The sequence below is a fragment of the Leptodactylus fuscus genome, chromosome 5 (assembly GCF_031893055.1).
Source record: "Leptodactylus fuscus isolate aLepFus1 chromosome 5, aLepFus1.hap2, whole genome shotgun sequence".
NCBI classification, from domain to species: domain Eukaryota; kingdom Metazoa; phylum Chordata; class Amphibia; order Anura; family Leptodactylidae; genus Leptodactylus; species Leptodactylus fuscus.
The window spans coordinates 172,208,644-172,497,001 of NC_134269.1; the positions used below are offsets into that span (position 1 = coordinate 172,208,644).

General features: G+C 42.8%; 1 long non-coding RNA gene across 1 annotated transcript; it reads right to left on the minus strand.

Annotated features, from left to right (window-relative positions):
• Positions 1-22,368: 22,368 nt before the first annotated feature.
• LOC142203757 (uncharacterized) lies at positions 22,369-240,533 on the minus strand. The gene is made up of 3 exons (XR_012716122.1): positions 240,512-240,533; positions 168,848-168,883; positions 22,369-22,390 (listed from the first exon to the last, which is right to left on the minus strand). It is a non-coding gene; the product is annotated as an uncharacterized LOC142203757 (long non-coding RNA).
• Positions 240,534-288,358: the final 47,825 nt, after the last annotated feature.

Here is a 288,358-nt window from a genome sequence, read left to right on the forward strand (position 1 = left end):
TTTCTATTCCATATAAGTTTTAATTTAATTCTATGCTGGGCCAGCTTTACAGGAAACTCTCTAGAATCAGTTTGGCTTTCATTCAAGTAGAATTTATAACAAAATGTAAATATATGTCGCCTCTCAGCATTTTATATTTAATATTTAGAATATTTTTTGGATTAACTATTTCAGAACCAGTCATAATAGTCATATGATGAGATAGACATGAAAACTTGTATTTCAGCAGGTAAAGCTAAAAAAAAATTTTTTTGAGTAAGTGAACAAGAATTTTGGCAAATGCTAAAATACAGGGGCGCCCAAGTAATAAAGCTGCACAAAAGACACACAGTAGTCACCTAATCTATTGCTGCTATTTAAGAAAATGCTTAGTGTGGCACAAAATCATATGTCAAATATTTTGTATTAAAGAAGCATAAAAATATCATCCCTATTCAATAGGGAAATTAGATAAAAGGAGGTTCTCAATTCTGAGGATAATGAGTATCATAGTTAGAAATATGTTGATAACATAGCTAAAGGCCTACTGTGTCACCACATCAATGAATAAAGGATTTCAGCACAAGAAAGGTGTAAATTGGTTTTAATCCATTTGTTTAGGTAATCAGAGATCCAGATTATTATTCCCACGGCCTCCTATGTTTGTGAATAATGCTTTGGAGTTCGGAAATTGAACCTGAATGCAAAATACGTTAATTAATTAGTCATTGTCTAGTCAATAAACTTTGCTTAACTCAATAACAATATCCATTATAAGAAACTTTCTACTATATCTTAGGTCCTATTCACATCTGCGTTCGGGTCCCTCCTCCAAATGGAAACCTATATGCATTAAAAAGCAGTTACCTGGGAAATCCACAGACTCCATAGACTATGATGGGATCCATGGGGTTTCTGCTCATTTTTTGACAGAAAAATGTGGAGAGGAAAGTCCTGCAAGCAGCACTTTTCTCTCCACATGATTCCTTATAGCTAAGGAGGGTCCATGTGGCTTCCTTAGGTAACCACTTTTTAATGCGTATAGGTTTCCATTTGGGGGTCCCCAAGCGGACTCCCAGAACAGAAACCCAAATGTTGACGAGAACCCGGCCATAGTCTAAGTTCACATCTCTCCTGGAGTCTTTCAGAAAATCAGAGGAGAGAAAAGTCCTGCATGGAGGACTTTTCTCTTCACCAGTTTCAGTTTTGAAATGGTGGACACCCAACCGAGACCTGGTGGACCCCATTTTAGCCAATAGGACCCACAAGGCACTCAATTGTTTGGATCTCCTGGTGCAGATGTTAACCTAGTCTTATCGGCAGTTGTACAATTAGACTGATAATCCCTGGTTGAAAAAATTAGCTTATATAACAAAATAAGATAAGATAAGATCCTTTACTAGTCCCACCATGGGGAAATTTCAGTGTGTTACAGCAGCAGCATGATAATACTTATAGAGGGTAATAACAAGTAGTATATTAGAGAAGGTGACACACATAAGCTCAGAATAGCAGATAGGAAAAAGATACTAGGAGTCATAGCAGCTAAAGAAAAAAGAAAAGAGGACTTCAGGATCATTTAGTTCTCTGTGCAGAGTGATCTTCGCTTGGCCTGATGTAGATTATGTAGCCTAACCGCGGTTTGGAGGAAGGACCTCCAATAATGTAATATAATGATGGATAAGTTGATCAATCTGTAAAACACTGTATTTATTCCACTTTCCTTATTGTACTCTATAAATAAGTTTACCGTTATATCCTGGACTAATTATTTTAATCACATAATTTAGCTTCTTCATATAATCTTCAAAGAACAAATCAATATTTTCTCCAGCATCATGACGCATCACCATTCAATTCAAGAGTCTTGTCCACTCAAGATGTCATTTTCTATGCAAAGTTAGAATTCTAGTGGATTATTTAGTGACACAGGGAGATTACACAATGTGATGAATTGCCAGTTCTATCCAATGTAGCTGCTGTACAACTGCCCACAATAATTATGAATTAGGACAACATGATTTAGTATCATTTTCCTGGAAAATTGTTGTTAACCATAGTTTCCCTTTAAGGCGTCTTAATATGCAGTGAGTAGCTTGTGCTATATAATCTCAGACATGAGTTCAGGAGTCATTTAGCAAATAGAAAAGTAAAGCAGGACTGCGAGGAGCTTTGCATACTACGGCTAAACAGCTGGTAAGAGCTGAGGGATTTATCTAATTTAGAAGAACACACATTAGCTTAACAAGAGAACCCTCATACTTCAATAAAAGTCTTCTGTAACACCTGCTAAGAGTCTGGCCAAGGTATTAATTCCCCTCACCAGCTGCATATCCATATTTTCTTCTAAAACCCAAGGGATACCCTTACTAAATAAACAATACTTCCTGAAGCTTCAAGGGCAGTTTACAAGACGCTGAAGAAGTAGATTGTAAGTGATACATATTTGCAGATCTGTTAGGTTTTTTAGAGGGTACGGAGCTAAAAGTGTCAATGGAGCAAAGCGGAGTTTATTGACTTAATATATATTTTATCTATATATATATATATATATATATATATATATATATATATATATATATTCTGCAGCACTATACAATTTGTAGGGCTCAAGTACAGACAAAAAAGATACATTACAAAGACATAGTCAATTTACACGATGGGATTAAACATGTTACATAGACCTGCAGGTAAAATTCTATCATAATCTTTGTATTGTAGATTTGTATGCTGCAAACAGTTAAGTGACCAATTCAGCATATCAGTATTATACTGTTTTACATATATTAGTATTCTGTTCGTCATTAAAGTCTATTGCTCAGTAATTGCAGTATAGTAATTTAATAGGAATGTACTAATGTGTTTAATCTTTTCCTTGCTTTTATCTTCACTCGATTAGGCTAGTGTTTCAATTTTGCCACACTTGCACTTATGCCACAGTACAGTACATACTGTAAGTATGTGATTTATCAATATCAAGTATTCGGATGCTCCATGTACAATGATCAGTTATGCTGTAGTGCTGACTGCTTGCTCTTAAAGAGCACATACAGTTTTATTTTCATTTACCGATGTCTGCCCACTGTCAGAAGGGCAATCCTGACAGTCTAGCTGGGCTGTGAGGAACACCCCACCTCTTAACCGTTCTTTTACACAGGGGGGGCATTCTTCACAGCTTATCGTCATTGCTGGGCAGTAAAGAATGGTTTAGAGATATGTAACGCGTACTGTCAGGGGGAGTATTTCTCACAGCCCGGCTAGACTGTCAGGAATGCCCTTCTGACAGTGGGCAGACATCGGTAATGGCACCGATATCTCCAGCTCTGAGAAACATAATGGGATAGCCGACAGTGTTCCGAATTCAGCGCACTGTTGGCTTTCTAGCGGTATATAAAACCGCATATGCCTGAGGACAAAAAAGGTCCTCTTTAAGGCAGGTTCGGAGTTAAAGTTTCATAACAGTTAAAGTTAAGTAGGAGAGAGCTGATCATCTATCTATCTATCTATCTATCTATCTATCTATCTATCTATCTATCTATCTATCTATCTATCCCTGTATACTATCACTATTTTGATGCTTGAAACAGTCTCTTAACAGAGCCAAAACATTGCATGAGGCAATAAAGCTCCCCACTTGTCTTTCACGGATCCCTTGTGTCCTCTGTTTTTTGAGATATATCAAACAGGATATTGCCTTTTCCCATGTGGCGAGCACCCTCTTCTATATACTGGTGCGGTCTTACAATAGGAGTGTTATCTATCTTACATCATATCTATCCTGTTTCCCCAAAAATAAGGCAGTGTCTTATATTAAATTATCTTCTGAAATATATGACCTGTCTTATTTTCGGGGGATGTCTTATGCAGCAGCTGGAGCGGGGTACAATCGGCAGTCATGACGGCGCTTCCTTAGTGGAATGCCGGCATGACTGACGAATGGACGTGGTGCAGGAGGTGAAGGGGGGTGTCTTATTTTCGGAGAAACAGGGTATGTCTATCATCAAAGAACCTGTAAAATTGTTGCTCATGCAGAGAAACTCTCCAACTTAACCCTTTAATGACCAACTGGCTTAGATAACTAAACCATTTTTTTTTGTCGTCACATACTAAGCGCCGTAACTTTTTTATTTTTCTGTCAATGTAAATGTATGAGGACCTTTTTTGAGTGACAAATTGTAGTATTTAATAGCACTATTTTGGGGTAGGTATCGCTGAAAAAACAGCAATTTTGCCCTGCCTTTTATGCTATAAATTTTGCATACATTTAAGTTTTACTATTTTCTTAAAATAAAAATCCTTATTGCGATAACTTTTTTTTTCTATAGCCACTTTCCAAGATCCATAAATTGATTAATTTATTGATGTGCAATAGCTTATTTTTTTGGAATTGTGTCATGACTTATTTTTTGCTGGAAGACCTGACTTTTTTTTATTGATGCCATACTGGGGAACATAATGTATTTGATTTTTTTTTTGGTTATTCTACTAATTTCTGCATCCGACTCATAGGGCTTTATTTTTATGTTTCTATTTTGCATGTTTTTTATTATTGTTTTTTTTTTTTATATCCAGGAAAATATAAACAAGAGAGGAGGGAATATGTATCTTATTTTCACTTTTTTTTTTTTTATTATTTAATAGCACAAAGTGCTACTAAGGCCTGGTTCACATCTGCAATCGGTATTCCATTTGTGGAGTCCGCTTGTGGACCATCCGAACAGAATACTGAACACATTAAAAAGCGGTTAGCTAAGAAACTACACAGACCCCATAGACTATAATGAAATCTGTGTGCATGAAACATTGAGAGAAAGGGCAGATGTCCCACTGTGGCCCCTGCACACACATGCCCCATAGCTTCCCCTCCACACACAGTATTATGTCCCATAGTGACCTCTGCACACACTATTATGCCCCATAGTGGCTCCTGCACACACTATTATGCCCCATAGTGACCTCTGCACACACTATTATCCCCCATAGCTTACCACCCATGAGCAATTATTATTTTCTGGAGTCTTTCAGAACGGAGACCCAGGGGAGGATATAAACATAAAAAACCATGTTACCTCTCCCGGGCTCTGACACACTCCCTGATGCTTTCAGCCCTCTTCAATGTTGATCCGCTACACGTAATGATGCTGGCCTGGCCCACGTCACATTGGAGACATCGCCAAATAGGCCTGGAGACTGCCAGAGCGCAGGAGAAGTAAGTTAACAGTGTTTTTTTTATGTTCCCTCATTTCCCCTGGCCCTCTGATCATAATCCTCTGGGTCTCAAAAGACTAATAATAGTAATGTTAAGGTTCGCGGGCCCTGCATCCTCACTTACTCCTGCTCACAACCGCCTCCGCTTTCCAGGTGGCCGTGAGCAGGAGCAAGGATTGGTAAGTAAATAGGGTCTATTACCTGCTGGAGTTATTCCAGCAGGTAACGGGCTATAATAATAATAATAAAACAAAAAAAAAGCATCAGGGGACCACCAGGCCCCTTAATGTCCGGGGCCCTGTGGCTGTTGCAGCTCCTTACTCGCCATACGATGTGTAGTGGAGGCTGCAGTACTTTGCCTGTCGAGTGAACAGCAGGGATCCCAGCATGTACAATTACCAGGCGCTGTGCTGCCCCAGTACAGCTAATTTACAAGGAGGCACATGAACAGACATAGTGCCATATTACTGTTTGCAGAACTTGTGCTTCTAAGGAAAAACCTACACACTAAATGGTACATGATGAGGATGCCAACAGTTATATTAAATCAGAGGTATTTGGAGGAATAGTATTTTTTTTATTGTAGCCATTATACAGATCCTTACTGTATACCACCTCATTGACAGTGCAGTTAGTGCCATTGTAGTGAGACTTTTCCAATGCCTGCATTTGCTATTCAGGACATTTCACACTATCACAATGCATAATATGTATATTAAGAATATTAACAGTCTCTTCACCGGCTCTATATTGAACAATTATTCTTAATTACAATTCCGGCACCTGTTAAGTCCTTTCATAGAGCGGTGACTTTGTTAAGGTACTTGGAACTTCTCCATCTTGTACAGGAAAAGGGTAAAACCATGTACAAGTTTCCCAAAATTGATTAATTTATGGATAAGCACCTGTTCCTGCTGCTATGACAACTGTTCCCGCTGGTTTCATTAATCAGTCCTAAGACGTTATCATCAAGAAACTGGCTAAAGATCTGCACAGAATGAAAAAGTCAATTCTAACCCAAAGCTTCTTTTCCTTGGCTGATTACCATTCCCTCTCACTTGGGCTCCCCACGTGCTAGAACAATGAGCTCATTTGTTTCTTCAATTGTCATCAGACTGCTAGAACTACAGTACCTGTGTGCAATGTCATTTTCTCAACTCCATGGGTGCAATGAGTATCTAGTTACCGAGGCATCTAATGCAGTTCTGCTCAGCGAGTCAAGATGGATTTTTAAATGATAAACAACTAAATATAATACATGTATCAGCTTATATAAAAAAAATTCTTATGTTCAATTTTTTTTCTAATTTTCCATTTCATTGTTTCCCATTTTGTTTAAAAAACAGTAAGTAATCTTTCCTGTATCACACAGTCCTCTTAGCTTCATAGTACGCTGACACTTTCTGTCCACTTCTCAGAAGTAATCCCATCACAGACAGGATTACAATGAAAGGTGACACCTTTACGAGGAAGGATTCGCAAACTGCTTTTTAGCAATTTTTAGAGAACTTTATGGTATTAAAAGTAGTGATTTTACTGCATTATATTCTTCAAGTCAACACAAAGGTCTTGTGAAGAATACAATAAAGTTGGATTTACATGTGCCAGAGTTTCTGTTGTAAACTGCCGAACATCATCAAAGAGAAACGTCCTGAATGAAGGACTTATTACTCCACCAGTTTTAGTTTAAAAATGGTGGACTCCATTGTAGTCAATGGAGTCCTTCAGTGTCCATGTATAACCACTGTTTTAGTGGTCTGGCCTGGGGCTAGTGTGAACCTAGTGTCATTCTGACATGTTCAGTTTTTGGAGAAATAGCAAGTTGCAGGTATGACATTTTTGGGGATGTCATTTACATATCTTTTCTTAGGGAGCCTTCACACGGAGTATACGCTCCGCTCATTCTGAACGTAAAAACCAGCTCCCATTGATTTCTATGGGTGCCGGCATACGTGCGCTCCCCATTGAAATCAATGCGTATCACATTGAAAGCAACAGGGAAAAAGCCTCCCATTGATTTCAATGGGGAGCGCATGTATGCCGGCACCCATAGAAATCAATGGGAGCTGTTTTTTACGTGCTCATTCTGGATGAGTTTTACGTTCAGAATGAGTGGAGCGTATACTCCTTGTGAATGCTCCCTTAGAAGACTTCAAAACTACATGTACAAACTGTCACAACTTAACAACAAAAACAATTATAGAAAATGACATTAAACCCACTGTACATGTCAGAGAAAACGACTGTACAGTAAATGTCAGATTTTTTATTTTTTTTTAAAAGGTTCCTTTTCTAAAAACAAATGAATATTAAAGGGATTCTAACACTAAAACAACATTTTTTCTATTTACCATGTCAGAATAGCCTTAAGAAAGGCTCTGCTCTGCCAGTGAGACACAAGTAGAGCCGACTGCGCAGGCGTCGGAGTTGACCCAGATGGAAGAGGATGAGAGCAGGGGAAGATGCAGCTGAAGATGCAGGCGTTGCTGGAGAGAGTTCTCTGACAGCAGTGGGGATGCCCACATTGCCGTTTAAAGCACTGGGGCTCGCCCCCATTGCTGCGAGAGAAGTCATTTGCATACCAGTAAAAACTGGTATTTCTACGGAACGGCGGGCCGGTGGCGATTGAGCAAGGTAGGAGATGAATAACCTTTCTTAAGGCTATTCCAACATGGTAAATAGAAAAAGGTAGGAGAAGAACCAGCATTGATTGGCCGACTGTATAGCATTTGGCCAATCTATGCTGGTTCTGCTTCGAACTTTTACATTCGAACAGCGAGTGGTACTCGATCGAGTATGAGTATTTCGAATACCGTAGTATTTGATCGAATACCTACTCGATCGAGTACTACTCACTCATCTCTAGTAGAATCCCTTTAAAGAAAAACCCTTTGTAATACTGTACATCTTATTAATTGAATATATCTTGTTTCTCCACCTAATAAATTGTATTACTCCTCCCTCCCTACATTGAGCATCTCCCTCATCCTTCAGCAGGCTTCTCATTCCACCTTCCCTCTCCATGGAATAGTCTATGTGAAGTTTGATAGTCCTGTCTTCACTTTGGATACTGGTTCTGTTTGAGATAAACAACTGAGTGATTGAAGGGGGAAAAACAACCGTATGAAGCATTTTATTTAATAAGATATATTACAATATTTCTAATATTTACTTGCACTATTACTCATAATATTCATTTGTTTTATGAAAACATGTTTAAGAAATGGAGGAATGAATTAAAAGTGAAAAACACTTCTTTCCACCATTTTACACATAAAAAATGAAACATAAAAATTTAAAATGAACATGCCCAAAACTATTAAAATACAAGTGTAGTTGTTCCATGCTGTGAACATTCACAATACCGATTCAGTAAAAATAACAATACCGGTAAAACAACAGTGAGCCCTGGAAAAATGAACTCTTAGGTGAAACCACACATTGTAGAAAGACAATGTTTTTGGCAGTTACAGAAACACAAGGGTTGAAAATGCTACTTTTTACAGTCCCAGCAAAATGAATGAGATTCCATTTAATCTCCTTCACTCAAAGACTCTGTGGAAAAAGCACTGTGGTGCATTTTTTTAGACAAGCAAAATGTTCCGAACAGCTGCTTTTCTCTTGTTTTTTTTTTTTTTTGCCCCTATATACTAAAACAAGCACTTTCAGTTCAGTGCGTCCTTTCCTGTTACTTTTGCAGAATGGTTTTAGTCAGCCTTAGGTTGGTTGCAGATGGTGGCTGTGTTTAGTGTGATATCCGTATATTTCACAGTTAGCACACTGCCCCCTTCATTTCTATAGACGTGTTACACATGACCTTGAATTACATGGTCACATGTGTGGGCCAACAGTCTGGGCGGCAAAATATAGAACAGGTCTTATTCCGGTCCTATTTTGTGGCCCTTGGTTCTGTGGCTCCTACTGCAAGGGCAGCATTTGGGGGACAACCACGTATCCCCCATGTGCCACCCATGCCCTTAATTCATGGTCATATGCAACTGGCCTTAAACTTAGGCCGCATGCTGTGGAAAAATAGCTTTTTTTGTTGTAGATTATGCTGATGATTATTGAGACAAAATCAGAAGTAGCTATACGTGACAGGAGAAGTGTAAGAACTTCCTATACATTCCTATATATTTCCCATTCATTTTCATTACTTTTGAAACTATTGGCTTTGTCTCAAAATCTGCAACAAAAAAGCAGAGCTTCTCCAAAACCTCAACTTTACATAGTTTTGTAGATAGAAGTTCATATTTAGCTGATCTCCAGTCTGGTTAAAAAATTTGTTGTGATGCCAGTTCAACGCAATTTCACAACTAACAAGCCAACAAACGCCTTTAAGAGAAAGACATCCCACACCCCCACTGAAATATATAGGACAGATAATAAAGCACAAGTGGCAATTTATTTTGCAGAAATGTCTACTACTGCCCCACACCTCTTAGTGGAACATAGAGAAATCCATAGCAAATCCAATTTACATTTGTAAATCTCAGACATTTATGTAACGGATGAGCTACATGAGTATATACTCTATAACTCTTTCACACACCATTTAGCAATGTAGTTAACATTACACTTTTCCATCCATTTAAAGGGATTCTACCATTTAAATTCTTTTTTTCTCATTCACATGTTGGAATAGCTTTAAGAACGGCTATTCATCTCCTACCTTTATAAGTCGTCTCTGGCTCACCATTCGGTGAAAAATCTGTTTTTGGTTAGTATGCAAATGAGTTATCTCAAGCAGCACTGGGGGTCATCCCCAATGCTGCCAGAGAACTCTCTGCAGCGCTACCTCCATCTTCTTCAGCAACCGCCTCTTCACTCATCTTCTTCTGGCTGGGGTCACACTTCGACACCTGTGCAGTTGGCTCTGCCATTGGGACACAGGCAAAGCCGAGTGCACAGGCCAGCGGCCATTTTTTTGAGACCGCTTAAGCGTGCAAGCGCAGTACGCTCTGTACTCCATAGAATTACAGGAGCATACTGGGCATGTGTGCGAAAGTAGCCTCCAAAAAATGGCCGCCGGCCTGTGCACTCGGCTCTGCCTGTGTCCCATTCCGACGGCAGAGCTGACTGCACAGGCGTCGAAGTGTGACCCCAGCCGGAAGAAGACGAGTGAAGAGGCGGGTGCTGAAGAAGATGGAGACGGCGCTGGAGAGAGATCTCTGACAGCATTAGCGACGCCCCCAGTGCTGTTTGAGCGCTGCGGCCCGCTCCCAGTGCTGCAAGAGAACTCATTACTTATAAAGGTAGGAGACGAATAGCCTTTCTTAAGGTTATTCCGACATGTGAAAGAGAAAAAAAAAGTTTAAATGGTAGAATCCCTTTAAATTAACAATAACAGATGCAAGGCACAATACATGGTCCCAAAATGCTTCAAAAATTTTATTTTATGTAGAATGCAAATATTAAAAAGAAAAAAAAAAAGACAGGCCAAGAGATCTTGCAGAAGCTCTGTTATAAAGCTTATAAAAATTGCCGAGAAATCCCAAGAGGTTTGTTTCTTTTTTTTTTTTTTTAAATAGAATCTTTCACAAACAATTCAAAGCAGTTAATACTTGGTAAAATGAAAGAGAACCCTTTCAATTCCTTTTATTTCTTCAGATTCTTAACTTCTTTTCTAATCTTTCATTATTTCATGATCATACAGTGCGAGTCATGTTAGTGCAAGCCTCCTGGCTACAAGAAGTAGTAACAAGAAATATTTGAGTTGTGTTGTTACTATGTGTCAGTGCCGAAAATAAAATGTCTTCTCCACAACGAAATTAATAAAGTCCATTTCCTAGAGCACACTTTAGTGTCTATGATAACTTGATCCCAGACTACTGATGCTACTGATAAAGTCGGCTTTTATATCTACAAGTAAGGTCATGCACTGTCGAAATAAAATGTATGATTATGTACTTAATAGTAAATTACTGAGTAAGACTGCCACTGATAGAGACTTATGGGATTTTAGTAGACAGCAAGCTTACCTTTAGTGACCAGTGCCAGGTAGCTGCTACCAAGGCAAATAAAATTATGCAATGTATCAAAAGAGGTATGACATGACAAGAAAATAGTTATGCCTCTATACAAATCACTGGTACGGCCACACTTAGAATATTGTGCGCAATTTTGGTCCCCGATACACAAGAAAGACATAAGTGAACTTGAAAAGTGCAAAGACGGGCAACCAAAGTTATTAGGGGAATGGGTGGACTGGAGTACAACGATAGATTAACAAACTTGGGGTTATTCAGTTTAGAGAAAAGACGTATACGGGGAGATCTAATAACAACTAGAGATGAGCGAACAGTGTTCTATCGAACACATGTTCGATCGGATATCAGGCTGTTCGATGTGTTCGATTCGAATCGAACATCACGTGGCAAACTCCAAAAAAATTCGATGGGACAGGAACTACGACACCGGAGGCATCGAAAAAAATCGGAAAAAGTCATTGGCTGCCAAAATCAGGTGACCTCCATTTTAGACGAATAGTGGATTTCAAATCCGGGTCATATGAGAATGTGAACTTTGTGACTAAGAGACAGGGATAGCTGTACAGGCAGGAATAGCTAGGGATAACCTTTATTTAGGTAGGAATGTTATTAAAAATAACTTTTTGGGGCTCTATCGGGTGTGTAATTGTGATTTTTGTGAGATAAACTTTTTCCAATAGGAATGCATTGGACAGCGCTGATTGGCCAGAGTACGGAACTCAACCAATCAGCGCTGGCTCTGCTGGAGGAGGCGGAGTCTAAGATCGCTCCACACCAGTCTCCATTCAGGTCCGACCTTAGACTCCGCCTCCTCCGGCAGAGCCAGCGCTGATTGGCCGAAGGCTGGCCAATGCATTCCTATGCGAATGCAGAGACTTAGCAGTGCTGAGCCAGTTCTGCTCAACTACACATCTGATGCACACTCGGCTCTGCTACATCAGATGATGTACATCTGATGTAGCAGAGCCGAGGGTGCACTAGAACCCCTGTGCAAACTCAGCTCACGCTAATAGAATGCATTGGCCAGCGCTGATTGGTCAATGCATTCTATTAGCCCGATGAAGTAGAGCTGAATGTGTGTGCTTAGCACACACATTCAGCTCTACTTCATCGGGCTAATAGAATGCATTGGCCAGCGCTGATTGGCCAGAGTACGGAACTCGACCAATCAGCGCTGGCTCTGCTGGAGGAGGCGGAGTCTAAGATCGCTCTACACCAGTCTCCATTCAGGTCCGACCTTAGACTCCGCCTCCTCCGGCAGAGCCAGCGCTGATTGGCCGAAGGCTGGCCAATGCATTCCTATGCGAATGCAGAGACTTAGCAGTGCTGAGCCAGTTCTGCTCAACTACACATCTGATGCACACTCGGCTCTGCTACATCAGATGATGTACATCTGATGTAGCAGAGCCGAGGGTGCACTAGAACCCCTGTGCAAACTCAGCTCACGCTAATAGAATGTATTGGCCAGCGCTGATTAGCCAATGCATTCTATTAGCCCGATGAAGTAGAGCTGAATGTGTGTGCTAAGCACACACATTCAGCTCTACTTCATCGGGCTAATAGAATGCATTGGCCAGCGCTGATTGGCCAGAGTACGGAACTCGACCAATCAGCGCTGGCTCTGCTGGAGGAGGCGGAGTCTAAGATCGCTCCACACCAGTCTCCATTCAGGTCCGACCTTAGACTCCGCCTCCTCCGGCAGAGCCAGCGCTGATTGGTCGAATTCCGTACTCTGGCCAATCAGCGCTGGCCAATGCATTCTATTAGCCCGATGAAGTAGAGCTGAATGTGTGTGCTTAGCACACACATTCAGCTCTACTTCATCGGGCTAATAGAATGCATTGGCCAATCAGCGCTGGCCAATGCATTCTATTAGCGTGAGCTGAGTTTGCACAGGGGTTCTAGTGCACCCTCGGCTCTGCTACATCAGATGTACATCATCTGATGTAGCAGAGCCGAGTGTGCATCAGATGTAGCAGAGCCGAGTGTGCATCAGATGTGTAGTTGAGCAGAACTGGCTCAGCACTGCTAAGTCTCTGCATTCGCATAGGAATGCATTGGCCAGCCTTCGGCCAATCAGCGCTGGCTCTGCCGGAGGAGGCGGAGTCTAAGGTCGGACCTGAATGGAGACTGGTGTGGAGCGATCTTAGACTCCGCCTCCTCCAGCAGAGTCAGCGCTGATTGGTCGAGTTCCGTACTCTGGCCAATCAGCACTGGCCAATGCATTTCTATGGGGAAAAGTTAGCTTGCGAAAATCGCAAACTGACAGGGATTTCCATGAAATAAAGTGACTTTTATGCCCCCAGACATGCTTCCCCTGCTGTCCCAGTGTCATTCCAGGGTGTTGGTATCATTTCCTGTGGTGTCATAGTGGACTTGGTGACCCTCCAGACACGGATTTGGGTTTCCCCCTTAACGAGTATATGTTCCCCATAGACTATAATGGGGTTCGAAACCCATTCGAACACTCGAACAGTGAGCGGCTGTTCGAATCGAATTTCGAACCTCAAACATTTTAGTGTTCGCTCATCTCTAATAACAACGTACAAATACATGAAGGGACAATACAAAGAACTTTCTAAGGATCTTTTTACTCCTAGACCAGTGACAGTGACAAGAGGACATCCTCTACGTCTGAAGGAGAGAAAGTTTCACCAGTAACATAGAAGAGGATTCTTCACAGCAAGAACAGCGAGGCTCTGGAACTCTCTGCCCCAAGAAGTGGTGATGGTGGATTCATGGATGCCTTTCTCGAGGAGAACAATATTACAGGTTATGGGTTCTAGATTTTAAGGACACAATCCAAGGTTTTATCTTGATTGTCAGATTGGAGTCGGGTAGGATGTTTTTTCCCTCAATGGGGCAATTGGCATAAGCCTTATGGGGTTTTTGCCTTCCTCTGGATCCTCTTTCCAGCTTTACACCGTCACCTGGTCTTCGTTGACCACAATAGAACCACATTTTTTAGCTTTCTATTGGCCAAAATTAATAAAAGTTTTGCCACTTGCAACCTTGACACAGAAAATAGACCAATTTTTGGTGGTATTGGCTCTTTTGGGAAAAATGGTACTGACTAATTTACATCTCTCTCTGGCATCTATGTCTATCAATTTATTGCACAATTATCTTATATCAGCCTTCTCCTGATGAAACACACTAAGCCACTTAGGGGGTTAATGGGATCCACTTGTGGGAAATTTGGAAACTGGGGAAATTTGTGCCAAGTCCATTCCATTATCTTTATTTCTGGTCCTTGATTATGACCAATGTTATACAAAGGAAAACATAACAAGTGGTACTTACCAGGGTCAAAACAAAATCCTTTTATTCTAATATACTAAAAACCAGCAGGTAAAAAGTGGCAGATGCAGTTTGTCAAATTGGCATCACTTAACCGCATCTGCTACTTTTCATCTCCTGGCTTTTAATGTATTGAAATAAAGAAGATTTCAGTTCTGTGGGTAAGTGCCATTTGTTTTGCTCCCCTTGCTTTGGATAGACTGTGAAATTCATTACTGAGCTGAGCACCACTAGACTGGATGAGTGTATTCCCTCTTGCTGTTTATTCCTTCCAGTTTAGGACCTGTGCCAACCTCCTGTATTGTATATGGATATGTCTTACAAAGAACAATGTCATACAAGATAGGCTATTTAAAATATAAAACACAATAAAAATACAGTACATATATAAAATAACATTTTATAGCACCTGAATATCAAGCACTAGTAAGGAAAGGGAGGTGTCCCCCAAAAAAACAACTACAATTTAACTTTTATTGGAATCTTTAAAAACTTTTGTCCCTCAAAAACATCAGCCACACTGACATTACTATGTGACCCCTCCAGTAGATATGATCGAGGAAACAACAAATAAATATTAAGGAATCAATATCCTCATGCAGTGTGGTCCACTTATATCAACATCTAAGTCTCAAAGGTTGTGGTGGAATTCACTCTGGTGTATGTTTAAATCTCTCCATACACTACATTACACCCATAGGTAATAAAAGTGGGTCCACTATTCAAACAATTCCACCGGTAAGTATTAGGGGCCAAGTAGCCGCATCAACAATGCCTGACCTCCCTGTCCCATCAATAAGTCTGGGTCAACTGGACAATCATTACTACACCTTTCCTAAGCGATTCATACATTCTCTGTATTAAAGCCATTGGCCCTTAACCCCTTCCCGTCGATGGCATTTTTTGAATTTCGTTTTTCGTTTTTGACTCCCCTCCTTCTAAACCCCATAACGTTTTTATTTTTCCGTTCCCAGAGCCATATGAGGTATTAATTTTTGCGGGAAAATTTTTTCTTCATGATTCCACCATTAATTATTCTATATAATGTACTGGGAAGCAGGAAAAAAAATTCAGAATGGGGTGGATTTGAAGAAAAAATGCATTTCTGCGACTTTCTTACGGGCTTTGGTTTTACGGCGTTCACTGTGCAGCCAAAATGACATGTCCCCTATATTCTGTGTTTTGGTACGGTTCCAGGGATACCAAATTTATATGGTTTTATTTACATTTTGACCCCTTAAAAAAATCTAAAACTGTGTTAAAAAAATTTTTTTCTAAAAGTCGCCATATTCCGACGGCCGTAACTTTTTTATACGTAAATGTACGGGGATGCATAGGGCGTCTTTTTTTTGCGGGGCTGGGTGTACTTTTTAGTTCTACCATTTTCGGGAAATGTTATTGCTTTGATCACTTTTTATTCAAATTTTTATCAGAATCAAAACAGTGAAAAAACGGCGGTTTGGCATTTTTGACTATTTTTCCTGCTACGGCGTTTACCGAACAGGAAAAATATTTTTATAGATTTGTAGAGCATGCGATTTCGGACGCGGGGATACCTAACATGTATATGTTTCACAGTGTTTAACTACTTTTATATGTGTTCTAGGGAAAAGTGGGTGATTTGAACTTTTAATACTTTTTATATTTTTTTATATATTTTTTTACTTTTTTTAAAAAATTTTTTTGCATTTATTAGACCCCTAGGGGTGTTGAACCCCAGGGGGTCTGATCACTAATGCAATGCATTACAATGCTAATGCATTGCAATGCATTGCAAAAAATGATCCTCTCTTTTGCAGGCTGCATAAACCAGCCTGCAAAAGAGACAATTTGCAGACAAGCCTGGGAGCCTTGTACAGGCTCCCGGCTGTCATGGCAACATGACGTCAGCCCTGGAGCATGCTCCAGGAGCCGGCGATCCCGGACAAAATGGCGGCGCCCATTCGCCGCCGGGAAAATGGCGGCGCCGGAGGGGTTAATGCCTCCGATCGGTCCGGGGACTGATCAGAGGCATTAGAGCCGGTTGTCTACTGCTTAAAGCAGTAGACACCCGGCGGCTATGGCGGGTTACAGACCCGACATGCGCCGTACTATTACGGCGCATGTCGGGAAGGGGTTAAAGTATCCAAAGCCTAATAATGTTGAATTGGGTGTTCGTATTCTACGCGTTTCGTCTCCTAACTTCTAGAGACTCATCAAGAAGTCTCTTACATTAAAGGGGTTGGCCACTTTCAGACCAATAATTCTGTAACAGTATATCGCATCCAAGCGATTCTGATATTGTTTTTTCGTGACATGTTGTACTTTACTGAGAAGGTAAAATTAGACTGATATAACTTGCGTAATTTATTAAAAAACTCACAAATGCTGAAAATTTTGAAAATCTTTCATTTTTTTTCCATTTACAGCTGCAATATCTCTCATATACACAATAATACAGGGCAAAAAAGTTAGTAATTGTATATTTCCAAATGATCCTTTTGTGTTTCAAGCATATTTGAAATAATTTTAGCATATTTGAGTAATTTAGACAATTTGCAAGTTTATAAGCAAATTTTGGAAATTTTGAGAGTGTGATTTTTTCCTGTACCAAGCTAGGTTTGCAGACAGGAGTAAGTGGCATAATGATAGAACCTCCCATTAAATTACACAATTTGGAAAACTAGACCCCTTCAGGTATTCTTTGAGGGGTATAGTGAGTATTTTGATCAAACAAATACTGGTTTGCAAGAATTATTACAAATTACGAAAAAAATTACATTTTCATTTTCTTCAAATATGTGTCATTTTAAAGACAGTTTTTTTGCACACATCGCATGAAAATGAAGAAACACACCCCAAAATATATCACCCCATTTCTCCTGTGTTCATAAATGTACACTTTGTGGCCTTATTCCTATGTACGGACGCACGGTAGGGCCCAAAAAGAAGGGAGCACCAACTGGATTTCAAGACACAATTTTTGCTTCAATATGTTTCAGGTCCATTGCCCATTCAAACAAGATTTGAGTTATCAAAACAATTGAAAACCCCCATAAATGACACCATTTTATAAACTAGACCCCTTAAGGTATTCATTGAGGGGTATAGTGAGTATTTTGAGCCTATAGGTTTTGAAAAAAGTGGACTCAAACAAAAAAATGTCACATTTTTACATAAAAATGTCATTTTAAAGGCATTTTTCTTGCACACATCACATGAAAATGAAGAAACACACTCCAAAATATATCACCCCACTTCTCCTGTGTTCATAAATGTACACTTTGTGGCCTTAATCCTATGTACGGACGCACGGTAGGGCCCCAAAAAAAGAGTACCCATTTGGTTTCATGGAACAAATGAATGAATTTAAGGAGGTATGGAGTGGCCTAAACAAAAATTTTAGTGAAAAAAGCAGTTGTCCCACATTGTGTATTCTTCTTTCTGTCACTGCACTTTTCTACATGCAGTTTTTAAGTAGTCAGTGGTAAAAAATACCTCTAGAGAGCCATAAAATTTGAGTATTTTGGGCAAAAACTAAATTGTAAGATCCCAAGTTGAAAGTCTGGTGCAAGGTGCTTCAAATGCTAGCGCCTGCACCCGATACTACTATTGCTTTATCCAAACAGAGTTTGAGAGTGATGTCCCAATGAAACGTTATCTCTAAAAATGAAGCTGTTCCGTTGTGTAATGGCTAGCCCCTGAAATCTGAATAAAAATTTGTTAATGGTCACCTCGTCTCAGACAAAGACAATTTTTTAATAATAAAAATTTATTAGTGATCAAATCCTGGATTAATTGCCCAAGAAATTAGTAACTGGGAGAAATAAATTTGTGAGTGACCAAATCAGGGAATAGTAGTTCAAGAAATTTGTAATGGTAGAAATAATAATTGGACAAAAACATAAACGTAAAAGAAAATATAAATGATTTGCCTCCCTGAAACTGACCCCCACCCTCCTTTATGGTGTTCCCTTCAAATAAAATCAATAATTCATAATGGTATGATAAATTTCAAAGCAGGGGTGTGCACAGAGTCCTGGTTGGGATGGGCAAGTGGGGCAAAAAAATCTAGTTTCTTTCCTCCTCCCATTCTTGCTACAAACACGGCAACGTTTTTGGGCATAGGTCTTAGCTTTAGTGGCAGGGATGGGATGCATAAAATGGCGTTCAGTGAGTCTACGAATTTCCTCTGATTGGTATATGGACTCTGGCATGGGGGAATTAAAAATGTTTTCGAACCCTGTGTTTTTTTGAACACTACATATGAATTATACATGGCAGTTTGAATTAGGTACACGGACAGTTTTTTGTACCAGGCTCTGCTTTTGCGCTTGACCAGATATGGTTGCAGGACTTGGTCAGATATATCCACCCCCCCCATGAATTTATTATATTCAGTTACAGAGAGGGGTTTTCTTTTCTCTGTAGCTGAGCCTCTTTCTCTCACCAACACAGTGGTGTCAGTATGGATGGTCGAAAGGAGATAGACAACTTTCCTGTCATTCCATTTGACCGCCAACATATTGTCACTAGCCAAACTGAACGACTGTCCTTTTGCTACTCTCCTTGACACCAATTGTGCTGGTAGCCCCACTCGGTTCTTGCGTACTGTCCCACAGGCCCCTGTATTTGCAGCATGAAGACCTTTGTACAAGGGGACACTAGTGTAAAAATTGTCGGTATACACATGATACCCTAGGTGGAGAAAGGGTATCATCAGTTGCCAGACAATTTTTCCCACTTGTGCCAATGCTCTCTGGGCACCCTGGGGGGTTGATTTGGCGGTCCCTACCCTCGTACACAAAAAAGTTGCAGGTATAACCTGTGGAGCTCTCGCAAACTTTGTAGACTTTCACTCCATAGCGGGCTCGCTTCGAGGGGATGAACTGGCGGAATGAAAGTCGACCCTTGAAATTCATTAGGGATTCGTCAACTGCCAAATTTTGTTCGGGGGTGTATAAGGAAAGAAAGGATTGTTGGAGGAGGGAAATCAGGGGTCTTATTTTATTTAGCCTATCGTAGGCAGGGTCAGATCTAGGGGGCACTTGGGAATTATCAGTAAAATGGAGAAATCTCATGAGGGTCTCATAACGAAAACGGGACAGTACTGCTGCAAATACAGGGGTTGCGTGGATAGTTGTGGCGCTCCAGTACGATCTTATTGAAGGTTTTTTCACCAATCCCATCAACAACGTAAGTCCCAAAAACTTTTTTATTTCTGGGACATTAGTGGAGTTCCAGTGCCTGGAATAGACGGATGTGGGATTTGCTGAAATATATTGTCCAGCATAGATGTTTGTCTGCTGGACAATTAATTCCAATATTTGGTCTGTCACAAATAAGTGAAAAAAATTAATGGGGGTAAAGCCTGCGACATCAGCATTTATTGCAGGTGTTGCAATAAATGGGGGTGTTTGCGGCACAAATGTAACAGAGGACTCCCACATTGCAGTGCTAGGCCCAGGGACCGCAGTGCTAGGCCCAGGGACCGCAGTGCTAGGGCCTGCACTTGACGCAATTTCCTCTTGCACTAGCAAAGGGCTTTGAGGACCAGAGGCAGAGTCAGAATCAGAGTCGTCACTAGCTGATGGGACATACTCTGACGCACTGTCCATATCACTGCCAGAGCTGCTGGAGCAAAGCAAAGCGTATGCTTCCTCCGCGCTGTACAGCCTACTGGACATTTTAGTTGGTTTTCAGTTACCTACACTGGCACTGCTATCACAAAAACAGAGCAAAACAAGACGTTTGCTTCGCTCTGCAAACAGTTGATCTGGCGACCAAATCAACTATCAGTTAGAAAAAAAAATTAAAACTAACAGGGAGTGGGGTATTTTTTTGTATTTTTTTTTTAAATTTTTTTGTAGGGGAAAAAAAAAAGGATAATGCGAAATAAAAAAAAGGACGAAGCACAGCGGAGCACTTCGTTCCGGTATATGATCCGCAGATCTGAAGGTGATCAGGGAATACGGAAATACAATGTAATTGTAATTGTGAAGTGATTTCTGTCAATCTCTTTGTATAGTAGCGATGTGTCTCTCTCTCCTCTCATCAAACTACTACTGGGAGGAGGGACAGACACAGCACTTACATTATACTTTTTTTTTTACATATATGTGACATCGACCATTGTGATTGGCTTATCACACTGATCACATGTCACGTAACCAATAGAAAATGTAATTTACAGTTACTATTTACAATATTCTGCCTCCGGGCGGAAGGGGAGGGGGGGAATTGTCAGTGTGTAAAATCAAACTTTATTATGTGTGTTTTGTGTGAGGGGCCATGTGTAAGGTTTATTATTGCCCCCAGACTAATTAGAGAGGGAGGAAATGATAAACTTTACATTTTTTTCACTTTCACTTTTTTTTCACTTTCACTTTTTTTTTTTTTACTTTCACTTTTTTTTTTACACATTGCTGATCACCGGTATACAGTGTATACCAGTGATCAGCATATAGGATCACCTCTGCTTGCTGTCAGCTGCCTGAGGCAGTTGACAGCAAGGTCTCCCTCTCCTCCGGCCCAGCAGCACCTCTGTGCTGCCGGTACTAGCTTCATTTTGGAGCCGCCTGCCGGAGGGAGAGGAAGCACAGCAGTAGGAGTCCAGCAGGAGGGTAAGTGGACCCTAAGTTTAGAGTTTTTAGGCCACATCTCTGACATTTAATCAGAGATGTGGTCTAAAAACTCTAAATTTAGGCGACGACCTAGAAAAAAAAATGGCGATTCATTGATCGTCACTATTCAATGAATAATGACGATCGTGTGACCAAGGACAGAAAATTTCTGTCCTTGGTCACAAGTCCCTGATGTCTGCTACCTCCGGTAGTAGACAGCAGGGACCCTTCACTTCCCCCGTCCTCCCCGGCTGGCCGGCGAGGAGGGGGTCAAATGCAGAGATCGGCGCAGCGGAGGGTAAGTATAGGCCTAATCTATAGTTTTTAGGCCACATCTCCGACATTGATCGGAGATGTGGCCTAAAAACTACAGATTTAGGCCGCAAGGCTTTCCAAGATGGCGGCCGTCACTATTCAATGAATAGTGACGATCGCGTGGCCAGGGACAGAAAATCTCTGTCCTTGGTCACAAGTCCCTGATGTCTGCTACCTCCGGTATCAGACAGCAGGGACGCTTCACCTCCCCCCTCCTCCTCGGCCACTGATCTTTGTGTTATGGCGCCGCCGGCGCCATTTTGGATGTGGCGGCCGGCGAGGAGGGGGTTAAATACAGATTCAGTGAATAGTGACGATCGCCGGACTGGGGTGGGGTAATGGCCGGCCCACGGATGTTCACCAGGTTGTCAGCTAACATAGTTAGCTGAAAACCCGGTGAATTTCGGCACTGATACGGTTAAAACCTATCCTGACTGCCCGACGTAGTTTTCCTATAGGGCAGTCAGGAAGGACCTGTCAGTGCCGGCGTAGATTCCCTATGGGCCGGTCGTTAAGGGGTTAATGTAAGAGACTTCCTGATGAGCCTCAACATTATCAAAATGACACATTCTATAGTATTTTATCACTTCATTATAGAATAAAATATAAAGTTATTACTCTCATCCACAAGGCTCTCCATAATGCTGCACCTCCCTACATTTCCTCCCTCATCTCTGTCTACTGTGCAACCTGTGCTCTCCGTTCACTCAATGACCTAACACTTACATCCTCTATTATCAGAACCTCCCACGCTCGTATACAAGACTTCTCCTGAGTTGCACCACTTCTCTGGAATGCTCTACCCCGGACAATCAGATTAACTCCCAATTTCTACAGCTTCAAGCGCAAACTAAAGACACATCTTTTCAGACAGGCCTATCACATGTTTAATGTTTGTGTAATGACAGTCACCTCTATTACAAAATTGTCTGACTACTGTATAAGCAATGACCCAGCTACCTCTTGTGTCACCCCCTCTACCTCATAGATTGTAAGCTCTAGCGAGCAGGGCCCTCAGTCCCAGTGTGTGAAATGACTTTCTTTGTAATGTATCTTTCTGTCTGTATTTGAACCCTACAAATTGTACAGCGCCGCGGAATATGTTGGCACTATAGAAATAAAATTTATTATTATTATTATTATTATTATTATTATTAACTCCACCCAATAAAAGCACTGGTGTGAACTTACAGAAAGCCTCTACGCGTCTTACTTGCCTGGTAACCTCCAGTTACACCCCTAAAGATTTATTATGACCTTATGAGGAGGGAAACATCAATTAATCAAATCAATAAAGACAAAAAAAAAAACTAAAGTAAAGTTCATGTAAAGGTTCTAGGTGACACCAAACTATGAAAACTAAGAAAAATCTTACCAAAATTAGTGCATGTTGAAAAGGACTCATTTCCTGCTAATCTGGCATTAAGATGGTCCTTAAATTATTAGAAGTCTTTTACATTAAACTATTATACATTGTCAACATGACACATTCTATAGTATTTTATAACTTACAATTATTTCCATTTTTCCCCATTACTTCCATTTTAAAGTTCCATGTCATGTATAACGCAGTAGAACCCACTTGAGTTGAATCCAGCAGGCTTGAAAGATTGTCCTGGCAATGAACCACTGGAGAGTACCTTGATGCTTTCACAACATACGAGAGCAGTTAGGACTTCATCACTCTCAGCAATAAACAAGAACTTGGCAGCCAACTATTATCGTCTTTTTAGATTTAATCAGCAGATCCAATAGCTGCCAGATAATTTTAGTTACGAATGGATACATTTCTTCAGAATCCATGGGAATGATTAAAATGGATGGGGGCATCGTGCCTCGGAAAGGGTATGTAGATCATTTTGTGGTAAATATAATAGTGTAAAGAATATATAACTCACTTCTTACTTGCCTGCCTTTACTTTACAGACAGAGAAATATGACTCATTTATTGATTGTTATAAATTGCCATGTTTAGCCAACGGCTACTGGGCTAGATCCAATAAGTCTTCATCTACAGTAATGCATAAATCTTTTTGATGTTCTAAGAACCAGAAAGCTACACAGAATAACATTTTAAATGTGAAATGGATGAATCACATTCGTGCACAAAGTCTTCCTGGTTGACAATATTAATTGTATATTGGTTTATTTTTTGTTGAACTACATTTGTTTGCTAGTAATTTGAAAGTGACTGAAAGGAATACACTGTATAGTAGCACATGTTTGTAAGAAGCTAAAGGGAGAACTACCAAAAAGAATAGTTTTTTAGGTACTGTATAGGGTTTAAAAATGTAAGAAAAAACAAGGGATACACTTTCTTCTTTCCATCAATTAGTTTGGCCAGGGTGTTTTCGCTGGATAGCACCCTCTGTGGAATCCTCTTTTGATGTCCTGTATTCATCTTAAGGTAAGTTTTTTTTTTCCATCATTGAATTTAAAGAGTCATAACTTTTTTCCTTTGACCTATCCACATGGGAGCAAATTTTTTTAGGAGATGAGTTTACACATCATTTATCGGTATTCTGCATTTTTATTTGCTTTTGAGTCAGGAACAGTTTAAAAAAGAAATTGTAATTCTGATTTTATTTTCTGGGGATTTTTATGCCATGGACCATGCAAAATAAACAAGGGGTTTTATCATTTTCCTCTCTCACCAGCTGTACCTGCTGTTTCCTTTTCACACTTCCTGAATTCTTCAACAAGCTAGTGGTCGGATTTTGACTATATAATAGACAGGACACTGTGAAGTACCTCAATAGATCTAGACATTGCCTGTACCATGAAAGATTATTTATTATGATTACTAGATCTATAATAATATAGAACACATAATATGCACAGTAAAAGTATATTACATTACATAAGTTTGGAGAGAAAAAAGTATACATTCTGCCAGTACTAACAACGGGACTTGCAGTAAACTCAATGTTATTTTTACATTTACTTATAGAGATAACAGACACTGTCTGAGCCTTTATCATAACTTAAATTGCCAGCTTCACATAGCAGGCCAATGTAGCAATATTTCTAAAGGAATGTATTTAGGAAAACTCTTGAATTGGGATGAGAATACCCATTTATATTATATTATTCTTTGGGTTACCGTAAAGTCACCTAGATGTCTTTTGCTGATCACTTTTGATGCATATATTAATATTGTGCCCCCTTCCACCCAAAAAGGGTGGCACATTGTGTCTCCTGAACATAACAGCTCCACATTTTATGCTCATAAATAAAAAAAAAGATATATTAATAACTAACATACTATGACTCTTATTTGAAATGCTGCTGATTAAAGAAAATATCAGAGGTGTGCGCCTTTACTGTGCCCATTGCAATGTCTCTGCCTCTTCGGGTCACTGCGCCACCCTCTGCTCGCATGCGGCGATGCAGGAGGCGTGTACAGTTTGGTTCCTTGCTTAAAGTCTTTGGTTGCACTGTGTGAACTCTAGTTCTGTGATTAAATTTCCACCACAGTGGGGGGCTTCAGCTTAGGGCTCACTGCCTCTTGTGCCCCTTTCTCCAGGGTTTACAGCAGCTTCTGGGGAATTGCTCTCCTAGCAATTCCCTGACACCCATTGAAAATGTTCCGTTAGTGAATGATCCAGGCAACGTCACACAGGCCACATCCGTCGGCATGGAAAAATGTCCTCAGTGAGCTGCAGATCGTAGTTTGAGGGCCCCTGGTCTAACCTATTATATTCTAAAGACTCCCACAATTACAATAATTTCACATCAAATTTTATCCAAAATTCTTTGGTTTTGTTAAAAAACAAATGATTTGGAACATTTGGGTTGAAATTGTTTTGTTCAATCCAAATTTGCCCAACAATTACTATGAATGATACAAAAAAGATCTAATGTGATCTTGGCTCCAGAACATGCTAGAAGCTAAGGTCACACTGTAATTCTCAAGAGCACTCTAAGTAAAGTGCACAGTAAGGGGGAGTTCACACGGAGTAACGTGCGGCGTGATGTGGTACGTATACGCCGTGTGAGATTTTGAGTGCCGTATACGCTCCCATTGATTTCAAAATCACGGCCGCAAAATAATGCCGTGTATACGATCCCGGCTCCCATTAAAATCAATGGAAGCGTATACGGCGCTCAAAATCTCACACGGCGTATACGTGCCACATCACACGGCACGTTACTCCGTGTGAACTCCCCCTTAGATTTACTAGCAGAACAGTATTCAGGGTGTACACAATGAAATGAACAATGCATGCAACAGCAATAAACCATCTTGTGCCCATAGGCTGCTCTAAACCCTGTTAAGACTGTGAGCTTGCCAGTTTAACCCTTCTCGTACAATAAGCCATAAATACAAAATGTGCATCTGCTGCACCTTACATCATGGACCTCACTGGAGAAGAACATTAGAGAACTTTCAGCCTGAATCCCTCTGACCCCTCCCAGCTCAGTGATAAGATAATTGATTTCCAGCCACCTCTGCTAGATTGCAGTGGTAGCCATAAACCTAGACAGCAAGCTGTAAGCATCTAGTACAGCAGTAGAAGACAAATGAAGCATTGCTTCATGTTTGGTCACAAAGTGATGTGTGTCTACATGTTGCCTCCTAGTTGTTGTGTTGAGGATTGCAGCCACAAGCATCTGCATGTCACAGTATTACATTGTTTTCATGAGAAACTGAATTCTTTAACCACCTTCCTCCTGACATACTCTGTGTATGTACTGCAGGCAAAACTGTGTTTTCCCCAATTCCACCATATTTATGATTTATGGGATACCGAAACAGTGTTCATTTTGTAGAAATATTGTGTGGCAAAAACTGCCATTGATGATAGAAAAACAGACAATTATTTACTGTTTCCATTCAGGCAAACACAGCACAACTATTTTCGAGGGTATAATTATGACTACACTCTGTAAATAAGTGCTGGTAAGAAACTCTATATGGTAATTTTGCACACTGCGAATGCAAGGACAGAATTGGAGATTAAACGAAAAATTAATACCTGGAGGGAATATAATTACTTAAGCTTTTTGGCATTCAGAAAATAAGTCCTGTACATCCATGTGCCATGCAAGCAACTGGAACCTAACTATTAATAGTAAGCCAACTAAACACAAAACAAGGCTAGATTACGAGTATACAAATCCGATTTCTTATGGTGAAGGCCACCTCTCTACAAACCGAAGGTGCATGTCGCTTTTCACTGCTGGGCCAGAAATATACAAACACAAAGAATGCCACAGCAAATTATTTGATAGGAGTCGTAGCAGTCGCTGTTGCTATCATACTGTATACAATTCAACATTACAGCGACTTACAACATGTGTGGATTCCAATTCAGTATTTCTGCAAAATTTTTTTTTTTTTTTTTTTTTAAATGTAGATTGTGAGCCCCACATAGAGCTCACAATGTACATTTTTCCCTATCAGAACCAGACACAGAATACTGCATGTTCGACTCTGTGTCCGATTTCAAAAAAACGGTTTCGCGATGGAGAGCATAAAACGCTCACTGCCGCTCATGGCCGGACATCTTTCAAACCCATTCAAATGAATGGGTATGAGAGAGTCCTGCAGGTTTCCGTCTCCTGCCTCTGTTTTGTGCAGGAAACGGAAACCTGCAGAACGGAGATGGGCACAGATGTGAACGAGCCCTTACTGGGAGTGTATCATCAGAAATGTTTTATTTAAGAATTTTTGGTGTTTAGTTTTCACATTTCTTATGACAATCTTCACAACAAACTCTTGGCACAAATGTACATTTGAGAAGGGGCAATATGGTGGCTTGGTAGTTAGCACTGCAGTCTTGCAGCGCTTGAGTCCTGGGTTCAAGTCCTGCCAGGAACAACATCTGTAAGTTTTTATTTTCTCCCCGTGGTTGCGTGTTCTACAAAGACATACTGATAGGAAAAAAATGTACATTGTGATCCCTATATGGGGCTCACAATCTACATTAAAAAAAAAGTACATTCGAGAATGCAGTTCATGCTCTCTTACTCTGTAATGTGATTGTAAACTTTTTTTGTCATGTCCATCACTACCTGGACAATAAAATTATTACATCATTGTACCTGCATTCTATAAAAAGTCTTTAAATTAAAAAAAAAACAAAAAAAACAATGCGAAAATAGTTGTCTTTGTTCATATCATTTCCAAAATGAATACAGTAAAATGGCCAAGAACTTGTATGAATTCAAAAACAACATGAATTAAAACCTTAACTCATTCCACAAAAAAAGCTGTGGTGGTAGAAAAATAAAGGAATTTGAAACAGATCAAAAACTGATGAGGAGTTTACTGCTGAATTTGAAGCAGATTTGAAGAATTTAGAAGAGTGCTTTTATTGGGCAGTGCCAAATTCCAAATAATGTGTCAAATTTTGCTCATAAAGAAAAGGTGTATTTTCCACCTTCCGTTAATTCCAAAGGGGCATTCTCCGACGTAATCCAGCTGAAGAATAAACAGGACACTCATAAATAGCTACTACTTCCCACTGAGATGAATGGGAGGTGAATTTCAGACAGAATTTGAGGCAGATTCTGAGGTGGATTCCACCTCAAATTCAGCTTCAAATTCTTATGTGTGAACACTCCCATAACATTTTTTTTTTTAAACTGGCATACTAGACCCTGTTTTTTCTTAAATTTTCATTGGTCCTATTTTGGGTAACAGCATTTGAATACATTTTTATTCAGTCTTGTTGGGGCAGGGGTGAACATAAATAAGCTACTGCATTCTGGTATTTTTTCCCCTTTGGCATTCATAGTGTGTGAAAATTAGTTATCTTTAGTTTCCTCCCAGACTAGGAGACACTAGAAGAAAACATGAAATATAGCATGGCAGAAACATACTTTTGTGGCCTTAAACTGATGAAATAATGCAGAGAAAATCATCTTTTTATAGATACACAAATCAGCCTAGAAGTGCACCAGGGGCCAGGCATGACTTGCCAGATTTACCTATAGAGAGCTGCAATTGCATTGGTCTCACAGCCCACCAAAGTTATGGCAGCTGTGACTTACATTTTCAGCTTCTGTATGCATCACAGCTGTCTGTAAGCAAATCGCCCAAATAAGGTCCCGCCCTTAATGCACTTGAAGCTTATTTGCATATCCATAAATTATAATTTGCTCAGCATTGCTTCATTGGATCATAGCCACAAATATATGTTTCTACTCCTAATAAAGGCCTCTGCTAAACTATTATTGGTTTGAGATGCATTTTATGACCCAAGATACGACCTTTGACAATGACTTTGGTGAATGGAGAGGAGGAACATATTCTGGACCCCTACCTTGGACACTTGGGATATGCTTTGTAAAGGATTGATGGATTCTTGTGGCCATTATTGTAAGTATAAGGGATGTCTTATTTTCACCTGCATGGATCTCATTTTAATTCCATTATGAAATCTGCCATTTGATCTAATAGCCATACATTGACTTGTATAGATGATTTTGCATTCCATTGAACTGGAACATAAATGATATTCTTAGTTTTATTGGGATTACAAAGGCTAACATCCTCATGAAATTAATGTCTCCACAAACAGAATTTGCCTAGAGAGGGAAAAAAAACCTGCATTAAATGGGGAAAGCTAATTAACATGTTTCATCTTGTTCTTTGGTATTGAAATAATAAAAAGATAAAGCTTCCTTTACAATATTAATTTTCCAGACCTTCTTCCCATGCAATTGCGCATTCATTGTGTGACATTAACATAAAATGATGCAATTAACTGATAGGTCATTGGGCTTGTGATGTGGAACTTCAGGATGCCTAACACATCATGAATCTATTACACAGGCAAACCTAAGAAAAGTGATCGCTAGAAAGTGCATTCCAAATGTCATCAATAAAAGATATTCTAAATAGATTAAGAACTTGATAAGGATAATGTCAGGAAGTGGATCGTGTTGACATTATCCAGAAAAAATGGAAGGCAAGTTTGCATAAGAAAGCCATATAATGTAAACTAATATCTTATGCAACATCCAATCCACCCATTATTATAAAATAACTCTAGTCACTGCGCCAAAAGTGGTAACAGTCTAAACTGGTAGCGTGGAAAGGGGGATAACAGATATATGCAAATCGCATATACATATTAACAGTACTGTCAACAATCTACTGTAGAAGGTTTTAGGGAATATGCTGGCTTTAGCCTATAACACTGATAAAGACTCAAAAATCACAAAACTATATGATTAGAAATATTCCAAAATTTATTAATACAATAATAAAAAATAAATAAACATATATTCATAAAACAGATGAAACAGACAATACATATCACAGTCAGGTGTCAGACACAAAGCAGAGGAGTAACAATTAGAAATATGTCCTGCTCATTCACAAAAGGAGTACGTACCCCACCACCTAATGAAACCACTGTCTAGACTGTGAATACCATAATAAATACTGTATCAAAATACCTGCCATAGGAACAATCTACAATAGATAATACATAGGCGAAGAGTCATCATAAACCAATATAAACGACATCTCATGAACAACATATCATTGCAATAAATATGAGGTAGTACTATCATCCGGGCAGATAATAAATATTCCATATACACCTTAATGAGGGAAACCGAACCAAAGCAAGGTAACAGTCAATGAATTACTGCCTAAATCACAATAAAGAGATACATACCCATGTGTAGAGGTATAAGAAGGTAAAGCCACCGCACACTGACACCACTCCCAATGTCAATGTCAGTGGGACAGGAAAAACTTTTTTTTTTTTAAATGTAGATTGCTAGCCCCATATAGGGATCACAATGTACATTTTCTTTTGTCCTAATAGTATGTCTTTGTAGAATGGGAGGAAACCCACACAAACACGGGGAGAACATTCAAACTCCTTGCAGATGTTGCTCCTGGCAAGATTCAAACCCAGGACTCCAACTCTGCAAGGCTGCAGTACTAACCACTAAGACACCGTGTTGCCCTAGTGGGAAAGGAAAAACAGCAATCTCAAATTAATGAATAGTCTGGTGTGGAATGATTTCTCATTCTTAAGTTATTTCAATAAAAAGCCTGGTTTCTGGCGTATATTTTCTGGTTGCAGGTAATGACTACATCGGCCATGATGCACTATGACGTCACCATGTCATCACTCACACCAACGTGGCCAAGCCCATTCTAGCATAGTCGCCACTGACATGCACATGCACATCACAGGTTGAGCCGATCTTGACTTTTCAGGATCGATTTTAAAATCTGATTTCTGATCATTTTTCATTCGAACCCGATCTCGATCCCAATTCCAATCCCAATGCAAGTAAATGGTTTTTTTTTTATTAATCGGAGATCGGATTTTAAAGTGATCCTATTCACTATACAGCATGGAATCTAACAATTGAACACTTTAATTGTTAGAATCCATGCTGTTTAGTGAATCACTAAGTAGCCAGATGATGTTTTTTAATCCTCTGGCTACTTAGTCCCCCCTGGTGTCCACTTACCTGCAGAGATGGCTGCTGCGCTGCTCCGGTGTTCTTCTTCACCTCGCTGCCGCTCCACACTGCTCTTCTCGCCTCGCTGCCCCCTGTCTCCCAGGTTAGGAGGGTGTGGGCGGGTTAGGGGAGTGTGGGCGGGTACTGGGAGGGGAGACGTCACGACTCCCCACCCTGTACCCACCCACACTCTCCTAAGCCACAAACCCCGCCTTCCTAGCTCTTTAAACCCTAACCTGGGAGGCGGCAGCAGCGAGAAGAGCAGCGTGGAGCAGCAGCGAGGCAAAGAAGAACACCGGAACCGGACCAGCCATCTCTGCAGGTAAGTAGCTACTAGAGATGTTAGTTTAGTCTCCCATTAGAATGAATGGAGGCAGCCGGCGCACAGGGGGTTAAGGCTGTGTGCCAGCTGCTTCCATTCATCCCTATGGAACCACAGCGGAGCCTTCACACTGAGTATACACTCTGCTCAGAATGAGCGGAGCGTATACTCAGTGTGAAGGCTAAGCAAAGCATTGTGGGAAATAGTACCGATCTCGATCCCACCTAAAAAGATCGTGTTCGGAATTCCGATCGCGATCGTGAAATTTTCTCGATCGCCGATCGGAATGCGATCTTTTCCGAACACGATCGCTCAACCCTAGTAAGGACCCACAGATCATCATTGAACACTCTGAACATGGCTCATATGCAGTATGCAGTTTCTGCTGTTAGCTTTTATCTCCTTCTCCCTTTTGATGGAGATTATACATATTCACTGGTAACTCCTTCTTTCTTTCAGAACTGGTCTATAACAAGATAGTATTTCACACCTTTGGATGCATTCTCCTCAAAAATAAGACGTGACCTATATTTTGGCGGTCTGTGAGAATGAACTGTCATGTGAATAGCCCCCATTTACTCACAGTGAAATTAATGCTGCCATGTGACATCCGATTTAAAAAAAAAAAATGGCTGTCACACAACCATTATCCACTGTGGTGTGAATGCAGCTTTAGTGTTGGTTAGGACTTGTTCACATCTGCGCCCCGGGTCTCCGTTATGCAGGTTTCCGTTTCATGCCCAAAATTGGGCAAGAGACGAAACCTGCAGTAATTTTTCAAACCCATTCATTTGACTGGGATTGAAAAGTGTCCGGCTGTGAGTGCTGGTGAGCGTTTTGTGCTCTCTGTGGCAAAACCATTTCTTTTAAATGGACACAAAGTCAGACATGCAGGACTTTGGGTCTGGTTAAAAAAAAAACAGCGCTCACGGCCAGTCTGACAGGTTTACGTCTTCTGTCGGCAGAAGATCAAAACCTGAAAATGGAAATCAAGCGCTGGTGTGAACCCAGTGTCACATGTCAGAAGACGCCTACGTAACTGACTTATTTCAATAGTTAAAGGGGTATTCCCACGTCGCATACTCACCAGTCTTCGATGCTGTAAATTCTTCTTTCTTCCAGCTTTGTTGCGTCATTGGTGGGCGGGGTTACATATGCAAAGCCAGCGGCGAGAAGATACCGCTTCTATGCCGCTGGCCCTGCGTGTGCGCTCCTGATGCAGCTAGGCATCGGTCGTACAGCCTTCACAATGCAATTTAGACCCGGCATCCGCTGTAATAGAGAGGCGGATGCCGGGGAGTGTAGACGCTCTGCTCCTCCGCCCCCCCCCCCTCCGGAATAGCAGCATCGCATCTGCCGCTGCTGGCTTCATGCAGGGCAGGAGCGTAGCGATGTTGCAGACACCTAACAAACAAAACTGAAGAAATGTATTTAGGAAAAGTCTTACATTCACATTATCAATCAGTATAGATAGGATCCTTGTGATGGGACAACCCCTTTAAGAAAATCCCCTTTTCTATATCTAATGTTACGTTCACACCTACACTCAAGTTTCCATTCTTCAGGTCCTCTTATTGACCCAAAAAATGGAAACTCAATATACTTAAAAATCTAATACCCACAGAAACCCGCAGACTCCATAGACTATGTTACAATGTTACAAGTTGTCCAAGATTAGTAGATTGTTATAAACTAGAGATGAGCGAACAGTGTTCTATCGAACTCATGTTCGATCGGATATTAGGCTGTTCGGCATGTTCGAATCGAATCGAACACCGCGTGGTAAAGTGCGCCATTACTCGATTCCCCTCCCACCTTCCCTGGCGCCTTTTTTGCTCCAATAACAGCGCAGGGTAGGTGGGACAGGAACTACGACACCGGTGACGTTGAAAAAAGTAGGCAAAACCCATTGGCTGCCGAAAACATGTGACCTCTAATTTAAAAGAACAGCGACGCCCAGCTTCGCGTCATTCTGAGCTTGCAATTCACCGAGGACGGAGGTTTCCGTCCAGCTAGCTAGGGCTTAGATTCTGGGTAGGCAGGGACAGGCTAGGATAGGAAGGAGAAGACAACCAACAGCTCTTGTAAGAGCTAAATTCCAGGGAGAAGCTTGTCAGTGTAACGTGGCACTGACGGGCTCAATCGCCGCAACCCAGCTTTCCCAGGATCCTGAATGGAATACACTGTCAGTGTATTCCCGTATACCCGATATATACCCCGATACCCGTTCCAACGGTGTGCCCCCCCACCTTCACCCCAGAAATACCCTGCAAGTCCCCTAGCAATAGAATTGGGGCTATATACACCCACAATTTTTACTACTGGTATACAGTGCCATTGTCTGACTGGGAATTCAAAGAATATATTGGGAATACAAATACCCTCATTTCTTGCTACTGCCATATAGTGCCAGTTTCTGACTGGTAATTCAAAGAATATATTGGGGTTACGTGCACCCACAATTTTTACTACTGGTATACAGTGCCATTGTCTGACTGGGAATTCAAAGAATATATTGGGAATACAAATACCCTCATTTCTTGCTACTGCCATATAGTGCCAGTGTCTGACTGGGAATTCAAAGAATATATTGGGGTTACGTGCACCCACAATTTTTACTACTGGTATACAGTGCCATTGTCTGACTGGGAATTCAAAGAATATATTGGGAATACAAATACCCTCATTTCTTGCTACTGCCATATAGTGCCAGTGTCTGACTGGGAATTCAAAGAATATATTGGGGTTACGTGCACCCACAATTTTTACTACTGGTATACAGTGCCATTGTCTGACTGGGAATTCAAAGAATATATTGGGAATACAAATACCCTCATTTCTTGCTACTGCCATATAGTGCCAGTGTCTGACTGGGAATTCAAAGAATATATTGGGGTTACGTGCACCCACAATTTTTACTACTGGTATACAGTGCCATTGTCTGACTGGGAATTCAAAGAATATATTGGGAATACAAATACCCTCATTTCTTGCTACTGCCATATAGTGCCAGTGTCTGACTGGGAATTCAAAGAATATATTGGGGTTACGTGCACCCACAATTTTTACTACTGGTATACAGTGCCATTGTCTGACTGGGAATTCAAAGAATATATTGGGAATACAAATACCCTCATTTCTTGCTACTGCCATATAGTGCCAGTGTCTGACTGGGAATTCAAAGAATATATTGGGGTTACGTGCACCCACAATTTTTACTACTGGTATACAGTGCCATTGTCTGACTGGGAATTCAAAGAATATATTGGGAATACAAATACCCTCATTTCTTGCTACTGCCATATAGTGCCAGTGTCTGACTGATAATTCAAAGAATATATTGGGGTTACGTGCACCCACAATTTTTACTACTGGTATACAGTGCCATTGTCTGACTGGGAATTCAAAGAATATATTGGGAATACAAATACCCTCATTTCTTGCTACTGCCATATAGTGCCAGTGTCTGACTGGTAATTCAAAGAATATATTGGGGTTACGTGCACCCACAATTTTTACTACTGGTATACAGTGCCATTGTCTGACTGGGAATTCAAAGAATATATTGGGAATACAAATACCCTCATTTCTTGCTACTGCCATATAGTGCCAGTGTCTGACTGGGAATTCAAAGAATATATTGGGGTTACGTGCACCCACAATTTTTACTACTGGTATACAGTGCCATTGTCTGACTGGGAATTCAAAGAATATATTGGGAATACAAATACCCTCATTTCTTGCTACTGCCATATAGTGCCAGTGTCTGACTGGGAATTCAAAGAATATATTGGGGTTACGTGCACCCACAATTTTTACTACTGGTATACAGTGCCATTGTCTGACTGGGAATTCAAAGAATATATTGGGAATACAAATACCCTCATTTCTTGCTACTGCCATATAGTGCCAGTGTCTGACTGGGAATTCAAAGAATATATTGGGGTTACGTGCACCCACAATTTTTACTACTGGTATACAGTGCCATTGTCTGACTGGGAATTCAAAGAATATATTGGGAATACAAATACCCTCATTTCTTGCTACTGCCATATAGTGCCAGTGTCTGACTGGGAATTCAAAGAATATATTGGGGTTACGTGCACCCACAATTTTTACTACTGGTATACAGTGCCATTGTCTGACTGGGAATTCAAAGAATATATTGGGAATACAAATACCCTCATTTCTTGCTACTGCCATATAGTGCCAGTGTCTGACTGGTAATTCAAAGAATATATTGGGGTTACGTGCACCCACAATTTTTACTACTGGTATACAGTGCCATTGTCTGACTGGGAATTCAAAGAATATATTGGGAATACAAATACCCTCATTTCTTGCTACTGCCATATAGTGCCAGTGTCTGACTGGGAATTCAAAGAATATATTGGGGTTACGTGCACCCACAATTTTTACTACTGGTATACAGTGCCATTGTCTGACTGGGAATTCAAAGAATATATTGGGAATACAAATACCCTCATTTCTTGCTACTGCCATATAGTGCCAGTGTCTGACTGGTAATTCAAAGAATATATTGGGGTTACGTGCACCCACAATTTTTACTACTGGTATACAGTGCCATTGTCTGACTGGGAATTCAAAGAATATATTGGGAATACAAATACCCTCATTTCTTGCTACTGCCATATAGTGCCAGTGTCTGACTGGGAATTCAAAGAATATATTGGGGTTACGTGCACCCACAATTTTTACTACTGGTATACAGTGCCATTGTCTGACTGGGAATTCAAAGAATATATTGGGAATACAAATACCCTCATTTCTTGCTACTGCCATATAGTGCCAGTGTCTGACTGGGAATTCAAAGAATATATTTGGGTTACGTGCACCCACAATTTTTACTACTGGTATACAGTGCCATTGTCTGACTGGGAATTCAAAGAATATATTGGGAATACAAATACCCTCATTTCTTGCTACTGCCATATAGTGCCAGTGTCTGACTGGGAATTCAAAGAATATATTGGGGTTACGTGCACCCACAATTTTTACTACTGGTATACAGTGCCATTGTCTGACTGGGAATTCAAAGAATATATTGGGAATACAAATACCCTCATTTCTTGCTACTGCCATATAGTGCCAGTGTCTGACTGGTAATTCAAAGAATATATTGGGGTTACGTGCACCCACAATTTTTACTACTGGTATACAGTGCCATTGTCTGACTGGGAATTCAAAGAATATATTGGGAATACAAATACCCTCATTTCTTGCTACTGCCATATAGTGCCAGTGTCTGACTGGTAATTCAAAGAATATATTGGGGTTACGTGCACCCACAATTTTTACTACTGGTATACAGTGCCATTGTCTGACTGGGAATTCAAAGAATATATTGGGAATACAAATACCCTCATTTCTTGCTACTGCCATATAGTGCCAGTGTCTGACTGGGAATTCAAAGAATATATTGGGGTTACGTGCACCCACAATTTTTACTACTGGTATACAGTGCCATTGTCTGACTGGGAATTCAAAGAATATATTGGGAATACAAATACCCTCATTTCTTGCTACTGCCATATAGTGCCAGTGTCTGACTGGGAATTCAAAGAATATATTGGGGTTACGTGCACCCACAATTTTTACTACTGGTATACAGTGCCATTGTCTGACTGGGAATTCAAAGAATATATTGGGAATACAAATACCCTCATTTCTTGCTACTGCCATATAGTGCCAGTGTCTGACTGGTAATTCAAAGAATATATTGGGGTTACGTGCACCCACAATTTTTACTACTGGTATACAGTGCCATTGTCTGACTGGGAATTCAAAGAATATATTGGGAATACAAATACCCTCATTTCTTGCTACTGCCATATAGTGCCAGTGTCTGACTGGGAATTCAAAGAATATATTGGGGTTACGTGCACCCACAATTTTTACTACTGGTATACAGTGCCATTGTCTGACTGGGAATTCAAAGAATATATTGGGAATACAAATACCCTCATTTCTTGCTACTGCCATATAGTGCCAGTGTCTGACTGGGAATTCAAAGAATATATTGGGGTTACGTGCACCCACAATTTTTACTACTGGTATACAGTGCCATTGTCTGACTGGGAATTCAAAGAATATATTGGGAATACAAATACCCTCATTTCTTGCTACTGCCATATAGTGCCAGTGTCTGACTGGGAATTCAAAGAATATATTGGGGTTACGTGCACCCACAATTTTTACTACTGGTATACAGTGCCATTGTCTGACTGGGAATTCAAAGAATATATTGGGAATACAAATACCCTCATTTCTTGCTACTGCCATATAGTGCCAGTGTCTGACTGGTAATTCAAAGAATATATTGGGGTTACGTGCACCCACAATTTTTACTACTGGTATACAGTGCCATTGTCTGACTGGGAATTCAAAGAATATATTGGGGTTATAAATACCCTCATTTCTTGCTACTGCCATATAGTGCCAGTTTCTGACTGGTAATTCAAAGAATATATTGGGGTTACGTGCACCCACAATTTTTACTACTGGTATACAGTGCCATTGTCTGACTGGGAATTCAAAGAGTATATTGGGAATACAAATACCCTCATTTCTTGCTACTGCCATATAGTGCCAGTTTCTGACTGGTAATTCAAAGAATATATTGGGGTTACGTGCACCCACAATTTTTACTACTGGTATACAGTGCCATTGTCTGACTGGGAATTCAAAGAATATATTGGGAATACAAATACCCTCATTTCTTGCTACTGCCATATAGTGCCAGTGTCTGACTGGGAATTCAAAGAATATATTGGGGTTACGTGCACCCACAATTTTTACTACTGGTATACAGTGCCATTGTCTGACTGGGAATTCAAAGAGTATATTGGGAATACAAATACCCTCATTTCTTGCTACTGCCATATAGTGCCAGTGTCTGACTGGGAATTCAAAGAATATATTGGGGTTACGTGCACCCACAATTTTTACTACTGGTATACAGTGCCAATTTCTAACTAGGAATTCAAAATGCGCAAGGCTCCCGGAAAGGGACGTGGACGAGGCCGTGGGCGAGGTCGGGGGAATGGTTCTGGGGAGCAAGGTAGCAGTGAAGCCACAGGGCGTCCCGTGCCTACTCCTGTGGGGCAGCAAGCATTGCGCCACTCCACAGTGCCAGGGTTGCTTGCCACATTAACTAAACTGCAGGGTACAAACCTTAGTAGGCCCGAGAACCAGGAACAGGTCTTGCAATGGCTGTCAGAGAACGCTTACAGCACATTGTCCAGCAGCCAGTCAGACTCTGCCTCCTCTCCTCCTATTACCCAACAGTCTTGTCTTCCTTCCTCCCAAAATTCCGAAGCTTTACAGAACAATAACCCAAACTGTCCCTGCTCCCCAGAGCTGTTCTCCGCTCCTTTCATTGTCCCTCAACCTGCCTCTCCACGTCACGATTCCACGAACCTAACAGAGGAGCATCTGTGTCCAGATGCTCAAACACTAGAGTCTCCTCCATCTCCGTTCGATTTGGTGGTGGATGACCAGCAACCCACCCTCATCGACGATGATGTGACGCAGTTGCCGTCAGGGCATCCAGTTGACTGGCGCATTGTGCGGGAGGAGGAGATGAGACAGGAGTTGGAAGAGGAAGTGGTGGATGATGAGGACACTGACCCGACCTGGACAGGGGGGATGTCAAGCGGGGAAAGTAGTGTGGATGTTGAGGCAGGTGCAGCACCAAAAAGGGTAGCTAGAGGCAGAGGCAGAGGTCAGCAGCTTAGGCGAAGCCAGGCCACACCCGGAATCTCCCAAGATGTTCCAGTTCGTACCCAGCCCCGAAAAACTCCCACCTCGAGGGCACGTTTCTCGAAGGTGTGGAGTTTTTTCAAGGAATGCGCCGAGGACAGATATAGTGTTGTCTGCACAATTTGCCTCTCGAAATTGATTAGGGGCTCTGAGAAGAGCAACCTGTCCACCACTTCAATGCGCCGTCATTTGGAATCCAAGCACTGGAATCAGTGGCAGGCAGCAACGGCAGGACAAAGGCCGCCTGCCGTTCACGCCACTGCCACTGCCTCTGCCTCTGCCTCTGCCACTGCCACTGCTGACTGTGCTGGCGATGCACTCCAGAGGACGAGCCAGGACACCACTTCATCTGCCTCCGCCACTTTGTTGACTTCTACCTCATCCTCCCCTGGTCCTGTCTTATCTCCTTCTCCTGCACCATCAAAGGCACCATCAGGCGTTTCTTTACAACAACCCACCATCTCTCAGACATTGGAGCGGCGGCAGAAATACACTGCTAACCACCCACACGCGCAAGCCTTGAACGCCAACATCGCTAAACTGCTGGCCCAGGAGATGTTGGCGTTCCGGCTTGTTGAAACTCCCGCCTTCCTGGACCTGATGGCAACTGCGGCACCTCGCTATGCCGTCCCTAGCCGTCACTACTTCTCCCGGTGTGCCGTCCCCGCCTTGCACCAGCACGTGTCACTCAACATCAGGCGGGCCCTTAGTTCCGCGCTTTGCACAAAGGTCCACTTGACCACCGACGCGTGGACAAGTGCATGCGGACAGGGACGCTACATTTCACTGACGGCACACTGGGTGAATGTAGTTGAGGCTGGGACTGCTTCCCAAACTGGCCCGGTGTACCTCGTCTCCCCGCCTAACATTCCTGGCAGGGACACGAGAAGAACACCCCCCTCCTCCTCCTCCTCTACCGCCTCCTCCTCCGCCACCGCCTCCTCCTCCGCCACCGCCTCCTCCTCCGCTGTTAGATTGACCCCAGCTACGAGTTGGAAACGTTGCAGCACTGGCGTTGGTAGACGTCAGCAGGCTGTGCTGAAGCTGATCAGCTTGGGGGACAGACAGCACACTGCCTCCGAGGTGAGGGATGCCCTCCTCGATGAGACGGCAATATGGTTTGAGCCGCTGCACCTGGGCCCAGGCATGGTCGTTTGTGATAACGGCCGGAACCTGGTAGCAGCTCTGGAGCTTGCCGGACTCCAACATGTTCCATGCCTGGCCCACGTCTTCAACCTAGTGGTGCAACGTTTCCTAAAGAGCTACCCCAATGTTCCAGAGCTACTGGTGAAAGTGCGGCGCATGTGCGCCCACTTTCGCAAGTCGACAGTAGCCGCTGCTAGCTTAAAATCTCTCCAGCAACGCCTGCATGTGCCACAACACCGGCTTTTGTGCGACGTCCCCACACGCTGGAACTCAACGTTTCAGATGTTGAATAGAGTGGTTGAGCAGCAGAGACCTTTGATGGAATACCAGCTACAAAACCCTAGGGTGCCACAAAGTCAGCTGCCTCAGTTTCACATCCATGAGTGGCCATGGATGAGAGACCTTTGTGACATCCTACGGGTCTTTGAGGAGTCCACAAGGAGGGTGAGCTCTGAGGATGCGATGGTGAGCCTTACAATCCCGCTCTTGTGTGTTCTGAGAGAATCCCTGATTGACATCAGGGATAACTCAGATCACACAGAGGAGTTAGGGATAGCATCCGATCCGTCACAGCTGGAGAGTAGGTCCACACATCTGTCCGCTTCACTGCGTTTAATGGAGGAGGAGGAGGAGGAGGAGGAGGAGGAGGAAGAAGAGTTGTCCGATGATGTGATGGTGATACAGGAGGCTTCCGGGCAACTTCGAATCGTCCCATTGTTGCAGCGCGGATGGGTAGACATGGAGGATGAGGAGGAAATGGAGATTGAACTTTCCGGTGGGGCCAGAGGAGTCATGCCAACTAACACTGTGGCAGACATGGCTGAGTTCATGTTGGGGTGCTTTACAACCGACAAGCGTATTGTCAAAATCATGGAGGACAACCAGTACTGGATCTTTGCTATCCTTGACCCCCGGTATAAAAACAACATCTCGTCTTTTATTCCGGTAGAGGGGAGGGCCAATCGCATCAATGCTTGCCACAGGCAATTGGTGCAGAATATGATGGAGATGTTTCCAGCATGTGACAGTGGCGGCAGGGAGGGCAGTTCCTCCAGTAGGCAACCAAGTTCTCACCGGTCCACACAAACGAGGGGCACACTGTCTAAGGTCTGGGACACCTTGATGGCACCCCCTCGCCAAAGTGCCGCCACGGAGGGTCCTAGTGTCACCAGGCGTGAGAAGTATAGGCGCATGTTGCGGGAATACCTTTCCGACCACAGCCCTGTCCTCTCCGACCCCTCTGCGCCCTACACGTATTGGGTGTCGAAGTTGGACCTGTGGCTTGAACTTGCCCTATATGCCTTGGAGGTGCTGTCCTGTCCTGCCGCCAGCGTCCTATCTGAGAGGGTGTTCAGTGCAGCCGGTGGCATCATCACTGACAAGCGCACCCGTCTGTCAGCTGAGAGTGCCGACCGGCTCACTTTGATAAAAATGAACCACCACTGGGTAGAGCCGTCATTTTTGTGCCCACCTGTGTAAAGCACCCCAACATGAAACTCCATGTCTGTACTCAACCTCTCCAATTCCTCCGCATCCTCATACTCATCCACCATAAGCGTTGCACAATTCTGCTAATACTAGGCTCCCTCCAACATGATTTCCCCCAACTCTGCTGGTTAGAGGCTCCCTCCACCCTGATTTCCACCAACTCTGCTGGTTAGAGGCTCCCTCCACCCTGCTTTCCCACAACTCTGCTGGTTAGAGGCTCCTTCCACCATGAATTTGCCCAAACTGGGCTGTTTAGAGGCTCCCTCCACCATGAATTGGTCCAAACTGGGCTGGTTAGAGGCTCCCTCCACCATTAATTGGTCCAAACTGGGCTGGTTAGAGGCTCCCTCCACCATGAATTTCCCAAAACTTGGCTGTTTAGAGGCTCCCTCCACCATTAATTGGTCCAAACTGGGCTGGTTAGAGGCTCCCTCCACCATGAATTGGTCCAAACTGGGCTGGTTAGAGGCTCCCTCCACCATTAATTGGTCCAAACTGGGCTGGTTAGAGGCTCCCTCCACCATTAATTGGTCCAAACTGGGCTGGTTAGAGGCTCCCTCCACCATGAATTTGCCCAAACTGGGCTGGTTAGAGGCTCCCTCCACCATGAATTTGCCCAAACTGGGCTGTTTAGAGGCTCCCTCCACCATGAATTGGTCCAAACTGGGTTTTTTAGAGGCTCCCTCCACCATGAATTGGTCCAAACTGGGCTGGTTAGAGGCTCCCTCCACCATGAATTTCCCAAAACTTGGCTGTTTAGAGGCTCCCTCCACCATGAATTGGTCCAAACTGGGCTGGTTAGAGGCTCCCTCCACCATTAATTGGTCCAAACTGGGCTGGTTAGAGGCTCCCTCCACCATGAATTTGCCCAAACTGGGCTGTTTAGAGGCTCCCTCCACCATGAATTTGCCCAAACTGGGCTGGTTAGAGGCTCCCTCCACCATTAATTGGTCCAAACTGGGCTGGTTAGAGGCTCCCTCCACCATGAATTTGCCCAAACTGGGCTGTTTAGAGGCTCCCTCCACCATGAATTTGCCCAAACTGGGCTGGTTAGAGGCTCCCTCCACCATGAATTGGTCCAAACGGGTTTTTAGAGGCTCCCTTCACCATGAATTGGTCCAAACTTGGCTGTTTAGAGGCTCCCTCCACCATGAATTGGTCCAAACTGGGGTGGTTAGAGGCTCCCTCCACCATTAATTGGTCCAAACTGGGCTGGTTAGAGGCTCCCTCCACCATTAATTGGTCCAAACTGGGCTGGTTAGAGGCTCCCTCCACCATGAATTGGTCCAAACTGGGGTTTTTAGAGGCTCCCTCCACCATGAATTGGTCCAAACTTGGCTGTTTAGAGGCTCCCTCCACCATTAATTGGTCCAAACTGGGCTGGTTAGAGGCTCCCTCCACCATGAATTGGTCCAAACTGGGTTTTTTAGAGGCTCCCTCCACCATGAATTTGCCCAAACTGGGCTGTTTAGAGGCTCCCTCCACCATGAATTGGTCCAAACTGGGTTTTTTAGAGGCTCCCTCCACCATGAATTGGTCCAAACTGGGCTGGTTAGAGGCTCCCTCCACCATGAATTGGTCCAAACTGGGGTGGTTAGAGGCTCCCTCCACCATTAATTGGTCCAAACTGGGCTGGTTAGAGGCTCCCTCCACCATTAATTGGTCCAAACTGGGCTGGTTAGAGGCTCCCTCCACCATGAATTTGCCCAAACTGGGCTGGTTAGAGGCTCCCTCCACCATGAATTGGTCCAAACTGGGGTGGTTAGAGGCTCCCTCCACCATTAATTGGTCCAAACTGGGCTGGTTAGAGGCTCCCTCCACCATTAATTGGTCCAAACTGGGCTGGTTAGAGGCTCCCTCCACCATTAATTGGTCCAAACTGGGCTGGTTAGAGGCTCCCTCCACCATGAATTTGCCCAAACTGGGCTGTTTAGAGGCTCCCTCCACCATGAATTTGCCCAAACTGGGCTGGTTAGAGGCTCCCTCCACCATGAATTGGTCCAAACTGGGGTGGTTAGAGGCTCCCTCCACCATTAATTGGTCCAAACTGGGCTGGTTAGAGGCTCCCTCCACCATTAATTGGTCCAAACTGGGCTGGTTAGAGGCTCCCTCCACCATGAATTTGCCCAAACTGGGCTGTTTAGAGGCTCCCTCCACCATGAATTTGCCCAAACTGGGCTGGTTAGAGGCTCCCTCCACCATGAATTGGTCCAAACTGGGGTTTTTAGAGGCTCCCTCCACCATGAATTGGTCCAAACTGGGGTTTTTAGAGGCTCCCTCCACCATGAATTGGTCCAAACTGGGGTGGTTAGAGGCTCCCTCCACCATTAATTGGTCCAAACTGGGCTGGTTAGAGGCTCCCTCCACCATTAATTGGTCCAAACTGGGCTGGTTAGAGGCTCCCTCCACCATGAATTTGCCCAAACTGGGCTGTTTAGAGGCTCCCTCCACCATGAATTGGCCCAAACTGGGCTGGTTAGAGGCTCCCTCCACCATGAATTGGTCCAAACTGGGGTTTTTAGAGGCTCCCTCCACCATGAATTGGTCCAAACTGGGGTGGTTAGAGGCTCCCTCCACCATTAATTGGTCCAAACTGGGCTGGTTAGAGGCTCCCTCCACCATGAATTGGTCCAAACTGGGGGTTTTAGAGGCTCCCTCCACCATGAATTGGTCCAAACTTGGCTGTTTAGAGGCTCCCTCCACCATTAATTGGTCCAAACTGGGCTGGTTAGAGGCTCCCTCCACCATGAATTGGTCCAAACTGGGTTTTTTAGAGGCTCCCTCCACCATGAATTTGCCCAAACTGGGCTGTTTAGAGGCTCCCTCCACCATGAATTGGTCCAAACTGGGTTTTTTAGAGGCTCCCTCCACCATGAATTGGTCCAAACTGGGCTGGTTAGAGGCTCCCTCCACCATGAATTGGTCCAAACTGGGGTGGTTAGAGGCTCCCTCCACCATTAATTGGTCCAAACTGGGCTGGTTAGAGGCTCCCTCCACCATTAATTGGTCCAAACTGGGCTGGTTAGAGGCTCCCTCCACCATGAATTTGCCCAAACTGGGCTGCTTAGAGGCTCCCTCCACCATGAATTGGTCCAAACTGGGGTGGTTAGAGGCTCCCTCCACCATTAATTGGTCCAAACTGGGCTGGTTAGAGGCTCCCTCCACCATTAATTGGTCCAAACTGGGCTGGTTAGAGGCTCCCTCCACCATGAATTTGCCCAAACTGGGCTGGTTAGAGGCTCCCTCCACCATGAATTTGCCCAAACTGGGCTGTTTAGAGGCTCCCTCCACCATGAATTGGTCCAAACTGGGTTTTTTAGAGGCTCCCTCCACCATGAATTGGTCCAAACTGGGCTGGTTAGAGGCTCCCTCCACCATGAATTTCCCAAAACTTGGCTGTTTAGAGGCTCCCTCCACCATGAATTGGTCCAAACTGGGCTGGTTAGAGGCTCCCTCCACCATTAATTGGTCCAAACTGGGCTGGTTAGAGGCTCCCTCCACCATGAATTTGCCCAAACTGGGCTGTTTAGAGGCTCCCTCCACCATGAATTTGCCCAAACTGGGCTGGTTAGAGGCTCCCTCCACCATGAATTGGTCCAAACTGGGGTTTTTAGAGGCTCCCTCCACCATGAATTGGTCCAAACTGGGTTTTTTAGAGGCTCCCTCCACCATGAATTGGTCCAAACTGGGCTGGTTAGAGGCTCCCTCCACCATGAATTTCCCAAAACTTGGCTGTTTAGAGGCTCCCTTCACCATGAATTGGTCCAAACTTGGCTGTTTAGAGGCTCCCTCCACCATGAATTGGTCCAAACTGGGGTGGTTAGAGGCTCCCTCCACCATTAATTGGTCCAAACTGGGCTGGTTAGAGGCTCCCTCCACCATTAATTGGTCCAAACTGGGCTGGTTAGAGGCTCCCTCCACCATGAATTGGTCCAAACTGGGGTTTTTAGAGGCTCCCTCCACCATGAATTGGTCCAAACTTGGCTGTTTAGAGGCTCCCTCCACCATTAATTGGTCCAAACTGGGCTGGTTAGAGGCTCCCTCCACCATGAATTGGTCCAAACTGGGTTTTTTAGAGGCTCCCTCCACCATGAATTTGCCCAAACTGGGCTGTTTAGAGGCTCCCTCCACCATGAATTGGTCCAAACTGGGTTTTTTAGAGGCTCCCTCCACCATGAATTGGTCCAAACTGGGCTGGTTAGAGGCTCCCTCCACCATGAATTGGTCCAAACTGGGCTGGTTAGAGGCTCCCTCCACCATTAATTGGTCCAAACTGGGCTGGTTAGAGGCTCCCTCCACCATTAATTGGTCCAAACTGGGCTGGTTAGAGGCTCCCTCCACCATGAATTTGCCCAAACTGGGCTGTTTAGAGGCTCCCTCCACCATGAATTTGCCCAAACTGGGCTGGTTAGAGGCTCCCTCCACCATGAATTGGTCCAAACTGGGGTGGTTAGAGGCTCCCTCCACCATTAATTGGTCCAAACTGGGCTGGTTAGAGGCTCCCTCCACCATTAATTGGTCCAAACTGGGCTGGTTAGAGGCTCCCTCCACCATGAATTTGCCCAAACTGGGCTGTTTAGAGGCTCCCTCCACCATGAATTTGCCCAAACTGGGCTGGTTAGAGGCTCCCTCCACCATGAATTGGTCCAAACTGGGGTTTTTAGAGGCTCCCTCCACCATGAATTGGTCCAAACTGGGGTTTTTAGAGGCTCCCTCCACCATGAATTGGTCCAAACTGGGGTGGTTAGAGGCTCCCTCCACCATTAATTGGTCCAAACTGGGCTGGTTAGAGGCTCCCTCCACCATTAATTGGTCCAAACTGGGCTGGTTAGAGGCTCCCTCCACCATGAATTTGCCCAAACTGGGCTGTTTAGAGGCTCCCTCCACCATGAATTGGCCCAAACTGGGCTGGTTAGAGGCTCCCTCCACCATGAATTGGTCCAAACTGGGGTTTTTAGAGGCTCCCTCCACCATGAATTGGTCCAAACTGGGGTGGTTAGAGGCTCCCTCCACCATTAATTGGTCCAAACTGGGCTGGTTAGAGGCTCCCTCCACCATGAATTGGTCCAAACTGGGGTTTTTAGAGGCTCCCTCCACCATGAATTGGTCCAAACTTGGCTGTTTAGAGGCTCCCTCCACCATTAATTGGTCCAAACTGGGCTGGTTAGAGGCTCCCTCCACCATGAATTGGTCCAAACTGGGTTTTTTAGAGGCTCCCTCCACCATGAATTTGCCCAAACTGGGCTGTTTAGAGGCTCCCTCCACCATGAATTGGTCCAAACTGGGTTTTTTAGAGGCTCCCTCCACCATGAATTGGTCCAAACTTGGCTGTTTAGAGGCTCCCTCCACCATTAATTGGTCCAAACTGGGCTGGTTAGAGGCTCCCTCCACCATGAATTGGTCCAAACTGGGTTTTTTAGAGGCTCCCTCCACCATGAATTTGCCCAAACTGGGCTGGTTAGAGGCTCCCTCCACCATGAATTGGTCCAAACTGGGGTTTTTAGAGGCTCCCTCCACCATGAATTTGCCCAAACTCTGCTGGTTAGAGGCTCAATCCACCCTGATTTTCAAAACAAATGTTGGTGCCAACCTCAACTTACTACAAGGGCCAAATTCACTGCTGGTGACAAGCTCTCCTCACTACAAGTGCCAAATACACATGTTTCAAGGTGTTTTCCTACTGTCAGAGAGGTGGTATTGAGTGTGTAAAGTGTGTAGTTGTTAGGCTGTGATGTTGGGGTAATAGAGGGTCTTTGGTGTGTTAGATGCCCCCAGACATGCTTCCCCTGCTGTCCCAGTGTCATTCCAGAGGTGTTGGCATCATTTCCTGGGGTGTCATAGTGGACTTGGTGACCCTCCAGACACGGATTTGGGTTTCCCCCTTAACGAGTATCTGTTCCCCATAGACTATAATGGGGTTCGAAACCCGTTCGAACACACGAACATTGAGCGGCTGTTCGAATCGAATTTCGAACCTCGAACATTTTAGTGTTCGCTCATCTCTATTATAAACCCATAATGAAATGAAAGACATATTACAGTAGATAAAAATAAGACTTACAAGTTAGTAACAAACAATATTTTATATATTCTATGATTTCTCTTAAATAGGAATAGTAGAATGTATATTATAAAGAAGTTGATGAAACCTCATGTTAAATTCCAAAGTAGGGATGCCATTGTACTTGCCATTATGCACTTGTTTTATTATTACAGTTTTGTCTACGGTATTGGAAAGAATTTGCATAGGAGTAAAATAATAGCAATTTTTATTGTATAATATAATTGTATTATATAAAGATGAGGATTGTTAACATCAAGTCCTTGCCTAATCCCATTTAATAATATGCTCTGGTTGAACAGTGCATAGAGGCCAGCAAAGCAGACTAATAGGTGCACAGCAGGAGATCTCTAGAAGATCATTTAGCTGACATGAACTAACACAAAACTATCAGATTGGAAAAACAAATGGCAACAGTATCATTTCATGGCAACTGTTCCAGCCATTCAGCTCTGAAATTTCCATTCTCTATGTGAAGTGTTTTCTCAGGCATGGGTTCTGTCCTCAGCAGAGCTGAATAAATCAAAACAAAAGCCTAACGTTAATTCGCTGGAGAAATGAAAGAATTATCGGCCACTGAAAATTCTCTGTCCAGACATAATGTTCAGCTATCTAGTGAAAGACTTTTACTTTTCTCATTGTACACAGCAAATCTGTTTCATTAGTTGCAGCTGTGAATTCCCAGCTCACTTGAAATTGAGACTCGTCCTCTGAATTGCTGATCAAGTGACCATACCGAGCGTGTCACTTCTCTGATGAAGTAGGGCACTTCAGGAGTTTAAAGCCGCACTTACAGTACCGTTTACTAATGATTCTCAATGTAGTTTTTAATAGATGTTTATACGGTTGTCTAGAAAAGGAGCTTAGGAATTTTATAAAATGTAGCAGTGTTAGGCGATTCTGTTCTGTGGCCAAAAGAGAGAAGTGGGCCATGACAAAAATGTCTAATAGAGAACTTCCAGTTACACCTTGACAAGGGACATCCCTGTCTAATGTCCATGGCTAAAACAGAGAATGAGCCACTGATATACTTTTTGACTACTGATCGAGCTAGGTACATTATACATTTTCCAAATGTGTTGTGTTCTACAGAATTCTAAATTTTGGGTGTCCACCTCGATCTAGTAAAATAGCATCCAAGAGAGAGAGGAGGAAGAGGTAGAAGAGGAAGAGGAGGAAGAGGATAATAATAATAATAATAATAATAATAATAATATACAAAACCCATTTACTTACCTTTCCTTGACTTCATCTAGCCTTCCAACATTTTTTCCTGCCAATTGGCCATCTTTTTCACCCAGTTAACCACTGTGTCCCAATCTCAGTGGGTGTAAATGTTGTCATGTTCTGATGCTACAGTGCCATCACATATACTGCAGCATCAAAGTGTTATATTGTCAATGTCATCAGCCCTGGGGGAAGAAGAAGATGGCTTGGAAAGAAGATCATAATAGTGGAGAATGCTAGTGAGAAAGGTGTTAATTTTTCTATTAAACCTTGCAAATATATTATATTACCTCAGCCCTTGATTCTGTAGCCCCCTACACATACACCAGAGCCCGACTGATCATTAGACAACCCTGGCACACTGACCTGACTAAAAAACTTAGAGGTGCCTCGCGGGTTGCAGAACGCCTCTGGAAGAAAAGCCACTCCAAGGAGGATTTCCTCAGGTACAAAGAAGCAGTGCTCTCATTTAAGAACGCACTCACCTCTGCAAAGCAGGTCTACTTCACCACACTCATATCTTCACTCTCTCGCAACCCCAAACAGCTATTCTCCACCTTCAACTCCCTCCTCCGTCCTCCTGCCCCCCCTCCGACATCACTTATCTCAGCTGACGTCTTTGCCTCTTACTTTAAAACTAAAATTGACACCATCAGAGACAGTCTCACCCTACTCCACCAACAACCCCTCTACCCAACTACTTACTGTTCCTCATCCCTGACCTGTTTCTCCTCCATAACTGACGAAAAACTCTCCTCCCTAATCTCCAAATCCCACCTCACCTCCTGCGTGCTCGACTCGATCCAGTCACATCTCATCCCCAAACTCACTGAAGTCATTACTCTAGCCCTAACCCATCTCTTCAATCTAACCCTAACCAATGGATCCTTCCCCTCAGCCTTCAAACACGCCACTGTCACTCCTATACTTAAGAAACCGTCCCTCGCCCTGTCCTCTCCAGCCAACTATCGTCCCATCTCACTGCTCCTGTACACCTCAAAACTTCTTGAGCAGCACATCCACTCTGAACTCTCCTCCTATTTCTCATCCAACCTGCTCTTTGACAGACTTCAGTCAGGCTTCAGACCCCGGCACTCCACTGAGACTGCCCTAACAAAAGTCACCAATGACCTGCTAACCGCCAAAGCCAAGCACCATTACTCTGTCCTCCTCCTCCTCGACCTCTCCTCTGCCTTTGACACAGTTGACCACTCCCTCCTGTTAGAAATTCTCTCATCTCTTGGTATCTCAGACCTGGCCCATTCCTGGATCTCCTCATACCTCACCAACCGCACATTCAGCGTCTCCCACTCGCACACCACCTCCTCACCTCGCCCTCTCTCTGTAGGTGTCCCCCAGGGCTCCGTCCTAGGACCTCTCCTGTTCTCCATCTACACCCTTGGCCTGGGCCAACTCATAGAATCTCATGGCTTTCAATACCACTGCTATGCCAATGACACCCAAATCTACATCTCTGGACCAGACATTACCTCCCTGCTGGCCAGAATTCCAGATTGTTTAGCGGCCGTAGCCTCCTTCCTCTCCTCCTGCTTTCTCAAACTCAACATGGAGAAAACAGAGTTTATCATCTTCAGCCCATCCTGTATGGCCCCTCCACCTGACCCATCTATCAAAGTTAATGGAACCACAATTACCCCTGTCCCACAGGCCCGATGTCTTGGGGGTAACCCTGGACTCTGAACTATCCTTCAAGCCACATATTCAAGCCCTCAACACCTCCTGCCGCCTCCAGCTCAAGAACATCCACTGAATTCGCCCCTTCCTCACCCAGGAAACTACCAAGATGCTCATCCAGGCCCTCATAATCTCCCACCTAGACTACTGCAACACCCTTCTCCATGGACTCCCAGCAAACACCCTCGCCCCCCTCCAGTCCACCCTAAACTGCGCTGCTCGCTTAATCCACCTCACCCCCCGATCTTCATCAGCTGCTCCCCTCTGCCAGTCCCTCCACTGGCTACCTATAGCCCAGCGAATTCAGTTCAAGCTACTAACGCTAACATACAAAGCCATCCACAACCTGTCCCCTCCGTATATCTCTGACCTCATCTCCTGCTACCTGCCCACACGTAACCTCAGATCCTCCAATGACCTCCTACTCCGCTCTGCTCTCATCCACTCCTCACACAACCGTCTCCAAGATTTCTCCTGTGCATCCCCCATACTCTGGAACTCCTTACCACGACACATAAGACTGACCCCCACAATCACAGGCTTCAAGAAGGACCTGAAGACTCACCTATTCAGGAAGGCCTACAACCTCCAATAACACTATCACCGCACTGCCATCTGTACAGTCTCCCCCTCTCCTTCTGTCTCTACCCCCTTCCCTCATAGATTGTAAGCCCTCGCCGGCAGGGCCCTCTACCCCACTGTGCCAGTCGGTCATTGTTAGTATTACATCTACCTGTATATTCTGTGTATTGTATGTAACCCCCAAATGTAAAGCACCATGGAATTAATGGTGCTATATAAATAAAAAATAATAATAATAAAAAATAATAATATATGCAAAGCAAATCTAGCGAGGTTAATCCATCATTAATTCTGACACAGAGGAACAGAGTTAGACCATTGAAATTAATATTAGCCCATATTCTAGCCAGTTTTGGCTGTGTTTATTAAACACATTTTCCTGTTCCTGATAGTTAACAGGGCTGTAAATGCAAATATAATCTGTGGAGATTAAGAGCTATGGATTTAGAAGGCATAAAGCCAGTTGACCATAGTATACAATGTACAAAACACATGGGCAAACTTAGTAATGAAGACTTTGTAATATATACAAGTAATAGAAATAAATTCCCAAGTAAGGATAAGGCGGAAGGTGGAAATGTAGTTTTTTCATTGCAGAATTTGCTGTGGTTTTTTGAACCAAAGCCAGGAGTGAATTGGTTATTAAATCTCCACTGGGATCCCATCATAGAGAAGGGTTATGCTTTGTGGTCTGCCAACTAGGAAAAAAAAAACAAGGCCACTGAAGAATCAAGTCCTAAACTCCTTGCTACTGAGAAAACTAAGAGTATTAGAATGGTGCCCAGTCTTCTGCCGTAAACAGGTCATATAGTACTTGTGTGAGTAACTCAGTGCTATGTTTTTTCCCTGAAGAAAATGGTCTTAGATTCTGTCACTTGATATTCTGGCATCTAGTTGGATAACAACAATGTTTTCTATAAACTTTCTACATGAACAGCTGTTTAGAGACAAGTGTATAACTGCTGAAGGTATCTGGGTCCAGGAATGGCTTGCTTCAAAGGGGTTTTAATAACTTCTGTTCTAAGTAGATCAGGATACATCCTGCTCTGTATAGAATAGTTACCTATGTTCTGGATTATTGGGAAGAGCAGGAAGGATGTTGGATTTACATCAAGTCCACATGTTGGTCAAATAGGTCCTGAATGTTTGTTATTAGAGATGAGCGAACAGTAAAATGTTCGAGATTCGATATTCGTTTCGAGTAGCCCCTCAATATTCGACTACTCGAATCGCATATAGAACCCTATTATAGTCTATGGGGGGAAAATGCTCGTTTCAGGGGTAGGCAACATTCGATCAAATTATACTTACCAAATCCACGAGTGAGGGTTGGGCTGGATCCTCCTTGAAGTCTTCTCCGTGCAGCTTCCCCGCGGCGTCTTCCGGCTCTGAATTCACTCTGCCAGGCATCGGGCCTGGGCAGAGCCGACTGCGCATGTCCGCACTACAATCTGCTCTGCCCAGGCCCGATGCCTGGCAGAGTGAATTCAGAGCCGGAAGACGCCACGGGGAAGCTGCAAGGAGAAGACTTCTAAAGGTAGGAGAAGAACCAGCATTGATTGGCTGACTGTATAGCATTCGGCCAATCAATGCTGGTTCTGCATCTAACATTTCCATTCGAATACCGAGTGGTACTCGATCGAGTACGAGTATTTTGAATACCGTAGTATTCGATCGAATACCTACTCGATCGAATACTACTCGCTCATCTCTATTTGTTATCTCACTTTCCTTTACCAGATCAAAATGTAGTTGTGGTATTTGCACTGTAAAGCCATGAAAAACTGTATTGCCATGACAGACCTGGCAGCCATCATTAGGCTTCCAGTTGTCACAGAAACCCCTGTGGGTGTCTGTGTGGGGGGCGTTTTTTACTTTGTGGGTGGGTTGTGGAGGGGGATCACTTAAAGCACTGCCCAATGCGCTCTGGCTTTCCGTTGTAGACACAGAGAATTCTAAAGCAGAGCAGCTGCCATCTTTAAATACCTAGCATATGTTGTACTATTAGGATGGATGTTGGGAAGGAGTTAATGGCATGTTCTAATATAAGAAAGTTTGTTTAAGCAATGGGTGTATTTTTTCACCGTTTTTGTTATGATAGGATAGTAGGTCTGAGGCAGTATGAATTTATGTGCTGTCCAGAACAGCTGATGGTGTTTTGCTTGTATTTTTTTTGACAGAATGGTAGTTTTTTCTTGCTTAGGACTAACAGTGTCTGGCAGTTCCTGAAGTGTTGGGTCAGTGAGATTTTGGCCCTCGGTGACTGATGTTTTTTGCCCCACTAAGGGTGAGTTCACACTGAGTATACACCAGCTTATTCTGAACGTAAAACACGTTCAGAATCAGCGGTGTATAAAGCAGTTCCATTCATTTCTATGGGAGCCGGCATACGAGCGCTACCCATAGAATGAATGGGCTGCTTTTTTTCACTAAGAGCACTCCCATTGAAGTGAATGGAAAGTGCTTGCATGTACGACTAGCTCTGCTCATGCCGAGCCGTACACGCTGGCACTTTCCATTCACTTCAATGGGAGTGCTCGTAGTGAAAAAAGCAGCCCATTCATTTCTGTGGGGAGCGCTCGTATGAATGAATGAATGGAACTGCTTTATACGCCGCTGATTCTGAACGTGTTTTACGTTCAGAATAAGCTGGCGTATACTCAGTGTGAACTCACCCTTACATTTTTGCCCCTCTTTTAAAGCTCCTACATGGAGTGGTCAAATCAGGTATTTGAGAGTATTTGGTGAAATATTTGGTGCTCCAGAAATCAATAACATCAAACGCAAAGGACACAAATATAGTATATTGCTGCACTGGGTAGTTAGGGTTAAAAAAAAAGCTGAGATTGTCCTTGATATCTTGGGAAGATAATCCTTTGAGAATTCTGTACTTTATTGGTTCTTTGTTTTGCTATTTGGTATTGAATGTGAAGTCAAAAGTGCAATGGTCCGACCACATGACTAGATTTACTGTTACATTTCAGAATTTTAGTCTTGTGTGGAATAACAGAGCAGATGTCACACTTTCAGGTGGCTGAGTAGACTGCTTGCGAGGAGTTTAAGTCTTCTTTTCCTGAACTGTGAAAATCTATCCAGGCTTTACAATATGTAAGTACGATCCAGCTTTGCTTGTCTACCATTAACATGCAGCTCCATCCCCTGGAGGATGACAGGTGACATCCTCTCCTGGAGGATGACAAGATTTTTATCAGAATCATTTCACCTTTAGACCAGGGCCCCACACAAATACACAAAAATAAGAATTGAATAACTCTTTATATGTGTAAATGTAATGATGATACAAGTAAGGGATTGTGATATTGCATCAAATGAATAAGTATATTGGGAAAGCTAGGCCTATGCATCCTGTATCCTTGTAGGTTGCTAAAACTGGCATCACAGGGAGTCCGATAAATGCTTGATCGATGATAAATATGGCAACCAGACAGGGCAAGGAAGCAATGCAATCTAGTGGAGACATTTCTTGCTTTGGGTTGGCAAGCATTATCCTGCTGAAAATGCCAGTTGCTAGCTCTGTAAATGGAAGCAATATATGTGGCTGCAGAATGTCCTGTATATATTGCTGAGCTGTTAGTGTCCCTTTTATGAATACTAGGGGTGATTGAAGATGATATGTCCCCAAATCATCACATCAGAAGTTACATCAGAGTGCTGCTACACAGGAAATGCAGTATTGAAGTGCTTACCACCAGACCTCCATATATTAACTCGACCAAGATTCAGTACATACAGGGGTGCACCTATAAAGAGGTGAAGTGAAGCAGCCGCCTTGGGCGGTGCTATCGGTGGCAACCTAGGAGGGAGGGGGGCAGCATTTGACAATTTATTTAACTTAAACCAGCCTACGACAGGCTGCTTTAAAAAAGAAAAAAAAAAAAAAAACATGCCAAGCAGGACCAGTTCTGGGCACCCTGGAGTCAGCAGCGGAGGGCGGTCAGGACAGGAGTGTGGACAGGTGAGTAAAGATTATTGGCTACTACTCTGCATGGGGCTGGGGCTAAAAAAAAAGTGTGTCTTATACTGTTTGTGTGTGTGTGGGGGGGGGGGGGGGGGGGGCTAAAAAATAAGAAGGTTATGTATCTTGTTGAGGCCAAAAAAAAGGGGGGGATAGTACTATGTAAGAGCCAAATAATAGGATGTTTTGATCTGCAAATGAAGACATGTACTAATTAGAAGGTCACTTCACAAAACCAAATATAGCTGGGTGATTATCTTTTTTATTTATTTTTTTGAGGGTGGCTGCCTTTTTGTAGTTTGCCTCAGGCAGCAGAAAGGCTAGGTTCACCCCTCAGTACATAGCAGTACAGATTTATCAGTCATGACAACACTGTAAACGAAAGTGACAGTGGCTGGTTGTCAATGGCAGGACACGTAATGTACATTTTGACTTCAAACTTTCTTCCACTAAGAGCCTAAAAATAGTCTGGACAGAGGAGGGGTGTGTAATGAGGATGCTATTTGTGTCTTGATGGTGGACAAAGAGTATGAGTGTCTTGTGTTTGTCAGCCAATCCTGGTCTGTCTAGGCCAAGTGTGCATGCCTTTGATTAAAACTGCTCCTGGCACCTCCTAACAGCCAGTTCCAAATGGCCTAGATGGAGAGTAAATCATCAGAATTCACTCAAGTAAGTGATGTGCTCCTCTCAATGTCTGTCAACTGAGCAAAATGATTTCAAGTACTTTGTAGAGGAACTAGCAAGTCTAACAGTGAGTGATCTGTCTTTAGGGGTAGGTTCACATGGGGTATTTTGGCCAGGATTTTGAAGCCATATCCACCTCAAAATCCTGACCAAAAAGATGACTCCCATTGAAATCAATGGGAGCCGGTCACGTCTTTTTTCCGGGAGCCGTTTGTACCGGAAAAATGAATGGACATGCTCATTCTTCAGGCCAATTTGCCTAGCAAAGTGGCCTGAAGACACTCTCTCCTGCAGACTAGGACCATTCATTGGGCCTAATTCTGAGCAGAGTGCGCGACTGGATGCCAGTGCAGTGCACCGGCATTCAATCGCGGCTTCCCATGTGAAGAGGTACACTACCCAAAAGTTGCCTCTGATATGTAGCCTTTTAGAGGCAGCAGGGAAAGCATTTTACTGCCTCTTGTGGCAAGGCCTAGTATCTAATTAGACTACACCTGTAATTATGTAGATATCTGCCCGAGCCATAACTACATGCCGAGTTTTGCAGCAATTCATCATTTCTGTCTGCCGTAATTTATTTTTTTGTTAATGATTGTACTTTGTACACAAGTCATGTCAGAGCAGTAGAGCTGCATCTCTAAATTGTATACACAGCTGGATCATGCAAAATACTATAAAATTAATTGCAAAATATCTAGCTGCTAGTGACAATTAAACTTATCATTTGTGTTCATATTTGCTAACCTTGCTGCCATGTCTGAAGGGCAACTTGCTGTTTCCAATAAACAGTGATACAATCATGTATTTTCTGTCGGATCCCTGGAGCTCAAATGAAAAGAAAAAAAATAACCATTACAATTAGAGAAATACGAGCAAATACATAATCATTATGTTGGTCAAGTATAGACTGAGTGACTTTTTCACAAATCCAATATGCAATTAATGTGAAGTGATCCATAAAACCGATTAAAGGAGACATAAAGCTGGCAGTAAAACACATACAAAACAGGAACGTGCTGATATCAGCCGCCGCTACTCTTACCTGTATGCGAAATGCTGCTTATTTGAACAATCATTTAAAAAATGTATTTTTAACTCTTTGCAGAATGCCGTGGGATTCCTTGCAGTCCATTTCCTAGTCGCGCCGGTACCTCTTAGCATTTGATTAATGTGATGTTTCTCAAGGAACGCAGTCAAGCATGCGGTCGGAATTATTTTTGCCAGCACTGCACAATTGTTGGGCTGAAGGCTTTGAACATTTTTCTCCAGCTCCGTTACTCCAAAATTGCTTCCTTATTCAGCAGACGCTAATATTTTTTTCTTAACGTCTACCTTTTTTTTTTTTTTTTAATAATATTTTCTGTAGTTACAAGCCTGAAAATAAATGATACTTAAGAACTTACAAATCTAAATAAAATATTTCAATGTTATGCCTAGAAAATGGACTGTAAACTTTGGGGTGACTTTCCTTCAATGGGATATTTCTTGTATATAAAGCCACAAAATGCAACATATTCCAATAGAGAATAGGGGTTTCTACTATCCTGAGATAGATATCAATTTATGGAAAAATTGGGGAAAGAGGAATGGCGCAATATATGCTCTTCAATGGAAAGGAGTCTTTCAAAAGGGGAGAACATTCTAACCTGTAACATTTAGAATGCAGTATTTAAGAAGTAGAAAGGATTCAGGAATATTTGGATGGGATTCTGGCTAATCTCATCCACACATTGCAACATTTCAGCTGGGGATTTCTTCCTGCAATTTAAAAAAAAACAAAAGTGTTTTTTCATGGTGGTATTTTCCATGTAGGTATTGTGAGAAGATGAAAGGAAAAGTGCTGAAATCATGCTATATCAGCCCCAGATTCCTGACATATGCATGTTCCAGGGCAGGTCTGGAGTAGGCTTCAGCCCCAGGTGTGGGTCATAGGCTCATTACTGGACCATAAAAGCCTACAGAGCACGCATTTCAGGGCAGATCCTGAGAGGAGAAGAAGTGGCTGGGCTCTGTCATGACACTGTGTTACGGTCAGCAGTAGGGTTGAGCAATCTTGAGATTTCAGGATCGATTTTAAAATCTGATTTCCGATAATTTTCCAGCTGATCCCGATCGCGATCATGAAATTTGCTCCGATCCCGACTGCTCAACCCTAGTCAGCAGGCTAACCTAAAAAAATAATAAATAAACAATAGCCTGCGGAGCCCAACTGGGCTCTGAACTGCAGGACACCCTGGTGTGAATATACCCTGTTACCATACAGGGAAGCTGCCTCTGTAGCACAGAGCAGCCACAAATGAACTCAGAGTCTAGCAGTTGCTTCACTGCTAGACCAATATACACTATGACCATGTGCTCCCAGTTGCCTTGTTGGGCTGCACCCACCACAGCCACCTGCTGCTGCAGCACAGCAAGGAAGCTGATAGACTGTGTCAACAAAGTCCTATATAAAGAGCCTAAATTTCGGAAGGGAGACCCACTTCCACAAACATCAAAGGACACAGACAAGAACATAGATCAGTGCTGCGCCACACACAGAGCTGCAACACCACACACAGTGTAATCAGAAATGACACACAAATGTACTAAACGTACTTTGAATTGAGGCTAAAGCACCGGGCTGCCAAGCCTGCCTCCTTAAACGGAGGGAAGGCAGGCCTGATCACTCAGCCCAGCTGCCCAAACCAGGTGCCCATAGGCTGACACCACTGTCAGTCAGAAGACCGACCACACCCAATGGGTGCAAAGGGATTAACCCCTGCTATGCTGGACTGCCTACAAGGAGGGAATGACAATGTGTTACAGCGCCACAACAGAGGAACGTGCTGCGACCCAACCCCTTGGCCGCATCTGCCGCACTTTCCTAACACACTGAAATCCTTGTGCATGGTACAGTGTTTTTTTGTTGATTTTATGTGGCTGGTAGCAAGCCATAAGTACAGTTAGTCTTTTCTGTTTAGTTAGCGCTCAGACGAGCAGGATTTTGGTTTGCCATTATTTTGCCTAAAGTTTTTTTGCTCATTTTTCTGCATGACGTAAAGGTTTATTTATTTTACTGTTTTTCATAAATAAACTGCTTTGCTGCAATATTTGTGTCCCTGTCTTTGACTGCTTGGGTCCCCTCAACTGCCTCTACCGAGCTACCTTCCCTACAGTATATTAAAAGCAATAATCCATAGAGGACTTTCTGTTAAAAAAACAAATAAATAAATGAAAAATAATAATAATAATTAGAGATGAGCGAACAGTAAAATGTTCGAGGTTCGATATTCGTTTCGAGTAGCCCCTCAATATTCGACTACTCGAATCAAATATTGAACCCTATTATAGTCTATGGGGGGAAAATGCTCGTTTCAGGGGTAGGCAACGTTCGATCAAATTACACTTACCAAGTCCACGAGTGAGGTTCGGGCTGGATCCTCCGAGAAGTCTTCTCAGTGCAGGGTCCCCGCGGCGTCTTCCGCCTCTCAATTCACTCTGCCAGGCATCGGGCCTGGGCAGAGCCGACTTCGCATGCCTGCACTACAAGTGTACATGCGCAGTCAGCTCTGCCCAGGCCCAATGCCTGGCAGAGTGAATTCAGAGCCAGAAGACACCACGGGGAAGCTGCACGGAGAAGACTTCTAAAGGTGGGAGAAGAACCAGCGTTCATTGGCCGACTGTATAGCATTCGGCCAATCAATGCTGGTTCTGCATCGAACTTTTACATTCGAACAGCGAGTGGTACTCGATCGAGTACGAGTATTTCGAATACCGTAGTATTCGATCGAATACCTACTCGATCAAGTACTACTTGCTCATCTCTAATAATAATAATAATAATTATTGAATAGGGAATAATTTGTCTGACTGCTCAGGCCCTCACTGATGAGGAGAACAGGGAAATTTTGTCCCCCTCTCTGAATGAAGTGGTGGTTGAGCAGCGCATGGACCTTTTCATTCTGTTCAATGGGAGTTCTGGTGTTTGCTGAAATGGAAGATATTCTCTAACCATCATAGGGGTTATGCAGGAACTTATCATGCTCTGGCACTTGTTAGATGACCTTATTGTGGCTGTGTCATCTTACATGCAGTGTCCCTGCCAGATAATCTCTCCACAATCTGGAAATCATGGCTAGGTTTCTGACATACAAAGTCCTTGCATTCATGATTGTATCCATTAGTCACGAACAAATATGATTTAAAAAAAAAAATCTTAAAAAAAGTTAAATCATTTATGTTTGCACTTTTAAATTGTACATAATTTTAAATAGGGTTATGTTCATGGTGAAACCACTTTATAGCCTACATTCATATATATATATATATATATATATATATATATATATATATATATATGTATATATTGAAAGCTTTGAAAAGGGTCCAAAGTTTGACAGAAAATTTCAAAAGATTTTTCCTTAGCCAATGTGCAAGAGAGTATATGGGGGGTGTCTGGTATAGGTTGTTTTTTTTTTACCCTTTTCTTTTGTTTTGTTTTTGTTATTCTTATTTACAATAGAAGGAAAGGCATTGACTAGAAGAATTAGACACTTATTCTAAACAGATTTTAAAATCAACCTTGAACAAAATGTGCTGAACTGAACTGGCTGTAGCTGCTAAAATGGGCCCTGCAGAGTTATATGTAGAACAGTCCAATGTATAAAAGCATCGAGTGGCCGCAAGTGGTCTGCTAGGTAAAATGCCAAATGCTTGTTTTATCTGCATGGTGCTAAACTGCACAAAGCAGACCGCATCAATGCCAGTTCCATGGAAATGGTAAAAAACACAACTAAGCAATGTAGCCCTCAGGCTTGATACTTAAAAACACTTCATCTCCTTTTTAGAGGTTTTCCATCTGTGTAGTAAAAAGCATGTATAAGGTCTATTTTATGCGTCTGCCTGTTGTGAATGTGCGATGTCTTTTAATCATGGAAATCCCACAATTCTTATGCAGGACAATACATGATCTGTTCGCTATCTCCAGTTGATCTGTTTTTCATATCGTTGATAAACTGATCATTAAAGTATTTTATGTGTCTTTATGTCCATTAAAATCGAATGACAAACACAGATGTTATCAGTTTTTTTTCATGGATCCACAGACTTGCATTGATATGGTGTATTCATGATACCTCAGCATTCAGGACAAAAAAAAATTAAAAAAGGTACTTTTTTTTTTTTTACGGAACCACAGTCAGTGACAAAAACGGATGTATGAATGAATATATTGAAATGAATAGTTTCGTATGGTGTCCATGATAAAGGTGAACGCCATAGACACATGAATGCAGACGTGTGAATAAGCTGCATTTTTATGGGGCTTTTTTTTTACTGAAGAACTACATGTAGTTTTGAACTGCAGTAATATATAGCATGATACTATGCCAGTAAACCAGAGTTTTTCAACTTAATGGCTCCAACTGTGGGGCATTGAGGCTGGAGGTGACTATTCACTGGCACTATCCTTACCAAGGTTCAAATTATTAACTATTAACTATTAGTTAAAGTATTATTTTAGTGTCCAGAGTACTTTTATTGGGGATTCATTTGGAATGATAAAACAGCTTTTTTGGTATTACTTTATGCATTTTGTCTTTGGATTCCTTTTCTATATGAATTTTGTATATTGTGTGTACCCTTACGAGCTGTTCTGTTATTTTTTTTGTGTAATGTGAGTAATCTCAAGCTTCAATCCTCTGCGTTTTATGTTTCTAATGGATTAACTATTGGCTGTATTCAGGGCCAGTTTTAGACAAAATGAGGCCCTGGGCAAAATTAAAAGTGAGGCCCCAAATAATGAAATATTGTAGATACAATATAGTCACATTCTGTTAATTCAATGCGCTGCAGTGCCTATCACTGATACTTACAGGGGTGTTCCTAATGTCTTTTAAGTGGTTGTTTGTAAATTTGTAAGTTTCTTTTGCCTAGGCAAACTAGTTGCTTCTGTGCCTTATTTTTAAAGATCAGGTGCAGAAGTAACAAGGCACATGCCATTCCCTACACTAAAAATATTTATATACATACATACAGAGTTATCAAATAGGACCGCTATACCAAGTCTAAATACTGTCACATCATCCGCTGACCGCTATAACCAGGACTAAATAACGTCACATCAGCCACTGGCCACTATAACCAGGACTAAATACTGTCACATGAGCTACTGACCGCTATACCAGGACTATACACTGTCATTAGAGATGAGCGAGTACTGTTCGGATCAGCCGATCCAAACAGCACGCTCGCATAGAAATGAATGGACGTAGCCGGCACGCGGGGGGTTAAGCGGCCGGCCGCCGTCAAAGCGGAAGTACCAGGTGCATCCATTCATTTCTATGGAGCGTGCTGCTCGGATCGGCTGATCCAAACAGTACTCGCTCATCTCTAACTGTCATGTCAGCCACTGACCGCTACAACCAAGACTAAATACCATCACATCAGGCACTGACTGCTACACCAGGACTAAATACTGCCACATAGTCTATAATGGGGTCTGTGTGTTCTCCGCTTGTTGTACACACACGAGTCATGCGGAGAGGAAAGTAGTTCATGAAGTCCTTTTCTCTCCGCATGATTTTTTTTATTTTTTAAATGTAGATTGTGAGCCCCACATAGAGCTCACAATGTACATTTTTTTCCCTATCAGTATGTCTTTTTTGGAATATGGGATGGACAGCCATGCAAACACGGGGAGAACATACAAACTTCTTGCAGATGGTTTTTTGCCCTTGGCGGGATTTGAACACCAGGACCCAGCGCTGCAAGGCTGCAGTGCTAACCACTGAGCCACCGTGTGGCCCCTCTCTCCGCATGATTTGTACGGACAGCACACTGAAAACACACCAACCCTATAATAGTCTAGGGGGTCTGTGTGCTTTCATAAGCTCAATGCTTGTCAATACGTTTGGTATTCCATTCAGGGGGTCCCCATGCGCATGCAGATGTGAACCAGGCCTTACAGCCACATCAATTACAGTTCAAATTTTTTAGAACCTGTGACTGAATATTGAAAGCTGCGTTGCGATTGGTTGCTATGGACAACAAAGACAGTTTCTCTTTCAGATGGTTTGATCAGTCGGCCTTATGTGTGTAGCTGTATATAGGATTTTCTGACTATTATACATATAAGGGCTGATTTATCAAAATGGTCTAAAAGCAAAACTATCTTAGTTGGCAAAGCAACCAATCACAGAGCTGGTTTCACTTTTCAGAAGATGAATACAAAATGTAAGCTGTGTTGTGATTGGTTGCTATGAGCAACAACGAAAGATTGTGAATGACAATCTGTTTTCCCTTAGCCCAAACAGCAGCACAACTGGGTAATCCTGCCCCTATGAGCTGTTAGGACAGGTGGAATATTTAATTACCTAACAGCAATTAACCCCTATATATATATATTAACTCCCCTTTGTGTTAGTCACAAGTAAAGTTTTAGACATCTATTTAACAGGAGTAATATGACATACAAACAAATAGTACAATTACAGCATAGGGAGGGAGCCTTGTGCTGCAGTTTGGGCTAAGGGAAAACAGATTGTCATTCACAATCTTTCGTTCCCCCTACGCCCAACAGCAGCACAACTGGGGATTTAGCAATTATCGCTTTACCCTAGGGCGGGTGATTCTGGCAAGCTGATGCCAATACCGAATGTACAAATGCTGTGGACTGCCTTGTTCGCCACTCAAGTCTATAATGTTTGGCGAAAGTTAGCTGAGAACTCCAAGAAGCCGCTGCACATATCTGTTCCAAGGAAAGAAAACGTCTCTCGGCCCATGATGTCGCCACTGCTCGGGTGGCATGGGCACGGATAAGGTCTGGTACCGGGGGGTCCTGAGCACGTAGGGAGCAGACAATGGCTTCTCTAATCCATCTTGATAGAGTTGGTTTGGATGCTTTGGTCCCTTTGGTGTGGCCAAACACATTGATCAGCAAATTCTCTGACTTCCGAAAGGACGCAGTCCGCTCTAGATAAATCTGCAACGCTCTCGCCAAGTCCAACTTGTGCATCCTTTCCTCCCACTCAGAGGTGGGAGAGGGAAAAAACGCTGGTAAGACAATTGCCTGGTTAACATTCTGAGGCGTGGGTACCTTTGGCAAGAATCCTGGGACGAACCTCAGTTGCACTCTGTCTGGAAAGAAGGTTATAAATGGCTCAGAGGCCGCTAGGGCTTGTAGCTCACCGACCCTCTTGGCGGAGGTTATTGCCAACAGGAAAGTTATCTTGTATGCTAGGTACTTCAAATCCACCTCAGATAGGGGCTCAAAGGGGGGCGCACAGAGCCCCTGAAAAACTGCGGCCAGGTCCCAGATCGGGACCGGTGGCTGCACCTGAGGACGGAGTCTAGTAGCCCCTCTTAAAAATTGCTTAATCAGAGGATCTAGTGCTAGCCGGGTCTCCAGGAGTGCGGACAGAGCTGAGACTTGGACTTTCAAGGTAGCAGGTGCTAGCCCCTTCTCCAGGCCATCTTGTAGGAACTCCAAGACTGCATTCCTATCAGGGTCGCGCTGGTTACTCGAACACCAGTTCTGAAAGATTCGGGCGACCCTCCGGTAGCTCTGGTTAGTTGACTCTGCTCTTGAGTGCGCCAAAGTTCTTAGCACTCCCTGGGATAATCCTCTTTTGCCAGCTAAAGGCTGGCTGACCTCCAGGCAGTGAGGTTGCATCTGTTCAGGCCTTGATAGGGCCGACTGTTCCGGGTTACCAGAGTTTACACTGGTGGAAGCCTCCAGGTGTTCCTCTGTCTCATGAGAGTGAGGACGGTGAACCATGCCCTTTTTAACCAGAATGGCGAGCTCCTTGCCAAGTTCTGGTTCTGCCTGCGTTTTGTCAATACCTTCCGAATCCTCAGTTGACGAGGGTAGGCGCACTTCCGTCTGAACCTCCCTGGTATTGACAGGGCATACAGCGCTGGAGGATTGTCTTCCCGAACTGGGGAGCGACGTTCCTATATTGCAGCGCCGTTTGAGGTGGCCATCAGATCCACCTCGGGGAGACCTCATCCTTTGATAGGATAGTGGAGAGCACCCTGGTCTGGGGATGACCTGGCTAAGGTCCTCCGCATTCTGGTGAGTCAGTCCCACAGACTGTAACCTGGAATTTGAACCGCTGGCTGCTGGGAGATTCATAGATCCAAATAGATGAGGATCCTGGCGTCTGGTGACGTGGAAAGGGTTCTCGTCCTCTGTCCGGGATGACCGTAATCGGCTGTGAATAGGCTGTCCGTCCTGGTTCTTTACTCCCGAATTTGTGGAGTCCACGTCAGAAGCTTCACTTGAGCTCTGGTAATCTCTCGCCAGCTGGGTAAGCGCGTTCTCTTCAGGTAACGCCAGGTGCTCTGTACCAGGGTCTCCCCCAGATGAGCTCCCCTGGACCCCTGGGAGGCATCTGTGGTCAACAGGGTCTAGGTAAACCTGACCGAGGACCTGCCATCGTGAAGATGGGTCTGCCGGGCCAATCATGGCCGGGCACTGATGGTTCACTGGATAGGCTTTTTTAGTCCCTAGGGACAGCGATTCCGGACTCGCAGCTTCTTGATATAGAGAAGGTGCCTCCAGGTAGGAGAGTCCCTGGTGAATCCCCGGAACTGGATTCGATTTGATGGAATCATAAAAAATCTTAACGGGTCTTCTTTGATCCTGGCTCTGAGAGGCCTTCTGTCCCCTTAAAGGGCTCCCCAGCCTTACTAGGGGGCTGGGGGAAGACCCGTGGATACTACTCCCCTGGAGATAGGGGGGGCTGAAGTTCTGCCATCTGGGAGGGTGGAAACTTGAGGACAAGGTTTTCCATCTGGGTGTTCGTCCCATTGATCTAAGGTCCTGGGCCGAGCTATGAGAGATCCTGCGAGTATACCTGGCCTGAAGGTTCCCTAAGGAAACCGCATCCCGTGACAGAAGTGGTCTATGTCGAAGATGAACCTGAGTCCTTCGCCCAAGATTCTGGAAACCAAGAAGCCTGGAGGGAGATCCTTCTGGACGGGTACTCAAAGATGAAGTTGTTTGGGGCCCTAAAAAGGGCAAGATGTTCTCTCGGCCGGTGGAGCCTTGATGTAGCGAATGACCCTGGGACCTTTGCGTCGGGGCCCTAGATGGACGGGCCCGCTTTCTCCCAGGATGGCAGACCACTGATGGGTCAGGGATCCTTCTTACGGTCGCAGAAAGTACCGCGTCCTCTACCTCTGCCCTGGGGAGCGGAGCGTCCACGCCCCCTGAAGCCTCTGGTGGAGGACCCTCGGCCCTGAAAGGCAGTTCTTCTCCTTTCTGGCGGCTGCGGCAGATGTTTGGTTTTAGTGTCCGCCAGATCCTCCATGATTTTGTCCAGGGCTTTGCCAAAGAGCCTACCGGGCTCAAAGGGCAGGGTACAAAGCCCTAGTCTGGAGGAGTTGTCCACCCTCCATGGTTTAACCCACAACGGTCGCCTGGCCACAGTGGTGAGGGTCATAGATTTGGAGGCGAGTTTTAGTTGCGACCTGGAGGATTCAGCCAAGTGGTCCACCAATAAATTAATATCGGTCATAGCCGATAGGAGGTCGTCCCGGTGGACCCCCGTGTCTATATCCCCAGCAAGGGAAGATAGTTCGGCCTGTAGGGCAGAGACCACCTCATTAGCCGATATGGCCATGGAGGCCTGCGACGAGGCGACAGAGTATGCCCGCCTCAGGGACCCCTCTACGCGGCGGTCCAACGGGTCCTGCAGGCTTGAGCCGTCCTCGGCTGGCAGGACTGTACGGCGGGATAGCTTGGCAACTGCCACGTCTACTTTTGGCGGTGGTCCCCAGGCACCCTGCTGGGACTCTGACATAGGGAAAAGTGCCCTGAACCTAGCGGAAGGTGTAAATGCTTTCTCGGGACGCCTCCACTCGCCTTCCATTACCTGGACCAGGTCAGTACTAGCTTTAAAGGACTTTGCTCTCCTGCTTGGCCCTTCCCCTGCCTCCCGATCACATGATCTGAGGACTCTGAAAAGTCTTCCCATCTTTTCGAGGGGAAATACCTCCTTCTCCACCTCCACAGGGTCTTCCTCTGAAGACTCAACCTCCCCGATGTGAAGCCGCTCTAGGGGCGGGAGGGAGGGCTCAGAAGCCTCCAACCGAGGCCTCTTGGCGAGGTGGGAAATGGTCTCATCCACTTTCCTCATGGACTGGGACACGAAGTCCTTAACCCAGGAGACCATCTCTCTGATTGGGGTAGCTTCGGAGGGAGGCGCTCTACATCCCTGGCAGTACCTGTATTCACAGGCGTCAGGGAGGGGGATTTTACATCGGGCGCAAGATAGATGTCTCCTCTTCGCAGTGGTTTTCCTCCGAGGGAGGGTCGAAGAGGATGAGGAGGACATACTAAAAGGAGGAAAGAAGAGCAGCATAAAAACAGAAAATCCGGACCTCAACAACAACAACAGCAGCCCCAGCCCCCCCCCCCCCCCTCCACCAACCTTGATAGCACGCAATAGAACTTCCAGCTCTTGAGCTTCTAATCCTGAGGCAGCAATGCTTCAGGAGTACCTGCAACCGGAGCGACAGGTACCATACTGTGGTGGAGGGGGGTTTAAATAGGCCGGCTGGGGGAGGGACAGGGGCGGAGCCACGCCCCCTTCACCTGGGTCCGAGATCTTCCTAAATTCATAATAACTCGCCCCCCCCCCTTCCTGAGCAAGCGGGGGGGAGGGAAGACACACTAACAGCAGTCGCTTACCTGCTGTTCACTGTTTTCTGCCTGCCGCGGCACCTACCCTGGTCGCGCGGCCTGCGCATGCGTGGTTTCCCCGGAAGCAGTCCCTGGCTCGGGCAGAACCTGGGAGCTGAGAAGTAGTTCCCAGCCCCCGTCGGCAGACAAAAGGTTCCTACCTGCCGGCACCTGCAGCGCCCAGACGTCCGCGATGCCGCCGCTACTCACTTGCTCCAGCAGGAAACCCAGACCGGCGCAGGGAGAGAACCACGCAGCAAGGTACAATCTTTAGGGGGGGAGAGGGGACCCCTATAGGAGGCCAAAGCACCTCTCCCCCGTCCACCTGTCCTGTCCCACAGGACAGAAAAAAACACAAAGGGGAGTTGGTCCTCTGACCTCTTATAGGGGTTAATTGCTGTTAGGTAATTAAATATTCCACCTGTCCTAACAGCTCATAGGGGCAGGATTACCCAGTTGTGCTGCTGTTGGGCGTAGGGGGAAAGACAGTTTTGCTTTTAGACCATGTAATAAATCTGCCCCATAGGGATAAATGTAAAGTATACACAGAAAATCCCCCACACTATGGGCATATAAGGATAAGCTGTGTCAGCCAGGGCTGGATGAGATGCAGTGAATTACTGTGTATATAGTGACACCATATGATAGATATACATTGTATATACATCATGCTGGCATCCCTTGTCCTCATCCTCTAACAAATCAAAACACCACAACCATAGTGTGAATACAGCCCAATATAATAGATTCTAAACACAGGACAGGAGAGTTATAAAAGGGTCACCGGCTGTAATTAACCCTCTCCTTCCCATTTTATTAATACAACTCATCCTAATGTGGTGAACATGACACATAAAGAGCAGCGGCAGTTATGGTGACATCACAAGGCAGCTGACATCACAGATTCCACATGACATCACAATGGGTATAGAATGTGTAAAGTTATACACTGGCACCATCTTGGGTTACTTGAGCTTGGTTGCTTGAAGAGGACGGTACGAGCAGGTAGGTGGCTCTCCTATCCATGCTGAGGCTTCATTCACACATGGTATGACCGGGGGTTTGGTGAATTACAGAATTGAACTATTTTTCCCAAAAAATTGCAGTAAGAAGCCCTTTCTTCTTTCATGCAGAGATTGTCAGGATGATGTTACTTGACCTGATATTACACACAATGTGCATATCTGGGCTCTGTATTTTTGTCTCGGCAAAAAGCACAAAAAGCACAAAAAATTCCATGTGTGAACCCGGCCTTACAGGGGTAGTGAGGTATGGAGACCTATAGATGACTTATCACATTGTATAGCTATACAGTGTGATACATCATAGTCTCCCATTAGAGGTACTGGATATCTGGGAACTCTTCCCAATGCAAACTAAAATGGAGGATAAAAATCATATTGGTTCTATCCTTGGCACTGTCTTCAGGAATATTTTCCTGATTTTGTTGGGTATCTTCATACCCAAGATGTATTTTTGCCATGGAACCTGCAGCAGAAATCTAAGACCAATCCTTGGGTTTCTGCCGCAGTTTGTGGTTTTCACCTGATTATTGGGCTAATTTGTCTGCGATTACTCGCTGCGGTTTCAGCGCTATTTTTGTTGCTGAATCTGCATCTAGATAGAACCGAACCGGCTGCTTTTTTTCCATGACACAGGAAATCAATTCAGTGTTTGGAAAATTTACACCATATGATCATTGCTGTGGTTTCCTATTGGATACTTTTGGGGGGGGGGGGGGGGGGCAAGAGTAAGTGTTTCTGACACAGAAATTGTGCTGAAATCAGTGTGAAAACGTATACAATCTGTGGCGGTGTCATGTACATGAGGGTTTATAGTGCGGACCACCCCTGTATGTGGATCTAGTGGCGACTTGTTACTTATTGTAATAGATTATTACCTGCCAGTCATCACGTCCTTCCAGGTCCTCATACACATTAGATAAAGTTGACTGAACCTGACCTAGTGTGTATGACACGTATCCAACTTTAGCCTGACAGTAGACATCAGGGGGAGGGATGGGACATGTTGAATTTCTAGCGGGTAATAATTCACTGCCAGGTCAGAAAGCAGCTTACCCATGGTTTACACTGAAAAAACATGCATGCTCTACTGAGTGTGCATGTGTATAGTAAGGTATGGAGGCAGTCATGAGGAATAGCTGTCGGCTGAATGAATGTGTTCAGCCGATATCTATATAAGGTATATGGGCAATCTTAGCGTATTTTCACACAAAGCTAATTTTTCTAGTATCTGTAGTAGAATACCATTCTGATGTGCTGCAGGTCCACACAGGGAATAGCTTTGTTCATTGGATCTAATCCTCATGTGGCTTCCTGTCCTGGTTTCTGCACAATTTTGACATGGACTTTGGTACAGAATATGCCCCAAATTTCATGTGAAATGTTCACTTTGTGAACATACCCTAAGTATTAGACTATCTATTGCATTATATTGCATTTATTGCTTAGGGGACTTTCACACATGCACTTGTTCTCCAGTTTGTGCATTCCGTCGGGTTTCAGGCCAGAGGTCAGCTTTAAAGCCCACTCATTTGAATAGATTTGTAAAGGTCCCGTCTGTGTCTGCCTGCTGTATGTCCACGGGAAAACTGACATGCAGGACTCTGTGTCTGGCTAAAAAAAAAACTGTTTTCCCGTGGACATACAGCAGGCAGACACAGACGGTCACCTTTACAAACCCATTCAAGTGAGTGGGTTTTAAAGCTGACCGCTGGGTTTCCGTCTCCTATCCAGTTTCGCCGGTGCTGAAGACGGAAACCCAGCGGAATGCACAAACAGGAAAATGAGTGCAGGAGTTAAAGCCCCCTTACTTGTACATTAGATTGTAAGCTCTTAGAGACAGGACATTTATTGTATTGTTGCGGTCAAAATCGACTATATCATGGATCAATCAGTCAGTCCAAATTAATGAGCATGTTTAAACTACTAATAATGACACAGACACTGCATTTCCATATCAAATATCAGCCATGCCTTGCCCCTTAGCCCAGCTCAGCACTACTGGCTCTTTATTGAAAGTACACACACTTAAGAAACAAAGAAAGGAATGGTTACTGCCTCCTTGGCATTCCTGAGCTGATGTCCATCTCCCATTGGCTCCAAACTTCAATGTCCAGCCAGACACCTCCTTGCTCCAGTCTGTGGAATTCTGTTACTGGGTGTACCACACAGGAATCAAGCCCCATCTTGGTTTTAAGATCCTTTGTCTCAGAACTATCAGCACTTAGTAGGCAAGGGAAAAAATAGTATTTCAATACACAACATACATATAAAGTATATGAAACTTGATTCATGTTCTCAGACTTGACTTGACAGTATAAGATTGTAAACTCTTAGGGGCAGAATCTGTACTGTATTAGATTGTAAGCTCTTAAGGGAAGAATGTGTTTTGTATTACATTTTAAGCTCTTAAGGGCAGAATGTGTATTGTATGAGATTGTAAGCTCTTAGGGGCACAATGTGTATTGTATTAGATTGTAAGCTCTTAGGGGCAGGATGTCTTTCTTTCCTTACAGGGTCAGCTCTCCACAGCAAATAACAATATGCAAAATATATCAGAGCAATATGCAGCAGGACAGTCGGGATCCTGGGAGAAATCTGATCGCCACATCTGGGGTCAGGAAGGAATTTTTTGCCCCCCCTGAGGTATAACGCTCCGGGGAGTTTGTTTCGCCTTCCTCTGGATCTTTGGGTCGGAAGGCTTTCATCTCAGGACATGGTGATCAGAATGGAGCAAGCTCTGTAGTCTGCACTGGCCTGACCTGAGAGTCACTGTTACCCATTTTATAGTATATTAAAGGGCCAGTAATAATTTTATTACAATGTTGCTTATTGCTATTCAATAAAAAAAAAGAAAAATAATTGATATTGTGTATTTTGTCTTTTGTCTGAATCTCTCCTTACACATTGGCCATGATGAGAGTGATCACTGCCGCTCAGTATTCCAGAACTAGACTCGGCTGCTGATCCAGTATATAATAAATTGCATCATCTACATACAAGGTGGCAGTTGCTGCAGGGTCATAGACTATACGGGAGCCATATACCAAGAACAGATCACACATAACTCCATGTTATAATGTCGACTCCTGTCCATAAGTGTTGCGGGGGTCAGTCTCTGTGATAGGGACAATAACATTGTGTGTCCTCACTTCTATATACACTCACCGGCCACTTTATTAGGTACACCTGTCCAACTGCTCGTTAACACTTAATTTCTAATCAGCCAATCACATGGCGGCAACTCAGTGCATTTAGGCATGTAGACATGGTCAAGACAATCTCCTGCAGTTCAAACCGAGCATCAGTATGGGGAAGAAAGGTGATTTGAGTGCCTTTGAACATGGCATGGTTGTTGGTGCCAGAAGGGCTGGTCTGAGTATTTCAGAAACTGCTGATCTACTGGGATTTTCACGCACAACCATCTCTAGGGTTTACAGAGAATGGTCCGAAAAAGAAAAAACATCCAGTGAGCGGCAGTTCTGTGGGCGGAAATGCGTTGTTGATGCCAGAGGTCAGAGGAGAATGGCCAGACTGGTTCGAGCTGATAGAAAGGCAACAGTGACTCAAATAGCCACCCGTTACAACCAAGGTAGCCAGAAGAGCATCTCTGAATGCACAGTACATCGAACATTGAGGCAGATGGGCTACAGCAGCAGAAGACCACACCGGGTGCCACTCCTTTCAGCTAAGAACAGGAAACTGAGGCTACAATTTGCACAAGCTCATCGAAATTGGACAATTGAAGATTGGAAAAACGTTGCCTGGTCTGATGAGTCTCGATTTCTGCTGCGACATTCGGATGGTAGGGTCAGAATTTGGCGTCAACAACATGAAAGCATGGATCCATCCTGCCTTGTATCAACGGTTCAGGCTGGTGGTGGTGGTGTCATGGTGTGGGGAATATTTTCTTGGCACTCTTTGGGCCCCTTGGTACCAATTGAGCATCGTTGCAACGCCAAAGCCTACCTGAGTATTGTTGCTGACCATGTCCATCCCTTTATGACCACAATGTACCCAACATCTGATGGCTACTTTCAGCAGGATAATGCGCCATGTCATAAAGCTGGAATCATCTCAGACTGGTTTCTTGAACATGACAATGAGTTCACTGTACTCCAATGGCCTCCACAGTCACCAGATCTCAATCCAATAGAGCATCTTTGGGATGTGGTGGAACGGGAGATTCGCATCATGGATGCGCAGCCGACAAATCTGCGGCAACTGTGTGATGCCATCATGTCAATATGGACCAAAATCTCTGAGGAATGCTTCCAGCACCTTGTTGAATCTATGCCACGAAGAATTGAGGCAGTTCTGAAGGCAAAAGGGGGTCCAACCCGTTACTAGCATGGTGTACCTAATAAAGTGGCCGGTGAGTGTACATCATACTACCTGAAAGAAGACTGAAGACTGGGTCACCAAGAACCACCGAATACAATAGACACAGGGGCCTTGTATACAAATGGGAATCAAACTAAAGGGGTGTCAAACACTGAGGTGCAACCAGGGCTGGTTTTAGACAAAATGGGACCCTGGGAAAAATGAAAAGTGGGGCCCCAAATAATGAAATATTGTACATACAACATAGTCACATTCTGGTAATTCGATCTGCTGCCGTGCCTATCACTGGTACATACAGGGGTGTTCTTAATGTCTTTTAAGTGGTTGTTTGTAAATTTGTAAGTTTCTTTTGCCTAAGCAAACTAGTTTCTTCTCTACATTATCTTTAAAGATCAGGTGCAGAAGCAACAAGGTACATGCCCTTCGCAACACTAAAAATATTTATATACATACAGAGTTATCAAATAGGATCGCTATACCAAGTCTAAATATTGTCACCCACTGACCACTATACCAGGACTAAATGCTGTCATGTCGCCTGCTATACCAGGACTCAATACCATCACATCAGCCACTGACCACTACCTCAAATAAGAGTTACTCATATGTGAATGATATGAAGATAATAATTAAGTATCTTCATTTTTAGTACCCCCATATATCTCACATATCAGTAACCCTTATGTGAGACACACAGGGGTTAATGTGAGGGACATTATGGGGATAATTGCTATTAATGTGAGGCGCATGGAGTTAATAAAACTAAATTAATAACCTCAAATGCCTGACATTAATAGGAATAGTAAACCCAGCATGTACCTGGTGTCTTTTATTTTCACTTTGCTCGGAGCTTTCCTCTGTTACTTCTCTTCTGTGCAGGACGCAGATGGCAGGAGCTCAGCAATATCCTTGTTCTGTATAGCGATAAGCTCTGCCTCCTGAGCTTTCCTCAGCCCAATCATTGGTGGGCAGAGGTCAGCTAAAGAAGGTGGGGGGTGCGTCCTGAGAGCACTGAATGCACACTTCCTATTTCAATACCTGTAGCTCCTGTGCTGGCTGCTGTTCATTAGCCGTTGCTGCAGCTGCACATGGTGTCCCTGCGACATATACTTTCCCTATGTTAATAGGGAAAGTATTCCACTGCCAGGGGGCCCCTGCATGCGCTGGGGCCCTGGGTAATTGCGCAGTTTGCACCGCACATGATCATGAGATGTATACAGTAATGGTGGGGATAGAAAAGGATAATCAGACACTTAAGTCTGAAAAGCGTACAATTGCAAGCAATAGAGTTACCCCTGGTTCACATTTGCGTTCGGTAATCCATTCAGGGAGACTTCAAGGGGACCCCCCGAATGGAATACTGAACGCATTGACAAGCAGTAAGCAAAGAAAGCAAACGGACCCCATAGACTATAATGGGGTCCTTGTGCTTTCTACACGCTACCCTCACGAGCCATGTGGATATGAAAGTAGATTATTAAGTACTTTTCTGTCCACATGTTCCGGACACCGCGTGGAAAGCACACGGACCCCATTATAGTCTATGGGTTCTGTGTGCACACATAAGCTCTCCTCTTGCTAATGCGTTCAGTATTCCGTTCGGGGGTCCCCATGCTGACTCCCCAAATGGATTACCAAATGCAGATGTGAACGAGGCATTAGAGAGCCTAAGGAATAGGACAGTTTAGTCAGATTTAATTAATTACAGGCAGATTAGTGACAGAATCCTAAATATTAGAAGAAAGGGAGAATATCTGTGCCGCTGTTCTGACTGAGCCTGTGCTAATACACAGACAAAAAGAAAAAAAAAAAAAAAAAAAAAAAAGCAAAACATTAACCCTTTCTTTGTCAAACACCAATGCCAGCTGTGGCATTATGATAGAAAACGAGTGATTATGAAGATAATCTTGTTTCCCTAAGTCCTAACAGCGGCACAATGTGGGGTATTTCTGCCCCTGTGTGCTGGTAGGACAGGCGGATATTTAATTAGCCAATAAGATGCGTGGCAGGCCCTATAAGAGGGCACAAGAACCTCCCCTCTGCGTGTAAATACAAAAGTACCTCCATAATATTTATATACAGCTTTTAGACATAAGATATGATTCCCAGGGTGGGAAATCTTGTGCCGCTGTTAGGACTTAGGGAAACAAGATTATCTTCATAATCACTCGTTCCCTGTCGTCCTCAACAGCGGCACAATGTGGGGATATAGCAAGCAGGTCCACAGGATGGGTGGGATTAACCCATAACCGAACTTAAAACGGTATGGGCAAAAGCAGTGGAACCTGCCACTTGGTCCTTCAGGCGATAATGCCGGATGAAGGTAGATTCCGACGCCCAGGAGGCCGCTGCACAGATTTGATCCACCGGCAAGGCACTCTTCTCAGCCTGAGAGGTGGACACTGCCCTGGTTGAGTGGGCATGAAGAAATGCTGGAGCCGACAAACCTTGGGTGGTATAGGCGATCTTAATAGTCTCGGTCACCCACCGGGATATTGTGGCTTTAGCGGCTTTGGCGCCCTTGTTTCTCCCCGAGTAGCTGACCAACAAGTTTTCAGTTCGCCTAAAAGGGCGAGTGCGCTGTAAGTAAATCTGTAGGCATCTGACCACGTCCAGTTTGTGCCATCTCTCTTCTTCAGCAGAAGAAGGGAAAGGAAAAAATACCGGAAGGGAGATTATCTGGTTTCTGTTTACAGCGGATGGAACCTTGGGACGAAAACCCGGGAGGAACCTAAGCTGCACATGGTCAGAGAAAAAGGTGGTATATGGCTCCTCAGCGGACAAGGCTTGCAGTTCACCAACCCGTTTGGCAGTTGTTACTGCCAATAGTAGCGCCATCTTGCCGGTTAATGACTTGAGGGAGCTTTCCTCCAAAGGTTCAAATGGATGAACACATAGAGCGTTTAGGACCGGAATAAGGTCCCATTGGTGGACAGGGGTGTTTACCACCGGTCTCAGCCTAGTTGCCCCTTTAATAAAGGTGCTCACTAAGGAATCTTGAGACAAACGCCTCCCCAGATAGGCGGACAGGGCCGCAACGTGTACTTTGAGTGTGGCCACAGCGAGACCTCTGTCTAGTCCGTCTTGAAGGAAGTCCAGGATCGCCTCCGTAGGGGGATCGGTGGAGTCCACTTGATGCTGCAGACACCAGGCATTAAAGATGTTACTTATTCGACGGTAGTTCTTGTTAGTCGAATCTGCTCTGGCGCTGGATAGGGTCTTCAAGACGGCTTGTGACAGTCCTCTATTTCTCAATAGGGACTGGTCAACCTCCAGGCTGTCAGGTTGAGTCTCCTCAGATCCTGGCATCTCAGCTCTCCTTGGGTTACCAGGTCTGGGAGTGGGGGAAGCCTCCAATATATGCCCTGACTCATTTGTATGAGCTGAGCAAACCAAGCCCTTTTTGGCCAGAACGGGATTATGGCTATTCCCGAGGCTTGGTCCTGTCTTATTTTTATCAATACCTTCGGTATGATTGGAATTGGAGGGAAAATGTAAAACAGCCTGAACCTCCAAGGGATGGACAGGGCATCCACTGCCAAAGGATTGTCCTCCTGGTACAGGGAGCAGAAGGTCCCTACCTTGGCGTTGAGTCGGGTAGCCATAAGATCGACCTCCGGGAGACCCCATCTCTGGACGATCTGTTGAAATACGTCTGGATTGAGAGACCATTCTCCTGATACGGTAATACCCCGACTCAGCTGATCCGCTACTATGTTCAGGGAGCCCTTTATGTGAACAGCGGACAACTGGACCAGATTCTTCTCTGCCCAGGTGAAAATGAGATTCGTCTCTCTCAGCAAGGTTGGTGACCTGGTGCCCCCTTGTTTGTTTATATAAACAACCACCGTCGTATTGTCTGACCGGATCTTGACTGACTTGCCTTTCAATTCCGGGGCAAAGTGTACTAGGGCCAGGTACACTGCTCTGAGTTCCTTGAGATTGGATGACCCCAGCTCCGGACATCTCCATCGTCCTTGTACAGTTTTGTCTTGACAATGGGCTCCCCATCCCCACTGGGATGCATCTGTTGTCAACAGGGTCCACACTGTCGGGACCGTGGACCTTCCGTCTTTCAGGCGCATCCACCATCTGAGGGAAAGACGGGTAGCGGGAGAAAGGCAGATCTTCTTGTGCAGTCCCCGTGGAGACCTGTTCCAGGTTCTCAACACTTCCATCTGTAGGGGACGCAAATGCCATAAAGCCCAAGGGACCGCCCTGGCCGAGGATGACATTAGGCCCAGAACTCTCATGGCGGTGCGGATAGTTACCTGCCGAGTGCGCAATAGGAATCGTGCACTGGCTTGGATCCTTTCTTTTCTCGGACCGGAGAGGAAGATCTGCATCGCTTCTGAATCCACTAAAAAACCGAGGAATTTCCTTCGGGTGGATGGAACGACTTCGGACTTCTCCCAATTGATAATCCATCCTAATTCTTGTAGGAAGTTGATGGCAAGATTGAGCTGCTGGAGGAGGGCAGCAGGGGACTGAGCTTTCAATAGCCAGTCGTCTAGATAAGGGACGATGAAAAGACCCTGAAGTCTGAGGGTCGCAGCGACCGGAGCGATCACCTTGGTGAATACCAGTGGGGCGGATGTGATGCCGAAAGGCAGAGCTGTGAACTGATAGTGCTCCCTGTGGCCTGCCATGGAAACGGCAATCCTGAGGAACTTCCTGTGGGAAGGAGCAATAGGGACATGTAGATAAGCGTCCTTCAAGTCGAGGGTAACCATCACCTCTCCTGGTTGAAGAAAAACAGCTACGGAATCCACGGTCTCCATTCGAAATGACCTCTTTCTGATAAACTGGTTGAGGTACCTCAGGTCTATTATCATTCTCCAGCCCCCGGTGACTTTGGGGACCAGAAAGACGGGGGAGTAAACTCCCAGACCGTGATCTGAGGTTGGTACCTTCTCCAGGGCGCCCTTGGTAACATAATCGGCGACTGAGGCTTCCAGACTGGACTGCTGAGAAGGTGAAAGGATTCGGGTGATGACGAACCGATCTGGAGGAGGAAGGTGAAAATCGATATGATACCCGTGCTGTATAATCTTCAACACCCAAGGGTCTTGAATGTGGGTGGACCATGCTTTGAAAAAGGAGGCGAGACGTCCTCCCACAGGAAGAGGGGCCACAGGGAGCTGCCCCACGTCAAAACTCAGGCTTCCTCTTGGCATCCTCCTTGGGAGCGCCACGTCCGGCACCCCTAGGGCGGTATCTAGAACGCCGCTGCTGAGCCGGGCGTCTATAATTAGAGGAAGAACCTCTGCCTCTAGAGGGAGCACGTCTGCCCCTGGATGCTTGAGGTAGGGACCTTCCCCTACCTTCAGCTAAACCCTCCATAATGGCATCCAAACTTTGGCCAAACACTCTTCCCGGTTCAAAGGGGAGAGCGCAGAGAGCTGCCTTAGATGCAAAATCTGCACGCCAAGGCTTTAGCCACAGGGGTCTACGGGCAGCGGTGGATAACGCCATAGATTTGGCGGAGATCTTCAATTGATGGCGGGAAGCTTCCGCCAGATAATCTGCGGCCCTATGAACTCTCTTCATAGAGGACAGAATTTCGTCTCTATCCACGCCCGCATCTATATCCCGCTCCAAGGTGGCTAAATGGTTGCGCAGAAAGTCGCCAACCGTGGAGGAGGCTATGGCCACAGAGGCTTGTGCAGAGGAAGCGGAGTAGATCTTCTTTAGAGCAGAGTCCGCCCTGCGATCCAGAGGGTCTTGAAGATTGGAACCATCTTCTAGGGGCACCAGGGTTCTGCGGGACAGCTTGGCAACGGCCAAATCCACCTTCGGGGGAGGCCCCCAGGAATCCCACTCGGCAGTGTCAACAGGAAACAAAGTCTTGAAAATCCTGGAGAGAGTGTGTCCCTTCTCTGGCTGTTTCCACTGCTGCGCCATAAGGTCGGACAGCGTGGCGTCCGCATGGAAGGCAATATGTCCCCCAGAGGCAGACGTGGAGGCTTCCCCGTCAACATCTCGGCCCACTGTAGACTGGATGGACTTCAGCAGCCTGCCTGTTTGTTCATAGTGGAACACAGGTCTGCCGGAAATTACTGAGTCGTCCTCAGAAGAATCATCCTCTGCCACCCGCAGCAATTCCAAAGGTGGCAGGGAGGAGGAACGGTGCTCAGGGCATGGTCTTTTGGTAAGCTGAGACAAGGTGGCACAAATTCCTTTGAGGGAATCATCCTGCAAAACAAAAGGAGAAAACAAGCAAGGGAAAACCTATTTACCCAAGCGATGCCCAAACTCACCATCTCCTTGACCCAGGCCATCATATCTCTGGGAGAGGGCTCCTCAGGTGGAGGACCTCTACACCCGCGACAACGGGCCCATTCATAGCCTAAAAATAATAGGCAAGTTATAGGACCACAACACATGAAAGGGACCAACCCCTTAAGCCGCTACCTACCATCAGGGAGCGGTGTGTCGCAATTAAAACAGGAAAGGTGTTTCCTCTTGGCAGAGGATTTCCTCCTACCATCCCCAGGAGGGGTAGTAGAGGATGACATATCCTGCAATAAAGAGATAATAGACCATGCAAACTGCCACCATGCATCATACCATTGCACTTTTTTTTTTTTTTTTTTTTTTTTAAAAAGGGTAGATCTTACCAGGTTCAGAAGACCGGATGAGTAAAGGTGACAGATAATAACCAGACTCAGGTTAACAAACGCAAACGCAATGCCAGTGAGACCAATAACAGACTCACAATAATAGCACAGCCTTCCAGATGCAGCAGGAAGGTACAAGTGACACGGCCGGCCTGACCTTTAACCTGGCCGGCCGGAAATGGGAGGAGCTAACCGCTCCCATCCACTACCCCAAAACAGGGGTTAATAAAGGCTACTATCTCCCCTCCCCAGCAATCCCCAAGCCAGGGGAACACTCACCCTCTCCTCCGCTAGGGCTCCGAACACTGGGAGTGGAGCCTGAAGTGAAGTGAAGGATAGTTTAGCTGGCCGTGCCGCCGGCCGGCCTGACCTCTAACCCGCGCCGCGAACTTCCGGTCAAAACCGGAAGTGAGCGCAAGCAAAGTGCGGCCGCCGCGAATGCAGCCATACAGAGGAGTTCCGGCTGCCGCACGGACCCGCCGTAACCACGGACGCAGTGGCGTGGTGCGGCTCTGAGGATCAGCGCTCAACAGACGCTGAAAGGGTAAGGAGGAGAGGGGAGGGAGCGGGGGAGGAGAAGGAGGATTCAGGGGGAAAAGCCAACGCAGGCTAACCAGCACCCTCTCCATAGGAAGAGGGTGATTTTGACAAAAACATCAAGCTCAACAGCTGAGCCCTGTAAGAGGACACAAGTCCTCACACCTGTCCTCTGTCCACACAGGACAGAAAAAAACACGCAGAGGGGAGGTTCTTGTGCCCTCTTATAGGGCCTGCCACGCATCTTATTGGCTAATTAAATATCCGCCTGTCCTACCAGCACACAGGGGCAGAAATACCCCACATTGTGCCGCTGTTGAGGACGACAGGGAACTCCATTATTTACATGATTTTTTTCACTCAATATACAGGCTCACAGCCTGCACTAATCTGAAAAAAAACTGTTAAGGTTTTTTTTTGTGAGACACATATATGGTGCCACTATCTCCCTGTATCATTATGTTCCATTTACTGTACTGTTGATGTTGCCTGCTACTACTAAACAGCTACTACCACTGCCACCATACTGCCAGATATATCCTATGGTCTTTTCCATCATATACAGTCCTATGAAAAAGTTTGGGCACCCCTATTAATCTTAATCATTTTTAGTTCTAAATATTTTGGTGTTTGCAACAGCCATTTCAGTTTGATATATCTAATAACTGATGGACACAGTAATATTTCAGGATTGAAATGAGGTTTATTGTACTAACAGAAAATGCACAATATGCATTAAACCAAAATTTGACCGGTGCAAAAGTATGGGCACCCTTATCATTTTATTGATTTGAATACTCCTAACTACTTTTTACTGACTTACTGAAGCACAAAATTGGTTTTGTAACCTCAGTGAGCTTTGAACTTCATAGCCAGGTGTATCCAATCATGAGAAAAGGTATTTAAGGTGGCCAATTGCAAGTTGTTCTACTATTTGAATCTCCTCTGAAGAGTGGCATCATGGGCTACTCAAAACAACTCTCAAATGATCTGAAAACAAAGATTGTTCAACATAGTTGTTCAGCGGAAGGATACAAAAAGCTGTCTCAGAGATTTAACCTGTCAGTTTCCACTGTGAGGAACATAGTAAGGAAATGGAAGACCACAGGGACAGTTCTTGTTAAGCCCAGAAGTGGCAGGCCAAGAAAAATATCAGAAAGGCAGAGAAGAAGAATGGTGAGAACAGTCAAGGACAATCCACAGACCACCTCCCAAGAGCTGCAGCATCATCTTGCTGCAGATGGTGTCACTGTGCATCGGTCAACTATACAGCGCACTTTGCACAAATAGAAGCTGTATGGGAGAGTGATGAGAAAGAAGCCGTTTCTGCACGTACGCCACAAATAGAGTTGCCTGAGGTATGAAAAAGCACATTTGGACAAGGCAGCTTCATTTTGGAAACAAAAATTGAGTTGTTTGGTTATAAAAAAAGGCGTTATCCATGGCGTCCAAAAAGAAACAGCATTCCAAGAAAAACACATGCTACCCACTGTAAAATTTGGTGGAGGTTCCATCATGCTTTGGGGCTGTGTGGCCAATGCCGGCACCGGGAATCTTGTTAAAGTTGAGGGTCGCATGGATTCCACTCAGTATCAGCAGATTCTTGAGAATAATGTTCAAGAATCAGTGACGAAGTTGAAGTTACGCCGGGGATGGATATTTCAGCAAGACAATGATCCAAAAAACCGCTCCAAATCCTCAGGCATTCATGCAGAGGAACAATTACAATGTTCTGGAATGGCCATCCCAGTCCCCAGACCTGAATATCATTGAACATCTGTGGGATGATTTGAAGCGGGCTGTCCATGCTCGGCGACCATCTAACTTAACTGAACTTGAATTGTTTGTCCAAAATACCTTTATCCAGGATCCAGGAACTGATTAAAAGCTACAGGAAGCGACTAGAGGCTGTTATCTTTGCAAAAGGAGGATCTACTAAATATTAATGTCACTTTTCTGTTGAGGTGCCCATACTTTTGCACCGGTCAAATTTTGGTTTAATGCATATTGCGCATTTTCTGTTAGTACAATAAACCTCATTTCAATCCTGAAATATTACTGTGTCCATCAGTTATTAGATATATCAAACTGAAATGGCTGTTGCAAACACCAAAATATTTAGAACTAAAAATGATTAAGATTAATAGGGGTGCCCAAACTTTTTCATAGGACTGTAATTCCATGCCCCACTGCCACTCATGTTGCCACAGCTACCATGACTCAGCCAGGCATGTCCTGGGACCTTTTTCCATCATATCACTCCATGCTGCTATACCGAGACTCATGTTGTTACAGCTACCATCATTCAGACATGTTCTGCGGCCTGGTCTATCATATTCCACTATAGTAAATTGTTGGCCAATTCTTCATTACTGTTCAAGCGCCTCACAGCCACAGATTTGTGTCCCAAATAACCACAATCCTCTAGCACTTACAAGCCATCAAAATGGGCTAATATTTTTTAAAAATACCCATTGCTTTCTGCAATATAACCACCATGAGAGACTAAAAACAATGGGCAAAAAAGGGTAATTTGTGGAGCATTTAAATGGTAAAATGTGTAAAAGTGAGTGACAGAGCAGTGTATAGTTACACTTAGAGTTTGTATACCCTCAGTCCCATTGTGTGAAATGATTTTCTTTGTAATGTATCTTTCTGTCTGTATTTGAACCCTACAAGTTGTACAGCACTGCGGAATATGTTGGCGCTATATAAATAAAATTTATTATTATTATTCCTCTGCTTACCATTAATTTTTCCACAGAAATACATGTTACACTCACTTTGACATAACTTTGCTGTCAAAGTGAGTAGTTGAGCTGAGTGTGCAGTATCGGATTAACTCCCTCCCCCCCACCGTTGTCCACTTACCTGCAGCTCCCAGCTCCTCTTCTTGATCCGGTCCAGTCCTCAGAGCGCCCTGCCCCCCTCTCCCCCGACTAGTATTATAGAGAAGGCAGGGCTTAGGAGAGTGTGGGCGGGTCTCCCCATCTCCCCACCCAGTACCCGCCCACACTCTCCTAAGGAGAATGTGGGCGGGTACTGGGAGGGGAGACATGAGTGATGCCCCACCTACTAAGCCCCGCCTACTCCCTGCCTCTCTACAAAACTAGTCTAGGGAGGCGGGGCGCAGGGCGCTCTGAAGAGGACAGAGGACCCCGCCTCCCTAGACTAGTATTGTAGAGATGCAGGGCTTATTACGGCTGGAGAGTGTGGGCAGGGAGACATCAGAAGACTCTGAAGACAAGTGGATGGAAGACCGGACCAAGAAGAGCTGGGAGCTGCAGCTATGCAGGTAAATGGACAATGGGGGGGGGGGGGTGTTAATCACTACACAGCGTGGTGTCCAACAATTTTTGGACTACATGCTGTGTAGTGAATAGGATCATTTTTAAAATCCAATCTCCGAATGATCAGAAATTGGATTTTAAAATCGATCCTGAAATGTCAAGATCAGCTCAACCCTAAGTGCTGGTGATGCAGCGCTGCTGCATCGGATTGCTACATCGGTACAGCTGAGTGTGTAGCAGGTTTAGCTTTGCTTCATCTTGGCATAGGAATGTATTGACCAGCCTTGATTGGCCGAATGCCATACTTCTGTATGGCATTCGGCCAATCAATGCTGGTCAATGCATTCCTATAGTAAAAAGTCAGCTCGCACATAACGCAAGCTGACAGGGATCCCAACGAGATGGAGCCCCAAAGAGTTGTTTGAGTAACATTTCCCCCCTAAATAAAGGTAATCCCTAGCTAACCCTGCCTGTAGATCTGTCCCTGTCTCACAGTCACATACTTCACAGTCCCAAATTAATCGAATGGTAAATCCACCATTTGTCTAAATTGGAGGTTATCTGTTTCCAGCCACCAATTACTTTTTTCGATTTTTTTTCACTGCCTCTGTTGTCGTACTTCCAGTATACGAATTTTTACTGCGTTTGCGGCCTTGTATTCGATTGTAATCGAATATCCCGAACGGCCTAATATTCGATCGAATCTGTATTCGATCGAACGGCCTTCGCTCATCTCTATTTATCACTAATATGAAGTACAATGTGTCACAAAAGAAACAATCTCAAAATCACTTATGTAAGCTAAATCGTCTCAAAGTTATTACCACATAAAGTGACACATGTCAGATTTGAAAAATGAGGCCTGGTCATGAAGGTTCTTTTAGGCTCTGAAAAATGGACATTGTTAAGCATGCTGTAGGAACAGAAAAGGAGCCCTCACTATGGAGAAATGAAGGAGCACAGTTTATGTTGTCTCTTTACTAACAAACTTCCTTGTCTTCAGGTCTTCGAGAATTAGTCTAGTAGTAGAATTACTCATAGTCTATGGAAACCAAATGTGATTCAGCTCGAGCCCGCAAGCAAGAGTTTCAGTAATAAGATCACCATTATTACTGCAGTTTTCTTCTGAAGTCCATGTTGTTGAATTTTGAGACAGCGGTGCCTGCAAATGAACTGAAGTTAAAATTACAGATGTGTTCATGCTTAACTGTTCTCCAATGTGTCTTTAATCCAATTCAACCCAATGTCATGACCAGATAAAAAGCCTTGCTCTCCCCTAATTCCCCCTCTCCCTCTGGGTGGCCTCATATAGGTACAGTCTGCTATTCTGCTATGAAGAGGGAGCTTTCTTAATACTGCTATATTAGAGATAAGAGGCAATACATCAATATTTACAAGCACTATTCATTTATGGAAAGTTGTTTATAATCATAGGTACACTTTAAGGATCACCATATACATTAGATGTACAGAATATTTGCCGAACCTAGTGATTTTGGTGAGACTAGATACCCATATAGCATGCATAGGCTTGCCAATGCCCCCAAGATAGTAGATTTTGGAGGATAGAAGGATTGCACAGGTTGAATTGTACATACACACTCAGCTTAAGGGGTATGGGGTTAAGGGGGGGGGGGATCTACCTGACAGCTAAAACTGTTCAGTTGAAATATGATTTATTTGTATGGTCAGCCTAAGGTTTTCACACAGTAGTGATTCTTGTGGTTTCCTCATGATAATGGAAATATTTCGACCCACTTAGGTTAATGGAGAAAAACTGTGGTGTGCAAAACTTTAATGTTGTTTTATGTGCTGTACAGGAAATAAAACTGGTATCTTAAGTGAAAAATGCTTCCATGTCATGTGTATTGAATTTATTCATTTTCATTGCTTTTATCCTAATACAGTTGTGATGTAACTTTCTGCCTTACTAGTATTCCTGCAATGTTCTGACCATCTGGTGGCAATGTGCCAGAAACTATGTATGTATTATACCCAAAATTATTAAAATTTCCATTGTATTTGCCAAACTTAAACTGAGTTGTGTACAGTAGTAAAATACAACATTTCTAATTTGTTGAAAATTCCAGCCACTTACCTCCATGCCATATTGGTCTTTCTCATAGTCAGACAATGAAATCTACCATTCGCACCATTTTATGACTTTGATTTGAGTACATTTACCATACTAATGTGGACCACTCCCTGCTAAACACTACCCACTTACCAGCATTGCTCTGGAAATTCAAAAGTTGGGATTAGTAAGAAGAATTGCAAAATATTAAGCCTGTACATCCCAATACTAATCCAAAGAATATGTTACATCTCCCCTATTTCATAGAGGGATGTCATTTCCAGTAGGTATATTGTTGTATAGCTATGGGTCTACTGCAAATTTAACCATCATTTTCAGATGCTTTTTAGCTAAAGCAAATATTTGTCAAAAATCCAAAAGAAAGCAATATCTAATCTATTATAATAATGATTCCATAGTTAACATATAAAGCAATTGTTTGTACATATCAAACAATAACTTTAATTGACATAGCTGACGGCCGCTTGTTCTAGAGAACTTTCTCTTTCATAAGTCTGAATAGCATTATTAAAACATTAAACAATACAGCGACAAATAGTACATGAGTTAGACCGTCTGCTGTGATAATATTATAGGATTAGTCATATTATTGCCCTAAATTACAAAATAGCAATGAGAATGATTCCTGCATTGTCTATTGGCATCAAAATGTTCTCTTAATTGCAAATATTTCTTTAGCCGAGTTTTAAAGAAAACTGATATTCTGTAGCAGGGGGGAAGTGATTTTTTTTGATATGCTAATTAACCAGCACGGAGCCCCAGAAGTTCAGCGAGCACTGTCTGCTGTGTGTACACAGGGGGAGGTGAGTGCAGGGAGGCTGCTGCTGCTGTTGATAATGACTCATTAGTCTTCCCTGCTTTCCCCTCCCCCTGGGGAGTTTTCAGTGAACTTCAAGATTGAACCTTGCTGGCTAATTAGCATATCAATAAAAGCGGGCTAATTCAAAAATGGCTGAGAGGATTAAAAAACAAAAGGTATGTGTGGAATAAAGGCTATGCAAATATATGCTTAGTTAAAAAAGAGTTTTCCTAATAATAGAATCTAGAGATGAGCGAGTACTGTTTGGATCAGCCGATCCAAACAGCACGCTCGCATAGAAATGAATGGACGTAGCCGACACGCGGGGGGGTTAAGCGGCCAGCCGCCATCAAAGCGGAAGTACCAGGTGCATCCATTCATTTCTATGGAGCGTGCTGTTCGGATTGGCTGATCCGAACAGTACTCGCTCATCTCTAATAGAATCCCTTTAAGGAAGACATCTGCACGGAGCTTACAATAATAAGCCCATGCAAGGGAACACTCTTCTGCTTTGAATTATGATCTCCACATGGCTGCTGCATAGTGTATGTTCTGAAGTATTATAGACATTTAAGAGTTAAAATAAATACAACATATATGATATAAAAAATAATCCTTGCTATCCTTAATAATCTGACCATTCATATGCACTATTAGTTTATAGACTGAGGCCCCATGTTGTGGAAACACAGCTTTTTTATGCAGATTTTGCTGCATTTTCTTTTTTTAGCCAAAGCCAGGAGTGGATTGAGCAGAAGATAGAAGTATAACAACTTTCTATATATTCCCCATTCCTTTTGTAGCCATTCTTCGCTTTGGCTCAAATATCTGCAGCAAAATCTGCAACAAAAAAAAAGATGTGTTTCTGCAAAATGGATGTATATGAGGCGGTTTTCTCGCTGTCATCTGTTTTATGTATTATGAGGAAGAGACAGGCTACAGTATAGTATGCTTGTTTTACTCCTTGCATTGTTCACATAGTGCAGACTAAGAGAGTGAAAACCTATACCATCAAAACACTTGTAAGAAGCGAGATGGCACTAGAAATAATAAGCAAATTGTAGTCCTGCCATGGCACACTGGCACTGAATGACCGAGCATCTTGTGCAGTTTGGATTATTCAGCTTTGCAAATAATAAAATATTCTACTTTCACTAAAAGTTTAGAACAGCCTAAAAATCATGAGTACCCTTAGGCACTGAGCAAGCAAGCCTGTAAAGATTTTCAGATCTATGGTTAATAGCGAGGTCAGCTTGTAATTACTACAGGATTTTGGATCTTTTGCCTTGCTTACTGTATATATAAAATTGACATTGCCTCCGGGGACTGCATATGAGATGTGCATACCAGTATGACTGAACTGCATAGATCTAGGAGGTGAAGGATCATCCGGTCCCATCACTAAACAAGTCCCTTTAAAGAAAGTGCATTATGACTTTAGGAAAAAGACGCTAACTTCACTGAAAGGCACCATAAAAATTTACAAACTATCACATGGTCTATTCAGATGTGTCATGGTGTCAAGAAAACTCACCTCTATCTCTTAGGGATCCCAGGATAAAATACACAAATGGTATCACAGCATACCCAACACATGCTGGAAGGGTTTATCAGGCACATACATTCACATATGGTGTCCATCTCCACTAATCCAACAGTCTTGGTCCCATCTGGGCATTTCCTGAACTATATGAAGATTATCTGCAAAAATTATACCTGTTAACGTTCAAGGTAATATATCACGCAGAGCGATACATTGCCCCAACTTAAAAAAAAAAAAAAAAACTAAAAAAAACTAAAAAAAAACCCACACACACTTCACAGATTGTTGGGTGTAGGTCAAACAGCGAGTTAGACTTAGAATAATAAAATCTAACAAACATTAACTGAAATGATTAAAAGTGTAATGCCAAGTACACAAATTACCGATTATGTCAATGACACTGACCAGCAACCATTGGAGGCAATGGTAACAGCAGAGGCCCCCCAAAAATAGTCATCAAAAATGCAACAAATAGCAATCTAGAGACACAACCTTTAACCGGTGACACATAAAGAGTAATGATAGTAGGGGTTCCTCATCCGTCCATAATACAAAAGTGTAATGTATTGAAGGTCAATTTGAAAGGCTGAGGAGTCCCAGATGACCGCAAGGCAGGGTCAGTAAATTGTTAGGTCCCTTGCCAAGTGTGAGATTGGCAGATACTTATCAAGTGCCAAGTAAAAGGTGTAAAGGCAGAATACACAGGTCCCTAGGGGTTGGGGTACAGCTCAAACATCATGGCTGTAACTTGTATCTTATATAGTACCTAACTGCATGTCAGGAAGTTTTTCCATGTTGAATTATACATGCCTAGTTCTTTTGGCCTAACCTTATATTCACGTGGCAGTAAAAATTGGCCATGTGATGGCCATCACGTTCCGCCTTAGTTTCAAGGTCTGTGAATGGGGGGGCTATTTACATGACCAATATTTTTATAGTACAGTGGGGCAAAAAAGTATTTAGTCAGTCACCAATAGTGCAAGGTCCACCACTTAAAAAGATGAGAGGCGTCTGTAATTTACATCATAGGTAGACCTCAACTATGAGAGACAAAATGAGAAAACAAATCCAGAAAATCACATTGTCTGATTTTGTAAGAATTTATTTGCAAATTATGGTGGAAAATAAGTATTTGGTCACCTACAAGCAATCAAGATTTCTGGCTCTCACAGACCTGTAACTTCTTCTTTAAGAGTCTCCTCTTTCTTCCACTCATTACCTGTAGTAATGGCACCTGTTTAAACTTGTTATCAGTATAAAAAAGACACCTGTGCACACCCTCAAACAGTCAGACTCCAAACTCCACTATGGTGAAGACCAAAGAGCTGTCAAAGGACACCAGAAACAAAATTGTAGCCCTGAACCAGGCTGGGAAGACTGAATCTGCAATAGGCAACCAGCTTGGATTGAAGAAATCAACTGTGGGAGCAATAATTATAAAATGGAAGACATACAAGACCACTGATAATCTCCCTCGATCTGGGACTCCACGCAAAATCTCACCCCGTGGGGTCAAAATGATCACAAGAACGGTGAGCAAAAATCCCAGAACAACGCGGGGGGACTTAGTGAATGAACTGCAGAGAGCTGGGACCAATGTAACAAAGCCTACCATCAGTAACACACTACGCCGCCAGGGACTCAGATCCTGCAGTGCCAGACGTGTCCCACTGCTTAAGCCAGTACATGTCTGGGCCCGTCTGAAGTTTGCTAGAGAGCATTTGGATGATCCAGAAGAGTATTGGGAGAATGTCCTATGGTCTGATGAAATCAAACTGGAACTGTTTGGTAGAAACACAACTTTTCGTGTTTGGAGGAAAAAGAATATCGAGTTGCATCCATCAAACACCATACCTACTGCAAAGCATGGGGGTGGAAACATCATGCTTTGGGGCTGTTTCTCTGCAAAGGGGCCAGGACGACTGATCCGGGTACATGAAAGAATGAATGGGGCCATGTATCGTGAGATTTTGAGTGCAAACCTCCTTCCATCAGCAAGGGCATTGAAGATGAAACGTGGCTGGGTCTTTCAACATGACAATGATCCAAAGCACACCGCCAGGGCAACGAAGGAGTGGCTTTGTAAGAAGCATTTCAAGGTCCTGGAGCGGCCTAGCCAGTCTCCAGATCTCAACCCTATAGAAAACCTTTGGAGGGAGTTGAAAGTCCGTGTTGCCAAGTGACAGCCCCAAAACATCACTGCTCTATAGGAGATCTGCATGGTGGAATGGGCCAACATACCAACAACAGTGTGTGCCAACCTTGTGAAGACTTACAGAAAACGTTTGACCTCTGTCATTGTCAACAAAGGATATATAACAAAGTATTGAGATGAAATTTTGTTACTGACCAAATACTTATTTTCCACCATAATTTGCAAATATATTCTTACAAAATTAGACAATGTGATTTTCTGGATTTGTTTTCTCATTTTGTCTTTCATAGTTGAGGTCTACCTATGATGTAAATTACAGACGCCTCTCATCTTTTTAAGTGGTGGAACTTGCACTATTGGTGACTGCCTAAATACTTTTTTGCCCCACTGTATCTGTTAGAGCTTATTCTCCTCATTTAGAACACAAGCATGCTTAGCTTATCCAATAGTATATTTGTATGGGGGAGTTAAGAGGAATAGCTACTGGTCTAATGGGCTATTGAACGTGTATGGCTATATTCACACAATGTTTATAGGTTTTATATAGGTTTAGCAAAGTGAAGCTTTTTAATTACTTTTTCTGATGTATTGATAAAATTCTGTGTGCCAAAAGAGTGACATACATTGGGCTAAAAACCTATTCCCTAATACACTATTGCAAAAACAAATGCCTATTAGTCCCCATGGACATTGAAATTTATGTGGAGCTAAGAACATATGTAGTTTAAAAAGAGTTTTTTTTAACGTTTTTAAATCTTCAGCATGTGAATAAGGTCAAAAGACTTTGCAGATTTGGTCAGTATTCAGGGTCCTAACCACAGGGAAAATACAATAGAAAGATTTATACTTTTCCATTTTACATCCACTCCTGGATATTGTTATAAAACTGACCAATTTTGTAATGTGTAAATAAGGTCTAACACTGTCTAACACGTTGTGTTTTCTTTCACAAGACCAGCAGTTTGCTATGGAATTCTAATGATGGGCGCTGATTTGATTTTTAACAGGGGTCAAACAGTGGCAGTCTGTAGCGGGACATATGATCCAAGAGCAATCCTTATAGCAAGCAGAGATTACAGTGTCGCATATTGTACTGAATAGAAACCTTACAAAGAAAAAGCTCCTGCAGTCAGCAGCCTGTCAGCGTTGTGCACAACAAAGAAGCGACAGCCAAAGATGGCAAATCCGCAGTGCCAGTCCTTGCAGCAAAACTGTTTATTCACATATGTGAAGACATAATTGAGAGATTCCAGACCTCAGGGGTGATTTCTCAAGCAAGTCATATTACATACAAAGTGATAAACACTATATATAAAGGAAGTGTCAAGTGACTGAAGATAAAGGTAAAAACATTCGTAGGCAAGGGATTCGTAAAAACACAATCCTCTTATCAAGGATATGAATAAGTTGCAAATTCCAATACCTGGTATTTATAATGAGCAGAAGGAACAATTTACATATAAAAAGTATAATTAGCAACAACAATACTATAACAGAATAGCCCCACAGGACTGAAGCAGCAAATACTATGCATATCTACCAATATTAGAAGCTCAGCGCAAAATTCACCTTCACAACCCACAGAAGCGTCTATATACGAGTTATGGAAACATAGTTTATATAAAACATAAGCATTAGAGATGAGCGAACAGTGAAATATTCGATATTCGTTTCGAATAGCCCCTCAATATTCGACTATTTAAACGAATATCGAACTCTATTATATATTATTGGGAAAAAAAACGTTTGTTTCAGGGGAAACCACTATTCGACTCAGGAGGGTCACCAAATCCACTATGACACCTCAGCAAATGATGACAACACCTCTGCAATGCAACTGGGACAGCAGGGGAAGCATGTCTGGGGGCATCTAACAATCCCAAGTCACAGTTTTACCCCACCATCACAGCCTATCAACTACACACTTTCCACACGCAAAAAAAACCCTCTATGAAAGTGGGAAAATACCTTGAAACCTTCTTTCCTCCCCATTTGTATGGACAGAAAACCAAATTTTTTATGCTAAAGAAACATTAACAAGCACCCCTTTAAATCACGTTGCCCATGACAACTACAGATGGAATAGGCAATGGGAAATCCAACAGCCCCCACCCTTAACTGTCATTGTGGATGTGTGTGTGATGTGGTAAGACCTTCAAAAATTCACTTTTCTGGTCCTTAACGTGATCCTTTCCAAATTAAGTTAGAGGCCCTTAAGCTGAGCTACCAGTAGAGATTGAGGCCCTCGAGGTGACTTCAGCCTTTTACCAGCAGAGTTTTAGGCCAACACACAGTCTCTATTGTATCCTGCTCACCCCTTATTTCAATATTTCCTCCTGGGAAGCACGGATGCAGGTGGACTTCAACCAGCCAGGACAATGCAGTCGTGTAGGAAAGGAATCCAGCATCCACCAGGCGATTAAAATATCTTTTATTTTCTCATTAAAAATTCATTCCATAGTAACCCGAGGGTCATAGCAGATGATAAAGCATTGTAGGTTTTTATGCTACGCGTTTCGGAACTATAAAAACATTCCTTCCTCATGGCATGTGAAAGCATACTTTGTACAGATATGTCCAAGGTTTCCCTGAATTTAATTCAGTTAAGGAATTCAATTTCTCGTATAACAAATTTAATACAATATCATAATTGGAGAGCGAACATGTCAGGATTTGTTTCGGGTTTGGATTAGGGTTGAGTGATGGGGATTGGGAAAGAACGGATCCCGATCGGCCATCAAGCAAATTTCATGATTGCGATTGGGATCAGCTGGAAATTGATCGAAAATCGGATTTCAAAAACGATCCTGAAATCTCAAGATCGGCTCATCCCTAGTTTGGATATAAGTTTGGTTTAGGTTGGAACCACTTGGTTCGACATGACAATCTTTATCTGAAGCAGATAGCAACAAATATGGCTGTGGATAAATGGATGGTATTTGGTGTTACCCTCTGTAAAAACACTCTTTTTGAAATTAAAAATGGCCCAAAAATGTTACTTTTGTGGGTTTACGCCTCCCTGTTTTTGTACACAGTCTCCACTAGCAGAAGAAGCAGTCATTTAAAAAAAAAAAAAAAAATTAAGAAAAAAAGAAAAACTTAGGAACAATAGGCTAAGGAATTGGCAATGGGTATCAGGCAGAACTGAACGAGCAGAATGGGCAGAGCTAGGGCAAGGCCAAAATCATCAACCGGTGTCAAGCAGATCAGGACAGACAGACAGACCCAAAGTAAGGACAAGCCACGGTCTGTATCATCTATCATCTGGCACAAAAAGACAGATGCAGGAGTCAAGAATGATGTCAAAGGTCAATATAAAGGTAAACTGTAGAAAATGAACAAACAAAAAATACTCCTTGCAAAAGTTAGGTATGCTTACCTATGAACCTATAAATTGCTCAGGAGCCATGCTGAGGGCACAGCAGACATAAATAGGGTGGAGACTGCCTGAGATTGGCTGAGAAACTCACATGTTGGCCTTCAAGCTGCAGGGAGAAAGGGTGAGCCCTACCTATGGGCAGGAACAGATACAGCAACATAAGGAAGTATACAGCAGCATAGAGAGGCAGAAACCTCAGAGTGTGAAGCAGAGGTAAGCCAGCAGCTGCCTTTGCTGGGAGAAAGATTCACAGCAGGTTACAGACTCCAATTCGCCCTCCCACATTGGGTGGTAATACATAGACATGCCAACTATCCTATTTATATCACTTTGTAGTAACTTGTCACAAAACCATGTTGTGTGTAGAAAAGCTGCTAAACTTGTGATACACTTATTGGAACATATCCAGCCACAAGGTAAGGACATCCATAATATGAGTAAGAAGTGACTCCACATGGTAAGATCAGAGTAGAAGTATTGTTTTTTTTTTTGTGTTTTCCAGTTGTATTAAAGCCAACTATGCCTTTTAATACCATGGAACAAAGTAAACTGATACACACTGCCTAGGCATATGCTGAAATTCAATTGCTATCTAGTAAACAGGGTACAACATACTGATATGATACTGAGAGAATTTCCTAATTTACATGCTGAATATAGTGCTCAAAAGTGATGTGAATAAAGCCTTAGATCACTTTTTGCCGTATTAATAACAGCAGACAAAATCCGATGGTTCCACAGCAAATATCTGTAGAGAAATCTGTGTGATGCCATACAAAGTAAAGTGCAGAGGGCTTTGCAATGTTCATGAAAAAGTCAACCTATAGTTTTGTCCATAATAAAAACAAGTCCTTACACAAAAGTATATATAGTAACAGGACTACTTTATGAATCTATTCTCATACGTTTTTTTTATGGAAAACAAATGTGAGTATAATAAAATAGTTAAATAGTTCTAAGGCTAAGCGGAGATCACTCAGCACAGAGAACTAAATGATCCTGAGTCTTTCTTTCTTCTTAGTTGCTATAGCTCCTAGTATCTTTTTCTACAGTCCTATGAAAAAGTTTGGGCACCCCTATTAATCTTAATCATTTTTAGTTCTAAATATTTTGGTGTTTGCAACAGCCATTTCAGTTTGATATATCTAATAACTGATGGACACAGTAATATTTCAGGATTGAAATGAGGTTTATTGTACTAACAGAAAATGCGCAATATGCATTAAACCAAAATTTGACCGGTGCAAAAATATGGGCACCTCAACAGAAAAGTGACATTAATATTTAGTACATCCTCCTTTTGCAAAGATAACAGCCTCTAGTCGCTTCCTGAAGCTTTTAATCAGTTCCTGGATCCTGGATGAAGGGATTTTGGACCATTTCTTTCTACAAAACAATTCAAGTTCAGTTAAGTTAGATGGTCACCGAGCATGGGCAGCCCGCTCTCAAATGATCTGAAAACAAAGATTGTTCAACATAGTTGTTCAGGGGAAGGATACAAAACGTTGTCTCAGAGATTTAACCTGTCAGTTTCCACTGTGAGGAACATAGTAAGGAAATGGAAGACCACAGGGACAGTTCTTGTTAAGCCCAGAAGTGGCAGGCCAAGAAAAATATAAGAAAGGCAGAGAAGAAGAATGGTGAGAAGAGTCAAGGACAATCCACAGACCATCTCCAAAGAGCTGCAGCATCATCTTTCTGCAGATGGTGTCACTGTGCATCGGTAACAATACAGCGCACTTTGCACAAGGAGAAGCTGTATGGGAGAGTGATGAGAAAGAAGCCATTTCTGCAAGCACACCACAAACCGAGTCGCCTGAGGTATGCAAAAGCACATTTGGAGAAGCCAACTTCATTTTGGAAACAAAGATTGAGTTGTTTGGTTATAAAAAAAGGCGTTATGCATGGCGTCCAAAAAGAAACAGCATTCCAAGAAAAACACATGCTACCCACTGTAAAATTTGGTGGAGGTTCCATCATGCTTTGGGGCTGTGTGGCCAATGCCGGCACTGGGAATCTTGTTAAAGTTGAGGGTCGCATGGATTCCACTCAGTATCAGCAGATTCTTGAGAATAATGTTCAAGAATCAGTGACGAAGTTGAAGTTACGCCGGGGATAGATATTTCAGCAAGACAATGATCCAAAACTCCGCTCCAAATCAACTCAGGCATTCATGCAGAGGAACAATTACAATGTTCTGGAATGGCCATCCCAGTCCCCAGACCTGAATATCATTGAACATCTGTGGGATGATTTGAAGCGGGCTGTCCATGCTCGGCGACCATCTAACTTAACTGAACTTGAATTGTTTGTCCAAAATACCTTTATCCAGGATCCGGGAACTGATTAAAAGCTACAGGAAGCGACTAGAGGCTGTTATCTTTGCAAAAGGAGGATCTACTAAATATTAATGTCACTTTTCTGTTGAGGTGCCCATACTTTTGCACCGGTCAAATTTTGGTTTAATGCATATTGCACATTTTCTGTTAGTACAATAAACCTCATTTCAATCCTGAAATATTACTGTGTCCATCAGTTATTAGATATATCAAACTGAAATGGCTGTTGCAAACACCAAAATATTTAGAACTAAAAATGATTAAGATTAATAGGGGTGCCCAAACTTTTTCATAGGACTGTATCTGCTATGAGCTTGTATGTGTTCTTTCTTGTGATATATTACTGTATAATCCATGCTGCTGTAACACACTGATTTTCCTCATGGTAGGACTATTAAAGGATTATCTTATTTTATCTTAAAGAGGACCTTTCACCACTTGGGGCACATGCGGTTTTATATACCGCTAGAAAGCCAACAGTGCTCTGAATTCAGCACACTATCAGCTTTCATATTCTGTGCCCTGGGTGAAGAGCTTTCAGTGCTGGTACAGTAGCTCTTCACCGTCAGAAGGGCGTTTCTGAGAGTCAGTCAAGAATGCCCTTCCTCACCGTAGCGTCTATAGCGCTGTACTGTGAGAGCGTGGAGGAATGCCCCCCCCCCCCCCCCCAGTACTCGTCTATGGACGAGCACTATCATCGCTCTCACAATACAGGGCTATAGGCGCTACTGTGAGGAAGGGCGTTCCTGACTAACTGTCAGAAACGCCCTTCTGACGGAGAAGAGCTACGGTACCGGCACCGATAGCTCTTCACCCAGGCACAGAACATGAAAGCCGATAGTGCGCTGAATTCAGCGTACTGTCGGCTTTCTAACGGTTTATAAAACTGCATGTGCCATCATTGGTGAAAGGTCCTCTTTAAATCAAACATAGATAACAGTAGAATATTGGTGATCTAGAATCGTGACTGGTCCTGATGTTGTAGCGTTATGGTCTATGGCCATCCTACTGAAATGAACCACATAGTAATCTATGGGTGGGCAGGATACAGCCAACAGCAGCTACTTAAAGGAATAACTGTAGCTACAGAAAGTATGAAGCAAATATTAGCTGAAATTATTCTTTAAACTTAATTGCAGAAGCTGAAAAAATTCTAATAGCATAATATTGTATTTTACGCCAGGATAAATAGGATCATTTTTTTTCTTTGTGGTAATTTGCAAATGGTCATTGCTTTTGATCACACATTATTTGAGCATTAAACATTCATGCCATCAGACACAGTACTATCATAGATTCTGTGCAGGCTTCCTTCTTGGATGCAGGCCATTAAAGAAAGTTAATATTTTAATACATCATTAGAAACCAATTAGACATTGCTTTTATTGCAATCACACGTAGTAAAATGGCCTAGAAACAGCAAGTGAGGCAGAAAAGCCAAATCACAAGACAGAGTCACCAGTCTGCTAGACTGGAAAGTTTACCGATAAAGAGCATTTTTTAAAAATTGAGAAAAAGAAAACAAAAAAACACAACTGTCTTCCATAGGAAACATTAGCCACACTGAGGATAATGTGAATGTCCAGTATAAATGAAGTTCAACCACTAATTTTCGGTGTTATTTCAGCTGGTTATATTGCAGTTATTGTGGCAGGACATTTGCAGTTAAAATAAATGTGTTTGCCCTAATTTCACGCTATTGCATGTTATAAATTGAATGAAAAAAATGTTTGTTTGGGTAAAGTGAATGGTCATTTACCAATTGCCACATCTGTATATGGAACCGAAAACAAGATTAAGGTTAAGGCCTCACATAGCAAAAGGCACTCTTGGAAAAACTGCTGCGGCAGCGCATCATGGATTTTCCCGTAGTGCTTTTCACAGAAATCTCTGCAGACATTCTGCTTCCATTATACTGTACCTATAGGGAAACCACCAGCATTTACATAAATATTATTGACATGCTGCGATTTCCAAAACCGTAACAGTATTGTAAGTCACTACATTTCAGCTGCATATATTATTCTGCAATGTGTCTATGAATCTAATGAATCCCATCCACTTTGCAATGACTGTAAAGCACCCCAATTTTTTTGCCACAGTGTTTCCACCATGGCCAAACTGCTGCATTTATACCACGTGGGCTCCGGCCTTAATCCCATCAAGAGTATACAGGATAACTCTTCTTAGGCTAATACCCCACGTTACATAGTAACATAGTAGATGAGGTTGTATGAAGACATTAGTCCATGAAGTCCAACCTATAACCCTACAATTCCTACAGTGTTGATCCATGGGAAGGCAAAAAAAAACAAACCATGAGGCTCATGCCAATTGTCCCATTACAGGGGAAAAAATTCCTTCCTGACTCCAATCGTTGCGGAAAAACTGATTTTTTTTGTTGCAGATTTTGCTGCATGTTTTTTTTTTTTTCTTTTTTTTGCCAAAACTAGGACTGATTTGAGTAGAGAGGAGAAATAGAAGAGCTTCCTTTTATTTCCTTTCCTGTTAAAGCCACACAGCTAAATCTAAAAAAAAAACAAAAACAAAAAAAAACACAGCTTTTCTGCAATGTAGGGGCTCAACCTAAAGGTTTTTAGGGTATTTATTTTTATCATTGCATTAATGGAATTAAGTTCTACACAAAGTCAGGGCAGAGGGGATGATAGCAGATTCAGAGTGCAAGACGTCACACAAACAAGAGCATGGCCATCTGATACTGGCTCACAAAGCCATATGAGCTATACTATAGATGACATATTAGAAAGTGTCTCATCTTACTGCATGTAACCTATTTGCACAACATTTTAAAAAAACTTGAAAACCCTTTTAATACAACTATATGAGTTTATCAAGAAAACCTTTAAGAAAGTCAACTCATCATATCTTGATGGTGTAGGGCCCCTTTTGAATATTTGGTTCTGCCAAATTCAGCACCATTTTGTAAAACATTTTATGGAAATTTTCATATTACATCATTCTAAGAACAAGCAGCCTATAAAATCGTGTCATGCTTTGACATAGTAAATATTTGTATTCCCTATGAAATAATAATGATTGAAACAGCAATATTAATACAGTGCCACATTGAAGTGGCCAAATGGTACCCAAATAGAAACAAGTTATAATATAAGTTAATGAAGAGTCCTAAATTGGACAAAATACCTATTGGGATAGAGCATTTTAGGAAAATAACAATTCGGCAAATCTGGGTGGTTTATGGGGTATAGTTAAGTGTAGAGATGAGTGAACACTAAAATGTTCGGGGTTCGAAATCTGATTCGAACAGCCGCACACTGTTCGACTGTTCGAACGGGTTTCGAACCCCATTATAGTCTATGGGGGAAATACTCATGAGTGAGGGTTGGGCTGGATTCTTCTCCCTGCGCAGCGTCCTCACGTCCTCTTCCGGCCTTGAATTCACTCTGCTAGGCATCGGGCCTGGGCAGAGCCGACTGCGCATGCCCGCACTACAAGCGGCCATGCGCAGTCGGCTCTGCCCAGCCCGAATGCCTGGCAGAGTGAATTCAGAGCCAGAAGACGCCGCGGGGAAGCTGCAGGGAGAAGACTTCTAAAGGTAAGAGAAGAACCAGCGTTGATTGGCAATGTATAGCATTCTGTCAATCAACACTGGTTCTGCATCGAACTTAACTTCGAACAGCTAGTAGTACTCGATCGAGTACGAGTATTTCGAATACCTACTCGATCGAGTACTACTCGCTCATCTCTAGTTAAGTGCAATTGGGCTCACTAAGGTGAGTGGAACACTAGATGTCAACTTGGTGACCCCCGGGATTGGTTCAGTACCCCAATTTATGTCCTTGGTTCCTGGTAAGACCTAGCCTTTTTTATATTGTAGGTTGTTGCATATTTTTCTGTTTTCATTTAGGTGCCTAGACAGTGTTCATGTTTATGGTTGGGTCCATCTTTTTAGGATGGCAATTTTAATTTTTTCATATCCAAAGTTATGTTTTAAGGTATCCCATATTAGTGCTTAACTTTATGAAAGAATACTTTTTTTTTTGGTTATAACTTTGCATTGTGTTGTTCCCCTGTTATTCATTCCAGAAATACATATATTATTAAGTTAATGTATGTCAATATGGTGAGTTTCTATCCAGGGTCTGTTCACATCTTTGTTAAAGATTAGAGATGAGCGAACACTAAAATGTTCGAGGTTCGAAATTCGATTCGAACAGCCGCTCACTGTTCGAGTGTCCGAATGGGTTTCGAACCCCATTATAGTCTATGGGGAACATAAACTCGTTAAGGGGGAAACCCAAATTCGTGTCTGGAGGGTCACCAAGTCCACTATGACACCCCAGGAAATGATACCAACACCCTGGAATGACACTGGGACAGCAGGGGAAGCATGTCTGGGGGCATAAAAGTCACTTTATTTCATGGAAATCCCTGTCAGTTTGCGATTTTCGCAAGCTAACTTTTCCCCATAGAAATGCATTGGCCAGTGCTGATTGGCCAGAGTACGGAACTCGACCAATCAGCGCTGGCTCTGCTGGAGGAGGCGGAGTCTAAGATCGCTCCACACCAGTCTCCATTCAGGTCCGACCTTAGACTCCGCCTCCTCCAGCAGAGCCAGCGCTGATTGGCCGAATTCCGTACTCTGGCCAATCAGTGCTGGCCAATGCATTCTGTTGGCGTGATGAAGCAGTGCTGAATGTGTGTGTTTAGCTCAACTACACCGGTGGAGTAGTTGAGCTAAGCACACAGATTCAGCTCTGCTTCAATCAGCGCTGGCCAATGCATTCTATTAGCTTGATGAAGCAGAGTGTGCACAAGGGTTCAAGCGCACCCTCGGCTCTGATGTAGCAGAGCCGAGGGTGAACAAGGGTTCAAGCGCACCCTCGGCTCTGATGTAGCAGAGCCGAGGCTGCACAAGGGTTCAAGCGCACCCTTGGCTCTGATGTAGCAGAGCCGAGGGTGCACAAGGGTTCAAGCGCACCCTCGGCTCTGATGTAGCAGAGCCGAGGCTGCACAAGGGTTCAAGCGCACCCTCGGCTCTGATGTAGCAGAGCCGAGGGTGCACAAGGGTTCAAGCGCACCCTCGGCTCTGATGTAGCAGAGCCGAGGCTGCACAAGGGTTCAAGCGCACCCTCGGCTCTGATGTAGCAGAGCCGAGGGTGCACAAGGGTTCAAGTGCACCCTCGGCTCTGATGTAGCAGAGCCGAGGCTGCACAAGGGTTCAAGCGCACCCTCGGCTCTGATGTAGCAGAGCCGAGGGTGCACAAGGGTTCAAGTGCACCCTCGGCTCTGCTACATCAGAGCCGAGGGTGCGCTTGCACCCTTGTGCAGCCTCGGCTCTGCTACATCAGAGCCGAGGGTGCGCTTGAACCCTTGTGCACACTCTGCTTCATCAAGCTAATAGAATGCATTGGCCAGCGCTGATTGAAGCAGAGCTGAATCTGTGTGCTTAGCTCAACTACTCCACCGGTGTAGTTGAGCTAAACACACACATTCAGCACTGCTTCATCACGCCAATAGAATGCATTGGCCAGCACTGATTGGCCAGAGTACGGAATTCGGCCAATCAGCGCTGGCCAATGCATCCCTATGGGAAAAAGTTTATCTCACAAAAATCACAATTACACACCCGATAGAGCCCCAAAAAGTTATTTTTAATAACATTCCCCCCTAAATAAAGGTTATCCCTAGCTATCCCTGCCTGTACAGCTATCCCTGTCTCATAGTCACAAAGTTCACATTCTCATATGACCCGGATTTGAAATCCACTATTCGTCTAAAATGGAGGTCACCTGATTTCGGCAGCCAATGACTTTTCCAATTTTTTTCAATGCCCCCGGTGTCGTAGTTCCTGTCCCACCTCCCCTGCACTGTTATTGGTGCAAAAAAGGCGCCAGGGAAGGTGGGAGGGGAATCGAATTTTGGCGCACTTTACCACGCGGTGTTCGATTCGATTCGAACATGGCGAACACCCTGATATCCGATCGAACATGTGTTCGATAGAACACTGTTCGCTCATCTCTATTAAAGATTTCCATTTTTCTATAGAAACAATGAGGGATTTATTAAAAAATGACTGAAACAAACAAATCCTGGTCATTTGCCAGATGAAAAGGTGCTATCTGCTGGACTTTTGCATCTGGGATTCTAGACTTAATCTGCAGTGAAGGCTTCTAATGGAACTTCAGACACAGATGTGAACATAGCCTAAGGACCCCTTCACATGGCGTAAGCGCTCGTCTCATTCCGAGCTGTACACGCGAGCGCTTCTAAACACTTCCCATTCACATCAATGGGAGCGCTCGTAAAGCCGGCTTTACGCGCGCTCCCATGGAAGTGAATGGGAAGTGTTTAGAAGCGCTCGCGTGTACAGCTCGGAATGAACCGAGCGCTTACGCCGTGTGAAGGGGCCCTTACATGATCAATGGTAAATGGATAGAGCTTGGATGTGGGAAGAAACATCCTTTTCACAAGGTCAATGGCAACATCCAGTGAACCCTACAAGTGAAAAAAAAAAATATATATATATATATATATATATATATATATACAGTATAAACTACAAAGACTACTGAAAGAATAAGAGGCTAAGTGATGAATACAAGAAGAATATAACTACCAATATGCAGGCCAATAGTGATACAATGTATTTGTAATAACTAGACTCCAGCCTGCATTATGAACAACATAGAGTTTGCTATAAACCTGCAGTAACTTGGATAGTGCACTTATACCACAAAGACAAGAATGCAGGAGTATTGCAGCTGTCAATTCTTTCTTAAAATTTCTTGGTCTTTGATTGCGTTTTATCTGTAGCATTTTTCTCCAAATCTCAATTTGCTGTTTAAATGTTCTATCATCATTTTTATTATTAAACGTGATTGTTAAATTATTTTCCATGTTCCGCCTGAGCATTAATATATTCGAAGCTACTTTGCAATTATGGATTATTCTGCTCATTTCTTTTTATGTGATTCCTTTTTATGTATTTGCCTTGCAATATCATGTCACCAAGATAAAAACGGTGCCATCTTTTATGGAGTATAATACTAATAACTCATTTTTAATTAAGAATGGTACAACTACTAGAGATAAAGAGGAAAACGAAAAACAGAAGAATGAATTATTTAACACATTAGAATACTGGATTAAATGCTCGCTATAATGAAAAATAAAAACAAGGTCATAGAAAGTACTAAACAAGTTTATAGATGGTAATGTCAAAGGAACGGAAGCAATATCAGCTGATAGGATGTACTGCAGGTTTAAGACATACTATTAGCTCATAGGAGAGCAGATTTCTACTTTATTAAAGAACACACAACACTTTGTATTGGTGGAACGACCACAAAACCACATTATCATATTAATACATGTAATAAATACTAATGTAATGAAAATACTGTTTAAATAAATGTGTTGATCCAACGCTACCAATGTTCTTCTAAATAGATATGCAAATATCTATTGGTCTGCTAAGTGATCCATAAAAGACATTCGCTACTCTTCAAACAAGTAGCATAACTAAAGTCCTGCGGGTCCTGGTGCAAATCTTTGGTCCAGTGTCCCTTACCTCATCCCTACAGCGAATTCTTGATAATGATGGTTACATGTGCTAAGGAGTTTAATCCACCTTAGGGTAATCTGTGGGACTCCTTGGTTTATGGGCCAACTAGAAGCTTCAATCTCGATACTGATGCCAGTGCTTATGGGACCCCAAGGCTCCTGGGCCCCCGGTGCAACTGCACCCTCTCAAGTTACACCCCTGTCTCAACCATATAATATACAAAGAAAAAGGAATGAAGCACTTCGGGCTAATAGTCCTTTAACAAGGGTAGGTGAAAAAGTTGGCTAGCTACCATTTACATCATCAGTACCTGTGGATACATGGTTGGTTATACGATCATTTGCACCTATAGAATTTCATGAAAATCACTGAAAATAGGATATCAGAAACCCATATCATCACATTGATTCACTGAAAGGACCTAGATCCCAAAGATAGGGTGTAAACAAAAATAAATATAAAACTTCACCTTTATTGGAATCAGTTAAAAACTAACTGTGTATATAAAAGGTAGAACGCTAATTGTGATCGGCCAAACTGACGTTCATAAAGCCAATGTACATGTGTACCTCAAACAGTCAGTACACTAGGGATATAGGTATCAAAGGGGACCAAAGTCTCTTATATGTCCCTATATACTAATACCCTAACTCCCTATATCATATGTAGGCATGTCAAGGGATCCTGGTTCTGAATGCTGTTACTCTGAAATCCAATATGATGTTATTGGCGAGAGTGCCGACCCCCCCCTGAGGATACTGGCCTAACGCCACACCAACAGGGAAGGAAGCCGGCCACCCTACACCAATGGATAACAGAGCTTCAGACCAGTTGCCCCAGCCACACATATAACTACTAAAACAGCCCTACGCGTTTCGTCTTATTCAAGACTCTTCAGGGGCAATTTACAAATGATGTTAATTACAGCAACATAGAGCTGCACAGATAAATTCTTGGCGGTAGATGTGCTGACCGTCGGCAGGACCGCTCACCAGCAGCGGTGAAGCGTACTGCTCATGTCGATGTATTTAAACCTGTAGCCACTCCCCCCCACACCATGCTAAGCCAATCACGCTTAGTATACGCACTCAACCCATTTATTTGTCCACGTGTGCCGGAACATATGATTCTCCATGGGCGGCATCATGGTTGATTGGTTGCAACTGTCAGACCCTCTTCTGACTTCGTCACCTATATACTACAACTACCCATTCGGGATATGAGGTACTGGTTATATTCTCCACTTTATACACCATCCGTGCCCGGTAAATATCCCCGATAGGGTAGCCCCCCCCCTTCTTTACGTCACGCTCATGCGCGCGGACCTTTTAAAGCAGCCTTTGTTTCGTTTGCTGTTTCTAATACCGGGAGCTGTAAATGCAAATCCGGATACATAGAAATGATGGATAACCAATACAAAACCCCATATCAATTGGAGCAGCAGTATATCAACCATAATTAACCCCAAAATACTGACACACTGTAACAAATAAGGGGTAAACATATACGTGGGATCTAAATAACTGGCCAGGTTATAAACAAAACGGAAACATAAAAACAGACTCTGATAGTCCATTACTCACTGAACCTACAGCTAAATGGCACAGTGTATCCAGGAGGGATACATTAGACAACATGAGGATATACCTTTTAGTACTCTTCTACAAAAAACCACCATGGTAAGTATAACACCAATCTCCAAACATATCATGCGTAACAATACCTTATAAGCTAACTTTGGGAAAGAGACCCAGGAGGTAGAGGGGCATAGACCAATGGTGACATCCCAATAAACAGATGTCAATCAAAACTGATGTTCCATTTTTTATATAAACAGATGACAATCAAAACTGATGTTATTTTAAATGAAACAGGTAAAATCCAACTGTTCATTTAACCCCTTCGGGGATAAAGTATCTAGTCTGTATATCCATTGAGCTTCTTTTTGTAGGATCAATCGATCCCAATCCCCCCCTCTCACTGGGGGTTTTACCACCTCTATGACCTGGACCTTAAGGCCGGCTACAATCCCAGCATGTTTAGTAACAAAATGCCTTGCCACCGGCGTGTCCCTCTGATTTTGAATGTCACAGATGTGGTCCCTCACTCTCCTCCTCAGTTGTCTAATTGTCTTTCCCACATACAGCATCGGGCATGAGCAACTCAACAGGTAGATAACGCCCATAGTGGTACATGTAGCAAAATCCCTAATGGTGTAGGATGTATCCAGAGTGCTATTATAGAAGGACTTATTTTTATCAATGAAGGGGCACGCTGTACATTTACTGCAGCTAAAAGTGCCCACTGGTTTCTTTCCACTTAGCCAAGTTTTCTGTTGCGGTAATCCAGGTAAGTGGCTGTGGACCAACCTATCCTTCAAATTTCGTCCACGCCTGAACATGATATTGGGTGTATCACCAATTTTACCCCCTATCACGTCATCTGCCTTCAAAATATTCCAATACTTCTGGAGTATTGATCGTACTTCCTTATGGCGACAGTCATATGTCCCAATGACCCTGGCCACATCCACCTCTTTTGTCCGTATTTTAGGGACCAGAAGTGTAGTACGATCTGTCCCCTTCGCCCTTCTATATGCCTTCTTCATCACTTGTTGGGGGAAACCCCGTTCTTGCAACCTACAGGACAGTTCACGAGACTCCCTGGAAAAATCCTCCTCCAAGGAGCAGTTACGCCTAACTCGTAAAAACTGACTAGTAGGTACTCCCCTTTTCAAAGGTTCCGGGTGACAGCTTCCCCAATTTAGCAGACTGTTAGTTGCCGTTGGCTTATGATAGACGGTCGTAGATATCTTCCCATCCCTCAACCTAGTGAGTTTTAAATCCAGAAAGGTAATATGCTCTGTGTGAAATTCTGCCGTGAACCTGAGTCCTAATTCGTTCACATTCAACTAATTCACAAACTGATCTTTAGTTCCTTTCCAAAGAATCAGAACATCGTCGATATATTGACTCCAAAGATCAATACATTCACTCCATGTGGTATCCTCTGCATATACCACTGTCTCCTCCCACCAGCCGAGGAGGAGGTTAGCGTACGTGGGGGTCACAGGGCTCCCCATCGCCGCCCCCCTAAGCTGGTGGAAGACACGCCCCTCAAATGAGAATGTATTCCTTTCTAGAACAAAGGACAAGAGTTCCATGATCAGTTCGTTATGTGATTGCATTTGTACCCTCCGTGATTTCAAAAAATACCGAACGGCCTCATATCCCTTATTGTGTGGAATAGAGGAATAGAGCGTCTCGACATCCAGGCTAGCAAACGCCATACCTTCCTCCAACACCACCCCCTCCAATTTCTGTAAGATATCCATAGTGTCCCTAGTATATGATGTTAGTCCCAACACAAATGGCCTTAAGATGTTATCCAAATATATGCTCGTATTTTGCGTCAAGCTCCCTATCTGGGACACTATCAGCCTACCTCTCAGGGGTTCCAACCCTTTGTGGATATTGGGCAGTGCATAAAATGTTGCCAGCACTGGATGTCGAGGCGCCATAAAGTCCCTCTCATTCTGATCAATGAGCCCCTTCTGGAGGGCTCGATCTAAAATGTTCCTTAATTCATGGTAATGAATATTTGTATCAACTGTAAAAGGACTTTAGAATCTTAAATGTGTCCTTTCTTATCTGACCTCTTGGTTAAACATATCCAGATATGTCCATCACAACACACGTTAACCAAGTTTTCTAAAAGCAACATGATTTTGTGATCATAGAATGGATTGGTAGTGTAGTTAATGTTATATGCTAATGATCTTATTTATGTCTATGTGTGCTCAGCTTTTTCAATGGTTTTGTTAGCATTTTGTGATATTGTGTTGAATTGGTTTCGATAGTATTTGGAGATCTGCTAAACGTAACTAAACGTTTGAACAGCCTAAGACTCTGACAGCAATTAGTATTAATAAATGTTGTAGTATACTTTATTAATGAATTATTACTTCTTTCTATGAAATCCATTGCTTCACATTTGAGTAGGGAGAAGCAGGCTCTTGAATAATGCAGTGAAGCTGAAGCTGGGGGAGGGGTGTAATTAAAATGATATAACTTGTGCCTTATGAAATGCAAATCAGTGGTTCTGGTGTTGTATGAAAGAGGAGATTTTCAGCTTTCATATGACACCAACATTTCATTAGCATATTTATATGTAGCAGCTCCCAAACCCAACTCTGCTTTCAACTGGCGATATCTCTGGAAATAAGTCAGGGAAAACTGTTGGCCTATTATCTTAGAAAGGCTGAGAACCTCGACTTTCATGTGACAGTAGAACTACTAGTTTTGTTTTCTAACGCCCAAGATATATCTGTTTTTAGTGATATTTATGCCATTGCCATCACTGTACAAATGTGTACAGCAGGATATATGTTATTTGGAACACACTACAGAGTCGGAATCCAAGAGAATAGTCAAAGGTAAGCCAGAGGACAGGAATAAGCAAGGAATCAAAACTGAACATGCTTCAAGTGCGTAGAAGTTCGAACGAGTGTGGACTTAAAGGGATTCTACCATTGAAATGAATTTTTTTTGGCGCTCACACGTCAGAATAACCTTTAGAAAGGCTATTCGTCTCTTACCTTTAAATGTGGTCTCTGCTGTGCCGTTCCTTAGAAATACCATTTTTTACCGGTATGCAAATTAGTTCTCTTGCAGCAATGGGGGCGGGCCCCAGCACTGAAAATGCGATGGGTGTGTCCCCACTGCTGCTCAAAAACACGCTGCAGCGATGCCTTTATCTTCTTGCTCTTGTAGTTCAATACAGGAGCGGCCTCCCAAAAATGGCTGCCGGCCGACATGCGCACTCGGCTCTGCTGGTGTCTCACTGGCAGAGCCAACTGCGCAGGCATCGGAGGTGACGCAAAGGAAGACGACAAAAGAAGGGGAGGATCCAGCCAAAGATAGAGGTGTTGCTGGAGTGTGTTTTCGAGCAGCAGTGGGGACACCCCCATCGCATTTTCAGCCCTGGGGCCCGCCCCCATCGCTGCAAGATAACTAATTTGCATACTGGTAAAAAATGGTATTTCTAAGAAACGGCGCAGCGGAGATCACGTCTAAAGGTAACAGACTAATAGCCTTTCTAAAGGCTATTCTGACGTGTGATCACCAAAAAAATTAATTTCAATAGTAGAATCCCTTTAACACTAGTGTTGAGAACTGTGTAAAACAAAATATAGCACAAGGAAAATAATTGACTAAGGTATTTTATATGTACAGTTAGGGCCAGAAATATTTGGACAGTGACACAAGTTTTGTTATTTTAGCTGTTTACTAAAACATGTTCAGAAATACAATTATATATATAATATGGGCTGAAAGTGCACACTCCCAGCTGCAATATGAGAGTTTCCACATCCAAATCGGAGAAAGGGTTTAGGAATCATAGCTCTGTAATGCATAGCCTCCTCTTTTTCAAGGGACCAAAAGTAATTGGACAATGGACTCTAAGGGCTGCAATTAACTCTGAAGGCATCTCCCTCGTAAACCTGTAATCAATGAAGTAGTTAAAAGGTCTGGGGTTGATTCCAGGTGTGTGGTTTTGCATTTGGAAGCTGTTGCTGTGACCAGACAACATGCGGCCATAGGAACTCTCAATTGAGGTGAAGCAGAACATCCTGAGGCTGAAAAAAAAGAAAAAATCCATCAGAGAGATAGCAGACATGCTTGGAGTAGCAAAATCAACAGTCGGGTACATTCTAAGAAAAAAGGAATTGACTGGTGAGCTTGGGAACTCAAAAAGGCCTGGGCGTCCACGGATGACAACAGTGGTGGATGATCGCCGCATACTTTCTTTGGTCAAGAAGAACCCGTTCACAACATCAACTGAAGTCCAGAACACTCTCAGTGAAGTAGGTGTATCTGTCTCTAAGTCAACAGTAAAGAGAAGACTCCATGAAAGTAAATACAAAGGGTTCACATCTAGATGCAAACCATTCATCAATTCCAAAAATAGACAGGCCAGAGTTAAATTTGCTGAAAAACACCTCATGAAGCCAGCTCAGTTCTGGAAAAGTATTCTATGGACAGATGAGACAAAGATCAACCTGTACCAGAATGATGGGAAGAAAAAAGTTTGGAGAAGAAAGGGAACGGCACATGATCCAAGGCACACCACATCCTCTGTAAAACATGGTGGAGGCAACGTGATGGCATGGGCATGCATGGCTTTCAATGGCACTGGGTCACTTGTGTTTATTGATGACATAACAGCAGACAAGAGTAGCCGGATGAATTCTGAAGTGTACCGGGATATACTTTCAGCCCAGATTCAGCCAAATGCTGCCAAGTTGATCGGACGGCGCTTCATAGTACAGATGGACAATGACCCCAAGCATACAGCCAAAGCTACCCAGGAGTTCATGAGTGCAAAAAAGTGGAACATTCTGCAATGGCCAAGTCAATCACCAGATCTTAACCCAATTGAGCATGCATTTAACTTGCTCAAATCCAGACTTAAGGCGGAAAGACCCACAAACAAGCAAGACCTGAAGGCTGCGGCTGTAAAGGCCTGGCAAAGCATTAAGAAGGAGGAAACCCAGCGTTTGGTGATGTCCATGGGTTCCAGACTTAAGGCAGTGATTGCCTCCAAAGGATTCGCAACAAAATATTGAAAATAAAAATATTTTGTTTGGGTTATGTTTATTTGTCCAATTACTTTTGAACTCCTAAAATGTGGAGTGTTTGTAAAGAAATGTGTACAATTCCTACATTTTCTATCAGATATTTTTGTTCAACCCTTCAAATTAAACGTTACAATCTGCACTTGAATTCTGTTGTAGAGGATTCATTTCAAAACCAATGTGGTGGCATGCAGAGCCCAACTCGCGAAAATTGTGTCACTGTCCAAATATTTCTGGCCCTAACTGTATTTATAAGTTTCCTAAAGGACAATCCACCAACTGCCTTGACACTTTTGAAAGGTTTGTATCTATGGCAATACAGGCAAAAATAGTCAGCACTTTGTGTTAATCTTTGCAACCAATTGTTTATTTTTACTATGTATCTAAAATTAAAGATTTTTGTCATGCGACCTTCTTCCTTATGTTGTCCCCCTATTCCTTATTTTATCAAGGGCAAGGATACAAATGCAGTGGAGTATGAGTGCAGAATCAGACTACATAGGGTAGGTTAGTTGGTTGGATTGAGAGACATAGGTCTGAATATCATCCATAGACATGACTCTTAGGGCATTTTTCATTAATACTTTTACAAGAAAATGAAGTACCGATTTATTAAATTGGTGCTACTATATTGTACTGTATATTGTATGATATTTCTCCATATGGTATTGTTTTTAGAGATGAGCGAACACTAAAATGTTCGAGGTTCGAAATTTGATTCGAACAGCCGCTCACTGTTCGAGTGTTCGAATGGGTTTCGAACCCCATTATAGTCTATGGGGAACATAAACTCGTTAAGGGGGAAACCCAAATTCGTGTCTGGAGGGTCACCAAGTCCACTATGACACCCCAGGAAATGATACCAACACCCTGGAATGACACTGGGACAGCAGGGGAAGCATGTCTGGGGGCATAAAAGTCACTTTATTTCATGGAAATCCCTGTCAGTTTGCGATTTTCGCAAGCTAACTTTTCCCCATAGAAATGCATTGGCCAGTGCTGATTGGCCAGAGTACGGAACTCGACCAATCAGCGCTGGCTCTGCTGGAGGAGGCGGAGTCTAAGATCGCTCCACACCAGTCTCCATTCAGGTCCGACCTTAGACTCCGCCTCCTCCGGCAGAGCCAGCGCTGATTGGCCGAAGGCTGGCCAATGCATTCCTATGCGAATGCAGACTTAGCAGTGCTGAGTCAGTTTTGCTCAACTACACATCTGATGCACACTCGGCACTGCTACATCAGATGTAGCAATCTGATGTAGCAGAGCCGAGGGTGCACTAGAACCCCTGTGCAAACTCAGTTCACGCTAATAGAATGCATTGGCCAGCGCTGATTGGCCAATGCATTCTATTAGCCCGATGAAGTAGAGCTGAATGTGTGTGCTAAGCACACACATTCAGCACTGCTTCATCACGCCAATACAATGCATTAGCCAGTGCTGATTGGCCAGAGTACGGAATTCGGCCAATCAGCGCTGGCCAATGCATTCTATTAGCCCGATGAAGTAGAGCTGAATGTGTGTGCTAAGCACACACATTCAGCACTGCTTCATCACGCCAATACAATGCATTAGCCAGTGCTGATTGGCCAGAGTACGGAATTCGGCCAATCAGCGCTGGCTCTGCTGGAGGAGGTGGAGTCTAAGATCGCTCCACACCAGTCTCCATTCAGGTCCGACCTTAGACTCCGCCTCCTCCAGCAGAGCCAGCGCTGATTGGCCGAATTCCGTACTCTGGCCAATCAGCACTGGCTAATGCATTGTATTGGCGTGATGAAGCAGTGCTGAATGTGTGTGCTTAGCACACACATTCAGCTCTACTTCATCGGGCTAATAGAATGCATTGGCCAGCGCTGATTGGCCGAATTCCGTACTCTGGCCAATCAGCACTGGCTAATGCATTGTATTGGCGTGATGAAGCAGTGCTGAATGTGTGTGCTTAGCACACACATTCAGCTCTACTTCATCGGGCTAATAGAATGCATTGGCCAATCAGCGCTGGCCAATGCATTCTATTAGCGTGAACTGAGTTTGCACAGGGGTTCTAGTGCACCCTCGGCTCTGCTACATCAGATTGCTACATCTGATGTAGCAGTGCCGAGTGTGCATCAGATGTGTAGTTGAGCAAAACTGACTCAGCACTGCTAAGTCTCTGCATTCGCATAGGAATGCATTGGCCAGCCTTCGGCCAATCAGCGCTGGCTCTGCCGGAGGAGGCGGAGTCTAAGGTCGGACCTGAATGGAGACTGGTGTGGAGCGATCTTAGACTCCGCCTCCTCCAGCAGAGCCAGCGCTGATTGGTCGAGTTCCGTACTCTGGCCAATCAGCGCTGGCCAATGCATTCTATTAGCCCGATGAAGTAGAGCTGGATGTGTGTGCTTAGCACACACATTCAGCTCTACTTCATCAGGCTAATAGAATACATTGGCCAATCAGCGCTGGCCAATGCATTCTATTAGCTTGATGAAGCAGAGTGTGCACAAGGGTTCAAGCGCACCCTCGGCTCTGATGTAGCAGAGCTGAGGGTGCACAAGGGTTCAAGTGCACCCTCGGCTCTCCTACATCAGAGCCGAGGGTGCGCTTGAACCCTTGTGCAGCCTCGGCTCTGCTACATCAGAGCCGAGGGTGCGCTTGAAACCTTGTGCACACTCTGCTTCATCAAGCTAATAGAATGCATTGGCCAGCACTGATTGGCCAGAGTACGGAATTCGGCCAATCAGCGCTGGCCAATGCATCCCTATGGGAAAAAGTTTATCTCACAAAAATCACAATTACACACCCGATAGAGCCCCAAAAAGTTATTTTTAATAACATTCCCCCCTAAATAAAGGTTATCCCTAGCTATCCCTGCCTGTACAGCTATCCCTGTCTCATAGTCACAAAGTTCACATTCTCATATGACCCGGATTTGAAATCCACTATTCGTCTAAAATGGAGGTCACCTGATTTCGGCAGCCAATGACTTTTTCCAATTTTTTTCAATGCCTCCGGTGTCGTAGTTCCTGTCCCACCTCCCCTGCGCTGTTATTGGTGCAAAAAAGGCGCCAGGGAAGGTGGGAGGGGAATCGAATTTTGGCGCACTTTACCACGTGGTGTTCGATTCGATTCGAACATGGCGAACACCCTGATATCCGATCGAACATGTGTTCGATAGAACACTGTTCGCTCATCTCTAATTGTTTTACTTGACACTATATCTTGTACAGTTGTACAATACCTGATATTTTATGGCATAATTGTTATTGTATGATAGTGTTGTAGCAAGCACTGTATATTCTTATATTATTTTATTGGCACTGCAGTAGTTGTCTACTTTGTTTGTCGAACTTCCAAAGCCCTCTCTTTTCCCCCTTGTGATGTTCCATAGGGGGAAGTCAGGACACCTCCATACACGCCAGGTAGGTGACTGGTCTCACTGAAATTGAAGAGTTCATCCAATATGTATGGCTATTGAATGTGTTCTAGGTATACAACAGAATCTATTGTGTCAGATAATGGGCTTTCATCTCCTGACTTATAGTCTGATCAGTCCTGATAGGACACACCACTGCCTTCACTGCTTTTACTCTCACTAGATTTTAGAATTCTTACCCATTGGCTCAATTGAAATGTTTGACTTGAATCACAGCTTTTGCGATGGCAAGATTTTAATCATCTCTCAATTACAAGTCGATGTTGAAGGTTGTTTCATCTGAGCCCTTTCTTGTACTTTATACTAAACCGATTAAACTAAGTGGCGCGGCATTGATGTACCATTATAATAATTTTTCTGCATTCCATCATTCATCAAAAAATGCTTACGAAACAGGAACTCAATGAATCACCTCACACAATGGTTCTGTCTTTTGCTATTTTCATTTAATACATTTCCTTTTGAATAAAAATGTAATTGTGACAGTGAAATATCAAACTAGAGTCTCCTAACAAATGGGTGCAGACTTGTAATTAAACCTATAAAAGCGCTTATTGATGAGGCCGAGCGCTAAAATCCAATTAAAAAAGCCAAGAACTGAAGGACTAAAAAAAGATTCTTTTGAGAAATTAAAAAGAAATCAAAGACATGTTCTTTTATATGAATGCTATACCTACAGGCTCTCCAATTAATAAGGGCAGCGGTATGTTCTCACAGCAAGCCCCAAATCATGGTACAAAGAGGACTTCGATGTGTGACTCTAAAACTGCAGCTAAATATTGAAAACACAGATTCCTTGAACTCCTATAATTTACTGGAAGGCATAAAAATCGTTCTCTGCAATAACCTGGTATACATCGGATAACCAAACTTAACACCTAGCCCGCTATGGCTCCGGAGGATTGCGAAGTAGTAAAGTCACTGTATTCCATTCTTTCCTACAGGCAAAAAAAGGAAACTGGAAGGAACTTCCTCCCATTGTGATTATTACAGGGTCAGACTAAATTCACATTACTATCATTGACTAAATTCAGAATACTATGTAGATCTGAAAAAACAAACAAACAAAAAAAAAAACGGCAATCTAAAAGGTGTATACTAATACCTTTCTTAGGTGAAATATTAGATTTATTTACTATGTCTTTTTAAGGGGGCATTCACACTTGCGCCTCAGTGTGCCCTGCATCAGTCCGCCCAGGAGTTTTTTTTTCTGTCCTAATCCCCAGTGAAACTGGACAGGGAACGGATTGCCGGTGCTCAGTTTTGAACCTGTTCATTTGAATAGATTTTTTAAGAAAAGCACTGGTGTCTGTAGCCTCTCTGCCTGAAAACCGTTTTTTTTTTCTTTTTACACAGACACAAAGTCATAGATGCAGGACTTTGTGTCCATCGAAAAAAAAAAGTTTTCCAGGCAGAGTACAGAGTACAGCGCAATAGGCACTACTGTAAGGAAGGGCGTTCCTGAATGACTGTCAGAAATGCCCTTCTGATGAGGAAGAGCTATAGCTCTTCACTAGAGATGAGCGAACACTAAAATGTCCGAGGATTTGAACAGCCACACACTGTTCCACTGTTCGAATGGATTTCGAACCCCATTATAGTCTATGGGGTGAAATGCTCGTTTCAGGGGTACGCAAAATTCGATAAAATTATACTTACCGGGGCCACACGGTGGCTCAGTGGTTAGCACTGCAGCCTTGCAGCGCTGGGTCCTGGCGTTCAAATCCCGCCAAGGGCAAAAAACCATCTGCAAGGAGTTTGTATGTTCTCCCCGTGTTTGCATGGATTTCCATCCCATACTCCAAAAAGACATACTGATAGGGAAAAATGTACATTGTGAGCTCTATGTGGGGCTCACAATCTACATTTAAAAAAAAAAAAAAAATTATACTTACCAAGTCCACGAGTGACGGTCGGGATGGATTCTCCTTGAAGTCTTCTCCCGCTGCAGCGCCCCCGCGGCGTCTTCTGGCTGGAATTCACTCTGCCTAGGCATCGGGGCCTAGGCAGAGCCGACTGCGCATGCGCGGTCGGCTCTGCCCGGCCCGACGCCTGAGCAGAGCCCTAGCATGCGCAGTCGAAGAGTGAATTCCAGCCGGAAGATGCCGCGGGGACGCTGCATGGAGAAGACTTCTAAAGGTAAGAGAAGAACCAGCGTTGATTGGCAATGTATAGCATTCTATCAATCAACGCTGGTTCTGCATCGAACCTTAAACTTCGAACAGCTAGTAGTGTTCGCTCGAGTACGAGTATTTCGAATACCATAGTATTCAATCAAACACCTACTCGATCGAACACTACTCGCTCATCTCTACTCTTCACCAGGGTCACAGAAAGGGAAAGCCGATAGTGCGCTGAATTCAGCGCACTGTTGGCTTACCTAGCAGTGAATTAAACCGAATGTGCCCCAAATGGTGAAAGGTCCTCTTTAAATCAGTTTTTAAAAATTTGCATGCTTATTTACCATTAAAAACACCAACAAAAACCTTTATTCTGTGAATTCCATTGGAAACAATGGCAATATTTCATTCATCTTCCATTGGGTATTTTTTTTCCTTTGTAGCTCAAATAACTATCATTATTTAACTGTGTGACACATAAAAATTAAAGTAATTAGATCCGTCACATTTTTGTTTGAAGATCAATTCAACCTATTGTAACTTCACCCTCCTTTAATAATGCTCTGACTTTCTCATATAATGTACAGATATGAGATAGAAGAACAATGATGTTCGCCGTCTTAAATATACACGCAGATCTGAAAGGAAGCACAGTCAGGCTTTTATACTACTATTATAATTTCAGCAGAACATCAAAGCACAAATCACTGTACATTCATTCCAGTAAGTCATAGAAAGTACTGCAAATAATTAGTATATTACTGTTATATTAGGTATATAAGCTTGACTCTAGATCTTTATGGGTTTCCAAATTGTCCCTATTAAGTATAATAGCCATAAGAGAGAAATAAATATATAGCAGATTTTGTCACCATATAGTATCTTAAGGTGCCTTCATGTTTCAATGACTTTCCATCTTAGGTTATTAGTGATATTTCCTTATAACATTCTTTGCCCTTTCCAGCAATGAGTTTAGTGTCACATTTTTCATCATCCCTTTTCAGTCTGGATTCTTTCATTTTAGATTCACAAAGGTTGAGCAAAAATGATATTACTTTATGAACTGGAAACCGTCCATTTTCTAATTTACTGTGAATTTTTTAAGAGCAAATATTTTATTGGCCAAACCTAAAAATATTACATGGCAGAAAATTCAGTATACAAATGAAAGAATTGAAATTACTTGTTGAATATACATACAGTATATAAGGTCAAGTAGTATCCAAAAAAAATCTAATGCAATGTGGGTCTTTTTTCTCTATTGAGAGTAATGTAAACGGTTTGATAATCAGGTCATAATGCTTCAAATAGTACAAATGATTCATTTTAACAATAAACCAATGGCCATGGCGGACAACAAAACCACAGAAATGTAAAAAGTTCAATGTTCAAATTAGCTGTTTAGGGAGTCCGTATAAGATAGTACAGGAAAAATGTGTTCGCACAAAGGTGCCCAATTTATGACACACGTAAATTGACATGTCCAGCCAAAAGCACAGGTACTAGAGGACATATTGTACCTTTAATAACTGGACTGGGCTGGATGTGCTGCACAGAAAGGGTCACATAGGCTCTACCTGTTTAGGAGGCTGAGGGCCTTTGGAGTTCAGGGGCCACTTCTTAGGGCCTTTTTCAACTCTGTGGTAGTATCAGCCATCTTCTTCGGAGAGGCCTGCTGGAGGAGTAGCATACCAGCCAGGGACAGAAATAGACTTGTCAGGTTGGTTAGTAGGGCCAGCTTTGACCTGCGGAGCCCCCCGACCCAGTGCAGGTGGTGGGTGACAGAAGACACTGTCCGTGGTGAGCTCCATGTTGGAGAATAACTCCCATCCCATGTAAGAGACTGTGACAGCACTTGGCAGTACAGTCAATGGACCGACTGCTTCACCTCAAGTGAAGAGATCCTTTCTCCCAACCATGGTCAGGCCACATAATCTACATCAGTCTAAGCTAAGATTACTCCACATAGAGAACTAAATGATCCTGAGATCCTAGTATCTTTTTTATCTGCTATTTTGAACTTGTATGTGTTCTTTCTTGCAATATATTACTGTATTATGCTTGCTGCTGTAACACATTGAATTTTCCCCATTGTGGGACAATTAAAGGATTATTTTATCTTACTATTTTTCTCATTTGGAGATGCTATACACTAGTTCCCTTGAACTAATACAGTCATTACAGCATTTTCATTACTCATTATGAATATATTTAAATTGATTACATGACTTAACAGAGACCAATTTGTGAAGAGTGTAGCTTTGTTAAAAGGATTATCCAAGGAATATTTTTTCACTTTCTTAGTCCCTCAGAATGCTTTTGATGGGCCTGGGGGTTCTGGCATGACCCCCTGATTCATGTGATTGGAGGAAGCATTCGGCATGCCAAGGCGTTGTGCCCACTCCACCCTAATGGCAAAGGTAATTAATTACCTGTTCTATGGGGGCTGGCTATATTATAGTCAATCAACCCTCATAGCGCAGGTAATTAAATATCTGTGAGATAGAGGAAGGAGGGGGGAGCACAGTGACCTGGGAAGCTGAACACTGCCTGTGATCTCAGGACTCAGGATTGCCACATTGCCGTAACCACTAGGTTTACAAAAAGCATTCCACTGGACCAGGTAAGTGAATACTCCCAGAGCATTGGATCTGTGTTGGCAAGTTTATATTGGCTGATCAGATTTGATTGTCCAATAGCAGTGATCGCCATGGCTGGGGGAAGGAGGGGGGGGGGTAATTTCCCCTTTAGACATGATGCCAGGATTTTCTGCCATCATAGAAAGCAGAAATCCTATATTGGCTCCCAAGTCTGGAGACACAGTAACCGGCATACTATTGCGGCACATTGCCTTAAGACCCAGGCAGCTGTGTTGTAATAGTACGACGCTCATTGCCTAGGGGTTAAGGTAGTTGCTATTGTTTTGGAAATCGTCATCATCTTTATGTCCTAGTCTATGTTTGAAGTTTTTTTTAATACTTTAAATAATTTATTGTGCCTGTAAAGTATTAAAAATAATTCTGGGTGTATATTCTTTTGGTGTAGTCGTCTTTTTTTTAATGTAATATAAATAACATTCTCAATGGAATGTAATGACAATAATCAATTTAAATAATTTGTAATAGGCTAAATACTATTTCAATTCTGTTAGGGAACATCTGCGCCATCTGAAATCCTCGATGAGAAGGTTCAGTTGCGTAAAAAAATAAATAAAAGGACAACGGACCCCATTAGAGCCAATCTGTTGTTCATATTAAAGTGCACTAAAACTCAACTTTTATTAATGTATTTGAGTCGTGTGTTTGTGTGTGGAGTAGGTTAAAGCATTGGGGGAAATTTAACCCTATAGATACTTTGGCTGTGTGTAACTTGCTAATTACCAGATGTATGCTTGTGGTCTTCCCTAGCTAGATAAATACTAGCAAACATAAGTACTAGCAAACATTGGAATTAGGGTGGGCTTATTGTTCTTAATCTCTTATTGACAATAGAGGAGATTTTAGTGCCCCCTAGGTTCTGCTACTAGTCCTGCTGTCTTATGCATGGAGGGTGGGAATTGTATTGAAGGGAATTGACTAAAAGACTGAGCTGCATCTGTAGGTTGACACAGTATCTAATACAGCCATTAGAATATTACCCTACTCTACTGTTGTTTCAATATCCCCTTTATATGGATGGTAGTTTATTATGCCGTTCTGAACTTTTAAAATACATTAATAAAAGTTGAGTTTTAGTGCACTTTAATATATTTTGTTTGCTCCTTGAACTATTGGGGGTGCACCAACTAAAAATTTTTTTTTTCTTTAGTTTGTTTGTCCAATCTGTTGTTCACCATTAAACAGAAGGCTTTTCCGTCATTCTGGTTCTGCAACTGACCAGAATATACAGAACATCATGTGAACGAGGTCCTCACTATAGCCTGTTTTTCATGTCTACATATTCTATTTTTAGAAAGTATACATTTTATTATAATAATTAATAATTTAAGAATTTAGTTATTGAAGTATTTTTCTAGTAGATTCCTGTTTTAGCCATCTAAGATCAACAAATGGATTCAGTAGTGATGAGCGGGTAGTATTCGATCGAATACCTCGCCGGCATAGAAATGTATGCAATTGGCCAAACACCAATGGGTTAAACGCTATGAATATTCGGCCAATTACACGCATTCCTATGCCGGTGAGGTATTCGATCATATACTACTCGCTCATCACTAGTATTCAGTAATGGTTTTATGATAACTCAGATCCTCTAGAAAACAGAATGTTTATTTTCGTTTGCATATGTGGTAATATTGATATTTGTCTTCTCTCCAGGCTACCCAGAATCCTAGTTTCAGCTCCTTTAAAATATTTCTATCCTACTCAACTTTAATTGAACACTCAAGGCTAAAACACTGTGTTATTTCTAGTGCAATGTCTCTGGTGGTGCACGATAAAGCGATTCAAAGAATACAAAAAATAACATCTGTGTGTCATGCTCTGCCCTCTCTAGCTTGGTACTGGACATAACACCGTGTACAAGTTTTGCCCCAAGTCTTCCTTTGAATATATGTAGCTAATTACATATAGGTTGAAACAAGGAAAATGTCCATCCAGATATTTGGTCCAAAGGGAGCCAAGGAGAATGCTCTGCTGCCAAAGTATATTTATTATAGAATATTATAACTTCATATGTTTGTTTCATGGCACATTTCTTTCCATAGGGGAAATGCATCTGGACTTAGCTTGTGTGGAACTTAGGTAGGGTTCACACTACCTTTGGTGTCCACTCAGAAGGTGTCTGTTAAAAAAAAAAAAATGGACACCTATCATAACGGACAGAAATGGACAATAACTGATGGCTATCAGTTACTGTCTGTTATATGTCCATTGCCCATAGACCTCAATGTTAAAAAAAAATGGACAGAAAAGTCCTGCTTGCAGGATTTTTTTGTCCACTTGAAAAAAAAGGGACATGAGTGTAAACAGACATTAAGGCTCCGTTCAAACAGAGTAACGCTCCGCGTATTCAGATACGTATACACGTGTCAGAGTGTGCACGCTCAAAACAGATCCCATTCACTTCAATGTGTGCTGGCTTACGGGCGCTACACATTAAAATCAATGGAAGGCTTTTTAACCCATTGATTTCAATGTGTAACGCGTGTGAGCCGGCACACATTGAAGTGAATGGGATCTGTTTTGAGCGCTCACACTCTGACACGTGTATACGTGTCTGAATACGCGGCGCGTTACTCCGTGGGAACGGAGCCTAAAGGACACAAGATAAAATCCCATTGAAAAGAATGGAAATTGCAAACGGACCAGCTAGTGTCCGTTGCTAAAATCTTGTACGGACAATAGCCACGGACACTGCTGAGCGGACACCAATGGTAGTGTGAACACCTCCTTAGTCATGCAAGGAGGATTAATTAAGTTAAACAATAAAACTACTAGCCCAACACTTAAAAAAAAAATAAACCAATTTATACTGAGGATAAGTTCACACTGGGTTTCTTGATCCAAAAACCGGGTAGACGTGACTGAAAGCTGGTGCACTGCACCAGCATCCAGCCGCGCACTCTGCTCTGGATTAGGCCCAATGAATGAGCCTAGTCCAAAGGAGGGTGTGTCTTCAGGCCGAATTGCGAGGCGACTTGGCCTGAAGAATGAGCATCTCGCTTCTTTTTTCCGGGACCCGGAAGAAACAGCTCCCGGAAAAAACTCCTGAGTGGCTCCCATTGGACAACTACATGTGAACTTATCCTTACAGTACCCGTCCTGGTCCGCACTTCTTTCAGAGCTAATCTCTGGAAACTTGGATCAAGGATCTACTTGAGCAGAGGCGACGTATCCACAGATTACTTCTGAAGCTGCTAGTCACTGACCTAAGAATCTAGTGATTGGTTGTAACAGTGATCTGTGTATATGGCAATACAACACTACCTTCCATGCTGCAGCCATGTAAACAAATGTGGGAGCTGGCGACTGGAGGTCAACACTGCCAGAACGGTGTACCTGTCCAGGACAGGTAAGTATCCCTTGGCTTGTTAATTGTAGTTAGTTACTGAACATGCCAGCAAAGCTAAATAACTTAGTCAACCCAATGAAAGTGAACCTTTCAGGTGTTTTGTTACCACTATCAGGGTTCTTGGGTTGCTACGTGGGGTGGCATAGACACAAAAGTCCAGTTTCTTTTAGTCCAAAATAAAGGTAGAGTTTTATTTTCACTCAAAAATATAGTGCAGCAACAAAAGGAAACAATACAAAAATAAATCCCTGCCCAGCTAGGCTCTAACTAAACATAGAATAAGTTACCTCACCTAGAATAACAGAAATCCAAAAGTCAGTAGAATCATTCAAGGACATAGCTCCAAAAATATAAGATAAGAGATAAGATAAAATAAGATAATCCTTTAATAGTCCCACATTGGGGAAATTTCAGCATGTTACAGCAGCATAGTAATACAGGTACTACACAGGATAATACAGGATAATACACAGTAATATATTACAGACATAGACACACATAAGCTGAGAAGAAAAGATATACTAAGAGTCCATAGCAGCTAAGGAAAAACGGAAGAGAAAGAGGAAGACCTCATGGTCATCGTCATAAACATTAGTTCTCTGTGCGGAGTGATCTTCGCTTGGTCTGATGTAGATTATACAGCCTGGTCGCAGTTGGAAGGAAGGACCTGCGATAACGCTCCTTCTCACACTTGGGGTGAAGCAGACGGTCACTTACAGTGCTGTCAAGTCCCATCAGGGTCCCATACATGGGGTGGGATTTGTTCTCCCACATGGAGGTCACCACAGACAGTATCCTTCTGTCACCCACCACCTGTACTGGGTCCAAGGGGCTCCCCAGGACAGAGCTGGCCCTACTGATCAGCCTGTCAAGTCTATTTCTGTCCCTGGTTGATATACTGCTCCCCCAGCAGGCCACACCGAAAAAGACCACAGAGTTGAAGAAGGCCCTAAGAAGTGTCCCCTGGACTCCGAAGGCCCTCAGCCTCCTGAGCAGGTAGAGTCTGCTGTGGCCCTTTCTGTGCAGCGCCTCCAGGTGATCACCCCAGTCTAGTTTATTGTTGAGGATCACGCCCAGATACTTATAGGTCCTGACTATCTCAATACATGTTCCTTGGATCTCCACTGGGGTCAAAGCACCTCTCCGTTTACTAAAGTCCACCACCATCTCCTTGGTCTTCCCAGCATTAATCCTGAGCTGGTTCTGCTGGCACCATTCAACAAAATCCCAGTTTAAGTCTCTGTATTCCCTATTGTCGCCATCAGTGATAAGGCCTACTATAGCAGAGTCATCGGAGTACTTCAGTAAGTAACAGCTGGATGAGTTGTGTCTAAAGTCAGCAGTGTACAGTGTGAAGAGAAATGGGGCAAGAACTGTACTTTGTGGTGCCCCCGTACTACAGATCACAGTGTCAGACACACAGTCTTGGGCTCTCACATACTGAGGGTGGTTTGTCAGGTAGTCTAGGATCCAGTTGGACAGGTGATGGTCCACACCACCAAGGTTCAGCTTTTTCCTCAGTAGCCCTGGCTGAATGGTGTTGAACGCACTGGAGAAATCAAAGAACATTACTCTCACAGTGTTCCTGGGTTTCTCTAGGTGAGAAAGAGCTCTATGAAGAAGGTGGATGATGGCGTCATCTACCCCAATGACCGGCCAGTAGGCAAACTGGAGGGGGTCCAGAGCGGAGCTCACTAGGGGGCGTAGGTGTTTCAGGACCAGTCTCTCTAGGTCCTACAGGTCAGTAGTCATTGTAGCCCATCGGGTTGGGTTTCTTTGGGACTGGTACCACGCAAGATGTTTTCCACAGTTGAGGTACCACTCCCAGTTTTAGACTCATATTGTACATGTGCGTAATAATACCACCTAGCTGGTCACTGCACATTTTAAGAACTCTTGCGCTTATACCATATGACCTCTCTTTTGGCTCTCCAGCCAAACTTTGCCACCAGTCTGCTGCTGGAGCTGACTTCTTAAGCCTCCTTGATGAGGAGACTCTCAACAGCTGAGTCGCTGCCGGAACATCCCCAAAGTGTGGACTGGAGGGGGGTGGAATGACAGTTCCCACTACCAAACTACCTGCCATTCCTAAAAATCCAGCCCAGTAACCGGAACTTTGAAATAACCCTCAGCAGACAGAATTATCTGCTGAGAAGTGTTCTTTCTGGAGTTTTCTCATTTCACCCACCTTAGTAGTCTGGATGAGATGTACACCCCCTTCATTACCTGACCAGCCATTGGCTTACACCACCCTAAACTGGCCCTAGCACTTGTATCATCAAGTAATGAACTTTCCTATGACGCCCATTAGTAAGATTTAGGATATTTAAATGTCAAGTGTAACGGGATTAGCTCAGGTATCGCCGTCTCCTCAGATAGACGAGCACCTTTTGGCACAAAAATGAAAGTCCAATCCAGCCAAGTATGGTGCAACTGGCCGCAACCAGTTTTATTAGGATTTTTTCAGGCAAACAATATAGAAACATTACAAAATAAAAGCCGTCCGGCTTCTACCTTCAACAACAGGTATCCTAACTAAGGAGAGCTGGGCCTTCTGCACAGCTCCCTAAACACAAAATACAGCAGGTTTACTCACACTTGGTTTCCCAGGAGCAGAGATAGCCATATACCTGTGTGCTGTCTGCCCTTTTATACACAGTCCAGGATAACAAGGGTTTAACCCCACACATACCAAAACCTGGAGTGGAGTGAAGTAGAGACCCCCAATACTCAGACCCACCAGGAAGGAGCGCAGCTTTTCTCAGCTGCATTTAGATTCTGTATGGCAGGAACCTGGGAGAAATATATACTCCTTCTACCACTTTGCCCCTGGTCCTGTCACACAAGTTATAAGCTTTTAAAACCATACTTTTGACTGGATCTCACTGGTTAGAAACACAGTCAGGATTAGGTTATTTATATCATATATTATATGCAGCTGGATATAAATATCCCAATGCCGACTGTGTTTTCAACTGATGATATCTCTGGAAATATTATAGATAGCACTGCAGACATAGTGTTGTGTAAAAGAAGAGAATGGGTTCATATCATTGTGAATAATGTTTTAAAGGGATCCTATCATTGGATACCCTTTTTTTCTGACTAACACATAGGAATAGCCTTAAGAAAGGTGATTCTTCTCCTACCTTTAGATGTCTTCTCTGCGCTGCCATTCGGTAGAAATCTGGGTTTTCTTTGGTATGCAAATGAGTTCTCTTGCAGCACTGGTGGCGTCCCTAATGCTGCAAGAGAAATTTCCAGTGACGCCTCTCTCTTCTTCTGGAACGCCCTCTCCCTGTGTCTTCTTCTGTCCTGGGTTTCAATCTTCTAGGCATAAGCAGTCAGCTCTGCCATCAGGCCTCAGGCAGAGCCGACTGCGCATGCCCATGGCCACAAGAAAATGTATGCTTATACAGTAAGCTATGTAAGCTGTGTAAGCGGCGATTTTCTTGTGGATGCTTACACAGTAAGCTGGTGTAAGCGGCCATTTTCTTGTGACAATGGACATGTGCAGTTGGATCTGCCTGAGGCCCGATGGCAGACATGACTGCGTATGCCTAAAAGATTGAAACCCAGGACAGAAAAAGACACAGGGAGAGGCCATTCCAGAAGAATATAGAGGCATCACTGGAGATTTCTCTCGCAGCATTAGGGACGCTCTTAGTGCTAGAAAACTCATTTGCATACCAAAGAAAACCCAGATTTCTACCGAATGGCGACATGGAGAAGACATCTAGGAGAAGAATAGCCTTTCTTAAGGCTATTCCTACATGTTTATACTTTAAGTCACAATGAATTCAGCTCACCAGAAAGCATATATAAACACCTTATATTACCGTGTTCCTAGGAAGCTCGGAATACTGGTGAGACTTGACCAGTGAATAATGGAGACAATAGTAATAAAATGTCCAGCTTCAAACCAGGCAGCACGAAGATGACTTCTTTAAAACATAGCTTTTATTCTTGGGTCCAAGGTAAAAATGTTACAAAAGTAACATGGAGTACACAATAGTTAACGCATAAGAGAGGCTACGCGTTTCCGGACAAAGCGTGTCCCTTCCTCATGGCCATGAGAAAACAAAAACAAAACATACTTCCATTACCTCTTTTGAGCCTCTCTTTTTTGGCAGTAAATTCATTATCAACCTAATCACAGTATCTTATATAGGTGATTCTACAGTTTTCATGTACATTAATGTTTTTTTTCATATGTAAATTGGAGGAAAAAAGTGTTTTGGGGCATGCCTTATCTTGACTTGGCTTCAGTCTCAGATCTTATGAATAATGGGGCTCCATAACCTATTACCATATTTGAAAAAGATAGAAAAATCGTGACAAGATTCTATGATCAAGTTTTAATGAATTTACTGTTGACAACAATAGTTAACTATTTTCTACTTCATCACTCCTACATACACTCATCAGAAGTCTGTAATAAGTTTGTCTGGTTTCTTTCGGAAAAGACATTAAGAAAAAACCTCTCCGATTGTGGCCTTGATCATAAATATTGTCATTGCAACAAGAAAAAGCATGTGTTTAACCAGACAGCGCTGGAGTTACAAATGATACAACACACTTCAGGCCCAAAAACAAATAAGCGGAATACTAATTCTGCTCAAGATAACTTGTCTCAAATTAGTCTTGACAGACTGAATTCTGGAAATTGTTTCCCTTCAAAGTAATCAAGTCTCTTCAAGCATGGCAGTGATAGTAATGAAACAGCCAAGGCGCAGTTCAATAAGGGCTCAGGCATGCAACTTTTTACTAAACACACTAGACGGGATCCAGTCTCACCTTTGGTATAAAAAAAGTTTTTGTTCATGCATTTAAATTTTGGGTTTCCAGTTCTTCTTAAATTAGATTAACAGATATTATATTATTTAATCCTTTGATGACAAACCTCTTTTAGGCACTGATGCCACAACCATTTTTTTTTCTTTTTTTTTTTTTGCATTTTAACTTCACCACATAACAAGCCCTTTATTTATTTATTTATTTTTTGTTTGTTTTATTTATTTATTTTTTTCAATTGTTTTGTCAATGTAACCGTATGAGGTGTAAATGCGAGACCCTTTGGTTAATCTTAAAACTACAGGCACACATAGAGATAAGGACCAGCTCAAATGTCCAGGTTTATTGGGCACAATTCACACATGGCAATTTAAAACAGCTTACTTCAGCAGAAAATATGGTAACATAAAACATTCTTAACTCCAGGTGCACAGCAACAGGACAAACCCTTAGTGCTCCTCACCAGTGCAGGGGTTCAGTTCCGGCTTGTCCTCCAGACAGCACATTGTCCCTGGAAGCCCAGGCAGCTTAGGCCTGGACCACATCTGTGTCCGTGATCTGATCGGGTGAGTCCGCATGGGGACCCCCTCAAACAGTCTACCGAGCGCATTGACAAGCGGTGTGCAGTGAAAGCACATGGACCCCATAGCTATAACAGCAAAAATGCTATTTTAAAACTCAGTCTTTCACCTCACATCACCCACTTCACATCCATCTGCGTTACAATATTTATATTAGAGCACATTCCAGCACAAACTAGAAATGGCTTCTGTAATTTGTGTAATTGCGAATCCTATTTGACTTTATACATGGACTTAAAAAAATGTTTGAAAATAGTAAAAATAAAACATAACATAAATTTAATGTCCATTATATACTTAATTATTAGTTATTGATATATAATACCATGTGAATCCAGTGATATCATCATGGCGAATTATTGAATCATAATTGGACTTTTTGATATCACAATAAGGTCAATGCTAGGTATGATAGAGAACTGTACATGGATGTATAGCTTTCCATACTGCCCCCTGTCCTGTGTTGGAAGCATCTATAATAGACATATAAACACCAAAGTTGCCCAAGAAAAGTGGAAGATTTCCTTTTATGAAAAATCTAATTATCATGTACATCAAGCAGATGACTGGATTTATGTCTGTCAACGGAGGCAGTGCAATGCTCTGCCGGGAAACCTTGGGCTAGGCATTCCGGTTTCCATCACTACTTATAGAACTTAGAAAAATGCTCTTAACCTCTAAAGATTTTGAGGCATGCCTTGACAGGTCAAAAACTAGAAATTAGTGAACTGGTTTGGACCGCACCCAAAACTATTGGGGTATCTTACCCATGAAACACTATAATTCTATGGGTTCTCTTAAAGGGGCTGTCTATGATAATATTTTTTTATATTAGGCCTGGGAAGGTGAAAACAAAAACCATACTCACTTGTCCCCGGTGCTCCAATTTCTCACAGTATGGTTCGGTTCTGATGATCTGGTGTTTTCTCCAGCAGAAGTCGCTGCTGTATGTGACCTCTGTGGCAGCCTAAGGAAAGGGACTCAGGACATTGCAGTGTGGCGGAGACTTCTGTCCCAAGAAAACAATGGAATGGTAGGAGGACCATGCTGGCAGACCTCAGAACATCGGGGACAGGTGAGCATGTTTTTTTAAAAAATTTTTTTACACCTTCCCCGAACTAAAATAAGAAAAAAAAAGTTTACCATGGAAAACTCTTTAAGAGCCCAGAGTATAATAAGTGGATGCCCATGGGAGGTGCAGCAACATAATATATCCTTATAGCATCAGCAAGCGTCCGACGGTTCCCCTGGCTACCTTCTCCGGCCTCTGATCCTATGTCACACAATCCTGAGGTTACTGCTGAGGCCCATTCACATGGGGCACACCAACATCATGGCACCTTGATCCAGCAACATGACATCAGCCATAAAAAGATGCCCAGTAGAGGTGAAGCAAGGTGAGTAATATTCAATAATGTTCATCTAAATGAATCTTATGATGTTTGCCCATCTGTAATCAGAGCTGATTTGGCAGAACATTGATGGCTTACACAATATTAGGTAAATATATATAAAAACTCGCCCGATATGGATATTATTTCTCTAGGTTGTCGGTAACTCAATATATTATATCGGTGAGAGGGCCGATATGATAGGACCACATGAGATAGCATAAACAGGAAAAATTTTATCAGTCCAGCACCATAAAAGTGACTGTCATATATAGATGAGCTTTTATCCATGTGAAATAACGATATTGGGTTTCAAACTTCGTATTACACAGTATGACACTTGGTTCACACCTGTGTTCAGGAACCCAAAAAAACGGAAACCCAACCTGCTTAAGGCTAAGACCTCACGCGATGTCCCACAGCAAAAAAGAGCTGCAGGAAAAACCAACACATCATGGTTCTTCCTGTAGCACTTTAGACAAAAAGTTTGCAGAGTTTTCCCCGGCGGACTTTCTGTTACACTTATACTTATGAGGAAACCACAAATTTTTCCGTATGCATAATTGACATGCTGCCGGTTTTAGAAATCACCGCGTGTTTGCACCCTGGTTTTTACCGCCAAGTGGGCATGGGATTTGCCACAATTTGCCACGGGCAAATCATGACATTTTGGGGCCACACGGTGGCTCAGTGGTTAGCACTGCAACCTTGCAGCGCTGGAGTCCTGGTGTTCAAATCCCACCAAGGACAAAAAAAACATCTGCAAGGAGTTTGTATGTTCTCCCCGTGTTTGCATGGATTTCCATCCCATATTCCAAAAAAGACATACTGATAGGGAAAAATGTACATTGTGAGCTCTATGTGGGGCTCACAATCTACATTTAAAAAAAAAAAAAAAATCGTGACGTTTCCGTCCCAAGGGGCCCCGATCTAAAAAGCGGTTACCTGCGGAACCTTGTGGAAACACGCTCATAGGAATTTTCTATCCACATTTTTCCAGCAGATTTGGGGACAGAATCCCTGAACAGAGACCTGGCACAAGTGTGAACCTAGCTTTAGGTTTTAATATTGTGACTGGCGTATTTGTGCAGCCTTAGTCCTTCAGTTCCGTGGCAGTAAGTAGCTAACCAGTAGATACAGTATCATTTTTGACTACATTAGTGTTTTAGCTCTCTAGTACTTTTTCTGTCACTTAGAGATTCCTGTCCCTAGCCTCTATTAGGGCACACTGCCAGTCAATCATAGAGAAAAAATCCTTTCCCATTCAATTTATCACATGTTTGAATGAATATATACCTGAAAGAAGTGTGAAAGAAGATCTAATATCAGTGTCTATCAGCAAGAGATATATCAGCCAGGAAAGCTTCTCTTTTCATTTTTTGTCTGTTTAATTCAAGAAATCTTGGAAATTTCTATTTAATGGTGACATCAGTGTGAAAAGACATAGCTGGCTTCCTTATCTGGACTTTAATAGAAATTAATATACTGGAGCCGGCAGCTTAGGATGTAAGAATATGGAGAGAAGGGCAGCACGGTGGCTCAGTGGTTAGCACTGCAGCCTTGCAGCGCTGGAGTTCTGGGTTCAAATCCTGCCAAGGACAACATCTGCAACGAGTTTGTATGTTCTCCCCGTGTTTGCATGGGTTTCCTCCGGGTACTCCAGTTTCCTCCCACACTCCAAAGACATACTGACAGGGAATGTAGCTTGTGAGTCCTATGTGGGACAGTGACTGACAATATCTGTAAAGTGCTGCGGAATATGATGGCGCTATATAAGTAAAGCATAATAAATAAAGGGCGAAATATGGCTTTTTAGTAAAGCACTATGGCAGTTTTATTGTGCACCCCGAGAAACAGGTTTGGTTCAGGTCCCTGGAAACATGTTGTATAGCAGCATTATATGTACCAGAGCTGTTTTTTCTAACCTGCGGCATGAAACCAGTTAAGCTAAAAGCCTTTCTGCCTCGAATTAGAAATGTAATCAGTTCAGGCAAAATAAATAGGCGACGGCTTCATACACATCTTGTTTTACTTGAATAATGCACTATTCAGGAACTTCTCCTCTACCAAGAGATGAAAAATTGCATTGAACTAGAGCAATAACACACCAGTCTCTGCAATAAAGGCAAATCTCAGAATGATGTATCATTATATGATGTGCATCAATTTTACATCCCCTGCTTCAGTTTGGCCAGGAGGAGAAGCTATTATACTATATTCCACTCTAGCCTTTGTAGGTTGGCATCTTATAACTTGGCGTTTATTTTAAGCTTTGCATCCAGAAACAATCTGTTCTCTTACCAGGAGCTCTGCTTAATATTTCAAAATAAGTGTAAACTGTGACAGGATTACTCTAGTGCCTTATATTATAGATATATTTCATGTATCTCGAAATTCAATTTATAGCTTTGGATTTTAATTCATATTTAATTGTATTAAAACATTAAACTATTATTAAAGTGGCTTTTCAGACTTGTTATATTAATAACCTATCCTTAGCACCCCCACTGATCAGCTGATTTCCACAGCCATTGGCTCTGGCACTATACCATGAATGAAGCTGAAAGCAGATGGGGTGATCGGTGATCTTCAGTATCCTAATTCAACCCCTGCAGGGGGCAGTGCTGTCTATTTCTGTCTCCATCCACTGTCTAGTTTCTGTGAAAAGCTTATTAGTAGGTGTGCTTGGTGTTGGGTTGGACCCCCCCCACCCAATCTGATATTTATTTTTTTTAGAAATTTGAATTTATATTGAGAAAATATTACATATCGTCACATGTATATCTTTTTGTAAATTATTTTATTTACAAATTGCAACATCCTAAGGTCTGAAGGGGACAGTTGATGGATGGAGCTTTTGGTTGGCATAAGTTATCCCCAGGTAGATGACTGGACTTTCTGGCCACAGCTAGTCATGTTGAATGCCACTGTTAGGGAATTGCCAGGACAGCAATTTCCCAGTAGCTGTTGAACCCTGGAACGGGACACAAGAGACAGTGAACCCTAAGCTGAAGCCCCCAACTGTCCCTTCCTATTGCCAGGCCCTATCCTACGTAATAGGCGGCAACCACGAAGACGGTCCCTTCCTGTATATGTGAAACACAAAACAGAGACAAGACGGACAACAACAAAGAGAGGTCAGCTAGCCAAGGGTCAGTAACAGTCGAGCGATGCAGTGCCAAATCAGAGTCCAAAGAATAGTCAGTAGGGAAAGCCAAAGGTCAAGGATAAGAATGCAAGCAAAAATAGTGATAGCAAGGAGCAAGTATGCACAAGGCAAAAGCAAGCACTGGTGTGAATGAGAGCCAAGGCTAAATAGGGAGGAAGAACCCGCCCATGGAGTTGACAGGAAGGCAGGCTGTCAATCACAGGGCAAGGCCAGAATAACCATTAGAGGAGCAGAGAAAACTGAAGGTAAAGGAGATGGGTGTGGTGGACAATCAATTACCAAGGTGAAAGAATAGGGCAGTGTTCAGACAGTGGAGGAAGAAACCAATGGAATAAATCACAACTGAACACATCTCCTGCGCTGCAGTATGCAGCCGGATGATGACGCCAAAGCCCGGATGGGCAAAGATGTTACAGCCACACTGAATTCCGGAGCAAGGAGATGCTAGTGGGTGATGGCCTAGGCTCTTTGCATTTGAAACCAACATCTTTTCAAATTCCCCTGATGAGACTTGAGACAGTCGAAATGCGTAGGGAATAGAGACAGTGCCGACAAGGCAAAGTTTGGGGGACATTGTAAATCTATGCTTCTGGGAATCCAGCAAGTGGTACAATGTATTAAGCTAGTAGAGGACTGATGGTAATGTCTTTAATTTAGCTACCGATATCATACGGCATAGATGGAATATGTAGGTTGTGAGGAGGAGTATTGAGTGGTGTGAGCTGGGCAGATAGTAATTGGTGAACTTTGTGTTGGAAACTCTGAGCATTCCTATATGGCATTCTTCACTCTAAATATAGAATAGGTAACGTAAGCTGCACGTTAGTCACCTCGCTACAATTTATAGGCCCTATAAATAATAGCGTCAGTACTACTGGACGCGCAGATGTATTTTCACGGCTGGTAGCACCGATAATAGCAGGATGATCCAGCGGGTGGTAGTGTGTAGCATATTTTTCTACCCCAGCCCACGAATAAAAGGGATTTAAGTGTAGCGGTGATTTTTTTGGCCAGTGGTTAGTGCTTTACACTTAGTATATAATGGTAATTGTGGGTCAACTCACCCCTCAGATCTTCTTGGAGAGGGAGGGACCTAGCCATTTTACAGTCCATCTAGCAGAACATCAAATTATGTGCACTAGTCTGGCCAATAGGGGCTAGTAGTATGGATAAATAAGTGCCTGGTTTATTGCATTAGTACATTATAGGTTGTTGAGAGTGGATGTCGGCGTGGTAGTGAACTATTAAACTAGGTATGGATGGCAAGATACTTACCCATTAGTGAGTGAGGTGAAGTCACCAGAGTGAATCATCTTGATAAAGCGACAGCTAGTTATTCCTGTTTATTACTGCAATAGATGCGGGCACAGGGTACAAACTGATGGGCAGCAATTATAGTCCCATGGGTGATTGGGATGCAATACACAATCCAAGTATTCCTTAATGCCGATACGTCTGATGCCATGTAGGTGTTTTTAGTATACTTTGACTTTAATGATACACAATTAAATGTTAAGTTTTAGTCCTTTATTTTGGTTTAATGCAAAAGGGATGAAATAAAGAAATGATGAGCCCCCCTTGAGGACAACCTTTGTGTCATGTACAAATAATGTACTGCCTATACTGGGGAAATACAAGTCATAGATTCAGCCATCACAGGTTAGCAGTGGAGATCTTACCATAAATAAAAGGTCATGTTCTGCATAATTAAAGGGGTATTCCCAGCTCACATACTCATCAGTCTTTACTGCTGTAAAATCTTCTTTCTTCCTGGTTTCTTGCATCATTTGGTGGGTGGGGTTTCACATGCAACCTGCCGTTTAGCTCCGCCCCCAAATTTGTGTGTAGCTCCGCCTACCCATATTGGACTATGAAGTACAGGCAGGAGCAACTCCATTCTGTGTTACATACAGAGACTGCCTGTCTCTGCCATAATGAACACAATTGTATTAGCTAGCCTGATAACTGGGAGAACAGAAGAAATGAAAGCAGCTCCTCTCCTCTATCTGCTAACAGGAAACTAGGTCGTGTGGTGTAGACACAGGAATAGCTAGAAACACAGGCTCGCTCCCTGCACTTAGCTCCTCCTCCCTCCCCCCTGAGAGCAGCAGATACATCATTTGACTCATGAGCAGCTAAGTCAGGGCTGTGGCCACAAAGAAATTAATAAAGTAAGATAGTGGACAAACAAAGCAGTTTTGCTGAAGCAATGTATTTAGGAAAAGTCTTACATCCACATTAACAAGCAGTATAGATAGGATCCTTGTGATGGGACAACCCCTTTAAGGGGCCTTATTGTCTGGGGCAGGCTGTCTTGGGTTAACTGATCTTATTGCCACTAAACTTGAGACCACAAATTCTATCCAATTCTATCTATTCTATTAGTGGTAATTCACTGGGCTAAACTAATTCGATTAGCTATGGGGTTGTTATGTTACAGCTTTAAATTCTCCCACCTTCTAGTAAAACCAGAGGAAATGCCTCTACTGTTTAACAGATATCAACACATACAAAATTACATATTCCTGTCTTAAAGACATAGTTCAATATTATAAAACTTACTTAAGACACGTTGAAAAAATGCAAAACCATAGAATGCCTATTCAACTATATCAGTACAAATAAACAGCAATACCTTTTCACCTTTTGTCAGAAATTACAACCATTAACTCCTTCCTGACATCCACCGGACATATATAAGCATCAGAAGAGCAGTGAAGCCTATCGAGCCTTTCTGTTACTAAGACACCTGGGAAATTGCATCCCCCATACTCTGGAAATCCCTACCAAGACACATAAGACTGACCCCCACAATCACAGGATTCAAGAAGGCCCTGAAGACTCACCTATTTAGGAAGGCCTACAACCTCCAATAACACTATCACCGCACTTCCATCTGAACAGTCTCCCCCTCTCCTTCTGTCTCTACCCCTCTTCCCTCATTGATTGTAAGCCCTCGTGGGCAGGGCCCTCTACCCCACTGTGCCAGTCGGTCATTGTTAGTATTATATCTACCTGTATATTCTGTGTACTGTATGCAAACCCCCAAATGTAAAGCACCATGGAATAATTGGTGCTATATAAATAAATAAATAATAATAATAATAATAATAATAATAAAGACTCCAAGGTGATTCATAACAGTGATTCTTTTACAGGCTTTCATAGGCAGCTGACAGCAGAAGTCAATGGATTTTATAATAAACTGCAATACGCTAGTTGTTATATATATATATATATATATATATATATATATATATATATATATATATATAGTTGTTGTTTTATAATAAACTGCAATACGCTAGTATTGCAGTATATTACATGTGTCATCAGACCTCTTAAGCTTTAAGTCCCTTTGAAGGTCTAAAAATAAAAATTTAAATATCAAAATAAAAAAAATATCCCCCTTTATATAGGGGGATGCCATATAACAATAAATAAACAAAAACAAATGCATAAGGAATCCAATGAAGGAATATGCTGGTGAAAGTTGCAGTGAGGGCCACACGGTGGCTCAGTGGTTAGCACTGCAGCCTTGCAGCGCTGGAATCCTGGTGTTCAAATCCCATCATGGGCAAAAAACCATCTGCAAGGAGTTTGTATGTTCTCCCCGTGTTTGCATGGATTTCCATCCCATGTTCCAAAAAAAAGACATAGTGATAGGGAAAAATGTACATGTGAGCTCTATGTGGGGCTCACAATCTACATAAAATAAAAAAAAAAAGTTGTAGTGTGAAAAAAAAATGGTTGAACCACTTTTTTTTACCATTTTTTTTATTTTTAAAGACTAGACTATCCCCAATATATAAATAAAAAAAACAATAAGTTGCTATGCTAAAAACGATGTCTTAAACTGCTCTGTACATTCAAATATAAAAAATATTGAATGTAATTAAAAAAAATATATACCGTATTTTTTGGACTATAAGACGCACCTAGGTTTTAGAGGAGGAAAATAGGGAAAAAAAATTTTGAAGCAAAAACTGGTAAAATATTTAATATATGGGAGTTGTAGTTTTGCAACAGCTGCAAGGCCACATTGACAGGTGACCCTGCAGCTGTACGGGGATGCATAGAGCGGTTTTTTTGCGGGGCCAGCTGTACTTTTTAGTTATACCATTTTGGGGGATATCTATTGCTTAGATCACCTTGTATTGAAAAAAAAAAAGAGGAGGTGATTTAGAACTTTTATTTATTTCATATTTTTAAAGCTTTTTTTTTTTTTTTTTACTATTTTATTCCCCCCCGGGGGCTTGAACCTGCGGTCGCTTGATCGCAAGTCCCATAGACGGCAATACAACTGTATTGCCGTCTATGGGACATTCTGTGTATTAGTATTGCGGCTGGTCATAGAGACCAGCCGCAATACTAATATATAGCAGTGACACGCCCGGGAGCTTCATTAGGCTCCCGGCTGTCATCCGAACAGGTCGGCTCCTGCGATATCGCCGTGCAGGAGCCGGCCTGCAACTTTACAGGTACGGGGCCGGTGGGGACCGGCCCCGGGGGAGAAGGGGCCGCTGATACTGACCCGGCATCCGCTGTACTAGAGAGGCGGATGCCGGGGAGGGATAGACGCCGGGGCCTGAAACATCGCTACGATCCTCTCCCCTGCATGAAGCCAGCGGCGGGGGCACGGAGGAGCCCCTGCCGCTGCTGGCTTCATGCGGGGCAGAGGAGCGCAGCGATGTCGCAGGCCCCGGCACCTGTAATGGCGTCTATCACTTACCGGCTTCCGCCTCTCTATTACAGCGGATGCCAGGCGCCACCTTCAGACTATAAGACGCACCCTTCTTTTCCCCAAAAATTTTGGGGAAAAAAAGTGCGTCTTATAGTCCGAAAAATACGGTAGATTTAGTATTGCTCTAATCATACTGACCTGCAGAATATGCAGAATATTTTGCTGTGAGCAAAGCAAAAATGCAGGTTTTTTTTTTCAGTTTCAGTTATTTCAAAAAAAATTTCAAGCTTTCCAGCACATCAAATGGAATATTACATGGTATCATTCTGAACTACGATTAGCCCACAAAAAAACAAGTTCTTATTTTTAAGATTTTTGGAAAAAAGTTATGCTTTTTGGAAATCTGTGAGTAAATAAACAAATATGCAAAAATGAAAAATGGTTGTGGTGGGAAGGTATTAATAGTGATGTAATGTAATTTCTGTATATAGTTAGACAGTCTTTTCAGTGATTGAAAACTTCCCCTGTATGACTATACATACAAAGATAGTCAATCACTTATAGGATCCCCTCTCTGATTTCTCAACATAGAATAAACAGAATTTTAGCAGATTGTACTGAATTTTTTCCCAAAAAAATTATATATCTGTCAGCTCTTTCTGCTCTAACATAATGCCATTAAATCTGTGTCCCCTTTAAGTGAAAAATGAACTATAATAAAATCAATCGGCATTAGGTTGTGTCAGGCATCTGAGCCCTGGAGTGTTTCTGAACAGTAAAACCTTTTTGCGCCGGATAATTGTTCCGTGGTGCATAAGTATATACACTGCTGAGATCATAACATAAACTTCACTTTAAAAGGAAAGTTGTTAATCTTTCAGCTATACCAAGCTTCTACATATATCACAAATTAGATAAAATGGTGTGAATATAAGGAGGTCAAGGTTTCACAGCTGAGCCAATGGAGAATACTCCAGATGAAAGAAAACTTTTCTGATGTTGCCTAAAATTGTTCATTCCAGTTAAAAAGCATTGACATGGGGTTCAGTTTTAAGCCAAACCAGAAACCCATCTGGAGACTGTTATATTTTGGTGTTGTTACACCTTGTCAGGTGCATTATTTTTACAGACTGTACTCTTCTCAGAGAGAACTACCATAATGTTTTTTTTTTTTTTTCCCATTGTGATGTGATGACACGTTGCCCCCTCCATATATCTCTGCCTTGGAGCAAAATCACTTGATGCTTTTTCACATGTAACCTTCAGTTCTCACCTTATTCTCTATATACTGTTCCTCGCTTCATTGACTTCAATATTTATCCTGTACTTCACCATATTCTAAAATTCACAACTCCATACTCACTACACTGCATTCGATTTTCTTCCACTGCCCAAGCATACTGTGAAAAGGCACAATTTTTTTGAACAACACTTGACTTAAACAAAAAATTGTGACTCTTTCACACTTTGTATGCTAGAAAACTGGAGTACAAGACATGATAAATTTGCCCTAATGTTTCAATACAGTAACTTCTATGTATCTACTGTATCTTTTGTTCTTTCCTTGAAGATTGTAGAAAACAGTACATCTACCACCTCTATCCATAGGAAACAAAACCCTGCAAAGCTCAGGCTTTGTGCGAACTTGGGTATATTGAACTGTCTCTCGGTAACAAAGTATATTCCATTATCAAATCTTTCTACTTCCACTTGAGAAACATATTAAAAATCAAATACCTCTCCACGTTGGTCCATTCCTTCATAGGATGGCATCTGGACTACTGTTAGGAGTAAGGCTGGAGCCTCCGCAATGCTGCTCCTCTCTGCTTCTCCCAGTCCCCTGCTTCCGGGTCTTGGGAGGCAGAGCAGATCCTCCGTGGCAGTGTGAGCCAGATCAGATCCTCCTGAGCCAGACCATGGACTTCCTGAATATTAGGCAAGGTGGCAGGTCGGGTGTGCTGGATGCTCAACGCCGTGTTTGCCATTTTGATTATTGAGTCTAGTTCTGGTTCTCACTATTGGCTCGGTTCTGCATCTGCTATCCTAACAACTACTATATTGCTCTATACATAGGTCTTCCAGATAAAGAAGTACATGGCCTTCAGCTAGTCCAAACTGCTTCAATGAGGTTAATAACAAAAAAAAAACCCTTGAAATGCTCCCATAACCCCATCCTCTGGTCCCTACATTGGCTGCCTATAAAATTGAAGTTAACTTTTAAAGTCTGCTTGATGAACTTTAAATCCATAAACAGTTTATGCTCTGACTTCAAAGAACTTCTGAAGCCCCATAATCCTACCAACCTATCAGATCAGCAGGGTCATCCCCAGAATAAACCTTAAACCATTTGGAGCCTTCTTATAGTCTTCTGCCATGGAGCCCCCTCTCTTTCTGGAACTCATTACCCAGAACGAACAGAGAGATCTCATCCTTGGCCACTTTTAAATCAAGACCCAAAACACATCAGTCTTCAGTTTGGCATATGAGGACAAATAATAACACACTCACTTTACATACAATACTGCAAAATACTGTATAAGGCTGCCTTCACACGGAGTAACGCCGGCTGCCATTCACAGCCGTACACGCGAGCGCTGCGGAAGGCTCCCGAACACTTCCCATTCATTTCAATGGGAGGTGCTCGTAACGCTGGCTTTACGAGCGCTCCCATTGAAGTGAATGGGAAGTGTTTGGAAGCCTTCCGCAGCACTCGCGTGTACGGCTGTGAATGGCAGCCGGTGTTACTCCGTGTGAAGGCTGCCTTATTTGCACTTTTGAGTCTATTGTCAGAAAAGCACATTAGAAACGTCTGTTATTGTGGATTGTACAAGGTTTCCACGGAAAATGACGTTGTATAAGTTTATCCTTAGAATAGTTTATCAATATCAGAATGATGCTAGCTCCGACATTCAACAAGGCCACTGATCAGCTGTTCAGAGCACCCTCAGTGATCAGATGGTATTTGCACAGTGTATGGACTTGGAAGCTTAATAAATGCCCAATACCACAAATATGTGTTAATACAAGGTAGAGTAAGGCCTATATAACCGTATTTGGTATAAGACCATATTCCTTGATTTCTGTAGTCTATAACAACAACAAAAAGCTTAAGTCAGTAAACATAACATTATACCTTAGAAATAGACATTTGTGAAGAACACCATAGGAAAGGTAGACCAAGAGATATCCATGCGGCACGGGCTAAGCTGCTGCACAGGAACCATCAGCCTTCACAATTGCCCATTAACAGCACATCAGGGACTAAATAAATGCTTCACTGAGTTCAAGCAGCAGATAGATCGTAACATGAAGAGCTCGGAGTAGATGGTATTAATCAATCTGTCATGTTAGAATTGCTATAAAGAAATAACTATAGAAAGACAGAAACAATAAGAAGAGAAGAGATTTACTAGTGACTATGAACACTGAAACTGGATATCAGACCATTTGAAAGCTGCTCCCTGGTTTCACAAATACATTTTTGCAATTCTGAGTCCCAACCACTATATCATTGTGAAATGCAGAGAAGTTGAGTGATGTCTAAATGTGTGACGCCCCCCACGATAAATGTCTGTGGATGGATAAAAGTGGTGCCTTAAGGGGGTAAACGCTAGGTATTTTAAATTTTAAGGGTCTTTTCTGAACTAAAATATTAGTGAACTATCCTTAGCATAAGTTATTAATATTAGATTGAGGAATCCAGCATCTAGAATCCTCACCCAATCAGGTGTTAGAGGAAGTGGCAGTGCTTAGGCATGTTCCACGTCACAGTCTATGATGTCATGCTTATCTCTTCCATGACCTATCTGAAGTCAGTTCCATTCAAGTGAAATTAGCTGGATTACAATAACAAGCACAACCATGATACATTCTATGGCAATATACTTGGGAAGCATTGAAAAGGGTGGATTGGTGATTGTGTTGGGTATTGAGCTCCCATTCATCTGCTTGGATGATCTATGCTTATGAAAGGTCATCAAAATCAGAGACCCAGAAAAAATATTTAAAGTGTACCTCCAGTTATAAACAACTTTTCATAAATTAATAGTACAGGTTAAAATATGAAGCTTTGTAATATATATATATATATAAAGAAATATGTTTGCATCTCCACTTTTCAGGCAGTTACTTTCTCCATATTAATCTAAGAGGGGAGGGTGAATAGAAAAAACACTCAAATAATTGCTGCTGGTACACTCTGTTGTTTATTGCTTATTTAACACTGCTAAGTTGTAGATAACTACCTGTGAGTGGACAAAAAAATCAATTAACCATATGGCAGGAGAATCTCAATACATCCTCCCCCCTCCATAAAGGTCTATGTGTGAGACTGAATCAAGATCAGCTCAACCCTAAAAGGGACTTTTTCCATAGAGAAGCATTGACTAAGGTTGAGGATCGGGATCGGAAAAGATCGGATTCCGATCGGCGATCGAGCAAATTTCACGATCGAGATCGGGATCGAGATCGGCTGGAAAATGATTGGAAATCGGATTTTAAAATCAATCTTGAAATCTCAAGATCGGCTCAACCCTACTTTCTATATATTTCTTATTCCATTTGCAGCCATTCTTGGCTTTGGCTCAAAAAATTGCAACAAAAAAAAGTTGTGTTTCCACAATGTGGGGCCTTAGCCTTAACTAAGTAGCAATTGCCCCATCTTTGGGTAGCCCCCCAACTCCAAATATATTAATGAGAATACATTCCTTCGATCAATAACCTAATGTATTTCCTAGAAATCTATTACCCATGTTATATTATTACTTTCAAGAAAGCCATAGTTTTATTTGCATCTATGATGATGGGGAACCTTCTTTCCTCCCAGATTTAGGAGATGCCTTGGCTACAAGCTTATGAAAAATAGACCATTACAAAGATCTTTGCTCTATTTACAGTGGACCAACTTCAGTACATAAGACCATAATAGAATCTGAATGAAAGTGTCTTGATTCTCTTTTTAATCCTAATTCTCTGACTACACCAGCAAACAATTTTTATAAAAAAAAAAAAAAAAGTTTAGGACTAAATTTGCTCAATAGCACAAAATCTGTACCAAAATGGTTGGATTTCCTATGCTGAATATTTTATGAAACATCAAGTCTTTTATTGTTCTACCCAAATGATGTATTACTTCAGGAAATAGGGCTTTATGGTATATAGTACTAAACCAGCCATGGAGGAAAATCTGTGCATTAAAGCAAATATTGCAAATTTTTTCCCTACTGAAATCAATTTAGATGAGCAAATTCATTATCTCTAAATGGCAACAGAAATTTTCATGATGAAGCCAACAACATACCTATAAAGCTTGCCAGATAGTTCTGGCTGCAGAAACTGCCTGCCTTGAGGAAATATCTTTTTTGTTAAGTAATTTTGATGGGTTTTTTTGGAGGTGGCGGTGTTCAATTGCACATAAAAAAAACCCTTAGGATGAAGCCCCGTGTTGTGATGCACTGCTGAGGTTTTTTCTGCATTTTTTTTTTTGCATTTCCCTATGTGGGGCCTTAGCCTTAAAAACACTGAGATATTGTCTAGCTTGCCAATTGAATATGCAAAGTTCTATGTATTATATGCATTGCTTCAACACTTTTTGCATATGAAACATTAATGATTAGAGATGAGCAAGTAGTTCTGGAGGTTCTGGAGGGCCATGTGTGCCGCGGCAAATTTAGCTCCATCCACTTCTACGCTGACTCTGCCCATTCTCAATCATCTTTCCAAGTGCCCCCACAAAGTATAATCTTCCTAAAGTCACCCGTACATTATATGTCCCCACATTATAATGTTCCCCTCCAAATGTCCCACAGTATTAAGTCCCTCTCCTGGTCCCCAGTATAAACTAGCAGAAACTAGAGGGGACATTAAACTGTTGCAGCTGGAGGGGACTTTAAACAGTGGGGATGGTTGGAGGGGGACATTAAACTGGGGGCAACTAGAGGCAGACATGTCCCCCTCCAGCTACCCCCCATGGTTTAAAATCCTCCTCCAGCTGCCCCAGTTTAATATCACCCTCCATTTGCCCCCTAGTTTAATGTCCCCCCTCCATGTGCATTCAGTTTAACTGCCCCCCTACATCTGCTCCTAGTCCTCGCTCTTGCTCACACATGCTGTCTCTTCTCTCTATCATCCAGCAGCCTCCATTGCCAGCAGCTTGAAGCAAGCACACAGTCCCGTGTGGCTCCGTCCACTAACGAGTCATAGCCTGTCCTGGTGATAGGCTGTGATGACATCATCTCAGGTCCTTGAACGAACTGCCACAAGCTATGCGGGCCGGATAGAAGTAGTCAGAGGGCCGGTCTATGGGGTGTGTGCGCTTTAACTGCACAGTGCTTGCAGTTGCGCTGATATTACGTTCGGGGGGGGGGGGGGGTCTTCCTGCAGACTCCTTATGGACGGGAGGCAAGCGATAATGTGAACCAGCCCTTACTCATCCTGCAGAACCAGCATTGATTGGCTGAATGCTATACACTATAGCATTCGGCAAATCAACGCTGGTTCTGCAGCAGGCTCGTCCTTGCTAGTCAGGAGAGCTGGCAGCTTGTGTTTATGCGGGAGCTGACTTTTTCTCATAGGAATGCAATGACCAGCGTTGATTGGCCAATGTACAGTATTCGGCCAATCCATGCTGGTTCTGCCGGAGGCTCGTCTGTGAGGAGAAGAAGTCTAAGATCGGACCACAGCAGTTTCCATTGTGGCCTCCTCACAGACGAGCCTCCGGCAGAACCAGCGTTGATTGGCCGAATGCTGTACACTGTATAGCATTCGGCCAATCAATGCTGGTCAATGCATTCCTATGCGAAAAAGTCAGCTCCCGCATAACCGCAAGCTGCCAGCTCTCCCGACTAACAAGGACGATCCTGCTGCAGAACCAGCGTTAATTGGCCGAATACTATACACACTGTATAGCATTCAGCCAATCAACGCTGGTTCTGAATCAAATCTTTACTGCGAATAGCGAGTAGTATTCAAACGAGTATGAGTATTTCGAATACCATAGTATTCTATCGAATACCTACTTGATCGAATACTTCTCGTTCATCTCTGTTAATGAGTAATTTACTTTTATGCATACAGTATGTTATCATTTTTTTTTCTGTATGACTGAAGAAGGCTATAAATGTTCAAGTCAAAATTTAACAATCTCTGCAACTTGTAAAACATAAAATAAACTGAATTAGAAATCTGGATTACTTAACCCCTTGCCGCCGACGGAATTTTTTGATTTTTGTTTTTCGTTTGTGACCCCCCCCCCCTTCCAAACCCCATAATATTTTTATTTTCCCACTATCAGAGCCATATGAGTTCTTATTGTTTGCGGGACAAATTTTTCTTGATTTTCATGATTCTACCATTATTTATTCTGTACAATGTACTGGGAAGCTGGAAAAAATTCAGAATGGGGTGGATTTGAAGAAAGTGCATTTGTACATATTTCTTACAGGCTTCGTTTTTATGGCGTTCCCTGTGCAGCCAAAATGACATGTCACCTGTATTCTATGTTTTGGTACAATTCCAAGGGATACCTGAATTATGTAGTTTTATTTACATTTTAACCCCTTAACAAAAATCCAAAACTGTGCCCCCCAATTTTTTTTCTAAAAGTCGCCATATTCTGACACCTGTAACTTTTTTATACTTCTGTGTATGGGGATTTATAAGGCATCATTTTTTGAGGGGCGAGGTGTACTTTTTAGTTCTATCATTTTGGGGAATTGCTTTTGCTTTGGTCACTTTTTATTCAAATTTTTATCAGCGGCAAAACAGTGAAAAAATGGCGGTTTGGCACTTTGGACTTTTTCCGTACGGGAAAAATATTTTTATTATAGGTGTGTAGACCGGACGTTTTCGGACACAGGAATACCTAATGTGTATATGTTTCATAGTATTTAAGTACTATGCATTGCAATGCATTAGCATTGTAATGCATTGCATTAGTGATCTGACCACCTGGGGTTCAAGAGTCCTGGGGGGCAACATGGTGGCTCTGTGGTTAGCACTGCAGTCTTGCAGCGCTAGAGTCCTGGGTTCAAATCCCACCAGGAACAACATCTGCAAGGAGTTTGTACGTTCTCCCTGTGTTTGCATGGATGTCCTTCCATTCTAAATAGACCTACTGATAGTGGGGGAAAAAGTACACTGTGATCCCTATATGGGGCTCACAATCTACATTAAAAAAAAAAAAAAAATGTGTTCTAGGAAAAGCGGGGTGATTTGAATTTTTAATACTTTTTAATTTATTTTTTTTTTTTTTTACTTTTTTTGCACTTATTATACCCCATGGAAGTCTTTTATTTATTTATTTTTTTTAATGTAGATTGTGAGCCCCTTTTATTTTTCCTATCAGTAGGTCTTTTTAGAATGGAAGGACATCCATGCAAACACGGGGAGAGCATACAAACTCCTTGCAGATGTTTTTTCCTGGTGGGATTTGAACCCAGGACTCTAGCGCTGCAAGACTGCAGTGCTAACCACAGAGCCACCGTGTTGCCCCCCAGGAGTCTTGAACCCCAGGCGGTCTGATCACTAATGCAATGCATTACAATGCTAATGCGTTGCAATGCAGAGTAAAAATCCAGCAGTTCTATTGCAGGTTACATAGAGTAGCTTGCAATAGGACATATTGAATGAAAGTCCGTGGAGACTTCACAAGGCTCCTGGCTGCCAAAGAAACGGCACGCAGCTTGCTCTGGGTGCCATCGATCCCAGGGAAAATGGCACCTCAGTCAGCTTTGACCAAGGTGCCAGAGGGTTAACTGTGGGCACTGATCGCGGGTTTTAGTGCTGGGTGTCTCTATAAAACCGCAGACACCCAACGGCTATGGCAGCTACTCGTCTCCCGAGTTGCCACCATCTTTAGACACCAGCATCCGCCATACTAGTACGATGGATGTCGGGAAACTTTTTTGTTACCTGTAAATTATCTAATAGGTAAGCACGTTATAATTACATACTTGTTATTGTTTTTGCAACTTTTTTGCTTTCCTTGCACTGTAGCTATCAAGTAAACATTCAATAACGGTAACAAGTGGCAACTTCCATGACTTGATTATTTTCACCCCTGCTCCTCATAGGGATAATTATAGAAGAATATTTATTTAAAATCTTTTTTTAACTTCTCCATGACTCCAGAGTCCAAACTGGATCCCTGACCTCAGCACAGCAAATTTAGTCTTCTTACCATTAAATGTAAACCATTAAATGTTTTCTTATGCCAACATGCACTTTTTCTTCGCTTAAATCAAAGGTCATTACATTGATTTCCCATGTTCCCCTTGATTTCGGTGTTTTATGTAAGTAATGCTTTGTATTAGCAGAAAACAATTTCAAGATGGATATTTAACTAGATGTCCCAAGAAACTCTCCTGACCAAAATTAAAAACATTCCCAAGCCGGAATTGCTACCTGTCTCATTTTGCTAGTACTCAGAATAGCTTACTATACTATATGAACACTTTGCTGTCCAATGTAGAAACTCTAATGGCTGATACATTGTGTTAAAGAATACATTAGAAATCGGTGACGTTGACAAGACATGGGCCCCTTTCTAACTTGAAAAATTGTCTCTTTTGCTCAACAATGCCATTGTGGTTAAATGTAACAAAATCAAATAATAAATTTCACTAACAATGACCGTCATTGTATTGTATTCATCTAATCCAGTATAAATCTAATAGATGTACAGTTACGTACTACTTGCAGTCATTGTATACTGGAGCCCTGAGATGATCTACTTGAAAACCTTTGAACATTGTATCCACAGATAATAGAGATGAGCGAACACTAAAATGTTCGGGGTTCGAAATCCGATTCGAACAGCCGCACACTGTTCGACTGTTCAAACGGGTTTCGAACCCCATTATAGTCTATGGGGGGAAATGCTCATTTCAGGGGTACGCAACATTCGATAAAATTCTACTTACCAAGTCCATGAGTGAGGGTCGGGCTGGATTCTTCTCCCTGCGCAGCGTCCCCGTGTCCTCTTCCGGCCTTGAATTCACTCTGCTAGGCATCGGGCCTAGGCTCTGCCCAAGCCTGATGCCTAAGCAGAGTGAATTCAGAGCCGGAAGAGGACGCGGGGACGCTGCGCAGAGAGAAGACTTCTAAAGGTAAGAGAAGAACCAGCGTTGATTGGCAATGTATAGCATTCTGCCAATCAATGCTGGTTCTGCATCGAATCTTAACCTCAAACAGCTAATAGTACTCCATCGAGTACGAGTATTTCGAATACCGTAGTATTCAATCGAATACCTACTCGATTGAGTACTACTCGCTCATCTCTAATAATTAACAATCTCTATTACTCTTCTTTATAGTCTTCTATGTAATAAAGCCTTCAGATATGCATGGGCTCCAAATGATTAACATAAACAGGTTATATGCTCTCCCTAAAGTATTATTATATGTATATTCTTCCAATAAAATCAAAGTGCGATATTCATTTGACTTCATTTGGAAATTTACAAGCATGTTTCATTCCAAATTGACCTTAGGCTTTATTTTCAGATACTTTTTTTTATTACCGTCTAATTTGGTGTATTCCCTCGATGTCCAAATCTTATGGCCTTGGAAACCATCAAAGTTTTTTTTTCCCATTTCTCTGCCACAAATCAGATATGCAGCTGTTTTCTTCTCAGCAGGAAAACATCATATTATACTGAAGCTAGAGCTGTAAGAAATGAGGACTGTTACACAGGGACTCGCTTTCCACCTAAGACTTAATAGATCAATTTAATAGACACCAAAACCTCATTTCAGCACCAAAAGGATAGTTTATATTGTTTATAGTAAGAGATCAACAAAGCAATCTGTTATGGACCAAATTGTATCCCGTTCTGGTGCATTGAGGACGGGTGAGCGACGTGACATTGGAAATACATCCCTTGATAAAAACCTTTAATTGCCTTTAAAATATAATTTGGAAATTACTAAAACGTAGGATTTATTTTTTTTAAGTATGAAAGCTGTTGTGGTTCCATTTTATGGCATTTATAGATTGTCTCATGTCCCTGTGACCAGGGGGAAGCAAAATCAATAAAACTGAACAAGAAAATGGAGAAAATGACATAACTGAAGAGGATGTGTGGGCTCAGACTCACCTACCAAGTCCATATTCGGCCATGCCACAGGGCAAGAGAAGAGAGGGAAGAATACCCTATATCTGTTAGTAGTTAGAAAAATGTTCTACCTGACTGCTTATGGTGGCAGAAAGTGCTAAAAACACTACCACCTTGAGCCCCAATGCACGTTTTGCCCTTTTTTCTTCGTCAGGGGGTTACCTAAGAGTTGAGCTAAGAGTTGAGCCTTTCATTTGAGAGCGGAGAAAACAGGTTACAGGCTCATAGAAACCCTATGGGGAATTTGTTAAAGCCTATGCCCCAGAGAGTGTGAAATAAATGTAAATGCCTCATTTTGCTCTAAAAATTGTGATATTTTGGCATTTTGCCTCCTGCATGTCACTTTTATGGAAAGTGGATATGTTGTTATGGGGACTAGTGGGAGGGGTCATGACCTCTCATGGACTGACAAAATAATTATAATTTACACATGAAACTGGAAAATGGCTCAAATTTACACCAGCTCTTCAATTTAGCTGATGCCTCTACCTCCTGATAATGTGTTTGTTTGTACAGAAGTTTACACCCATAAGTTAAATCACTTAACTGATTTTCAGTACATTTACAGGGGTTGTCAAGTTTTAGCCCAATGTTGAGAGACAAATATTTTTTGTTTGTATAATAAAAACATATGTAATTTTCCAATATATTTCTTGTATTAATTCCTCATGTTGTTAGGCAATTTACAGTTAAGCAATTCCCTAGTAACTGCTGCAGGAACCTGGGAGGGGGAAGGGAATGATAGAAACAGTAATTCCTAATGCTAGACCCATCCCCAATCCCTACATGCTTGCCTCAACTACCCTTTTCGGTAGAGGACAACTGGGAGATAGTTCCTTCCCATAATACAAGTGGAGCACAAAACACAGACTATACAAGCAAATAGGTATGGGTTATCAGGAGAGCCAGGGGTCAAAACCAGTCAGGCGGAGAAGTACAGAATCAGAACCAGAAGAAGAGTCAAAGGGAAAAGCCAAGGTCAGAAGTATATTATTAATAAACAAATAATTGCTAGCATGCTCAATGAAGCTAATAGCAAGCATCCAAGAGAGGGCTGGAAAACTATATAAAGGGAATCAGGAATCCACCCCAGGCTCCATTGGCAAGGAAGGATATCAATCAAATAGCTACTAAGGTTAACTCCTTAGTACTCAGCTGTGCTAAAACAACAAGAGCATAAGATCACAAATGGGCACCTCTTCTGTGCCATAAGCATTAATCATGGTTTACTAGATCTCTGCTTGCTGTCATGCATTCTGCTTACAACCAGTGGATACAAATCAGTCTATGATCATGTGATGGACAGACAGATGCACGGCTCGTTATTGTCACAGCGCAATAATACACCATCACATGACCATGAACTGTAAATCACATGACCATGGGCTAATTTTTACCCACTGGATTTAAGCAGAATGAATGACCTAGACATTGCATAAGGAATTCCAAGTTTATTAGAAAACTGTATAACTTTTTATTATACATACAATTAAATGTGTTTCTCAATATTGGTCTGAATCTGGACGACCTCCTCATGCACATACCGATAGAAAGCCGACAGTGTGCTTAATTCAGTTGTCTTTCCCATTATGTGTCCCGGAACTGGAAATAGCTGTGCCGTTAATTTTGGCACTGATCTCTGCCGACTGTCAGAAGGACGTTCCTGACAGTCTAGCTGGGCTGTTTGGAATGGGCCTCCTGACAGTACTCATCCATGGCCCTATGCTCTCAGTATTAGTCTTTGGACAAAGACTTTTGAGGGAGGAGGTGTTCCTCACAGCTCAGCTAGACTGTCAGTAATGCCCTTCTAACAGTGGCAGAGATTGGTGCCAAAACTAATGGCAATGATATCACCAGCCCTGGGGCACATAACCAGAAAGCCCACAGTGCGCAAAATTTAGCGCTCTGTCAGCTGTTTAATGGTGTATAAAACCACATGTGCCTGAGGACATGAAAGGTCCTCTTTAAGGAGTGAAATTTAAGGAGTTGATTTAGGAGTGAAGCTAAATCAACTCATCAATATGATAACAAAAGCCTGATTGTCTGCAATTCACACCTTCCACCCCATCCCATAGGGTGACCATATTCCCACACAAATACGATAGCATATCCCTTTGTGTTGCTTCTATAAAAGCTTCTTAACTTATAATATATACATGTGGACATGTCCAGTCAAGAGGATGGGTAAGAAAAGACACATGTGTAATGTCCAGAACAAGAAATGATCTCCTGACAAATGGTAAGACACATATATATCCTATTCATGTGTATCTTAGGTATATCAGTAGGACATTCACCAGCCTAGCAGGAAGGTGTGAGCAGTGTCTTATCCAGTGGAGTTTTAACCTAATGATGCATATAAATCTAGTTCACAGTATACTGGTAGAGCTTCGCTACTTGAAGTCTACTTCTAATTTACACTACATTGAAATGAATAGAGTTCCCTGCAAGTGAATTAACCCAATAAGAGCAAAAAATAAAAAAAAAATATTTTTAAATTATACATTGGAAATTAGAATTCCCAAATTCAGTTGCATATTCTGAATAATTTTCAGTGTGTCACAAGATGCAGGGTTGACTCCAAGTTTACACAAGTGCTTGGACAATGAATCATAGTGACTCCTTTTAAAAGCCAACCCCCCTCCCTTGATGCACCAACTGTCTCATTTGCTAATATCCTCTGTAAGATGGCAGTGACCCACCCAGAATAATATATACCAACGACACCTATAACATTTTTGTAACAGTTTCCTCTGAGTTTAGTACAAATGACATATATATATATATATATATATATATATATATATATATATATATATTTTTTATTTTTTTTTTTTCTTGTCATTTCTACCCAAAAAAACTCACTATTTAAGTACATAACCTAAATAAAAAGATGGGGCGGTAATATACTCCTTTTATTTCATTTGGGCATGATACCAATGGAATTCTGTAATTTTAAAAAATAATTTGCAGAGGAAATGCTGCGATTTCAAAAAAGCTCACGTGTTTGTATATCACTGTGTGTCAATTATACCCACAGAAATACGGGTGTTTTCCGCATCGATATAATAGAGACAGAGCATTTTTATGCCATGGTCTTTTCCACAGTGTTTTTTTTTTTTGCAGTGATTCACTGCATGGGGTTTTAGACTACTACTGTGGAAAATTTGGTGGTCTGTAATGTCGAATGCTGATGACTACGGAGAGAATAGTCTCCATTTGATTTACAGGTCAGGAGATCATTGGAGACTTACAGTAACTATGGGAGTTAAAGTATTTTCTGTAGTCCTCTAAAATTTAAGTAAAGGCAAGACATGTTATAAAATGTATGAAGAAGCCAGCCACCAGGCCAGAACTTTCGGTGCTGCCATCGGAAGCCCAGAAGAAATTCTTTCAAAAAGGGGGCTCTTTACTCCAACCACGGGGTCACTAGTGCGACAGATCCAGGGCATAGTCCTCATACCTTTCATCTAAGGCCCCCAAAGTCCATGTCCTCATGATCAATTTTTTTTCAGTATATTCCGAGTGTAGTATACTATGTGGAAGACCACTAAGGAGCAATATAACAAGTGTGGGGGACTAATAGGGGTTCATTAAACAGTGTGAGGGCCATTATGGGGGCATTAGACTGTGTAGGGACTACTGAGCAGAACTATATCTGGTGGAAAACCAGTAATGGGGCCCCTGAGGGGGCATTGTAATGTGTGTTGCCCTAGTGAAGGGCATTATACTTTGTGGGTGTATAAATGAACTTGAGTCTGTCAAATGGAGCACAGGCAGAATTTGAGACTTAATTTATATAATTATATACTAATATTAATAAATTTGTCACTATGATACCTGAACGTCCTCGGATGAATGACTAATGGAGAAACCAGGTGAGCATTATTACTATAGGGCACACTATTTGGTTGGCACAGTTCTGAGGGTACTAAGTGTGACAAAGTGTAGGGGGTAATGTCTGTGTGGTATAAGTATTGTCAAGGGAGCTACCTGTATGGCGCTATTATAACTATTGTCACCTTTGGAGTGAACATATACTGTAAGGAACCCTGTATGGGGCCCTAACATTCATGATGGACGTCCTGAGCCTTACTCACCTGTCTAATTCAGCTTATGACTGATCTCCGCAGTCAGACCATGACTTTATGCTTCTTTATGCCTTTATTTCAACCATTTGGCGTTACGGAAAACCAATTTAAGGAACCAGGATAAGAAATGTGTTGGGTAATCCTGTTCAGGAGATAGGAATAGAGATGGGAATATACGTAGTTTTAATGAACTCATTTATTTGTACTAGTCATGCATTATTCATTTTAATAAATTATCTTTTCACAATCTAGAACAACCTGAAAATCTGTGAAACATTTAGGTAAAACTATAAAATGTAATAGGTTTTTGAAACTAATTAAACACAAAGACATTGAAAAGTCTTACAAATGAATGTAACAAATTTAATGGAAATAAATGGAAGACATGCATTTAATTTCATCATAGAAAGATAACTTGAATGACAAATTGAGTTAAGAATATTTATTATTTAAGAATATTTATTATTTGGTACAAGAAACATATTATTTTCTGAATATTATCTAAATTTAAAATGCAATCTCTCAATACATTTATGAAAACCACCATATAGATGATATACAGTACAGACCAAAAGTTTGGACACACCTTCTCATTGAAAGAGTTTTCTGTATTTTCATGATTATGAAAATTGTAGATTCACACTGAAGGTATCAGAACTATGAATTATCACATGTGGAATTATATACTTAACAAAAAAGTGTGAAACAACTGAAAATATGTCTTATATTCTAGAGTCTTCAAAGTAGCCACCTTTTGCTTTGATTACTGCTTTGCACACTCTTGGCATTCTCTTGATGAGCTTCAAGAGGTAGTCAACGGAAATGGTTTTCACTTCACAGGTGTGCCCTGTCAGGTTTAATAAGTGGGATTTCTTGCCTTATAAATGGGGTTGGGACCATCAGTTGTGTTGTGCAGAAGCCAGGTGGATACACAGCTGATAGTCCTACTGAATAGACTGTTAGAATTTGTATTATGACAAGAAAAAAAGCAGCTACGTAAAGAAAAACGAGTGGCCATCATTACTTTAAGAAATGCAGGTCAGTCAATTGGGAAAACTTTGAAAGTGTTCCCAAGTGCAGTTGCAGAAACCATCAAGCTCTACAAAGAAACTGGCCTTCATGAGGACCGCCCCAGCAATGGAAGACCAAGAGTCACCTCTGCTGCGGAGGATAAGTTCATCCGAGTCACCAGCCTCAGAAATCGCAGGTTAACAGTAGCTCAGATTACAGACCAGGTCAATGCCACACCGAGTTGTAGCAGCAGACACAGGCAACAAGCAGAAGAGACTTGTTTGGGCTAAATAACACAAGGAATAGACATTAGACCAGTGGAAATCTGTGCTTTGGTCTGATGAGTCCAAATTTGAGATCTTTGGTTCCAACCACCGTGTCTTTGTGCGACGCAGAAAAGGTGAACGGATGGACTCTACATGCCTGGTTCCCACCGCGAAGCATGGAGTAGGAGGTGTGATGGTGTGCGGGTGCTTTGCTGATGACACTGTTGGGGATTTATTCAAAATTGAAGGCATACTGAACCAGCATGGCTACCACAGTATCTTGCTGCGGCATGCTATTCCATCCGAGTTGCATTTAGTTGGACCATCATTTATTTTTCAACAGGACAATGACCCCAAACACACCTCCAGGCTGTGTAAGGGCTATTTGACCAAGAAAGAGAGTGATGGGGAGCTACGCCAGATGACCTGGCCTCCACAGTCACCCGACCTGAACCCAATCAAGATGGTTTGAGGTGAGCTGGACCGCAGAGTGAAGGCAAAAGGGCCAACACATGCTAAGCATCTCTGGGAACTCCTTCAAGACTGTTGTAAGACCATTTCTGGTGACTACCTCTTGAAGCCAAATGCCAATGCCAAGAGTGTGCAAAGCAGTAATCATAGCAAAAGGTGGCTACTTTGAAGAACCCAGAATATAAGACATATGTTCAGTTGTTTCACACATTTTTGTTAAGTATATAATTCCACATATGTTAATTCATAGTTTTGATGCCTTCAGTGTGTACCTACAATTTTCCTAGTCATGAAAATACAGTAAACTTTGAATGAGAAGGTGTGTGCTAACTTTTGGTTTATATATGTGTGTGTGTATATATATGGTATATATATATGTGTGTGTGTGTGTGTGTGTGTGTGTGTGTGTGTGTGTGTGTGTGTGTGTGTAAAACACTGTTTATGCTTGTTTTATGTTGCAGAACAAACATGGAAAAGTGCTTTGAATTGAATTCTATGAGTCAGTGAAAATCCCAGACAGTGCACGGATCCCATCAATGTGCAGTTCATTTATCATGAATCCGATACATTGACATGTGTTGATAATGGTGAGGCATCCATCACAGGAATCCTTTAAATATATACATGATGAACTTTACAATGATTTTTCATGATGTAGCTGTTAAATGGATGGCATTATAGCCTATTAGTGAAGGAACAACTATAATGGCATCTGTTTAATGGATCTGTACTGAAAAGCTACTGTAATGAAAAGCTCTTGACACATCCATTAAACACATGCCACTATAGCCTATGGGTGACAGATGTCATAATTAGGCATCCGCCACAGCATCCATTTAACATACTCATTTAACATAGTGTATACATAGTGTGAGCAGGGTCTAACTTGTAATTTATTGAGTGAAATCCTTGTTCCTTACTGGGGGCTTATGTGTAGTTAGCTCCAGATAGCACAATAATTCAATGATTGACAGTCTTTTCTTAGTAAGTGTGAACAGTGACATAGCTGTCACTCATTAATTAGAGATCAAACTGGACTTTTGAGCTCAGAATGAGCGTGGATTTCAATCGCCAAATGATATTTCCCACAAACTATATATTTATATCAGCTCCCCTTGCTCTTTTACTGCTTTCAATGCAAACTACATATTCAACATATCAGGTTCATTCAGTGTAATTTACTTATTTTTATTGACTTCTGTTGTTTGTTCCATAATAACTACCATGACGTTTTCTAGTATGTGGATTAGATTGTCAATAAATGTGTCCATCAACACTTTAAGATCCAAGTAGTTAGTAGAAGCTTTCAATCATTTCCTCGAGAATTGGATTATGCTAAATACAGCAATGAGAACATACTTTGTGTGGACTGTCAGCGTCTGGTTTCTAGAAGGCAGACTTCTAGGACCCCAGTGATCATGAAAATGGGGGCCTGAAAATTTCCTGAATTCTCCAAAAGCACACTGTTGTTTTATACGGAGCCTTAGACTCATCATTCAAATGCTTCAAATTCTTCCACCAAGCAGAATAGACTTGTTTACTAATCTCTTCTAGTCTTTAAGGAGACAGTGTTTTTTTTTCATGGGGTTTGGAGAAGGTGGTAGTTCAACATTGCAGTCCAGAAAAACCAAAATGTTTAAGTTTTCAATTGATGTTGCTGCATTAGGGACTTAATTTACTTCTTAGGGCAGATTCACACCTGCGCCCGGTCTCCACTTTGCAGGTTTCCGTCTTCTGCCCGAGAAACTGGACAGGAGATGGAAAGCGGCAGTCAATTTTCAAACCCATTCATTTGAATGGGTTTGCAAAGTGTCCGCCCATGAGCGTTTTGTGGTGTTTGCTTGTTTGTAAAAAAAAACGTTTGTTTTTTTAACCGGACACAAAGTCGGACATGCAAAAAAAATGGTTTCACTGCGGAGATCACAAAACACTCACAGACACTCACGGGCGGACACTATCTGCTGGGTTTCCGTCTCCTGTCAGCAGAAGACGGAAACCTAAAAGCGGATACTGGGGCGCAGATGTGAACTCGCCCCCAGCATAAAATATTTGGTAAAACATTGTGAATATCGAATTGATAAACATTTATACACTTTTTGAATTAAAAAAAAAGTAATTCTGCTTTTTTGGGTTTTTATTTTGTTCACATCATTCAATGTGTGGGATACGTAACCTGATTAACTTTATTCTGGAGTATGTTATGATAAAATGTAAGTTGGTGGATGCCACTTCCTTGAATATTGGAGAATGTCTGGAGAAGGAGTACGTCTTCAATAACATATCCAATTGTTGTGTGTGTGGTGACAGAGCATGGTACGGACAGTGTATGAAGGATACAGAGACAACCTTGGGAAAGGAGCTGCTGTTTCTTGCCTTCATCTGTGCTCAGACACAGGTTGTTAGACATTGGTATGGTGGTTGGTTGTTGGATGGTACTGGTGCCCTGGGATTAAGGTAAGACAATATGTTGTAAAGGAACAGTAGATTTGGGTGGCCTCCCTCTGTTTTGGCGACTGAGGAAAGACACCAGTACAATGGCCTTTTATTGTTCCAGACCCTTGAGCTAGACAACAGTGGGCTGACCTATGAGCAGCTTGAACATGATGTATGCTAGGTCTTGTGAATAACTTGGGCCTTTATAATCATAGGTCCTGGGAGTAACATGGCCCTTGTGTATCTGAGGTCTCGTATGTAGTTTGGGTCTTGTGAGTCTGAGGTCTTGTGGGCAGTTTAGACCATGTGAGCCTTGGGTTCTGGGAATAGCTTGGGTGAGCTTGTTCTGTTAGAGATGTACATGTACTTGTAGAGTGACCATGAGCAAGTGATTGTTACTGCAGTCCGAAGAAGAGGAATACTTTGAGTATTTGCTTTATGTATTTCAATGTAATAGTACTCTATCCATGCTGCATGTATAGATTGATATCCTGTCAATGTAAAATTTTCAGTGTTTTCACCCTTCTATGTGTATAGTATATGTATTATATGAACAATAAAAGTTTTACTTTAATAAATAAAGAAATTTACATATGAAATGACAATGACATAGATATAACAGACTATAGAGTAAGGTATAATGTTGAAAATGAGATTGCCCATCAGGTCATGAATATCTGTAGTCCAATATCTAAGCATTAGAAAGACAAAGGGTTTTAAGGTTTATGCAACCCCTTCCCTGCCCCAGCCTGTCTTCATTTGGATCATCAACATCTTGCACCCTGCAGTAACAAGTAGATACCAAATGTATACAGTATTTCATATTTTACTACTTTTGCACAATAAAAACACTTTAAAATTTTGGATGTTTTTGTGTTCATTTACACAGTCTGTGGCTCTTTATAAGGGGGCTCGTTGGTAAAAGTTTCAATTTACATTGGTATCATTTTGGGGTAAATAAAACTTATTGATTACATTTTATCCCTGGTCTTAAGAGGAAGGTATAACAAAGAAATAACAACTCTGTACTTGTTTCTTGTTGTCTTTTATGTGTACATATATGTCTTTACAATAAAGTAAGAATGGCTGCTTCTTGATGGTTTTCCTTGAACTTTAGATTTAAAAATAAAACAAAATTAAAAGATATTTGATCTCAGTAGGGGACTTGATCATTGGATTTTTTTTTTTAATGTAGATTGTGAGCCCCATAAGGATCATAATGTACTATTTTTCTCCTATCAGTATGTCTTTTCGTAGAATGGGAGAGAATCCACACAAACACGGGGAGAACATACAAACTCCTTGCCGATGTTTTTCCTGGCGGGATTCGAACCCAGGACTCCAGCGCTAACCACTGAGCCACCGTGTTGCCCCAATCATGGGATTATTTTATAGCTCTTATAATACACCCTATGTTATACCTTATTTTAACTGCCATGGCCACCTATTGGAATTTGGATAACTTATAGGGTGAATGTGTGAACATCCTCCCCGTCTAACTACTTAGAAGACATGGTTATTATTGACCATTGCATTCAAGAAGATAAATCTCCAAGATCAGCATTATCTGGGATCTGATCTGTTACAACATAATCTTATCTGTATGTTAGTGCTGACACCTGCTGCAAATGGTGCAGATAAAGCAGCTGAGCCCATGCTTTACATTTGTGGAGTTTTGTTCTAACTAAACAGAACTGGCTTCGTAATCGTGTGACAAATAGTACAAAGACATTAAGAAACAGTTCATCTTAATTCATTCATCTAAGTCATTTATCAATTTACACACATTTATGTTTCTTTACAATACTCTTTTATATTGTAGTTATTCTATTATAACAGTGACTGCATTCTACTGTATACATTAAATAATAATGAGCAATTAAAAATTTAATTAGGTGATTTGGAAAGAGCAATGAGCTAATGTAAGGTTGGCTAATGGCGAATATCTATAAAGCTAAAATGTTAGCAAAACTAATTATACGATGGTAATAGCAATAAAATTTAGATGTAGATAGTCAGAAAGCCAGAATTAGCCATATCTCCTCGTCGTATATTTTTCCAAGTTTTTTTTACTTATATTTACTTTGTAGATCTCAGTGAAAATTTCTGTAAATAAAATATATTTCTTAGCCTTGATTTCTGAAATAGCTCCAAATATTACCTATGAACAAGTATGAACTATATAGAAGTGACAAGGGGGAGTCAAATTGAGAAGTGACAAACATTTGTAATATGCTTTTCTCACTCAAAGAACTCAAAATGCGGAGAGAGTTGCCATACAGAGACTCATCTCCATACCATATCTACAAACACTATACAGATGTTACCCCTGGACCCTAGTTCTGCAAGTCAACAGTGCTAACTACTGTGCTTCAGAGGGTGACTATGGAGTCTCAGCTCAAGTCCTCAAGAAATCTTAAATTTCCATAAGAGATTTTCCCACTAATAATCTTCCTCAATCCATTGAACAGATGCTCAGAGATGTAGAAAAGGGGCTTCCTCAATATCTCATATAAATGGAAAAAATAGCTTGCATGTATAGTCACAAAAAGAAAACTGTGTGTTGGTTGGCCAAAGGGAAGAGTGGCAGCAGCTACCAATTATATCACAGGAAGACTGGGCAAACACAGACAAATTGGAAGCAGGATGGGCTAAAAAAGTAGACCACACTCACTGGTCAGAGGCAGAAGAAACAGTGCATGGGTCCAATTCTTGCACTTGAGAAAGGGCCCTTATCACTCAAAACGTGTTGTGCTGTTTCATCAATAAAAGGTAAAGTGAATATCTTCAAATGTTTCTTCAGTCCCTGACCAGTGAGCATGGTCACAATTTTGAGCCCATCTTGCTTCCAATTTGACAATTAGCAGAAAGGAAGAGGGGAGGAACCATACCTAGACAAAGGAAGGCTGGTAATTGGTGGGGATTTGGGGGGGGGGGTAATGGTGACGTTCCATTTTGGAAGCAGTGAAATGGAATGTCACCGGATTATCAGAAAGTGTCCCCGGGGCGGTCACATGACCGCCTCAGGGATGTGAGTAGTTATAATTATTTTTTTTTCAATTAAAGTAAATTAGAAGTTAGGTGCATCATATGGATTACATAGGACGGTCTGCTCTCTGGTCACTTTCAAACTTCCAGTAGCAGACATGGCTGAACTTAATATTTTGTGTTTCCCAAATTATTATTATTTTTTATTTTATTTATGTAGCACCATTAATTCCATAGTGCTTTACATTTGAGGGTGTACATACAGTACACAAAATATACAAGCAGATATGATACTAACATTGACCGACTGGAACGGTGGGATAGAGGGCCCTGCCTGCAAGGGCTTACAATCTATGAGATGGAACCTAAGTGAAATAAAAGAATAAAGGAAAGCCTTATGACACATGTGCTTCTGTTATGTAAGCAAGGTTTTGGGTTAGTAAAAATATTTAAAAAAAAACACAGAATAGAGATAATTAAGGATTCATTACCTTAAACATTGGACTAAAGTTTAGCTTTTGTTGTGAACTGGAAATGTTTCCGAAATGTGCTTGGATTCTCCACTATTTGATTGTTCAAATTATTTTCCTTGCATGAAGGTCGTTAATTTTAATTAAACAACACTATTCTCTTTTTTATTTATTTTTTTTATTACTAGCTCGAAAATGAAGATTAGTCACAATGAGTTTCATTAAATAAACAGAGCAAATTAAAATTTATAATAAATCTCAGAGCAGATCTGAAATTGCCTCATCAAAAGCCTATTAGCCAAGAAGCAGAAACGGGTGTCTCTAAAGGATAGGGTAAGAATAAGAAGTAGTACAGAATATGATGATATGATTCTCTATACTTGTGAAAAGTGTCATGTAACTATCAAAGCATGAATATAATCACACAAATACTGGAGATCATAAACTCATCATCAGAAGTTGTTGGTTTTTGCACAATTGTTAGTAATTAGATATGAGCGAACAGTAAAATGTTCGAGATTCGATATTCCCCTCGATATTCGACTACTCGAACCCTATTATAGTCTATGGGGGGAAAATGCTCATTTCAGGGGTAGGCAACGTTCGATCAAATTATACTTACCAAGTCCACGAGTGAGGGTCATGCTGGATCCTCCGAGAAATCTTCTCCGTGCAGCATCCCCGTGGCATCTTCTAGCTCTGAATTCACTCTGCCAGGCATCGGGCCTGGGCAGAGCCGACTGCGAATGTTCGCACTACAAGCGGGAATGCGCAGATGCCTGGCAGAGTGAATTCAGAGCCGGAAGATGCTGCGGGGAAGCTGCACGGAGAAGACTTCTAAAGGTAGAAGAACCAGCATTGATTGGCCGACTGTATAGCATTCGGCCAATCAATGCTGGTTCTGCATCAAACTTTTCCATTCAAATAACGAGTGGTACTCGATCGAGTACGAGTATTTTGAATACCATAGTATTCGATCGAATACCTACTCGATCGAATACTACTCGCTCATCTCTATTAGTAATCTGCAGTAAACCTTCTCCGAATCTTAAATTAAGTAGTAGTCATTACATTGGTGAGTCCCGTGTGATCCTGTTACCCCTGGTGTAATTCATGGTGTCAGAAGAGGCATGAAGAGGGCAAGGACCTGTACCACATTAAAGCCCAGGAAAGGTGAGTATGACTATTTATTACATATACACACCTTTTCAGTACCTACACTTATTACGTTTATCATTATATACAGAGTGTAATAGTGGTTTGTGAGACACTAACCCAAAATGTTTGGAAAATGTGTAACTAACTCAGCTCATTACAAACCAGTTGGCCCACCTCTTCAGTTGCGGAAATTTTATTTTGCTATATGGTGTTTTTTTCTCTTGCTTTCATAGGAAAACCCCTTTAACTAAATTTGAGAAAAGTTAAGAGATGTCACATTTTTTTCATTAAACTTATCTACAAAGTGTACAGTCCAGACTCCATACAAGAAATAAGCAGGAAGAAGATGACTACCCTTGTTTTGGCTGGTAATGCATGGGAGTGTGTGCCAGACTAGAATTTGAGAATATGTTATATCCTCAAATCCTATGGTATATGTTATATGAGCACAATATGAGTGCCTGAGGAGAGGACTAGAGTGGCAGGGGAATATGTAGGACTGTAGCAGTGTCAGTGTAATCTCTTTGCGGCACTATAGCAATTTAACTAGAGGGAGCTGTATAATTGGTGGGATATATTGACCCAGCTAACCCTGCTTTGCTGTGCGAACAGTGATACATGCACTAGTAACATTACCAACACCCTGCCACGGGTTATTGGATAGCTTGTTCATTGGGCTAGACATTGCTTTGCTGTAATGAATGATGAGTAGTGATGATCTGGATCTCTGGGGCAAAACAGTTACAGACACAGCTGGAGACAGTAGGAGGTCGCTACAATTCATTCAGCATTATTATTTGTTTAAAATCCCAGGATTGTTCTCTGTATTTTGAAAAAATTAATAAAGTTTAAAATCCCAGGATACGATTGGTCTGGGAACACACTGTTTGAAATTAGGGATGTGCTCATCTCACATTTTAATTGATTTAAATAAAGGTTACATTTAAGAATTATTGGTCTTTAGTGGGGCACTCATATTGTGTTTAATTCAAGTTAGTACCCTATATCCTGTGTGATAGATATATGCTATATGAGCAACATTTGTGCCTATGCCACTTACACAGACTCAGCACCTCATGGAGTGGGTAATGACTTTTGCGAGACAGATAGAGAGTCACAAAAAAGTAAAGAAATCCAGGAGAGTGCAAACTGCCAAAGGTTGTACCAAAAAAACTCCATCTCAACTCCCAATTGGACTAACTGCCTGGATCAACATCCTTTCCAAAAAAATGTCTAGCTCCCATATAAGATAAGATAAAATAATCCTTTAGTAGCCCCACCATGGGAAAATTCAGTGTGTTACAACAGCATAGATAATACAGTAATATATTACAAGAAAGAACACATATAAGCTCAGAGTAGCAAATAAAAAAGATACTAGGAGTCATAGCAACTAAGAAGAAAAAGAAAGACTCAGGATCATTTAGTTCTCTGTGCAGAGTGATCTTCGCTTAGCCTGATGTTTATTATACAGCCTGACCGCAGTTGGGAGGAAGGACCTCTGATAACGATCCTTCTCACAATGATATTCTTACTTTCAAGAGAGGAATTCAGGTTCCACTTTAACTTGTACGAGTTATCAGACATCACCACATTTTACAGTTCATCTGCATATAGAGGATGCCCCTTGTCATAGCTACGGGCCTCAGTTTAAAGAGACCAATGTGAAGATTTCTGCAGTGTCTATTGATATTTTTGTATATCATATTCAGAACACCACCACACTGTCTCTTTTCCAGGTTTGATAATCTGTCTTTATACTTTACTCCATCCATCCTTTTAATTACCTTGGTTACCCCTTTCTGTACCCGCACCAGTTTATTTATCCTTCCTATGTACAGGTGCACAAAATTATGCACGGCATTTTACATGTGATCTTACTAATGATTTGTTTGGAGATATAATGATGTTCTTGTCGTGAGCATCTCTTCTTCTCTTCATGTTGCCCATGATTTTATTTGCCTTGGCAGCAGCTGCCTGGCACTGGGAGCTAAAATTAAAGTTTACTGTCTACCAATATCTTTTCCAATAGTAGTCTTACCCAAAATATTATTATTTAATACATAATTGTAAAACTGGTTTTCCACAGGCCAGGTGCATCATTTTACATTTATCCACATTAAAACACATCTGCCAATTCCCTGCCCAAGTCTCTATCTTCCCTAAAGCCCTCTGTAATATTACAATATCCTCCTCTGTATCGACTACTTTACGTTAATCTTAAATTGTACATGCAGATAAATAAATACTTAAGATGCCAATTAAAATAATTGTTAAATAATGCATATATAATTAAGTACCAGATCAGCTATTATTGATAAGCTATTTATTCTGAGATCCCCAGGTACTCTCTAACTTCATATAAACACAGATGCTTGGTGTCTTGGTAGGATCTTCAAGAAGGGTAGAGCAAATTATAAGTATAGTTATCAAGTTCTCCATAGCATTTGTTCTACTCTAAATGTGTCATTTCATAAAAAATCACACAATACAGTCAGAAACATAACACTAACCAGAAAATCTACCTCAAAAGCCTGAAAATGACTCTTAATCCTAATAGTAAGAAGAAATTTATCAGCAATAGAGATGAGCGAACACTAAAATGTTCGAGGTTCGAAATTCGATTCGAACAGCCGCTCACTGTTCGAGTGGGTTTCGAACCCCATTATAGTCTATGGGGAACATAAACTCGTTAAGGGGGAAACCCAAATTCGTGTCTGGAGGGTCACCAAGTCCACTATGACACCCCAGGAAATGATACCAACACCCTGGAATGACACTGGGACAGCAGGGGAAGCATGTCTGGGGGCATAAAAGTCACTTTATTTCATGGAAATCCCTGTCAGTTTGCGATTTTCGCAAGCTAACTTTTCCCCATAGAAATGCATTGGCCAGTGCTGATTGGCCAGAGTACGGAACTCGACCAATCAGCGCTGGCTCTGCTGGAGGAGGCGGAGTCTAAGATAGCTCCACACCAGTCTCCATTCAGGTCCGACCTTAGACTCCGCCTCCTCCGGCAGAGCCAGCGCTGATTGGCCGAAGGCTGGCCAATGCATTCCTATGCGAATGCAGACTTAGCAGTGCTGAGTCAGTTTTGCTCAACTACACATCTGATGCACACTCGGCACTGCTACATCAGATGTAGCAATCTGATGTAGCAGAGCCGAGGGTGCACTAGAACCCCTGTGCAAACTCAGTTCACGCTAATAGAATGCATTGGCCAGCGCTGATTGGCCAATGCATTCTATTAGCCCGATGAAGTAGAGCTGAATGTGTGTGCTAAGCACACACATTCAGCACTGCTTCATCACGCCAATACAATGCATTAGCCAGTGCTGATTGGCCAGAGTACGGAATTCGGCCAATCAGCGCTGGCCAATGCATTCTATTAGCCCGATGAAGTAGAGCTGAATGTGTGTGCTAAGCACACACATTCAGCACTGCTTCATCAAGCCAATACAATGCATTAGCCAGTGCTGATTGGCCAGAGTACGGAATTCGGCCAATCAGCGCTGGCTCTGCTGGAGGAGGCGGAGTCTAAGATCGCTCCACACCAGTCTCCATTCAGGTCCGACCTTAGACTCCGCCTCCTCCGGCAGAGCCAGCGCTGATTGGCCGAAGGCTGGCCAATGCATTCCTATGCGAATGCAGACTTAGCAGTGCTGAGTCAGTTTTGCTCAACTACACATCTGATGCACACTCGGCACTGCTACATCAGATGTAGCAATCAGATGTAGCAGAGCCGAGGGTGCACTAGAACCCCTGTGCAAACTCAGTTCACGCTAATAGAATGCATTGGCCAGCGCTGATTGGCCAATGCATTCTATTAGCCCGATGAAGTAGAGCTGAATGTGTGTGCTAAGCACACACATTCAGCACTGCTTCATCAAGCCAATACAATGCATTAGCCAGTGCTGATTGGCCAGAGTACGGAATTCGGCCAATCAGCGCTGGCCAATGCATTCTATTAGCCCGATGAAGTAGAGCTGAATGTGTGTGCTAAGCACACACATTCAGCACTGCTTCATCAAGCCAATACAATGCATTAGCCAGTGCTGATTGGCCAGAGTACGGAATTCGGCCAATCAGCGCTGGCTCTGCTGGAGGAGGCGGAGTCTAAGGTCGGACCTGAATGGAGACTGGTGTGGAGCGATCTTAGACTCCGCCTCCTCCAGCAGAGCCAGCGCTGATTGGCCGAATTCCGTACTCTGGCCAATCAGCACTGGCTAATGCATTGTATTGGCGTGATGAAGCAGTGCTGAATGTGTGTGCTTAGCACACACATTCAGCTCTACTTCATCGGGCTAATAGAATGCATTGGCCAGCGCTGATTGGCCGAATTCCGTACTCTGGCCAATCAGTGCTGGCCAATGCATTCTATTAGCTTGATGAAGCAGAGTGTGCACAAGGGTTCAAGCGCACCCTCGGCTCTGATGTAGCAGAGCCGAGGCTGCACAAGGGTTCAAGCGCACCCTCGGCTCTGATGTAGGAGAGCCGAGGGTGCACTTGAACCCTTGTGCAGCCTCGGCTCTGCTACATCAGAGCCGAGGGTGCGCTTGAACCCTTGTGCACACTCTGCTTCATCAAGCTAATAGAATGCATTGGCCAGCGCTGATTGGCCAATGTATTCTATTAGCCTGATGAAGTAGAGCTGAATGTGTGTGCTAAGCACACACATTCAGCTCTACTTCATCGGGCTAATAGAATGCATTGGCCAGCGCTGATTGGCCAGAGTACGGAACTCGACCAATCAGCGCTGGCTCTGCTGGAGGAGGCGGAGTCTAAGATCGCTCCACACCAGTCTCCATTCAGGTCCGACCTTAGACTCCGCCTCCTCCAGCAGAGCCAGCGCTGATTGGCCGAATTCCGTACTCTGGCCAATCAGCACTGGCTAATGCATTGTATTGGCGTGATGAAGCAGTGCTGAATGTGTGTGCTTAGCACACACATTCAGCTCTACTTCATCGGGCTAATAGAATGCATTGGCCAATCAGCGCTGGCCAATGCATTCTATTAGCGTGAACTGAGTTTGCACAGGGGTTCTAGTGCACCCTCGGCTCTGCTACATCAGATTGCTACATCTGATGTAGCAGTGCCGAGTGTGCATCAGATGTGTAGTTGAGCAAAACTGACTCAGCACTGCTAAGTCTCTGCATTCGCATAGGAATGCATTGGCCAGCCTTCGGCCAATCAGCGCTGGCTCTGCCGGAGGAGGCGGAGTCTAAGGTCGGACCTGAATGGAGACTGGTGTGGAGCGATCTTAGACTCCGCCTCCTCCAGCAGAGCCAGCGCTGATTGGTCGAGTTCCGTACTCTGGCCAATCAGCGCTGGCCAATGCATTCTATTAGCCCGATGAAGTAGAGCTGAATGTGTGTGCTTAGCACACACATTCAGCTCTACTTCATCAGGCTAATAGAATACATTGGCCAATCAGCGCTGGCCAATGCATTCTATTAGCTTGATGAAGCAGAGTGTGCACAAGGGTTCAAGCGCACCCTCGGCTCTGATGTAGCAGAGCTGAGGGTGCACAAGGGTTCAAGTGCACCCTCGGCTCTCCTACATCAGAGCCGAGGGTGCGCTTGAACCCTTGTGCAGCCTCGGCTCTGCTACATCAGAGCCGAGGGTGCGCTTGAACCCTTGTGCACACTCTGCTTCATCAAGCTAATAGAATGCATTGGCCAGCACTGATTGGCCAGAGTACGGAATTCGGCCAATCAGTGCTGGCCAATGCATCCCTATGGGAAAAAGTTTATCTCACAAAAATCACAATTACACACCCGATAGAGCCCCAAAAAGTTATTTTTAATAACATTCCCCCCTAAATAAAGGTTATCCCTAGCTATCCCTGCCTGTACAGCTATCCCTGTCTCATAGTCACAAAGTTCACATTCTCATATGACCCGGATTTGAAATCCACTATTCGTCTAAAATGGAGGTCACCTGATTTCGGCAGCCAATGACTTTTTCCAATTTTTTTCAATGCCCCCAGTGTCGTAGTTCCTGTCCCACCTCCCCTGCGCTGTTATTGGTGCAAAAAAGGCGCCAGGGAAGGTGGGAGGGGAATCGAATTTTGGCGCACTTTACCACGTGGTGTTCGATTCGATTCGAACATGGCGAACACCCTGATATCCGATCGAACATGTGTTCGATAGAACACTGTTCGCTCATCTCTAATCAGCAATACCAAGCTGCTGACATTATACAACTTTCCCCAAATATACAGCACAGCAACATTACTGATATAGATAAAATAAGGTTTTATTGTATTTTTCTGAAGCCTCGAGCAATTTTATGTAATTCACAATGTTATTTATAGATTAACCTCTTTACAATGTATGATGTACATGTACTCCTTCCTTTCGTTAGTACATTACAGAGACAGAAGGTATATAGGTGTAGGGTTAGAGCCACAAGGTGCTTGCAGTTTAATAGGAGACAAAAGGAACTTCCAATTGCACCACCATGTTATTGAGGACAACCTCTATTGAGTGCCTTTATATTTTTTTAATTAATTCCTTTGTTGAAAGGATAAACCTTGCTAATAAGTGGGTTTATGTTATAGTCTGAAGTCTGGGGGTCCCGGCACAGACAGCCCCCCCATCCCAACAGCTATCTCAATGATTGAAAGAAGCTCGTATAAAGTGGCTGCATAGCACACTCACCCTCATGCTTTGTGGGGCACTATTGATGCCCCCCACACAGTATAATGCTCTTTAATTCCCCAACACATAATACTCCGTTTTGCCCCTACACAGTATAATGCCTTATTAGTGTTCCCCACACAGTAGAATGCTCCTTATTGCCACTTAACTGTGTAATGACACATTAATGCTCCCACATAGTATAATTCTCTTTATTGCCCTCACTCAGTATAATACCTTATTAGTGTGCTCTATAGAGTTTGCCATGACAGTGCTCCCCACACAGTATGATGCTCTTTATAGCCCCCACACAGTATAATACTACATTAGTGCCCTCACAGAGAAGAATGCTCCACACAGTGTAATGCTCCTAAGTACTCCCTGCCCCCAAATGGTACAATGCCATGTTATATGCCTCAATTATATTGTGCCGGGACATTATACTGTATCATGTGGAGGTCACTATTACCCTTTTGTGTATCTCCCTTTGTGTATGTGTAGCTTAACTGTCAGGTATTAACTGACTTTATCTTCCTTAGAATACCAGTTAATGACATTGTCCCCTCTACTCCATTTGACCACATGGAAAGTTAAATTAATATGAAATACTGTTTCCTATTTTTTCTTGGCCAAACCTGGAGTTCCTCTGGTATACTCACTCATTATATGGCGTCCCAGCGAGCTGCTGAGATGCCAGAACAATCACAGGCACGGCGCGAGGAACAAGTTCAGCAGAAGTCCAGCTTGAGAGCTGCCAAAAGGCCGGAATAGGCAGATCATTGAAGTCAACAACGTCCTCGTTATATGGCGTCCCAACGAGCTGCTGAGATGCCGGAACAATCACGGGCACAGTGCGAGGAACAAGTTCAGAGGCATGCCAGCTGGAGAGCTGGAAAAATGTCGGAGCAGGTGGATCATTGACGCCAACAACGAGGTCATTATATGGCATTCAATGAGCTGCTGAGATGCCAGAACAATCACAGGCACGTCACGAGGAACAAGTTCAGCAGCAGGACAGCTTATCTCTTATCTCTCAGACTGCACTTTCAGTGTATCATTCGCAGGCTCTGTTTCCTCCCCTCTTTCCCTTGCTGTTGGGGTTCCTCAGGGCTCGGTCCTTGGCCCCCTGCTTTTTTCTCTCTACACAGCCCCCATTGGACAAACCATCGCCAGATTTGGCTTCAGGTACCATCTTTATGCTGATGACACCCAATTATACACATCTTCCCGTGACATCACCCCTGCACTCATACAGAACACCAGTGACTGTTTCTCTGCTGTCTCTAATATCATGTCCTCGCTCTATCTGAAACTAAATCTCTCTAAGACTGAACTACTACTGTTTCCACCAACTAATAGATCTGTCCCTGATATATCCATTGCAGTCTCAGGCCTTACTATAACTCCTAGGCAGCATGCCCACTGCCTCGGGGTCATGTTTGACGCAGACCTTTCCTTCACCCCTCATATTGAATCACTTGCACGTTCATGTCACCTCCACCTCAAAAACATCTCCAGAATACGCCCTTTCCTTACCAGAGATACACTAAAGACACTTATTGTCTCTCTGATTCATTCTCGCCTTGACTACTGTAACGCCTTACTAATCGGTCTTCCCCTTACTAAACTCTCCCCTCTACAATCTATTCTGAATGCAGCGGCCAGGCTCATCTATCAGGCTAGACGCTACAGCGAGGCCTCTGGTCTGTCCCAGTCATTACATTGGCTGCCTATTCATTATAGAATAAAATATAAAGTTATTACTCTCATCCACAAGGCTCTCCATAATGCTGCACCTCCCTACATCTCCTCCCTCATCTCTGTCTACCGCCCAACCCGTGTTCTCCGCTCACTCAATGACCTAACACTTACATCCTCTATCATCAGAACATCCCACACTCGTATACAAGACTTCTCCCGAGTTGCACCACTTCTCTGGAATGCTCTACCCTGGACAATCAGATTAACTCCCAATTTCTACAGCTTCAAGCGCAAACTAAAGACACATCTCTTCAGACAAGCCTATCACAATTCCTAATGTCAACCCCTCCGTACTACAATTAGGATCCCTACATTTTAACCCTCCTCTGTCCCCGCTCCCACATTACCCCACTTGATATGATGCCTTTCCAGCCTAACTTATTTGTTCAATCTCCATCCACATGTTAAAGGTCACCACTAGTGACGGCTCATACAGTATTATTTGTGTATTGACAGTAACCTCTATTACAGCATTGTCTGACCTCTGTATAAGCAATGCCACCCCTGCTACCTCTTGTGTCACCCCCTGTACCTCATAGATTGTAAGCTCTCTTGAGCAGGGCCCTCAGTCCCATTGTGTGAAATTAAGTTCTTTGTTATGTATCAGTCTGTATCTGAACCCTACAAATTGTACAGTGCTGCGGAATATGTTGGCGCTATATAAATAAAATGTATTATTATTATTATTAGCTTGAGACCTGCCAAAACCCCAGAGAAGGCGAACCATTGATGACAGCAATTTTAGGAATATAGGCAGATCATCGATGCCAATAACACACAGACAAATTTGCAGGCAGAAGCTAGTATGCCATAAATGTCTTTTGTGGGTACATCCCTTTAATGCAGAAATGCATGTTATAAAATCTATCATTTGAAAAATGAGCTAATTTTTTATTTTTTTTTGCCATTTTTTTTACCTCCAGATCAACTGTTTTCACTTGACCCATTTATTTGCAAGGAGGTGTAAAATGGCAGTTAACAAAAATCTATGTAATATGTCATGTTTTAGCGGTAGATTCACCAACAATGTTAAGCGCTATGGCTTTGCAACTGACCCCTTCTTTATCATTACCAGCAGGGTTGCTATCAGTGGCCAGAGAAATATAAAATAAATTTATATAAACTTATTAAAAGTTATTTAATAGTTAATTATTAAATAAACTTTTGCAACCTCTTTAAAGAATGGCAGCTTACAATACCCAAGCACCTGCAATACATCACGCACAGATACAATAGGCACGGGAACTAATGTTAAGGGATTTTTTCAATATTGCATTGTTGATCCTATCTGTGCCAAAGAAGTGAGAATGAGTTTCATGCTCTCTCCGAAAAAAATCTGCCCCGGTTATCTTTTCCATGTATCTTAAGTAGTGCCTCCAGTTATAGTCTATTTTCACAAAAGCAGCTGTAGAATTGATCTAGAGCTGTCTTTAACATACTTATTTTTTCTCAGTTTCTTCACTACATAGAAAACATTTCCATTTACCAACATACTTACCAACAGCATATGTCACCGCCATAGTCAAATTCGTTTTCAATTAAGCATATACAAGCAAAAAAGAAGTGACTTCCATAGTGCCCGCAGATCTCCTGTTGGTGTCTTCAGCACACAAAAAAACTCCCATGATCTATTATGAATTCATGGGGACATGTGTTTAAAAAAAACAAATGAAAAGACAAAAAAAATAAAGTGAAAAAGAAACTCCACTGCCACACCCACTTCATCTAGCCCCACACCATGACACGTGTCACCTACATAAAAATTAGTAGCATTTTGTGGTATTAATAAAAAACAATGAAACATGAAAAACAAATACATATCCCTCCTTTTTATTTACATTTTGTCTCATATTAAAATGATGAAAAAAACACAGAAAAATAAAAAAATAACATAAAAACCAAGCTATATTTATCCTCAAATCATTATGCAAACATTATTTAAATAACCCAAAGGAAAAAAAGGTGTTACAGTTCTAAAAACTCCAAAAACAGCGGCATAAAATGCATTTTCAATGTACTTTTTGGAAAAAAATATTTTCATATTTTACATTTTCAAAGTAGCAAAAAATGAAAAGGTCCTATGCAAAAGTTTGGGCACCCTACATGGTTAGTACCAAGTAGCACCCCCTTTGGCAAATATTACAACTTGCAAACACTCTTTGTAGCCAGCAAGGAGTCTTTCAGTTCTTGCTTGAGAGATTTTCATCTATTCTTCCTTGGAAAGGTCTTCCAGCTCTGTGAGATTCCTGGGTCGTCTTGCATACGCTGCTCTTTTGAGGTCTAGCCAGAGATTTTCAATGATGTTCAGATCAGGGAACTGTGAGGGCCAAGTGTGGATGAGGAAGGCATAACGGACCACCAGTCACAGAGGGGCATTACAGAGGTATGACCTGGGGGGTGCTCGCTGGCCCTGGGGAATGCCTAAGGTGCTCAGTGAGCCTCATTAGCATATAGTTTTTACCAATTTTTACTAAAAACAGGGGGGGGGGGGGGTTTCCTGTGGAAGAACTGGAGGCAGCACCTGAATAGCCTTTTTAAAAGCTATTCAGGCATATTTTGAGATCAAAATCCGATTTCTGAATAATAGAGCCCCTTTAATGGTTGGAGATGTTCTTTTCCAAAAATTCTATGTCCTTTTTTTCTCCAAGCATGTCTTTGATCATTCTGGCCAAAGAGTTCTATTTTGACCCCATCGGTCCACAGGACTGGTTTCCAAACTGCATCAGGCTTGTTCAGATGTTCTTTTACAAACTTTTCTTATGCTGAATTTTATGTTGAGGACACAGGAGAGGTTTTCTTTTAATAACTCTTCCATGATGGCCATATTTGTGCAGGTATTGCTGAACAGTAGAACAATGTATCACAACTCCAGAGTCTGCTAAATCTTCCTGAAGGTCTTTTGCAGTCAAGTGGGGGTTGGTTCTGATTTGCCACTCTGGCAATTTTATGAGGCTAACTGTACATGTGGCTTATTTCTGGCTACATAAACAAACAAAATAGCACAGTTAGTTGTCACCAGACTCTCAGTATTCTTGGACAGATCCAGGCTCCTCCTCTCCTTCCAGCATCTGCCCTTAAGTGCAGGCTCTGCTGGCTTTTATGGCTGAGTAACGAGCCTATGATCCACACTCGGGGCTGAAGCTTACTAAAGACCCACCCAGGACCACACTTTGGTCAGAAACCTGGAGATGCCATATCGGGACTCCAGCACTCTGCCTTTCACCTTCACACACGTCATATTAAAATAGAATAAAATATCAAATGATTATGGTTAGTGAAGCATAAATATGTGTGGAGTGAAAGTTACAATTGATATGGATCCTGGATTCTGGATTTAACACCAGCTATTTTCTAAAACACTATAGTAGGGCCTTACTTATACCATATACTGCATCACTAATATGCCTTGTGTGTTTATAAATTCAGTAAGCAGTGAAAGACCATATGACTTACATTATCCCCAAAGATTATACATGGTTATAATATTCTTTGCACATCATATAATTTATCTTGTCTTCATGCATCATTAGAAAACATACCAGAAATATGTCAAATACATTTTGTAGGTCATTACTCAGATCAGTAATTACTGTGCCTCTTTCATATTTAGAGTCTCTGGTGACTGGCATAGTGCCAATGGGCTGGCACAAGGGGAAACGGATGCCTAGTTTCTAAAAGCGCTTTAGGTCTTCCCCGGGTAATTATAGCCCAATAAGCATAACATTCATTATAGGAAAACTATTCAAGGAACTCTTTATGGACCATACAATATACAGGAGTATGTAACATAAACAGTATTATAAGTGATAGCCAATGGACAAACCAACCTGATCTGTTTTTATAAAGAGGTGACTAGTAGTCTGGACAGACCTGTGGAAATTGTGTTTTTGGATTTTGCAAAGGACTATTACAAACTACAGTATAAAACTGGCTCAATGGGGGGTAAAACACCCCCAGTTCTCAGAATTGGGGGGATTCTAAGTGTTCAGAACCCTACAAGTAAGCAATTTATCATACATATTTCCTGGTATAATCCCTAGAAATATATATATGATTGTTTCCTTTATTGTAATGTATACATAGAAAGAATTATTTAGGTATTGGAATGTGTTTACACTGACTGTTTCTTGTAATTAATAAAGAATTAATTAAAAACAATACCCAATATTTATAATAAGAAGCCTTATAGAAATTACACTACCTGATGTCATTTTGCTTTCTCAGAAGCCTCAGATTTCTAGACTTTTCAGAACGCATCAAGTCAGCAGTGCACAAGGAACCTCTAAATGAGGAATTCTTGGCAACAAAACACACAGATCTATCTTAAATATGCTGCAATCTGCAGTGCTGTGTGTCAGTGTGTTTTTGTCATTTTCACCTCTTAAGCTAAATAATAAACTACCAAGACTTACTGCCTTAGCCTTCTGGCTTATCATCTCCAAAGATGACACTTTTAAAAGCACTGAGGCAAAGCTCTCAAATTTCCATCATAGTTAGAGTGCAGGCAACCATGACAAGAATTTACTCTTACTTACTAGTAAGGCTGTTAATACAATGACTGTACATGGGATTGCAGAGAAATCACGGCAACAGATTACTAAACTAAGGGGGGCCACACGGTGGCTCAGTGGTTAGCACTGCAGCCCTGCAGCGCTGGGTCCTGGTGTTCAAATCCCGCCAAGGGCAAAAAACCATCTGCAAGGAGTTTGTATGTTCTCCCCGTGTTTGCATGGATTTCCATCCCATATTCCAAAAAGACATACTGATAGGGAAAAATGTACATTGTGATCCCTATGTGGGGCTCACAATCCACATTTAAAAAAAAAAAAAGATTACTAAACTAAGCTGTATGAAGGCCCCTTCATATTATGGCAGTGCCGGCAATATATTTTTATTAAAACATAGAGTGTGTACCATTCAGGGTCACTGTTGGTGTAGTATATAAAGACTCTATTCATTTCTCGGCCCTATTATATGTCCACTAGAGCAACAGTAAAACAACGTTTAGAGCAGCTTGGATTGTAGGTGCCCAGTCCATCCTCTATGTCGCCTATAAGCCATACGGTAGCGTATTGTACATATGTTGCAGGGTCCAGCACTCGAGGGACTTTGGTGACCATTCAGTTTATCATATTCTCAGAACACATTTGGTTTGGATCCATATATGCATGTAATAGATATGAAGTACCCGGCCACTGTAATAAAAAAAAAACATGCATGTTACAGCTCTGGCTTAATGTTCATACTTATAGTCACATTCTGACTAGAGATGAGCGAACACTAAAGTGTCCGAGGTTCGAAATCCGATTCAAACAGCCGCACACTGTTCAACTGTTCGAAAGGATTTCGAACCCCATTATAGTCTATGGGGGGAAATGCTCGTTTCAGGGGTAGGCAACATTCGATAAAATCATACTTACCAAGTCCACAAGTGACGGTCGGGCTGGATTCTGCTTGAAGTCTTCTCCCGGCGCAGGGTCCCCGCATCTTATTCCGGGTGGAATTCACTCTGCCTAGGCATCCGGCCTAGGCAGAGCCGACTGCGCATGTGAGGGCATGCCTGCGTATGCGTAGTCGGCTCTGTCTAGGCCGGATGCCTAGACAGAGTGAATTCCACCCGGAATAAGATGCGGGGACGCAGCGTGGAGAAGACTTCAGAAAGGTAAGAGAAGAACCAGCGTTGATTGGCAATGTATAGCATTCTGCCAATCAATGCTGGTTCTGCATTGAACTTTAAACTTCGAACAGCTAGTAGTGTTCGATCGAGTACGAGTATTTCGAATACCGTAGTATTCGATCAAACACCTACTCGATTGAACACTACTCGCTCATCTCTACTTAAGACTGTTCAGTACATCTGTATCAACAAAGAGAGTCACATGTTGTTAGTACATCTCTGTAGTATAGAGCCATAAAGTTATTTGAAAGACTGGATTTTAACCCCTTCCTGCCACATCCGTTTCTCGATTTTTGTTTTTCACTCCATGTGCTGCAATAGTACGGCGAATGTGGGGAAAGAGGGTAAAGGGTAGCTAAACCTTTGAACAACTTGTGATTTTCTGGCAGTATTTGTATCAATAATGCATTTTATAATATACATTATTAAAAATTGTTGCTCCTTTCTGTGAAATCCTGCATTTCTTTATTTTTTCCCTTGCTTCTCTATTGAAAACTGTCCCTGCTTTTCATGGTTTATTGGTTTTTGTGCAATGAAGAGAAAATGAGAGTGGGAGAGGGTCACTTCAAACAAATATTACTATACTATAAAATGTAAAAACGTGACTCCGATGTCCTATGAAAGAGGAGTTTCTTATCTTTCATACTGCAATGTTTTGGTGGAGGAAATTCTCCTACCACCATTACAAGGACCCGTTCCGATGCGTTCTGGAATTTACAGCTCAGTTTGACAGAAGACATATGGGTCATTTGTAGGCAGTATTGATACAGTCAATGGGAGCAAAGCTTAGGCTTACAAAACTGGAGCTGCAGGTGATATAATGGTACCTCAAGGTGGTGATGGTTATGAGTGAGTAAAAATAAGGTTGGTGTCAGTTGATTTTTGTAAGGCTCACAATCCACATTTTCCATATCAGTATGTCTTTGGACAGGGGTGAAGCCGCCCGAGGCGAACTACAGAAAGCCTTCCCCCCCGGGAGGTGGGGGTGGAGCGTAGGGGCGTGGTGGAGCGAAGGGGGCATGGTGGTGTGAAGGGGGCGGGGCTTATCTGCTTAGCTTGCTTCAGTGGCCTCCCCAAACTACCGCTCGGTGCTAAGCTAGTCCAGGACAACTTGCCCTGGACTGGCTTAGATAATCAAAAATGCCGCCCTCCCTGAGGCCCTGGCATAGCGCTGCCTGAAGCGCTCGCTTCAGATCGCCTCATGGGAGGTGCGGTGCTGTCTTTGGAGTATGGGACGAAATCTATGCAAACCCAGGGAGAACATACAAACTCCTTGCAGATGTTATCCTTGGCAGGATTCAAATCCAGGACTCCAGCACTGCAAGCTAACCACTGAGCCATTGTGTTGCCCCAGTGTCAGTTGATTTATAATAAATCTGGACTTTTAGCTAACTCATCTCTCAATCTCTTTATTTGATATTTAGAAAATGTTGGTCATAAATAATGTCCTAATTCTTGATAAGTCGTACAGAACCACAAATAGACTAACAATTCCCTCTATACTATTTTTATATGAGTTTTCCTTCCATTATTTTGTAAAAGCGCTAATAAGGATAAAGCTGCCAGACAGTGACAGTAATTCTGCTTAGTCTTAATTAACACATGTATTTAGCATATGAGCATTAAGTATACAAAACAATTGTTGATTATTGACTTGTCACATTTTTAAGAAACACCTTTCATCATTTGACTTCAGGCCACTGTTACAATTACAGGAAAAACTAATTATACTGCAGAACTCTTAACTCGTGGAGCATTAGAACATAATGTTAGACATTTGCATGCACCTGATAAGGGAAGGTGTGCACATACTGTAATTACACAGCCTGGCTAATCGCTCACACAGTAATGATTGATTTCTTACTGCTATGTTCTTCATTAGAATTTTTTCTTCTTTTTACAGAACTGAAGCTTGTGTTCTGTTATTTATTGCATTAGTAAGTCAGTAGCCTGTGAAGATGGGATCACACCTTTATATTTGACTGGACTAAACTGAGGTCTAAAGTATGTACTGTATATAAGGTAGCTTGCAAGATTCACTTAAAACATCCTCCTTTTGGTTCAGGTAACCCCCAGGTCGCCAAGAGTACTGCTAATAGCAACTGATGACAGGAGATGGTTTTATGACATGATATAAGTCAGGACAGATGGGGATACAAGTGTGGCAGTACTGGCAAGGTTTATACAACCAGAAGTGATCTTCCGCAGGCCCTGCATGTAAATAGCAGACCCAAAGCAATCTCAATACTAGGTAAAACACATGGATACCCAACAGAAACTCAAAGCTCCAGCTAAGTATCAATGTGGCTTTATTTATCCCCTACACCACCATTGAGACTTCTCTATCCCAGCAGATTATACACCTGCTGAAGCTGTTCATTCCAATGTGACCTCCAGTCTTGTTGTTTGACATTTGTTGTTTTTATATCTTTGTGTTTTCCTGATACCATCATGTTTACTATTAAAAACTTTGTAACAATAAATTATTTAGATTTAATACAAATTCTTTTGGTGTTATTCATACATTGATACTTAGTTGGAGCCCTGCATGTAAATAGAGCTGAGACACCCAGTGGATGCATTTCCCTGTGTCCAGCACTGTTTAAAACAATGGCAGATAACAGAGTTAAATCTACCAGAATTCTGGTTTAAATTTGCCTATTCTACGTACCACATTTAGTATGTGTTTTATGATTCATCCAAACTACCATTTGCAATGTATGGGTCCCTAAAAACAGAACGGAGGGCACACATATTCGTACCCATATGCTGTGTCTGTGTTTTCACTGACCATACACCTGAATGCATGGACCAATCTGTAAAAATAAACAGGAATTAGACAAGCTTAATATTTTGTTCTTTTCTATGAACCAGACACTTGTCATACACCTGTCATACACTAAAGATGTGTGTACGGGATGATAGAAATGAATGGGTCTATGTATTAATGTATAGCACGTTCACATGTATTGGATAGGCCAAAATGTACTTTTTCTAATTGCATTTCTTATGTATGGCTTTGGACAGTTTTTACCTTGCCCCAAAGAGGACAAAGCTCACTTGAAGAGGAAACTGTCAGGACACAGAGTCGCCACGGTCTCCTTGCTGCACGGCGCCTCCCTTGGAGACGTGTTTAGAGTTCTATTGGTTGCGCTTAGGTGATTAAGGGTTAAATCTTTTCCCTACTCTCAGTACTCTATGCCATTAGCCATCATTGGTTTTGGGTGTGTTTTTCTCTGCTGTTTTTGAAACCCCACCTAGGCTTGTATCCTTGCCAGCCATTCACTTTGTGTTTCCCTGGTCTCCTTCTCGGTCAGATATCCTGTCTGTGTCTCTTTCAGTCTGTGTATTAGTTGCTGTGTACCCGGCTCGTATTTGACTATTCTCTGTCTTCTGATTTGTACTCCATTCTGATATCCTGGTTTAACCCTCTGCTTGTCCGACCTTGCCTTCTCTATTGTGTTCTCGCTGAGACTTGTTGACCTCCCTGGTTCCATGCTATTTTGTCTTTTGTTTTGCATTGCATTTTACACTGTGCTTTCTGCTTAGGTGTGACCCTCGTTACTCCAGCTCCTAGCACTTTCAGGGCTTCCTCTTCCTTCACCTTAGCCGCCTGGACATTAGCATAGGAGTCACGGCAGGCGCACTCCAAGTAGGGAGTGCATTGGTCTGCCTCACCTCAGATATAACAGCATAGTTCTAGCCGCAGGGCCTACGACCCCTTTTGTCATTAGTTGCACAGTTTTGCATCCCACCTGTGTCATCTCGCACCGCCTGACCCTGACCCCAATCCTTACAGAAAATGACTTAAGAGAATAGAGGTATCTGGGAATCTGTTCCTTTTGGAATAGAAATACTAATTTGGCAATTAAATCCACATCATGATAGTAGACTTATTAATGCATGCATGATGTTAAGGAGGCTGTCCTCTAGAGGGCAGCATACAGAGGCACTGTTCTCCTAATTACATCCTGGAGAATAGATTTACATATTTTTTACCCAGAATCCCTAGCGGAGCAGGAATGACTTGTAAGTCTCCGTACTGCCTATGTAGGCACACACTCTCCCTAATGTGTACGATTGTCCCCTGACCTGAAGAGAGTAGAAGCAAGGTTTAAGATAAAACAATGTGCAAACATTGTGTCAAAATTTTGAAGTAAATTTCTGGTTCAATATCGGCCAACTAGTGGGGGTATAAACATAGAATACACAGTGAAAACATGCACCAAATGTATCATCCAGCATCAGACACAGGGAGAAATCTGGATTATTTTAGACTCTCAAGCTTACAGTACATAATTGAAATATTAGACAGGATTAGTAAATCATGTGTGCACCTATGTTTTCTCTGCAATTCTTTGCAGTGTGGGTGTCCATCATTATTTCATGTAGGCCCTGGTTAGGACAGCATGGATCTACTATATTCAGGAATGATTTGCTTTATGATAGTAAACATATCCTACAACATTTAACAATGGAAATAATACATAAAATGTATTAACATTTAACATAAATTTACAGTCATAAATATATACAGAACATTGCCACAAATATATCTTTAGCAGACACAATTCTTAGATGGACAGTGGTAAATAATCATGCAAATATTGCAAAGAAAGGTGAAATATAAGAAAACTGATACAATATAAGACCACCAAGCAGCGTGAGAAAAGAGAAATCCATCATACTGACAACATATGTTCTTATAGGAATAGATTGACATTAGACATGAGCGAACACTGTTCGGATCAGCCGATCCGAACAGCACGCACCCATAGAAATGAATGGAAGCACCTGGCACACTTTGCCGGCGGCCGGTCGCCGTGCCAGGTGCTTCCATTAATTTCTATGGGTGCGTGCTGTTCAGATCGGCTGATCCGAACAGTGTTCGCTCATCTCTAATTGACATAACATTTCTTCATTGATTTACTATTTTTGTTAAAATTGGCTTTGGGTTTCGGTCTGCAATAAGAATTGTGTTTCTCTTCCGCCATAGGAGCAGAAATATGTAATTGAAACTGTGACATATACTGTACGTGATGGACACCAACAGTGAGGAACTTAGGGATATGTCCTTATACTTTTCCTTTTCACTGGATTTGTTCTTTTTAAAACAATGTGATTTAGTTATAGTCAGCCACCAGAAATGTATCTTATATTTGATCAAGGTTGTGCTAGAAATTGTGTACTGTAAAAGGTTTAACTAACATCTTGATATTGTATTAAATTGACATGACAAATTAGAGACGATAACCAAATTCAAGCTAACATAACTTTGGGCACATCTTTATAATGGGAACCGTTAGGTTTCTACATGGTGTCTGAAGTTTTTTCATACATTTTGTAGTGTGTCTGAAAGGATTTGATAGGAAATCTTCAAATGAAAATGTAAAACTAGCCTCAGAAGATGATGAAACAGAATTGAAAAATTATGTCATCTCCTTTTTTGTTCAAATTCTTTTTTTTCTTTTTTTTTTTTGCTTTTTTGCACATTAAAAGTCAATGGCAACAGGGTCCAGCAACACAACCTTTAAACAAAATACATAAACATGTTGTGCACTGACACCACTCAACTACATCACTACATCAGCCCTATTCTTTAAATATTAAGATAAGATAATCCTTTAATTGTCCCACCATGGGGGAATTTCAGTGTGTTACAGCAGCATGGTAATACAGATACAGGATAATAAATAGTAATACATTACAGAAGTAGACACACGTAAGCTAAGAAAAATACTATACTAGGAATCCATAGCAGCTAAGGAAGAAAAGAAAGAAGGAGGACTTCAGGATCATTTAGTTCTCTGTGCGGAGTGATTTTCGCTCGGTCTGATGTAGATTACAGGCAGTTTCCACCTTTACTATGGGTCCTTGCCATGCTGTAGTTGTATCAACACATAACTAAACTCTATGGCTGGGTTCACACTAACTTAGGTGTCTGACAGCTAGTGTCTAGAGATGAGCGAACACTAAAATGTTCGAGGTTCGAAATTCGATTCGAACAGCCGCTCAATGTTCGTGTGTTCGAACGGGTTTCGAACCCCATTATAGTCTATGGGGAACAGATACTCGTTAAGGGGGAAACCCAAATCCGTGTCTGGAGGGTCACCAAGTCCACTATGACACCCCAGGAAATGATGCCAACACCTCTGGAATGACACTGGGACAGCAGGGGAAGCATGTCTGGGGGCATCTAACACACCAAAGACCCTCTATTACCCCAACATCACAGCCTAACAACTACACACTTTACACACTCAATACCACCTCTCTGACAGTAGGAAAACACCTTGAAACATGTGTATTTGGCACTTGCAGTGAGGAGAGCTTGTCACCAGCAGTGAATTTGGCCCTTGTAGTAAGTTGAGGTTGGCACCAACATTTGTTTTGAAAATCAGGGTGGATTGAGCCTCTAACCAGCAGAGTTTGGGCAAATTCATGGTGGAGGGAGCCTCTAAAAACCCCAGTTTGGACCAATTCATGGTGGAGGGAGCCTCTAAAAACCCCAGTTTGGACCAATTCATGGTGGAGGGAGCCTCTAAAAACCCCAGTTTGGACCAATTCATGATGGAGGGAGCCTCTAAACAGCCCAGTTTGGGCAAATTCATGGTGGAGGGAGCCACTAAAAACCCCCAGTTTGGACCAATTCATGGTGGAGGGAGCCTCTAAAAACCCCAGTTTGGACCAATTCATGATGGAGGGAGCCTCTAAACAGCCCAGTTTGGGCAAATTCATGGTGGAGGGAGCCTCTAAAAACCCCCAGTTTGGACCAATTCATGGTGGAGGGAGCCTCTAAAAACCCCAGTTTGGACCAATTCATGGTGGAGGGAGCCTCTAAACAGCTCAGTTTGGGCAAATTCATGGTGGAGGGAGCCTCTAAACAGCCCAGTTTGGGCAAATTCATGGTGGAGGGAGCCTCTAAAAACCCCAGTTTGGACCAATTCATGGTGGAGGGAGCCTCTAAAAACCCCAGTTTGGACCAATTCATGGTGGAGGGAGCCTATAAACAGCCCAGTTTGGACCAATTCATGGTGGAGGGAGCCTCTAAAAACCCCAGTTTGGACCAATTCATGGTGGAGGGAGCCTCTAAAAAACCCAGTTTGGACCAATTCATGGTGGAGGGAGCCTCTAACCAGCCCAGTTTGGACCAATTAATGGTGGAGGGAGCCTCTAAACAGCCAAGTTTGGACCAATTCATGGTGGAGGGAGCCTCTAAAAACCCCAGTTTGGACCAATTCATGGTGGAGGGAGCCTCTAACCAGCCCAGTTTGGACCAATTAATGGTGGAGGGAGCCTCTAACCAGCCCAGTTTGGACCAATTAATGGTGGAGGGAGCCTCTAACCACCCCAGTTTGGACTAATTCATGGTGGAGGGAGCCTCTAAACAGCCAAGTTTGGACCAATTCATGGTGGAGGGAGCCTCTAAAAACCCCAGTTTGGACCAATTCATGGTGGAGGGAGCCTCTAACCAGCCCAGTTTGGGCAAATTCATGGTGGAGGGAGCCTCTAAACAGCCCAGTTTGGGCAAATTCATGGTGGAGGGAGCCTCTAACCAGCCCAGTTTGGACCAATTAATGGTGGAGGGAGCCGCTAAACAGCCCAGTTTGGGCAAATTCATGGTGGAGGGAGCCTCTAAACAGCCCAGTTTGGACCAATTCATGGTGGAGGGAGCCTCTAAAAAACCCAGTTTGGACCAATTCATGGTGGAGGGAGCCTCTAAACAGCCCAGTTTGGGCAAATTCATGGTGGAGGGAGCCTCTAACCAGCCCAGTTTGGACCAATTAATGGTGGAGGGAGCCTCTAAACAGCCAAGTTTTGGGAAATTCATGGTGGAGGGAGCCTCTAACCAGCCCAGTTTGGACCAATTAATGGTGGAGGGAGCCTCTAAACAGCCCAGTTTGGACCAATTCATGGTGGAGGGAGCCTCTAAACAGCCCAGTTTGGGCAAATTCATGGTGGAGGGAGCCTCTAAAAAACCCAGTTTGGACCAATTCATGGTGGAGGGAGCCTCTAACCAGCCCAGTTTGGGCAAATTCATGGTGGAGGGAGCCTCTAAACAGCCCAGTTTGGGCAAATTCATGGTGGAGGGAGCCTCTAACCAGCCCAGTTTGGACCAATTAATGGTGGAGGGAGCCGCTAAACAGCCCAGTTTGGGCAAATTCATGGTGGAGGGAGCCTCTAAACAGCCCAGTTTGGACCAATTCATGGTGGAGGGAGCCTCTAAAAAACCCAGTTTGGACCAATTCATGGTGGAGGGAGCCTCTAAACAGCCCAGTTTGGGCAAATTCATGGTGGAGGGAGCCTCTAACCAGCAGAGTTGTGGGAAAGCAGGGTGGAGGGAGCCTCTAACCAGCAGAGTTGGTGGAAATCAGGGTGGAGGGAGCCTCTAACCAGCAGAGTTGGGGGAAATCATGTTGGAGGGAGCCTAGTATTAGCAGAATTGTGCAACGCTTATGGTGGATGAGTATGAGGATGCGGAGGAATTGGAGAGGTTGAGTACAGACATGGAGTTTCATGTTGGGGTGCTTTACACAGGTGGGCACAAAAATGAAGGCTCTATCCAGTGGTGGTTCATTTTTATCAAAGTGAGCCGGTCGGCACTCTCAGCTGACAGACGGGTGCGCTTGTCAGTGATGATGCCACCGGCTGCACTGAACACCCTCTCAGATAGGACGCTGGCGGCAGGACAGGACAGCACCTCCAAGGCATATAGGGCAAGTTCAAGCCACAGGTCCAACTTCGACACCCAATACGTGTAGGGCGCAGAGGGGTCGGAGAGGACAGGGCTGTGGTCGGAAAGGTATTCCCGCAACATGCGCCTATACTTCTCACGCCTGGTGACACTAGGACCCTCCGTGGCGGCACTTTGGCGAGGGGGTGCCATCAAGGTGTCCCAGACCTTAGACAGTGTGCCCCTCGTTTGTGTGGACCGGTGAGAACTTGGTTGCCTACTGGAGGAACTGCCCTCCCTGCCGCCAACGTCACATGCTGGAAACATCCCCATCATATTCTGCACCAATTGCCTGTGGCAAGCATTGATGCGATTGGCCCTCCCCTCTACCGGAATAAAAGACGAGATGTTGTTTTTATACCGGGGGTCAAGGATAGCAAAGATCCAGTACTGGTTGTCCTCCATGATTTTGACAATACGCTTGTCGGTTGTAAAGCACCCCAACATGAACTCAGCCATGTCTGCCACAGTGTTAGTTGGCATGACTCCTCTGGCCCCACCGGAAAGTTCAATCTCCATTTCCTCCTCATCCTCCATGTCTACCCATCCGCGCTGCAACAATGGGACGATTCGAAGTTGCCCGGAAGCCTCCTGTATCACCATCACATCATCGGACAACTCTTCTTCCTCCTCCTCCATTAAACGCAGTGAAGCGGACAGATGTGTGGACCTACTCTCCAGCTGTGACGGATCGGATGCTATCCCTAACTCCTCTGTGTGATCTGAGTTATCCCTGATGTCAATCAGGGATTCTCTCAGAACACACAAGAGCGGGATTGTAAGGCTCACCATCGCATCCTCAGAGCTCACCCTCCTTGTGGACTCCTCAAAGACCCGTAGGATGTCACAAAGGTCTCTCATCCATGGCCACTCATGGATGTGAAACTGAGGCAGCTGACTTTGTGGCACCCTAGGGTTTTGTAGCTGGTATTCCATCAAAGGTCTCTGCTGCTCAACCACTCTATTCAACATCTGAAACGTTGAGTTCCAGCGTGTGGGGACGTCGCACAAAAGCCGGTGTTGTGGCACATGCAGGCGTTGCTGGAGAGATTTTAAGCTAGCAGCGGCTACTGTCGACTTGCGAAAGTGGGCGCACATGCGCCGCACTTTCACCAGTAGCTCTGGAACATTGGGGTAGCTCTTTAGGAAACGTTGCACCACTAGGTTGAAGACGTGGGCCAGGCATGGAACATGTTGGAGTCCGGCAAGCTCCAGAGCTGCTACCAGGTTCCGGCCGTTATCACAAACGACCATGCCTGGGCCCAGGTGCAGCGGCTCAAACCATATTGCCGTCTCATCGAGGAGGGCATCCCTCACCTCGGAGGCAGTGTGCTGTCTGTCCCCCAAGCTGATCAGCTTCAGCACAGCCTGCTGACGTCTACCAACGCCAGTGCTGCAACGTTTCCAACTCGTAGCTGGGGTCAATCTAACAGCGGAGGAGGAGGCGGTGGCGGAGGAGGAGGCGGTGGCGGAGGAGGAGGCGGTAGAGGAGGAGGAGGAGGGGGGTGTTCTTCTCGTGTCCCTGCCAGGAATGTTAGGCGGGGAGACGAGGTACACCGGGCCAGTTTGGGAAGCAGTCCCAGCCTCAACTACATTCACCCAGTGTGCCGTCAGTGAAATGTAGCGTCCCTGTCCGCATGCACTTGTCCACGCGTCGGTGGTCAAGTGGACCTTTGTGCAAAGTGCGGAACTAAGGGCCCGCCTGATGTTGAGTGACACGTGCTGGTGCAAGGCGGGGACGGCACACCGGGAGAAGTAGTGACGGCTAGGGACGGCATAGCGAGGTGCCGCAGTTGCCATCAGGTCCAGGAAGGCGGGAGTTTCAACAAGCCGGAACGCCAACATCTCCTGGGCCAGCAGTTTAGCGATGTTGGCGTTCAAGGCTTGCGCGTGTGGGTGGTTAGCAGTGTATTTCTGCCGCCGCTCCAATGTCTGAGAGATGGTGGGTTGTTGTAAAGAAACGCCTGATGGTGCCTTTGATGGTGCAGGAGAAGGAGATAAGACAGGACCAGGGGAGGATGAGGTAGAAGTCAACAAAGTGGCGGAGGCAGATGAAGTGGTGTCCTGGCTCGTCCTCTGGAGTGCATCGCCAGCACAGTCAGCAGTGGCAGTGGCAGAGGCAGAGGCAGTGACAGAGGCAGTGGCAGTGGCGTGAACGGCAGGCGGCCTTTGTCCTGCCGTTGCTGCCTGCCACTGATTCCAGTGCTTGGATTCCAAATGACGGCGCATTGAAGTGGTGGACAGGTTGCTCTTCTCAGAGCCCCTAATCAATTTCGAGAGGCAAATTGTGCAGACAACACTATATCTGTCCTCGGCGCATTCCTTGAAAAAACTCCACACCTTCGAGAAACGTGCCCTCGAGGTGGGAGTTTTTCGGGGCTGGGTACGAACTGGAACATCTTGGGAGATTCCGGGTGTGGCCTGGCTTCGCCTAAGCTGCTGACCTCTGCCTCTGCCTCTAGCTACCCTTTTTGGTGCTGCACCTGCCTCAACATCCACACTACTTTCCCCGCTTGACATCCCCCCTGTCCAGGTCGGGTCAGTGTCCTCATCATCCACCACTTCCTCTTCCAACTCCTGTCTCATCTCCTCCTCCCGCACAATGCGCCGGTCAACTGGATGCCCTGACGGCAACTGCGTCACATCATCGTCGATGAGGGTGGGTTGCTGGTCATCCACCACCAAATCGAACGGAGATGGAGGAGACTCTAGTGTTTGAGCATCTGGACACAGATGCTCCTCTGTTAGGTTCGTGGAATCGTGACGTGGAGAGGCAGGTTGAGGGACAATGAAAGGAGCGGAGAACAGCTCTGGGGAGCAGGGACAGTTTGGGTTATTGTTCTGTAAAGCTTCGGAATTTTGGGAGGAAGGAAGACAAGACTGTTGGGTAATAGGAGGAGAGGAGGCAGAGTCTGACTGGCTGCTGGACAATGTGCTGTAAGCGTTCTCTGACAGCCATTGCAAGACCTGTTCCTGGTTCTCGGGCCTACTAAGGTTTGTACCCTGCAGTTTAGTTAATGTGGCAAGCAACCCTGGCACTGTGGAGTGGCGCAATGCTTGCTGCCCCACAGGAGTAGGCACGGGACGCCCTGTGGCTTCACTGCTACCTTGCTCCCCAGAACCATTCCCCCGACCTCGCCCACGGCCTCGTCCACGTCCCTTTCCGGGAGCCTTGCGCATTTTGAATTCCTAGTTAGAAATTGGCACTGTATACCAGTAGTAAAAATTGTGGGTGCACGTAACCCCAATATATTCTTTGAATTCCCAGTCAGACACTGGCACTATATGGCAGTAGCAAGAAATGAGGGTATTTGTATTCCCAATATATTCTTTGAATTCCCAGTCAGACAATGGCACTGTATACCAGTAGTAAAAATTGTGAGTGCACGTAACCCCAATATATTCTTTGAATTACCAGTCAGAAACTGGCACTATATGGCAGTAGCAAGAAATGAGGGTATTTGTATTCCCAATATATTCTTTGAATTCCCAGTCAGACAATGGCACTGTATACCAGTAGTAAAAATTGTGGGTGCACGTAACCCCAATATATTCTTTGAATTACCAGTCAGAAACTGGCACTATATGGCAGTAGCAAGAAATGAGGGTATTTATAACCCCAATATATTCTTTGAATTCCCAGTCAGACAATGGCACTGTATACCAGTAGTAAAAATTGTGGGTGCACGTAACCACAATATATTCTTTGAATTACCAGTCAGAAACTGGCACTATATGGCAGTAGCAAGAAATGAGGGTATTTATAACCCCAATATATTCTTTGAATTCCCAGTCAGACAATGGCACTGTATACCAGTAGTAAAAATTGTGGGTGCACGTAACCCCAATATATTCTTTGAATTACCAGTCAGAAACTGGCACTATATGGCAGTAGCAAGAAATGAGGGTATTTGTATTCCCAATATATTCTTTGAATTCCCAGTCAGACACTAGCACTATATGGCAGTAGCAAGAAATGAGGGTATTTGTATTCCCAATATATTCTTTGAATTCCCAGTCAGACAATGGCACTGTATACCAGTAGTAAAAATTGTGGGTGCACGTAACCCCAATATATTCTTTGAATTCCCAGTCAGACACTGGCACTATATGGCAGTAGCAAGAAATGAGGGTATTTGTATTCCCAATATATTCTTTGAATTCCCAGTCAGACAATGGCACTGTATACCAGTAGTAAAAGTTGTGGGTGCACGTAACCCCAATATATTCTTTGAATTACCAGTCAGACACTGGCACTATATGGCAGTAGCAAGAAATGAGGGTATTTGTATTCCCAATATATTCTTTGAATTCCCAGTCAGACAATGGCACTGTATACCAGTAGTAAAAATTGTGGGTGCACGTAACCCCAATATATTCTTTGAATTCCCAGTCAGACACTGGCACTATATGGCAGTAGCAAGAAATGAGGGTATTTGTATTCCCAATATATTCTTTGAATTCCCAGTCAGACAATGGCACTGTATACCAGTAGTAAAAATTGTGGGTGCACGTAACCCCAATATATTCTTTGAATTACCAGTCAGACACTGGCACTATATGGCAGTAGCAAGAAATGAGGGTATTTGTATTCCCAATATATTCTTTGAATTCCCAGTCAGACAATGGCACTGTATACCAGTAGTAAAAATTGTGAGTGCACGTAACCCCAATATATTCTTTGAATTACCAGTCAGAAACTGGCACTATATGGCAGTAGCAAGAAATGAGGGTATTTGTATTCCCAATATATTCTTTGAATTCCCAGTCAGACAATGGCACTGTATACCAGTAGTAAAAATTGTGGGTGCACGTAACCCCAATATATTCTTTGAATTACCAGTCAGAAACTGGCACTATATGGCAGTAGCAAGAAATGAGGGTATTTATAACCCCAATATATTCTTTGAATTCCCAGTCAGACAATGGCACTGTATACCAGTAGTAAAAATTGTGGGTGCACGTAACCACAATATATTCTTTGAATTACCAGTCAGAAACTGGCACTATATGGCAGTAGCAAGAAATGAGGGTATTTATAACCCCAATATATTCTTTGAATTCCCAGTCAGACAATGGCACTGTATACCAGTAGTAAAAATTGTGGGTGCACGTAACCCCAATATATTCTTTGAATTACCAGTCAGAAACTGGCACTATATGGCAGTAGCAAGAAATGAGGGTATTTGTATTCCCAATATATTCTTTAAATTCCCAGTCAGACACTGGCACTATATGGCAGTAGCAAGAAATGAGGGTATTTGTATTCCCAATATATTCTTTGAATTCCCAGTCAGACAATGGCACTGTATACCAGTAGTAAAAATTGTGGGTGCACGTAACCCCAATATATTCTTTGAATTACCAGTCAGAAACTGGCACTATATGGCAGTAGCAAGAAATGAGGGTATTTATAACCCCAATATATTCTTTGAATTCCCAGTCAGACAATGGCACTGTATACCAGTAGTAAAAATTGTGGGTGCACGTAACCCCAATATATTCTTTGAATTCCCAGTCAGACACTGGCACTATATGGCAGTAGCAAGAAATGAGGGTATTTGTATTCCCAATATATTCTTTGAATTCCCAGTCAGACAATGGCACTGTATACCAGTAGTAAAAATTGTGGGTGCACGTAACCCCAATATATTCTTTGAATTCCCAGTCAGACACTGGCACTATATGGCAGTAGCAAGAAATGAGGGTATTTGTATTCCCAATATATTCTTTGAATTCCCAGTCAGACAATGGCACTGTATACCAGTAGTAAAAATTGTGGGTGCACGTAACCCCAATATATTCTTTGAATTACCAGTCAGACACTGGCACTATATGGCAGTAGCAAGAAATGAGGGTATTTGTATTCCCAATATATTCTTTGAATTCCCAGTCAGACAATGGCACTGTATACCAGTAGTAAAAATTGTGGGTGCACGTAACTCCAATATATTCTTTGAATTCCCAGTCAGACACTGGCACTATATGGCAGTAGCAAGAAATGAGGGTATTTGTATTCCCAATATATTCTTTGAATTCCCAGTCAGACAATGGCACTGTATACCAGTAGTAAAAATTGTGGGTGCACGTAACCCCAATATATTCTTTGAATTCCCAGTCAGACACTGGCACTATATGGCAGTAGCAAGAAATGAGGGTATTTGTATTCCCAATATATTCTTTGAATTCCCAGTCAGACAATGGCACTGTATACCAGTAGTAAAAATTGTGGGTGCACGTAACCCCAATATATTCTTTGAATTCCCAGTCAGACACTGGCACTATATGGCAGTAGCAAGAAATGAGGGTATTTGTATTCCCAATATATTCTTTGAATTCCCAGTCAGACAATGGCACTGTATACCAGTAGTAAAAATTGTGGGTGCACGTAACCCCAATATATTCTTTGAATTACCAGTCAGACACTGGCACTATATGGCAGTAGCAAGAAATGAGGGTATTTGTATTCCCAATATATTCTTTGAATTCCCAGTCAGACAATGGCACTGTATACCAGTAGTAAAAATTGTGGGTGTATATAGCCCCAATTCTATTGCTAGGGGACTTGCAGGGTATTTCTGGGGTGAAGGTGGGGGGGCACACCGTTGGAACGGGTATCGGGGTATATATCGGGTATACGGGAATACACTGACAGTGTATTCCATTCAGGATCCTGTGAAAGCTGGGTTGCGGCGATTGAGCCCGTCAGTGCCACGTTACACTGACAAGCTTCTCCCTGGAATTTAGCTCTTACAAGAGCTGTTGGTTGTCTTCTCCTTCCTATCCTAGCCTGTCCCTGCCTACCCAGAATCTAAGCCCTAGCTAGCTGGACGGAAACCTCCGTCCTCGGTGAATTGCAAGCTCAGAATGACGCGAACCTGGGCGGCGCTGTTCTTTTAAATTAGAGGTCACATGTTTTCGGCAGCCAATGGGTTTTGCCTACTTTTCTCAACGTCACCGGTGTCGTAGTTCCTGTCCCACCTACCCTGCGCTGTTATTGGAGCAAAAAAGGCGCCAGGGAAGGTGGGAGGGGAATCGAGTAATGGCGCACTTTACCACGCGGTGTTCGATTCGATTCAAACATGCCGAACAGCCTAATATCCGATCGAACATGAGTTCGATAGAACACTGTTCGCTCATCTCTACTAGTGTCCTCAGCTAAAAATCGGACATCTTTGTAAACGGACACTTAAGGACACACATGGACACTAAATGACACTACATAGTACCCATTTAAAATAATGGAAATTGTAAACGGAGACAGCTAGTGTCTGATGCTAAAATCTTACGCGGACATTAGCTGCGGACACTAGTTGTCGGACACCTATGCTAGTGTGAACTCAGCCTAATTTCGTTAAAAGGAATCTCCAGTCTTATGATTTTGATGACTTACAATAACTTTATGGTAGGTCATAAACATTAGTTAGAACAACATGTCCACTTTGAACTATCCTCCTATCTCTCGTCCGACTTACTCTTCAACAGACTACAATCAGGTTTCTGACTCCATCGCTCCACAGTAACTACCATAAAGTCACAAATAACCTACTAACTGCCAAAGCCAAGTGGCACTACTCTGTGTTTCTCCTTATTGACCTTTGGTTTGCCTTTAATACAGTAAACCACTCCATGTTGCTACAAACTCTCTCACTGACATGGAAATTTTCTCAATACCGCACATTTCACCAACCGCACATTTAGGAATGCCCCCTCTCACAGTACAGTGCAATAGACACTACTGTGAGGAGGGGCGTTCCTGACTGACAGTCATCAATGCCCTTCTTATAGTGAAGAGATACGGTACCGGCACCGATAGCAGAGGCACTGAATGGAAAAGCTGAATTCAGTGCACTTTCGGCTTTCTAGCGTTGTATCATACTGCATGTGCCCCAGGACGTGAAAGGTCCTCTTTAAGTTTTTTGCTTAATGAGCAAATCAACAAAAAAATAAAATCTTACTAAACAAAGTAAGTTGTGTTAGTAGATTCAAGTCTATTGTCCGCTCAATATTGTTTAGTGATTTGTATGCACTGATAAACGATATTTATAGCAATTGCTCATTGTAATTAATAGTCACCAAGTGAATATCATTTCATTTACTGAAAAAGATTCCAGTAATGGATTGCACAATAAGCAGAACATTACACATGCAAAAAAGCCACCTGTGGTTTTCTATTCTGATGCACTGACCAATTAAATAAATGCTGCCTATGTGCACTTCTAAGATTCTTTGCTTATTAACATGGTTTATTGTAAGTAAAGACATCGCCGTCCTTGAAGTGATCTTCGCTTTATTTGTATTTCTAATTTAGCTTTCTTCTAGACATAACAAGGGAATGTTTTACAGGCTCAGGCTCGTACATTTCTTAACAAATCTTTTCAAGACATAGTTATGATCTTTGCAAATGATTCAGTGCGGATAGAGCTGTACACGGTAAATTGGAGAGCTATAAATTTATTAAACATCATTCAACAAATTTCAGAATTAAATTTACAATTGCCTCACTTATTTTATGGCTCGGGTGAGATGTATAGCAATATTTACAAGCGGTCACACTTTGTATAGATCATCATTTATCATCCCTTTCGGTGGCAGGCCTTACTTATTGGTCGACCCAATAGTGGAAATATACAACATCGTTTTTTCTTACTAAATCTTACATTTGTCATGTTGGGGACATACCAATTTATACCGTATATTTTTGTAATAAATTCTGGTCTGACAGCTGAATATTTTTGATAAATACGAAAACGACTAGACATGAGCGTGTCCTCAATAACTAACATGTAATAACCTGGTTAATGTTTCCTTTAAGGTCTAGTACTGGTTTAATATTACATCTCTTGTTTCTTCCTAAACTGTTGAATGGTTGTAAAACAAATCTCTCCAACACAAAACACATTTGTAATAAAATATATCTGCCATTATTCAACTTGTGACACTGTTTTTACGCCTAACCTAAAGTACCATTCTCTTGTTTTTCTTACTGTATCTCATCTAGAAATATTTTTCTAGTGAGAGATTCACTATAAACTATATTATTCACTATATATTATTGAATGATCATAAAATAGTAAAATGGAGTTGGATAGTTTGTACTTATTTTTTAAATGTAGATTGTGAGCCCACAATGTACATTTTTTTCCCTATCAGTATGTCTTTTTGGAATATGGGAGGGGGCCACACGGTGGCTCAGTGGTTAGCACTGCAGCCTTGCAGCGCTGGAGTCCTGGTGTTCAAATCCCACCAAGGGCATAAAACCATCTGCAAGGAGTCTGTATGTTCTCCCCGTGTTTGCATGGATTTCCATCCCATATTCCAAAAAGACATACTGATAGGGAAAAAAATGTACATTGTAAGCTCTATGTGGAGCTCACAATCTACATTAAAAAAAATATATATATGGGATGGAAATCTATAAAAAATGGGGATAATATTCAAACTCCTTGCAGATGTTTCTTTTGCCCTTGGTGGGATTTAAACACCAGGACTCCAGTGTTGCTAGGCTGCAGTGCTGGGGCCGTGTGGCCCCAAATTTTACTTATTAATTATAGCAATATAATAAAAATCTATTTTTGGAACGTACAATGTATACTGTATACAACTATGACAGCAGCTGCCTCTGATTTAGTAACAACGGTTCTGAGATTTGCAATACAGCAGCCACAAGGACATATCGTAGCCTTGAGATGACTCATTGGGGAGAATTTGTTAACATGTTAACGCCATTTTTCTAGTGTAGATGTATGAAAATGTGTTGCATCATTGGTGAAAGTTCTTCTTATACACCAAAGATGTGAAAGTTTCCCCATTATGCACCTTATTCACCCCTTTTATGAACATAGGTGGAGAATGGGATAGGACGCCCTGGCTTGACATATTTATTATAACGTATGTGATTTTTGGGGGAGTGATTTATACCAGAAATCTATATCACTTCCCGACTGTGTAGATTTCCATTCTGACATTTGGACATGTGCCCGGTATGTTAAGATGCTGGAGATTTGGGATCCTTATAAATACACAATTCCAGTCAACACATCTGCTCCATTGACTGTTAGCTATGAAATGTGTTTAGGTACTATGACCTGTGCAAGAAGAATTAAGGTAAACTGTGACTATTACCTGTTGTTAATAGTGGATCCAATGTTATAAGCCTTCATGTTGATGATATGTGTTATCTGTCATTGTAATCCTGCCTGTACAGATAATGAAATGACTGTTGAAGAACATCTGCACCGAGCAAGAAGTATCCACCTATTGTAAAGATGAGTGTCCAGCATGAAATCTGCAATATTCTTTTAATATAAATTGTGATATGTACAATATATATATATATATATATATATATATATATATATATATATATATATTTTACTATAAATGTTACTGTAAATACTCAGTATTAACAATTTGTCATTTTATGATAATACATTCCCTTGTAGTAAGTGTTTATGGAATTATTCTTTGTCTGTGGTCTACTTTGACTTACAAGCACTGCTTAGAATATAAGCACATGTTCCTAGGTCATTTAACTGACTAATGATATGTTAAAAATATACATTTCTTCCCCTGCAGATTGTCACAGTTACCTTAACATAGAACAAGTACTCATAAATTTTTACTGTGTAGACCATGTAGGATTATCTCACTTTCTCAGAAAAATGGATACACATAAATATTTCATTATGGTTACATAGAAGCTCCACACTAATCACCAAGCGTTGCCATTGCAATAATGGAATACAGTGGGCACTAGTCTATGAATTACTAAGACTGAATATTATCACCGTGTGTACAAATACTGCCCAAAACCTTCATCTACTGTATGTGGGTTGTCTATATGATGGAGAAGATGTACAGTATAGTTATTAATGCAGCAGTATATTAAGTCATTATGGAAAATGAATTTACAGTGATAGCAAAAAAGATTGAGACATTTTGAAGGATTTGCTTCAAAAATACTGTTCAAAAAAGTTATGTATGTCAGTTGATATTCAAGGTTTTAAAATATTTTATCACCTACTGTACACTTATGTTTTGGTCTGTCTTGGACACTACATGTCCCAAGACATTATTTAAAAATTAATTATCTAATATTCTGATATGTAATGATGCATCCTTCACTTCATCCCACTGCGAAGAGATATCCTGGCTGGTCATACAGTATGATCTGACCTGCTGCTTCACAAACCAGCCACAAATTACTTTTTCTGCATTTGGTACTCCATGCAGGGAGTCCGCTTGGGGACCCCCGAACAGAATATTGAACGCATTGACATGTGGTAAGCAATGAAAGCACACAGAACCCATAGACTATAATAGAGTGCATGTGTTGTCCATGCAGTGATCGCATAGAACATGCGGAGAGAAAAGTATTGCTTGAAGTACTTGAAGTACTTATTTACGTTTCGTGCGGACCCCGCTCAGCAAGCACATGGACCGCATTATAGTCTATGGGATCTGTGTGCTTTCATTGCTCACCGCTTTTTAATGCCTTCGGTATTACCTTTCAGGGGGTTCCTGAGCAGACTCCCCAAATGGAATACCGAACACAGATCTGAACCGGGCCTAAATCTATGAGAACCTAGATATTGTGCTATCCCTTTCACTGGCACACTCAATTGTTCCATGCAGGTCATTCATTTGAATGGCTATATGTAGTGCTATATTTTCTATAGGGGCCTCTAAGGATGAAATGTATAACCATCTTCCAACTATGGTAGATTTTGTGAGAAACCATACCCAATCTAAAATGGTTCCTTTTTGCAATAGGCTTGTCTAGGTGAAACAGATCCTTTATATTTAAGATACAATAAGGTTGTTATAGGAAAACACAAAGACTGGACATGTACAGTCCTATGAAAAAGTTTGGGCACCCCTATTAATCTTAATCATTTTTAGTTCTAAATATTTTGGTGTTTGCAACAGCCATTTCAGTTTGATATATCTAATAACTGATGGACACAGTAATATTTCAGGATTGAAATGAGGTTTATTGTACTAACAGAAAATGCGCAATATGCATTAAACCAAAATTTGACCGGTGCAAAAGTATGGGCACCTCAACAGAAAAGTGACATTAATATTTAGTACATCCTCCTTTTGCAAAGATAACAGCCTCTAGTCGCTTCCTGTAGCTTTTAATCAGTTCCTGGATCCTGGATGAAGGTATTTTGGACCATTTCTTTCTATAAAACAATTCAAGTTCAGTTAAGTTTGATGGTCGCCGAACATGGACAGCCCGCTCTCAAATGATCTGAAAACAAAGATTGTTCAACATAGTTGTTCAGGGGAAGGATACAAAACGTTGTCTCAGAGATTTAACCTGTCAGTTTCCACTGTGAGGAACATAGTAAGGAAATGGAAGACCACAGGGACAGTTCTTGTTAAGCCCAGAAGTGGCAGGCCAAGAAAAATATCAGAAAGGCAGAGAAGAAGAATGGTGAGAACAGTCAAGGACAATCCACAGACCACCTCCAAAGAGCTGCAGCATCATCTTGCTGCAGATGGTGTCACTGTGCATCGGTCAACTATACAGCGCACTTTGCACAAATAGAAGCTGTATGGGAGAGTGATGAGAAAGAAGCCGTTTCTGCACGTACGCCACAAATAGAGTTGCCTGAGGTATGAAAAAGCACATTTGGACAAGGCAGCTTCATTTTGGAAACAAAAATTGAGTTGTTTGGTTATAAAAAAAGGCGTTATGCATGGCGTCCAAAAAGAAACAGCATTCCAAGAAAAACACATGCTACCCACTGTAAAATTTGGTGGAGGTTCCATCATGCTTTGGGGCTGTGTGGCCAATGCCGGCACCGGGAATCTTGTTAAAGTTGAGAGTCGCATGGATTCCACTCAGTATCAGCAGATTCTTGAGAATAATGTTCAAGAATCAGTGACGAAGTTGAAGTTACGCCGGGGATGGATATTTCAGCAAGACAATGATCCAAAACACCGCTCCAAATCCTCAGGCATTCATGCAGAGGAACAATTACAATGTTCTGGAATGGCCATCCCAGTCCCCAGACCTGAACATCATTGAACATCTGTGGGATGATTTGAAGCGGGCTGTCCATGCTCGGCGACCATCTAACTTAACTGAACTTGAATTGTTTGTCCAAAATACCTTTATCCAGGATCCAGGAACTGATTAAAAGCTACAGGAAGCGACTAGAGGCTGTTATCTTTGCAAAAGGAGGATCTACTAAATATTAATGTCACTTTTCTGTTGAGGTGCCCATATTTTTGCACCGGTCAAATTTTGGTTTAATGCATATTGCGCATTTTCTGTTAGTACAATAAACCTCATTTCAATCCTGAAATATTACTGTGTCCATCAGTTATTAGATATATCAAACTGAAATGGCTGCTGCAAACACCAAAATTTTTAGAACTAAAAATGATTAAGATTAATAGGGGTGCCCAAACTTTTTCATAGGACTGTAACTGGCTACCTGTGCTGTAATGGTGGTCATCTAGGTAAGTCAACTGTTGCTGGGGACTTTGACCAATGCCGAGGACAGTAATTTGCAAGGATATGTAATAATAACTATATTAGTGTTTGCGTATGCCATCACAAGTTATAAGATTTTTAGTCTTTGCAGTACTCTATAAGTATTCCAGCAGCCTATAATACCATACCGTATGTACACTATATCTTGTTTCTGGTTGCTAACTCTTTAGTGCGCCTGAATTATTGCTACTTACAACCAAGAGAGAGCTTCCTTTGAAATTTAGTTATGGCCATACTAGAGGACTAAATTCCATATAACCTTAACGTGCAGCAGTAGTGTGTCTTATAAAAGAAACAGGGTTATTATTCCAGACTGCAAAGCAAATGCAATCTTCAGGCCCTCGGGGACAAAAGTGTCTCAGAAAACTGTAATCTGTTTGGAGAATGAGCTTTGACTGCAGTTTTAAGCTGAAGCTTCAAATGCGAGCAGAGGTAATAGGATTTTACATGTGCTGTGAATTTTCTTAACCTTCTCTCTCACACACACTGGTTGACATGCAAAGCGCGACGTTGTCTTTTTTATTAACGCTGTTTTATGTCTGACATATCTCTGAGCCAGTGCTGTGTGGATAGACATCTAAAAAGCCAGCTGTAATCACAATGCAGTCTAGTGCAGATGAGAATTAGCTGCTTTTCTATTTATCTGAAAATGTCAGCAATTTGAGATTTTGATAGGAAAGCATTTGCTATTTCAGACTAGAATTACAAGATCGAGATTGGGAATAATGGAGACTTGAAAACAATGGTCACACATCTATTAAAAAAATTGATGTGGTCTGTTCGCGTGGCCATAGAACTCTATGAACATAATACACTATAGAGTAATACATTGCTACCACCACACCAGGTGCAAGCAATCTTATACACGACGTAAGAGCAATAAAGGTTAATATTTACAGTTTAATTGAAGAAATATTTATGGATCATGAAAATCTTCATTATTTTTTCATTCAGGAGAAATATGTTAATAATAATATGATCTAACAGCCTACTCTAGTTGTAACAATACGTTAAAGAGAGCAAAAAAATCAGTTTAGAATGGTTTCAGATAGTAAAAGAAGTAATACATGCTGGTCTACGTATCCTGGTCTTCAGTGATTATATCTGGAAATGAACTCCTGACCACTGCAGCCACTCACTGGTGACAGTGGTGATCTCACTGGTGTTGACAGTTCAGCACTACAGCCAGTCAATAGTGGCAGCAACTATATGTCCACGTCGGCCATCAATTCTGAAGACCATATTACATGTAACTAGCTATCTCTTTTTAAAAATCTTGACATGTCAAATCTTTAACTCTAGCTACTGTCCTCACAAAAGTTTCATACTTCCCATTAAACAGAGATCACTTTTCAGTAGCCATCTTACCGTATATACTCGAGTATAAGCCGAATTTTTCAGCCCAGTTTTTATGCTGAAAAAGCCCCCCTTGGCTTATACTCGAGTCAGCAAAAATAATTATATATTTTTTTTAAGGGGGGGGGGGGGGGTCTATGACCAGCCACAATATCAATGTATAGAATCTCCCAAAAAATAAATAGTGCAAAAGAAAAAAGAAAAAAGTAAACAAAAAATAAATAAAAGTTCTAAATCACTCCTTTCTCTAGAGTACATACAAAAGTTGAAATTGACTGTGAAACACATACACATTGGGTATCCCTGTGTCTGACAGTGCCCGGTCTACTGAATATAGGGTATCTGCAGTGCTCCTGTAGGGGTTAATAGGAGCACTGCAGATACCCTATATTCAGCCAGGCTGAATTCCAAGTGGGGGAAAAATAAACAGTCCTCAAGCTCAGGGAAGGGGCAGACAGACAACCAAAGCACCCCCTCCCCTTCCCTTCCCCAGCAACTACTGCACCCAAACACTCCGACCATTTTAATTTTTGAAAATTTCCAGTAGCTGCTGCATTCCCCCCCCCCCCCCCCCGGCTTATACTCGAGTCAATAAGTTTTCCCAGTTTTTTGTGGTAAAATTAGGGGCCTCGGCTTATGTTCGGGTCGGCTTATTCTCGAGTATATACGGTATATCACAAGTCACAAATTTATTATAAATTTATAATAAATATTAATACAGTGTACATATATAGAATCACCCCATTCTACACAGGGGCATTTCAGGAAATCTCTCCTTTATTAAAGGATTATCTTATCTCTAGGCTACAGCCACACATGGCACAAATGCCATGACTTAGTCAAGGTGGAAACGTCGCAACAAATACCAGAGTGTTTTACAGTTACTGCAAGGTGGATGGGTTTCTATGGGAATCCCATCCACTCACTACAGACAAATATGTGCAGTGGAATCGCTGTGATTTCCAAAACAGTCATGGCTTAGGAAATTGCAGCATGTCAATTATACCTATGGAAATGTCAGTGGTTTCCCTATAGGTATAATAGAAGCAGAAATTGCGCAGAGGAAACTGATGCGTTGTCTATTCAATTTTTCCGCAGCCCTTTTTTGCTGCTGCCCACTATGTGGGGCTTTAGACTACAGGTTCCTATGGTCCATATGGCTCCTGTACAGTATATTTCCAAATGCAGCTTATAGCAACTCAGATAACTGGTTGGCAGGATAGTGATAAAATAGGATGAAAATATATATACAATAAGAAAATAAAAGCAGATTAATAAAGAAAAAGAATAGTACTAATAGGAATAATACTATACTAATAAAGTCCATATATATAATATGGACTTTAACTGAGAAATATGATAGAGGACAGTGTCATTCCTTTATGTGTTACACACCACTTCCCAGTGTAGACCTTTCAAGCCATAGCAACTTGGCTACTTCTGTCCTTACTAGAAATGAGCGAACAGTGTTCTATCGAACTCATGTTCGATCGGATATTAGGCTGTTCGGCATGTTCGAATCGAATCGAACACCGCGTGGTAAAGTGCGCCATTACTCGATTCCCCTCCCACCTTCCCTGGCGCCTTTTTTGCTCCAATAACAGCACAGGGTAGGTGGGACAGGAACTACGACACCGGTGACGTTGAAAAAAGTAGGCAAAACCCATTGGCTGCCGAAAACATGTGACCTCTAATTTAAAAGAACAGCGACGCCCAGCTTCGCGTCATTCTGAGCTTGCAATTCACCGGGGACGGAGGTTTCCGTCCAGTTAGCTAGGGGTTAGATTCTGGGTAGGCAGGGACAGGCTAGGATAGGAAGGAGAAGACAACCAACAGCTCTTGTAAGAGCTAAATTCCAGGAAGAAGCTTGTCAGTGTAACGTGGCACTGACGGGCTCAATCGCCGCAACCCAGCTTTCCCAGGATCCTGAATGGAATACACTGTCAGTGTATTCCCGTATACCCGATATATACCCCCGATACCCGTTCCAACGGTGTGCCCCCCCACCTTCACCCCAGAAATACCCTGCAAGTCCCCTAGCAATAGAATTGGGGCTATATACACCCACTATTTTTGCTACTGCCATATAGTGCCATTGTCTCACTGGGAATTCAAAGAATATATTGGGCTTACATATAACTTCAATTCCAGGGAGAAGCTTGTCAGTGTAACGTGGCACTGACGGGCTCAATCGCCGCAACCCAGCTTTCCCAGGATCCTGAATGGAATACACTGACAGTGTATTCCCGTATACCCGATATATACCCCCGATACCCGTTCCAACGGTGTGCCCCCCCACCTTCACCCCAGAAATACACTGCAAGTCCCCTAGCAATAGAATTGGGGCTATATACACCCACTATTTTTGCTACTGCCATATAGTGCCATTGTCTGACTGGGAATTCAAAGAATATATTGGGGTTACGTGCACCCACAATTTTTGCTACTGGTATATAGTGCCATTGTCTGACTGGGAATTCAAAGAATATATTGGGGTTATAAATACCCTCATTTCTTGCTACTAGTATATAGTGCCATTGTCTGACTGGGAATTCAAAGAATATATTGGGGTTACAAATACCCTCATTTCTTGCTACTGTCATATAGTGCCAGTTTCTGACTGGTAATTCAAAGAATATATTGGGGTTATAAATACCCTCATTTCTTGCTACTGGTATATAGTGCCATTGTCTGACTGGGAATTCAAAGAATATATTGGGGTTATAAATACCCTCATTTCTTGCTACTGGTATATAGTGCCATTGTCTGACTGGGAATTCAAAGAATATATTGGGGTTACAAATACCCTCATTTCTTGCTACTGCCATATAGTGCCAGTTTCTGACTGGGAATTCAAAGAATATATTGGGTTTACAAATACCTTCAAGTCCTGCCACTGACATATAGTGCCAGTTTCTGACTGGGAATTCAAAGAATATATTGGGGTTATAAATACCCTCATTTCTTGCTACTGCCATATAGTGCCAGTTTCTGACTGGGAATTCAAAGAATATATTGGGGTTACAAATACCCTCATTTCTTGCTACTGCCATATAGTGCCAGTTTCTGACTGGGAATTCAAAGAATATATTGGGGTTACAAATACCCTCATTTCTTGCTACTGCCATATAGTGCCAGTTTCTGACTGGGAATTCAAAGAATATATTGGGGTTACAAATACCCTCATTTCTTGCTACTGCCATATAGTGCCAGTTTCTGACTGGGAATTCAAAGAATATATTGGGGTTACAAATACCCTCATTTCTTGCTACTGCCATATAGTGCCAGTTTCTGACTGGTAATTCAAAGAATATATTGGGGTTACGTGCACCCACAATTTTTGCTACTGGTATATAGTGCCATTGTCTCACTGGGAATTCAAAGAATATATTGGGGTTACAAATACCCTCATTTCTTGCTACTGGTATATAGTGCCATTGTCTGACTGGGAATTCAAAGAATATATTGGGGTTACAAATACCCTCATTTCTTGCTACTGGTATATAGTGCCATTGTCTGACTGGGAATTCAAAGAATATATTGGGGTTACAAATACCCTCATTTCTTGCTACTGGTATATAGTGCCATTGTCTGACTGGGAATTCAAAGAATATATTGGGGTTATAAATACCCTCATTTCTTGCTACTGGTATATAGTGCCATTGTCTGACTGGGAATTCAAAGAATATATTGGGGTTACAAATACCCTCATTTCTTGCTACTGGTATATAGTGCCATTGTCTGACTGGGAATTCAAAGAATATATTGGGGTTACAAATACCCTCATTTCTTGCTACTGCCATATAGTGCCAGTTTCTGACTGGTAATTCAAAGAATATATTGGGGTTACGTGCACCCACAATTTTTGCTACTGGTATATAGTGCCATTGTCTGACTGGGAATTCAAAGAATATATTGGGGTTACAAATACCCTCATTTCTTGCTACTGGTATATAGTGCCATTGTCTGACTGGGAATTCAAAGAATATATTGGGGTTACAAATACCCTCATTTCTTGCTACTGGTATATAGTGCCATTGTCTGACTGGGAATTCAAAGAATATATTGGGGTTACAAATACCCTCATTTCTTGCTACTGCCATATAGTGCCAGTTTCTGACTGGTAATTCAAAGAATATATTGGGGTTACGTGCACCCACAATTTTTGCTACTGGTATATAGTGCCATTGTCTGACTAGGAATTCAAAGAATATATTGGGGTTACAAATACCCTCATTTCTTGCTACTGGTATATAGTGCCATTGTCTGACTGGGAATTCAAAGAATATATTGGGGTTACAAATACCCTCATTTCTTGCTACAGGTATATAGTGCCATTGTCTGACTGGGAATTCAAAGAATATATTGGGGTTACAAATACCCTCATTTCTTGCTACTGGTATATAGTGCCATTGTCTGACTGGGAATTCAAAGAATATATTGGGGTTATAAATACCCTCATTTCTTGCTACTGGTATATAGTGCCATTGTCTGACTGGGAATTCAAAGAATATATTGGGGTTACAAATACCCTCATTTCTTGCTACTGGTATATAGTGCCATTGTCTGACTGGGAATTCAAAGAATATATTGGGGTTACAAATACCCTCATTTCTTGCTACTGCCATATAGTGCCAGTTTCTGACTGGTAATTCAAAGAATATATTGGGGTTACGTGCACCAACAATTTTTGCTACTGGTATATAGTGCCATTGTCTGACTGGGAATTCAAAGAATATATTGGGGTTACAAATACCCTCATTTCTTGCTACTAGTATATAGTGCCATTGTCTGACTGGGAATTCAAAGAATATATTGGGGTTACAAATACCCTCATTTCTTGCTACTGGTATATAGTGCCATTGTCTGACTGGGAATTCAAAGAATATATTGGGGTTACAAATACCCTCATTTCTTGCTACTGGTATATAGTGCCATTGTCTGACTGGGAATTCAAAGAATATATTGGGGTTATAAATACCCTCATTGCTTGCTACTGATATATAGTGCCATTGTCTGACTGGGAATTCAAAGAATATATTGGGGTTATAAATACCCTCATTTCTTGCTACTGGTATATAGTGCCATTGTCTGACTGGGAATTCAAAGAATATATTGGGGTTACAAATACCCTCATTTCTTGCTACTGCCATATAGTGCCAGTTTCTGACTGGTATTTCAAAGAATATATTGGGGTTACGTGCACCCACAATTTTTGCTACTGGTATATAGTGCCATTGTCTGACTAGGAATTCAAAGAATATATTGGGGTTACAAATACCCTCATTTCTTGCTACTGGTATATAGTGCCATTGTCTGACTGGGAATTCAAAGAATATATTGGGGTTACAAATACCCTCATTTCTTGCTACTGCCATATAGTGCCAGTTTCTGACTGGTAATTCAAAGAATATATTGGGGTTATAAATACCCTCATTTCTTGCTACTGGTATATAGTGCCATTTTCTGACTGGGAATTCAAAGAATATATTGGGGTTATAAATACCCTCATTTCTTGCTACTGGTATATAGTGCCATTGTCTGACTGGGAATTCAAAGAATATATTGGGGTTACAAATACCCTCATTTCTTGCTACTGGTATATAGTGCCATTGTCTGACTGGGAATTCAAAGAATATATTGGGGTTACAAATACCCTCATTTCTTGCTACTGGTATATAGTGCCATTGTCTGACTGGGAATTCAAAGAATATATTGGGGTTACAAATACCCTCATTTCTTGCTACTGCCATATAGTGCCAGTTTCTGACTGGTAATTCAAAGAATATATTGGGGTTACGTGCACCCACAATTTTTGCTACTGGTATATAGTGCCATTGTCTGACTAGGAATTCAAAGAATATATTGGGGTTACAAATACCCTCATTTCTTGCTACTGGTATATAGTGCCATTGTCTGACTGGGAATTCAAAGAATATATTGGGGTTACAAATACCCTCATTTCTTGCTACTGGTATATAGTGCCATTGTCTGACTGGGAATTCAAAGAATATATTGGGGTTACAAATACCCTCATTTCTTGCTACTGCCATATAGTGCCAGTTTCTGACTGGTAATTCAAAGAATATATTGGGGTTACGTGCACCCACAATTTTTGCTACTGGTATATAGTGCCATTGTCTGACTGGGAATTCAAAGAATATATTGGGGTTACAAATACCCTCATTTCTTGCTACTGGTATATAGTGCCATTGTCTGACTGGGAATTCAAAGAATATATTGGGGTTATAAATACCCTCATTTCTTGCTACTGCCATATAGTGCCAGTTTCTGACTGGTAATTCAAAGAATATATTAGGGTTACAAATACCCTCATTTCTTGCTACTGGTATATAGTGCCATTGTCTGACTGGGAATTCAAAGAATATATTGGGGTTATAAATACCCTCATTTCTTGCTACTGGTATATAGTGCCATTGTCTGACTGGGAATTCAAAGAATATATTGGGGTTATAAATACCCTCATTTCTTGCTACTGGTATATAGTGCCATTGTCTGACTGGGAATTCAAAGAATATATTGGGGTTACAAATACCCTCATTTCTTGCTACTGCCATATAGTGCCAGTTTCTGACTGGTAATTCAAAGAATATATTGGGGTTACGTGCACCCACAATTTTTGCTACTGGTATATAGTGCCATTGTCTGACTAGGAATTCAAAGAATATATTGGGGTTACAAATACCCTCATTTCTTGCTACTGGTATATAGTGCCATTGTCTGACTGGGAATTCAAAGAATATATTGGGGTTATAAATACCCTCATTTCTTGCTACTGGTATATAGTGCCATTGTCTGACTGGGAATTCAAAGAATATATTGGGGTTACAAATACCCTCATTTCTTGCTACTGCCATATAGTGCCAGTTTCTGACTGGTAATTCAAAGAATATATTGGGGTTATAAATACCCTCATTTCTTGCTACTGGTATATAGTGCCATTTTCTGACTGGGAATTCAAAGAATATATTGGGGTTATAAATACCCTCATTTCTTGCTACTGGTATATAGTGCCATTGTCTGACTGGGAATTCAAAGAATATATTGGGGTTACAAATACCCTCATTTCTTGCTACTGGTATATAGTGCCATTGTCTGACTGGGAATTCAAAGAATATATTGGGGTTACAAATACCCTCATTTCTTGCTACTGGTATATAGTGCCATTGTCTGACTGGGAATTCAAAGAATATATTGGGGTTACAAATACCCTCATTTCTTGCTACTGCCATATAGTGCCAGTTTCTGACTGGTAATTCAAAGAATATATTGGGGTTACGTGCACCCACAATTTTTGCTACTGGTATATAGTGCCATTGTCTGACTAGGAATTCAAAGAATATATTGGGGTTACAAATACCCTCATTTCTTGCTACTGGTATATAGTGCCATTGTCTGACTGGGAATTCAAAGAATATATTGGGGTTACAAATACCCTCATTTCTTGCTACTGGTATATAGTGCCATTGTCTGACTGGGAATTCAAAGAATATATTGGGGTTACAAATACCCTCATTTCTTGCTACTGCCATATAGTGCCAGTTTCTGACTGGTAATTCAAAGAATATATTGGGGTTACGTGCACCCACAATTTTTGCTACTGGTATATAGTGCCATTGTCTGACTGGGAATTCAAAGAATATATTGGGGTTACAAATACCCTCATTTCTTGCTACTGGTATATAGTGCCATTGTCTGACTGGGAATTCAAAGAATATATTGGGGTTATAAATACCCTCATTTCTTGCTACTGCCATATAGTGCCAGTTTCTGACTGGTAATTCAAAGAATATATTAGGGTTACAAATACCCTCATTTCTTGCTACTGGTATATAGTGCCATTGTCTGACTGGGAATTCAAAGAATATATTGGGGTTATAAATACCCTCATTTCTTGCTACTGGTATATAGTGCCATTGTCTGACTGGGAATTCAAAGAATATATTGGGGTTATAAATACCCTCATTTCTTGCTACTGGTATATAGTGCCATTGTCTGACTGGGAATTCAAAGAATATATTGGGGTTACAAATACCCTCATTTCTTGCTACTGCCATATAGTGCCAGTTTCTGACTGGTAATTCAAAGAATATATTGGGGTTACGTGCACCCACAATTTTTGCTACTGGTATATAGTGCCATTGTCTGACTAGGAATTCAAAGAATATATTGGGGTTACAAATACCCTCATTTCTTGCTACTGGTATATAGTGCCATTGTCTGACTGGGAATTCAAAGAATATATTGGGGTTACAAATACCCTCATTTCTTGCTACTGCCATATAGTGCCAGTTTCTGACTGGTAATTCAAAGAATATATTGGGGTTATAAATACCCTCATTTCTTGCTACTGGTATATAGTGCCATTTTCTGACTGGGAATTCAAAGAATATATTGGGGTTATAAATACCCTCATTTCTTGCTACTGGTATATAGTGCCATTGTCTGACTGGGAATTCAAAGAATATATTGGGGTTACAAATACCCTCATTTCTTGCTACTGGTATATAGTGCCATTGTCTGACTGGGAAATCAAAGAATATATTGGGGTTACAAATACCCTCATTTCTTGCTACTGGTATATAGTGCCATTGTCTGACTGGGAATTCAAAGAATTTATTGGGGTTACAAATACCCTCATTTCTTGCTACTGCCATATAGTGCCAGTTTCTGACTGGTAATTCAAAGAATATATTGGGGTTACGTGCACCCACAATTTTTGCTACTGGTATATAGTGCCATTGTCTGACTAGGAATTCAAAGAATATATTGGGGTTACAAATACCCTCATTTCTTGCTACTGGTATATAGTGCCATTGTCTGACTGGGAATTCAAAGAATATATTGGGGTTACAAATACCCTCATTTCTTGCTACTGGTATATAGTGCCATTGTCTGACTGGGAATTCAAAGAATATATTGGGGTTATAAATACCCTCATTGCTTGCTACTGGTATATAGTGCCATTGTCTGACTGGGAATTCAAAGAATATATTGGGGTTATAAATACCCTCATTTCTTGCTACTGGTATATAGTGCCATTGTCTGACTGGGAATTCAAAGAATATATTGGGGTTACAAATACCCTCATTTCTTGCTACTGCCATATAGTGCCAGTTTCTGACTGGTAATTCAAAGAATATATTGGGGTTACGTGCACCCACAATTTTTGCTAGTGGTATATAGTGCCATTGTCTGACTGGGAATTCAAAGAATATATTGGGGTTACAAATACCCTCATTTCTTGCTACTGGTATATAGTGCCATTGTCTGACTGGGAATTCAAAGAATATTTTGGGGTTACAAATACCCTCATTTCTTGCTACTGGTATATAGTGCCATTGTCTGACTGGGAATTCAAAGAATATATTGGGGTTACAAATACCCTCATTTCTTGCTACTGCCATATAGTGCCAGTTTCTGACTGGTAATTCAAAGAATATATTGGGGTTACGTGCACCCACAATTTTTGCTACTGGTATATAGTGCCATTGTCTGACTGGGAATTCAAAGAATATATTGGGGTTACAAATACCCTCATTTCTTGCTACTGGTATATAGTGCCATTGTCTGACTGGGAATTCAAAGAATATATTGGGGTTATAAATACCCTCATTTCTTGCTACTGCCATATAGTGCCAGTTTCTGACTGGTAATTCAAAGAATATATTAGGGTTACAAATACCCTCATTTCTTGCTACTGGTATATAGTGCCATTGTCTGACTGGGAATTCAAAGAATATATTGGGGTTATAAATACCCTCATTTCTTGCTACTGGTATATAGTGCCATTGTCTGACTGGGAATTCAAAGAATATATTGGGGTTATAAATACCCTCATTTCTTGCTACTGGTATATAGTGCCATTGTCTGACTGGGAATTCAAAGAATATATTGGGGTTACAAATACCCTCATTTCTTGCTACTGCCATATAGTGCCAGTTTCTGACTGGTAATTCAAAGAATATATTGGGGTTACGTGCACCCACAATTTTTGCTACTGGTATATAGTGCCATTGTCTGACTAGGAATTCAAAGAATATATTGGGGTTACAAATACCCTCATTTCTTGCTACTGGTATATAGTGCCATTGTCTGACTGGGAATTCAAAGAATATATTGGGGTTACAAATACCCTCATTTCTTGCTACTGCCATATAGTGCCAGTTTCTGACTGGTAATTCAAAGAATATATTGGGGTTATAAATACCCTCATTTCTTGCTACTGGTATATAGTGCCATTTTCTGACTGGGAATTCAAAGAATATATTGGGGTTATAAATACCCTCATTTCTTGCTACTGGTATATAGTGCCGTTGTCTGACTGGGAATTCAAAGAATATATTGGGGTTACAAATACCCTCATTTCTTGCTACTGGTATATAGTGCCATTGTCTGACTGGGAATTCAAAGAATATATTGGGGTTACAAATACCCTCATTTCTTGCTACTGGTATATAGTGCCATTGTCTGACTGGGAATTCAAAGAATATATTGGGGTTACAAATACCCTCATTTCTTGCTACTGCCATATAGTGCCAGTTTCTGACTGGTAATTCAAAGAATATATTGGGGTTACGTGCACCCACAATTTTTGCTACTGGTATATAGTGCCATTGTCTGACTAGGAATTCAAAGAATATATTGGGGTTACAAATACCCTCATTTCTTGCTACTGGTATATAGTGCCATTGTCTGACTGGGAATTCAAAGAATATATTGGGGTGACAAATACCCTCATTTCTTGCTACTGGTATATAGTGCCATTGTCTGACTGGGAATTCAAAGAATATATTGGGGTTATAAATACCCTCATTGCTTGCTACTGGTATATAGTGCCATTGTCTGACTGGGAATTCAAAGAATATATTGGGGTTATAAATACCCTCATTTCTTGCTACTGGTATATAGTGCCATTGTCTGACTGGGAATTCAAAGAATATATTGGGGTTACAAATACCCTCATTTCTTGCTACTGCCATATAGTGCCAGTTTCTGACTGGTAATTCAAAGAATATATTGGGGTTACGTGCACCCACAATTTTTGCTAGTGGTATATAGTGCCATTGTCTGACTGGGAATTCAAAGAATATATTGGGGTTACAAATACCCTCATTTCTTGCTACTGGTATATAGTGCCATTGTCTGACTGGGAATTCAAAGAATATATTGGGGTTACAAATACCCTCATTTCTTGCTACTGGTATATAGTGCCATTGTCTGACTGGGAATTCAAAGAATATATTGGGGTTACAAATACCCTCATTTCTTGCTACTGCCATATAGTGCCAGTTTCTGACTGGTAATTCAAAGAATATATTGGGGTTACGTGCACCCACAATTTTTGCTACTGGTATATAGTGCCATTGTCTGACTGGGAATTCAAAGAATATATTGGGGTTACAAATACCCTCATTTCTTGCTACTGGTATATAGTGCCATTGTCTGACTGGGAATTCAAAGAATATATTGGGGTTATAAATACCCTCATTTCTTGCTACTGCCATATAGTGCCAGTTTCTGACTGGTAATTCAAAGAATATATTAGGGTTACAAATACCCTCATTTCTTGCTACTGGTATATAGTGCCATTGTCTGACTGGGAATTCAAAGAATATATTGGGGTTATAAATACCCTCATTTCTTGCTACTGGTATATAGTGCCATTGTCTGACTGGGAATTCAAAGAATATATTGGGGTTACAAATACCCTCATTTCTTGCTACTGCCATATAGTGCCAGTTTCTGACTGGTAATTCAAAGAATATATTGGGGTTACGTGCACCCACAATTTTTGCTACTGGTATATAGTGCCATTGTCTGACTGGGAATTCAAAGAATATATTGGGGTTACAAATACCCTCATTTCTTGCTACTGGTATATAGTGCCATTGTCTGACTGGGAATTCAAAGATTATATTGGGGTTACGTGCACCCACAATTTTTGCTACTGGTATATAGTGCCAATTTCTAACTGGGAATTCAAAATGCGCAAGGCTCCCGGAAAGGGACGTGGACGAGGCCGTGGGCGAGGTCGGGGGAATGGTTCTGGGGAGCAAGGTAGCAGTGAAGCCACAGGGCGTCCCGTGCCTACTCCTGTGGGGCAGCAAGCATTGCGCCACTCCACAGTGCCAGGGTTGCTTGCCACATTAACTAAACTGCAGGGTACAAACCTTAGTAGGCCCGAGAACCAGGAACAGGTCTTGCAATGGCTGTCAGAGAACGCTTACAGCACATTGTCCAGCAGCCAGTCAGACTCTGCCTCCTCTCCTCCTATTACCCAACAGTCTTGTGCTCCTTCCTCCCAAAATTCCCAAGCTTCACAGAACAATAATCCCAACTGTCCCTGCTCCCCAGAGCTGTTCTCCGCTGCTTTCATTGTCCCTCAACCTGTCTCTCCACGTCACGATTCCACGAACCTAAAAGAGGAGCATCTGTGTCCAGATGCTCAAACACTAGAGTCTCCTCCATCTCCGTTCGATTTGGTGGTGGATGACCAGCAACCCACCCTCATCGACGATGATGTGACGCAGTTGCCGTCAGGGCATCCAGTTGACCGGCGCATTGTGCGGGAGGAGGAGATGAGACAGGAGTTGGAAGAGGAAGTGGTGGATGATGAGGACACTGACCCGACCTGGACAGGGGGGATGTCAAGCGGGGAAAGTAGTGTGGATGTTGAGGCAGGTGCAGCACCAAAAAGGGTAGCTAGAGGCAGAGGCAGAGGTCAGCAGCTTAGGCGAAGCCAGGCCACACCCGGAATCTCCCAAGATGTTCCAGTTCGTACCCAGCCCCGAAAAACTCCCACCTCGAGGGCACGTTTCTCGAAGGTCTGGAGTTTTTTCAAGGAATGCGCCGAGGACAGATATAGTGTTGTCTGCACAATTTGCCTCTCGAAATTGATTAGGGGCTCTGAGAAGAGCAACCTGTCCACCACTTCAATGCGCCGTCATTTGAAATCCAAGCACTGGAATCAGTGGCAGGCAGCAACGGCAGGACAAAGGCCGCCTGCCGTTCACGCCACTGCCACTGCCTCTGCCTCTGCCACTGCCACTGCTGACTGTGCTGGCGATGCACTCCAGAGGACGAGCCAGGACACCACTTCATCTGCCTCCGCCACTTTGTTGACTTCTCCCTCATCCTCCCCTGTTCCTGTCTTATCTCCTTCTCCTGCACCATCAAAGGCACCATCAGGCGCTTCTTTACAACAACCCACCATCTCTCAGACATTGGAGCGGCGGCAGAAATACACTGCTAACCACCCACACGCGCAAGCCTTGAACGCCAACATCGCTAAACTGCTGGCCCAGGAGATGTTGGCGTTCCGGCTTGTTGAAACTCCCGCCTTCCTGGACCTGATGGCAACTGCGGCACCTCGCTATGCCGTCCCTAGCCGTCACTACTTCTCCCGGTGTGCCGTCCCCGCCTTGCACCAGCACGTGTCACTCAACATCAGGCGGGCCCTTAGTTCCGCGCTTTGCACAAAGGTCCACTTGACCACCGACGCGTGGACAAGTGCATGCGGACAGGGACGCTACATTTCACTGACAGCACACTGGGTGAATGTAGTTGAGGCTGGGACTGCTTCCCAAACTGGCCCGGTGTACCTCGTCTCCCCGCCTAACATTCCTGGCAGGGACACGAGAAGAACACCCCCCTCCTCCTCCTCCTCTACCGCCTCCTCCTCCGCCACCGCCTCCTCCTCCGCTTTTAGATTGACCCCAGCTATGAGTTGGAAACGTTGCAGCACTGGCGTTGGTAGACGTCAGCAGGCTGTGCTGAAGCTGATCAGCTTGGGGGACAGACAGCACACTGCCTCCGAGGTGAGGGATGCCCTCCTCGATGAGACGGCAATATGGTTTGAGCCGCTGCACCTGGGTCCAGGCATGGTCGTTTGTGATAACGGCCGGAACCTGGTAGCAGCTCTGGAACTTGCCGGACTCCAACATGTTCCATGCCTGGCCCACGTCTTCAACCTAGTGGTGCAACGTTTCCTAAAGAGCTACCCCAATGTTCCAGAGCTACTGGTGAAAGTGCGGCGCATGTGCGCCCACTTTCGCAAGTCGACAGTAGCCGCTGCTAGCTTAAAATCTCTCCAGCAACGCCTGCATGTGCCACAACACCGGCTTTTGTGCGACGTCCCCACACGCTGGAACTCAACGTTTCAGATGTTGAATAGAGTGGTTGAGCAGCAGAGACCTTTGATGGAATACCAGCTACAAAACCCTAGGGTGCCACAAAGTCAGCTGCCTCAGTTTCACATCCATGAGTGGCCATGGATGAGAGACCTTTGTGACATCCTACGGGTCTTTGAGGAGTCCACAAGGAGGGTGAGCTCTGAGGATGCGATGGTGAGCCTTACAATCCCGCTCTTGTGTGTTCTGAGAGAATCCCTGATTGACATCAGGGATAACTCAGATCACACAGAGGAGTTAGGGATAGCATCCGATCCGTCACAGCTGGAGAGTAGGTCCACATATCTGTCCGCTTCACTGCGTTTAATGGAGGAGGAGGAGGAGGAGGAGGAGGAGGAGGAAGAAGAGTTGTCCAATGATGTGATGGTGATACAGGAGGCTTCCGGGCAACTTCGAATCGTCCCATTGTTGCAGCGCGGATGGGTAGACATGGAGGATGAGGAGGAAATGGAGATTGAACTTTCCGGTGGGGCCAGAGGAGTCATGCCAACTAACACTGTGGCAGACATGGCTGAGTTCATGTTGGGGTGCTTTACAACCGACAAGCGTATTGTCAAAATTATGGAGGACAACCAGTACTGGATCTTTGCTATCCTTGACCCCCGGTATAAAAACAACATCTCGTCTTTTATTCCGGTAGAGGGGAGGGCCAATCGCATCAATGCTTGCCACAGGCAATTGGTGCAGAATATGATGGAGATGTTTCCAGCATGTGACGTTGGCGGCAGGGAGGGCAGTTCCTCCAGTAGGCAACCAAGTTCTCACCGGTCCACACAAAGGAGGGGCACACTGTCTAAGGTCTGGGACACCTTGATGGCACCCCCTCGCCAAAGTGCCGCCACGGAGGGTCCTAGTGTCACCAGGCGTGAGAAGTATAGGCGCATGTTGCGGGAATACCTTTCCGACCACAGCCCTGTCCTCTCCGACCCCTCTGCGCCCTACACGTATTGGGTGTCGAAGTTGGACCTGTGGCTTGAACTTGCCCTATATGCCTTGGAGGTGCTGTCCTGTCCTGCCGCCAGCGTCCTATCTGAGAGGGTGTTCAGTGCAGCCGGTGGCATCATCACTGACAAGCGCACCCGTCTGTCAGCTGAGAGTGCCGACCGGCTCACTTTGATAAAAATGAACCACCACTGGATAGAGCCTTTATTTTTGTGCCCACCTGTGTAAAGCACCCCAACATGAAACTCCATGTCTGTACTCAACCTCTCCAATTCCTCCGCATCCTCATACTCATCCACCATAAGCGTTGCACAATTCTGCTAATACTAGGCTCCCTCCACCCTGATTTCCCCCAACTCTGCTGGTTAGAGGCTCCCTCCACCCTGATTTCCACCAACTCTGCTGGTTAGAGGCTCCCTCCACCCTGCTTTCCCACAACCCTGCTGGTTAGAGGCTCCCTCCACCCTGCTTTCCCACAACTCTGCTGGTTAGAGGCTCCCTCCACCCTGCTTTCCCACAACTCTGCTGGTTAGAGGCTCCCTCCACCCTGATTTCCACCAACTCTGCTGGTTAGAGGCTCCCTCCACCCTGCTTTCCCACAACTCTGCTGGTTAGAGGCTCCCTCCACCCTGATTTCCACCAACTCTGCTGGTTAGAGGCTCCCTCCACCATGAATTGGTCCAAACTGGGCTGTTTAGCGGCTCCCTCCACCATGAATTGGTCCAAACTGGGCTGGTTAGAGGCTCCCTCCACCATGAATTTGCCCAAACTGGGCTGTTTAGAGGCTCCCTCCACCATGAATTGGTCCAAACTGGGGTTTTTAGAGGCTCCCTCCACCATGAATTGGTCCAAACTGGGCTGGTTAGAGGCTCCCTCCACCATGAATTTGCCCAAACTGGGCTGTTTAGAGGCTCCCTCCACCATGAATTTGCCCAAACTGGCCTGATTAGAGGCTCCCTCCACCATGAATTGGTCCAAACTGGGGTTTTTAGAGGCTCTCTCCACCATGAATTGGTCCAAACTGGGCTGTTTAGAGGCTCCCTCCATCATGAATTGGTCCAAACTGGGGTTTTTAGAGGCTCCCTCCACCATGAATTGGTCCAAACTGGGGGTTTTTAGAGGCTCCCTCCACCATGAATTTGCCCAAACTGGGCTGTTTAGAGGCTCCCTCCACCATGAATTGGTCCAAACTGGGGTTTTTAGAGGCTCCCTCCACCATGAATTGGTCCAAACTGGGGTTTTTAGAGGCTCCCTCCACCATGAATTGGTCCAAACTGGGGTTTTTAGAGGCTCCCTCCACCATGAATTGGTCCAAACTGGGGTTTTTAGAGGCTCCCTCCAACATTAATTTGCCCAAACTGGGCTGTTTAGAGGCTCCCTCCACCATGAATTTGCCCAAACTGAGCTGTTTAGAGGCTCCCTCCACCATGAATTGGTCCAAACTGGGGTTTTTAGAGGCTCCCTCCACCATGAATTGGTCCAAACTGGGGGGTTTTAGAGGCTCCCTCCACCATGAATTTGCCCAAACTGGGCTGTTTAGAGGCTCCCTCCACCATGAATTGGTCCAAACTGGGGTTTTTAGAGGCTCCCTCCACCATGAATTTGCCCAAACTGGGCTGTTTAGAGGCTCCCTCCACCATGAATTTGCCCAAACTGAGCTGTTTAGAGGCTCCCTCCACCATGAATTGGTCCAAACTGGGGTTTTTAGAGGCTCCCTCCACCATGAATTGGTCCAAACTGGGGTTTTTAGAGGCTCCCTCCACCATGAATTTGCCCAAACTCTGCTGGTTAGAGGCTCAATCCACCCTGATTTTCAAAACAAATGTTGGTGCCAACCTCAACTTACTACAAGGGCCAAATTCACTGCTGGTGACAAGCTCTCCTCACTGCAAGTGCCAAATACACATGTTTCAAGGTGTTTTCCTACTGTCAGAGAGGTGGTATTGTGTGTGTAAAATGTGTAGTTGTTAGGCTGTGATGTTGGGGTAATAGAGGGTCTTTGGTGTGTTAGATGCCTCCAGACATGCTTCCCCTGCTGTCCCAGTGTCATTCCAGAGGTGTTGGCATCATTTCCTGGGTTGTCATAGTGGACTTGGTGACCCTCCAGACACGGATTTGGGTTTCCCCCTAAACGAGTATCTGTTCCCCATAGACTATAATGGGGTTCGAAACCCATTCGAACACACAAACATTGAGCGGCTGTTCGAATCGAATTTCGAACCTCGAACATTTTAGTGTTCGCTCATCTCTAGTCCTTACTATACTTATAACTGATAATAAAATAACACACATCATATAGCAATGATGTCTAATATTGATGACGTATATCTGGATACACTTGTGTTAATCTGGATCATTATCAGATAACCTTTCCTTCATTTCTTACAATGTATAAAAGCACTATACCCAAAACTTTAAGAAAAGGATAAAGTAAATGTACAAATATAGTAGTTTAGAAATAATGCATAAAATACAACATAAAAATAGCTGCATGAAATTGTGCTAACAAGGTTTGTATTTTCTACTGTGAATTGTGTCTCTGATATTATTACCTTCCTTGTAAATCCTTGTTTTCATTACTTTTCATTAAATAAGCCTGCTAAATAAATTTTAACAACTTTCTGTGCCTTGGTAATCCTCATGGCTTTGTACAGATAAATCTTATATAATTAGCTTCACTCTTTATAAAGTTATACCGCATGACAAGAATGCAGCGAAGCATTGTAGGAAGAGAAGGTGAGACAATGGAAAACCTGACTAATAATTCATGTGCATCCCTTGTACAGCGATAAGTCAGGGTGAAATGAGCAAATCACTTGGTTTGTTACTGCTCAAGTATCTTTCCTCTGTAGAAGTCAACGTTAAATATCAAAAACAATAACAAAATACAATAAATCTAACAATTCCTGAGTTGTTTTATATTCCCAGTTCCGCGCCAAGGGATGTGGATTTCACATGGATTTCACACGGATTTCACACAGATTCTGGAACGGAACATGAGAATTCTTTCAAGTGAATTTTCCCTTTTAAAAGCACTGACATCTGAATAAACACATGGAAATGAATGGGAACATATGGTATCTAAAATGCAAGCATCATAATAAAATGTAAACATGTAAATAAGGTGTTAGCTACATACAGAAACACAAGGATTGGCAGGAGGAGGTTTAACAAGTGGAAAAATAAATTCTTAAGGGACAGGAACACACACCGAGGTTTGCTAAGCAAGGCAGTATGCTGGAGAATACAGGGTACAGCAGTATGCTGAAGCACTCAGAGCACGGCAGTATGCTGGAGCACACAGAGGACGGCAATATGCTGGAGAACACAGAGCACGGCAGTATGCTGGAGAATACAGGGTATGGCAGTATGCTGGAGAACACAGAGCACGGCAGTATGCTGAAGAACACAGGGCACCAGCGATACAATTACAATTAAGTTATTGTGTGTAAGTTTCCAAAAAGTTTGAATGTTGTGCATTCACTTGTTATTGCTTTTCTTTTTACAAGATTTACTCCAAAAGCTTCGGTCTTCATATAATAAATACAATATAAAATATAATAAAGAAGTTGTTCATTTTGGCTATACCATTTTATCCTCCAGCACTGCCCCATGGTCCAGATTGTATTATTACTCTCTTGCCCATTGTACAGCACATCTACCATTGGTGCTTTCAGCAGTGGACAGGGTCAGCATGGACACTGACTGGTCTACAGCTACACAACCCTATAGGTAACAAACTGTTAAATCTGTGGGAGGACCAGAACAACAGATAGGTGGACTGCAAAAAAACTGTTACACACAGAGTCCAATGAACCCCGTTGACTATAATAGGATCCGTCGGCTGTCCATAGTTTTAAAACTGATAACAATAGGAGAAAAAACCCTCTGCCAAATTTTTTCCTCTGTCAATCTTCAGGAAGAGACTATGATGTAGTCTCCGATGGAGACTCAGATCTGAATATAGCCTGACCTTATTGCAGGTTCACAGTTTGTCCTTTCTTGGTTTTGGAATCTGCTATTACATCTTTTTAGGATTTCTACGGCCAGAACCAGTTTCTGGTTTTGCACTATATTTGGATATCGATGTCTTTTTGGTAGAAATATTCTTTTTTTTCCATCTCTTTTTCTCTAACCAATTATGACTTCCCTATCAAAAATATGTGATTATATTTTTTTGATCTCTTTTCTTGTAATAATTACATCCCTGTTTTCCATAGTTATTTTTGTTCTTGATATCTTTACAAACATGGTTTCATTCTTTCTCTTTTGTTTCCTCAAAAATGTTCTCTCAACTTTCTTCTTTGATGGATCCTTCATGGCATATTTACTATCCATCCACAGCTCATCTGGTTCTCTGTCAATTCATTTTAAAATCTGAAATTATTTTTTATGTTTTCTTTGAAGATTGTGAATGGATATGCTCTCCCAGATATGTCTCAAAAGTCTAATGAGAATTTTTCCACCTTAATTTGGAGCTTGCACATTAGATATTCATGATCTGCTCCAGGCCATGTTTTTAATATTAAATTTGAAATCTTCCATCATGTGGCACTGAGAATGTAGTCTGCTGGATTTTCATGAACTCCACTAAGTCAAGCACAGGTATATAGACATTGCCTTGGTTGATTGAAGGATATATTGGCAATGAAAAGGTCACTGTGTTCACGGAAGCTGATTAGATATTCTGTAGCTTCATTTATGTTTCCAAGCCTGTACTGTCCTACTATATTTTCTTCCTTCTTATTTCCACCGTTGGCCACCCATTCTGCAACTCTTACTTTATATACTGTACCTTGGCTGAAGGGAATTTTTTATTTATTTTCTTTTTGATTTATTTTAATGTTTGCAATGAAAATCTATATAAATATTATGTTTTATAAATGTACACTACATGAAATCAAATTCATATTATCAATTATTAATCGACTAAGTTGATTATTTACACAATTACAGTTAATAATATGAGAGCAGAAATTCATAGTTTTTGCTTGAAAAAGAAGGTCCAAATCAATATTGGTTTGTTAATTCTTGAATATACAGTCACAAATAAAAAAAAAAAAAAACATCTTTGAACTGTATGGTTTTATATATTAGGACATAATAAAAAAACATATTCTCGTATGAAGGCTTTATAATAAGGACAAAAAAAAAAGAAAAACACAACACATTACTTGGCCAAAATGTAGAAAAATTAAGTGAAAGTTGACCAATTCTCACTGCAGCCATATTTTATTTTCAATTATTATGCCTACCAAACTTTATTTTTTAAATACTAAATATAAGTAAATAGAATGCTGCTTAAATGAAATTGAACTTTAGAAATTTAAGCAAACTATAAATTGATTGAGTTTTTGAAAAAAATTGTATATACCGTTTTCCACTGAGGAAGGAAAATCTCTTAGCACCTAATTGTGTGTGCCTTGAATTTGATGTGATACCGATGAGATATGAATCTGATGTAATATTGGGTTGATACAGACTTGAACTAATTGGAATTGAAAAATAAGCAAGGGCATCTCTGAATACTGGCCCAAACGTTGATTTCATTAAAGTGAATGATTTTTTATTTAACCGCTAGAATATTTTATTTTAAGAAGTACAAGTTGTTTATGGGTAAAATAACCAAGAAGCCAGGAGCTCTGTAGTTTATAGCACATTTGCACTGGTGCTCTTATCTGGGGATATTATGAAGGTTGTGAGCCATAAATATACATTGGGGAAGCCACATATTGATGTCTCATAAAAAAAGATAAAGGTTCCATTTAAAAATTTTGCTATGCATTATTGAAATAACAGATTGGTAATAGTATATGATATATAGGGGGCTACGCCATACTCAAAGACACTTAACATCAGTATCTTTTTAATTGTTCATTATAATTGCTTGTTATTTTGCTGTTCACATAGCTGGATGAGAGCTTATTTGTGCTGGAACAATTGTATTTCACAAAGTTATGATATAATATTCTGTATGGTGTACTGGGAAGATGGAAAAAAAAATTCACAATATGTTTGATTTAGAGAAAAACTGCATTTGCCACATTTTCTTATGGGTTTAGTTTTTATGTTATTCACTATGCAGGTCAAAATTACATGTTCCTTATACTCTTTACAGCTCGTTCACATCTGTGCCCGATCTCCGTCTGTCAGGTTTCCGTCTTCTGCCAGCAGAAGACAGAAGCCCGTCAGACTGTGTCCGACCGTGAGTGCCCGTGAGTGTTTTGTGATCTCTGCAGCAAAACTTTTTTTTTTTTTTAACTGGACACAAAGTCCTGCATGTCCGACTTTGTGTCTGGTTAAAAAAAAAAAATGGTTTTGCTACGGAGAGCACAAAACGCTCACCGGCAATCATGGCCAGACACTTTTCAAACCCATTCAAATGAACGGGTTTGAAAAATGACTGCAGGTTTCTGTCTTCTGTCCAGTTTCGGGCAGGAAATGGAAACCTGCAGAACGGAAGCTGGGATGCAGATGTGAACCCCGCCTTAGATTGGTGAAATCATAGTGATACCAAATGTAGATAGTTTTTCTCAAGTTTTAATTTCTTTATAACAATCCAAAACTTTGCAAAATAGAAAAAAATATTTTAATCACCATATTCTGACACCCATACAATTTTCATGTTTTTATCTTTTCTTTTCTTTTTTTGACATTTTAAGGAATTTTTGACATTTAGATCCATTCTTATTCAATTGTATTTGGGATCTGAAATTGTAAAAGAACAGCAATTCAGCTCCTTTGAATTTTTTTTTTTTTCATGACTAGGGTGTTCACCATGTGAAATAAGTAGAGATAAGTGAGATTTTTATAGGTTGAACATTTTGGGATGAGGAGGTGCCTAATTTGGTTATGTTTGCATTTATTTAAATTTTTTTTTAGTTCTAGGTCAGTGACGAATATTTTTTTATAATTTAAAAACTTTTTTTTTAACCCACCCCCAACCCTAGGTTGAACCTGTGATCATTAGATTAGACACTTGTAGCTTCATTTTTGTTAAATAAAATAAATTGACATGGTGACTATTATGTGTTATTTTTATCGAACTGGTCTATTTACCTAGATTTAAGACCTTCTAAGAACCAGATGCTTTTTATTATTATTATTATTATTATTATTATTATTATTATTATTATTGTTTAATACATAAAACAATAGAATTCTTAACTATATACTTTGATTATTCTGTAAATTTTCTCCATTATGACTCTCTTTTTTCAACTTTGTATTTTGTGTTCTTGCATGTCAACAGTATCTAGACCAATGTATGTTTTAAGGAAATATATACTAATTCTGAAATCAACAGTGTTTTCTGTTTTGAGGAGCGTATCTACTAGAACTATACAAAATCTTTGCAAGGTTTTTGTAAAATGTTTTGTTTCACAATAGTTTAGGGATAGATTGAGAATCTGTTCTATTTAAGAACTCATTGAGGCAGATGTAATAAACATGTGTAAAACTAAGAAACAACTAGAGAGCAGATTTTAGTTTATAAAGCCTCAACCCCCAGCACTTTAGTACAGTCTATACTATACTGTATTGAAGGATGAGATAACTCACTTTGTATATTCTTCACTTTCATTAACTTCAGAATGCGTTCACTGGCTGGATATATGATTGGCAAACTGACTTGCCAATTCACACACCATTCAAAAGTTCCTGGTTTCTATAAAAATATCTGATAGTATAATATACAGGCTCTCATAGACTTATATAGTAAAAGTGACAGTCTGACAATCACATTACCAGTTAAGGGACTCATTCAGAAGTGGGCGACATGTCAAGTGAGTGATCTCACCCTTAATTATACAACAATCTTCTTCATACATCTACCCTTTTTTAAATGATAACTTTGTCGTAATACATTAAAAGACTTGTAATCGTGACAATAATTGAACAACCCCTATGTCACGGTTGGGTCAATGCACAAGCAACCATAAACTGAATGTTGCTTGCACCTCTTAGGGAATGGGTAGGAAAACTCTCCCTGGTGCTACGACAGCTGACTAGGCCCTGCCTGAGGGTGTTGGTCAGCTGTATCCAAGCTAAGCTTAGCCCCGACAACTTCTGCCTCTCTAAACGCGAAGACTTAACAGACAGGTGGAAAGAAAGCTGAAAGAAGGGACTGGGATGCTAAAAGCGGTCACCCCTAATGAAAGAATAGGTGGAGCTGCAAACAGAAACAACCAGGATAGGACATGCTGGAAAACAAACAGACACAGCACAACCATACACACACAACCGGAGTTTGAGGAGAGGAACAGTGGAGTAGTGAGGAAAGGGTATCACAGGACAGGGGCAAAATAAACCTGAAGCCCTAAACAAAAAATTACTAATACCAAGACAGTGTCAGGCAACTAGAAATGCAGGACAGGGGTTGAGTAGAAATGTTGAGGGTTAAACAGACTCTCACACAAGACAACACTCACACCACTTCCAAATCAGCTCCTGAGACTGTCCAACTTCCACAAACCACTCCTCCTAAACTGAGCCAAGAATCCTAGTTGGTAACAAGGAAAAACAGCGAGAATTGAACCCAGCAGTGAGTCTTTTACAGACCCCAGAACTACTTGATTGGTTGATGACAATTTATAACACCTGAAGCTCGCATCTACTGAGACACCCAGCCAGCTCAAGTATACACTGAGGCAGATACCCAACCCCTGACTCCACAGCTCAATGGCAAAGAGAATGACCAGAAAGTCACAGGACACCGCCTCAAATCCCCAGACAAACATCACCACAAAATACACAACAATTTTACAAAGAACTCAGGTCCTGACACCCTAAAAGACCAAAAGGGGAGATTGGGAGAATTTGGGAAGTGAAATGAGTAGGGTTAAATGATATGTTTAATGGTTTCATGAAGTTACAGATTATCACTTGTCAAAATGTGAAATCTATGCAGTTCAGAAATCTCGTGTTCTTCCATGAACATTTGCCCATGTTAATTTTTTTTGTCAATGTCCATGTTCCTTTCCATACTTTAAAAAGTGGGTGTTTTTGGATCTTTCACATCAGCCATTAAGCCATATTTCTTTCTGTAGTGTTTGTTTCTTAGCACTCATCTTCTTATCACAGACAGGATTACAATTACAGCCAATAAGGCTATTACAAAGATGGAGGAAAATAACACACAATCCTCCTTAGGTAATGTGCGCAGTTTATTTCTGCTTCTCTCTACACAATGACCTCCACATAGATCACAGAACATATTCAAAATATTTTTCATAGATTTCAATGGACACCTCCAGCCTACAAGTTCCTACACAGTATGAGCATGTGGCTGCTGTAAAGAAATCTCTAACTGAAGTTAAAAGAGCAAAGGAGCAGTTTAGGCAAAATTGCTGCTCCTGTAGTCATGTATAGAAAAAGAATGACAAAATCTACAATGACAAATGAGAAAGACAAGACAAATTAGAAGTTTTGCTCAAGGGAGCTGGTCCTGGAGTATATTTCTCTCCAGCATTTGTCAGAAACCGAACGGAAACCTTTCGGACCCCATTATAATCCAAGGGTTCCACTGTTTTCCTAAGATAACCGCTTTATTATGCGGCTTAGGTTTCTGTCCCCAAGCAGACATCCATGCGCAGACATGAACCAAGCCTAATTTGTATAATAATATGTATTGTTGCTGAAGAGCGACCACAGAAAGCTAAGATTGAGCCTCTGTTTTTTTCTGTGGTTTTTGTCTCAAAATTTCAGTAAAAATGATGTCCCATCATTTACAAGATCCATTGCCTTTTGTTTTTCCATTCTCCTGGACCAGCTCTACATATAGGCTTCTAGATGGGCCCCAAGCATGGGATCCTCTCTTATGATTTTCCCATATCCTAATAGAGCATACTGCATGTGTAGGATTGTCTATAAAAGATAGCTCCTTCAACATGAATAATTCATTTCAATTATAATTAAATTACTGGATTAAAATGTTTAATATCTTAATAATTAAATCAAAATTTTTTTTTTTTTCTTAATGTACATTGTGAGCCCCATATTTAACCCCTTCCCGCCAATGGCACTTTTTGACTTCCTGACCAAGCTAGATTTTTCAAAACTGACATGTGTCACTTTATGTGGCAATAACTTTGGAACGCTTTAACTTACCAAAGTGATTTTAAGATTGTTTTTTCGTAACACATTGTACTTCATGTTAGTGGTAAATTTTGGTTGATACGTTTTGTGTTTAATTATGAAAAAATTGGAAATTTGGTGGAAATTTTGAAAAATATGCATTTTATAAAGTTTGAAATGATGTGCATTACATACAGATAGTCAGACCGCCAAAATTATATCATAAATCTCATGTCTCAGATCTCTGCTTTATGTCGTCATCAAACTTTAGTCACCCTTTTAATTTTTACAGACATTATAAGATTTACAAGTGAAACAACAATATTCAAAATTTTCAAGAAATTTCCAAAACCCATTTTTTTAAGGGATTAAGGGACTTTTAAGGGACTAATCCAGTTATGAAGGGGTTTTGAAAGACCCTTGTATTAAAGCCCCCCATAAATCACCTCATTTTCAAAACTGCACCCCTTAAATAAGCCAAAACAACATATACCTAGTAATTTAACCCTATAAGTGCTTAACAGGAATTAATACAAAATGGAGGTGAAATTTTCAAATTTGAATTTGCCAAAGAGCTTTTAGAGGGCAGATCTGGCTGCGATCAGTTTCAGGAGCCATGTTGCATTTACAAAGCCCTTGAGGAGTCAAAACAGTGGAAACCTCTAGAAAGTGACCCCATTTTGAAAACCGCACCCCTCAAAGAATTTATCAAGTCATGTAATGAGCAATAGTAACCCCCGAAGTGAATATGTAAGCTGTGCGGAGTAAATTGGGTACACCAAATCCCATTCTATTTTCCCACTAGCTCCTATGACACGGACGAGGAAGAGGGGCATTCTGGGGGGTCAGCGCTGGTGTATTATCTCTCATAAGCTCTAAATATGGGGTGTCCCCTGAAAACGCTCGCACCGCTTACACATTTCCTTCTAGTCGCAGCCACTTATGTCCTAATGATTTGGCGACTTTTGGGGTTTTTGTCTTCACATTGTACAAGGTAGATTTTTATTTTTATTTTCTGGCAATGTGGCCATATGAGGGCTTGGTGTTTGCGGTATTAGATGTACTTTTCAATGCCACCATTTGGGGGCCTGTAACTTTTTGACTACATTTTATTAACTCTTTCTGGGTGGGATGTAAAAGGAAACATCAATTCTGGCATTGCTTTTTAGCATTTTTTTTTTCCGTGCAGCGTACAGCATAAGTAACATGTTACCTTTATTCTGCGGGTCGGTACGGTTATGGCGATACCTCATTTATATTATTTTTTAATGTGTTGCTATTTGTGCAGAATAGAATTCAATTCAGGGAAAAAAATCAATTATTTTTGCATCGCCATCTTCTGAAAGGCATAACGTTTTTATTTTTCGGTAGACAGAGCTGGTTGAGGGATTATTTTTTGCGGGAAGACCTTTCTTTTTATTGGTACCATTTTAGTTTTCATCTGACCATTTGATTACTTTTTATTGAACATTTTGTAAGGGAAAGGTGGTGAATAATCATTATTTTGTGCGGTTTTCTACGTTTTTTTTTTTACGGCATTCGCCGTTCGGGTTAAATAATGTTTTAATTTTATTTTTCAGGTTATTACGGATGCGGCGATACCAAATATGTAATGTTTTTTTCTATTTTTCTTTATTTTACATAATAAAACATTTTATATGGGGAAAATGGGATTTTTGGGGCTTTATTTATTTCTATTTTATTTTAAACTTATTTAAACTTTATATTTTTACTTTTGTCCAACTTTTTTTTTCTGTCCCCATGGGGGATTGAAGCAGTGATCGGCTGATCACTGCTTCACTACATGTATCTGCAGTACACGTGTTACACGTGTATTGCATTGTATAGGAAGCTGTCAGCCTGTGTAGACGCACAGGCTGACAGCTTCATTTACGGCAGGATCAGCCAGGTGCGAGGACGGGGTAAGTGATGGGGCAGACCCGGGGTCACTGATCAGACCCCGGGCTGCCCCCTACGAACACCGCCGGCATATCAGGGGTTAACACCCGCGATCAGACCCGGTTCCGACCGCGGGTGTTACGGGGCATTGTCAGCCGTGTATTACGGCTGACACCCGCTGTGCATGGTGCGCACACAGTTTCTGTGTGCGCACCATGCATCCGCAGTAATAGTACGGCGGTTTGCGGGAAGCCCTTCCCAGCAGCGCCGTACTATTACGGCGAATGTCGGGAAGGGGTTAAGTATGTCTTTGTAGAACGGGAGGAAATCCACACAAACACGGTGAGAACATACAAACTCGCTGCAGTTGTTGCTCTTGGCAGGATTCAAACCCAGGACTCCAGTGCTGCAAGGCTGCAGTGCTAACCACTGAGCCATCATGTTGCCCGGAAATCAAAAATGTTTTATACATGTCTTTAAGTGTAAGAGAAAACTCATAAAAATCTCCTTGACTAATACAGTTTTATTTAGAAAATGGTCACGGCAGAAATAATTAGATTTTTTTCCATACCAGTATGTGACATAGTGGTAGATTAATACCCATCTGCGAATCCTTCTTATTGCTCTGTACTAAGCATTCCTATCATTTGACAGACAATACAAATAGAGCACATTACAAGTACACAACTTGCAAATATGAATGTAAGGGTGCATTCACACTGAGTAAACGCTAGCTTATTCTGAACGTAAAACACGTTCAGAATAAGCGGCGTCTAAAGCAGCTCCATTCATTTCTATGGGAGTGGGGATACGAGCGCTCCCCATAGAAATGAATGGGCTGCTTCTTTCACTCCGTGCAGTCCCATTGAAGTGAATGGGGAGTGCCGGCGTGTACGCTCCGGCATGAGCAGAGCTTGCCGTATACGCCGGCACTCCCCATTCACTTCAATGGGACTGCTCGGAGTGAAAGCAGCATCCCATTCATTTCTATGAGGAGCGCTCGTATGCCGGCTCCCATAGAGATGAATGGAGCTGCTTTAGACGCCGCTTATTCTGAACGTGTTTTACGTTCAGAATAAGCTAGCGTTTACTCAGTGTGAATGCACCCTTAAAGAACAATTGCTGTCATAGTCATTTTAATGAATTTTAATAAATAAGACTTACTATAAGAGAGAAAATAAATGTCCTAACACTGTGCAATTTATTCCAGCTATTAGACAGAACATTGAACAAATAATTCCATATACTGCGGCTTAATTTCTGATCACCAGGGCTCGTGAAGTAGTAGAAAGAAACAGAACAACATGATCTATGGTGACAGGTGGTAATACCTAGTCTAGCCAAGGGACCAATAATATATTGCTCATTTGTGCCGTACGACTATTTAATGAATGCAGAGTCAATGGAACACAATATACGTTGCGACAAAAACTCAGGATTATCCTATAAATTTATTTACTATGAACTAATAGAGAAACTATATACACAGGCTAGGAAATGTGCTGACCATATAATTTCATTGATACTGTAACCATAACAACAGCTAATAAGACCAGCACCATGTTCATGGGAGTGAATTGGTTATAAACCTAATCCTGGTACAATGTAGATGATTCTACAGTTTCCAAATATAGTTCTGTTATTCAGTTCTGTTTTTATGTAAATTGCAGTTTTTCTAATACTCAAATCATCCAAATCCAGAATTAATCTAAAATTGGGAATGCAGAATTAAGAACAAAGCCCAGGCAAACTAAGACAGAGTGCCAAAGCTTTTACATTAAAATGGAACTCCAAAGCTGAGTAACAGATACATGTTTGGAAACTGTAGAATGATCTCTACAAGGTACTGAGATTAGGTTTATAAGGAATTTTCTGATGATAATATCATTATAAAAGGGTTTCTTACTGTAATTTTTTATTATTTAGTAGAATAGAATTAAAGGGATACGTTACAGTACATAAAATATTGATAAGTATTTTGCTGTTCTATAAATTCTAGGGAAAATAACCCAAACATTAGTAGAATCTTATGACTAATAAATATAATTCAAAATTTGAAATGTATAAGTTAACATAAGATAATCCTTTAATAGCCCCGCCATGGGGAAATTCAGTGTGTTACAACAATATACGTAATCCAATATTAATATACAATACAAAAGATTAAGTTAAAGAAGATAGTAGGAGGGATATCACAACTTCAGGAGCTTTCAGTTCTGTTTATGGAATGATCTTCACTTAGCCTGGTGTTGATTATAGAGCCTAACCACAGCGGGGAGGAAAAACCTCTGATAACGCTCCTTCTCACACTTGGGATGAAGCAGTTGGTTGCTTACAGTGCTGTCCAGTGCTCTCACTGTCTCATGCATGGCATGGGAGTTATTCTTGAGCATGGAGCTTCTGTCCATGTATCCTTCTGTCACCTGCACTGGATTCAGAGGGCTCCCCAGGACAGAGCTGGCCCTTTTAACCAGCCTGCCAAGTGTATTTCTGTCCCTGGCTGGTATGCTACTCTCCCTGCAGGCTGCGCTGAAGAAGTTGGCTGATGCTTCTAAAGAGTTGAAGAAGGCCTAAGAAGTGTCCCCTGGACTCCAAAGGCTCTCAGCCTCCTGAGCAGGTAGGTCTGCTAGTGCTATTAATGGGTTAATAAGTGCACCCCACCCAAATACATTTAGCAGTGTTTTGAGTGATGTCTGGGTTTCTCTTTGAGCTCCTGGTGTTCCCTGTCTTTGTTTACATGGGGAGCTTCCTGCTCTTTTATCCTACAACTACTATGATGCATTGCTCTTCACTCAGAACCCACTCTTTTCCCCTCTCTCGCCCTCTCTCAAACCCTCTCCCTGTTTCTCTAGCTAGCCTGTGGACTACTAGCCCTACCTAACTAACTCAGCACATCTCCCATCCCATCATACTTACCTGGCTTCCTGTCTCGATCTTTTGTGCACGGGATATCCCTCTGTTCTTCTCCTCTTCTCATCTGCCAGCACCTGTACAACAGAGCAATCTACAGGTGACGGCTGAAGTAAAGGAGGTGATAATTCATGTCCAGAATATCAGAACATGAAGACAGGTAAGTATGATGGGGTGGGGTGGACTATTCGTGACATTCGGTTTATGGAAACAGGGAAACAGAACGTCACTGGCAATCTAGATAAATATACATTTTTGATAAAGTTAGTTAGATGTTAGGGGTGGGGAGGATATTTTGTTTAGTATTATCTCGGGGGCTCTAAATAGGCAGATCTCACTCAGCCAGTGGCAGATTATTTGGTCCCGTGCATAAAGCTCTTCCACGTGCATTTCCTACCGTGAAACCCAGTACAAGCTCCTAATGCACTGGTATCATACCCCAGCCCTACTCCATTCCTTGAACCCTGCCATCCCCAAGTTGCTGGCGGTGCCAGACAGAAATTGGGTTATTGTATCACATCTTTTGGGACTGTTCGTGTATCCGCCCTTTTTGGCTTGCTGTTCAGTCCATTACTGATGCCCTCTTCCTTCAGGGTGTCTTGTTGGATCCCCTAGTATATTTGCTTAACCTCCCCCCTAGGCATTTGGGTAAAAAGACATCGAAGTTGTTCCTCTTTCTTTGTACGGCCGTTAAAACTCTTATCGCCCTTCACTGGAGGCACCATGCCCCCTCCAAGTCTGATCTTAAAGCTAGGATGAAGTCTGTGCGTAGCATGGAATTCCTCACTGTGTCCTTAAATCATACTCTGGACACTTTTCAGGCTGTGTGGTCTAACTGGGATGCTTATTGTATCCTTCAGGGCTTTTGACTCCTTCTTCCTCCTTCCCTTTCCTCCCTCCCTTTCCCTCCCCCTCCCCCCTCGATTCTTGTTACATTATCCCGTTACATTGTTGTTAATGTTTATTTTGCTTGACTGCTTGACGATTAGAATTTGTTTGACTTTTTTGTTTGCTCTGTCTACAAAAATTTTCAATAAAAATTACAGTTAAAAATAGTTTAGTATTATCATTTTATCCCAGACAACCCCTTTAAGTATCAAATATACAATTCGATAAAACACCATTTTGCTGAAAGATAAAAAAAAAGTATCCAAAAGTAGACGGCAAAAAAGTACAAGCCAAGAATAATCTGTACAGAATCTCCTCTGATAATTTTATTTACTGCAAAGTGCAAGGCATTGCTGAACCTACAACCTGGGAGCGCATTTTATAACTGCTATTTATTGTATTATTAATAAGACATGGAACATCACCTCTGGATCCTTTACATTGTTTCGGTGAACGTTGCAGCAGAGAAAGGTGAGGCCCCATCATTCAGTCTGTGGCTTCAGCAGCAGGGGTGCTACAATATTTACTTGGAGGATATTACTTTACAGGAAGATATTTGCTTCAGTGTACCACAAAAGTAAATACATTAAAGAAGGTAATAGATAAAAATCACAGAAAATACAATAGCAAAAAATATTGTAATTACTATGGTAATCTGTTTTGGCGCAAAACAATAATACATGCGTCTAAACAGATTTGTGCCAATGAACTTCACACTAGAATTTTAACACAACTTTAATAGTAAACGTGGATCAATGTCTCGCTAAGACAATGGTGGGTTACACAATTACATCTAAATAGTACTTAAGTGTAAAGTTGGTTAAGATACAGTAGTGACTTATAAGGGAACATCTGTCATGTCGCACATGAATAGACAAGTCTGATTAATCCGTCTCTTGTAGTTTTCAACCTCTATCTTATTTTTCTTTTCTACATACATAAAAAGGACTCATTGTACACAAGAAAAGACGGAAACGAAAAAAAAATAACTCCCATTCAGCAATGTAGCAGATATTTTAGCAGTATGTTCAGTTCTCATTGAAATGTTTCATGAGAAGAATTACAAAGATGAAATCAGTTCACAAATGGTCTTACAATCCAAGTGTTTCAAGTACAATAGTCTACCATGAATACGGCATAGATAAGATGGAGAACAAAGAATTCCAAAAGAGGTCAAGTTTATCATTATCTGTAATGACAGGAGAAGACACATACAAGATGTACTGAATAGGCATTGGTATACAATATGCCGGATAATAACTTTGCTTTCTACAATACTTCAAATCAGAATACACTGTTTTAAATCTGCCTCAAAGAAAATATAATTTCTCTCGGAGACATGGGATGTACGTATTCTCCACCTCACTTATAATGTGTCTATATTATAATGTGTCTAAAGGATGCCTTATGTAAATCGCCATCAGATGGAAAATGACAAAACATGTATATATGAAAGTTATTTCATAGACTAAATTCTGAGTCCTCTGCTGCAATCCATTGCCTCCTACCCCATTTCTAATTCTTCTTCTGCACCACATTTTTCAGGGGGAAATTCATGCTCATTTTTGTGTTTTGCCAAGGTAGCCCGATATGCATTACTGTACAATATACCGTACGGGAGCATTTTTTCTATTACTCTTCATAAGAATACCAACAGATGGTATACTTTCAGTAAAAACCAAGAATAGACAAAAGTAAGGGGCAGCATGGTGGGCACTGCAGCCTTGCAGCGCAGGAGTCCTGGGTTCAAATCCCGCCAGGAGCAACATCTGCAAGGAGTTTGTATATTCACCCTGTGTTTGCATGGATTTCCTCCCATACTACAAAGACAAACTGATATGAAAATAAATGTACATTGTGATCCCTATATGGGGCTCACAATTTACAAAAAAACAAACAAAAAAAACGTGGGGCACTCACCAAAAATGTGGTAAATAAAAAAATGTCCTTTATTCCAACTCACAGTAAAAGGTACAGCACACTGGAAGAGAGGATCAGGTTAGCAAGACAATGGCCATTTTGCACAATATGTGCTTCTTCTGGCCCTACTCATGCAGTTTAAGGAAGCTGCTGTAGCCCCTTATATAGGTAGTTGATATACTCAACTGTGTATGATGGGGATCAGGGTACTTGGGATGCCAAATTGGAGCAACCAATGGCGGCCACTGGCCATTTGATAACGACCCCTCGCCCCATCCCCAACAGGTGAACCTAAAGACATAAATGCAACATTACAATGTACAAGTACAAATAATAAAAAGGGGGATAGTACTACAAGAAAAAATACAAAAAAATCTCAATATTAGAGCAAGCAAAAAGCCAAAAAGATTGTGGTAGAAAAGTAAAAATAAGTAATTGTAAGAGATGACTGTAATGGGACGAGCCTATAATATAATCACAAAAAGAGTAACATCAAACTGCTGAAAGGAATATGTGTTTTCTAATAAGGGTGTTAGTCCTCAAGATCTGCTTTGTTTCTTTATGCAACAATATTTTATGTCTATAACAGCGTCTGAAAGTAATGAGAGGTTTTGTAACAGTGTTATCATAGAATCAGCCTCAAGTTACCCAATGCTTCCAGATCACCACTTTGTATACACAATCATTAAGACATTTTATTTGATCCAGAAGAAATAAATGGTCTTACCAGAGAACTAGAACACTGGACTTACCTTCTCCATCTACCAACAGACACTCCTCTGCAAAACTGCACTTGATTCTAAAGACCAGCTACCAGGGGTGTAACTTGAGGGAGTGCAGAGGATACAGTCACACCGGGTCATGGAGCCTTAGGGGGCCCATAAGCGATGGCATTACTATTGAGATTGCAGCTTCCATCTGCCCCATAAGCCAAGGAGACCCACAGATTATCCTAACCACACTAAGAGTGATTAAACTCCTTAGCACCCGTAACCATCACTATCAAGAATTCGCTGTAGGGATGAGGTAGGAGACCGCGGACAAAAGATTGCACCAGGGCCCACAAGATTTTAGTTAAGCTATTGTCAGCTACTCTATATCCTCTGAAGCCAATGTGCTTAATACATAGGATAACAGAAAACTCTCAGATTCCTTGTGAAGGTATTTAGCTATTTTTAGACATGGATTTTGTTGCTGTTTTGCTTTTTGGATAATTTTAATAAATCTAACCAAATTGCCTAACCTATTTTAATTACCATAAATATTTTCCACCCATTGACTATACATGTCCAGAGGGGGGAGGGGGGATCGACATTTTGTCTGCAAGGATGTACCTGTAAACCTTTGCAGAGATAAACAGGGGGCAGCCTCACATCCCAGATAGAAATCAGGGATGCTTTATAGACTTAAAAACAACCTACATACTGTAGATGTAAACATTGAATAACCCAATCTGAATGACTGAATCAAGCTATGTCATATACAGTAAACTTATACTGTTTAATTTATTTTTATGAGACTACTATATGTATCTTAGAATATGTTTCATATTTTTATGTTATATTTTAATAACAAGGCACCATGTTTCCAATAAACTGTATGGTCAGTGCCAGAAGTTTCAGAAAAGTCTAAACTCATAATACGACAAAAAATGGAAATGAGTAGAAAGGGCATATTTATTATTAAAGAAACTCAAAGGTGTGACCTGGTGGGTTGATGCATTGAATTAAAATAAGACTGAGAAATTCTGGTCATAAATTCTTTTACATAAACATGCGTTGACATATATACACATTGTTTTCACTTTTTATCTGAAAGTTTAAATCCAAATATAGCCATATATTTTAAAAAGATAGTAAATAATGCCATACAAGTAAATGTAATATAATAATAATACCGTAATACAATGGCTCAGATTGACTATTCCAGTTACAATTACATTGGAATAAACATGGCGCATGTTTAGTGTGATGTGGCGCACCTTGTTTGGGCTAAACATTTTTGACATGCTGGGTGGGTATGGATTCTCAGAAAAAGGGCGTGGCTTAAGTATGCCACAATGCGCCAAAACGTGTAGAAAAATTCTGTCTCAAAGTAGTAGACTAGACAGTGTAGAGGTACGCAAGATTTATCTTCCAGCATCAGCCACTGTGATAAATCTGGTGTATAAGTATTAGTAAATCTGAGCCAATAACTAAATAATAACTTTATACAATATTCATATAAAACCACTGTATAGTGGCCATACAATAGCAACATGGCCACAGAGTATTACCATCACATTAAAAATTGCATTTCAGTGTACAAATAATACTGCCCAAATATTGGTAAAGTTCTTGGTGGCCCAAAACAGTTACCTCCACCAGTCCCGATTCTCTTAGGGATCCAGTCTGATTTTACCACTAGGGTTCACTGCAACTAGCAACACTTACAACATTGGCCAAACATCTTACTTGGATCACAAGAACATACAACCATTAAAAAAAAAAAAAAATACCAGCCATGTAATATCATACATCAAGTCCTTGATTGGTAGCCAAGGCAATCTGTAATACACAATGCATCCTCTACAGTTCCAACAGCAAAAAATTGTAGTATAGGCAGATCTCAACTGTTACATTAGATGAATTTAACATAAATGCAGTATTCCAACTTAAATACTGTTTAGCTCACACTAAAAATGAAAGTGGAAATTGCAAAGGCATTCAATTATTTCAATTTGGAAGCAATCTTCCTATTGTGACGAGATAGGAAAGTGGCACAGAAAGCATTAAATTCCAAGAAAGAGCTAAGTGTTGTAATTGCATGTCTTTTGTGACAGCAGGGAAGAGGCAAAAATGATCTGAATTTGACAAAATCTCACTTTAGCTTGAACCCCTTTTAGTTTAATTCATTGTGCAGCCTTCAGAGGTAACCTTGTGCCTGGGAATAGTTTTATCCCCAAGTACACTTTGGAGTTTGCCACTAAATTATATGGCGTAAGAATATAATATGCATCATAGAAGATACTGGCAAGTGATTTAGATTTTATAATATACTGCTAGAATAATCTTCCATTTTTACATATTATCTTTGTATTCAGCTACAGTGTAAAAAAAAGGGGAACAAAAAATACTAAAATGTCGTTTTCTGATTTTTCTTTCAGAAATTGAATTTTTGAAAAAAAAATATTTTTTGTAATGTAATTTTGTATTCTGTATATGATCATCGGAAAGATTAAAGCAATCTCGAATGATAATTTAAGGCCATTGTGAGCAATTCACAACATCATCTGCCACATATATTCTACATGAGCAATCTACAGTTCATCCCGCTAAACCCCTAATGAAATGTGACATATGAAATCTTCTACATAATCCATCTTAACCATTTCACTCATTGTTTAACAAGACAATTACTAGCTCCTGGCATTTTCTAGACACTTTGGGCACAAGCGTGAAAGTATCATTTTGCTGAAAAAATCGGGTAACACTTAAGTTGTGCCAAGTGCGCCAAACCATAGACGTAGGTAAAAAGAAATTGTGCAAGTTCTATGTATTTTGCAGGGTTTTGTGAACGCTCTATCTCCATTTTATTACAGCATGTAAGTGCATAATCTTTTTTTCTAAATTATTAAAGATTACAAAATTAGTTTCGAATACCTCGCTCCATAGGATTGAATGGGAGCAGCTGGCGCGCTGAAGGCGCCGGCCACCGGCGCTTGACCCCTTTCACGATCGGACGTTCCCATTCATTCCTATGGGAGAAGAGGTATTCGAATCTAGGATTCGTATACTATTCACTGAACACTAGTTTATGATTATTGTATACTGTGTTGTGTTCTCTGTGAATTTTGGGGTGGATGGTATAACAATGGCTGACAAAGGTAAACCATCAAATGTAATTCGAAATTGCTTTCTGTTGAGAATTCATACAGTAACTTTAATATATCAAGGATGTAATGTACATATCATAGAATCAGACCATCTATTGGAACAAGAGGATGAAGGATTGCCCAAAAGGCAAATTTTTGGGTGGTGAAACACCACAATCAGGTTTCATTTAGTTCCCTGTGCGAAAAGGTGACAGGCAGAGTGCTGGAGTCCAGATATATCAGCACCAGGTTTCTGACATATGTGAGGTCCAAGGCGGATCTGGAGTAGGCCTCAGACCAGGTGTAGATCCTTGGCTCATTACTGGGCCAGAAAAAGTATGCAGAGCCTGCAGGCCACTGCAGGTCCATGAGGTGAAAGGAGGTGTATGGTTCTGTCCTGTAACCCTGAGTCCGGTGAATCAATATTGCGCTTGGTTTGTTCGTGTGGCTGGAAGTAAGCCACATGTATAGTTAGGTTATCAGTTCTGTTTAGTTAGTTGCTCAGACGAGCAGGATTTTATTTTGTTTTTGCCTGAAGTTAAGGCTGTATTTTGTTTTGCTCATTTTGTGCCTGAAGTCAAGGTTTATTTATTTCCCAGTTGTTTTTCTAAATAAACCAGTTTGCTGAATGTTTGTGTCCCTGTCTTGACTGCTCCTACCGAGCTAACTTCCCCACACCTGCTATGACGCCACTTTCCTCTATGTATACCAATAAAAAGATTCTAGAATCGCATGATTCACTTTAGCCTACTCAAACTTTTATAGGAACATCAAACAAGTTTGCTTGTATACGGTAAGGCAGGTTTTATAAATAGAGTTTTGTCGGAATTTTGCGACTCTGAAATGTGCAGCTGTTCAACAATTATAACAATGTTCTTGTGCAATGAGAAAAGTAGGGCAATTCTTGTATAATGGGTATTGTATCCATATTTAAAGAGTCCTGGACCCAGAAAGTACTTGATCTATATATCTACCTTTATGCAGAATACTTGTTTTGATGTTCTGGGTAATTCCAGACAGGCTGATCCATATTGTAATGAGATCTGTCAAATACCAGTCTTTTCATTGTGTCTGAAATATAAATAGACAGTCACATTACCAGATAGATATTGCTATTACTGGGAAAGAGAAAAGGTGACAGTTACGTCCCTATTTTGGTGAGCAGTGGTCACATTTCATTTTAATGTGATTAGAGACCATTTGGCACCTTAATCAGTGCGATATCTCATATGCCTGGAGCATTTACCTGCAAAGTACAGGCTGGGAGACAACCTTTTCCCAATGCTAATAAAACCTAGCAGAAAATTCGACTTTTGATTTCCAAAAAAGATGCTGCAGCCTGTGTGCAACATTGACCCAAGGGAATGCTAAGCAATTACATGTGAAATGATGAGAATAAATCTGTGAAAACAAAACAAAAAAATACATTTAGGCAACAATCCAAACAGCAGTAGGACAGAAATTTCTCACCTTTGACAGATTTCCTTTTGGCAGTGCCCTTGCGTACATTGCCTGTACATAGAGCTGTACCTTTTAAAAAACAATGAATTTATACTGTTTTATAGCACTGTCTATCGAGATTTCTGTAAAATAAAAAGCTGAATATGTTATTCTTCCAGTGACATAAGTTAAACGCTTATCTAAAATAAAGGAATGCATAGAAGTTTACATTATAAACCGTAACCAGTAGGACCCCATGTCATGTTACGTAGAATCTGTTCATGCATATACTAAATGTATGAGTTGCTCCTCTTGCATGGATATATCTAGGTATGTGTGTCACAAGATGACAAGCTTTTCAAAACAACAGGGTTGCGTGAGATTTTATCACCAGTCATCTATACCATATGTGTCTGCATGTGGCTGCCCAGTAGTATGTAAAGGGTTTTGCTAGCAGTCCCAATATTGTATTGGAATTGGTTTCAAGAGATATCTGTATTAGAGATTAGCGAACACTAAAATGTCCGAGGTCGAAATCCAATTCGAACAGCCGCACACTGTTCGACTGTTCGAACGGATTTCAAACCCCATTATAGTCTATGGGGGGAAAGGCTCGTTTCAGGGGTACGCAAAATTCGATAAAATTATACTTACCAAGTCCACAAGTGATGGTCGGGCTGGATTCTCCTTGAAGTCTTCTCCCGACGCAGCGTCCCCGCGTCTTCTTTCGGCTGGAATTCACTCTGCCTAGGCATCGGGGCCTAGGCAGAGCCGACTGTGCATGCACGGTCATGCGCGGACATGCGCAGTCGGCTCTGCCCGGCCCGACGCCTGAGCAGAGCCAACTGCGCATGTGAGGGCACCTACTCGATCGAACACTACTCGCTCACCTCTAATCTGTATGTATCTTTATAGTATAATCCATCTGTAGGGATATTTGTAATGTAAGTCTTATACTTACTGTTGTGTAATGTTAAGGGTATCTTCTTGGATGAGCCCACTGAACAAAACCATTTTAAGGCCAAGGACCCACGGTCAGGAAATGCCGCAATTCTCCCGCACCGGAAAAACAATGGGAAAAATCATGGAGTTTTATAGTAATGGCAAAGTGGATGGAATCCTTGCAAATCCCATGCCCACTTTGCAGTAGAAACTGCAAGTGCAGACACGCTGTAATTTCCAAAACTGGCACGGTTTTGGAAATTGCACCATGTCAATTATATCTATGGAAACGCAGGCGGCTTCCCCATAGATATAATTGTAACAGAAAGTTTGCAGAGGAAAACAATGTGAACTTTCTATTTAAAGCTCTGCAGAAAGAACTGCGAAGCGTTCCTCCCACAGTTTTTCCCGCAGTGCTTCTCCTGCTGCGTGTCGTCCCGTGGGGCCTTAGCCTAAAAGTCAAGTCATTCTATCATAGCAAATCTGTCAGCTGAGGCTTCAGTGGCATCTATGTCAGAGTCTCCATATGAAACTCCTTTGTAGATAAATCAGCAGAGAATAAAGTCCTGCACGGGAGACTTTTCTCTCTGCCAGTTTCAGTTTCAGTTTCTACAGAGAGCCATACCATTATATATCCACCACAAAAAAGTACATATTTTCTGAAATACAATGGAGAGGAAGCAGTTCATGTATATTTATGTCCATTCAATTAACTGGGAATTATGGAAGCAGCCAAGGATGTTTGCTTGTTCCCTCAGAATAAAATGGACAGAGTCAATCACGTGTATGGCTTACCCTCCATTTCTTCTCCTCCTGGGTGTTGGGTGACCATCTTATTAGATGGGATTGTGGTCTGCAGAATGCAGTTCTCAAGTAGTAATGCATCTTAAAGTAAGGACAAAAAAAGTACCATAATTCTCCTGACATTTTTACTGTTCTAAGATTTAGTCATATTAAAGTGGAATTTAATTTTAACTACTGTTTCAACTTACTTTGTCACGAGCCGTAAATATCTCATTATTAATACCCAGAACTTACGAGAGGAAAATGTCAAGAAATACATCAGCACTGCCACATTTTAAAAGAAATTATGAAATCAAAGTATAACAGCAGTGCGAATACTGTTCAAGTCAATTTTTAAAATATAAACAAAGAAATACAATCAGTCATGAATGATTAAAATGGTAATGTGCGACTACTAAAGCAACTCTGCTAAGTCCCATATGTTCGGCATAACAATCAACATTGCACTCCCAGTCCAATTAAATGCATTTTAATCAATGTTTTGATTAAAAATGCTCATTCAGGATTTTGTATGGATTGACTAGAGACCGGTATTTTTTAGAATTAATTGAATTTTAATAGTTAAAGTGTGTAATTGCTTTCATTCTTTTCCATAAGCCACTTTATTTGACTGTGACACTGATTACAATTTTGCTTACAGATATGCATATTAACAATAACTAATTTTTTTATGAAAGCTTTCTCTTGTGCTTAGATTCCTCTTCGCCCTTACAGCGATGGACTTTTTTATGTTTGCAGACAATTTATAGAGTATACCCTCTGATCCATCTGAGTTGTGGCTTCTGAAACTACTTCCAGGCAGGGAAGGGATAGAGAGGAGGAAGTCCAAGGGCCTTGTATCTTCATTCATTTACATAGAAGTATAAGAGCCAAACATAGCTGCTTGTCTGTTTCCTTAACTTCCGCAAAGCAAAATGAAGAGACTCAAACACATGTATAAAACAGTAAAACAAAAGCACCAAACCGTGCATCGTGCATTATGATTGAGAATGTAAAAGAGTGAGACAAGATGGCTCCTCACCATTTGGGGTTGTGTGAGAGCCACCAACCAAAACTGGATCACTGTTGTCATCGAAACACCGGTGTGTGGAGAATACAACTGTTCGGACCAGAAGACGAAGGACTGCATGAATTCAAAGGAAATGAGTAGCAGAACTCTTTATTCCAGACAAACATCAATATAACACACAATGCGTTTTGGGGGTTTGGACTACCCCTTTATCAAGTGTGCATCAAACTCTACTTGTAAAGTTCACCTTGGGGGAGTTGTAATCAAACACCTTTCTGTTTTTTACCCAGCCGAATGGGTCATGGTTGGTCACCTCATCAGATGGGACATAGGACTCAGGAATCCTGTTCTCAATATGGCTGCTGGTCATCTAGGTAGGACCATCACCTAAGAGATTGAATATTCTGTGAATATATGACAAATGTCTAAGAAGAGAATGCTTGGTCAGAGGATCCATTAAATTTTTCCTTGAAATCTCAATTTTCTCAATTTGCTCTACTTCTTCAGGGTAGATCTACAGAAAAGATACAAATTATAGATCTATGAACATTCAATAAAATATCATGAAACATTTGCTATAGTCTTCTGCGTGTTCACTGTCACATCATAACAAACTATGCTGTGACATCATTCACTTCTACGCTGAGGTCACTCCTTTCACCTCTTCCTTCTTCTCACTTCTCTAAGCTATAACGTCTCCTCAGTCTTTCCCCCCTCCCCCAATACTGCTGAATTTATTCTTTTAAGTGACTGAAGGCTGTAACATCTGGAAGAACAAAGTCACAGATGATTAACCATTGTGAGTTCTTGGTTCTCAAATATGATAGAAAAATAATCTTTATTTAAGACAAGAAAATAAAACTCCTTTCTTCATTTTTGTAAGTCAATTGAGAAGATAGTAGAAGACCTGGAGGAGGTTAGAAGTTACCTAGGGCAATACTCAATGCCAATCTTATTTTGTAGAACATTGCATTTTTCTAAAATATCTAATACATACAACAAGTTGTTGTTTTGTTATAATTTGTATGACAATAAAAGTTATATTAAGTTTCATTTAACATTTTCACATTTCGCATTTGATCATCAAATTTTTGGTTCATTTGTATATGTATTTTTTGTCTTTTTTTTTTTAACCTGTTTCCACTTGCTGGCTTTGATTATTAAAATAAAAGAAATCTTTGTACCCCAGCTGTTCCTGTGTAAATTGGCACAGATTTGTTATCATGGCTTAGGCAGTTTTCCCCCTCCGGAGGGGTATATTAACAGAATGGCATGCTTTTTCGCATGTTTATTATCTTCCCAATTAAGAGTTTAGATGTTACCAGCTGAAAATCTCATCAAAAGGATTCTCTTGGCAAGTCACCTGAGAAACTTTATTGAGTTTTGAAATTTGATGGTAATTGTTCTCTTTCCAAGTGCTTATCCTTCAGGTCTTTGCATGATAAAGACATTATACAGCTTTGAGAACAGTTTACAAGTCAGAATATAGCCTCATCCATTGCACAGAGCATGTCAGGGGTTTGTTTCGGAAGCCGTAGCATTGCAAATGTTTACCATATAGTACGGTGTTACTCCAAATATTAACAGTCTATATATTTCCCAAGCTGTCCTCTTCTGTCAAGTTTTACCCTTTCTTTCAACCATAAATAAGTTACTTATCTTTTTACATCTCAACCATGCATGAGTTACATCTCCCAAGCCCTAATTCAAAGAAACTATAACTTTTATCTTTGTACGATGTGACATTAATAATAATAGTAATAATAATAATAATAATAATAATAATAATAATAATAATAATAATAATAATAATAAGAATAATGTCTTTATGTGCTAGAGGATCCTTTAAGTCTTTTCAGGCTAACATTATATGTCCAGGTACCATCCGCATGTTAAAGGACATGACTGTTGACGGCTCCTAAAGTTTTAGGTTTGTGTAAAGACAGTAACCTCTATTACAAAATTGTCTGACCTCTGTATAAGCAATGCCGCCCCTGCTACCTCTTGTGTCACCCCCTCTACCTCATAGATTGTAAGCTCTTGCGAGCAGGGCCCTCAGTCCCATTGTGTGAGCTGACTATTTCTTTGTAATGTGTCTTTTTGGCTGTACTTGAACCCTACAAATTGTACAGTGCCGTGGAATATGTTGGTGCTATATAAACAAAAATGTATTAATAGTAGTAGTAGTAGTAATAATAATAATAATAATAATAATAATAATAATAATAATAATAATAATAATAATAATAATAATTTTATACATCTAGTTATGCTTAGGGCTGGGTGAAAATAAACTAAACCAAAATTACCATTAATTATTTTACCTATGTTTTTTTTTTTTTTTATGACATTTTACCTAACAAACGGTTATTTTCGCCTACTCCATTTTTACATGCCACACCCCAGGTATACATAGCGGGCATACAAAGATGGTGTGTAATATAATATATAGATCGGCTGTTATACAGATGTGCACAGAGTGGTGCTGGCATATGAGCAGGATGTTCTAAGCCAGTGGTGGCAATTATTTACTGTAATAGTTCTCCCATGCAGGCTGTGTTTCACATATATCTGGTGGTACAAAAAAAAAGAGCTACACTTCTGTTGCTAACTCTTATTTACTATGCTCACATGTATAGCGCCATCATATTCCGCAGCGTTTTACAGACATTGTCAGCCACTGTCTCATGTAGGGCTCACAATCTATGTTGTCTATCAGTGTGTCTTTGTAGTGCGGGTGGAAACCAAAGTACCCAGAGGAAACCCATGCAAACATGGGGTGAACATACCAACTCTTTGCAGATGTTGTCCTTAGCAGGATTTGAACCCAGGCTACATGCTAACCAATGAGCCACCGTGCTGCAACACTTAAGTTTCCATTGCCAGAGGAGCATGCTGTTGTCACATTTTATTATTCCGATTGGAAGGAACATAGCGACTAGAGATGAGCGAACAGTGTTCTATCGAACACATGTTCGATCGGATATCAGGGTGTTCGCCATGTTCGAATCGAATCGAACACCACGTGGTAAAGTGCGCCAAAATTCGATTCCCCTCCCACCTTCCCTGGCGCCTTTTTTGCACCAATAACAGCGCAGGGGAGGTGGGACAGGAACTACGACACTGGGGGCATTGAAAAAAATTGGAAAAAGTCATTGGCTGCCGAAATCAGGTGACCTCCATTTTAGACGAATAGTGGATTTCAAATCCGGGTCATATGAGAATGTGAACTTTGTGACTATGAGACAGGGATAGCTGTACAGGCAGGGATAGCTAGGGATAACCTTTATTTAGGGGGGAATGTTATTAAAAATAACTTTTTGGGGCTCTATCGGGTGTGTAATTGTGATTTTTGTGAGATAAACTTTTTCCCATAGGGATGCATTGGCCAGCGCTGATTGGCCGAATTCCGTACTCTGGCCAATCAGTGCTGGCCAATGCATTCTATTAGCTTGATGAAGCAGAGTGTGCACAAGGGTTCAAGCGCACCCTCGGCTCTGATGTAGCAGAGCCGAGGCTGCACAAGGGTTCAAGCGCACCCTCGGCTCTGATGTAGGAGAGCCGAGGGTGCACTTGAACCCTTGTGCACCCTCAGCTCTGCTACATCAGAGCCGAGGGTGCGCTTGAACCCTTGTGCACACTCTGCTTCATCAAGCTAATAGAATGCATTGGCCAGCGCTGATTGGCCAATGTATTCTATTAGCCTGATGAAGTAGAGCTGAATGTGTGTGCTAAGCACACACATTCAGCTCTACTTCATCGGGCTAATAGAATGCATTGGCCAGCGCTGATTGGCCAGAGTACGGAACTCGACCAATCAGCGCTGGCTCTGCTGGAGGAGGCGGAGTCTAAGATCGCTCCACACCAGTCTCCATTCAGGTCCGACCTTAGACTCCGCCTCCTCCGGCAGAGCCAGCGCTGATTGGCCGAAGGCTGGCCAATGCATTCCTATGCGAATGCAGAGACTTAGCAGTGCTGAGTCAGTTTTGCTCAACTACACATCTGATGCACACTCGGCACTGCTACATCAGATGTAGCAATCTGATGTAGCAGAGCCGAGGGTGCACTAGAACCCCTGTGCAAACTCAGTTCACGCTAATAGAATGCATTGGCCAGCGCTGATTGGCCAATGCATTCTATTAGCCCGATGAAGTAGAGCTGAATGTGTGTGCTAAGCACACACATTCAGCACTGCTTCATCACGCCAATACAATGCATTAGCCAGTGCTGATTGGCCAGAGTACGGAATTCGGCCAATCAGCGCTGGCTCTGCTGGAGGAGGCGGAGTCTAAGATCGCTCCACACCAGTCTCCATTCAGGTCCGACCTTAGACTCCGCCTCCTCCAGCAGAGCCAGCGCTGATTGGCCGAATTCCGTACTCTGGCCAATCAGCACTGGCTAATGCATTGTATTGGCTTGATGAAGCAGTGCTGAATGTGTGTGCTTAGCACACACATTCAGCTCTACTTCATCGGGCTAATAGAATGCATTGGCCAGCGCTGATTGGCCGAATTCCGTACTCTGGCCAATCAGCACTGGCTAATGCATTGTATTGGCTTGATGAAGCAGTGCTGAATGTGTGTGCTTAGCACACACATTCAGCTCTACTTCATCGGGCTAATAGAATGCATTGGCCAATCAGCGCTGGCCAATGCATTCTATTAGCGTGAACTGAGTTTGCACAGGGGTTCTAGTGCACCCTCGGCTCTGCTACATCAGATTGCTACATCTGATGTAGCAGTGCCGAGTGTGCATCAGATGTGTAGTTGAGCAAAACTGACTCAGCACTGCTAAGTCTGCATTCGCATAGGAATGCATTGGCCAGCCTTCGGCCAATCAGCGCTGGCTCTGCCGGAGGAGGCGGAGTCTAAGGTCGGACCTGAATGGAGACTGGTGTGGAGCGATCTTAGACTCCGCCTCCTCCAGCAGAGCCAGCGCTGATTGGCCGAATTCCGTACTCTGGCCAATCAGCACTGGCTAATGCATTGTATTGGCTTGATGAAGCAGTGCTGAATGTGTGTGCTTAGCACACACATTCAGCTCTACTTCATCGGGCTAATAGAATGCATTGGCCAATCAGCGCTGGCCAATGCATTCTATTAGCGTGAACTGAGTTTGCACAGGGGTTCTAGTGCACCCTCGGCTCTGCTACATCAGATTGCTACATCTGATGTAGCAGTGCCGAGTGTGCATCAGATGTGTAGTTGAGCAAAACTGACTCAGCACTGCTAAGTCTGCATTCGCATAGGAATGCATTGGCCAGCCTTCGGCCAATCAGCGCTGGCTCTGCCGGAGGAGGCGGAGTCTAAGGTCGGACCTGAATGGAGACTGGTGTGGAGCTATCTTAGACTCCGCCTCCTCCAGCAGAGCCAGCGCTGATTGGTCGAGTTCCGTACTCTGGCCAATCAGCACTGGCCAATGCATTTCTATGGGGAAAAGTTAGCTTGCGAAAATCGCAAACTGACAGGGATTTCCATGAAATAAAGTGACTTTTATGCCCCCAGACATGCTTCCCCTGCTGTCCCAGTGTCATTCCAGGGTGTTGGTATCATTTCCTGGGGTGTCATAGTGGACTTGGTGACCCTCCAGACACGAATTTGGGTTTCCCCCTTAACGAGTTTATGTTCCCCATAGACTATAATGGGGTTCGAAACCCATTCGAACACTCGAACAGTGAGCGGCTGTTCGAATCGAATTTCGAACCTCGAACATTTTAGTGTTCGCTCATCTCTAATAGCGACTTATCTAATAGTCAATGGCCATGTGATCAAATGCAGAGCAGAGGTAATGTGTTCACAGCAATACTACTCCTGCAGTGTGAAAGTGCCAAGGGCCAAGAGTTATCAGGGAACACAGTATATGTCAAACAACGGCTGCCCAGAGCCTCCCATGTCAGTAAATAAAAAGTGTTGGCCTGAAATGACCTGGCAGTGTGAGACATACTGTAATAACTGAACCGAAACAACCACCATGCGCAAGTTTGGTTTCGGTTATTATACAATTAATTGGTCAACTTAAGCTATGACTTGAATGTCAACATCAGATGGCTGCCTCAAAGCTAAATGTCTACAATTCTATAGTACCTATTGTGTCCTACAGATTTATCATTTCTTTTTAACCACACTTTGAAGCCCAATGTTACATAGTTACATAGTAGATGAGGTTGGATAAAGACATTAGTCCATCAAGTCCAACCTATAACCCTACAATCCCTACAGTGTTCATCCAGGGGAAGGCAAAAAACCCCATGAGGCTCGTGCCAATTGTCCAATTTCAGGGGAAAAAAATCCTTCCCGGCTCCAAGAACAACCAGGAACAACCTGTAGGGAGGCTTGGGATGTGTAAAATAAATGAAAATGAGCTTACTTAGGCCTTATTTACATGTCCGCATTTCACAGATGCCATTCGTACCCAGTCACTTCAATGTGTTTATTCAGGCAGCTGGGAATGTCCGGATCTTTCATCTACGCTGATGCTTTAGATCAATGAAAGTCTATAAGACTTTGAAAGAAAAATAGAATGACTTCTGCATGTCACCTATTTCACACAAAGCATACAAAATGAAACCAAAAAAAGTTGATCTGCTTTTCACAGATGAACAAGAAAATGTCTGTCATTGACATAAGACATAGAAATGTCCCCATGTTTAGAAACTTCAGTAGGTACTAGGTACAGATTGTCTAGCAAAGATCAAAAACAATGTTGAGATCCTCATTCACTATTAGAGCTGCACAAGCTTTCATTATTGTTTTTCTATAGCCTATCCCTAGAGATAAATATCTGATTGGCAGAGGCAAACAACATGCTCCCAAACAGCTGATCTGTTTGGGGGTGTACCCAGTCCCTGTGCTATACAGTACAGAGAGTTGGAAGCAGATAGGGCCATAACCTGTATAGTGGCTAGGTACCATTACTGCAGCTCAGCTCTCATTGACATCAATAGGATTTGAGCTAAAATAATGGTGCTGAGTTGGTAAACAGCTTATGGAGCCATCTTGTTCTGGCTCTGTATATAGAATTAGAACCAGACACCTCCCACCTCCTCCCCCTAACAACTTATTCATGCAGTGTCCGGCTATTGACTCCCATGAATCAGATATTTATGGCCTATCCTAAACATAGATCATTCAAAATAATCACGGTTAACCCCTTTAAGCCCCTTTATTTAGAACAATGTATTTCACAAGTGTAAAATGTAAGACTGTCAATGACCTATGACCTGTCCTGAGATGTGTTTTTAGTAAATAATTCTATTTTCCATGAAATAACAATTCTAATTCTCTTATCTTAAATCTCAGTGTCAGACCATTGTTTTGTACATCCTTCTACAAATTTATGAAAAATTGACAACTGAGTGTCCCTGTTCACACACTGCTATCTATACTAGGCCAGATTTACACATCCATGAATATTTTTGGTTCCAAAAATACAGATTATTTTTGTTGCCCACAAAGGTCTACAGTAGGGTTGAGTGATCGGGATCGGGAAAGATCAGATCCCAATCGGTGATCAAGCAAATTTCATGATCGCGATCGGAATCGGCTGGAAAATGATTGAAAATCGGATTTTAAAAACGATCCCAAAATCTCAAGATCAGCTCAACCCTACTGTATATATAATATACAATTAGGGTTGAGCGATCAGGATCGGGAAAGATCGGATTCCAATCGTTGATCGAGCAAATTTCATGATCGTGATCGGTATCAGCTAGAAAATGAGCGGAAATCGAATTTTAACATCGATCCTGAAATTTCAAGATTGGCTCATCCCAAGTCTAGGGTTTGGGATGTGTTTTGGCCATAGTTGACAAGAAAAGCAGCAACCATTGTTTAAGCAAATTACAATTGTCAATGAAGAGGATTCCTGATAAATAAACTGCACACAGATGCCAATTGTGTCCTGTTAGTGACCCATAGACTTCAATAAGTATGTTTTATCTGCAAAATGGACTAAAGTAGAGAATTTCTTCATTTGCAAATGACAATTGAAACCAGTGGGGCCGTGTGCCGTTCATGGCCAACATATGTAATAGACTTGTGAATAAGACTATGGCTATGGCTATGTAAGGATATGGCCTATCGACAATGAGAATGTAACACTCAACTGACAAAGAGTTCCAATATGAGAAAAAAAATCTCCAGAATTGTTATTTTGTGAGAAATACAACTATTTACCAAAATAGACATGCCCAGCGAGATGATAAATCCTTTCTAAAGATATGTTATTTCAAGTAATTTTCTTCCCATAAGGCAATAACTATATTTTGTGAATGCTAAAATCCATAGCAATGCCGCATTTTTGGTTAATTCATTATGCTATGCAGTCACTTTGGCGGGTAACCCCTTAATTGCTACTCTTTCTACATAATTATACTAAATACAAATTATGCTTTCACCTCATTATACGGTATATACATGTCATCCAGGTTACATTTTTCCATTTCCATTAATGTCAAGAGATTTCACATTTCTGAAAAGCATGGGCTCCAAATTAAATAACTGTTTTTATTGCAAGATATGTGTTTTATTCTTTATTCTACAGTTGTCTATTCTTCAAAGAAGGAAGGAGTTGTGAATCTGATTCACCAGCAGATGTTCTTTAAACCACTTTTCACAATAGTTGACCTGGCAGGCCATCTATTCCTGGCTGGCTCACTTTTAGACTACAAAGTTTTAATTGGCTATCAACACTGTACCCTCTATTCCTTGGAAAAATCATTCTTAATGCTAAATCATCAACTATGCAACAAGTCCTTATATCTAGCACAGATAGAGCAGCCATCCGGGCAGATTTGGTCTTCCTTAGCTGTTCTCTTGACTTGTCATGTCCAGATTCAGGATGGAAATTACAGCTAAGGGAGCGTTCACACTACCGTCGGTGTCTGACAGCTAGTGTCCACTGCTAATGTCTGTTCAAAATCTTGTGCAGACATTAGCAGCGGACACTATTTGTGTCAGTGACATTTTGCATTCATTTAAATGGAGATTGGGTGCGTTCTTTTACAGTCCGTGCCTGTCCTTAACTGTCCGTTCACAAAGATGTCCGACTTTTCAAGCGGACAGCAAAAACCTACATGTCAGGTTTTGCTGTCCGCTTGAAAAGTCGGACATCTTTGTGAACGGACAGTTATGGATAGACACGGACAGTAAAAGAACGCACCCGATATCCATTTAAATGAATGCAAAATGTCACTGACACAAATAGTGTCCGCTGCTAATGTCCACACAAGATTTTGAACAGACATTAGCAGCGGACACTAGCTGTCGGACACCGATGGTAGTGTGAATACTCCCTAAGAAAAGTTTCAAAAACTACATTATTTTTTACTACATTATCACAAAGTGATATGCTATCTTACTTGTATCTATAGGGTGGACTGCAGCCTTTCAAGGTTTTTACTACCACATATAAAATGAAAGCCCAAAATATTAAAAAAAAAAAAATAAATGTATAGCCATACTGCAAGAGAAATATTTAGTGGCCTGTAGCTTTCTCTTTCAGTAAAAGCTAAACCCTGGGATTAGTGGCTATTCATACAATAAGATCACCAATGGGGTAGATACTGTGTAAATCAAAGGGTTTTAAATAGGGTTGAGCGATCGGGATCGGAAAAGATCGGATTCTGATCGACGATTGAGTAAATTTCACCAATTTTTAGGCAGGACCGAGGTTGGAGGTTATTACCCACAATGCTTTGCTATTGGTCAACCATTGTGGGAAAAGCGAACAATGTTAGGAATGAATGGATGCCGCCGGCACACCGCCTGTTCCGGCGTCCGACGCTTAACCTTCTGTGCGCCGGCTGCGTCCATTCATTCCTATGGCATAGCAGGGAGGAAACAGAAGAGTAGATACCATCTACTCTTCTGTTTCCTCCCTGCTATGCCATAGGAATGAATGGATGCAGCCGGCGCACAGGGGGTTAAGGGGGTTAAATGGCCAGATGCTGGCACAGGCTGTGTGCCGGCGGCATCCATTCATTCCTATACTCATCAGCTCTGCTACATCTGAGATCTACAAGTCCACTTACCGCTGCGGCTCCCCGTCTGTTCTCTTATTGCCTCTTCTTGGTCCGTGCACGCCCCTAGCTCCCAGGTTACTGTTACAGACCTAGGAAGAAGGCGGGGCTTGTGGTTTAGGAGAGTGTGGGCGGGTACTGTATCCGCACACACTCTCCTAAGCCACAACAAGCCCCACCTGCTCCCATCATCAGTAACACTAGCCTAGGAGGTGGGGGCACATACGGTGCTCTGAAGACATGTGCAGTAGAAAGAAGAGGAGCGTGAACAGCGCGGATCGGTAGCAGCAGCTGGTAAGTAGACAACAGTGGGGACTAAGGTAGCTGGGGGAATTTTTAATCACTACACAGTGTGGATTCTAACAATTAAAGCTTTCAATTGTTAGATTCCATGCTGTGTAGCGAATAGGATTGTTATTAAAATCCGATCTCCAATTAGTAAAAAAATCCCATTGTCTTGCATTGGGATTGAGTTCGAATGAAAAATGATCGGAAATCGGATTTCAAAATCGATCCTGTAAAGTCAAGATCAACTCAGCCCTAGTTTTAAAGCAAATTAAAATTAATACACATTATCATCTATAGTTGAAATTGCTGTTTAATAGCTTTAACGCGTTTTCTCATCAGCTTTTTTTGATGGCACCAAAAACTCAGTGTGAATATACTCCAATGGTTGAAATCAGTGTTTTATACTGTATATACAATATTCAAAGGTGTAGCTAGCAGGGAAGGGGGAGGGGCTGGTTCATGGATACAGGTGTAATATGCAGTAGAGAAGGAAAAGCAGTTTCCGGCTCTATTATCCTGTAGGCTACGGACCTGTGGGAACTTGCGACTTCCAGGTGTCCTGGCAACTGCTAAAGCCATCAGTGTCCTGGTTCCTAATTAGAGGCAACACAGAAGGCATTATTAATTGATGGGGACTTAATTTAAAGGTGTCTTTCCAGATCATAACTTTTGATGTAGGCAACAAGAAACGGTAATAATGAATCCTCTACTCTTACCTGTGCTGGGTTGGCTATCACCTTGTATATACAGAGCAGCTGCAGCGGTGACGTCAACTAGACTATAGGCACCCATTGTATATTGCTGTATTGTTAAGAGTGGCAATTGGCTGTAGCGGTCCCATTCATATGACATCACTGCTGCAGCTAATCCTTATACAAAGCAGTGAAGGTGACAGGTAGCACAGTACAGGAACAGAGGGGAAGGTGCAGGTCAGTGCATTTTTATTTTATAAAATGCAGATGGCACACGTGTCTGTGAGTCACTGTGATGTTCTGGTGTCACCTGACATTACCTGACAGCCTCAAAGTCAGTAGTGGTAGATGGAAACTTTACAGTGCAATTGTCATATACAGTATATAAGAGGCCATGTGCAGGAACATGCAGCATTTCAGTGATGGTGGAAGTAGGGGATGGATGTGTTATTCATCACTACATGATCCAAAGCAATTATTACATTTTCTTCATCAATATACAGCAGGGAGTGCAGCAAAGCCTGAAATAGAGTTAGAGAATCGTAAGATTAGAAGGAGTAGAATAAAATTTAGTCAGATTTAGACAGGCAGATAGTGATAGAAATCATAGGAGTGAGGGAGAATATCTGTGCTACTGTATGTGAGACAGACTGCTGCAGTAATATAGACAACGGACAGTTAATCCTTTCATTGGCATGTAGAGGAGGTAAAGAGGGAAGACATAAGTGTTGATGGAGGTAGTAGAGGTAAGGGGCGCGCTACTGGAAGTTATGTTGCAAGGGGCGTTTTCAGGGGAAATCTGCTAGGAATTGTGACCACATAGACAAATCTCAGTAATATGAAAAGTCATAAAAAAGTGGGGAAGATGATGACATTACTGATAAATCTTTTACAGATAACAGCTAGCAACCAGGTCACGGTGACAAGGCGACATCACAGGAAGAGGGTGCTGGCAGCTACAATAGTAAGAATGCTACCCGATATGCAGCCTCAACATCCAGTAGATCTAACGCAAGCTTGGGTGGTTGTGGCGCCGGCAGATACAATTCCATTGCTATGTGCGGTCATCTCACACATAGGGATTTTTTTGTACAATTCTAAATGACAAATCGAAGGCAAGGTGCAAAATCTGAAAGTGATACCCAGCCATGGGCATGCAGACACACATGTAGGGACTAAGTCTCTCTGTACTCTGCAAAATGGATTGGAACCAAGTGACCATGACCATTCTATCAGTTCTCCCCATGATCTTCTTTGCAGGCTGGCACACCTAGTACATGGTCATCATTGATATCATTATCATCTAGATCTGCTTCTCCTCTTCCACACCAACGTCAGTCATCATACATAAAGAAATGTGTGTCCAGTACACAGCAATCTGTATCCAGTCATCCAGCTGATCTGCAACTTTAACTCGCACCTGGCCAAGTTATTGGAGATTACCTAGGGACCATTCATTCTCTAGGATGGCTGTCCTTGCTTGATATCACCATGTGGGCCATTCCTTGTAAATGTCCATCTGGAAAAATGTGCTTTATCATGTCAATACATGGAGCAGAAATTATAGGCAGGGACAATACTTAACTTTCATGGTCTGTTGGGTAAATGTTATGTGCGTCAGAGGTCACAATCTAGAAACACAGCAAGCAGCAAGGTCATGTGCTCTCATTTCATAACTATAAGGTGAAGCGCACACTGTCGCACATGCCGGAGAGTCAGGTTAAGCTGTAGTATTTAGTGAATGATTACTGCATGCAACAAACCACAGACATAATGGAATAGATAACTGGGATAGGAAGAAGAATTACAACTTTTACCTCATTATTAGAGATGAGCGAACAGTGTTCTATCGAACTCATGTTCGATCGGATATTAGGCTGTTCGGCATGTTCGAATCGAATCGAACACCGCGTGGTAAAGTGCGCCATTACTCGATTCCCCTCCCACCTTCCCTGGCGCCTTTTTTGCTCCAATAACAGCGCAGGGTAGGTGGGACAGGAACTACGACACCGGTGACGTTGAGAAAAGTAGGCAAAACCCATTGGCTGCTGAAAACATGTGACCTCTAATTTAAAAGAACAGCGCCACCCAGGTTCGCGTCATTCTGAGCTTGCAATTCACCGGGGACGGAGGTTTCCATCCAGCTAGCTAGGGCTTAGATTCTGGGTAGGCAGGGACAGGCTAGGATAGGAAGGAGAAGACAACCAACAGCTCTTATAAGAGCTAAATTCCAGGGAGAAGCTTGTCAGTGTAACGTGGCACTGACAGGCTCAATCGCCGCAACCCAGCTTTCCCCGGATCCTGAATGGAATACACTGACTGTGTATTCCCGTATACCCTATATATACCCCCGATCCCCGTTCCAACGGTGTGCCCCCCCACCTTCACCCCAGAAATACCTTGCAAGTCCCCTAGCAATAGAATTGGGGCTATATACACCCACTATTTTTGCTACTGCCATATAGTGCCATTGTCTGACTGGGAATTCAAAGAATATATTGGGCTTACATATAACTTCAATTCCAGGGAGAAGCTTGTCAGTGTAACGTGGCACTGATGGGCTCAATCGCCGCACCCCAGCTTTCCCAGGATCCTGAATGGAATACACTGACAGTGTATTCCCGTATACCCTATATATACACCTGATCCCTGTTCCAACGGTGTGCCCCCCCACCTTCACCCCAGAAATACCCTGCAAGTCCCCTAGCAATAGAATTGGGGCTATATACACCCACAATTTTTGCTACTGGTATATAGTGCCATTGTCTGACTGGGAATTCAAAGAATATATTGGGGTTACAAATACCTTCAAGTCCTGCCACTGACATAAAGTGCCAGTTTCTGACTGGGAATTCAAAGAATATATTGGGGTTACAAATACCCTCATTTCTTGCTACTGCCATATAGTGCCAGTTTCTGACTGGGAATTCAAAGAATATATTGGGTTTACAAATACCTTCAAGTCCTGCCACTGACATATAGTGCCAGTTTCTGACTGGGAATTCAAAGAATATATTGGGGTTATAAATACCCTCATTTCTTGCTACTGCCATATAGTGCCAGTTTCTGACTGGGAATTCAAAGAATATATTGGGGTTACAAATACCCTCATTTCTTGCTACTGCCATATAGTGCCAGTTTCTGACTGGGAATTCAAAGAATATATTGGGGTTACAAATACCCTCATTTCTTGCTACTGCCATATAGTGCCAGTTTCTGACTGGGAATTCAAAGAATATATTGGGGTTACAAATACCCTCATTTCTTGCTACTGCCATATAGTGCCAGTTTCTGACTGGGAATTCAAAGAATATATTGGGGTTACAAATACCCTCATTTCTTGCTACTGCCATATAGTGCCAGTTTCTGACTGGGAATTCAAAGAATATATTGGGGTTACAAATACCCTCATTTCTTGCTACTGCCATATAGTGCCAGTTTCTGACTGGGAATTCAAAGAATATATTGGGGTTACAAATACCCTCATTTCTTGCTACTGCCATATAGTGCAAGTTTCTGACTGGGAATTCAAAGAATATATTGGGGTTACAAATACCCTCATTTCTTGCTACTGCCATATAGTGCAAGTTTCTGACTGGGAATTCAAAGAATATATTGAGGTTACAAATACCCTCAAGTTTTGCTACTGCCATATAGTGTCATTTTCTGCCTGGGAATTCAAAATGCGTAAGGCTCCCGGAAAGGGACGTGGACGGGGCCGTGGGCGAGGTCGGGGGAATGGTTCTGGGGAGCAAGGTAGTGGTGAAGCCACAGGGCATTCCGTGCCTACTCCTGTGGGGCAGCAAGCATTGCGCCACTCCACAGTGCCAGGGTTGCTTGCCACATTAACTAAACTGCAGGGTACAAACCTTAGTAGGCCCGAGAACCAGGAACAGGTCTTGCAATGGCTGTCGGATAACGCTTACAGCACATTATCCACCAGCCAGTCAGCTCTGCCTCCTCTCCTCCTATTACCCAACAGTCTTGTCCTCCTTCCTCCCAAAATTCCCAATCTTCCCAGAACAATAACCCCAACTGTCCCTGCTCCCCAGAGCTGTTCTCCGCTCCTTTCATTGTCCTTCAACCTGCCCCTCCATTTCGCGATTCCACGGACCTAACAGACGAGCATCTGTGTCCAGATGCTCAAACACTGGAGTCTCCTCCATCTCCGTTCGATTTGGTGGTGGATGACCAGCAACCCACCCTCATCGACGACGATGAGACGCAGTTGCCGTCAGGGCATCCAGTTGACATGCGCATTGTGCGGGAGGAGGAGATGAGACAGGAGTTGGAAGAGGAAGTGGTGGATGATGAGGACACTGACCCAACCTGGACAGGGGGATGTCAAGCGGGGAAAGTAGTGTGGATGTTGAGGCAGGTGCAGCACCAAAAAGGGTAGCTAGAGGCAGAGGCAGAGGTCAGCAGCTTAGGCGAAGCCAGGCCACACCCGGAATCTCCCAAGATGTTCCAGTTCGTACCCAGCCCCGAAAAACTCCCACCTCGAGGGCACATTTCTCGAAGGTGTGGAGTTTTTTCAAGGAATGCGCCGAGGACAGATATAGTGTTGTCTGCACAATTTGCCTCTCGAAATTGATTAGGGGCTCTGAGAAGAGCAACCTGTCCACCACTTCAATGCGCCGTCATTTGGAATCCAAGCACTGGAATCAGTGGCAAGCAGCAACGGCAGGACAAAGGCCGCCTGCCGTTCACGCCACTGCCTCTGCCTCTGCCACTGCCACTGCTCACTGTGCTGGCGATGCACTCCAGAGGACGAGCCAGGACACCACTTCATCTGCCTCCGCCACTTTGTTGACTTCTTCCTCATCCTCCCCTGTTCCTGTCTTATCTCCTTCTCCTGCACCATCAAAGGCACCATCAGGCGCTTCTTTACAACAACCCACCATCTCTCAGACATTGGAGCGGCGGCAGAAATACACCGCTAACCACCCAAACGTGCAAGCCTTGAACGCCAACATCGCTAAACTGCTGGCCCAGGAGATGTTGGCGTTCCGGCTTCTTGAAACTCCCGCCTTCCTGGACCTGATGGCAACTGCGGCACCTCGCTATGCCGTCCCTAGCCGTCACTACTTCTTCCGATGTGCCGTCCCCGCCTTGCACCAGCACGTGTCACTCAACATCAGGTGGGCCCTTAGTTCCGCGCTTTGCACAAAGGTCCACTTGACCACCGACACATGGACAAGTGCATGCGGACAGGGACGCTACATTTCACTGACGGTACACTGGGTGAATGTAGTTGAGGCTGGGACTGCTTCCCAAACTGGCCCGGTGTACCTCGTCTCCCCGCCTAACATTCCTGGCAGGGACACGAGAAGAACACCCCCCTCCTCCTCCTCCTCCTCCACCGCCTCCTCCTCCACCACCGCCTCCTCCTCCGCTGTTAGATTGACCCCAGCTACGAGTTGGAAACGTTGCAGCACTGGCGTTGGTAGACGTCAGCAGGCCGTGCTGAAGCTGATAAGCTTGGGGGACAGACAGCACACTGCCTCCGAGGTGAGGGATGCCCTCCTCGATGAGACGGCAATATGGTTTGAGCCGCTGCACCTGGGCCCAGGCATGGTCGTTTGTGATAACGGCCGGAACCTGGTAGCAGCTCTGGAGCTTGCCGGACTCCAACATGTTCCATGCCTGGCCCAAGTCTTCAACCTAGTGGTGCAACATTTCCTAAAGAGCTACCCCAATGTTCCAGAGCTACTGGTGAAAGTGCGGCGCGTGTGCGCCCACTTTCGCAAGTCGACAGTAGCCGCTGCTAGCTTAAAATCTCTCCAGCAACGCCTGCATGTGCCACAACACCGGCTTTTGTGCGACGTCCCCACACGCTGGAACTCAACGTTTCAGATGTTGAATAGAGTGGTTGAGCAGCAGAGACCTTTGATGGAATACCAGCTACAAAACCCTGGGGTGCCACAAAGTCAGCTGCCTCAGTTTCTCATCCATGAGTGGCCATGGATGAGAGACCTTTGTGACATCCTACGGGTGTTTGAGGAGTCCACAAGGAGGGTGAGCTCTGAGGATGTGATGGTGAGCCTTACAATCCCGCTCTTGTGTGTTCTGAGAGAATCCCTGATTGACATCAGGGATAACTCAGATCACACAGAGGAGTTAGGGATAGCATCCGATCCGTCACAGCTGGAGAGTAGGTCCACACATCTGTCCGCTTCATCGCGTTTAATGGAGGAGGAGGAGGAGGAAGAAGAGTTGTCCGATGATGTGATGGTGATACAGGAGGCTTCCGGGCAACTTCGAATCGTCCCATTGTTGCAGCGCAGATGGGTAGACATGGACGATGAGGAGGAAATGGAGATTGAACTTTCAGATGGGGCCAGAGGAGTCATGCCAACTAACACTGTGGCAGACATGGTTGAGTTCATGTTGGGGTGCTTTACAACCGACAAGCATATTGTCAAAATCATGGAGGACAACCAGTACTGGATCTTTGCTATCCTTGACCCCCGGTATAAAAACAACATCTCCTCTTTTATTCCGGTAGAGGGGAGGGCCAATCGCATCAATGCTTGCCACAAGCAATTGGTGTAGAATATGATGGAGATGTTTCCAGCATGTGACGTTGGCGGCAGGGAGGGCAGTTCCTCCAGTAGGCGACCAAGTTCTCACCGGTCTAAGGTCTGGGACACCTTGATGGCACCCCCTCGCCAAAGTGCCGCCACGGAGGGTCCTAGTGTCACCAGGCGTGAGAAGTATAGGCGCATGTTGCGGGAATACCTTTCCGACCACAGCCCTGTCCTCTCCGATCCCTCTGCGCCCTACACGTATTGGGTGTCGAAGTTGGACCTGTGGCTTGAACTTGCCCTATATGCCTTGGAGGTGCTGTCCTGCCGCCAGCGTCCTATCTGAGAGGGTGTTCAGTGCAGCCGGTGGCATCATCACTGACAAGCGCACCCGTCTGTCAGCTGAGAGTGCCGACCGGCTCACTTTGATAAAAATGAACCACCACTGGATAGAGCCTTCATTTTCGTGCTCACCTGTGTAAAGCACCCCAACATGAAACTCCATGTCTGTGCTCAACCTCTCCAATTCCTCCGCATCCTCATACTCATCCACCATAAGCATTGCACAATTCTGCTAATACTAGGCTCCCTCCACCCTGATTTCCCCCAACTCTGCTGGTTAGAGGCTCCCTCCACCCTGATTTCCCCCAACTCTGCTGGTTAGAGGCTCCCTCCACCCTGATTTCCCACAACTCTGCTGGTTAGAGGCTCCCTCCACCCTGATTTCCCACAACTCTGCTGGTTAGAGGCTCCCTCCACCCTGATTTCCCACAACTCTGCTGGTTAGAGGCTCCCTCCACCCTGATTTCCCACAACTCTGCTGGTTAGAGGCTCCCTCCACCCTGATTTCCCACAACTCTGCTGGTTAGAGGCTCCCTCCACCCTGATTTCCCACAACTCTGCTAGTTAGAGGCTCCCTCCACCATGAATTTCCCAAAACTTGGCTGTTTAGAGGCTCAATCCACCATGAATTGGTCCAAACTGGGCTGGTTAGAGGCTCCCTCCACTATGAATTTGGCCAAACTGGGGTTTTTAGAGGCTCCCTCCACCATGAATTTCCCAAAACTTGGCTGTTTAGAGGCTCCCTCCACCATGAATTGGTCCAAACTGGGCTGGTTAGAGGCTCCCTCCACCATGAATTTGGCCAAACTGGGGTTTTTAGAGGCTCCCTCCAACATGAATTGGTCCAAACTGGGGTTTTTAGAGGCCCCCTCCACCATGAATTGGTCCAAACTGGGGTTTTTAGAGGCTCCTTCCACCATGAATTTCCCAAAACTTGGCTGTTTAGAGGCTCCCTCCACCATGAATTGGTCCAAACTGGGTTGGTTAGAGGCTCCCTCCACCATGAATTTGGCCAAACTGGGGTTTTTAGAGGCTCCCTCCACCATGAATTGGTCCAAACTGGGGTTTTTAGAGGCTCCCTCCACCATGAATTGGTCCAAACTGGGGTTTTTAGAGGCTCCTTCCACCATGAATTTCCCAAAACTTGGCTGTTTAGAGGCTCCCTCCACCATGAATTGGTCCAAACTGGGCTGGTTAGAGGCTCCCTCCACCATGAATTTGACCAAACTGGGGTTTTTAGAGGCTCCCTCCACCATGAATTGGTCCAAACTGGGGTTTTTAGAGGCTCCCTCCACCATGAATTGGTCCAAACTGGGGTTTTTAGAGGCTCCTTCCACCATGAATTTCCCAAAACTTGGCTGTTTAGAGGCTCCCTCCACCATGAATTTCCCAAAACTTGGCAGTTTAGAGGCTCCCTCCACCATGAATTGGTAAACTGGGCTGGTTAGAGGCTCCCTCCACCATGAATTTGGCCAAACTGGGGTTTTTAGAGGCTCCCTCCACCATGAATTTCCCAAAACTTGGCTGTTTAGAGGCTCCCTCCACCATGAACTTCCCATAGCTTGGCTGTTTAGAGGCTCCCTCCACCATGAATTGGTCCAAACTGGGCTGGTTAGAGGCTCCCTCCACCATGAATTTGCCCAAACTGGGGTTTTTAGAGGCTCCCTCCACCATGAATTTGCCCAAACTGGGGATTTTAGAGGCTCCCTCCACCATGAATTTCCCAAAACTTGGCTGTTTAGAGGTTCCCTCCACCATGAATTGGTCCAAACTGGGCTGGTTAGAGGCTCCCTCCACCATGAATTTGCCCAAACTGGGGTTTTTAGAGTTTCCCTCCACCATGAATTTTCCAAAACTTGGCTGTTTAGAGGCTCCCTCCACCATGAACTTCCCATAGCTTGGCTGTTTAGAGGCTCCCTCCACCATGAATTGGTCCAAACTGGGCTGGTTAGAGTCTCCCTCCACCATGAACTTCCCATAGCTTGGCTTTTTAGAGGCTCCCTCCACCATGAATTGGTCCAAACTGGGGTTTTTAGAGGCTCCTTCCACCATGAATTTCCCAAAACTTGGCAGTTTAGAGGCTCCCTCCACCATGAATTGGTAAACTGGGCTGGTTAGAGGCTCCCTCCACCATGAATTTGCCCAAACTGGGGTTTTTAGAGTTTCCCTCCACCATGAATTTTCCAAAACTTGGCTGTTTAGAGGCTCCCTCCACCATGAACTTCCCATAGCTTGGCTGTTTAGAGGCTCCCTCCACCATGAATTGGTCCAAATTGGGTTGGTTAGAGTCTCCCTCCACCATGAACTTCCCATAGCTTGGCTTTTTAGATGCTCCCTCCACCATGAATTGGTCCAAACTGGGCTGGTTAGAGGCTCCCTCCACCATGAATTTGCCCAAACTGGGGTTTTTAGAGTTTCCCTCCACCATGAATTTTCCAAAACTTGGCTGTTTAGAGGCTCCCTCCACCATGAACTTCCCATAGCTTGGCTGTTTAGAGGCTCCCTCCACCATGAATTGGTCCAAATTGGGCTGATTAGAGTCTCCCTCCACCATGAACTTCCCATAGCTTGGCTTTTTAGAGGCTCCCTCCACCATGAATTTGCCCAAACTGGGGTTTTTAGAGGCTCCCTCCACCATGAATTTCCTAAAACTTGGCTGTTTAGTGGCTCCCTCCACCATGAATTGGTTCAAACTGGGCTGGTTAGAGGCTCCCTCCACCATGAATTTGCCCAAACTTGGGTTTTTAGAGGCTCCCTCCACCATGAATTTCCCAAAACTTGGCTGTTTAGAGGCTCAATCCACCATGAATTGGTCCAAACTGGGCTGGTTAGAGGCTCCCTCCACTATGAATTTGGCCAAACTGGGGTTTTTAGAGACTCCCTCCACCATGAATTTGCCCAAACTGGGGTTTTTAGAGGCTCCCTCCACCATGAATTTCCCAAAACTTGGCTGTTTAGAGGCTCCCTCCACCATGAACTTCCCATAGCTTGGCTGTTTAGAGGCTCCCTCCACCATGAATTGGTCCAAACTGGGCTGGTTAGAGGCTCCCTCCACCATGAATTTGCCCAAACTGGGGTTTTTAGAGGCTCCCTCCACCATGAATTGGTCCAAACTGGGGTTTTTAGAGGCTCCCTCCACCATGAATTGGTCCAAACTGGGGTTTTTAGAGGCTCCCTCCACCATGAATTGGTCCAAACTGGGGTTTTTAGAGGCTCCCTCCACCATGAATTGGTCCAAACTGGGGTTTTTAGAGGCTCCCTCCACCATGAATTTCCCAAAACTTGGCTGTTTAGAGGCTCCCTCCACCATGAATTGGTCCAAACTGGGCTGGTTAGAGGCTCCCTCCACCATGAATTTGCCCAAACTTGGCTGTTTAGAGGCTCCCTCCACCATGAATTGGTCCAAACTGGGGTTTTTAGAGGCTCCCTCCACCATGAATTTGTCCAAAATGGGCTGTTTAGAGGCTCCCTCCACCATGAATTTGCCCAAACTCTGCTGGTTAGAGGCTCAATCCACCCTGATTTTCAAAACAAATGTTGGTGCCAACCTCAACTTACTACAAGGGCCAAATTCACTGCTGGTGACAAGCTCTCCTCACTCCAAGTGCCAAATACACATGTTTCAAGGTGTTTTCCTACTGTCTGAGAGGTAGTATTGAGTGTGTAAAGTGTGTAGTTGTTAGGCTGTGATGTTGGGGTAATAGAGGGTCTTTGGTGTGTTAGATGCCCCCAGACATGCTTCCCCTGCTGTCCCAGTGTCATTCCAGAGGTGTTGGCATCATTTCCTGTGGTGTGATAGTGGACTTGGTGACCCTCCAGACACGGATTTGGGTTTCCCCCTTAATGAGTATATGTTCCCCATAGACTATAATGGGGTTTGAAACCCGTTCGAACACACGAACAGTGAGCGGCTGTTCGAATCGAATTTCGAACCTCGAACATTTTAGTGTTCGCTCATCTCTACTCATTATCACTTCTGGAATATAATCCAACTTTTTCAGCTGACAGGCTTTTTATTATTTTTTAAATGGCAGGAAAACTAATGGTCTATAATGATGATGTGGCATGTGTTCCCATACAGGGATAACCTGCAGGATAATCCAGGTTTGTTTTTGGCTCCCAAGCGCTGTTCTCATGGTCATAGAATCATTTCCATTTCATAGTATATTCCAGGCTTTTCAGCTGCCAAGTAATCTACAAATTCTGTAAATGTCGCTCATCAGTGCTGCATCTGCTCCTACAAAGGGACAATTTTTGGTTTCTTTTCCTTAGTAATTCTTTATCACTTCCCTTTTCAAGTGACAGTGTGCCCCAAATTTTTCTTCAGATTCATAGTTGCCAGTGCTACTTGCCACTACCACTTTCATGGCACAATAACAAGAAAATAAAACAACCACCACCACCATTGCTTCCTTCAATACTAACTTAATATTGGCATGGCATTCATCTTTGATCCGATATAGGAGGTGATTTTTTGTTATTGTTTTTTCAAAGTCAATTCTTTATCTCTTTTCAACTAGGCACACAGCCACACATTTGTCTCCTAAATAACAATGGGACTACACTTACAGGTCATCAAAATGGGTAGATTTTATAAAAAAATATATATATATATATATATATATATATAACTTGTGTCTAAAAAAAAAAGGGTACTTTTTCAGCATTTTAAATATTAAAATGCGTAAAATCAGGTAGTAATGCTGTGTATAGTTAAACTCTGAATTTGTATCAAATGCTTACGATCTGTTTTTCCATAGAAATATGTGTCACTTTCACTTTGATATAACTTCAACTTCTACTATATATAGGTTTATATGACAGTGTTATGCTCTATATTTTAAGCCAATTTAAGCTGTGGATCATACGGTACTTGTTTGACCCAAAACAAATCTTGGTCCCCAACCACTGGATCCCGAAACAAAATTAATCTTAAGAGGATCGCCCATCTCTAGCTAAGAGCATTTTGCACACAAAGGGAATATACTCTAGCTGTGTACTATATACACTGCCATATGTTGAAATGATCTCTATTTAGATTGATCTACATGTGGGAAGGAACTGTAGTTGTATGTAGTACATAGGTTGATGGTCTGTTAAGAATCATCTCCATTTACATGTCTTACATAGTGTAACGTTGTTGCCTTTAATCTGATAACTCAATATAAAGATTTTCAAAGCAAAGATAAAATGCAATTCTATAACAAAATGCAATACAATTTTCATGGATAATCCCTCATGGTGTATTATAATTGTGTTACATTAAATATTCACATTGCATTAAATACAGGTAAACAGTCTAAAACACAAAATAAAGTGCAGACAACAGCCTGCAAACTTTTCAGTACTGGTCCCATAGGCACACTACACCTGTGGGTACACAATAAATGCAATCAAAGCTGTGTTACTGTAGGCTCAGTTCACATTACATTATTGTATTCTGTCTGCTCTGCACATTATAATATGCATGCTTCAACTAGTGTATTGATACCATCCCCCCACAGTTATTGAAGGGGTACTCTTGTATAGGATAGGGGATAACTATCTGATGGCTACCGCTCCATGCAGCTCTATAGGATTGCACAATCTCCAGCAGTCCAAAAGAAGTTAATGAAGCAACAACAGAAATTCATGATCCACAGCTTTGTTTATATGGGTTGAACAGTGCTCTCTTCTCTTGAAAGGGGGAGATCTAACTTCTGGGACATGTATCCCCTATATTGGGGATAAAACCTAACAAAATTATTGAAATATCACTTTAATAACTATGGGAGGGCAGAACAATGTAGGAAAATATTTGCACATGATGCATGATGAGAAGTGGGATTGAGGATGGTTTTAAGAAAAAAAAAGTGAAAATCTATCTCATATTGCAGGTATCAGGAGCTGGGGTATGTTTTTCCTTTGATCGTATGGATACATGTGCCTACATCTGCCTGGGGTATGTTTTCCCTTTGATCATATGGATACATGGTCCTATTATCAATGACATCAATTAGTTTTAATTTGCTATATTTTGGCCTGTACTCTGTGTGACATGAGAGAATATAATTCCCCAATATAAATTCTGTAATCTGTATTGGTACAAAGACCCTACACAAAAAATCAGAAGTAAAACCTAAATATTGAGATGTGCACCTATCTGTACTTATTAATTTTATTATCGTTAATAATAAATGTATATAAAAAGTAATACTAAGGCTTTCTTACAGTTATGGTAGTTGTTAGGAGACAAGAAATAAGACAGAAATAATCCGATAATTATCAGTGATAATGATATTTGTGAGATGATGAAAGAAAATCTGAGACCTATCTAATCTTAAATGGCATGTAAGCACTTTGCAGCAAAGTAAAGTATCCTATATAAAGTGAATTTTTAATTCTATGTGAAACCACATTAGCAGGATCTGTAAAGCAAGAAGAAAATTATGTGCGATATTCTATCTTGTGGTTAAGTAATTTATGTGATTTAGACAGAAGTCTTAAAAGGGTTGTCCAGGATTTTCAAAAACATTATGTCACAGCAAGAAATATAATGATATATTAAAATAACTATTACTCACCTAGTAAATCCTCTGTCACTCTGTGACTGCTGCAGACAATCACTGTCCTAAGCGGTCCTGTGCCACGAATGGAGGCATCATCCCTAAAGACCGCATATGGCATCATCAGTAGGGTTGAGCCAATCTTGAGATTTCAAGATTGATTTTAAAATCCGATTTCCAATCATTTTCCAGCCGATCTCGATCCCGATCTCGATTGTGAAATTTGCTCGATCGCCGATCGGAATCCGATCTTTTCCGATCCCGATCCTCAACCCTAGTCAATGCTTTTCTATGGGAAAAGTCACTTTTGGGGTTGAGCCGATCTTGAGATAACCTCCGATCTCGATCACACTGGAAAAGATCGGTTCGGAATTCCGATCTCGATCGTGAAATTTACTCGATCGCCGATTGAAATCCGATCTTTTCTGATCCCGATCGCTCAACCCTAATCATCAGTCATGTGAACAAGTCTAGTACGTCATTACCACAAAAAACGATGGAGAAGAGAGGGAGTTTATTTGGAGTTTATTTGTTTATTTGTTCTATTACTACACATGCTACTTTGATCCATTTTTTATTTTTTTTTTAAATGTAGATTGTGAGCCCCACATGGAGGTCACAATGTACATTTTTCCCTATCAGTATGTCTTTTTTGGAATATGGGATGGAAATCCATGCAAACACGGGGAGAACATACAAACTCCTTGCAGATGGTTTTTTGCCCTTGGCGGGATTTGAACACCAGGACTCCAGCGCTGCAAGGCTGCAGTGCTAACCACTGAGCCACCGTGTGGCCCCCACTTTGATCCAATTTTGAATAAAAAAAAAAAAAATTCTGAGCAACGTTATATCATAGCTCTCCATGAGCTATACTTGTATAATGTAGGTCTGTTATTAAAGTCCCAACAGAGCTGTTATATTGACTTTCTGGCTTCTGGCTAAGTGTTACACCAGTTGTAGAGAACAGAATCCAGTAGACCTCTTCACTTACCATAGACATATGAAAAAGCAACCTTGGTGGTAGCCGATGCTTCAGTGAATCAACTTCCCTGGGATAAGACTAATCCTTTAAGCTATTGCACTAGAAGAGACCTAGCATCTAGTAGAGATAACTAAGAAAAGCCCAACTGGGCCCCAAGGATCGGAAACGCCTTGGGAAAAATTGCTGTGTTTTACTGTAATTGCAAAGTAGATGGGGTTCATACGAATCCCATGCTCACTTTGCATTAAAAACCACAGTGCAGACATGCAGCGATTTCCAAAACCGGCGCAGTTTTGGAAATCTCACTGTGTCAATATATTTATGGAAACGCCAGCAGCTTCCCCATGGATATAATGGTAACAGGAAGTCCGTGGAGGAAAACTGTGAACTTTCTGTTTAAATTGCTGCAGGAAGAACCGTGATGCGTTCCCACTGCATTTTTTCCCATAGCGCTTTAGCACTGTGGACCGACCCATGGGGCCTTAGTCTAAGGGTATGTTCACATGGAGTTTTTTGCAAGCTGAAAAAAATCTGCTTCAGGAATTAGGAACATTTTTTTGTCACAGTTTTTCTACATGATGTATTTTTTATGCCTTTTTCGTTGCAGAATTTTTGATGCAGCACACTGTATGGACCTGGAATATTCTCTTTAAAAAAAACAAAGGTTTTTGAAGTGGTTTTTGAAAAAACCATGTAAAAAAAAAAGCTAGTGTTTTTTCCACCTCTCATTGATTTTAATGGGTTTTTGAAGGTGGAATCCACCTGAAGATATGTCATGACTAGAGATGAGCGAACACTAAAATGTTCGAGGTTCGAAATTCGATTCGAACAGCCGCTCAATGTTCGTGTGTTCGAATGGGTTTCGAACCCCATTATAGTCTATGGGGAACAGATACTCGTTAAGGGGGAAACCCAAATCCGTGTCTGGAGGGTCACCAAGTCCACTATGACACCACAGGAAATGATACCAACACCTCTGGAATGACACTGGGACAGCAGGGGAAGCATGTCTGGGGGCATCTAACACACCAAAGACCCTCTATTACCCCAACATCACAGCCTAACAACTACACACTTTACACACTCAATACCACCTCTCTGACAGTAGGAAAACACCTTGAAACATGTGTATTTGGCACTTGCAGTGAGGAGAGCTTGTCACCAGCAGTGAATTTGGCCCTTGTAGTAAGTTGAGGTTGGCACCAACATTTGTTTTCAAAATCAGGGTGGATTGAGCCTCTAACCAGCAGAGTTTGGGCAAATTCATGGTGGAGGGAGCCTCTAAACACCCCAGTTTGGGCAAATTCATGGTGGAGGGAGCCTCTAAAACCCCCAGTTTGGACCAATTCATGGTGGAGGGAGCCTCTAACCAGCCCAGTTTGGGCAAATTCATGGTGGAGGGAGCCTCTAAAAAACCCAGTTTGGACCAATTCATGGTGGAGGGAGCCTCTAACCAGCCCAGTTTGGGCAAATTCATGGTGGAGGGAGCCTCTAAACAGCCCAGTTTGGACCAATTCATGGTGGAGGGAGCCTCTAAAAAACCTAGTTTGGACCAATTCATGGTGGAGGGAGCCTCTAAACAGCCCAGTTTGGGCAAATTCATGGTGGAGGGAGCCTCTAACCAGCCCAGTTTGGACCAATTAATGGTGGAGGGAGCCTCTAACCAGCCCAGTTTGGGCAAATTCATGGTGGAGGGAGCCTCTAAACAGCCCAGTTTGGACCAATTAATGGTGGAGGGAGCCTCTAACCAGCCCAGTTTGGACCAATTCATGGTGGAGGGAGCCTCTAACCAGCCCAGTTTGGGCAAATTCATGGTGGAGGGAGCCTCTAAAAAACCCAGCTTGGACCAATTCATGGTGGAGGGAGCCTCTAAACAGCCCAGTTTGGGCAAATTCATGGTGGAGGGAGCCTCTAACCAGCCCAGTTTGGACCAATTAATGGTGGAGGGAGCCTCTAACCAGCCCAGTTTGGGCAAATTCATGGTGGAGGGAGCCTCTAAACAGCCCAGTTTGGACCAATTAATGGTGGAGGGAGCCTCTAACCAGCCCAGTTTGGACCAATTCATGGTGGAGGGAGCCTCTAACCAGCCCAGTTTGGGCAAATTCATGGTGGAGGGAGCCTCTAAAAAACCCAGCTTGGACCAATTCATGGTGGAGGGAGCCTCTAACCAGCCCAGTTTGGGCAAATTCATGGTGGAGGGAGCCTCTAAACAGCCCAGTTTGGGCAAATTCATGGTGGAGGGAGCCTCTAAACAGCCCAGTTTGGACCAATTCATGGTGGAGGGAGCCTCTAAAAAACCCAGTTTGGACCAATTCATGGTGGAGGGAGCCTCTAAAAAACCCAGTTTGGACCAATTCATGGTGGAGGGAGACTCTAAACAGCCCAGTTTGGGCAAATTCATGGTGGAGGGAGCCTCTAACCAGCCCAGTTTGGACCAATTAATGGTGGAGGGAGCCTCTAAACAGCCAAGTTTTGGGAAATTCATGTTGGAGGGAGCCCCTAAAAACCCCAGTTTGGACCAATTCATGGTGGAGGGAGCCTCTAAACAGCCCAGTTTGGGCAAATTCATGGTGAAGGGAGCCTCTAAAAAACCCAGTTTGGACCAATTCATGGTGGAGGGAGCCTCTAACCAGCCCAGTTTGGACCAATTCATGGTGGAGGGAGCCTCTAACCAGCCCAGTTTGGGCAAATTCATGGTGGAGGGAGCCTCTAAACAGCCCAGTTTGGACCAATTAATGGTGGAGGGAGCCTCTAACCAGCCCAGTTTGGACCAATTCATGGTCGAGGGAGCCTCTAACCAGCCCAGTTTGGGCAAATTCATGGTGGAGGGAGCCTCTAAAAAACCCAGCTTGGACCAATTCATGGTGGAGGGAGCCTCTAACCAGCCCAGTTTGGGCAAATTCATGGTGGAGGGAGCCTCTAACCAGCCCAGTTTGGGCAAATTCAAGGTGAAGGGAGCCTCTAAAAAACCCAGTTTGGACCAATTAATGGTGGAGGGAGCCTCTAAACAGCCAAGTTTGGACCAATTCATGGTGGAGGGAGCCTCTAAAAAACCCAGTTTGGACCAATTCATGGTGAAGGGAGCCTCTAACCAGCCCAGTTTGGACCAATTAATGGTGGAGGGAGCCGCTAAACAGCCCAGTTTGGACCAATTCATGGTGGAGGGAGCCTCTAACCAGCCCAGTTTGGGCAAATTCATGGTGGAGGGAGCCTCTAAACAGCCCAGTTTGGACCAATTAATGGTGGAGGGAGCCTCTAACCAGCCCAGTTTGGACCAATTCATGGTCGAGGGAGCCTCTAACCAGCCCAGTTTGGGCAAATTCATGGTGGAGGGAGCCTCTAAAAAACCCAGCTTGGACCAATTCATGGTGGAGGGAGCCTCTAACCAGCCCAGTTTGGGCAAATTCATGGTGGAGGGAGCCTCTAACCAGCCCAGTTTGGGCAAATTCATGGTGAAGGGAGCCTCTAAAAAACCCAGTTTGGACCAATTAATGGTGGAGGGAGCCTCTAAACAGCCAAGTTTGGACCAATTCATGGTGGAGGGAGCCTCTAAAAAACCCAGTTTGGACCAATTCATGGTGAAGGGAGCCTCTAACCAGCCCAGTTTGGACCAATTAATGGTGGAGGGAGCCGCTAAACAGCCCAGTTTGGACCAATTCATGGTGGAGGGAGCCTCTAACCAGCCCAGTTTGGACCAATTAATGGTGGAGGGAGCCTCTAAACAGCCAAGTTTTGGGAAATTCATGGTGGAGGGAGCCTCTAACCAGCCCAGTTTGGACCAATTCATGGTGGAGGGAGCCTCTAACCAGCCCAGTTTGGACCAATTCATTGTGGAGGGAGCCTCTAACCAGCCCAGTTTGGGCAAATTCATGGTGGAGGGAGCCTCTAAACAGCCCAGTTTGGACCCATTAATGGTGGAGGGAGCCTCTAACCAGCCCAGTTTGGACCAATTCATGGTGGAGGGAGCCTCTAACCAGCCCAGTTTGGGCAAATTCATGGTGGAGGGAGCCTCTAAAAAACCCAGCTTGGACCAATTCATGGTGGAGGGAGCCTCTAACCAGCCCAGTTTGGGCAAATTCATGGTGGAGGGAGCCTCTAACCAGCCCAGTTTGGGCAAATTCATGGTGGAGGGAGCCTCTAAAAAACCCAGTTTGGACCAATTCATGGTGGAGGGAGCCTCTAACCAGCCCAGTTTGGACCAATTAATGGTGGAGGGAGCCTCTAAACAGCCAAGTTTGGACCAATTCATGGTGGAGGGAGCCTCTAAAAAACCCAGTTTGGACCAATTCATGGTGGAGGGAGCCTCTAACCAGCCCAGTTTGGACCAATTAATGGTGGAGGGAGCCGCTAAACAGCCCAGTTTGGACCAATTCATGGTGGAGGGAGCCTCTAACCAGCAGAGTTGGTGGAAATCAGGGTGGAGGGAGCCTCTAACCAGCAGAGTTGGGGGAAATCAGGGTGGAGGGAGCCTAGTATTAGCAGAATTGTGCAACGCTTATGGTGGATGAGTATGAGGATGCGGAGGAATTGGAGAGGTTGAGTACAGACATGGAGTTTCATGTTGGGGTGCTTTACACAGGTGGGCACAAAAATGACGGCTCTACCCAGTGGTGGTTCATTTTTATCAAAGTGAGCCGGTCGGCACTCTCAGCTGACAGACGGGTGCGCTTGTCAGTGATGATGCCACCGGCTGCACTGAACACCCTCTCAGATAGGACGCTGGCGGCAGGACAGGACAGCACCTCCAAGGCATATAGGGCAAGTTCAAGCCACAGGTCCAACTTCGACACCCAATACGTGTAGGGCGCAGAGGGGTCGGAGAGGACAGGGCTGTGGTCGGAAAGGTATTCCCGCAACATGCGCCTATACTTCTCACTAGAGATGAGCGAACAGTGTTCTATCGAACTCATGTTCGATCGGATATTAGGCTGTTCGGCATGTTCGAATCGAATCGAACACCGCGTGGTAAAGTGCGCCATTACTCGATTCCCCTCCCACCTTCCCTGGCGCCTTTTTTGCTCCAATAACAGCACAGGGTAGGTGGGACAGGAACTACGACACCGGTGACGTTGAAAAAAGTAGGCAAAACCCATTGGCTGCCGAAAACATGTGACCTCTAATTTAAAAGAACAGCGCCGCCCAGCTTCGCGTCATTCTGAGCTTGCAATTCACCGAGGACGGAGGTTTCCGTCCAGTTAGCTAGGGGTTAGATTCTGGGTAGGCAGGGACAGGCTAGGATAGGAAGGAGAAGACAACCAACAGCTCTTATAAGAGCTAAATTCCAGGGAGAAGCTTGTCAGTGTAACGTGGCACTGACGGGCTCAATCGCCGCAACCCAGCTTTCCCAGGATCCTGAATGGAATACACTGTCAGTGTATTCCCGTATACCCGATATATACCCCCGATACCCGTTCCAACGGTGTGCCCCCCCACCTTCACCCCAGAAATACCCTGCAAGTCCCCTAGCAATAGGATTGGGGCTATATACACCCACTATTTTTGCTACTGCCATATAGTGCCATTGTCTCACTGGGAATTCAAAGAATATATTGGGCTTACATATAACTTCAATTCCAGGGAGAAGCTTGTCAGTGTAACGTGGCACTGACGGGCTCAATCGCCGCAACCCAGCTTTCCCAGGATCCTGAATGGAACACACTGACAGTGTATTCCCGTATACCCCATATATACACCCCAAATCCCCGTTCCAACGGTGTGCCCCCCCACCTTCACCTCAGAAATACCCTGCAAGTCCCCTAGCAATAGAATTGGGGCTATATACACCCACAATTTTTGCTACTGGTATATAGTGCCATTGTCTGACTGGGAATTCAAAGAATATATTGGGGTGACGTGCACCCACAATTTTTGCTACTGCTATACAGTGCCATTGTCTCACTGGGAATTCAAAGAATATATGGGGGTTATGTGCACCCACAATTTTTAATACTGGTATACAGTGCCATTGTCTGACTGGGAATTCAAAGAATATATGGGGGTTACGTGCACCCACAATTTTTAATACTGCTATACAGTGCCATTGTCTGACTGGGAATTCAAAGAATATATGGGGGTTACGTGCACCCACAATTTTTAATACTGCTATACAGTTCCTTTGTCTCACTGGGAATTCAAAGAATATATGGGGGTTATGTGCACCCACAATTTTTAATACTGGTATACAGTGCCATTGTCTGACTGGGAATTCAAAGAATATATGGGGGTTATGTGCACCCACAATTTTTACTACTGGTATACAGTGCCATTGTCTGACTGGGAATTCAAAGAATATATGGGGGTTATGTGCACCCACAATTTTTAATACTGGTATATAGTGCCATTGTCTGACTGGGAATTCAAAGAATATATGGGGGTTACGTGCACCCACAATTTTTACTACTGGTATACAGTGCCATTGTCTCACTGGGAATTCAAAGAATATATGGGGGTTATGTGCACCCACAATTTTTACTACTGGTATACAGTGCCATTGTCTGACTGGGAATTCAAAGAATATATGGGGGTTATGTGCACCCACAATTTTTAATACTGGTATATAGTGCCATTGTCTGACTGGGAATTCAAAGAATATATGGGGGTTACGTGCACCCACAATTTTTACTACTGGTATACAGTGCCATTGTCTGACTGGGAATTCAAAGAATATATGGGGGTTACGTGCACCCACAATTTTTAATACTGCTATACAGTTCCATTGTCTCACTGGGAATTCAAAGAATATATGGGGGTTATGTGCACCCACAATTTTTAATACTGGTATACAGTGCCATTGTCTGACTGGGAATTCAAAGAATATATGGGGGTTACGTGCACCCACAATTTTTAATACTGCTATACAGTTCCATTGTCTCACTGGGAATTCAAAGAATATATGGGGGTTATGTGCACCCACAATTTTTAATACTGGTATATAGTGCCATTGTCTGACTGGGAATTCAAAGAATATATGGGGGTTACGTGCACCCACAATTTTTGCTACTGCTATACAGTTCCATTGTCTCACTGGGAATTCAAAGAATATATGGGGGTTATGTGCACCCACAATTTTTAATACTGGTATACAGTGCCATTGTCTGACTGGGAATTCAAAGAATATATGGGGGTTACGTGCACCCACAATTTTTAATACTGCTATACAGTTCCTTTGTCTCACTGGGAATTCAAAGAATATATGGGGGTTATGTGCACCCACAATTTTTAATACTGGTATACAGTGCCATTGTCTGACTGGGAATTCAAAGAATATATGGGGGTTATGTGCACCCACAATTTTTAATACTGGTATACAGTGCCATTGTCTGACTGGGAATTCAAAGAATATATGGGGGTTATGTGCACCCACAATTTTTAATACTGGTATACAGTGCCATTGTCTGACTGGGAATTCAAAGAATATATTGGGGTTATGTGCACCCACAATTTTTACTACTGGTATATAGTGGCATTGTCTGACTGGGAATTCAAAGAATATATGGGGGTTATGTGCACCCACAATTTTTAATACTGGTATACAGTGCCATTGTCTGACTGGGAATTCAAAGAATATATGGGGGTTACGTGCACCCACAATTTTTAATACTGCTATACAGTTCCTTTGTCTCACTGGGAATTCAAAGAATATATGGGGGTTATGTGCACCCACAATTTTTAATACTGGTATACAGTGCCATTGTCTGACTGGGAATTCAAAGAATATATGGGGGTTATGTGCACCCACAATTTTTAATACTGGTATACAGTGCCATTGTCTGACTGTGAATTCAAAGAATATATGGGGGTTACGTGCACCCACAATTTTTAATACTGGTATACAGTGCCATTGTCTGACTGGGAATTCAAAGAATATATTGGGGTTATGTGCACCCACAATTTTTACTACTGGTATATAGTGCCATTGTCTGACTGGGAATTCAAAGAATATATGGGGGTTATGTGCACCCACAATTTTTACTACTGGTATACAGTGCCATTGTCTGACTGGGAATTCAAAGAATATATGGGGGTTATGTGCACCCACAATTTTTACTACTGGTATACAGTGCCATTGTCTGACTGGGAATTCAAAGAATATATGGGGGTTACGTGCACCCACAATTTTTAATACTGCTATACAGTTCCTTTGTCTCACTGGGAATTCAAAGAATATATGGCGGTTATGTGCACCCACAATTTTTACTACTGGTATACAGTGCCATTGTCTGACTGGGAATTCAAAGAATATATGGGGGTTACGTGCACCCACAATTTTTAATACTGCTATACAGTTCCTTTGTCTCACTGGGAATTCAAAGAATATATGGGGGTTATGTGCACCCACAATTTTTAATACTGGTATACAGTGCCATTGTCTGACTGGGAATTCAAAGAATATATTGGGGTTATGTGCACCCACAATTTTTACTACTGGTATATAGTGCCATTGTCTGACTGGGAATTCAAAGAATATATGGGGGTTATGTGCACCCACAATTTTTAATACTGGTATACAGTGCCATTGTCTGACTGGGAATTCAAAGAATATATTGGGGTTATGTGCACCCACAATTTTTACTACTGGTATATAGTGCCATTGTCTGACTGGGAATTCAAAGAATATATGGGGGTTATGTGCACCCACAATTTTTAATACTGGTATACAGTGCCATTGTCTGACTGGGAATTCAAAGAATATATGGGGGTTACGTGCACCCACAATTTTTAATACTGCTATACAGTTCCTTTGTCTCACTGGGAATTCAAAGAATATATGGGGGTTATGTGCACCCACAATTTTTAATACTGGTATACAGTGCCATTGTCTGACTGGGAATTCAAAGAATATATGGGGGTTATGTGCACCCACAATTTTTAATACTGGTATACAGTGCCATTGTCTCACTGGGAATTCAAAGAATATATGGGGGTTATGTGCACCCACAATTTTTAATACTGGTATACAGTGCCATTGTCTCACTGGGAATTCCACAAATAATTTGGGGATTCATTCACCCTACATCTCAGGCTCTTGCCATATTCACCCAGGTTGTCAGTGCTGCACCAGCTCATTCCCAGACAGCTCGGCCCGAAAAACACGTTACCTATATAGAGGATTTGGACAATGAAGACAACATGTTCTAAATCTAATGTCTGCACCTTCTCTAGAATTAAAATAAAGGCAGCGTTTAACTTTCAAATAGCACTGCACAAAGGAAGAGCTTATCAGCTTGTCTCATGACATGCTACTGAAAAGTTTCATTTGTGTATCTTAATGTAAATATAGTTGTATAAGCTTTTTGGGTTTTAGGCACTGCCAAGTTATTTATTACCACCCGCTCCCTTATAATGATGATGACGCCAAAGTCACTGTGGGTGTTCAGAGCTCACAGCTTTGGGTGACATTTGTCTTGCTCTCTGTCGGTACCAGCTGTCTTTTTGGATACCGTAAAGTTATGTTGACTTTATTAACAGCTATAGAAGCTTTAGCCAGGTTGTGACGGTGTGTAACCCTAACAACACTAAGTGGGATACACATTAATAGTCAGTCTATGTACGCTAAACGTATCACTGAAGTAATTTTTTTTTCCCTCTCCCCTAATATAAGAAAGGAACAGACATTAGACCTAGACCGGGGTTCGAGGCTTGAAAAAATCCAGTATTATTTGTTCTTCATGATGTGAAATATGTGTTGAAAAGCAACCCAAGATGAAGTCAGCCATGTGTGCCAGTGTGTTACTTGGCATGCCTTTGCTGGCCCCAACTGTAAGGGTCACTCTCCATTTCCTCCATTTTCCACTCCCCTTCACACCATTTGTGGTGAAGCAATGGGATGCACTGAAGTGCACCCTCTAGCCTCGTGTGGGATAGGGACATCAGATGCCACTCCAACCCCCTCGTCTTCCTCCGCCAGCCAACGGTGCGAAGATGAGAGGAGTGTGCTCTGAATGTTTTCTGCCTAGCAGAGGCTAGTTCTCACTTACGAAAATGGCCCCACTTTGACCTGTATATCAGGCACAATGGTGTAGGTTTCAAAGAAACATGGCACCAACAAGTTGGAAAACGTGGGCCATGCGTGGACCGTGTTTGAGTCTGGCAAGCTCCAGATCTGCTACCAGGTTCCAGCCATTATCACAGGCGCAAAAATGCCAGGCCCCAGGTGTAGCAGGGAAAAAAAAATGCCATCTCAGCCAGGATGGCATCCCTGACCTCGGAGGCACTGTGCTGTCTGTCCCCCAAGCTGATCAGTTTCAGCACGGCCTACTGACATCTCCCCATGCCAGTGTTACAGTGTTTTCCGCTAGTAGCTGGGGTGGAGGTTGCAGCTTCGTAGGGTTTCAGTCTACTCCTGCCATGAATTTTGGCCTGGGAGAGGAGATAGGCCACCCCAGTTTGCACCCGGGGAACAGACTCCACCACATTCACCCTGCCTGTCATTAAAGATAAGCACTGCAGCATCCCTGACCACAGGCGCTTGTCCATGTGTCGGTGGTCAAGTGGACCTTGCAGCAAAGCGCAGAGCTCTGGGCCCGACTGATGTTATGGGACACATGCAGGCGCAAGGCAGAGACAGCACACCAAGAGAAGTAGTAACGGCTAGGCCCAGCATAGGGAGGTGCCCCAGCTGCCATCTGCTGACGGAAGGCCTGGGTCTCCAGAAGCATAAACAAACACCAACATCTCCAGGGCCAGCAGTTTATCGATGAGGCTGTTACAGGCTTGGGCATGGGGGTGGGTTGTATTGTACTTCTGCCTGCAATGAAAAGCTTGGGAAATGTGGAGTGGCTGGGAAGAGGCGCATGATGGTGCAGGCCAAAAGGGCGCATGAGGGTGAACTCCCCAATGTGTCAGAGATAGGTGTGTAGGTGTCCTTGCATCATATACTTGCACCATATTTGGCTTTGGAAGTTAATTTTGTGCCAAAAAGTGGTTAAGACAGCGATCCCTCAGCTACTCCCGTTACACTGTCTATTGAAGTTACCATCTGTGGAAGTGGACCACCATTTCTAAGATCCCAAAGGAAGCAGGCAAGAGATGTGCAGTTCAGAAAAAAAGATGAGAAAATAAGTTTAGGCTGTAGAGCACAGAGGGATCGGAGAGGACAGAGCTGGTGTCGGCCAGGTATTCCCACAACATGCGCCTATACTTGTCCCTCCTGGTGACACTAGGCCCCTGAGTGGCAGTAATTTGTCCAGGGGGGCCATTAACGTGTTCCAGACCTAGGAATAAGTCTTCCAACAGGGTAGAGTTTTGCATGCCTTTGCTTCTACCCACTGTTTTTGCTGCTTAGCTTCCCTCCACATCTACTCTGCTTTCACCCCTAAACATCACCCCAGTTTATGCCTTTGCTTCTACCCAGGTTTTTTGTTGATTTAGCTTCCCTCTACATCTACACTGCTTTAGCCCCTAGACATCACCCCTGTCCATGTGGGGTCGGTGGCCTCGTCATCCACCAACTCCTCTTCCAATTGCGCACTGCCCCCTTACTGCAAACCGCACATGACCACAGCTTGCCTTGATGGCAACTGTGTCTCATGATCCCCACTTAGGTCCAGACAAGTCGGTGGCGGGTCCAAAACCCCAAAATTGGAAGGAAATGGCAGATGCTGCAGTATTTCTAACACCTGTTCCTGGTGCTCGGGCCTGGTCTGTGTTGTACCCTGCACCCTGCTTAACGCATCTGCCATATCCGAAGTTGTGCTGAGCGCATGCTAATGCTTCGTGTCCAGTGCAATGGATGGGATGGGATTTCACATAAGTCTGCCACCCATGGCCACTCATGGTTGAGCAACTGAGGGAGTTGACTTTGACGAACCCGAGGGTTTTGGAGTTGGAACTACATCAAAGGTCTGTGCTGCTCACACACTCTGCTCAACACATGATATGTTTAGTGCCAGCAGTGTGGAGACGTCGCACAACAGCCGTTGTTCCAGCAGGTACAGGCGTTGTAGGAGTGCATAGAGGCTAGCAGCGGCAACTATACACTTTAAAAACTATCCGCACAAGCGCCACACTTTCACCAGTAGCTCAGGAACATTGGGGTACCTTTTTCAAAAGATTAGCAGCAATGAGTTAAAAACGTGGCCCAGGCATGGAATATGTTGCAGGCTGCCAAGCTACAGAGCCAATCCCAGGTTACGGCCATTATCACACATGACAACATGCCTGGGCCCAGGTGCAGTGGCAAAAACCACATTGCCGTCTCATCGAGGATGGCATGACTCACTTTGTAGGCAGTGTGCTGTCTGGCCCCCAAGCTGATGAGCTTCAGCACGGCCCGCTGACGTCTTCCCACACCAGTGTTGCAGCGTTTCCAGCTCGTAGCTGGGGTCAATTTAACAGCGGAGGAGGGTGGTGTTTCAGCCCTCCTCCCAGGAATGTTGTGTGGGGAGACAAGTCAGGCCACCACATTTTGCGACCCGGTCCACGCCTCAACTACATTCAACCACTGTGCCCAAATTGAAAGGTAGCGTCCCTGTCCGCATGCACTTGTCCATTCGTAACTGGTCACATGGAACTTTAGGGCTAAGCGCTGAATTTAGGGACCGCCTCATGTTTGGGGGAAAGTGCTGGTGTGGACGGCACAGTGCGGTGGCGCAGTAGACACTCTGCCCAAAAAGGGCAGAGTGTCCCCCAGCCGGGATTCCAACATCTCCTGGGCCAGATTTCTTGAGATGAGGCCGTTGAAGCCTTGGGCATGTGGGTGGGTTGCGCTGTACTTTAGCATGAAATGAAAGGCTTGGGAGATGGGGAGTTGCTGGGAAGAGGCGCATGATGGCGCGGGCAAAAGGAGAAATGGCAGGAAAAGGTGAGGATAAGGGTGAACTCCCCAAAGTGTCAGAGGCAGATGTGGAGGTGTCCTGGCTCCTGGTCTGGACTGCAGCGCCAGCCCTGTCAACAGTGGAAGAGGCAGTGGCCGCCAGGCCAAACGACGATTATCCTGCGCTTGCTCTCACCCACTGAGCCCAGGGCTTGCCTTCCAAATGATGGCACCCGCAAGAGGTGGTGAGATTCCTCTCCGCAGATCTCCAAACCATCTTGGACTTGCAAATTGCACTAAATTTGTCATGTAACTGACATGTATATGATGAGTCTATCCATTGTCTGTTCATTTTGGTGAAAGTCAGCCTGTCAGCTGACAGACAGCTGTGCTTGTCAGTGATGATGTCACCGGCTGCTTGTACCCCCAGTTTTTGCTGCTTAGCTTGCCTCCACATCCACACTGCTTTTGCCCCTACACATCACCCCTATCCATGCCTGTGCCTCTAGCCATAAGTCTGCCACCCATGGAAACTCATGGTGCAGAAAGTGAGGGAGCTGACTCTGAGGAACCCTTGGGTTTTGTAGCTGGTACTCCATCAAAGGTCTCTGCTGCTCACACACCCTGCTGAACATACGGTATCTAGGGTTAGAGCGTGTGGTGACCTCGCACAACAGTAGGTGCTTCAGGCAGATGTAGGCCTTGCTGGAGTGTATTGCGGCTAGCTCCAGGTACTGTAGACTTGGGAAAGTGGGTGTCCAAGTGCCGCACTTTCACCCTTAGCTCAGCTAATTTGGGGTATGTTTTTAAAAATCATTGCACCACTACATTGAACATGTGGGCCAGGCATGGAACGTGTTGGAGGCTGGCAAGCTCCAGAGCCCTCCAACAAGCTAAAAAACCTGGCCCCAGGGGCAGCGGGGATAAACAAATTGCCATCTCATCCAGGATGGCATCCCTGACCTCAGAGGCAGTGTGCTGTCCGTCTCCCAAGCTGATGAGCTTCAGCCCAGCCTGCTGACGTCTCCCCACACCAGTGTTGCAGCGTTTTCAGCTCGTAGCTGGGGTAAATCTAACAGCGGAGGAGGAGGAGGGTGGTGTTTCAGCCCTCCTCCCAGGAATGTTTTGTGGGGAAACAAGTCAGGAAAATTCTTGAAACGGGAGAGTTTTGCATCTTTGCCCTTGCTGCCTATGGACATCCCTTTGCCTCTAGCCACCATTTTCCCTGCTTTGCTTGCCTCCACATCCACACTGCTTTTGCCCCTAGACATCACCCCAGTCCATGCCTTAGCTTGTACCCCCAGTTTTTCCTGCTTAGCTTGCCTCCACATCCACACTGCTTTTGCCCCTAGACATCACCCCAGTCCATGCCTTAGCTTGTACCCCCAGTTTTTCCTGCTTAGCTTGCCTCCACATCCACACTGCTTTTGCCCCTAGACATCACCCCAGTCCATGCCTTAGCTTGTACCCCCAGTTTTTCCTGCTTAGCTTGCCTCCACATCCACACTGCTTTTGCCCCTAGACATCACCCCAGTCCATGCCTTAGCTTGTATCCCCAGTTTTTCCTGCTTAGCTTGCCTCCACATCCACACTGCTTTTGCCCCTAGACATCACCCCAGTCCATGCCTTAGCTTGTACCCCCAGTTTTTCCTGCTTAGCTTGCCTCCACATCCACACTGCTTTTGCCCCTAGACATCATCCCTATCCATGCCTCTTCCCCTAGCCATAACTCTGCCACCCCTGGAAACTCATGGTGCAGAAACTTTGGTTGCTGACTTTGAGGAACCCTTGGGTTTTGTAGATGGAACTCCATCAAAGGTCTGTGCAGCTCACACACCCTGCTCAAGATATGGTATTGTAGGGTTTCAGCGTGTGTGAATGACGGACAACAGCCTGTGTTTGGACAGATGTAGGCCTTGCTAGAGTGTTTTTAGGCTAGCAGCGACTCCTGTGCACTTGCAAAAGTGGGCGCACAAGCGCCGCATTTTCAACAGTAGCTTCGGTACATTTGGGTATGTTTTTAAAAAACTTTGCACCACTAGGTTAGACGTGGGCCAAACATGGAACGTGTTGGAGGCTGGCAAGCTCCAGAGCCGCTACCAGGTTCCAGCCATTATCACAGGCGTAAAAATGCCAGGCCCCAGGTGTAGCAGGGAAAAAAAAATGCCATCTCAGCCAGGATGGCATCCCTGACCTCGGAGGCACTGTGCTGTCTGTCCCCCAAGCTGATGAGCTTCAGCACCGCCTGCTGACGTCTCCCCACACCAGTGTTTTAGCGTTTGCCGCTAGTAGCTGTGGTGGAGGTTGCAGCGTCGTAGGGTTTCAGTCTACTCCTGCCATGAATTTTGGCCTGGGAGAGGAGATAGGCCACCCCAGTTTGCACCCGGGGAACAGACTCCACCACATTCACCCTGCCTGTCATTAAAGATAAGCACTGCAGCATCCCTGACCACAGGCGCTTGTCCAAGTGTCGGTGGTCAAGTGGACCTTGCAGCAAAGCGCGGAACTAAGGGCCCACCTGATGTTGAGTGACACGTGCTGGTGCAAGGCGGGGACGCCACACCGGGAGAAGTTGAGACGGCTAGGGACGGCATAGTGAGGTGCCACAGTTGCCATCAGGTCCGGGAAGGCGGGAGTTTCAACAAGCCGGAACGCCAACCTCTCCTGGGCCAGCAGTTTAGCGATGTTGGCGTTCTAGGCTTGCGTGGGTGGGTGGTTAGCGGTGTATTTCTGCCGGCGCTCCAATGTCTGAGAGATGGTGGGTTGTTGTAAAGAAGCGCCTGATGGTGCCTTTGATGGTGCAGGAGAAGGAGATAAGACAGAAACAGGGGAGGATGAGGGAGAAGTCAACAAAGTGGCGGAGGCAGATGAAGTGATGTCCTGGCTCGTCCTCTGGAGTGCATCGCCAGCACTGTGAGCAGAGGCAGTGGCATGAACGGCGGGCGACGTTTGTCCTGCCGTTGCTGCCTGCCACTGATTCCATTGCTTGGATTCCAAATGACGGTGCATTGAAGTGGTGGACAGGTTGCTCTTCTCAGGGCCCCTACTCGATTTCGAGAGGCAAATTGTGTAGACGACACTATATCTGTCCTCGGCGCATTCCTTGAAAAAACTCTACACCTTCAAGAAACGTGCCCTCGATGGGGGAGTTTTTCTGGGCTGGGTACAAAAGGGAACATCTTCGGACATTCCGGGTCTGGCCTGGCTTCGGCAAAGCAGCTGACCTCTGCCTCTGGACATGTCTCTGCCTCTAGCTACCCTTTTTGGTGCTGCACCTGCCTCAACATCCACACTACTTTCCCAGCTTGACATCTGCCTTGTCCAGGTGGGGTCGGTGTCCTCGTCATCCACCACCTCCTCTTCCAACTCCTGTCTCGCCTCCTCCTCCTGCACAATGCGCATGTCAACTGGCTGCCCTGACAGCAACTGCGTCTCATCGTCGTCGATGAGGGTGGGTTGCTGGTCATCCGCCACCAAATCGACCGGAGATGGAATGGAGGAGACTCTAGTGTTTGAGCATCTGGACACAGATACTCGTCTGTTAGGTCCGTGGAATCGCGAAATGGAGGGGCAGGTTGCGGTACAGTCAAAGGAAGGGAGAACAGCTCTGGGGAGCAGGGACAGTTGGGGTTATTGTTCTGAGAAGATTGGGAATTTTGGGTGGAAGGAGGACAAGACTGTTGGGTAAGAGGAGGTAGAGGCTGACTGGCTGGTGGACAATGTGCTTTAAGCGTTATCCGACAGCCATTGCAAGACCTGTTCCTGGTTCTCGGGCCTACTAATCTTTGTACCATTCAGCCTAGTTAATGTGGAACTTTTGTGCAAAGCGCAGAACTTAGGGCCCGCCTGATGTTAAGGGACACACGCTGGTACAAGGCTCAACTCACCCTAAGTGCCAAAAACACTGCTGGTGCAAGGCTCTACTCATGCCAAGGGCCTCAATCTCTGCTGGTAGCTCAGCTTAAGGTCATGTAACTTTGTTTGGAAGGGCTCATGTTAAGGGCTAGAAAAGTGAATTTTGGAAGGTCTTACCACATCACACACACACATACACACACACACACACACACACACTCAAAATGACAGTTAAGGGTGAGGGCTTTTGGAATTCCCATTGCCTATTCCATTTGTGGTTGTCATGGGGAACGTGATTTAAAGGGGTGGTTGTTACTGTTTGTTGAGCTTAAATTGGGGTTTGTGTCCATCCATTTGGGGAGTAAAGAAGGTTTCCAGGTATTTTCCCACTTTGATAGAGGTTTTTTTGAATGTGGAAAGTGTGTAGTTGTTAGGCAGTGATGTTGGGGTAATAGAGGGTCTTTGGTGTGTTAGATGCCCCCAGGCATGCTTCCCCTGCTGTCCCAGTGTCATTCCAGAGGTGTTGGCATCATTTCCTGGGGTGTCATAGTGGACTTGGTGACCCTCCAGACACGGATTTGGGTTTCCCCCTTAACGAGTATCTGTTCCCCATAGACTATAATGGGGTTCGAAACCCGTTCGAACACACGAACATTGAGCGGCTGTTCGAATCGAATTTCGAACCTCGAACATTTTAGTGTTCGCTCATCTCTACTTCTCACGCCTGGTGACACTAGGACCCTCCGTGGCGGCACTTTGGCGAGGGGGTGCCATCAAGGTGTCCCAGACCTTAGACAGTGTGCCCCTCGTTTGTGTGGACCGGTGAGAACTTGGTTGCCTACTGGAGGAACTGCCCTCCCTGCCGCCAACGTCACATGCTGGAAACATCTCCATCATATTCTGCACCAATTGCCTGTGGCAAGCATTGATGCGATTGGCCCTCCCCTCTACCGGAATAAAAGACGAGATGTTGTTTTTATACCGGGGGTCAAGGATAGCAAAGATCCAGTACTGTTTGTCCTCCATGATTTTGACAATACGCTTTTCGGTTGTAAACCACCCCAACATGAACTCAGCCATGTCTGCCACAGTGTTAGTTGGCATGACTCCTCTGGCCCCACCGGAAAGTTCAATCTCCATTTCCTCCTCATCCTCCATGTCTACCCATCCGCGCTGCAACAATGGGACGATTCGAAGTTGCCCGGAAGCCTCCTGTATCACCATCACATCATCGGACAACTCTTCTTCCTCCTCCTCCTCCTCCTCCTCCTCCATTAAACGCAGTGAAGCGGACAGATGTGTGGACCTACTCTCCAGCTGTGACGGATCGGATGCTATCCCTAACTCCTCTGTGTGATCTGAGTTATCCCTGATGTCAATCAGGGATTCTCTCAGAACACACAAGAGCGGGATTGTAAGGCTCACCATCGCATCCTCAGAGCTCACCCTCCTTGTGGACTCCTCAAAGACCCGTAGGATGTCACAAAGGTCTCTCATCCATGGCCACTCATGGATGTGAAACTGAGGCAGCTGACTTTGTGGCACCCTAGGGTTTTGTAGCTGGTATTCCATCAAAGGTCTCTGCTGCTCAACCACTCTATTCAACATCTGAAACGTTGAGTTCCAGCGTGTGGGGACGTCGCACAAAAGCCGGTGTTGTGGCACATGCAGGCGTTGCTGGAGAGATTTTAAGCTAGCAGCGGCTACTGTCGACTTGCGAAAGTGGGCGCACATGCGCCGCACTTTCACCAGTAGCTCTGGAACATTGGGGTAGCTCTTTAGGAAACGTTGCACCACTAGGTTGAAGACGTGGGCCAGGCATGGAACATGTTGGAGTCCGGCAAGCTCCAGAGCTGCTACCAGGTTCCGGCCGTTATCACAAACGACCATGCCTGGGCCCAGGTGCAGCGGCTCAAACCATATTGCCGTCTCATCGAGGAGGGCATCCCTCACCTCGGAGGCAGTGTGCTGTCTGTCCCCCAAGCTGATCAGCTTCAGCACAGCCTGCTGACGTCTACCAACGCCAGTGCTGCAACGTTTCCAACTCGTAGCTGGGGTCAATCTAACAGCGGAGGAGGAGGCGGTGGCGGAGGAGGAGGCGGTGGCGGAGGAGGAGGCGGTAGAGGAGGAGGAGGAGGGGGGTGTTCTTCTCGTGTCCCTGCCAGGAATGTTAGGCGGGGAGACGAGGTACACCGGGCCAGTTTGGGAAGCAGTCCCAGCCTCAACTACATTCACCCAGTGTGCCGTCAGTGAAATGTAGCGTCCCTGTCCGCATGCACTTGTCCACGCGTCGGTGGTCAAGTGGACCTTTGTGCAAAGCGCGGAACTAAGGGCCCGCCTGATGTTGAGTGACACGTGCTGGTGCAAGGCGGGGACGGCACACCGGGAGAAGTAGTGACGGCTAGGGACGGCATAGCGAGGTGCCGCAGTTGCCATCAGGTCCAGGAAGGCGGGAGTTTCAACAAGCCAGAACGCCAACATCTCCTGGGCCAGCAGTTTAGCGATGTTGGCGTTCAAGGCTTGCGCGTGTGGGTGATTAGCAGTGTATTTCTGCCGCCGCTCCAATGTCTGAGAGATGGTGGGTTGTTGTAAAGAAGCGCCTGATGGTGCCTTTGATGGTGCAGGAGAAGGAGATAAGACAGGAACAGGGGAGGATGAGGGAGAAGTCAACAAAGTGGCGGAGGCAGATGAAGTGGTGTCCTGGCTCGTCCTCTGGAGTGCATCGCCAGCACAGTCAGCAGTGGCAGTGGCAGAGGCAGAGGCAGTGGCAGAGGCAGTGGCAGTGGCGTGAACGGCAGGCGGCCTTTGTCCTGCCGTTGCTGCCTGCCACTGATTCCAGTGCTTGGATTCCAAATGACGGCGCATTGAAGTGGTGGACAGGTTGCTCTTCTCAGAGCCCCTAATCAATTTCGAGAGGCAAATTGTGCAGACAACACTATATCTGTCCTCGGCGCATTCCTTGAAAAAACTCCACACCTTCGAGAAACGTGCCCTCGAGGTGGGAGTTTTTCGGGGCTGGGTACGAACTGGAACATCTTGGGAGATTCCGGGTGTGGCCTGGCTTCGCCTAAGCTGCTGACCTCTGCCTCTGCCTCTAGCTACCCTTTTTGGTGCTGCACCTGCCTCAACATCCACACTACTTTCCCCGCTTGACATCCCCCCTGTCCAGGTCGGGTCAGTGTCCTCATCATCCACCACTTCCTCTTCCAACTCCTGTCTCATCTCCTCCTCCCGCACAATGCGCCGGTCAACTGGATGCCCTGACGGCAACTGCGTCACATCATCGTCGATGAGGGTGGGTTGCTGGTCATCCACCACCAAATCGAACGGAGATGGAGGAGACTCTAGTGTTTGAGCATCTGGACACAGATGCTCCTCTGTTAGGTTCGTGGAATCGTGACGTGGAGAGGCAGGTTGAGGGACAATGAAAGGAGCGGAGAACAGCTCTGGGGAGCAGGGACAGTTTGGGTTATTGTTCTGTAAAGCTTCGGAATTTTGGGAGGAAGGAAGACAAGACTGTTGGGTAATAGGAGGAGAGGAGGCAGAGTCTGACTGGCTGCTGGACAATGTGCTGTAAGCGTTCTCTGACAGCCATTGCAAGACCTGTTCCTGGTTCTCGGGCCTACTAAGGTTTGTACCCTGCAGTTTAGTTAATGTGGCAAGCAACCCTGGCACTGTGGAGTGGCGCAATGCTTGCTGCCCCACAGGAGTAGGCACGGGACGCCCTGTGGCTTCACTGCTACCTTGCTCCCCAGAACCATTCCCCCGACCTCGCCCACGGCCTCGTCCACATCCCTTTCCGGGAGCCTTGCGCATTTTGAATTCCTAGTTAGAAATTGGCACTGTATACCAGTAGTAAAAATTGTGGGTGCACGTAACCCCAATATATTCTTTGAATTACCAGTCAGAAACTGGCACTATATGGCAGTAGCAAGAAATGAGGGTATTTGTATTCCCAATATATTCTTTGAATTCCCAGTCAGACAATGGCACTGTATACCAGTAGTAAAAATTGTGGGTGCACGTAACCCCAATATATTCTTTGAATTACCAGTCAGAAACTGGCACTATATGGCAGTAGCAAGAAATGAGGGTATTTGTATTCCCAATATATTCTTTGAATTCCCAGTCAGACAATGGCACTGTATACCAGTAGTAAAAATTGTGGGTGCACGTAACCCCAATATATTCTTTGAATTACCAGTCAGAAACTGGCACTATATGGCAGTAGCAAGAAATGAGGGTATTTGTATTGCCAATATATTCTTTGAATTCCCAGTCAGACAATGGCACTGTATACCAGTAGTAAAAATTGTGGGTGCACGTAACCCCAATATATTCTTTGAATTACCAGTCAGAAACTGGCACTATATGGCAGTAGCAAGAAATGAGGGTATTTGTATTCCCAATATATTCTTTGAATTCCCAGTCAGACAATGGCACTGTATACCAGTAGTAAAAATTGTGGGTGCACGTAACCCCAATATATTCTTTGAATTACCAGTCAGAAACTGGCACTATATGGCAGTAGCAAGAAATGAGGGTATTTGTATTCCCAATATATTCTTTGAATTCCCAGTCAGACAATGGCACTGTATACCAGTAGTAAAAATTGTGGGTGCACGTAACCCCAATATATTCTTTGAATTACCAGTCAGAAACTGGCACTATATGGCAGTAGCAAGAAATGAGGGTATTTATAACCCCCATATATTCTTTGAATTCCCAGTCAGACAATGGCACTGTATACCAGTAGTAAAAATTGTGGGTGCACGTAACCCCAATATATTCTTTGAATTACCAGTCAGAAACTGGCACTATATGGCAGTAGCAAGAAATGAGGGTATTTGTATTCCCAATATATTCTTTGAATTCCCAGTCAGACAATGGCACTGTATACCAGTAGTAAAAATTGTGGGTGCACGTAACCCCAATATATTCTTTGAATTACCAGTCAGAAACTGGCACTATATGGCAGTAGCAAGAAATGAGGGTATTTGTATTCCCAATATATTCTTTGAATTCCCAGTCAGACAATGGCACTGTATACCAGTAGTAAAAATTGTGGGTGCACGTAACCCCAATATATTCTTTGAATTACCAGTCAGAAACTGTCACTATATGGCAGTAGCAAGAAATGAGGGTATTTATAACCCCAATATATTCTTTGAATTCCCAGTCAGACAATGGCACTGTATACCAGTAGTAAAAATTGTGGGTGTATATAGCCCCAATTCTATTGCTAGGGGACTTGCAGGGTATTTCTGAGGTGAAGGTGGGGGGGAACACCGTTGGAACGGTGATTTGGGGTGTATATATGGGGTATACGGGAATACACTGTCAGTGTGTTCCATTCAGGATCCTGGGAAAGCTGGGTTGCGGCGATTGAGCCCGTCAGTGCCACGTTACACTGACAAGCTTCTCCCTGGAATTGAAGTTATATGTAAGCCCAATATATTCTTTGAATTCCCAGTCAGACAATGGCACTATATGGCAGTAGCAAAAATAGTGGATGTATATAGCCCCAATTCTATTGCTAGGGGACTTGCAGGGTATTTCTGGGGTGAAGGTGGGGGGGCACACCGTTGGAACGGGTATCGGGGGTATATATCGGGTATACGGGAATACACTGACAGTGTATTCCATTCAGGATCCTGGGAAAGCTGGGTTGCGGCGATTGAGCCCGTCAGTGCCACGTTACACTGACAAGCTTCTCCCTGGAATTTAGCTCTTACAAGAGCTGTTGGTTGTCTTCTCCTTCCTATCCTAGCCTGTCCCTGCCTACCCAGAATCTAAGCCCTAGCTAGCTGGACGGAAACCTCCGTCCTCGGTGAATTGCAAGCTCAGAATGACGCGAACCTGGGCGGCGCTGTTCTTTTAAATTAGAGGTCACATGTTTTCGGCAGCCAATGGGTTTTGCCTACTTTTTTCAACGTCACCGGTGTCGTAGTTCCTGTCCCACCTACCCTGCGCTGTTATTGGAGCAAAAAAGGCGCCAGGGAAGGTGGGAGGGGAATCGAGTAATGGCGCACTTTACCACGCGGTGTTCGATTCGATTCGAACATGCCGAACAGCCTAATATCCGATCGAACATGAGTTCGATAGAACACTGTTCGCTCATCTCTAGTCATGACACTTTTTTTTTCCTGCTGAAATAATGGGCTACAAATTGGAGGCGTTTTTTGAGGCGGATTCCGCCTCAAAATCAGCCTGTAAAAAACTCTGTGTTAACATACCTATGAACATTTTGCAACAATTTCCACTACAATGTTTGGTTATACATGTTATATTTTATTTTGAAAATAAAAAGAGATTTTAAAAGAAGAAAAAAATACAGTATTATATTGAATACAGTATTATGTGCTCCACAGTGGCCCTCACACAAAATATGCTAACAGTGGCCCCCACACAGTATTATGTGCTAACAGTGCCCCCTACCAGAGCCTGAATGCTCCATTTCCCTCTCTTACTCACACACAGCCTACATCCCCATATACCCCTCTTGCCCACACACAGCCTGTACCCCCATTTCCCCCTCTTGTTCACACACAGCCTGCACCCCCATGTTCCCCTCTTGCTCACACACATTCTCTTCTCTCCTTCTTACTTTCTATCAGTCTTGTTCACAGAAGTTTTTACGCTATCCTGTACAATCCAGAAAAGCTCTGCCCACACAAGAGTGTGATCATATCCTAGTGGGCTAACGGACCTTTGATGATGTCATCGAAGGTCCTTTAGCCCACTAAGATTTAGCATCTACCACCGGAACAGCCCAGGAGCAAATGCTCAGCCCAGGATAAATGGATACACCTCCCCTGGGCTGGAATATAATGGGAAGGGGCCCAGTCAGGTCCTTTTCCATTAACAGTATGTATAGCGGCCAGGGAACAAGGCTTTCCTCAGCCACTTTGGTCCAGGGCCCCAGCCATTTCCAGACGGTTGCAGGCCCTTACCCCTGCGGGGCCGGTCACAGTCACATTCTCTGCGACTATAATCATTATGCCTCTGCTGCAGCCCTTCACAAATTTCAAGGAAAGTTGAAAAAGAGCACATCTGTACAGTGCACAATGATAGATCCCCTGTTCCGGTATAACTATATAACTAAATATTATAATTGTAGACTATAAGTTAGGCAATGTCACTCATTTGATTCATGGACTGCTCTAGTAAATCCAGGCTGTAACACAATAGTGAGACCAAAAGCCAGGAAAATCAACTTCATATTGAGCTAAATTTGGAGTTACTTGCTATAAGGATGTATTACTTGACAGCTGAATTATGGATGGTGATCCCAAGGATCCCCAGCCTGACACTGACAATATTGCTCAGCACTGAGTCTTAAGGCTTCATGTATACGTTGTATCTTCCAGTCTATGGGGCTGTTTCTTTTTACCTTCCACTATAATAATACACAGACCTAAAGTATGGAACATCAAATCAGCAAGGAAAGCAAGTTTTACGCATAAGAAAATTCCGAATGTGGCATCGAATAACTTAATCACTTAACAATTTTTTAATGGATGTTTATTTTCCAAATTAAAACTAATTCGGTGTCATGCTGATCTAATGTGATTCTGTATTCCCATCAGGGTAAATGCTAAATATTTCATTGTAAAATCATAATGTGACACTCCTTTATGATTACAGTATTCCCTTGGCTATGTGCGCTGTCAGAAAGCCTGATATGTAAATTTAAATGTACGAGATTTAAGGAAGTAATGAACCATAAGAAATACACCAGAGCCCTATAAACTATCAGGACTCCATCTGTGAATGTAGTGCAGTCTGGGAAAAAGACAAACTAGAAATAAGCCATTCTGCTGATCTACAACGTGGAACAATAAA